The 288,358-nt window shown below is 41.2% G+C and overlaps 6 protein-coding genes and 1 pseudogene across 8 annotated transcripts; 4 read left to right on the top strand and 3 right to left on the bottom strand.

The window, feature by feature from the left end:
* The first annotated feature begins 9,723 nt into the window (after positions 1-9,723).
* Positions 9,724-15,778, top strand: LOC118853491 (annotated as a pseudogene).
* A 3,126-nt stretch (positions 15,779-18,904) lies between these two features.
* LOC118853492 (oxytocin-neurophysin 1-like) lies at positions 18,905-20,092 on the top strand. The gene is made up of 3 exons (XM_036763605.1): positions 18,905-19,063; positions 19,584-19,785; positions 19,988-20,092. Exons 1-3 carry the CDS (start codon positions 18,905-18,907, stop codon positions 20,035-20,037), a joined length of 411 nt encoding a protein of 136 aa, XP_036619500.1. The 3' UTR covers positions 20,038-20,092.
* A 21,372-nt stretch (positions 20,093-41,464) lies between these two features.
* LOC118854904 (arginine vasopressin) lies at positions 41,465-46,248 on the top strand. Its single transcript, XM_036765091.1, is given in 5 exon segments — positions 41,465-41,474; positions 42,294-42,353; positions 42,356-42,438; positions 44,796-44,997; positions 46,058-46,248. Coding segments are annotated over 5 exon segments (546 nt in total).
* A 7,449-nt stretch (positions 46,249-53,697) lies between these two features.
* On the top strand, positions 53,698-54,793 carry LOC118854045 (oxytocin-neurophysin 1-like). Its single transcript, XM_036764351.1, has 3 exons — positions 53,698-53,856; positions 54,313-54,514; positions 54,717-54,793. The coding sequence occupies exons 1-3, from the start codon at positions 53,698-53,700 to the stop codon at positions 54,764-54,766; spliced, it is 411 nt and encodes a 136-aa protein (XP_036620246.1). The 3' UTR covers positions 54,767-54,793.
* A 993-nt stretch (positions 54,794-55,786) lies between these two features.
* Positions 55,787-58,456, bottom strand: MRPS26 (mitochondrial ribosomal protein S26). The gene is made up of 4 exons (XM_036764036.1): positions 58,216-58,456; positions 56,950-57,087; positions 56,649-56,772; positions 55,787-56,059 (listed from the first exon to the last, which is right to left on the bottom strand). The coding sequence occupies exons 1-4, from the start codon at positions 58,437-58,439 to the stop codon at positions 55,928-55,930; spliced, it is 618 nt and encodes a 205-aa protein (XP_036619931.1). The 5' UTR covers positions 58,440-58,456; the 3' UTR covers positions 55,787-55,927.
* Positions 58,457-62,075: 3,619 nt separating this feature from the next.
* Positions 62,076-67,594, bottom strand: LOC118852858 (progonadoliberin-2). Its single transcript, XM_036762562.1, has 4 exons — positions 67,556-67,594; positions 64,180-64,334; positions 63,765-63,824; positions 62,076-62,315 (listed from the first exon to the last, which is right to left on the bottom strand). The coding sequence occupies exons 2-4, from the start codon at positions 64,309-64,311 to the stop codon at positions 62,280-62,282; spliced, it is 228 nt and encodes a 75-aa protein (XP_036618457.1). The 5' UTR covers positions 64,312-64,334; positions 67,556-67,594; the 3' UTR covers positions 62,076-62,279.
* A 9,151-nt stretch (positions 67,595-76,745) lies between these two features.
* On the bottom strand, positions 76,746-272,278 carry PTPRA (protein tyrosine phosphatase receptor type A). 3 transcript variants are annotated; one of them, XM_036763037.1, is made up of 24 exons: positions 271,954-272,278; positions 215,100-215,250; positions 153,182-153,251; positions 116,632-116,710; positions 115,955-116,326; positions 108,032-108,055; positions 105,752-105,836; positions 103,875-103,948; positions 103,465-103,601; positions 101,249-101,339; positions 100,258-100,334; positions 92,771-92,807; positions 91,567-91,664; positions 90,229-90,348; positions 89,234-89,400; positions 88,736-88,871; positions 87,191-87,340; positions 86,485-86,578; positions 86,151-86,227; positions 85,562-85,696; positions 80,250-80,375; positions 79,989-80,140; positions 78,240-78,375; positions 76,746-77,377 (listed from the first exon to the last, which is right to left on the bottom strand). In XM_036763037.1, the coding sequence occupies exons 3-24, from the start codon at positions 153,227-153,229 to the stop codon at positions 77,303-77,305; spliced, it is 2,490 nt and encodes an 829-aa protein (XP_036618932.1). In that variant the 5' UTR covers positions 153,230-153,251; positions 215,100-215,250; positions 271,954-272,278; the 3' UTR covers positions 76,746-77,302. The 3 variants fall into 3 exon arrangements, with proteins under 3 accessions (XP_036618932.1, XP_036618933.1, XP_036618934.1); XM_036763038.1 differs by lacking the exon at positions 271,954-272,278 and adding an exon at positions 263,821-263,861; XM_036763039.1 differs by lacking the exon at positions 108,032-108,055.
* Between the last annotated feature and the right edge of the window lie 16,080 nt (positions 272,279-288,358).

Genomic DNA, 288,358 nt, shown 5'->3' with positions numbered 1-288,358 from the left:
CCGGGAGGTCATCTAGTCCAACCCTATCTCATTTTACAACTTAGAGGAAACTGAGACTCAAAGCAATTTGCCTAACTATGGTTAATCAACAAAAGGCATGGGATTTAAACCTAGGCCCTCTGATTTCCAAATCCATTGCACCTCACTGACGTAGCTCACCTGCCCTTCCTCTCTCCCGTTCCTGAGCTCAGTCCCACTAGAGTCTAGGGCTTAGGAATTAAAATCCAGGGGCTCACACCTGGCCAAAGGAGTAGGACTCCTATCTGAGAAACGTTCATCCCCACACAGGGTCCCCTTTCCCCTGAGGGCCAGGCTCTGGGTCATGAGAGGAATCTGCCAGGAGGTTTAGATAGCCCTTCTCAGAGGCATGGCCTGGGACTGAACAGGAAGGGATAGACCAGAGGATGATCAGGGCTGGGGGAGTTAAGGAGAGAGTGCCTCTGGTCACATTATCCGTGGAAAACCAGAACCCAGACTCTTCACAAGCTTGGGATGGTAAATACCCAGACCAATCCCACTATCCTAGCCCAGAGCCTAGCATTCACAGTAGAGAAAGACTTTTTAGTCTAATTCTTCATTTAAACTAAAAATTACCCCTTCTTGCTTTTCCAGAGAAGAAAAGTGAGGCTCAGAGAAAGACAATGACTTGGCCAAGGTCACAGAGTCATTTAGTGGTATTACCAGAACCAGAATCCAGAATCTCAGGTCTGCTGACCTTAAATGCAGGACTCTTTTTCCTGTACCAGGATTTCCCATCATTCCCCATTCCTGGTGAAATCAAATATGCTACTTGGGTAGGATAGCTCAAAAAACAAAACAAAACCCCAAAACAAAAAAACATGACTTCATGGTCTTATTAGCCCTGGGTGAGTTTATCAGCTGCTGGCCTTTAGCAGAGCAAAAGGTTAACACGGGATAGGACAAGGGAGTTCTAATTGGGAGGGAAGAGAATGTACGAGACCATGCCTAACCACCTTCAGAAAGCCCTGTCCCAGGTTGCCCAGAAGGGCTCAGGCCTGGTTCTCACTTTTATCTCCACTGTCTTGAGCTCACTATGACCTTTTAAAATAGGAAGACAGTGGGATAATGCATTGGAAGGAACACTAAGCTGGGAGTCAGGACAATTTTCTCTTGCTAGTCCTGGCTCTGCTGTGTGTCTTTAGGTAAGTCCATGGCCCTCCCTGGGCCCCAATTTCCTTGTTTCATAAATGAGGAGGCTGCACTTAATGACCTCAAAGGCCCCATCCAGCTTTGATATTCTGGGTCAGCCTGGAAGACCAGACTGGCAGAGATCAGGCTCCAGGCCCAGGGTCAGGGGTTGCCTGTGCTGTATAGGAAGGCGCTTATTTCCTGAACTGTAAGGCTGGAAAGTTTATCCTAACAATGGAGTCCAGGGCCCAGGTGTTTAGGCCCAGGCTCTGTCTCTGGGGTTCCCTATAGGGTAGGGGGCACAGTGGGCATTGGTCTTCCCTGGGATGTCCGAGGTAGGGAGCAGAGAAGGGGGCACCTGGGCATGGTGGAAGAGAAGCTCAGCAGGACCAGGGCCATGGGGGGAGCCCTGCAGGTTACAGGAGGAGGGGTGACATCTCCTGGGGCTTGAAATCTGCCTGAGACCTCAGCCTGCTATTGAGCTCAATAGCTGAGAGGAGAAAGAAGCCCTCCCCTCCCTGCAGCACCCAGCCTTTCCATTGCTGTTTCAAGGGCCTGGGGGGAGCTGGAAGGGGTTAGAGGGACCCTCCCTGAGTCCCAAGGGCTAGCCTAATGGCCTGTCTGCCTTCCCCTCTTTCTCATTTTCATTCTAAGCAAGTGAAGCCCCTGGAGGCATTCTCCTCCACTTCCACTCCTTCCCCTTCTCCCTCTAGCCACATCCCCTGCTGGCCCTGGCCATGCTGATGCACTCATTAGGCCCATGATTCCCTGCTGCATGTTAATGCCATGTTCCCAGGCCTCCCCAGTGGCCAGGGCTGGGGGCTGAGGGTTGGTGGGTCAGCAAAGCTGTCAGCCCAAGGGACTCCCTCTCATCTCCCTCCCTCCCTCTCTCCCTATTACAAAGAGTCTAGACATAAGGCCTGATTTCTCTTCCCCTACATCATTCTGTCCCTTCTCATTTCCAACTTGGAAAAAATTAGAAATGGGGGGTGAGGCTGGGAAAGTATGTCTTCCCACTCATAGAACATTTCTACTTGAGTATCCCACCAGAATCTCAACCTCAGAATGTCCCCAGTTAATCGGACCATCTTCCTGACTAAATCTGCGTCTCCTCCTGACTTCAGGGTTGCTTTCCACAGCACAACAAGCTATGCAGTTTCCAGTTTCTGAGCCTAGCACTCTATCCAGTGTGTCACTCAGCTTCGAAAAATTCCTAGACAATTTTTTTGTTGTCGTTGAGTCACTTTAGTCATGTCCAGCTCCCTGTGACTGTATGGGGGGGTTTTCTTTGGTAAAGATATGGAATGGTTTGCCATTTTCCTCTGTGGCTCATTTTAGGGATTTGAAGTTGAGACGATGAGTCCTGTCACTGCGTCTGACACTATCCACTTTGCCACCTAGCTGAGACTGCTAATGTCACTTCATAGCATTCGGTCTGGATTGTTTCATGGTTGCTGTTTCATTCACATTGTTGTAGTTGTGTGTGGTGTGTGTATGTGTGTGTGTGTGTGTGTCTTGCTTTCCTGGTTCTACTCATTTCACTTTGGACCAATTCATGTAAGCCTTCCCATGCCTCTCTGTATCATCATGCCTATCTTTCTTCTAGTGCAGGAATATTTCATTCCATTCATGTCCCAATGACCTCTTAATGCTCACATATGAAGTCCTCTCCTCCATCTCTGTCCTTCTTGACCTCTACAATGTTTTACGTGGTTAATCTCTGCTTCTCTCTTGATTCTCTTTCTCTCCCTGGTTTTACTTAAGCATTGGTCTTTCTTGGCATTCATTTTGACCTGTCATACTGAGCCTATATTGGAAATCATCACCAGTGCTCTGCCTGACCCAATGTGTGGGTGCAACCCAGAACTCTTCTGAGGTCCCTTCACTTCCTTTTCTACTAGTTCTTAGCCAGTTCATCTCTTCCATGGATTCAACTACTGTCTCTATGAAGATGCATTAACCCAGCTCTCCTTTCTCTCCTGTGCTCTGGTCCTAGATCTCCAACCTGTATGTCCCATAGGCATCTCATACTCAGTACAAAAGAACTCATCATCTTCTCCCATAACCATGTCTCCCACTCCAAACTCCTTTTTCTATGGAGGACACTACCATCATCTCAGGCACCAAAGTTCACAATTTGAGTCATTCTTGATTCTTCTCTTTAGTTTCTTTTAAAATATTTTATATAATCTCTCATTTTTGATTTTCCAATGACTCCTCCTTCCCATTAGAACCTTGTTTTGTAACAAATAAATACAGGCAAGAAAAGCAAGTCTAAATATTGGCCATGTTTGTGTATGCCTCAATCTGCACCAATTAATTCCATGCCGAGAGGGGAAAGGCTTGCTTCCTCATCAAGTCTCTGAACTGGGTTCTTCATTTTTTTTTTTTACACCCTCATATCCAATCAATTCCCAGGTCTTAGAGATTTTACTTCCATGACACCACTAGCATCCATCCCTCTTTTTCATCTTATGAATTGCCCCAGTTCATGCCCTCATTGCGTCCTGCTAGACTATGGCAGTGAATAGCTTCCTTGTTGGTTTCACCTTTCTGTTCTATCCTACTCAAGGTTTAGCTAAATTGATGTTGAAAGCACAGGTATGACTGTGACATTCCTCTGCCCAAGAAGCTTCAGAGGTTCTGTATTGGCTCGAGCATAAAATAGCAATTTCTACATCTGACATTCCTTTACAATCTGGCTTCAGCCTACATTTTCAGGCTCATTACACATTACTCTCCTTCACGCACTACAGACAAACACCTACTTGCTGTTCCTGTTCCACCTTTCATTATCGTATCTTTGCCCAGTTGGTCTCCCATGTTGGAAATACTCTTCCTCCTCTCCTCTGCTTTCCCCTAGCTTCCTTCAAGACTCAAATGAGTGCCACCTCTTATGTAAGGCAGCCCAATTACCAGAAATCACTTTCTATTTACTTGATATGAGGAACTACTTCTGGGACCAAGGGGATGGGGTGGGGGTGGGCGTGGGGGTGGGTCTGCACCTACTACCTCTCCCAAACAGGCCCCTCCGCTCTGGACTCAGGTACAGTCTTGGCCTCTAATGAACAGTGTTAATTCCTTTTTTCTCACACTGCAGCACAAACTACTTCCTGCCCTATGAGGGAGACTAAGGGAGAGGCTGATTTGGAAGCTGTTTCTTTTAACTAACTCAACTTCCTTGTTACTGTCATGGGACACAGGGTTGGGGTAGAGAGAGGATCAAGGCTTGCTGGATTATACCAAAGCTCACACATAGCTGACTGGAACCAGGAAGGGCAACTCTGGGCATGCTTCATGGAATGACTCCTACTACATACATATAGTTTGCATTTGTTTATCAGTATACATGTTGTTTCCCCAGATAGAATGTTAGCTTCTTCAGGGCAGGGGCTGTTTTTGTCTTGTCTTTGTCTCCTCAGTATCTAGCATAGTGTTTTACACATAATAATCTCTTGATAAATGCTAATTGGCTTAATCTTTGATTCTATCCTCTCCCACTTTTCATTGTCAATCAGTTATCAAATCCTGTCAATTTCTACTTTTGCATTCTCTCATATCTTCTCAGTAAATATCTTTTCCATAAAAAAAAATCAGCTAATTGGTTAACTAGAATGGAGGCACTAATCATTGGTGGTTAAGAGTGGGAAGAACTCACTAGAATGGAGGCTCAAGGTCAAGGAGACAATCCTCAACTCATCAGGGATACCCTTAGAATCCTGAGGGAGAAATGTAGCCTTGCTTTGGGAAGCCCAGCCTTCCAGAGTGCATGTTATTTGGGACAGTAAGTCCACACTCTCATTTCAAGAGAAAACAAATTGACTCCCTGGTGACCAAAATTATAAGTTGCTCTCAATGTTCTCAGTACCCATCTCCCAAATTCAGGTGTCACTCTGGCAATAACTCAAGAACATGGTATTACTTTAATCCATGTTCCCTGGTCGCCTTTATTTAATATTATCACCTAATCAAGAATCTTTCCTAAATTGTGTGTGAAAGTCCAGGTGAATTTAGATTATAATTTTTATTATATAGATTTTATTATAGATATTATCTAGATATATTATATATTATAATTTAGATTATAATTTTTTATTATATAGATTTTATTATAGATATTTTCTAGATATTACTATATTATATAGATATATTATAGATATTATATATTATAATTTTGATTATAATTTTTATTATATAGATTTTATTAGAGATATTATCTAGATATTATTATATAGATATAGATGCTATGTATTATAATTTAGATTATAATTTTTTTGCATTATAGAAATCCACATGGACAGACATAAGCCAACTGCTATCAGATTTGCAGCCCCAAAACATCATTCAATCTTTTCTCGGCACTTCTGCAAATTGGCCAATTTGCTCTGATCAGAACCTCCAAGATGCACAACAATGGCCCCTCAATGTAGTCCGGTGGCTTTGCAACGTCCTCCTCAAACTGATTGAAGCCAGAGAATAGCCTTGCAAAGAAAAACCTGGTGAATACCCTTTTGACCATTATAGCAGACTATTAGAGATTAAAAAAAATAGTTCTGGTAGCTAGAGGAGATAATCCATCCTAACTAATGCCATTACAAAGCTTCACACTGGCTCCCAAAACACTGTGTCCCAGTGACTTCTGAATATTGTTACAGGATGAGAAGCAAAGTATATTTCTGAAATCACTGCAGTATCAGTAAACCCTTTAAAACCAGGAAGCAGCAAAAAGGCTCCCCAGGCCAGACTCAGGCCACACCCAGGCCGGACTCTGCAAATAAAAGGCCACCATCAACCCCCTGGAAACATGATATACTCACTTAGTCAACATGCATTTGTTAAGCACCTTCTCCATGCTAGTCATTGTGCAAAGTACTGTAAACTATCGTAGAAGGCAAACAATTCTCCAATTCCAAGAGAAACATTCATTCTTCTCTTCCCAGTTTCCCAACTTGAGAGAAAAAGACTGCAGAAGAAAAATCTTTGCTGAGTCATTTCTACCAGTCATTTCTTTCTGCAATAGGAATTGCTGAAATGACCTGAAAATTGCTTCTTAGAGACTGTCACGGTCAAAAACAGAATGGTAAAACGACACAAGAGATAACAGCACTTTCCTGTATTCCTTCTATAGAAGGAGACAATGGAATCCAGCATAGTTTAATATTTAATTTGTGTTTATTTGTTTCATAGATTGACTGAATGCCACACAAATGTTGCCTTTAGGATATAGGTGTGGGATTTGGAACATGTTAAAACCTAGGCCTACTCAGTTCCAAAGGGATAGCTCCTAATTAAATTGGGTCATTTTAAGTAGTATGGTAGATGTGCACCATGTGGATGTGGATGCGGTCCATGCCTGCTAGGGGAGGCTGAGGCTGGTGGATCACTTGAGCTTTGGCTTCTGAGCTACAGTAGGACCAAAGTTGATCCACACTAAATCTGGTTCCAACATTCAGAACCCCCAGGGTGGGGGGGCACCAGATTGCCTAAATTGACTCGCTTGAGAATTGGAGGATGAAGCTTTGGTGCTGAATCAGCTCCAAGATGGGGTCTGTCAGTGGCTGCTGCCATGGCAGCCTGGTGGTGATGGGAAGACCCGGTCTCAAAAGAAAAAGGAGGTGGATTTTTCAAGCTTCCTTAAGTTATCCCTAATCACACTTATTTTTTCTACTTCTTGATCTGATCAGTAATGGAAAAGGGAAAAACTGGAAAACTACAAACATGCTAAAAGAAAACAAAAACCTTTCTGATTCACGAATTTTTTGCATTGAAGATAAAAAGGGACTAAATTTATACCTTAAAAGTGACTCAGATACAATTCTTTTTCATGTGGCTTTCCAATTGTGCTAGAAATGAGTTTTAATTGTTTTTATATGCTAACATAGCTAATGACAGACAGACCCTAAGAATCCACTTGACCTTTTGCCTTCCCTTTCAGCACCCTTCTGTGATCCCCCAAGAGCCTGCTGGGATACTGGAAAATTTCCTGCTTGATAATGGAGTCACTCATCCTATACTTTTCTCAGATTTCTGTCCCTAGCACAGCAGGCAAGGTGTGGATGGATGGTGGGTACAGAAGGGAGACCTATCAGCTCTCTTTCTTTCTCCTCCTGTTTCAGTTCAAATTGGCCCTCTTCGTCCCGCATGTGTGATCTTCCATCCAATGACACTGGTCTCCTTATTCAACAGACAAGACTCTCCATCTCTCATCTCTGGGCATTTTCTCTGGCTGTCCTCCCATACCTGAAAAGCTCTCTCTCCCCTGCTCCAATTACTGATCTCTCTGGCTTCCTTTAAGTGCCAACTAAAATCCTACCTTCTACCGGAAGTCTTCCCTAACCATTCTTAATTCTAGTGCTTTCTCTCTTTTAATTATTTCCTGTTTTTGCTATAAATCATTTACTTTGTCTATATACTTGTTTGCATGTTGTATCCCAGATTAGACTGTAAGCTCCTTGAGGACAGGGACTGTCTTTTGCTTCTTTTTGTATCCCCAGGGCTTATCACACTGTTGTTGTTCAGTCATTTCAGTTGTGTCTGACACTTCCTGACCCCATTTGGGGTTTTCTCAGCAAAGATACTGGAGTAGTTTGGCATTTCCTTCTCTAACCTAGAACACAGTAGGTGCTTAATAAATGTTTACTGATTGATTGATTATGCTTTTCTCCTGTCTGACAATCTTGGTTTGACTGCTGGAAAGAGATGTCTAGTGCCAACTGAATACTGCAATAAAATGGTATTCTACTGTTCCTCCCTTGATGACTATATTACTCCTGATACTGACTACAGCTCTTTCTCCTTGCAACAGGAACAGCTGTGTTAGGTCTTAGATGTTTTTTTCTGGTCAAAAGAACCTGCAGATTCAGGCCCATTGATAAAATGCAAGCCCTCTTTCTTTCCAGGTAAAACTTGAGATGCCTCCTTCCTCTGTTGTCTTCAGAACAGGAGGCATTAGATCAGCTATTGACAACCAAAGAACTCAAAGCATCCCTGTACCAGCTAACTTGCTATATACTCTCATCTTGCCAGTAGTGAAACCAGGAAAATCAAATCCCAATTTGCAGAATTTGTGTGATCAGTAACTGTTATTCCCAGCTATCCAGATTATTCCTAGTCTGACCTCTTTCATTTCTGATACTCCAACTGAAAAATGTCTTATGTGCCTGGACCTCACTAATGCTTTGCCCCCTACCACACTCCTCCCCATTTCTGTTTACCCTGATCACCAATATCTGTTTGTTTCCCAGTTGGATTCCACTCAGCTGACTTGGAACAGGTTTCCTTAGTGGTTCTGTGAGAACCCCTCTCCATATAACCAAGCATCTCTAAGGCTTTCCAGATCCAGAAAAGTCTATTACTATGCAGATATCCTCATGGCTAACTTCCATCAGAAGGCTGTGCTTTTCAGTTGTTTTCAGTTGTGTCTGACTTTTAGTAACCCCATTTGGAGTTTTCTCAGTGGAGACAGTAGAATGTTTGCCATTTCCTTCTCCAGCTAATTTTATAGATGAGGAAACTCAGGCAAACAGGGTTAAGCGACTTGCCCAGGGTCACACAGCTAGTAAGTGTCTGAGGACAGATTTGAACTCAGGAAGATGAGTCTTCCTGACTCCAGGCCTGGTGCTCTACCCAGTGGGCCACCTAGCCTCCTTTAAAGCAAAGGTGCTTAATCTAGAGTCCCAAAACTTGCCTTTCTTCTGAAATTTTGACAACTATATTTCAATAGATTTGGTTTCCCTTGTGGTCATAGGTACTGTATTTTATTCATGTAAAAACACCATTCTGAGAAGACCCTAAACTTCCTCTGATTGCTGACAGGGTCTAGGACCTTTTTTAAAAGCTTGCTGCCTGAGCTTCTAGGATGGTTTTGAAGATATCCCCAGCCCTGATCTCTAGTTCCAGGCCATTCCCAAGAAGGAAGAGGATAGAAAGGAAATACAGTTCATAGCCACCAACTTCGGGTCTTGGAATTTCTCCCATCTTCCTTCTGGGCATCTGGAAAGCCCTTCCAGAGTTCCCTCTCCCCAGGGGTCTGGGTCTATGACCTGGAAACTGCCTTATTTTCTAGGACTCCTTTAAATCCTGGAGGTGGTGGTGGGAAAAGTAGGGGGAGGAATCAACATTTAGAATGATCTGGAGAAAATAAGTCTGGAGAATTTGAATAAATCACTGGACTGAGGTCTTGCTACTTCCACTTGGAGAGACAGCCTCAGGAACAGGCATTCTCACAAGTGTAGAGCAGCTAGTGGAACAGTAGAGAAAGTGTTAGACCTGGGGTCAGGACAGCCTGCTTCACTTAGGGAACCACCAGCTTCTCTGGGAGGAGAGGGGAGCCCTGGGCCTGACTAATCCTGCTTCAGGTGCTTACTGAATGACCCTGATCAAGTCACTAAACTTCAGTCTACCTCAATTTCCTCATGGGGATTCTAATAGTACCTATCTCACATGGTTGTTATGGGGATAAAAATATATTTGTAAAGTACTTCACAAACCTTACTGTTATAATTAAATGCATATACATAGAGACAGGGAGAAGATCTGGACATACACATTACAATTCTACTCCCACAGTAGTGAATGACACACTCAAAGGTCAATCAAGAGTCCCTCATCCAACAGAAGTTCAGACATTAGCAAACATCTGAACATCTGCATAGACATACATACACAGGTGCACACATGTCCACAGGCCACACACACAGGCAGGCAGGCTCTGAGCCTGAGTCTTGAATCACCAGGATTGAATTCTCTTCCTGCTTAGGGTTCATGGAGAGACACTTGGGAGCTGTAGGAGGGGGAATGGGGAGGGAGAGGAAAGAGGCTGCCTCATCATGGGAGTCTCCAAGGGGATATTGTCGGGGTATAAATAAGCAGCTGAGAGCCCTAATGCCAAGAACCAAGGATAGCTCAGTTCACTGAAGCAACCCCAGCGAGAGACCAGCCTCCAGACCTGCTGCCAAGATGCCTGATGCCAGGCTGCTGGCCTGCTTCCTCTGCCTTCTCACTTTCACCTCTGCCTGCTACTTCCAGAACTGTCCAAGGGGAGGCAAGCGCTCCCTGTCTGACACAGAGATGAGACAGGTATGGCTGGCTAGGTCAGGGTTCTTCATGTGAGTGGCATGAAATAGCATTTCTGGAATTTCACTTAGGGAAGCACCAGCTTCTCTGGGAAGAAAGGGGAGTCCTGGGCCTGAATGGCCCATCCAGTATTCCTACAGCAGTTTGTCTGGTGTGGGAAGGGGCTCATAAAAAAAACAGGAGTGCACAGTGGGCAAAGATTAAGGGAGTAAGGGAAGTCAAAGAGAGGGTATTTGAGAAGAGAGACTGAGAGAAAAAATAGGAAAGGGGGGGAACATAAATATGGAGAGGGAGGCAAAGTGAGACAGAAAGGGGCAGAGGCAGAGTGAGGCAGGGAGAGAAGGGAGCATGAGGCAGAGAGAGGGACATAGGGTGAGGGCTACCATGTGCTAGAGGGAGCGCACAGAGAGAAAAGGAGAGAGGCAAAGGGGAGCAGAAAAAGAATTAAGAAGAATCAGGAGACACTGAGGGATTGGGAGAGTGAAAGATAAGAAGGCAGAGGCTGCCGGCAGGGAGCAGGGCAGGGCTCCTCTGCTATGCTAGAATAGAACAGGTTTCCTGGAGCCCAAAAGGTGCTATCTCTGAAGAGTCCAGCTGGATGGGAGAAGGGGGACAGCTGATTTTTCAGACATTCTCTGTCTCTGATGGGCTAGGCCTTTCAGCTCACCAAAGATAGGATTTTCAGCTTCCATTTTAAGCCCAGAAGTCACCTCCTGAGCCACATTATGGGCAGAGAAGTGGAATGAGGTGTTAGAACTTTCCAGAAAAAAGCAGGAGCAACTCTCAGTGTAACTTTGCTCCCTTCCAGGGAGTTCTGTTGGATTTCCTTTCAAGGGATCTATGATCTCCCTTATGGGAGGATGCACTCCAATAATGCAGATCACAGTCCCTCCACACTCCTTGTCCATGCATCCCAATAGATAGTTCACAGAGCTCCACCTAAAATGGTGGGCTTTTTCCTTGAGGTCTTTTAACATTATGTGGGTACCAGTGCAGACTGAGGAGGGCTTTTTCAAGCTAGAGTGACTGACACTTCCTCCTCCACTAGACCTCTTACGTAATTACCATCTACTGCATTTCTCACCTTTCCCTTCTATTCAGTTTTCAGAGGAACCGGAGAAAATCTGGTCTTGTCTTCACCACCAAAGTAGTACCTGCTGAGCATATGAAAGGTGTGCTCTCCTTCCCCAGACTTTTTTGCCCAAGTGCCTGGTGTCTCATTTAGGGAGGGACCAGTTTCTTTGTGCTATGTGCCTCCAGATCATGAAGATTAGTTGCTTCAGCACCCTGGCCAGCAACTAGACAGGGCAAGCTAAGCAGTTTCTTTTGCCTGCCCTTCTCCCCTTCTCCCCAACTTGCCCAGTCCATCTTTCAATTTTTCATCAAGGTGGAAAAGCCCAGGCCCAGTTTCCAGTGAGCTGAGAGGGTTCTAGGGTCAGAAAAGAGGTGACTAGGTTAAAAAGGAAGGCTAGGAAAGACAGGCTTGCCTGAGCAGAATGCAGGTAGGTGGTTGAATAGGCTGGGAGAGGACAACACAGATCCCCAAACTTGAATTCTGGCAGGCAGCTCTTTTAAGGAAGGAGAGGTCCTATACGGGTTAGGCAGAGTCCTTGGGAGACACCTGAAGAGAACAGAAAGAAGGGAAGAGGAAAGAGGAGGATAGAACAGAAGAAAAGAAGAAAAGCTAGAGAGTCAAAGAGAGGAAAAGCGTATTGGGGGGGTGTGTGAGAGGAGAGAATGGGAGAAGAAAGAAAGAAGAAGGTAGAAGGAGAGAAGGAAGGAGAGGATAGTAGCAAGGGAGAGGAGAAGAAAGGATTAAGGGAAGCAGAGGAGAAAAGGAAGAAGGGAGAAGACAGAAGAAGTGGGAGTATGGCAGAGCATTAAAGGAAGCATAAGGGAAGGGAGAAGAGGAGAGGCTGGGAAGAGCTGAGGAAAAAGGAAGATGTCAAGTATGGAAGGTGGGGACAAATGGATACACTCTTACAGGGGATAAAGATTGTGTATTTGCTCACCCTAAACCTTGCTCCTCCCTGCAGTGTCTCACCTGTGGTCCTAGGAGCAAAGGGCGTTGCTTTGGGCCCAGCATCTGCTGTGGAGATGAATTAGGCTGCTACATGGGCACTGCTGAGAGCCTGAGGTGCCAGGAAGAGAGCTACCTTCCCTCCCCATGCCAGTCTGGCCAGAAACCCTGTGGGAATGGAGGGCACTGTGCTGCTGCTGGGATCTGCTGCAATGCTGGTAATATATATAGCCCAGTCTTCTGCTCATCCTGAGAAGCTTTTTAAAGTTTCTTAGTGTTTTGTGTTGAAAATTATTTCCTTTTTAGCTCAATTTTATCTTAGGATGGCAGGGGGGAATCCTAAAAAAATCCTTCCAGCCAATTTTGAAATATTGCTGCTTATTTCATAAATGATAATATTTCTGCTTACTTGCATGTAGCATTGAATTAATTTATTTTACTTGTCTTTTCATATGCTAGTTGTTGGTTAGAGTGTCATAGTGGATAGAGAGCTGGCCTCAGATTCAGAAAGACTTGGGTCCAAGTTTCGCCTTGATACATAGTAGCTGTGTGACCTTGGACAAGTCATTTGCCTTCTCAGTGGCCCAGGAAGTTTTCTAAGATTATAAATTACAGTGCAGGTGCCAATTTGCATTTGAAGAAGTTCCTCACTTCCAGCTCCCTATGACAATTAAATCTGAAGTCTAGTAAAAAAAAAATGGATAGTGTGCACTGTTTAATTGTAATTATCTATATTTGTGTAGCTGTTTAATTGTTTGGTTTTTTGAAAATGTTCCCTGGTCCTGCATGCTTGCTTGCTTCCTCTTGTGTTATTGATTTGCTAAGTACAGTTGATCAAAACAGAGGCCAAATCTTTAGAACTGTGGCATGAAGCAATGCGTAGTAAACCACAAAGAGAGCTTTGATTTCTAGGGGTAAATTCTGAGTCTAAAAATAAAGACACACAAATGTCAAAATGGGCTAGAAAAGATTTGGGGAGATCTTCAGTAATAAATTGCAACAGGGATTTTCTGTCTCATATGTGTGTGTGTGTGTATGTGCGCATGTGTGCATGTGTGTACTAATTGCTAGATCATTCAAAAATCTCTCCTGTAGTGATAGAAAGAAATAGTGCCTGAAGATGGGTCACTATATCCCCTTCCTTTGAGAAGAGTGGAATCTGATTGCATAAAATCAGAAACTTCAGCAGGAAGAGAGAGCTCACCAGTGGACAAGCTGAAAAGTTAGCTTATGTTGGGAAAAGAGTCTTTCTCTCCAGACAGTGCAGGATTAGATCTCCCATTCCAAAGAGAAGTCACAGACTCACATTAGAGTGCTCAGAAGGGGACCTGTATTCTTATGATCATTTTCACCTAAGTCTTCTACTCACTTTACTGGATAAAACTTCATAGCATAGGGTAGGTGGACGTTTGGATTGATTATGCAACTGTAACCCTATGGTATTGTCAAGCACCCAAGATGGTAAATAAAGCAAAAAAGGTGGGGTAGTCTAATGGAAATCATGAAAGGACATAGCAAGGAAAGGCAAAAAACGTGTGTGTGCAGTATGAAGGACAATTCTGAAATCATGTTGAGAGGGATGTAGTTTTTTTTAAAGGTAGTTAGAGGGGTACTTTGTGTGTAGGGGGGAGCAGGATGTATGGGTGGGAATCTACTAGGTTAGTAGGTACCATCCAGTACAAAAGGGAAAAAGTGGTAACATGGGTGGATATTCTACTACTGAGGCTTATAGAAAGAGGTGGGGTACACAAGAAGGCAGAAAGGGTCAGATTGGAATGAGGGGGCAGAGCTTTTGACACCATCATATACTGTTGTACACAGTCTAATGACTATTCAGAGAGAAGATAAGCAGCCTAATTATGAGCAGTTGCTAAAAAGAATAAAACAGAGGCATGCGCTGGGTTTACAAAGACTGATCCAACTCAGGAAGGGAGAACCTTAACTAACTCCAGAACAGCTCCTTGAGTACGGACCAGAGAAGCAAAGCGAGAGAACATGGCCTGCCACTCAGACTAGAAGGCAAGGGCCCATCAGAAGCTGGCTGAGCAGTAAAACTGAGGACAAAACAATTCTACTGGGAAAAGTATGGAGTCGGGGAGCCAGAGGCCACAGAAGTTTAGCACTGGCTAAAGGCAGAACTTCCTTTTGCTACAAATGTTGATCGGATGGCCACTCATATATATCTATATTGAATACACTTGAGAGGACAATGCAGACTTAGTTTCCTAGAAGGTGATTTTCCTACTCTCAGGAAACAAGGGTAGTGGTCAAGCGCAGAAGTCACCTGACATTCTCCCACCCAAAAAACCTTAAGCCTGACCTTGTCATTAGTTATTGTCAAGGGACAGTAAACCCTGAAGACATGGAGTGTCCTTGTTTGCTAGATGGTGGATTCAAATGACCATTGCATTTCAGTCATTTTATTTCAGACATTTGAGGAAAGCTCTCAGAGAGGGGCTGTGTGTGTGTGTGTGTGTGTGTGTGTGTGTGTGCATGTGCAGATACACTGAATAACTGTATTCACTGACATTTACATAGCACTTACATATACTACCTTATTTGAGTTTCACAATGGCCCTGACAGGTTGGTAAGATAGGTCCAGGGGAGGACATAGAAACCAAAAGAAGTTTAGTGATTCCCCCAAAACCACATAACTAGTGTCGATGGTAGGAATTGAACCCAGGTCTTACCTGACCCCCAAATCAGAACTCTTTCTATTATATAACGTTGAATCTCAAAGACCAACATACCAGACTGGAGGGAGAAATATGTGCCCAGGTGTGAGCTGGGATATCTGTATTGGCCTCCTGCTTCACCTCAACACCACTAAACTGTAAGTTGCATAAGGCAGGGATCTTATGTTATCTAAATGTTGTATCTTCACTGGTGGCCAGTACAGGGCTCTGAACAAAGGAGACTTTTAATCGATTTGTGGAATGTTGAACTGAAAGGAACGAAAGGTGCTGGAAGCAATATTCTGAGTCCTGAACACACCTGGATAATCGATCCCCCTTTAAGTGGGGCTAAAGGGAATCCCAGGGACTCACCCACCCTGGGGTGGTCACTGGGAATTAGGGTTATTTCCCTGGGACCCTGTAGGGCTCAGGGATGGCCTCTGGGACAGCTGGTCCTAACAGATGAGGAAAGAGTCCTCCCTTCCCCCCAGCCACACTGTGTCTTCTTGCTTCTGGCCACCATCCCACCCTACAGATCCTGCACTAATTCAGGAAAATATTGCAGCCTCCTGGACCTACTTCATTTTCCCAGTTTTTAACTGCATGGCTTCTTGCTGTGGCCCAACTTCATATAACTCCATGCCTTGGGTTTTTTCTTTTGCTGTTCCCACAGAGAGCTGTATGATGGAGCCAGCCTGCTGGGAGGAGACTAGAAACCAGAGGAGGGCAAAGGCCAGTGAGAAGAGCAGTTGGACCCAGCTGGATGGGCCAGCCAGTGCCTTCCTGCTGCACCAAGTGCAGATGGGTGGCCAGCACATGGGAGAACTGCAGCCTCCCAAAGAGGAAACTATCTACTGATGATTCCCCTGAGGAGGAGCTCTCCTCTCTCCAGCATGCCACCCTTGCCCCCCCTCCCCCCCCCACCCAGTGTTTTTAGAAAATAAAGGTTGTCAGTTGTGCTGGGCTCTTGGCTTCATTTTTCAATGTTGCGGCAGGGTGAGGTGGCAGGGAAGCTCTTTGGAAGCAGAGACTTTTCCTTCATTGTGAGTCTTTGGGCAGAATCTCTGCTATATTTCTGTTCAACCAGCCTATTAGCAAGCATCTGCTAAACACATAAAAGTCCCTTAAGCACCCCAAGCCTCGTTCTCATCCGTAGAGTGAAGGGGCTGGACTAGGTGGCCTTTGAGGTCCTTTCCAGCTCCAATCTGTGATACTTTGGTGCTCCGACCACTGTATGTCAGCTACTGGAATACAGACAAAAAAGAAATGATCCCTGCTCTCCAGCAACTGGCCCTGAGTTCAAGTCCAACTTCAGATACTTACTAGATGTGTGACCCTAAGCAAGTCACTTAACTTCTGCTGCTTCAGTTTCCTCATCGGTAAAACAGAGATTAATAATAATGATAATAATAATGGTGAAGATAATAATAATGATTATAATAATAGTAATAATAATGATAATAATGATGATGAGGAGGATGATAATAATAATGATAATAATAATATTAATAATGATAATACTAATGATAATAATGATGATAATAATGATGATAATAATAATAATGATAATGATGATGATAATAATGGTGAAGATAATAATAATGATTATAATAATAGTAATAATAATGATAATAATGATGAGGATAATAATGATGAGGAGGATGATGATAATAATAATGATAATAATAATATTAATAATGATAATACGAATGATAATGATGATGATGATAATAATGATGATAATAATATATATTGATGATCTTAATAATAATGATAATGTTGATGATCCTCTCCATCTTGCTCTGAGAAAGAGAGGAAGAGATGGATGAGGACTGAGAAAAGACTATTTGTTTTAGCAGATAAAAGATCTTTGGAAACTTTGGAAGCAGAAGTTTCCATTGAATGCTAAGGTCAAAAGCCAGATGACAAGAGGTTGAGAAAGGAGTGAGGTGAGAGGAAAAGAGGCAAGGGGTATAGACAGATTTTTTTAGGCCATTGGCTAGGAAAGCACTGGGTTGGACTAGATTGCATGGAGGTCCCTGCTAGCCCTGAGATTTTGTGACTCTTTGAAAGCTCTCTCAATTCCTCTCCATTAAAAAAAATTCCTCCTCCATTTCTTAGCATCATCATTCATTCTTTCTGCCCCTTCACTGGTTACAAATGGTCTTCACTAAGAATAGCTCTTTCATTATCCCATTCCTTCCCATCTCCTCTGGTAGGAGCTTGCTCCCAAAGTCATCCTTTGTCTCCTCCTCTACATCCTACCCAGTGACTCTATCCCTTGACCCTTCTAGCCTCCCACCCCAACTTCCTTTCACTATTTTATGGAGGTAGAGGGTTGGAGCATAGACAATACCATTATGGATCCTGAGGAAAGGTAGCAGGGGTTGGGGATTAGGGGATGAGTTAGGGGACCTTCTTCAGGTCTCTAGCCAAGTCTGGAGTCATGAAGAGGAATTGTGAAGTAGGGACCAGAGGGCCAAGAGGAGAATGTAATGGATGGAGTTGGGGGGTCTCAGAGGATGGGAGAGGGACCTCAACTGGAAGTGCTCCTATTGGCCTTTGAAGGCACCATGTCATGTGCATGTTCTGAATGATTTGTCCTCTGTCCCTCTATTCTCCTTTCTGCTGTCCCCCTGTCCTCTACCCCTTTGGCTCCTCTCTCCTCCCTCTATCCACTCTGTCTCCTTTGTCCAATTCTCCACCTCCTTCGCCCATTTATCTCTTTCGGTTCTGCTGCCCTCTCTGCCCTCCTCTCTCCATTCTGTTCCTTACAGTCTGTCCCTTTGCCCTTTTGTCCTCCAAGACTTCATCCCCTCCGTCACTTGCTTTTCTGTACTCTCCTCCCTCCCTATGTCTTCTCTGTCTTTCTGCTTGTCTTCTTGGTCCCTTCATCCCTCTGTTCATCTATTCTCTTGTCTCCTCTTTTGTCTTTATCTCCCTCTGCCTGTTCCCTCAGTCTACCTCCTCTTTACTTTTGTATTTCATGCCTCTATCCATATTCTTTTCTTTCCTCCAGCTAAACAACCCCAGTTTCTTCAAGAATTCTCTAGTCCTCTCACCATCCTGGTTCATTCATTTATTCACTCAACCACTTTTAAGTATCTATTGTATCCAAGGCATGGAGGAAGATACAAAGTTTCTCTTCTTCACTAACCTCCATTCTTCTCTCTGGGCTCAGAGAGAGCTCACAGTGGCACCTTCCCTCCCTAGGAGTGACCCAGGTCCAACTGCATTCAGATCCCTGGCAGACCCTTCTCTGTGTCCTGGCCCAAGCTCACAGTTCCCCTGCACTTTGATTTCCCAATCCCTGGGCACCCCATCTCCTGAGGAAGGCAGCCTTTGATAAAGGGGAAGGAGCTAAGGACTGGGACTCTGGAGTCCACTCTGTGGGAGCCCCTTCCCTCTCTGGACCGTGGTTTCTGCCTTCCCAGGAGGAGGCAGATGGAGCAGGTTGTCTCTTACTCTGAGAAAGAGAGGCAGGCCTTTAATCTAAGAAGGTTGCCTGGGACCAGATCCTCTGGATCTGGAAACAGACCAAGAGAAGAAGAGGGATGGAGGTGGGGGAGTAAATGAGGAAGGGCTGCAGGCCTGCAGGCCCTGAGCTTAGATCCAAGAATTAATTGGAAGGTCATTTAGGGCAACATTTCTAGCTGTTCTCTGACACTAAGGACAGCCCCAGCTTAATGAGGGCAGTGCCCCAGTTTTGCCCCCAAGCACGGCCCTGACCAGACAACCTGACCCGATGCCCCAGTACGACCCGGCTAAGTGAGGGGGCACTGGTGGCACTCACTTCCGGCTGACCAGGCGTGAGCTTCCAAGCAGTTGCCTCCTTAGGCCTCTGGCTCCAGGGCATAAATAGGCCCAGCTCAGGGCACAGACCTCAGAGCCCCAGGAAGGAAGATCATCCTCTGGGATCCAGCCCTCAGCCTACCCAGTCCAGCCTCTGAGTCCACCCCAGCCCAGCTGCCTGTCTGCTTCACCATGGGCAGCCCTGGCTTCCTACCTGGCCTTGCCTCTCAGCCCCGTCAGGGCCTCACCTGTTGCTGCCTTTTGGCTCTCTTGGTTCTGGCCTCTGCCTGTTACATCCAGAACTGCCCCATCGGCGGGAAGCGCTCGGCGCTAGACATGGACGTGCGCAAGGTGAGACTCGGCTCGGGTGAGACCCCGACAGACGACCCCTCCCCCGCCCCCGGGGCACCCCTTGGGCGGCTTTGGGGCATCGAGCACCATGGCCAAAGAAGGCCACCTCCAACCAAATCTCCAGGGCCCGCGGGTCCCAAGGCTGCCCCGGATGCCCTGATGCCTGAGTCCTTGTCGTGCTGTCCCTTGGGCTTCTGAGATCCCCGGTTCTGTCCTAGCCTCCCTTTCCTTCACAGGTGTCAGGTTCCCCTATCCAAGCTCAACTCCTCAAAGTAAGGCAGGGCAGGACAGGGGACAGCCCCGGGCCTGGACTTGGCCCTTGCTTCTTGTGTGCGCTCGGTCTCCCTGCATGAACTGCATGAATCCCTTCCGCTCTCTGGGTGCCAGTTTCCCCAGCTTCCAAACCAAGAGATTGGAGATGGGTCTCGGAGAAGCTTTCTGCATGTCCGGCCCCAGAACCACCCTACACGGTCCAGAGTCCTGACCCTTGACGCTCATCCTTATTCTCCCCACCTTGCAGTGCCTGCCCTGCGGTCCAGGAAGCAAAGGGCGCTGCTTCGGACCCAGCATCTGCTGCGGGGAAGAGCTAGGCTGCTACATGGGCACCGCCGAGAGCCTGAGGTGCCAGGAAGAGAGCTACCTGCCCTCCCCGTGCCAATCTGGCCAGAAACCCTGCGGGAGTGGAGGGCGCTGTGCTGCCAGCGGGATCTGCTGCAGCAGCGGTGAGAGGCTGGGCACTCCTGGGCCCCCGCACCTGTGCTAGATAGTGCAGGCTCCTTCCCCCAAAGTCCCTCTCCTTCCCTGCCGCCTTCCCTCTCCGTTCCCACCCTCTGGCAGCTTCCCCTTTCTCTCCAGCGTTAGGAGCAGAAAGCAGAGTCCAAGGCTGCTCCCACTCGACTCAAACACCTTCCCTTTCTCTTGCAGACGGCTGTGGACTAGACCCTGTCTGTGACCAAGAAACCACATTCTCCTAGACCTGGACAGATCCAGTCAGATGGAGCAGATCATTTCCTAGCCCTTCCCCTTCAATAAAGCTGAATCTCTGCGACATTAGTTGTCCATTTACTTTTTACGGTGTTTGTGCATTATAGGTAAAGGTCAGATGAGGGAGCCCCAGAGTTTGCAGTCTGTGTATCAGGAAGAGCTTTGAATTCCAAGGCACAGAACCTCTGCTCTCACCCCATCTTTGCTTTTAATATGGGGGGGGGGAAGATGTGGAGTAATTACTTCCCTTTCCTAAGGCGTTACCCACACAGTGAAGTGGGGGAAGGGGCTACCTGCTCACAGACCACAGCCAGTGCTGGGGAAGCTCTAAAGCTGTCTTCCCCCTGCTCAAACTCTCAAGGTTGCTAGGGTCACAGTTACTGGAAGCAGGGGTTGCCCACTGGGTTGGGATTTCCCAGCTCTAATTTCACAAAGGTGCCTTGTCAGTGCCAGGCTATTGTGGGTTCATGTTAGTGACTGCTTATGGGCATGAGCAGATATTGGTAGAATCATGGGATCCCAACTCTTCCTGAGAGAGGCTGAGGAAGGACAAGTGAGTCTCTGCTTGCACGGTCCACTCCTGCTCCTTCCAGGCCGAGGTCAGCTGCCATCCCCTTGTGGACGCCTTTCTTGGTCCCTGGTCCAAACAGCCGATGACATGGTAGATAGAGGCTTGGTCAGTTTAGGAACTGGGAGTCTGACCAATCTCCAAAGGATGGGGGCTGTCCGTGGCCACAGCCCAAGGACCCTGCCCATCTCTGGCGTTAGTTTGGCCAAGTGTTATGCCCTCTTTTGTACCAAAGTCTTCCCATCTGCATAAGGAAGGGGTTAGATTTGATGGTCTATACCTTCATGATTAATCCTGGCACTGAAGACAGGGATCTATGCTAAGGAGAGTGAGGGAAATGTGGGGCTAGTAGGAAGTGTTGGGGGCTAGGCTTGGGAAGAAACCCCTGCCCCAAGCCCTGAAAAGCTGAGAAAGGAAAAGCTCAGGAGGCTCACAAAAGAGGCATCATCCCTTTATTCTATACCTGCTTCTTCCTTTTTTATCAATAAGGAGCAATGAGACCAGATAAAACCTGGAATGGGTGGTGGGGCGGAGGAGACAGGGGCCCTGGCAGTGGCTGCTCCTGGCAGCCCCAAGTCTCGCCAGGCGCCAGGCGGTCGAATCACGCGGCCCTCCTTGGTAAGGGCCCAATTGTAGTTTCGAGGATTGTGAAGGGCAGCTTCAATCTTCTTCTCTAAGTTATCCTGAGTAATGAATGTTTTCACATCTTCCTGTTGGGGACAAAGTGGAAATCAGAGGGTTAGAATCACAAGGGAGAACTGAACCTAGAGGGCAGGTGCTAAGCCCAGCCTTCCCCCGGTAGGAACCCTGGCCACAGCTTCCCTTACTGGGGCCTGCCAGTCTTCAGTTGGATACCTCTAGCAATGGAGAGCTCACTACCTAACAGGACAGCTAGTTCCATCAGTGGATGGCTCTGACACTTAGAACGTTCTTCTGAATGTCCAACAATGTCCAGTTTCTCTCACCACTCCTGTTCCAACCACCACAAAAGAGGTACTATAAGTATTTTTGTATATACAGGTCCCTCTCCTTTTCCTTTGATCTCTTTGGGATATAGATCTAATAGTGGCACTGATAGGTCAAAAAGTATGCACAGCTTTATAGCCACAATTCTACCAACAGTGCACTAGTGTCCTAATTTTTTCTGCAACCCTTCCAACATTTGTCATTTTTCTTTTCTCTCATATTAGCCAATCTGATAGGTGTGAGGTGGTTATTTCTCTAATCAATAGTGATTTAGAGTATTTTTTAATATGACGATAGATAGCTTTGATTTCTTCTTCTGAAAACTGCCAGTTCCTATTCTTTGACCATTTATCAATTGGAAATAACTCTTATTCTTATACATGACTCATTGTTGTTCAGTTGTTTTCAGTCATGTCTGATTCTTAGCGACCCCATTTGAAGTTTTCTTGGCAGAGATACTGGAGTGGTTTGCCATTTCTTTCTCCAGTTCATTTTACAGATGAGGAAACTGAGGCAAACAGGGTTAAGTGACTGGCCCAGAGTCACATAGCTAGTAAGTATCTGAGACTGGAATTGAACTTGGGTCTTTCTGACTCCAGGCCTAGCACTCTTTCCACTGAGCCATCTAGCTGCCCATACATTTGACTCAGTTCTCTATATATTTGAGAAATGGGCTTTCATTAGAGAAACTTACTGTAAATACCCCCCACCCCACCCCAGTTTCCTGCTTTCCTCTCACTCTTGACTGCATTGATTTTGTTTGTGCAAAACCTTTTTAATTTAATTTAATCAAAATTATTCATTTCGCTTTCTGTGATCCTATCTCTTGTTTGATCATAAGTTCTTCCCTTATCCATAGATCTGACAGGTAAAAATTTTCCATGCTCCCCTAATTTGTTTATGATATCACCCTTTATGTCTAAATCATATACCCAAATTAGGGGATCATGGAAAATTTTTGCCTGTCAGATCTATGGATAAGGGAAGAATTTGTGACCAGACAAGAGATAGGATTTGTTCTTTGACTCACTCATTCTTTAGGATTAAATTAGTTTCTAATTAATTTTTAATCTATGATTTTATGGGCTTTTATTGAATGTAATTTTTATTGTATTATGGTCTGAAAAGGATTCATTTAAAATTCATTTTTAAATGTCAATTTTTGTGAAGGTGCCCTATACAGCTGAGAAAAATGTATACTCCTTTTTATTTCCAGTTTTCTCCGGAGGTCTATTATATCCAACTTTTCTAAGATTTTATTCTATTCTATTCTAAAATTCTACTCCTTAACTTTTTTCTTATTTATTTTATGGTTAGATTCATCTAGTTCTGAAAGAAGAAAGTTGAGATCCCCCACTAGTATAGTTTTACTGTCTATTTCCTCCTGTAACTCATTTAACTTTTCTTTCAAGAATCTGGATTCTATGACTTTGTTGAATATATGCTTAGTATTGATATTATTTCATTGTCTATGATACCTTTTAGCAAAATGTTTCCCTGTTTATCTCTTTTAATCAGATCTAATTTTGCTTTTGCTTTGTCTTGAGATCGTGCTTGCAACCCCTGCTTGTTTTAGTTCAGCTGAAGAATAAATAGATTCTGCTCAAGCCCCTTATTTTTGCTTGTGGGTGTCTCTCTGTTTCAAGTGTGTTTCTTGTAAACAACATATTGTTGGTTTATGGTTTTTAATATGTTCTGCTATCCATTTCCATTTTATGAGTGAGCTCATTCTATTCACATTTGCAGTTATGCTTACTTTGTATTTCTCTCCATCCTCTCTCTCTCTCTCTCTCTCTCTCTCTCTCTCTCTCTCTCTCTCTCTCTCCCTCTCCCTCCCTTCCTCCCTGCCTCTCTCCCTTTCTTCTTCCCTCCCCCCTGTTGCTTCTCAAAAGTCTGTTTTGCTTCTGACCACTACCTGCCTTAATTCATTCCCCCTTCTATCAGCTTCCAGCCCCTCTTATCTCCTTCCCCTCCTACTTTCCTGTTGGGTAAGATAGATTTTCTATACCCAGCTAAGAGTCTATGTTATTTCCTCTTTAAACCAATTCCAATGAGAGTGAGGTTCAAGCATTGCCTCCCACTCTTCCATTTTTTCTTCCACTGTAAAAGCTCTTCCTTGCATGTCTCTTATGTGAGATAATTTTCTCAATTCTTCTTCACCCTTCCCTCTTCTTCCAGTGCATACCTCTTTCTCACATCATAGTCAATTTACACCTATGCTCCCTGTTTACGTATACTCATTCTAACTGCCCTAATAATGATAAAGTCCTTATGAGCTGCAAGCATCATTTTCTGACTTACGAGTGTTAACAGTTCAACATTATTAAGTCCCTTATAATTTTTCTTTCATGCATTCACTTCATGTGTTTCTCTTTTTATGCTCCTCTTGAGTCTTGTGTTTGAATGTCAAATTTTCTATTTAGCTCTGGTCTTTTTATCAGGAATGCTTGAGAGTCCTTTATTTCATTAAATATCCATTTTCCCCCTGAAGGATTATACTCAGTTTTGCTGGGTAAGTTATTCTTGGATGTAATCCTGGCTCCTTTGTTTTCCAGAATATCATATTCCAAGCCTGCTGATTCTTTAATGTGGATGCTGCTAATCTTGTGTGATCCTGACTGTGGTTCCATGATATTTGAATTGTTTCTTTTTGGCTGCTTGCAATATTTTCTCCTTGACCTGGGAACTCTGGAATTTGGCTATGATATCTTGGGGAGTTTTCATTTTGGGATCTCTTTCAGGAGGTGATTGATGAATTCTTTCAATTTCTATCTTGCTCTTTGTTTCTAGGATATCGGGGCAGTTTTCATTTATAATTTATTGAAATATGCTCTATTTATCATAGCTTTCAGACAGTTTAATAATTCTTAAGTTCTCCTCCCTTGATCTATTTTCCAGGTCAATTGTTTTTCTGATGAGATTTTCACATTTTTCTTTTCTTTTTTTATTCTTTTGTTTTTGTTTTATTGTTTCTTGATGTCTCATGCAGTCACTAGCTTCTACTTGCCCAGTTCTAATTTTAAAGGAATTGTTTTCTCTAGTGAGCTTTTGCACCTCTTTTTCCATTTGGAGAATTCTGTGTTTTTTTCTATATTTTTCTTCTGTATTTTTTTTTCTATATTTATTCTGTGTTTTTTTGTGTGTGCCTCTTTTACCAAGCTATTGACACTCTTTTCACGTATGTTTTTGCACCACTCTCACTTCATTTTTCAATTTTTTCCTCGACATTTCCTATTTGAGTTTTAAAATCTTTTTTGAGCTCTTCAGCCACCATCTTGGCTCCACCCACTCTTCTAGGAATTCTTGTTGGACTTGTGTCCAATTCACTTTTTTTTCTTTGAGGTTTTACTTGTAGCTGTTTTGATGTCAATGACTTCTGAGTTTGTGTCTTGATCTTCCCTATTACCATAGTAACTTTTTATAGTGAGTTTTTTTTATTGTTTACTCATTTTCTAGACTATTTTTTGACTTTTAACTCTATATTAAAGTTGGGCTATGCTCCTGGGTGGAGGAGGCACAGATCTAGATTTGAGGTTTTTCATGCTGCTGTTTTCAAAGCTAGTTCTGGGGAACTGTAAGTTTGGTACTTCCAAATTGGAAGAAGAGGAGTGGTCCTTGTTCTGGCCTGTGGTCTGTTCTTTACCCAGGAAGGGATCTTGCTTCTCTGAAGCCACAAATGCTAGCACCCCTCTTGGCCCTTAGCACTGTGACTAGTGCTCTCCTTCAGCCACAGGCACAAATGCTCCTCTTTGCCCTGGTACTGCTACCCAGAACTAGATGTGGGCAATGCAACAGAGTCTTTGACCCAGTGCCAGCAAAGGACCCCTATAATCTCATTTTGACCAGTTAATCCTTGTGGTCTCTAGTCTGAGAGCTTCCAAAGCTGCTGCTCACACAGTCACAGCTACTTCTAAAGCCCACTGCTGGTGTTACACAGTGTGCACTGCACTTTGGGCCTATCTCCCATCCCAGTGTTACAGACCTCTCCTGTCAACTTCCTAAATTTTCTGGGGCTGGAAAAATGTCTTACCCTGATCTTTTGTTGGCTCTGCTACTCCAGAATTCAATGTGGGGTGTTATTTCAAAGATGTTTGGAGGGGAACATTGATGAATTCAGCTGAGTTGTTGCCTATATTCCATCATCTTGACTCCTCCTTTCTGCCATACACTTTTAAAGGAAGTTGTAAAAAGAATTGAGTCCAATCCCTAGCCTAGAGTCTGGAGGGAGTAGCCTAAAGAATTTTTCAGTAGTCCAACCAATACTTATTAGTACCTAAAAAGCCTGTACCATCTTCTCTACTCTTAAAGAGTTACTACTACTTAGGATAGAGAATAGAGGTATAAGTTAGAAAATGTTTAACCACCAGTTAAACACCAATTAGTTCAACAGAATGGCCCAAGAGAATGATCTTGATTGGTTGGGAGTGGGCTTGGAGGGATATAATTCTTAAAGAAAATAGTGTGAAGGGAGTATCACTAGAAATGGACCTCGAAGGTAGAGAAGGGTTTCAGTGATGGTGGGGCAGGCATTCCAGGAATTGGAACAGGGGATGCAAAGGTATGGAAGCAGGTGAAGATAGGCTGATACTGGAAAGGGTGAAGAGATTAGTTGGTTTGTAGCATTGAATGTATGAAGGGGAATGACAGCAAATAAAACTACAAAAGATCGGCCAGAGTCATATTGTAAAAGACTTTGAATGCTGTTGAGTTTGCATTTTATAAGATGTGCATTTGGGAGCCAACCAATCATTTAATCAGTCAGGGAATGTTTGTTAATGGGATATTATGTGCCAGGAATTGTGCTAAGTTCTGGGAGAAACAAAGGCAAAACAAAGTATTCCCTTCCTTTGAGAAGAGCAGATTTTTGAGTGGGGGAAGTAATGGAAGACCTAAACTCTGGGAAGGTTACACCAGCAGCTCTGGGAAATTTGGATTGGAGAGAGCAGAGATGGGAGACAGGGGAGGGAAACTCATTAAGAGGATATAACCATAAAAGCCAACATTTATGAAGTACTTTAAGGTTTTCAAAACATTTATTATTTCATTTGCTCTTACAATGACCTAAGTGAGAGTCCTTGAACTAGGATGGTTATACTCTTTCTTAACAATAAAGGGTATCCACTTTTTTTTGAGTGGGGTAGGCAGGGCAATTGGGGTTAAGTGACTTGCCCAAGGTTACACAGCTAATAAGTGTGTCAAGTGTCTGAGGTCACATTTGAACTCAGGTCCTCCTGACTCCAGGGTCAGTGCTCTGGGGTATCTACTTTTAACTCAGTGTAGTCCTTGAAACTATTCCCTAAAGAAAGTTAGCCTTCAATTAAATCCTCAGTACAACCCCTCCCCCCGAAAAAACTGGAGCTTGTTTCCCTCCTCCTCTATTTTTTAAATTTGCTCTTTGAATAATAAAGGAGGGTTGACATGACAACCCTCTTACTTAGGTTGTGTTTCCATATGACAATTTGAGCTACAATGTCTTTAGCTGAATCATTCTAAAACTCGTGCTTGGAGGACTGGCTGTCACTGAAGCCATAAATGCAAAACTGGTTTGGCTCTTGGAGCTGATGTTGAGTGGCAGCTTGTTCTCTCTGGAAGTGACCATCATTAAGGGCAGATAGAAGAAAACACAGTTTGCCCCCATTATCTGAATAAAATTCTTAAGAAGTTATACTAATTGCGGCAAACACTTACCTTGCCCCCCCTCCCAGGCTTGTTTGCATATAATGTTTCATAAATGGATCACAAATTTATCTTGTGCCCCTCCCCCAGTTTAATTCTGAGGAAAGCTCTAACTGTAACTGGTGTCTCATTGAGAGTCTTACCTGCATCCTCGCTTTGGGTGACCCAATAGAAAAACAGTCATATTCTGGCTTAGGCACATTTACTGCAAGAAATCTAAAAATAATAGAACATGGTGTTGAGACTTCCAAATATTGTTTGCTATTGGGGTAAACACAAGAACAACAAAAAGAAGGCTCAACCTTTCGTAAGCTTAGCAAGCCACCATGTTCAATGGCTAAGTTCACATGTTTACCGCTCCCAAGGGAACTAGTATTCCCAGAAGCCAGAGGCAAAAGAGAAATTATGTTTGTTCCTATCTTTTCCCACAAAAAAATCCCAAGTCATTGATAGGAGAAGAGTCTTTCCTCATGGATTAAGTGTCAATCTCACCCTGACCTGTGTGGACACCCACATGATGATTCCTGGGCTATTGGCAGATGACTCTGTAGTCTTTGACAATCTGGCAGCCTACCACTATAACACACTCAATTACTGCCCTGGCTTTGACAAGGCACATCCCACTCATCTCACCAGCAACTCAGGCAGTCAGCCTTGCCTGTGATGATCCAGATATCCAAGAGGGGGATGAAAAATCCATTATAACTGAAGGCAACTCTTACTCATGTCTGATCACATGGTAGTCAGATCTGACTCTCATAGTGGCACCTCATGGCATGCTCTGTTTCTTACCTCTCACTGCCAGCATTGGGCACTTGGTCTGGTCTCTCTTTCAAATAAACACAATTAACTCCATACTTGACAACACCCTCCTGCTATCTTAACTCCTAAGCACCTTCTTTCCTCTGTCCCTGGTCTCCATCACAGGGATTAGTGAACTCAAGAGAAAAATGAGAAATACAAAATAACATTGTGCTCCCCTATCAAGGGTAATATTCTTTACTACAGTAATAGTTTTATAGTCCCTGCAAAATTACATGAACATTTTGCAGATATACATCATAAATGTAATGAATAGCATGAAAATTCAATTCATCTCAGGTACTTATCTTCAAATCCCTGGTTAGCATCCCATAGTACCATTTGGCAAACATCACTCACTAATTGGCATCATATGCAATACACCTAACATGAGAGAGAGAGGGGCCTAGTTGATAAATAAATGATTTTGGAGTCAGGATGACCAGAGTTCAATCTCATCTCAGACACATGGAATTTGACTCTGAGTAAATCACTCAATCTTTCAGTTCCCTAGGCAATCTCTAAAACTCGAAGCCATAAAACTTTGTCGATCTGTATCGGCAGAGTGTTCTCCCTGGGAGTTTCCTAAACCAATTAAATTGTGGGTCTGGATTTAAAAAAATTCACATGCTTTTTAGTGACTAAATATCTCATTTATGTGAGGCACAAATAGCACGCACATGGTGATAGTATACAACACACAAGCAGATAAGAAAAAATATCCGTAACACATATCTAACAAGCATATATAGGAAAAATAGACAAATGCCTTTAGTGTGTAAGGAAATAAACATAAGCTGCACACATATTAGAAATCTAAAACATAGGCTAATGATGAAACATGTTCTGACCTGTATGGCTGCATCTTTCAAAGCACATTACAGGCACACATCTTACTGGCGCCATCTGGTGGCCTGTAGAACCTCGTCCCCTCTTACAGCAGCAAAGGTTAGTTTGGTCACTGGCAGAGCGATCCAGCTTTCCCATGAGCTGCTAATCTCTTCACACCTATATCCAAGACGACTACCTTGGAAGAGAAGTGTGGGCTGCCACAAATGCTTGCACCAGGCAATCCAGCCGGTAAAAAACTGAGCTGGATGTAGGTCTGAGACGAATGGACCTGCCTTCTGTAGACACAGACAAGCAGGGCCTTCTCCCTGACAGTGAAACATGTGAGCTGCCATAAACACTCCCAATGGTTGCAGAGAAATGTTCCTTTAAAATACTTCCCAGACAAGTCTTGTGTGTCCTGATCCTGGCCTCTGTTTTTCTCCCTCGTTTCCCAGAACTGGCCTGGAGCAGCTCTGGTCCTGGATGCAGTGCTTGTGGCAGACTGTTCACTACTTTCTTCAGAAGTGAGTTTGCTTATCAGCTTCCCTGTGGCCACCTGATCTGCCGCATCTGCTTAGCTGAGAGGCAGAGGTCACAGTCCTTCAACTGTGTGAGCTGTAAGAAGGCTGCTGTCAACCAGGATGTGCTGAGGGTCCATCTCTAAGGCTCTGCTCCGTGGAGTAAAGAGCCATCCAGGGGAGGATGTGAGGAGGGTTGGAGGAAGGAGCATGAGGGGAATTCCCTCAGGGTGGCTTGGGCCAGGGTACTTTAGGTCAGTCTGCTAGGTGGGGTTGGGCTCTGAACCCAGTCTTCTGTCTGCAAGGGCATTGCTCAAGCTGAGTAAAACAGATGGCCATCCCTCTGCACCCCACCTGAAGTGGTAATAGCAGAACCAAGCCATATGCTTCCAGGACAGGAGTTGGTGAAATGCTGGGGCCATCCTCCCCACCCCCCCACCCATATCACTCCCCAGGCCAGGTAACTTGAGATCTGTTTTGTCTGACCTTGTGAATCAACCTTTATTGGCTATGGGCATGCCTGGTCTTTCCTTCCAGGATCTATCCCTCTGCCACAGGGATCTGTTCTGTGGAAGTCTTCCTTTGGGTTGACTGAGAAGCCAAGAGCAGCCTGACTCCTCTCCTAGTCCCTCCCTTCCTCTCTCCCTCTCCCACCAGTCCCTTCCTCCAAAGTGAGAAAAGAGCTGGAGTTCCCAGTGGGCCAAGTTTGGCAGAAGTACAGAAGCACATGGCCTCTGAATGGTGGAGGAACCAGCTCTCCCAGGGAGCAAAGTGGCATCAAATTAGGAGGAGGGTGGGAAGAGTAAGAGGGGAGCTGGGAATTCTTTTGTGTGAACAAATAGTTTCTTGTCTTTCTGTCTGTTTGTCTGAGAAACTTCAAGCCTTAATAAAGGGAAGGTTTGGGCTGCCCAAGGCTGCTTTGTCTTGTTTTGTCTGTGCCCTGACCTGTTCTCCAGCTAAAATTTCTCCCAGGAACATGGGGGACACGTCCACACTAAGTATTGGGGCTTCCTGCCTCAGAGCGGTCACTGCAACCTGGAGAGTCCATTTGGTAATGTGTGTAAATGGTCCAGGAGGGAGATGAGGGCAACAGGTTCTGAGTCATTTTGCTTGTACAGGAAAAGCCACTGACAGCAGGAAAAAATGGGGTGGGATGGAGTTGGGATTAGCCTTTCTATTTTCTTTGTAAGTGCGATCCAGCCTCTGATCATTTCCCCAGGATGCGTCAGCAGATATAAGGGGATTTCTCCACATATCTCCTCTGAGAGGAACAAGGCATGAATCAGAAAATGTCTTATCTATTCAGTTTTATCTGAAGAGATGTAATCAGTATGGAAAGATGGAATGGGGCTATATCAGGAAGGACATTAAAGGTGTGGGAAGAGTGGGAAGAGGCTTTAAAGCATCCCCTCTGGCACATTCCCTCAGAGGGCTGTTACTATGTAGCATTTCTTGAGTGATACCCCCATTAGTGTGCTTCCAGTGAACAGTAAGCCAGTAGACACAATTAACTCTTAGCAATAACAGCTACTAAGATAGCATAGTTGGATAGTAGCTACAAATATTCCCATCCTCCAAATTGCTCTCCAAAATGAGTAGATAAGTTCACAACTCCACCAACAATGCATTGGTGTTCCACTTTTCCCACATCATTTTCAGCATTTATCATTTTCCTTTTTTTGTCATATTAGACAATCTGAAAAGTATGAGGTGGCACCTCAGAGTTGCTTTAATGTGTATTTCTTTAATCAATGGTGTTTTAGACCATTTTTTCATATGACTATAGATAGCTTTAATTTTTTCCTCTGAAAACTGCCTGTTCATATCCTTTGACCATTTCTCAATTTGGGAATGACTTGTATTCTTGTAAATTTGACTTGATTCTCTATATATTTATATTTACTCTAGCTGTAAAAATTGTTTCCCAGTTTTCTGATTTCCTTCTAATCTTGGTTGCATTGACTTTGTTGGTCCAAAACTTTTTCAATTTTACATAATCAAAATTATCCATTTTGCATTTCATAATTTCATAATATAATAATAATTTCTATCTCTTCTTTGGTCACAAATTCTTCCATTCTCCATAGATCTTACAAGTAAGCTATTCCTTGTTCTCCTGATTTGCTTGTAGTATTACCCTTTATGTCTAAATTGTGTACCTATTTTGATCTTATCTTAGTATATGGTATAAGATGTTGGCCTATGTCTAGTTTCTGGCATACTGTTTTCCAGTTTTCCCAGCAGTTTTTGTCAAATAGTGAGTTCTTACCCCAGAAGCTGGAGTCTTTGGTTTTATCAAAAAGTAGATTACTATAGTCATTGACTACTGTGTCTTGTGTACCTATCCTATTCCACTGATCGACTACTTTATTTCTTAGCCAGTACCAAGTAGTTTTGGTGATTCTGAAAAGCAATCTATTTTAAAAGACAAAACAAAAAAGCAAAATATATAGGGTAAGTACAAAAGAGAGATCACAGGCAAAACACTTTGAAGAGATAGAGGTAATTTCCACCATGTGTGTTATATAGCAAGTCAGGGAAGGCTTAATGGAGTTGGAGTTTTACAGAGAGTTTTCAAAAGAAGAAAAAGACAAGGTGTGGTTGAAAGAAGTTTATTGGTCGGCATGGAAACTGGCATTAGAAAAAGCACAGAGACTGGGAGATATAGTCTTTTCATGTTCTTTGCCAGAAAATCTATACCCACAGCAAAATGTCCCGTGTGCAAGCCTGCAAGTGGTGGGCAGGGACTAGCTGAGTTCCTCATAGCCTTGATACCTGCGCTGTCAATAGGAGCAGGGGTCTTGGCATCTTTGAGGCTGTGTGATAATCAGAAGGTAATTTGGGTTCAGTTGGCCTGAATTCGGAATTCAGTCTGACGTAACCTCAATTTTGCCTTGCTTTCACCCTCAGTGGTAAATGTTATTCCCTTTTGCTGGACTAGTTGGAATTAGGTCTGGAGACAATGCAATCTTGTTCTCCAGGTGTTGGCTACCCTGCTGTTTGGCTGAGCTGGCTTTGATAGCTGTCTCTGGCTTCCTGCCTACAATGTTGTACTGCACGGAACCATCCATTGTGATGGGCTTTGTTTGGGTGTAATTGGGTTAGGCACTTAGCAGGTCTTAAGAGACCCCCACCACCTAAATTACTACCTAGGGCTCACTCCACTGGGGGCCAGGTTGACCTCTTGAGTAGGAACTGTCTTGTGATTTCAGTAGTTCCTTCCCTTTGGTATCACCTGTCCAGACCCCTTTCAGCCCCACTGATCATCTACCTTTATACAATCAGTCAAGAAACATTTATTAAGCACCTACCATGTACCAGGCACTGTGCTAAGTTCTGGGGATACAAAAAGACGCAAAGACAATCCCTGCCCTGGAGTTAACAATCTAATGAGGAAGACAACATTCAAACAAATATATACAAAGCAAGCTATATACAAAATAAATAGGAAATAACTAACAGAAAAGGCAGGGAAATTAAGAGAGATTGGGGAATGCTTCTTGTATAGAGTAGGATCTTAGTTGGGACTTAAAGGAAGCCAGGGAAATCTGTAGTTGGAACAGATACACTTGACATGTCCCCCAAATTTTCCAGCTGAGTTTTCTCTTGCCTCTCTTGGCCACATTTCCCCTGCTCAGTGATCTTTTTGATCTTGTCTTATCTGCTCTTCCTCCATCACAGAGGCTTCCTATCTCTCAGTCTCCAGATCTAAAGAGAGAGAACTAATGGGTCAAAGTTAACCTGAAAGTCTCTTAATGTCCCTGTGCTTCAGTTTCCTGATCTGCAGAATTGGGGAAAGGATTTAGACTCAATGGCCCCCCCAGTTCCATTTGAGCTCTAAATCCAGGATCCTATCATCCGAGGAACCTGGAAATGAGATGTTTAGTGGAATCCCAAGGGCTCTGTCCTTGGTCCTCTGCTCAACATTTTAAAAATCCCAAATCAGGAAGGAGGCTTAGATAGCATGCTTGTCAATCGTGTGTGAGGCAAAGCTAGGAGTAGGCATGTGAGAGTGTTTTAGCGGTGATGATGGTGGAGGAGTTTAAGGAGGTGTGGATTCCAGATTCAAGATATCATTTCATTGAATAACAGAATTAGGATCTAAAAAGCTCTCAACAGGCTAGTAGATGGGACAAATAAATCAGGTGATCTCTAACAAGAATGAGTGCACTGGGGATTTAATGAATCAACTTGTGCCCCATCTCTCTCATTCTCTCTCTCTCTCTCTCTCTCTCTCTCTCTCTCTCTCTGACACACACACCACACACACACACACACACACACACACACACTATGGAACTGTGGTAGAAAAAATATCTACCAGAGTCTTCAGCCATGTGAACTGGGTTAGTTTTTCCCAAGACTCTATCCTATGCAGGTTAGGTTAGTTTTTCCTTAAACAGTATTGAAACCTTCATCTAGACTGGAATGGCTCACAGACTAGTACCCAAGCCCTTGACATAACTTCCTAGTTACCTGAGCAGAAAAGCCAGTGCAGGAGGGGCCAGGCATTGCTACCTGGGACTTTAGACTGGCAGACCAGCAGCATGACCAAGACCGGGAAGCTGTGCTCAGCCAAATCAATGCTATATCCTTGATGGATAACCTTTCCATGTATTGAATGACCTTCCCCTGCTATAGCTGAGTAAATCTTTTATTCACTGTTAGACAAAATTCAAGCATATCATTTCATTTTATTCTCAAACTTGAGGCAGCGCTTCTCCTAAGGTAGGTGTGGTGTGGTATAACCAGGCCCAGGTGCTGTCCATTAACCTTCTGAAGAACCTGTCCTGTCTGTCTCTTCTCTCTGTTCCTGTTGGCACTGCTCTCGCTCAGCTCCTTATTAGTGCCCAACTGGACCATCATTTATTGATGACCTAATACACCTAATCCACCATGATTCATTGATTACCTAATCTACGTGATTCCAATTTGTCTCCTTTCTGTCCCACAAAGTGATGGTGGGCTCAGCTCAGGATAGGGTAGGCTAGGCCAGCCTAAAGCTAGATGGACAGAGCTGGGCTTTATGGCTTCCCTAGTACCCTGGTTAAAAGCAGGATGTATAATTTGCATGCCAGGAGTAGGAAGGAAGAAGGTCAGAGCAGAGTGGGAAGGGGCACCTGGGTTTTAATGGCAGAGGTAGCAGCACTTGGAATCCAGGCTCAGGAAGATTGTGATCCCAGTACTTGGGGCTTGGACAGGGTAGGGTAGAGGGGCATTTGGTGTCATGGCAATGGCCAGAGTGCCTCTTTTCATCCTTCAGAGGAAGGACAGCCCTGAATCTGGAAGGGCCAGGGAGTCCAAGACAGATTGTTTTCCCTTGTTGGTACACCATGAGTTTATCTCCTGTTCTAAAACTAGTCATACATCCTTTTATCTACTAAAGAGAGTACAGATCCTGAGCCCCCACATCTCTGAGCTCTGGTTCTGCCCCCACCTTCTTCCTGGGGCCTGATTGTACTAAGTGATGCCTGGCAGTGTCTTCCTCAATGCTAAGTCACCCAGCATTTCCATTAACCTTTGGGGGCCCCCAGGAGACTGGCACAGGTTCATCATGCCCCTCTTAGAATTCCAGACACAGCCAGGCACTAATCTGCATGAAGATACAGTAATGAGGAGCCAGGCATGGGGAGGGTTAGACACTGGCCAATTTGTGCATGATTCCCCTTCTGTCTCCCTTCTTTTCATTCTTCACTTTGCCCCTCTGTTTGGTTCCTCTCAGGAGACTGAGTCTCCCCGGCCCTCTCCATCTCCCCCAGGTTGCAGAGGTCAGATCTCAGCTGCCCAGTTCCTTCCTCATTCTGCTGTTTGGGGTGGGGTGGGAGGGCTAAGCCAGGCTCTTCTGGCCTTCCAGTTCTTACCCCAAGACCTCAGGAAGTTTCATGTGTTTCCCTGCAACATCTGCACCTCCTCCATTTCCCTCTAAGGGGCCCAAAACCCCAGCCAGCCCCACACTTTCACTTCCCACATGGGCACTCCCAAGACAGGACACTTGGGAGGAATGGGGGAGATGGGATAGAGCAGGCCCTGACCCTTGGGGGCTCATAGGACACACCTCAGGGCTAGACCCCCTTTTTGTGGGAAGGTAGGGGAGGATCCTTAAATCTTCCATGTAAAGCGTTCTGTGGAGGAGAGGCCTCCTCTGACCCAACCAGATAATGGGAACATAGATTTAGAGTAGAATGTATAAAAGAAAAGCTGTTTGCACTCTCTCTCTCCCTCTCTCTTTCTCTCTCTCTCTCTCTTTCTCTCTCTCTCTGTCTGTCTCTCCTCCCCTTCTCTTCTACTCCCAACCAGCCCACTAGTCTGGGACTCAGACACACCTTTGACCAAAACCCCACCTGGCTTAACTCAAAGGAAGGAGACTACCTGTCTGAGACCTCTCTCCACAGCACAGCCCCAGTCAGGCCCAGCCAGCTCTGGGCACTGAGGAAGGAAGAGGAGAATCTGCCAGAAGATTCATCCTCCCTCAGAGGCCTGGCCTGGGACTGAATGGGGATGAGCCTTCAGGCCTTGGGCTGCTGGACTTTGTGATTTCCTCCCCATGGTCTTATTAGGCCAAGACTTAGACTAGAGGAAGAACAGGGCCAGGGGCATCAAGGCGAGGGTGCCTCCGGCCATGTTACCCATGGAGATCCAAACCGAGGGGCTTCAGGGGGTTCAGAATGAGAAACCCTTAGAGTCCATCCCCACTCAGAATAGGCAGAGACTCTTTGGTCTAATCCTCTCATTTAAAAAAAAAAATTTAAATTTCTCCCTTGTTTTCCCAGAGAAAGACAATGACTTGGCCAAGATCACAGTATCACTCAGTGGTAATACCAGGACCAGAATCCAGAATCTGAGGTCTGCTGACCACTGATATATGACTCTTTTTCATACACCAAGATTTCCCATAATTCTCCACTCCTGGTGAAATCAAATATGCTGCTTGGGCAGGATAGCTCACAAATCCGTGCTTTGCCATGGTCTTGTTAGCCTTAGGTGAGTTTATCTGCTGCTAGCCTTCAGCAGGCCCTGAGCAAAGGGTTAGCACAGGATAGGACAAGGGTGTTCTAATGGGGGGAGGAGAGATAATATGAGACCATGGTGATATTCCTCTACCCCAAAGGCCCTGTCCCAGGTTGCCTAGAAGGGCTCAAGCCTGGTTCTCACTTTTATCTCCACTGTCTTGAACTCACTATGACCTTTTAAAATAGGAAGACAGTGGGATGATACATTGGAAGGAACACTAAGCTGGGAGTCAAGAGAATTTTCTCTTGCTAGTCCTGGCTCTGCTGTGTGTCTTTAGGTAAGTCCATGGCCCTCCCTGGGCCCCAATTTCCTTGTTTCATAAATGAGGAGGCTGCACTTAATGACCTCAAAGACCCCATCCAGCTTTGATATTCTGGGTCAGCCTGGAAGACCAGACTGGCAGAGATCAGGCTCCAGGCCCAGGGTCAGGGGTTGCCTGTGCTGTATAGGAAGGAGCTTATTTCCTGAACTGTAAGGCTGGAAAGCTTATCCTAACAATGGAATCCAGGGCCCAGGTGTTTAGGCCCAGGCTCTGTCTCTGGGGTCCCCTATAGGTTAGGGGGCACAATGGGCATTGGTCTTCCCTGGGATGTCCAAGGTAGGGAGCAGAGAAGGGGGCACCTGGGCATGGTGGAAGAGAAGCTCAGCAGGACCAGGGCCATGGGTAGAACCCTGCAGGTTACAGGAGGAGGGGTGACATCTCCTAGGGCTTGAAATCTGCCTGCCATTGAGCTCAATAGCTGAGAGGAGAAAGAAGCCCTCCCCTCCCTGCAGCACCCAGCCTTTCCATTGCTGTTTCAAGGGCCTGGGGGGAGCTGGAAGGGGTTGGAGGGACCTTCCCTGAGTCCCTGGGGCTGTCCTGGTGGCCTGACTGCCTTCCCCTCTTTCTTATTTTCCTTCTAGGTGAGTGAAGCCCCTGGAGGCATTCTCCTCCACTTCCACTCCTTCCCCTTCCCCTCTAGCTACATCCCCTGCTGGCCCTGGCCATGCTGATGCACTCATTAGGCCCATGATTCCCTGCTGCATGTTAATGCCATGTTCCCAGGCCTCCCCAGTGGCCAGGGCTGGGGGCTGAGGGTTGGTGGGTCAGCAAAGCTGTCAGCTCAAGGGACTCCCTCTCATCTCCCTCCCCACAAAGTCACTCCCCACCTCCCCTTCCTCTCCTGACTCTCTCTCTTCTCTTTTACACACTGGGAAAAAAATGTAAATGGAGGTGATGGGGAAGAAAATGGTTGCTCAGACTGCTTATGGAACATCTCCACTTGAATATCCCACCAGCACATTGAAGATGAACAAGACTGAGCCCATCTTGGAGTACCAATCTGGGAGAAGAACTGTCTCTGTTATGAATCAGAGACCTTGAAAATTGGAACCCATGTTACAAGCACAGTTTAATGGAATTGCAAAGAGGTGCCTTTGAGGAAAAATAGTTTAAAATGTAAAACCCAGAAGTCATGGAAATAGAATGACAGCATAAAAACCACAACATGGTTTAATATCCTTGACACTTTCCTGCTACTTCTTAAACTGTTTTCCCTTTACACCTATGAAAAAATGTCAGGCTATGCCATGGACAATGGGAGCTGTGCTCAACCTAATCTGACTCTAGTTAGCAAATAGATCGTTTGGCTTAAGTAACTGGTTTGCTCATCTGGTTCTTGGCAACAAACACAATAGAGCCTAAATCAGTTCTTTGCCTTTCTCTCTAAACCTGCTTCTCGTCTTCACTTCAGGATTTCTATCTGTGGCACAACCATCCACCAATCTCCTACTTTTAAGACCTTCCTTCTAGTTTCTAACCTCTATCTCTTCCACTGCTGTCTACAAAGATGGCCAACTTCTCCCATCCTTAAGAAGCTTTCATTGGACCTTACCACCCCCTCAAGCTATTGTCCTGTATCTCTTGTTTACTTTTCAAAAGCTCCAAGGAAAAGTTGTGTAAACTCACGTATCCACTTTCTTTCCTTTCACTTCTCAATCCCTGGCAATCTGGCTTCTGATCTCAGTCACTCAACTGAGCTGCTCTCTCCAAAGTTGTCAATGACCTCCCAATGGCCAAGTGTTTTTTTTTTGTTTTTACTCATTCACGATCCTCCTGGACTTCTCTGCATGGTTTGAAACTACTGACTGCTCCCATATCCAATATTCCCTTTCCTTCCTTGTTTCTTGTGAAGCTTCTTTGCCACGGTCACCTTCTTATGTGTCTAACTGCCCCTTCCCAGGCTCCTTTACCAGCTCCTCATCCATATCAACTTTCCTAAATGGGGTTGGGCCGCAGGGCTCTATTCTGGGCTCTCTTCTCTATTTTCTCCTATCCTCACACATCATCACCTTGCCCCCTCTTATAAATTCAACTCTCATCTATGCAGATGACTCCTAGAGCTATGTATTCAGTCCTAATCTTTCCCTTAAGCTCTAGCCTCTCAACTCTATTATGCATTTTTAATTGGATGTCCCACAGATATTGCAAACTCAACAGGTCCAAAACAGAACTCATCCTTTTGTTTTGTTTTGCCCCAAATTCTACCATCCACTGAATTTTCCAATTTTGTGAAGGGCAACCCCACACTTTCATTCACCTAGGCTGGCAACCTTGACTTCTACCTCTCTCTCACTACATCTATCCAATCAGTTGCCAAATCTTGTTTTTATTGCCACTCACATGGCCAATCATCTCATATCTCGTGAACTATTGAAATAATCTTCCTAACTGTTTTTCAAATCCATCCTACGCATAGTTACTGAAGTGTTATTTCTAAAATGCATGTCTCAGCATGTCACCCCTCCACTCAACAAACTATTGGCTTCTAGTATTTCTAGGGTCAAACATAAACTCTGCTGTTTGTCGATTTAAACTCACAAAATGTGGCCCCTTCCTTTATCACCTTATTACACATTACTCTTCTCCACATTCTCAGCAGTCCAGTCCAACTGCCTTGCTTCCTGTTCCTGTTCCATTACATCTCCCACCTCCTTGCCTTTGCATTGGCTGTCCCTGATGCCAGGAGTACTCTTCTTTTTTAAAAAATTATTTAAATTTGTTTTAACATTCTGGAAAGTTTTCTCTTTCTTTCCACCTCTGCTTTTAAAAATATCCCATTTTCTTTCAAGACTCTGTTGAAGTCTTAACTTCTTCATGAAAGTTTTTGGGGTCCTTTTGCTGCTATTGTCTCCCCTCCCCAGTATAATTTCTTTCTGCTTCATATGTGCTGTATATATGCTCAGCTGTGTACATGGTGCCTTTCCACTAGAATGTAAGCTCTTTGAGGGCAGGGACTACTTCACTTTTGTCTTTGTATGCTAACACCTGTCACAGAACCTGGCACATAGTGGTGGTGGGGCAGGTACAGTGGGAAAAGCACTGGCTGTGGAGTCAGAAGTCCTGAATTCAAATCCTGCCTCTGACACTCACCACCTGTGTACCCTTGGGCAAGACACTTAACCTCTCTTGGCCTCAGTTTCCTCACCTATAAAAGCAGAAGGTTGGACAAGATGCCCACCAACTCTAAATCTATAATCCTCTAAATAAATGCTTGTTGATTGATTATTCAATTATTTAAATTTCTATTCCTGGCATGGAAGTTCTGCCATCTTGTTCCAGTCAGTCTTACTTGACTTCTCACTATGCCTATTCTACTCTAGCCAAATTGAACTACAGCTGCACCCTGACCATTCCCTGTGATGTCCTGCCTCCCTGCCTTTGCTCATGCTGTTCCTTATGCTTAATTGAGCACCCCTCTTTGCCTCAAATTTCTTTCAAAAATATGTTCTATTGGTGCCCTGTGCCATTATATTACGGTAATTGAATAGGAGGTATGGAACATCCCCTTCACCCAGACTGAACATACTATTGTCTTAAAAAAAAACCAAACCCAAATTTTAAAAGTCCACTAGAATGATCACATCTGATGTATACAATATTCTGCCTTGCCAGATCCCTGCCTTTCTGGCACAAGGAGGAAATCCTCCTTCGTTCTCTCTTCTCCAGGTCAGATTCTCATTTTCAGTTAGTCAGAATCCAGTTTCCTTTTAGCGATCATTTAATTCACATCATTGTAGTCATTGTGTATAATGTCCCTTTGGCTTATCTTATTTGACTCACCATCTGCTCATGCAAATATTCCCAATTTCTCTGAATACTTGTATCTGTCAATCTCCTTTAATGTTTTTTAATGCTCTGATCTTTTGCATTCAAGCCAAATATCCATTAGAAACTTAAGGCAATTGATTTAAATCTAATTTCTCTCAAATTGCTTTCAAGTCTTCCCAGTGGTTTTTGTCAAAGGTCCTTATCCCTTAGCCAAGTCATGTATGTTTTGGCCTTCCCTTGAATTCCCTTTAAAATTCCTCTTCCTTTAAAGTCCAGCTTTTCAATGACACTTTCCCTGAATCTTCCCCCTCAGACCTCACATAACACTTTGCACTAATTTGGTATATTGTCTCGTAGTCTTTGGTTAGTTTTGTTTTGGTTTTTTTTTGCATGTATGTGCCATTTCCCAACACTAGACTATAAACTCCATATGCTTTTTCTTCTCCTCAGCACCCAGGGTTTGGAACAGAGTGGGTGAAGAATATTTGGTTTTGGAATTAAGTTGAATTAAAGCAGAAGAAGGAAGAACGTGGAAGCAAATCCTGAAGAGAAAGTGAAAGAGAAACAATGGAGAATCCATTGAGCCCAGCAAATTAGAGGGTTAGTCTAAGAACCAGAGTAATAGCCACAGGAAGTTTGAAAGTGACTCTAAGTATCTGACCTAGGGGCCCTCATCTCTCAGCCTGGTTGGGAACAGAGAAGCTGGGTCTGTCCCTCCATCCTCATCACCTTTCCTGAAACCAAAAGAGGAGGAAAGAGGTGCAAGTGAGATCTGGGGAAAGCTTTCTTAGAAGCACACCCTGGAATTAGGGGCTCATTAAGCATATTCTTATTATGATTTTTGTATATGAAGAAGAGAATACGCATACATGTCCCAGCAGGGTAGAGCATCCTGGGCTCCTAGAATAGAGACTGAGGGTCTTCTTAGACCTGTTTCCCACTCCCAAAGCGTGGACATGGAGTACAGTATGTGGCTGTCACCTTTGGTACTGGTTGCTTCTTCCTGTGACCTATAAGCCTCAGCCAATAGTTTGTACTCTTTCCCAACCACCCCCATAATGCCTCTGGACATTGGGAATGCTCTTTCAGAGCCCCCTCCCCTCAGGGGCTTGAGTCTGTGACAAGGAGAAAGCTTTGTACTCTCTGTACTCTTTAACCCTTGGGGTGGAGAATCAAAATCATGAAGGCTGAACAGGAAATGCAGAGAATGCTCCTCAATCAATCAGGTTCAGGCCCAGCCATTCCCCCTTGGAGAGACAGCTCCAGGAACACAGACACTTCTGCCAAATGCATAGTCAGAGATGCAATGACAGGGAGATCTGGATACACACCTGGCACATCCAAAGTTTTCTGTCACAGTTCACAAGTAGTAAATGACAACATGTCACTTAGACACATGTATACACGCCACAAAGAGCTGAGCCATCAGAGGTTTCATGTCCAGTCCATGTAAGCAGAAGCTCAGACATCAGCACACACCTAGATGTCCATACAGACATGCATATACAGGTGCTTTCACGTGCACTGGCCCGCGCACCAGCAGGCACCAAAGCAGGCTCTGAGCTGAGCCTGAATCACCAGACGGAACTCTCTGCTTGCTTGCCTGCCTGGGGTTCCTGGAGAGGCACTTGGGAGTACAGGAGGGGAATAGAGAGGGGGAAATCGGGGAGGGGGGAGCCAGGGGAGGCTGCGTGTGTCAAGGCGGTCTCAGAGGGGAACACTGGTGTATAAATAAGCAGCGGAAAGCCCTGAAACCAGAACCAGAGACAGCTCCGTGAAGCCCAGCGGCCACAGAGAGAGCCAGCTGCCAAGATGCCAGACCCACTCTGCCTGCCTGCTTCTTCTGCTCCTTGCTTTCACCTCTGCCTGCTACTTCCAGAACTGTCCAAGAGGAGGCAAGCGTGGCCTGCCCGACACAGAGCTAAGACAGGTATGGCCAGCCAGACCAGGCCCTGTGAATGGGAGGGTGTGTCAGCACTGGGACTTCCTTGAGTCTAAGGAGACTTTGTGGAGGGGCCTGGCCAGCCCCTCAGGGGTTCTGAAGGCAGTGCCCTGCAAAGGTGGGAGCAAGGACTAGAGGGACCCCATAACAAGAAGGGTGCACAATGAAGCAAGAATGGGGTGGAGGAGACTCAGAAATTCAGAGTGAGGAGCCTCAGGTGAAGAGACTGGAGAGAAAATATAAGGAAGAAAAAGGAAAAAGGGGAGAAAAAGAGACATAAGATGAGAAGAAGATTAGAGAAGCGGCAGCAGAAAAGGAATGGGAGCAGAGAGAGGAAAAGAGGCAGAATGAGGCTGCAGAGAAGCAAATGGGGCAGAGAAAGGGACAGCTGGCAGGGAAAGGAAGAAAGGGCAGAAGGAGGGAAGCAAAAAGATAGTGTGAGATAGGCAGAAAAGGCAAAGGAGAAATGGGAGACAGAGAAAGGAGCCAATGAGAGACAGACAGGCAGACAGACAAAGACAGAGAGAGATGAAGACAGAGAAAGATAGAGACAGAGGCAGGTACAGAGAGGCAAGGAGAGAAGCCAGCAGAGAGAAGCAGAGATGGGTAAAAGGAAGCAGGGAAAGAATAAGAAGGATGCATCATAATATAATGAGGCATCAAAAGAAGGAAAGAAGTCCAAGGGTCAAAAGTGCTGAGGCAGGAGAAGGCAGAGAGGCTGCTTGGGGGTCTATGTTAGCCCTTGTCAAGGCAGAGCAGTAGAACTGGTTCCTGGGGCCCAGAAGATGTAATCTCAGAAGGACACTCTTCCCCAGGGTGGAAGCTCTTTGGGATGCCCAGGGTCTCTGCCTGCAAACTTTAACCTAGTGGGAGAAGGGGGTAGCTGGCCCTCAGAAACCCTGCATTCTCAGTGGATTGGGCTAAGAAGTCAGGGGTTGGCAGCCTCCTCCCATCGGGGCCCATAAGTCACTTTCTGGACAGCGCATAACTTCTAGTGTGGGCCAATCCGATGGGAAGAGAAGCAGTGCTGGTTCTCATTGTAATTTTGTTCTCTGTAAGGAAGCTTTGCTGGAATTCCTTCAAGGGATCTTTGATGTCCTTGGGGGATCTGGGACTCACTCTACAATGAATATCCTCTCCATGCATTTTCTATGTCCTCCCAATAGATCTTTCATAGGACTCCACCCAAAGTGCTGGGCTCTTTCTTTTAGGTCTTTTAGCATTATGTGGGTATCAGTGCAGACTGAGGGAAATCTTTCCCTACTCCCCTTTGCTCTAAGTAAAAGTCTGGTATACCTCCTTTCCTGATAGATATCTCACCTTATTATAACCTACTGCATTTTCCACCTCTTTCCTCGTTTTCAGGGGAATTGAAAAAAATTTTTTGATCTTATACCCTACCCTATTCCCCCCAAATTAGTGACCTCTCAGAATCTAGTAGGCATGTTCGGTCCCTTCAGGCAGCCTGGTGCCTCTGGCTTTCCCTGGTCCTTTCCAAATTGCTGTAGTGAGGAAGGACCTATTCCTTTGTTGTGTCCTCTAGGATATGAAGATTGTTTGCTTCAGAACCCTGGCCAGCAACCAAGCAAGGCAAGCTAAGCAGCTACCCTTGCCCTAATCCATCTTTGGGTGGGAAAGTCCGGGCTGAGGGGGTGGAGCGAGGCAGAAAAGCTAGGAGTGAGCAGTTTAGTCTTCGGCTGAGAAATAAAGCCAGAAGGCAGGTTTTTTTTTTTTTTTTTTTTTAGCAGAATGGAGGTAGGTGGACCACTAACCGAGTGAGTATAAGGTTCCCAAACCAGAGTCCAAGCAGCTGACAAGGACAGATGCAGAATCACTATAATTGGCAGAGCCCCTAGGAGAGCACAGAGGACAGGGGAAGACAGGGGGGAAAGGAAAGAATAAAGATGAGGGAGGAATGGGAAGAAAGGAGAAGGACAGAGAGGAAAGAGTGAGTTAAGTGAATAGAAGGGGAGGGCAGAAAGAAAACAAGAGGAAGGAGAACAAAGGCAAGAAGAAGGAATAGGGGAGGAGGCAGGCAAGGTGGGGGGCAAGGGAGATATACTCCTACAGGTTTAAGAATGTGTGCCTGGGATTGAGGGCATTGAAGGTCCAAGTTGTGAGTGGGGAGCAATTAGTTGGGGGACTCAGGTTGTTACTGCTAGCCCAGAGCAGACTTTAGGTTCCAGTCTCTTACTTTCTAGCCCTCAGAGCAGCAGCCAAGGGCTGCTCCTTATAGGAATTTTCTCATTCTAGCCCCTGTTCTCCCTGCCCTTAGAGCTACTCTGGATTTCTGAATTGTCAGAGTCTTGACCCCTGACACCTACCCCTATCTCCCCTCCCCTCAGTGCCTCCCCTGTGGTCCTGGGAGCAAAGGACGCTGCTTTGGACCCAACATCTGCTGTGGGGAAGAGCTTGGCTGCTACATGGGCACTGCTGAGAGTCTGAGGTGCCAGGAAGAGAGCTACCTGCCCTCCGCGTGTCAGTCTGGCCAGAAACCCTGCGGGAATGGAGGACGCTGTGCTGCTGCTGGAATCTGCTGCAATGATGGTAAGTAATTAGGACTTGGGGAGTAAGGATCTTGTGCAAGAAGCAGTGTGGGGCATCATGGGAGAGGGAGGCAGTGAATATGGAGGAACCAAGCAGTGTGTGAGGGAGGAGACAAATGTCTGTGTGACAAATGGAGAGAGGATTGGCCAGTGCTCATGGGGCAGAGTCTATGCAACAGCACAGAACAGGAAGGGAATTGGTAGCAGTGCTGGGTGGAAGCTGGATTTAAGGGGAGCAGCACATTTTCTCAACTATTCTCCTGGGCCAACTATAATCACACAACTTTCAGGGTGTTGGTTTTTGTTCTTTCTATTTCCAGTGTTGCAGTCATTATGTACATTGTTTTCCTAGTTATGCTTTCTTCATTCTGTATCAGTTCATATAAGTCATGCCTTATAAGCTTCTCTGAATTCTTCTTGTTTTTCATTTCTTATAGTCCAGTGACATTCCATTCCATTCATGTGCCTCAAATTTTTCTTTGGCTTTTCCTCTCACCTCCCACTTCTGCCCCATCTGGGGAGAATTAGAATTTAGAATTAGATTGAGAATTACAATTACAATTAGAATGTAACTTGCATGAAGTTGTTTTAAGTGAACTTTGTGTCTCCTCTGGTGGCCAGCACAGGACTCCACCGAGAAACAGTAATCAGTATCTGTCAAATGTGGAATAATGACCTGAAAGGGATTAGACAGCTTGAGAAGGTGGATAGGGCAAATGTTCTAAGCCTTGTACACCCAGAGCCCAGATAAGTCAATTCCCCTCACACTGGGGTTTGGGTGGGCACTGGGAGCCAGTGTCTTCTGGAACCTGGAGAAAGAACAAGGAGGAGATATGGATTCATTGGGTTCGGTGCCAGACCTGGGGCACTTGGTCCTAGGTATAGGTGACTGAGCCCTATTCAGACCTCCTTGGGCAGGGATGGGGAGGGGAGAGCCCTCTTCAGGCCACCTTCTCTGTCTTATTGATGTTGAGTACCATTTCCCTTCAATCATGCCATTCTAATTGATGTGACATTCCAGGATCTAAGCCAACCTACTTTCCCCATTTCTAATTGCACAGAGAGCTGTATGATGGAACCAGCCTGCCGAGAGGAGGCCGGCAGCCGGAGAAGGGTAAGGGCCAGTGAGAAAAGCAATGGAACCCAGCTGGATGGGCCAGCCAGTGCCTTCCTCCTTCGTCTGGTACAGTTGGCAGGCCAACAGATGGGTGAGCTGCAGCCACAACCTCAAGAGGAAGAAGTTGCCTATTGATGGTTCCCGCTCTCCAAATGACCTCCCCTGCTTCCTATCTTTACAGCAAATACAAATAAAGATCTTCAGTTGCACTGGGCTCCCTGGTTCTGTCTCTCATGGAGGGGTGGGGCAGGGCAGGGAAAGAGATCTGGGTGTCTTTACTGGGGTTCTTCAAGCAGAGGCTGAATGACTGATTCTCAAGAATATAGAGATTTCTGATATAGGTTGGATTAGATGGCTTTGCAGGTCCCTTCTAGCTCCATGAGACTGTGTTGCTTTGCAAGGTCACTTAACTCCTCCATCCTTCAAATTCCAACTCCATTTCTCAGAATTTATCTATTATCCAGAATCTGGAATCCATCATCCCTTCCTTCCAGTGGTCACAAATGGTCCTCACCAAGATTAATCCTTCTGCCATATCATTCCCTCCAGTCTCCTCTAGTAGGAGTTAACTCCCACACTCATCCCTGGTCTCTCATGCTTCTTTATCTCTACCACTAGCTCCATTCCTTCACTCTTCTAGCCTACCTAGCTACCTTCCTATTTATTGCTACTGCTTCAATGACAAACTTCTAGAAAAAGTAGCTTAGACCTCATCATCTACCTTCCTCAGTCCTCTGCAACCCACCTTTGATATCCACCACTCTGCTCCAAGGTCACCCATGACCTCTAAGTTGCCATATCTGATCATCTTTGCTGAGTGCTCATCCCCGTTGAGCTCCCTACAACATTTAATACTGTTGCCCATACCCCCTCCTCCTGGATGTTCTTAATCTCCCTCAGTATTAGACACCTAGCTCACTGCCTTGTCTCTAACCAGCAAGGCTTCTATTCCCACCTCATCCTTACCCGGACACCTTAAGGGGGTGTTCTTGAGGGGCTGGGGTCTACATCTTCCCCCTTGGCAATGACATTCACTCTCAAGGTTTTAGCTATGAGCTCTCTGCAGACGATTCACAAATCTTGGTCTCCAGCCCTGATCTCTCCTTAGAGGTCTTCAGCAGCATCTCCAACTGCCCTTTAACCTGCTCCTCCAGTCTGTTTCTCTACTATTTACCCTGTCTCTCATGTTTGTAATTGTAGGAGTCTTTTTGACTTTTCTCTATCCCTTATGTCTCACGTCCAGTTGTCTGGTCTAGCTGACTCCACTTCTGAAACAAATTTATCTCCAAAATTTATCTCCTCTCTATTCCCACTAATAGCACCTTACTACAAACTCTCATTCCCACCTTTTTGCCACAACCCTTACTAAGCCTTTCTGCCTATAGTTGTTCCTGCTGCAATTCACCCTTCACACTACTGCCAGAAAAATCTCTCATGTATATAAATCTGGCCCTGTCACTCCTCTCCTCAACATTATTTGATAAATAAAGCTCTAACTCTCTAACTAAAGCCTGACATTCCAAGCCCTCCATAACCTGGCACTTTTCCATCCTTTTCAACCATATTTCCTCCTACACTCCTACATAGACCTTATGCTCCAGGAAAAGTAAACTGATGTATTCTGCCTCCTCAGCTATATACTCCATAAAGGTAAAGATTTTGCCTTATCTAAATATTATCTCCCACAGCACTTTTGACAGTGCTCTGCACACAGTGGGCACTTAATAAATGTTTGTTGAATGAATCTAGCTTTTGCTTGAGATTTTTCTTAAGCCTAGAAATATCCTCCCCTCTCCATCTGCTCTATTCCCATCCATAATTTAAAACTCAAAAGCCACCACTTCCAGGAAGTCTTCTCTGACCTCCAGCTTCTGCCTCAGTCTTCATTTACAACCCTGATGCATTTTGGATTATTGTGTCTTATAATTTCATAATCACCCTCACTGAGTTGTGAATTCAGTTGGCCCAAACATCTTACTTTTCCTGCCCACCCCTACCTTCTCTTTGCCCAGTTCAGGGTTTTGCACAGAGGAGGCATTTATGCCTGTTGAATTGAGCTGAATTTTCCTCTCTAACCCAACCTGCTCAGTGCCTCCTGGTAATGATAAGAGAGTTAGGGACTGGCCTGTGCTTTCTTCATAGGGAGGCTCCAGGTGAGGAAACCCTCTACCAATGCAGATTGCCACTTTTTCTGAAAAAGCGTTTTAGAGAGTTTCTTAGAGACATTGAAAGGTTAAGGGATTTGCAGGGTTCACACATCTAGTAGAGGAAGACTTGAATTCAGGGCTTATTGCTCCAAAGTCAGCTCTCTATCCACTCAGCTACCCTGCAGCAGTAGCACTAGTAGCAGCATGCCAGTAGTCAGTATGTGAAACCATAAGAAAGAAAAAACAGAGAGAGAGAGAGAGGGACAACCGAGGAGATGGAGGGGAGAGAGAGATAAAGAGAGAGAGAGAGAGAGAGCGAGAGAGAGAGAGAGAGAGAGAGGAGAGGAGGAGGGATAGGGAGAGAGAGGGAGAGAGCAGGAGGAAATTAAACTTCTTTCCCCAAAGAGGAAGTTTCACATGGAGGTTTTTCTACATCACAGGCAGAGACGGTTGTCAGTTAACCATGATTTCCCACTTGCAGAGGGACTAAGTATCTTGAAAGGAAAGGAACACCATCAAAGAAGACCCTGCTCTCCTTGTGTCCTGGAACTATTTATGTTCTTTTTTTTTCTTCTTTTAAATCTTCAAGTCCATGAGAACCAAGAAGTCTCTTAAGCTTAAAATGAAGCTGGTTCCCAGGTCCAGCTGCGTCCCCGCAAGGTAAAGCTTCCTGTTCAATTAAGAATTGGCGCTTTCAGTGTCTCTCCCTCCCTCCCTGCACTCCCTGACCCTTTGCCTCCCTTCCTTCATCTCATTGTTCTTCTCTCTCCAGGTCCCTTAGTTCTCTCCACTAGTTTCCTCTTTTTGTACTGTGGCCCTCGGGCTCTGCACTCCTTGTGACTCTCCCCACCAATCCTCATTGTAGTACTTTCCTCCGTCTTTCCTCCTCCTCCTCTATCCCTTTTGTATCCCATCCCTTAGACGGGATTCTCAGTTTCTCTATTCCGCTGCCATGTGCCCCTGGGTGGTCCCTTCATCTCCCCTGTTCCTTGCTTCTCTGTCATTCTCTGTCCCCTCAATCCCCTTCCCCATCTCCTTCTATCTCCCCCATCCCTTCATTTTTTGTTCCCTCTTTTCCTCTCCAGTACCTCTGCTTCCTCTTTTCTTTTGTGCTTTCTGTCCCCCTATATCTACTGTCAATCTTTCCCCCCATTCCCTCTGTTCCACTCTTGCCCCTCCTCATGACTTTTTTTTCCTCTCCTGTTTTTTCTGTGTCTCTGAGGTCTCTTTATGGGTTTGAGGCTCAAACACTGCAGGTCTGGTTGGGTGGATGAAGGTAGGGAGGGCAGGAGGGAGTAAGGAAGGGGATGACTCCAGTGACTTTATAAAGGATTGACTGAGATGAGGGTGGAGCAGGAGTGTGAACAGAGTTGTGCCAGAGGACCAGCTTCAATCTGGCCCCATCAGTGCTGGCTCACTCCCAGTTCCCTCAAAGCCTGCTCCTAAAGGGCCGCCATCTCCTTCCTCCCTCCTCATTGTCTCCCAGGTCACAGTGACTGTCAGCAAGCAGGTAATTTTTTCTTTTTAAAAATACATTTCATTGGGGTAGCTAGGTGGTGCAGTGAGTAGAGCACCAGCCCTGGAGTCAGGAGGACCTGAGTTCAAATCCAGCCTCAGACACTTGACACACTTACTAGCTGTGTGACCTTGGGCAAGTCACTTAACCCCAATTGCCCTGCCTTCCTCCCTCTAAAAAAAAAAAAAGTTCTATTTATTTTGTTAAATATTTCCCAATTACATGTAAAAAATTTAACACTCATTTTTAAAAATTTTGAGTTCCAAATTCTCTTCCTCTTTCCCACCCCTCCCCCATCCCTTGAGTAGGCAAGCAATATGATATGATTATATATGTGAAGTCATGCAAAAGATACTTCCTTAATGGCCATGTTGCAAAATAAAACACATACACAACCAAGAAGAATAAAGAATATGCTTCCATCAGCACGAAGTCTATCAATTTTCTCTCTGGAGGAAATCACATTTTTCATCACAAGTCCTTTGGAACTGTCTTGGATCCTTGTCTTGATCAGAGTAGCTAAGTCACTCCTAGTTGATCATTGCACAATTATTGTTGTACAGTGTTCTTCTGGTTCTACTCACTCCATTTTGCGTCAGTTCATGTAAGTCTTCTTGGGTTTTCCTGAAACCATCCTGCTCAACATTTCTTATAGCACAATAGTCTTCCATTACAATCATATACCACAACTTATTCAGTCTTTCCCCAATTGATGGGCATCCCCTCAATTTCCAAATCTTTGCCACCACAAAGAAGAGCTACTATAATTATTTTTGTACATATAGGTTCTATTCTTTTCCTTTGATCTCTTTGGAATACAGACCTAGTAGTGGTACTGCTGGGTCAAAGAGTATGGACAGTTTTATAGCCCTTTGGCTCTAGTTCCAAATTGTTCTCCTGACTGTTGAATCAGTTCACAACTCAACCAACAGTGCATTAGTATCCCAATTTTTTCACATCCCCTCCAACATTTATCATTTTTCTTTTTGTCATGTTAGCCAATCTGATAGATGTGAGGTGGTACCTCAGAGTTCTTTTAATTTGCATTTCTCTAATCAATAATGACTTAGAGTATTTTTCATGTGATTATTGACAGCTTTGATTTCTTCTGAAAACAGCCTATTTATATTGTTTGACCACTCCTCAGTTGGGGAGTGGCTCACATTTTTACAAATTTGACTCAGTTCTCTGTATATTTGAGAAATGAGGCTTTTATCAGAGAACTTTTTGTAAAAAGTTTTTTCCCAGGTTCCTTATCAGAGAAACTTGGCTGTAAATTTTTCTCCCAGTTTCCCAGCAGGTATTTATTTATTTAAATAAATTTATTTTTTATTTTTAGTTTACAACACTAAATTCCACAAGTTTTTGGGTTCCAAATTTTCTCTCCCTCCCTCTCCTCCCCCCCCAAAACAGCATGTAATCCAGTATATGTTCAACATATATCTTCACATTCAACTTATCTACATAATAGTCCAGTTGTAAAGAAGAATTATAGCCAATGGAATGAATCATGAAAAAGAAGAAATGAAACCAAAAAAAAAGGGAAAAAAAGAGAGCCAATAATTTGCCTCAATCTGCATTCAGACTCCATAATTCTTTCTCTGGATGTACATAGCTTTTTCCATCATGAGTCTTTTGGACCCAGCAGGTATTTATTAAGCAGCTATTATGTGGCAGGCACTATACTAAGTCTGGGGGCACAAAAAAGGTAATCCCTTCCCAAAACAAAGCCAAATTCCTTGCTCTCAAGGAGCTCACAGTTTAATGGGAAAGACAATGTGAAAATAATAAGGTATAAAAAAGACATAATCAGAATAAATTGGAAAAAATCAACAAAGGGAAGGCATTAGTACCAAGGCGAAGTGGGCTTCCCTTTCTTGCAGAAGGTGGGACTTTAGCTGAGAATTGAAGGAAGCCAGGAGGCAGAGTTGAGTGGTGAGAGAGTTCTAGGTAAAGGGGCACAGGTAGAAAAAGAGCCCAGAGCCAGCAGGTGGAGTATTGGGTTCAAGAAATTGCAAGGATGCCATTGTAACCGGAACTCAGAGCATAATTGGTTTGAGGGAGGAGGATAAGGCATAAGAAGACTGGAAAGGTAGGGAAGGGACATTTTATGAAGGGCTTTAAAGGCTGAACAGAGAACTTTATATTTGATCCTGGAGGTATTAGGCAGTCACTTAAATTTATCAATTTCAATTTAGCAAAATGGTGGTGGCAGTGTTATGGTCAGACCTTTACTTCAGGAAGATGAACTGGAGGATGGACTGAGGAGGTGAGAGCAAGGGAGAAAGGGCTTGTTCATGGGCACTGAGTAAGTGGTTGATAGGGCTGGGAATGGATAGCACCTGTCCCCTGTCCGCACTCCTGCTCCAATGTTTTCTCTCTCTGTTTCTCTGTCTCTGTCTCTGTCTCTCTCTATCTCTCTCTCTCTCTCACACACACACACACAAAATTGGGGTTAAGTAACTTGCCCAGGATCACACAGCTAAGTAAGTTTCTTAGGCTGGATTTGAACTCAGGTCCTCCAGACTTCAGGGCCCATGCTCGATCCACTACATTACCTAGCTGCCCCTGGTCCAATGCTCTGGGCAAACATCATACCTCCTTCACTGTGGGGCTCCTTGAATTGTTAAGGTCTTCCTTTTATCACTCTGAAATCATCATCTGCTCCTTGCACCTCTAGTTCCTGGTTCTGCCCTCTGGGGCCAAGCAGAACAAAATGAATCCTTCTTCTCCAAGATAGCCCATTATGTACTTACAGGTAGTGAATATCCCTTCCCCCACCTCCTCCCAAAACTTCTTTTCCTTAAACCAGTAAATGAACTGAGGTCCTTCATGGATCCTAGCTCTGCAGTCTTCTCAGTTCCCTGATTGCCCTCACAGCACCCCAGGTGTGCTGCAGAAGACAGCATGGCCATGACCCTTCTGTTCTGGATGCTATGCCTGTATCGATGTGGCTATAAACCCTGTTAGTTTTCATAGTTTATTCACTTATCCACTCAACCACCTTTATGCATCTACTATGTATGAGGCACTGAGAAAGATAGCAGTTCTCCTTTTCCACTGTTCTTCTTTCCTGGAGTCTCGGGAGATAGCTCAGAGCCAAATGTTCTCTCACTAGGAATGACCCAGGTCCAGCTGTATCCAGATCCTTGGCAGACAGACACTTCTCCTGGGGTCAGTCCCTTCCCTGACTTGAGTCTAGCTCTTCCTGTTGTCCCTCAGTCTGTGCTTCTCTTGCTGTTGGGCCTGTGTCCAGGCCCAAGCCCAAAGTTCTGCTGCACCTCGATTTCCCAATCCCTGGGCACCCCATCTCCTGGGGAAGGCAGCCTTTGATAAAAGGGAGGGAGCTAAGGACTGGGACTCCGGGGTCCACTCTCTTCAAGCCCCTTCCCTCTCTGGACCTTGGTTTCTGCCTTCCTAGGAGGAGACAGATGGAGCAGGTTGTCTCTTACTCTGAGAAAGAAAGGTCCCTGGGACCAGCTCCTCTGGATCTGGAAACAGACCAATAGAAGAGGAGGGATGGAGGTGGGGGAGTAAATGAGGAAGGGCTGCAGGCCCAGAGCTTAGTCAAGAATTAATTGGAAGGTCATTGAAGGCAACACTTCTAGCTGTTCTCTGACACTAAGGACAGTCCCAGCTTAATGAGGGCAGTGCCCCAGTTCTGCCCCCAAGCACGGCCCTGACCAGACAACCTGACCCGATGCCCCAGTACGACCCGGCTAAGTGAGGGGGCACTGGTGGCACTCACTTCCGGCTGAGCAGGCGTGAGCTTCCAAGCGGTTGCCCCCTTAGGCCTCTGGCTCCAGGGCATAAATAGACCCAGCTCAGGGCATGGAGCTCAGAGCCCCAGGAAGGAAGATCAGCCTCTGGGATCCAGCCCTCAGCCTACCCAATCCAGCCTCTGAGGCAGCCAGCTTCACCATGGGCAGCCCTGGTTCCGGACCTGGCCTCACTCCCCGGTCCCGTCCCGGTTACGCCTGCTGCTATCTCCTGGCTCTCTTGGCTCTGGCCTCTGCCTGTTACATCCAGAACTGCCCCATCGGCGGGAAGCGCTCGGCGCTGGACATGGACGTGCGCAAGGTGAGGCTCGGCTAGGGTGGGACCACGAGAGGAGGCCCCTCTTCGCTCCCCCGGCGCCACATGGGCCGGCCTTAGGGTGTGGGGACGCTACGGTCAAAGGCCACCCCAGGACCCGCGGGTCCCAGAGCTGCCCCAGACTCCCCGACGCTTGCGTCCCTGTTGTACTGTCTCCCAAGGCTGCTCAAGATCCCCTTTTCCATCCTAGCCCCATTTCCAGCACCCTATCCATGCTCCCTCCTCCTGACAGTAAGACAGAGCGGGAGAGGGCAGGGGACAGCCCCAGGCTTGGACTTGGCCCTAGCTTCTCCCCTGCGCCTCCGCGCAGCCTTCCTGCCTGAGTAGAGTCCCTTCTGTTTTCCCGGCTCCCAAATCAGAAGCTAGTAAATGGGAGGCACTCAGAGACGCTGTCCAGAGTCCTGACCCTTGACGCTCATCCTTATTCTCCCCACCTTGCAGTGCCTGCCCTGCGGTCCAGGAAGCAAAGGGCGCTGCTTCGGACCCAACATCTGCTGCGGGGAAGAGCTAGGCTGCTACATGGGCACCGCCGAGAGCCTGAGGTGCCAGGAAGAGAGCTACCTGCCTTCCCCGTGCCAATCTGGCCAGAAACCCTGCGGGAGTGGAGGGCGCTGTGCTGCCAGCGGGATCTGCTGCAGCAGCGGTGAGAGGCTTGGCACTCCTGGGCCCCCGCACCTGTGCCAGATAGTGCAGGCTCCTTCCCCCAAAGTCCCTCTCCTTCCCTGCCGCCTTCCCTCTCCGTTCCCACCCTCTGGCAGCTTCCCCTTTCTCTCCAGGGTTAGGAGCAGAAAGCAGAGTCCAAGGCTGCTCCCACCCGACTCAAACACCTTCCCTTTCTCTTGCAGACGGCTGTGGACTAGACCCTGTCTGTGACCAAGAAGCCACATTCTCCTAGACCTGGACAGATCCAGTCAGATGAAGCTGATCATTTCCTAGCCCTTCCCCTTCAATAAAGCTGAATCTCTGCGACATTAGTTGTCCATTTACTTTTTACGGTGTGCGTGCATTATAGGTAAAGGTCAGATGATGGAGCCCCAGAGTTTGTGGTCTGTGTATCAGGAAGAGCTTTGAATTCCAAGGCACAGAACCTCTGCTCTCACCCCATCTTTGCTTTTAATATGGGGAGGGCAAGATGTGGAGTAATTACTTCCCTTCCCTAAGGCTGTTACCCACACAGTGAAGTGGGGGAAGGGGCTACCTGCTCACAGACCACAGCCAGTGCTGGGGAAGCTCTAAAGCTGTCTTCCCCCTGCTCAAACTCTCAAGGTTGCTAGGGTCACAGTTACTGGAAGCAGGGGTTGCCCACTGGGTTGGGATTTCCCAGCTCTGATTTCACAAAGGTGCCTTGTCAGTGCCAGGCTATTGTGGGTTCATGTTAGTGACTGCTTATGGGCATGAGCAGATATTGGTAGAACCATGAGACTCCCCCCTCTTCCTGAGAGAGGCTGGGGAAGGACAAGTGAGTCTCTGCTTGCACGGTCCACTCCTGCTTCTTCCAGGCCGAGTCAGCTGCCATCCCCTTGTGGAAGTCTTCCTTGGTCTCTGGTCCAAACAGCTGATGACATGGTAGAGTCAGAGGCAATAGAGGCTTGGTCAGTTTAGGAACTGGGAGTCTGACCAATCTCCAAAGGATGGGGGCTGTCCGTGGCCACAGACCAAGGACCCTGCCCATCTCTGGCATTAGTTTGGCCAAGTGTTATGCCCGCTTTTGTACCAAAGTCTTCCCATCTGCATAAGGAAGGGGTTAGGTTTGATGGTCTATACCTTCGTGATTAATCCTGGCACTGAAGACAAGGATCTATGCTAAGGAGAGTGAGGGAAATGTGGGGCCAGCAGGAAGTGTTGGGGGACTAGGCTCAGGAAGAAACCCCTGTCCCCAGCCCTGAAAAGCTGAGAAAGGAAAAGCTCAGGAGGCTCACAAAAGAGGCATCATCCCTTTATTCTATACCTGCTTCTTCCTTATTTATCAATAAGGAGCAAGGAGGCCAGATAAAACCTGGAAGCGGTGGTGGGACGGAGGAGACAGGGGCCCTGGCAGTGGCTGCTCCTGGCAGCCCTAAGTCTCGCCAGGTGGTCGAATCACGCGGCCCTCCTTGGTAAGGGCCCAGTTGTAGTTTTGAGGATTGTTGAGGGCAGCTTCAATCTTCTCCTCTAAGTTATCCTGAGTAATGAATGTTTTCACATCTTCCTGTTGGGGACAAAGTGGAAATCAGAGGGTGAGAATCACAAGGGAGAACTGAACCTAGAGGGCAGGTGCTAAGCCCAGCCTTCCCCCGGTAGGAACCCTGGCCACAGCTTCCCTTACTGGGGCCTGCCAGTCTTCAGTTGGATACCTCAAGCAATGGAGAGCTCACTGCCTAGCAGGACAGCTAGTTCCATCAGTGGATGGCTCTGAACGTTCTTCTGAATGTCCAACAATGTCCAGTTTCTCTCACTACTCCTGTTCTCTGGGGCCAAGAGCAATGGGTCTAAGGATTCTTCTCCCAAATAACCCCTGGAGGGCAGCCCTCCCTTCCCACCTCAGTCTTCTCTCCTTCAGCTAACTGGCTTCAGACGTAACACTGAAGAGTCAGACACCTGGGTACTCCTCACAGCACACCTGAGGGCCCTCTATGGGAGGAGGGGCAGTAAAGCCAGAACCCCCCGAAATGGGCAGAGGAATGCCATGTCCTCAGCTCCAAGCCCTCTGAAAGGCCTGGGGAAAGCAGACGAGATTCCTCCAGGAAGCTGCCAGCATTAACCCAGAGGCAGTAGTGCCTTCTTGAGCTCTGGCCCACCTGCAACTGTAGAACTTCTCTCTCCTTCTCTTGGACAAAAGCTTCCATTTCCTGGGCCTTCTGCATCTCCTCCAGCTCCCGGAGCCGCTTCTGCTCCTGCTCTTGCCGCTGAAGCCTTGAGATCCTATGGTGAGGGGTCCATAAGGGCATGAGGTCCCTTCCAAACAGGGACTCCTGTTTCCTGACATGTCGAGACACACTCAGGCCAGGGCTTCCCTTGTCTTTAAGATCCGAGGCCCCCCCACCCTTGTGCCAAGGGGACCCTGGGCCACCTACAGAAAGGGCAGACCCAGCTCCTCACCTCAGTGCCTGCAGCCGAGCATTCTCTGCTTGGTTCCAGGCCATGAGCTGCTTGTGTTCCTCAGAATCCTGTATGGCTTTCAGTCTCCCAAACTTCTGGTCATACGCTTTTCTCCAAACCTCTTCCATGAACTCAAGCCTGGGATTCAGAAATTTGGCATCAAAAGCCAACTCTGGGGACCACCCTCTTTTGTCCCTGGTCCTCCCGAGCACTGATGTCAGACTCAAATAGAAATGGGGCCACTCAACCATACATAAGAATCCCTGCAAGCCACATACCAACTTAGAAAACTACACATTAACATTATCTATATTCTACTGCATTTTTATTAAATAAAAAATAAAATTTCATTATTTTATTAAATATTTCCCAAGGACATTTTAATCTGGATACCTCTGTTTAAGTGTGTCAGACACCTCCGCTCAGAAGACCTCTCGATTCTACTACACAAGACTAATATTTTCAGAGAAGTTGTCAGCACCCCATGTGCCCTCTATGCTCCAGTCAAACTGGGTGACTCTCCACCCTTTTTCATGTCCCACCCTCTTCTCCTGACCCTTTAATTGTCCCCCACCCCCCATACCACCATTCTCCCCACGGCTAGAATGGTCTCCCTGGTCCATCACTCTTTCTTAAAATCCAGGTGTCATCTTGCCCATGAAGCCTTGATCATGTGGTAGCAATGATGGAGCTAGATTTGGGGGTGCGGAAGACGTAGACTTTCATCTTCTCTCAGACACTTATCAGCTAAGACACTTAAGGTCCTGAGCAAATCACTTAAGTGGATAAATGGATGAAAATGTATTTATTAAATGTGCCCAGCCCCATGCTAAAGTGCTGGGGATACAGAGGAAAAATAAAATCAGTCTCTGCTCTCAAGGAATTCAAATAGGGAAAGATACGCACCCCTCTCGGCCTGTTTACTCCTCTGTAAAATGGGTCCATCACCTACCTACCTCAAAGCACCGTGGCGAACATCATATGACTTCATGCAAACCTTGTGGGACTGCTCTTATAATTACGAATTATCATTACTGTAGGCTCCTAGCTTTGTATCCCAAGCACTCAGCAAAATATCTTCCCAGGAAGAAGCTTAATGAAAGTTTGGTGAATTGAGTTACCCTCAATACCCATCTCCAAAGTCTCGGCCCCTTTCTTCTGCCGGGTGGGGTTGGGAAGACGAGGCCCCGCCCCCAGCTGCAGGCTCCTCCCCTGGATGACTCACTCGTGGCCCCGCCCCCAGATGCAGACTCCTCCCCTCCATACCTGAGTGCTCGCACAGTCTGTCTGTAACTCTTGTAACGCTCCATTAGCATGTACATCTCAGCGGGGTCCACGGGGGTCGGGGTTCGCAAGCGCCCGATCTTGGACTTGGAGGGCGGGTCATGGCGGCTCTTACGTCCCCGTGTGGGCGGCAGCAACAGCGGTAAAGATGGAGCAGCGACTGGAGGCCTGAACGAGCGGCCCAAGTGGCCCAAAGTGCGGAGCATGGCCGTAACCCCGAGGCATTCTGGGACAGCGAGTCTGTAACTCTATCTCGTGGCTCGGCGCATGCTCGAGACTTCTGCCAACCACTCACCGCTTTCCGCACGGTCTAGCCCCGCATCTCCCGCCAATCAGCACCCTGTCTCCATTCACCAATCATCACCGTCGATGTGCCTTTCCGCCCTCCCCTATCACCGTTCTGTGTCCCTCGCCAATTACTGCCCTGTCCGTCTAAAGACTCCACCTCCTTTGGCCAATCGCCTTATACGTCCCGCCGTGGCCCTCCCTTTTAACTTTGAGCAGACGCAGTTAGTCTCTCAGTCACCTCGGTAGAGGACAAAGTGTGCGTGTTCCCAGTCTTGGGGAAACGTCGATTTGTCTGTTTTCTCCTGTACTCAATCAACTCCGTGGCTCCCTGTCACTTCTGAGATCAAATATAAAATCCTCTCTAAAGTCCTTTATATCCTAGTCCTCGCCTCCAGTCTTATTCCGCCTACAGCGTGTTCTGCGATCCAGTGACACCGGCCTCCTCGCAGTTCCTAGAACAAGACACTCAATCTCCCGGCTCCAGACCGTCTCCTGTGCCTGGAACTCCCTCCATCCTCATGTCTACCTCCTGGTTTCCTTCAAGTCTCAGCTAAAATTCCACCTTCTATAGGAAGCCTTCCCCGCTCAATGCGCATGCCTTCCCTCTAAGATTCCTTCCCCTTTAGACTGTATAACAGGTTTTCCCGAAATTGAGATTTAAAGTTTTAATAGCTTAAAACTGCACAAAGACTTTTGGGACACCCTTTATGTCTCCTATCCACGTAGATATGCGTTGTCTTCCCCATTAGGTTCTGAACTCCCTGAGAAAAAGGACTGTTTTCTCCTATTCTTTGTTTGCCCTGCGTATCTTAGCACAGTACTCGGCACATAGTAAATGCTTAGTGTTGACTGATTCATAGCATGTTCCTGCATGTATTTTGTACACAAGTCATTGCTGGCAACACATCTCAATCTGTTTATGGCTACCATATATCTCTTCATTGCATTTTGGATCATGGGTAATTTTGATTTTCTGAGGATTGTATTGTTTCATTTTTTGCAGCTATATCTCCTCATAGAAGAATATTAGTGTTTGAAAAAAGAGAGCTTTGTGTCAGAGAACATCTCGTGGTCACTGAAAGTGCTGTCCAGTTTCTCAAATACAACCTTGCTAATTGTCCTTCTATTCTGGCCCCAGTTTATTGCCTGTCCAAGATATGAGTATTTATGCTGGACTGCCCCATGTGGCTGGACACTGAAGTCCAAGCATGCTTAATCCCTTGGTTTTTCCAGGGTAGACTGTTAGGCCCATCTCTTCTGAGTGTTCACAGATCTCATTGAGAAGGCTCTGGACTTTTCTGGAGCTTGGTACAATCAGTGAAATGCCGGCCACAAACAGGAGAATCTGGAGGACCTTACCACCAATAGACACCCTCCCTTCAGCATAAGATATTCTCCATGACTGTGTAATACTTGTATCAAGTATACAATTCCCTGTTGTAAGCTTCCCTTGATACTGACAGTCTAAAGATTCTTTGAATAAAAGTGTTCCTGTAGTTGGTTGCATTCATTGAGGAATCTTGTGAGATGTTGCTGAAGGACAGCCTTTGAGGATTGATGGATGGGTTGGACTAAATGTTGACTCCTTTCCAAATCTCAGGTTCTGTGAAGGCTGTTTTTCTTTATTCAGCCAAGGGCTTTCTTAATTCAGCCAAGGGCTTTCTTATAAATCAGCCAACAGCTGCTGCCTGGAAATCCTTAAGGACCATGGAGAGTGCCAGTGGCCTTTGTTGGGGCTTCTTTCCAATTCCTTGGAGCAATTAATTCCTTAAAACACACACACGCACATTCCTCCTAGCTTTACCAAATATGTCTTTCTCACAACTGCCCTAGGTGTTGGGTAGCAGTCACAATTTCAAACCATGCAGCAATCTTTGAAGGGAACCCTGTAACTACTACCTCTAGATGCTCCAAAACCAGCCTGGCTTCAGCAGAAATCGCTCCCATTGGGTCAGCAGGTGGCTCCACTTAGGCAGCGTGGAACAATGGAAAGAGCACTGGCTCTGGAGTAGGGAGACCTGGTTTCAAATCCTACCTTTGTGGCCTTGGGCAAGTCATTTAACTTCTATAGGCCTCAGTTCCTTCATCAGCAAAATGAAGGGGTTGGCTGTTAAGGTCTCTTCCAGCTAGAATTTATGAGCCTATGATCCAGAATCACACAGTCTGGAAAGCACCAGATGCCACAGAGGCAGCAATGACATAATTTAATTGGGAACAATAGGTGGGAAGTTACAAGAAAAAGATTTTATTTCAATATAAGGAAAAACTCCATAGCAATCATCTGAGGGGGTTGCTGAGCCCTGTCTATGATGTGTTGATGTGTCACCCCTGTGTATGATGAGTCACCCCATCTACTGCCTGTGATTGACTGCCTGTGAAAGCTAGCGCAGTGGGCTACCTCCTGAGAAGAGAGAGGAGGCCTTTTCACTAGGACAGAGCACAAATGGAGGTGGTGGCAGAGGAAGAGCCCTCAGTCAGTCAGTTAGCATTTATCTGTGCCAGGTACTGTGCTAAGCTTTGGGGATCCAAAAAAAGGCTACCAATAGTCCCTTTTCTCAAGGAGCTCTCAGTCCAACGGGGAAGAGAGAATGCAAACAATGAGGTGCAGAAAAAAATAAAGACAGGATAAATTGGAAATAATCACAGATTATGCAAATAATTGCATTAAGTGGGTTTGAGAAAGGTTTTCTATAGAATGTAGGATTTTAGCTGGGACTTGAAGGAAGCTGGGAGGTAGAGAAGAGGAGGGATAGAGTGATAGGTAGGGCAGACAGTGAGAGAAAATGCTTGGGGTTGGGAAATGGTGTGTCCTGTTGGAGGAACAACATGGAGGCCAATGTCACTAGATGGCAGATTACACCGCAGGATGTAAGGCATAGAAAGACTATAAAGGTAGGAAGCACCAGTTGTGAAGGGCTTTAAGAGACAATCAGAGAATTTGCTATTTGATCTTGGAGGTGGTAGAGAGCCATTGGAGTGGGTAGGGAGGTGGCATGGTCAGACCTGTGCTTTAGGTAAATCACTTTGGGAGTTAGTGGAGGATGGTCTGGAGTTGAGAAGGTCTTTGGCAGGAAGACCACACAGAAAGCTATAGCAATAGTGCGGGTGTGAGGAGAGGAGGGCCTGTACCAGGATGGTGGCAGTGTCAGAGGAGAGAAGGGGAGAAATATTGCAAAGATGGAAATGACAGGGCCTGCCCACTGATTAGACAGGAGGGTGTGGCAGAGCCTGGGGGTGAGAGAGTGAGAAGCTGAGGGTGACAGCTACGTTTTGAGCCTGGGGGGCTGGGATGATGGTGGTACCCTCAATAGTAATAGGGAAGTTAAGGAAAGAGGTAAGTTTTTGGAGAAAGATAATGAATCCCATTTTGGACATGTTGAATTTAAGACATCTAGAGGACACGCAGTATGAAATCTCTAATAGGCAATTGGAAATGGGACAGTGAGGAAATGGGAAGTTGAGAGACAGGTTAGGGCTGGACGAGTAGGTCTGACAGCCAACTTCAGAGGGATAATCATTGAAACAACAGGAATCACCAATGAAACAATATAGAATATGGATAACGGAACACATTTATTAATTACCTACTTGGAGCAATGCCCTGGGGCTGCTAAGTTTGACCCGGCAAACCCCATCTTCCGGGGCTTACTAGGAGAGAGGATAGACATCGATAATAAACAAGGAAAGGTCAGTGAGAAGTCCCAGGAGCTGAGAGCAAGGTGTCTGCTGACACCGTGGGGGAAGGGTGTTGGGCCCAGTCACTTCTTCTGTTGTTGCTGGGCCAGAACTTCAGTCTGCAGAGAAGAGAGAGAGAGAGAGAGCAGTGCTAATGATGTTAATGAAAGCAGGGTGTTGGTGTGTTGTGTGGATGGAGCGCTAGGTGGGCTGGGTTCAAGTGCTGCGTCTGAAGCCTCTCGGCTGCCTGACCCTGCACATGTCACAACCTTCCCCTGCCCACAGGCTTCCCCTAAGGAGGTCCCTTGCAGAGGGCTGGGCGAGGATGGAGTTTCCTCACCTGCAAGTTCACTCAACTAATGAAAACGTGGTGGCAAAAAATGAAACCTGTCTTTGATTCTTGTAGTGTTTCACAATGTACAAAGGGCTCTACTGTTTTCAAAGTACTTTCACATTTAAAATAATCATCTTTAGGGGCTGTCATGGGTAAAGCCATTCTAGGGGAACAGATTCCTTCTACCAATGTGACCCTGGGCAAGTCATTTAACTGCTCTCAGCCTCAGTTTCCTTATCTATAAAATGACAATAACCAAAGCTCCTGCAGGAAAAAAAGGAAAAGAAGCTACATGTTCAAAAATATTTCCAGCAGCTCCTTTTGTGGTGGCTAAGACTTGGAAATGGAGCCGATGCCCGTCAGGCGGGGAGTGGCTGAATGAGCTGCGGTGCACGGATGCGAAGGAATAGCACTGTGCCGGGAGAAATGGTGAGCAGGCTGATTTCAGAAAAACACGGAAAGACTCGTATGAAATAATGAAGAACGAAACGAGCAGAACCAAGAGAGCATCGCACACGTGAACAGCGATCCGGCTCACAAAGGAAATGTGAACAAGGAAGTTACTCTGAGTATGACAAGTATTCAAATCAACTAACAAAGGACCTATGAAGGAAGGTGCTATCCTCCTCCAGAGAAAGAATCAGTAAATAGAAGAGCGCATAGTACAGTTTTACATACACACATACACACACACACATATACACACATGTATATATACACACACATATGTATATATAGATACACACTATATATGTATGTAGTATATACACATACACACATACACACACATATATGTCAAATGGTGGCCTTCTCTAGTGCAGAGTGGAGAAGACTTAAAATGTAACAAAAATAAATTCATTAAAATTTTTAAAATAGCGCTGGCCTCACAGGACTGTCCAGAGGATCACACGAGATAACATGTTAGAGAACCCAGCCTCCTTATTTTTACAGATGAGGAAACTGAGGTCCAGAGAAGTCAAGCAAGTTGACTAAGGTCACACAGGTGACTGCTGAGCCCAGATTCTCCTTGGCTGCCTGAGGTCTCTTTCTCTCATCTGGGCAGGGGTGACCCCATTTCTTCACTTAGAAAAAAGAGGTTAGGAGGGATGGGGCTAGATAAGGAATGGATAAGCCAGTAGGAGAAGGGCAGAGTCTATTCCCTTTGTCTCCAAGGGCCCAGGGTCGAGAAATGGTGGTCAGGGTAGGGCTGGGAGGACTCAGGGTTTGCTCTCACCAGCAGCGTCTTCAGCAGGGACATCTCACCACCATCCCACGGTTTCCCTTCTTCAGAAGGCTGAGCAGAGAATGGAAAACAGAGACGAATGAGGTCTTTTCTCCTTTCTTGTTGAAGGGAAGAGAAATAATGATCCTAGGTCCCCTTCAAAGCTTTAGAGATAGAAGGGGTGGGAGAAGGGCTGCCCATATCCATGGTTCTGGCCTCCCCAGGAAGATGAAGGTGTTTGAGGGGCCCAGGCTCCCATGGGTGAGGTTTGGGTCAAGGTCTCTGGCCTTTGAACATCATCTCTAGCACCAGACCCTTTACTAGCGGAGAGTGGCCCTGTGCATCCTGGAGAACTGCGCAGGAGAGGAGGCAGAGATAATAAAGGAGGGAGAATGAAGAAGAAGGAATAGACATACATTTCACTTACCTCTAGGCCTGGGATCCCATCTAAGTCCCTCTTTCCCCCAGGATACCAGCCATGGGACCAGTGTTGAGCATAAGAAATCTGGGTCCCTAGAACCAGCAGCACTAAGAGCAAGAGGGGCCGTAGAGGAGACATGGCAGAGAGGTTATCCAGGTGGCCTGGAGGATGGAACAGAGGGGCAGAAGAGTCACCAGGGCTGCTTCAGCACACTATAGAACCTGGCTACAAGGTTGTTGTTGGGGACAATAATACACTTCATTCTCTGTGTCACAGGGTTTTGCGGCAAAAGCAATTTGCAAACCTTGATGCACTATAATAATCTCAGCCCTCTGCAGGGGCACTTACATGCCCCTTTCTCCTAGTCAGCTTCTCATCCCCAGGGAAGACAGCTCAGACCCCACTTCGTTACCCCCCTCACTCTAAATTCTGCTTACTGTCCCAGGGGTCATCTTCCTTCCCCACTTCTTGGGGTAATCTAAATATCAAGTAGAACTAGAGACAGTACAGAGCATCAGATAGAACAGTGGCCTTGGAGTCAGGAAGACATGGTTCAAATTCCACCTCAGACATTTACTAGCTGTGTGACCCTAAGCTAGTCACTTAACCACTGTTTGCCTTAGTTTTCTCATCTGTACAATGAGGATTATAATAGCACTTACCTCTTAGGGTAGTTGTGAGGACCAAATGAGATAATTGTAAAGCACCTACCACAGTCCTGACACATAGTAGGCGCTGTGTACATATTAGCTGTTTATTACTATTACTTCGTTTTCCTCCTATCCTCAGCTTCCTCATCCCTTATATAGGGGAGTTTGGGAGATCCTTTCCAGCTCTAGGTATGTGATCTTACAAAACCCCCCCAGGGGTAAAGGGGGTAAGCTTGTCTTGCTTTTAGAAGGGAAGGTGGAGGGAGGTACTGGCTTCATTGAAGAGTGGGGGATCTAGGAGTAAGTAAAGGGAAACTGAATTAGCTTTCTGGTTGGTCTTCCTGCCCAAGTTTCCAATCCATCCTTCTATCAGTAGCAAAGTGATTTTTTTTCTAAAGCACAGGTTTGACCATGTCTTGCTCCTGCTCTATGAGCCTCAGCGGCTCCCTATTAATTCCTGGATCAAATATAAAACCCTCTGTTTGGCACTTAAGACTCTTCATAATATGGCTCCTACTTTTCCAGTCTTCTTTTGAAAAAAAAAAAAGCTTTTATTGATATTTTTTTTACTTCACCATAGTTTTCCTCTTTGCCCTTTCTTCCCCAGCCCAGAGAGTCATCCCATAAAACAAGTAGTATTTTTAAAGACAAAAAATGAAAAAGAAGGAAAAACTAGCATAACTGATTAATAAATCAAAAGAGTCAGAACCTTTTGGCTTTTTTATGCTTTAGTCCCCTCCTAGCCATCTATGATCCAGTGATGCTGGCCTCGGTGCTGGTCCTTGAACACAACATCCCATCTCCCTTTGCACTGGCTGCTCCCATCCCTGGAATGCGTTACCTTCCCCCCTCCTCTTCCTTCAAGATTCAGTTCTTGTCTTCTGAAGGGGGTCTTTCCCAACTCCCTCAGCTACTGGTCTCTTTGCCTCTGATTTTACCTTTTCAATTACTCTCTCTCTCTGTCTCTCTCTCTCTCTGTCTCTCTCTCTCTCTCTCTCTCTCTCTCTATATATATATATATATATATATATATATAGATAGATAGATATGTATGTATATATATATGCATGTGTATATACACACACAGGTATATATATGTATATATACATATATATATCTATACATATATACACACACACACACACACACACACACACACACACACATATATATATATATATATATATATATATATATATATATATATATATATAGCTATTTACATGTCCGCCCCTTTAGAATGTAAGTTCCTGGAGGCCAGGGACTATTTTTTTTGCCTTTCTTTGGATCTCCAATGCAGCCACAGTGCCTGCCATATGGTAAATGTTTAATAGATGCTTGTTGACTGTCTGACTGACCTCCAGGGAGGGAGGACCAACTCTCTCCTTTGAAGCCTATTCTCCTTTTGAAGAGCTCTGATTTCTTAGGAAGTTTTCTTTGCATTAATCCTTTGTTTGTCCCCCCCCAACCCCACATTGATTTCCAAGTTCCTTTAACTTGTTCTGCCTTCAGGGGCCAAGCTGAACAAATCCAACCCTTCCACACCATGGCTCTTTGAATACATTAAGAAAGTTATGATCTCTCCCCTAAATGTTCTGTTCCCCAAGGCTTTATATGCCATGGTCTCCAGTTCTTTCCCTATTCTCATTACGCTCTTCTGAATGTTCTCTGGTTTATTTATCAGTAGTCTTCCTCAAAGTAGAACCCAGAACTGAGCCCAGTACATACCAGATATGGCCTGACAAGGACAGGGTACGGCTATACTATACATCAGAGCTCTCAATTCAGTCTAAGATTGCGTTGGTATTTCTGACTGCTGTATCCTAAGATGCAGCTTCTTAAGGCACAAAGTGAAATTGAAACCTGAGAATGTTAAGGCTGAGGACATCAGCCCCAGTGTCTTTTACTCTGGAAGCAGGAGGGCAGGGAGTTCCTTCCACCAGTCAACTATTCATTCCTAGTTAAATGGGCTCAGGAGTAGGGAAAAGGAACAGTGGGAAAGAAAGCCCTGTCCCCCAGTCCCAAAGACAGCATGTAAAGTGATATATCAGGGTAAGGAGTCAAGATGAAAAGCAGTGGCTCAGTCATTTCTCCAGGGCAAGTTTGTGGAAGACAAAAAGTAAAGAGAACAAAGGTAGCAGGGAAGGGGAATGGACAATCGAGAGGAGAGAAAGTATGTTTCTCCACATCTTTCTGTCTCTGGAGAAGCTGCTTCCCCCTCCCTCTCATTTGACTTTCTTCCAATTAATGAAGGAGAGAAGGGGCAAAGCATTGAAATCAAGAGAAGAGGCCGGTACCAGGAACACTGGAGAGAAGGGGAGGATGTTTGGGGGGAGCGCAGGGGTGAATGAGAGGGGACAAGGAAAGCTCTGGAGCAAGGGAAGAGGGGAACTGGAGGAGCTCAAAGGAAAGGGGAGGTTTGCAGATGAGGGAGAAAGGATGGGCTAAGTCTGGGACAAGGGGCATGGGAAGAACTTAGGTGAGGAGAGCAAGGAAGGGGAAGTCCTAGATCAAGGGGAGAAGGGACAGGAAACAGGAGGAGCCCTGTGGAGCAAGGGGAGAAGGAGCTTGGGGTAAATGGGAAAGGTATAGAGGGAAGCACAACTTTGAAAGAAGACAGAAGAGCCAAGGAAGTGGTGGCAGGGCTGAGTCTTCCCTTCTTTAGGAAGGAATAGGAAAATCAAGGAATCCAAGGACCTGGGCAAGGAGAGGAAGGCAGCAGATTTACTTACCTGAAAGTGGGCTCAGACTCGTGGCTTTGGTGATAGCAGCAGAGACTCAGAATCCAAGACTGGCCACTGAGAGTATTTATCCAGGACTGGCTCCACCCCAATTTTCCTTCTCCCTCTCCCTCCTCCCTCCAGTTGCTGGGCAAAGGAGAGGGCAGGGTAGACAAACAGTCTCCAGACTTTAGAGAGGGGAGGACCTTACACATACACCTATGGGGAGGGATGGGGAGAGGGATGAAGTAGAGAACATGAGCCATGGGTCATGGGGGTCAGGTAACTTACTCACAAACTGTCAGAGCTGGAAAGGTCCCTATCTGGACTAACGCTATGAATCACTCACTAACAAGAATTTATCAAGTGTGCCTAATATGCATTCTGCACTGTCATTATACAAATGGGGAAACTGAGCCCCAGAGAGAGGAAAATGGGAAAATGCAGTTTCTCATGTATGAAACCTGGGATTTGATGCTTCTCTCCTCGGGATACTACCACTCTTCATCACCACCAGTCTGGATTATTGAAGTGGCCTCCCAGTGCACCTTTCTGTATTCACTCTTTCCACTCTGTTAAACTATCCTTTGTAAACACTCTCAGAACAATCTTTCTTGGGTGGTTTTATCATTTCTCTGCTCAAAAATCTTCCATGGCTCCCTTTCTCCTATAAAGCAGGGCTTGAACTCCTTGGCTTGGCATGCAGACTATGGGGAACTCGACACCCCACAAACATTTCAGTCTTATCTCATATTACTGTCCTCTTTAAAATCTTCTCTAGAATATGCTTCTCCCCCTTACACAACCTGCATTCTCTCTTACCACCTACGGTGTTCCCTAGGAATGGAATATCTTTCCTTCCTTTTTCTGCTCCTATCAAATATCACCTCCAAATGATGCATTCTTTGAATTTTATCTCCTCAGTAAGGACTCTTCTTCTCTGAAATAACACTTTATTTTGTAATACTTGAGTGTATTTACCATATATTATTGCATATTATCGATGTTTAGGTTTTATTCCCTTACTAGACTATGGGTTCCATGAAAGAAGAGTTATATATTATTTGTGTTGTAAATGATATATAGTTCTTCTTATTTCTCTGGCATGTAAAGGTTAAAAAGTGCTTTTCTCATAACAACCTAATAAGATATTTTAAGTATTACTTTATTTCACAATGAGGAAACAGAGACTTGGGGGGGAAGTGACCTACCCAAGGTCACACAGCTAATCAATATTGGCCGTAGGACTCGAACCTGGATCCATTTACTCCAAGGCCAGCAGACTCTTATGACTAAAGTGTGCATTTCTCCCAGGACTAAGCGTAGAACTCTTCACATAATAGGTGTTTAATAAATGTTTATTGAATTTAATTCAACTCATTCATGCTCGGTTATCTTTAGTTCCTCAGTGGGCAGTTATCCTCGTTGTGAGCATGGGTAATTTTCAGCCTTTTTCTCTTAGGAGGTATTTTGCTATCTGTGAAATGGGCAAAGGAGCAGCATAAGGCAGTTCACTCCAAAGCCAGAACCTGTCCACAAACATTCCCTTCTCCACTCACCCGTGCAGAGAGCCAGGACTGGGAGGGGGGAGGGTTATGAGTTTAGCATCCCTGGGATGGGTTAGCCCCTGCTTTCTCCTTTTCAGGATAGAGGACCAGGGCCCATTGGGACAAGCAGGGGACTTTTATCTCTGTTCCTGCAGTACGTCTGTGGGGCCAGAGGGAGATTCCCCAACCCATCAAGACTTCAATTTAGTTCAACAAATATTTATTTAATATGTGTAAGGCTCAGTGTTGGAATCCAGGGAAGATGCAAGGAAAAATGCAACACAGTCCTGCTCTAATATATTAGGGGAGAGGACATATACACAACTAAGTATGGTGTGAGGCATATTGTGATTGGAATGAATGAGGAATCCAGGCAGAGCACTCTAGGAAAATTTGTGGAGGGAGAGTCCCTCTTAGCTGGGAGGATCAGGGAAGGCTTTGTGGGGGTGTTAGGCATTGAAAGTAGGGAGAGACTTCAATATGTAGCAGGTGTGTGAATACACCCAAGCAGGCAGGAGAGGGTAGGATAAGATCAGGAAATAGCTAGCGGTCCTGTTGGTTGACATGCAATTTTTGAATGAGAACAGAAAAAACTATAGGTTAGAGCCCAACTGTAGAAGGCTCCGGTGGCTAAAACAAGAAGCTTGCCATTTACCCTTGAGCTGATGGAGAGCCACTGAAGACTGTTGAGCAGGGCAGGGATGAGGGCCTGATTTACTCCGCTCTGGACAGACTATTTGAAAGCAAATGAAGGAGGGATTAGGGATGAATCAGGGATGTCATTTGGGAGGCTATGACAGTGATCTAGGGGGTGATAAGGTGAACCTGCACTTAGGCAGAGATTACTAATAATTAGTAATTAATTAATACAGAGGAAGTGAAAGTTATGGGAGATTTTGGAGAGACTGAGCAGGTTTGGTAACTGGATTTCAAAGTTTGTTTTTAAAATCTCATTTGGTTCTTTCACCTCTGGGAGGAAAGTGCTATGTTGTCCTCAGTTTACAGGTGAGGAAACTGAGTCACGTTAGGGGACTCACAGCTAGGCCATACAACTAACAAGCCTCAGAGGGGGAATTTGAACCCGGGTCTTCTCTGACTTTAGGTTCAGTGTTTTCTTCCCTCTACCACAGTCTCCCCACAGTTCTTCATGCCAAGGCTTGAACATGAGAGATTGGCAAATGGTGGTACCATTGACAACTCAATTCAATGAGCATTTATGAAGCAATGAGGCTTAGTTGAGAAAGAGCCCGCCTGAAACCAGGAAGAGTTGGGTTCAAGTCCTGCCTCCGACACAATGGCTGTGTGACTCAGGGCAAGAATACAAATTGCAGAGGGGGTACTGATATGCACTAAAGAAAGGACTTTACCCACTGAGAGTACCTTATATCGAAGAAATAATAGGTTTAATTTTTAAAATGTGGAAGGCACAATGGGCTAGACATTGGGAATACAAAGCTTATATTCTATGGGGAGATACACATGTAACCACATAAGTGAATACAAGATAATTGGAGCAGTGAGTCCTAAAACTAGGGAATCAGGAAAGTCTCCGTCCTGTAGGCAGACCTGAGTTGAACCTTGAAACATGCTAAAAGATTCTAATAAGCAGAAGGTCCAGAAATTCCAACATGGGCAAAGATATGAAGGTAGAAGATGGTGTGAGTTGAGGAAATAGAAAATGGGTCAGTTTAGCCGGATTGTAGAGTTTGTGAGAGGGAATAACATAAAACAAGTTCAGAAAGGTAGGATGGAGTCAAACTTTAAATGTCAAGCTCAGGAGTTTGTATTTCATCTTGGAGGCAATAGAATCAGTGAAGACTCTTGAGCAGGGGAGCAATATGGTAAGACCTATGCTTTACGAATATTATTTTGGCAATTCTGTGTAGGATGGACTGGAGAGACTTGAAGCAAAAAAGCCAATTAGGAGGTAACTGCAATAGCCCAGCGAAAATGAAGAGGACTGGGATGGTGGCTGTGAATGGAGAAAAGGGGATGGAGGTGAGAAATGTTTTAGATAAAGGATCAACAATACTTGGCAACTGATTGGGGATGGAGATGTTGAGTGAAGATGAAGAGTTGAAGATGACTCCATGAATATGATCCCGGGAGACTGGAAGGATAGTAATGTTCTCAAAAGAAATAGGGGTGATTAGAGCAGAGATGGATTTAGAAAGAAAGAGAATGAATTCTGTTTTGGGGATATAACTCAGAGATGTCTGAGGGGCATCTAGTGAAGCTGCTTGGGCCAAGAGCTCTGGAATGTTGTGAACGCTAGATATGTAGACTAAGTCTGAATAGACAGATAATGGGTTCCATTTCAAAGGAAATCTTCCAGTGGAGGCTGGATGACCACTTGTCAGGGACTTATTAGAGGGGCAACTTATTCAGGCACTGGCTGGACTAGGTACATTCTGAGGTCCCTTCCACCTCTGATTCTGTGACTGTCCCCTCCCTTGTTGGGAACATGTTCATTTTGATGCAGTTGAATTAGCTTCTTGGGTTATCATGTGATCCCAAGATTAGTGAACTAAAAAGGGAATTGTAGATAGAAAAGAGAAGACCTATGATAGAGTCTTAAGTTTGGAGGGCCATCCACAGTTAGGGAGCAGGATATAGATGATGGTGCAGAAAAGACTGAAACTGTGACAAATGATGGTCAGAAGAATCTGGCTCAGGGTGAGGGCAGATCCTTTCCTTCTCTGTGCCTATTTCCTTGTCTGTAAAACGAGAGTTGGACTAGATGAACTGTAAGTCCTTTTAGCTCTGACAAAGTTCCTGCTTCCTGGGGGGTTCTGTTCAGAAGATACAGGAAATGGAAGACAGGACAAGTGAATCCCTGTATTCTTCCGCTTCTCTCTACTGATGTGTGAGGTGGGGTGAGGGGTCAAAGACAAAGGAATGGTTAGGACTCTGAGCAGACAAAGTCACATCAAGGATCACAGATCAGTCCTTTTTTAGAGGCAATCCATGGAAGTAGGACAACCCCGGAGACCCCATTTAGGCTCTGCCTGAAAACAAGACATTCATTAAATGTTAAATGGAGCCTGTCTCCCCTTCTCCCATTGGGAGTTAAGCAGATGTTTGCGAGGTTAATAGCCATGGCCTAGACTGTTTGTAGAACCGGAGGAGATGGGGAATTAGCTTTTCAATGTCCTAGGAAACAAAATGCTCCCCAGTGGAGAGAGGGGAAGCAGTCAGATAGGGAAAGAGTTTGTCTTCATTTCCTAGCTTAGGAAAGAATCTTCATCTGTTGATCTAACAACTCTAGATAGGCAGTCGCTGCTCCTTCCTCTACCCCTCCCAAAGCCCTGACGTGTGGGGTTGAAGGGTGGAAGGAGGAGAGGAGAGGCCCAAGTGTTTTGAAGGAGGAGGTATAGAAGCTTATGTCTAGGGTTTGAAGAGCCCAAGTCTGCAATGTTTTCCAGGATATTTGAAAGGGACCAGATATTTAGTGGGTTGTTTTCTTCATAGGGGGAGATGAAAAGGAGGTAAAGCCTAGGCTTGTGTATTTAGAAGGTAGATCTTTGGTATTGGGGATGAGGTGGAGCAGAAGCCCAGGTCTGTCTTATTTGGTAGGCAATATTTTGGTAGGGCAGAAACTGGGTCTGTAGTGTTTGGGGCCACAGATCTGGGAACCATACAGGTTCCTAAAGAGTGGATGGCTCTCCCCCGAGGTTGAGGAGTCCTCTATGAGCCTTGGTGTTTTCTTTCTTGGAGAAACTAGCATTTATTTAGCACCTACTATGTGTGGGTACAGGGTAACACTGAACTCAGAGAACTGAAGGTGGGATTTTCCATTAGACAGAAGGAAAGTTGTCCAGACTGTTTAGGCTCTTGCTCCTGGGGGTCCATTTTGTGTCTTCCATTTTCTGTTGGGTGAAATAAAAGATGGCTTGCATCTGATTTTATCCATATTAAGAGAAGCCCAAACAAGCAATATTCAGATCTTCCCAGTGGAAAAAAAAATGAGTAGGTGGGGCCAAAGAGAGCTCTTTTTTTTTTTTTTTGAGGAAGCCCTAAGATGAGATCCTATCTATGTAAAGTTCAAGGCTGTGGTTCTGAGCCATGGGTTACAACCACAAAAGAAGGGATAGGACCCATCAATGCGGTTTCATTGTTTTGCTTTGAATTAATTTGAATAAGTATTTGGATAGTTTGAAAGTCTCTTACATATGGAACTTTAACTATAGCTACAGATTCATTGAATCATAAAGAATTTCTAGTGTCATTAGCGATCTTCTTTGCTGGCTTATCATCCACATCATGCCACTGAACTGTGGGTGTTTGCCAAGGTTCTGTCCTGGGCACCCCTCCCCCTTCTCTATCTATACTTTCCCTCCGTAACCTCACCAGCTGCCAGGAATGTAATGATTATCTCCATGAAAATGATTGACAGATCAATATATTTAGCCCCAGTCTCTCTTCTGAGCTAGAATACTGCATCACCTTAGACAAACTATATGCCTCAGAGATATCATAAACCCAACATGTCTAAAACTGAACCCACTGTCTTTTCTCTTGAACCCTATCCTAAATTTCCTTATTTCTGTAGAAGGTACCAACATCCTCCCAGTGTCTCAACTTCAGTCTTGGCACTATCCTGGCCTCCTTAGTTCCCCTCACCCTACATATCCCATCAGTTGCCAAATCTTGACATGTCTACATGTGTAACACTTCTCCCATCGACCCTATCTCTCCACTCATCCTCATTCATACTCTCACCACTTATTGCCACAGCCTTCTAGTTGGCCTCCCCAACTCAAATCTCTCCCCACTCCAGTCCATCCTACACACTGAGGTACATAATCATTTTAAGTGTGGATCTGACTCTGTCGCTCCCTTACTCAATTATGTTGCTTTCCTATTTAGAACTAGATATGAATTCTACTTAGCTTTTAAAGCTGTATATAATCTGACCCCAACATATCTATCTCTGGACATTACTTTCTCACGCTCTGTGATCTAGCCAAACTGACCATTTCCTATGTTGGTGCCTTTGCACTGGCCATCATCCCCCACACTCCCTCCTCCTTACCTCTGCCTCAGTCTTTTTCCTTAAGATGCAGCTCAAGTACTATCTTCTGCATGAAGTCTTTCCTGGATCCAATGCTAGTATTACCCCTCCCAAGCTTCCTTGTATTGAACTTTGTATGTTTGTATTTACTCACTTCCTATTTATACTGTACTTTTATATGCAGTTGTTTGCTCCATTAGAATAGAAACTCCTTGTGAGCAGGCGTTGTTCCATTCTTTGTACTTGTATTTTCAGGGTCTATGACCTGTGCCTGAGACATAGTAGGTGCTTGAAAAATACTTGTTGACTCATCTCAGCGGCCATGTATTCCAACCTCTACCTGAACAAGGGTCTCTTCTGTAACATCCACAAGTGGTCATCCAGTCTTGGTTTTGAAGACCTCTCATAAGAGGAAACCTATTACCACTCCAAGCGCCTATTCAATTTTTTTAGATAGCTCAGTTAAGAAGTGTTCTCTTCTACTGAATTGAAATTTGCACTCCTCAACCTTCTTCCCATGCTCTTATTTCTGCCCCCTAGGGGTAAGCAGAAGAGTCTAAGCTCTCCTTCGAATGATAGCCCTTTATATGTTGGATAGAAGCTCTCACGTCATCCTTTAAGACTTTCTTTTTCCAGATCAAACCTCCTTAGATCCTTCTCCGGGTCTTCGTATGGGATGATCTCAGTCAGCATCCTAATTATCCTCCAACTTTCAAGATTCCTCCGAGAATGTGATACCAAGAACTAACCCCAATACTCTAGGTATGGTCAGACTAGGGCAGAGTGTAGACTGGGGGTGGGGACCCTGTGGCCTCGAGGCTACATGTGGCCTTCTAGGTCCTCAGGTGCGGCCCTCTGAGTCCAAGTTTTACAGGTTAAATCTTTTTATTAAGGGGATTTGTTCTGTGAAGTTTGGATTCAGTCAGAGGGCTGCACCTGAGGACCTAGAAGGCCACATATGGCCTTGAAGCCAAAGGTTCCCCACCCCTGGCATACATCATTGCCTCCTTATTCTAGGAAACTATGCCTCTTTTAATGTAGCTCCAGGTCACATTCTTTTTTGTGGGGCAGGGGGGATGCCATTCACACTGTTGACTCATAAAAAGCTTGAAGTATACTAAAACTCTCAAATCATTTTCAGATAAGCTGCTGCCTAGTTACAACTCCTTAATCTTGTACTTGTGAACTTTACTTTAATTCTTATTCAATTTCGTGCTGTTAGGTTTTGTCTGATGTTCTAGCCCAAGATCTTTTTGGATCCTAATTTTGCCTTCTAGTGTGTCCTCTAGAAATCCGCTGAGCATGCCTGCTAGGACTCTATCCAAGTCATTGATAACAGTGTAATTTAAATTAGTTAAATTTAGTTAATTTTAGTTAAAAATTAGTTAAATTTAAACAGTGTAATTTAAATAGTACAAGGCCCAAAATGGGACATTTTACTGAAGACCTCCTTCCAAGCTGACACCAACCCACATGTGACGGAATCAGTGTGGCCGGGGATCATGTAGATGTCAGGAGGTGTTCTGAGGCAATCCAACAGACCCTATGGCCATTGTCCTGCTTGGGTGTCAGTGTCTCCCAGCTTGGGTAAAGAGGAAAAACGGGCCCACAAGGTAGATGTGACGTAAGTATAAACTCGATTCCCTTGGCCCTATGAGGTGAAAAGAGGGAGAGGAATAAGAGGAAGGGAAAAAGGTGGAAGAGAGAACAAGGTGATAAGGTGATGATGACGAGAAGGGAAGAGGAGGGAAAGGAAAAAGAAGAAGAGGAGAGAAGACAGGGGAAGAAGGGGAGAGGGAGAGAGCCATACAGACAGTGAAAGAGCAAGAGAGAGAGTAAGAGGGAGAGAGAGGGCGGCAGGAAGGGAAGGGGGGGGAGAGAGAGAGGGAGAGAGGGAAAGTGAGAGAAGGAGAGGGAGAGGGAGGGAGAGAGAGAGAGAGAGAGAGAGAGAGAGAGAGAGAGAGACAGAGACAGAGAGAGACAGAGAGGGAGGGAGGGAAGGGAGGAGAAAATGAGGAGATAGGGGAGGAGTGAAGCAGATGGGAGGTCAGGCACTTCTCTACAGACATCCAGACAACTGGGAGAGGGCTGTTTGTTCTCTTCCAGGAGTGCGGGGCAGGTTCAGGTCTCCCCCATTTGGGAACCCCTCCCCAAAAAACACACACACCACATCATTCCATACATATGCAACAGGCATTAAAGAGAAGAGACCACTTTACACCTTAGGAGAATCCACAGCATCATTGAAATGGCCACACACAAGCTGATTTTGAATAAAGGGCAATGACTCCTTCAATGGCCCTGCAGGATCACGATGTGCTCAAGGTTCATATAATCCAGCCCAGCCCCCCTCCTCCTCAGTGGCAGGAATCCAACATCTTGCAGCTGGGTCCTCTTTCTCCTCAAGTCCTGATGTTGGATGGGGAAAGGCGGCCTCCTGGACTCTGGTAGATGGTGGACACTCTGGAAATGTCAGGGTCACAGAGAGGGAAGTGGCTGGTAGAAGTTGTTGGGGCCAGTCTCAGCCTCCTCTCCCCAAGATGAGAGGTATGCCTAGCATCCATCTTTCTCAGCATGGAATCCCCACCCACTTGCATCTGGCCCTCCCCCAGATAGGACAGATGGACAGACATGTCATGGGTCTGCAGGAAGACAAAGCCTTTTTATTACCTAATGGGCCCTGGTGGGACGGCAGCAAGGACCCTTGGGCTGCAGTCCTGGTCCCTTCATTCCCCAGGGGAGAGTTTTCTCTGGTACAAAAGGGGGGTATTTACAATGGCAAGGGTGAGTCAGGATGTGTGGGAGGGGCCTTGGAGGGGAAAATGTGCAACCATTTTCCATGTGAAATAAGAATTTTGTGCTTCATCTTGTATGGATTTGCTTGGAATGAGTATTGTTAAAAAGGCTTTTCTTCCTCAGGAAAAGATTTACAAAACAAACACCAGCTGGGCCCACTCTCCAGCAAAGGGTGTCCCGATATGAATCCAAACAGCACGCTATTTAATTCCCCAATCAAACATTGGAAAAAAGACTATCAGCGCTAACACAGCTACATATAAAATCTCCAGCTAATGGGAAGCCTATGTACCAACCTCTCAAACAGGTAAGATATATACACAGAGCTGGGCGTATTAACAAACAGAATGGTACAAAATAGTAAAGAAGGCAACTCTTCTGTGCACAGGCCCTCGGCGTCTCTCATTTGAAGTTGGCATAATCTGAGAAGGCGTCGATGTACTCCTGCACCACCTTGTAGCAGAACTCGTACTGTTCCTGGAGAGAAGGAGAAGCAAACACAAAGGTAACCTCAGAGGAAATGAAGAGAAGACATCAGACTCCTCTCTTGGCCCATCTCTTCCCATCAAGCAGAGGCAATCTTCAAAGGTAAATAGCTAGGAGGAAAGAGAAACACTGGCCTGGCCCTTTCAAAGGCCAGACAGCAAAGGCGTGTGTAGACTGGGGACTGATCAGGGAGACAGCTGAGATGAGTCAGCTTGATTAGAATAATGAGGAGCCAGCACAAGGGCCCAGAGCTCACAGCCTCAGCAACTAGGGTCCACCAGAGCCTGAACTTTAAAAAAAAAAAACCCTCATTTCCCTTTTTCCAGCCTCATTGGATTTAGCAAAATCTGTTTCGTATACCAGGGATATGAACAGTGTCTTTTCCCCCAGAGACTCTGGAGGGTCTAGATTTTGAGAACAAAAAACCCTCCTTATAAGGTGGTCAGGCTGGCAGGACAAGGAGTCTGAGGTGATTGGGAAGGAAGAATTGGAGCCACAGGAATACATTTTCAGCTCCTCTGGGCCAGCCCGGATCTGCTGGGTTTCAGAAACATATCAGAGGGAACTGAGAGGCCACACTATCTGAAGTGAGCTTCAGAACAAGAGATAATATAATCAATTCCTGAAAATAATGGATTCTTTTGCTGCTGATCAACCCAGTCTGTGGCTGGGCCTGGGGCCTGGGGCCTGGAGGCTGGGGATGGAGAAACACATACTCTGTACAGACATGTTGCACACTAGTTTTTTCCCACTGGCCACGATACTGCTCTGTTCTCCTGACTTGAGGTGGTCAGTGATTGTTCCCCTGCACTCTCCCAGGGATGCTGGGTGCAGAGATACAGTCTGGACATACCAGTGTCTGGACCATGTGTGGCCTCTGTAACCTTAGGCTCTTCACTGTCTGGAAGACGTCCAAGATGCCCTCGGCTTTCACCCTCTCCAGGACTGTGCTCAGAGCACAGAACGTGCCTGTTCTTCCTGCACCGGCGCTGGGAGGGACAAACAAAGAGACAGCAGAAATGATTAAGATTCCCACAACACCCGGGGCTAGGAGCAGAGTCCTCAGAAATTCTGGTGTTCTAATGAAATCTGAGGGGACAGGGCTGAGTACCTCAGTCCCTGTGCTGGACTTTGCTGGCAAGCCCTCCAGTTCCAGATCATCTCTCTCCTGGGGGAAGGAATCCCTGGGCCTTCCCAGCACTAGCTGTGCTGCTGACGGGGACAGGACTGGGAACTAAATGGGCTGCAGGAGAGTGGTAATGGACGTGGTCATCCTAGTGACTAGGACCTAGTCCTGTCTCTCTCTGACCACTAGGTGCCATATATTAGAAGGGACACCGACAAGCTGAGGAGGTGACCATAAAGAGGAGGGGGCTGGAGAATATGCCATATGAGGAGATGATGAAGGAACTGGGATGTTTAGGCTGGAAAAGAGAAAACTTGGAGGGACACACTCACTGTCTTTGAGAATCACAAGGGCTCTCTTGTGGAACAGGGTTAGACTGGTTCTCTGGCTTCGGAATGGGTGAATGGTATCACAAGTCAGAGTTAGACTCAACGCAAAGAAAAACTTTCTAAAAATTAGAGCCATCCAAAAGAGGAAGGGGCGGCCTCATGAGACAGCGAGGCCCCATCCCCCGAGGGGTTTAAGTGGAGGATGGATGGGCACTTCCTCGGTATACTGTAAAGGGGGTCACTGTTTAGGCAGAGGCTAAACTGGATGACTGGGGAAGTCACCTCCAAAACATCATGTGACTTGCTGGCTTCGATCCCCTCAACCTTACCCACCCATTTAGCTCTTTCTCATCACAAAAGGCAATGAATGGGAAATGCACATACCTGTGAGACATTAGTGATATTATCAAAGGACCATCACCCCTTAAACTGAACTTGGGCAGAGCTTCACTGATCATCTGCCCCAAGCCAAGACTTCTCCCATCAGCCAGGCTCAAAACCTTCAAGTCGTCCATGATAATAATTCCTTTCTCTAACCAAGTCCTGTCCATTTTTTTCTTCAAAATCTATATTGATTCTGCCCATTACTTTCTCTATCCTTCCTATTATTCCCTAGGCCAGGGGTGGGGAACCTTCGGCCTCGAGGCCACACATGGCCCTCTAAGTCCTCAAGTGTGGCCCTTTGACTAAATCCAAACTTTACAGAACAATTCCCCCTCATAAAAGGATTTGTTCTGTAAAACTTGGACTTAGTCAAGGACCTAGAAGGCCATGTGTGGCCACAAGGCCTCAGGTTCCCCACCTCTGGCCTACTGTCTGCCCTGGTTCTTGTGAGAGCCCCAGGTGGGCCTTCTCACTCCCAAGTCCTGGCCTATGATCAATGCTGTGTCCCCATCACATGACCTCCAGTGCAACAACGCTGAAAGGTTCACAATCTGGGCCTGCTGTCACCTCGCTGGACAGAAGACCTGAGGCTACCTCCTGCCTCAGACCCATCTCCGAGCCTCATTTTCCTCCTCATGGCACTACCCTCACAGGGCTGCTGTGAGGAGCATGAGATGATGCAGGTAAAGCCTCCTCTCTCCTCTGATCCCTCTGGCTCCCTGTCCTTGGGTGTGGAGGTGGGAAGGAGTGGGGCTGGCAGTACCTGCAGTGGACTGTGATTGGGTGGTTCCCCGACTGTTGCTGCTGCTTCTGCACAGCCGCGATGATGTTGATCATGCCCTTGCCGTCACTGGGGATCCCCACCTCGGGCCAGCCGTGGAAGTGGAACTGTCGAATCTGCCGGGTCTTGTTTTCCTTTGGGAAGAGCACAAGCTGGGTAAGAGGAGTGGCTTCCCCCTGCTTTGGTGACACTTCTGTCCCTTCCTGTCCCTCCGATTGCCCTCTCCCGCTGCCCGCCCCTTACCCTCGTGTTGGCCACAAGCAGGTCTCGGACGGTGTAGCTCTCACACTCCTCTTCCTTTTTGAGCTCCACGGTGATGTCCCCATAGGACACGGAGCCGTCGGATGGCCAGTACTGGGCACACTTCTCCTGGGGACACAAGGCACATCAGCACAGAGAAGGGAAACAGTCTGGCTTCCAGAGTGTCTGCACTGGCGTTTCTGAAGACTGGGCTCTTATCCTGGCCCTGCTATGTGACCCTGGGCAAGGCTCTGGCCCTCGCTGTGCTTTAGCTTCCTCCTCAGCAAAATAATTGAATCATATTAAACAATTATTTAGTTCCCTTCTCTTATCGTAGTGGAAACTCAATGTGGTTATTACTGTTTGTTTGAAGTTGGGTGATTAGAGACAGTGTGAAGTAGTAGGAAAAGCATGAGGGATCGGAGTGTGCAGACAGCACAGGCTCAGAAGTTAGCTGTAGGACCTGGGTAAGTCATTTAAACTCAGAGCTTCAGTTTCCTCACCTGTAAAGGGAGAACAGTGTTTCCTACTCAAATCACAGGGCTCCTATGAGCAAAGCTCTTGGTGACCCTTCAAGTATGATAGCAAGGTAAGCTATTATTATTTTAAAACTATTCTAGCAAAGTTCCTCCTCTGGAGGTGAAGACCAACCTGTAAGAAGCCTTGACAATCCAAACATGGTAAAGCTGGTAGTTGGACTAGGCCAAGTGAAACTGTTTTGAAACTGTTTTGAACTGAGTTTGAAAGGGCGGAGGGGCTGAGTGTCCTGAGTGCTGTGCTGAGGATACCCAGGAGGGCTGGGTCCCAGCTGTGCTAGATCTGCTTTGTTTAGCCTGAGACATGTGAGGAATGAGACTATGCAAGGCTGGCTACCACGCTGGCCCCTGGGAATTCTACAGATATGATCAAGCAAGCTCAGATTGGGGTGTGTGATGCGTGATGTGTGATGTGAGTGTGTGTGTGTGTGTGTTTGTAATGTGTCCTCAAGCAACCAGAGCAGCACATTTCTCTTCTACCCCTTCTCAGTACTTCCTTAAGGACATCTGGGCTGTCCTACATCAGCTCCCTTTTCTTTCTTTTTTCTTAAGATTTTATTGTTGTCTTTTTACTTTTCTAAAAACAAACATTTTCAGATACACTGCCCCTCCTTCTCTCTTACCTAATGAATCTTCCCCATTTACAAAGAAAAAAATTAGGTACAATCCATGACTGTGTCTGATACTACACAACATTCTGCACAGAAAGAAGGAACATTTTCTTATCTCTTTTCCAGGGCCAAGATTAGTCATGACACAGCTGCATTTTAGTGTTCTTTTCATTGTGTACTGTTTGCCTGTACCTTCTCTACTCTTTCATCTCAACATAATCAAATCTTTGCTTCCTTTCGCCTAGTGTCCCTTCTCCTGGCTAAGATCAATCCCCTACTTGTGCCTTTGATCTTATCTCCCACCTCCCACTTCCTCTTCTAGGACTTATAACCAGCAATTGCCTGCCTCTTTCTTGTGTGCCTTCCACAATTTCTTCTTTTCTACAAGCTACTTTCTCCTTATAAACATGCTCGATCAAATCTCCCCAATTCTAAAAAGTCTTCTCCTTCATCCTTCTAACCCATGTAGTTACTATCTCATCTACCCTCCTCCTCTTTCACTGTTAACCTTCTGAGAAAGTTGTCTATACCCAATGTGTCTACTGCCTTTCCATTCACTCTCTCTTTAATCTCTTGAAATCCATTTTCCGCCTTTCTCTCCAGGGTCCCTAACGATCTCCTAATTGCCCAACTCAGTGGCCTTCTAAAGATCTTGAATCTCCCAGACCTTGGACACTGCTGGCCACTTCTTTCCCACTGTGGGGACTAGCTCCTCACGGCTTTATGGATGCCACGTTCCCACCTCTCCTCCGATTTCTCCCACAGCTCCTGTTCCATCTCTTCATCCTCTTCCCGACCCTCTAGAATAGAGTTTCCCCAGGTTCTGTCCAAGAGTCTCTTCTCCCTCTCTATTTTTTATTAAGCATATCTTTAGTTACTATTCATTGTCCTTTCCAATTTATCTTTCCCCACTGAATAATCATACTAATTTGGTAATAGTTGACATTAATATGTAGCACTTAAAATGTTGCGAAGTGCTTTGCATATAATAACTCATTTAAGCCTTGCAACAACCTTGGAATAAATGTTTTAGGTGTCCTCGATCTCATTTTCCAGATGAGAAGATGAGGCCCAAGTGGCTTGCCCAGGGTCTTCCTGAATTCAAGCCCAGCAGACTCTCTATTATGTCCTGAATCAAATCTATCAGTACACATATATGTGCCAGAAAGAAACAGAACTGTCCCTGCCCTCAATGAACTTATATTCTAATGGGGAAAACAATGGGTACTGACACGAGTATATACAAAACACACAAAGAAGACACAGTCTTCTAAGGTATCCAACATTAGATTTCAAGCTCCTTGAGAGCAGGGACTGTCTTTTCCTTTCTTTGTACCTGCAGGGCTCAGCACAGAACCTGGCCCACAAAGTGGCCATCATCTACTCTGTGCCAAACACAATGCTAAGGGCTTATTGACTGAGTGACCTTGGATAGACTGTACATTGAGTGGGTGGAGGGACAGAAGGTCCCTATTCAGGGTCCTCAAAGTCTGAATTCAGGTTTTAAGCTATTTAAGCTTAAAAACTTTTGGTAATACTTTGTATTGTAGAAAAGCCAGCAGAATTTATTGAGTAGTGGAGAAACATGGTCAGGAGAAACCTGTATTTTAGGAAAATCATTTCAGCCACTCTGTGGAGAAGAGATTAGAGTGGAGAGAGGCTTGAGGCAGGGAGACCAATGAGGAAGCTCTTGTGGCAGTTCAGTAGGGAGCACCCCTTTATTTCAATGAGTCCAATCCGACTCCTGCCTGGCCTTTCGGGTCTCCTTTTCGAGCCTTATTAGGATGATCCCTCTACACACCCTTCAGGTTTTACCCAAACAGGGCTATCTTGTGTTTCTCAAATGCGTCCTGTACTCTTCCATCTCTTTGTAATGTCCAACCTTTTCTTCTTTGCCCAATGAACTCCCACCCATCTTCAAAAATCCTAATGCCCTTCCCCCATGAAGCCCTCTCAGATTCTAGGCCTGTAGTGTCCAGACCCTAGGAAAGGTCAGAGGGCTGCCAACAGGACTTCACAGAGTCCTCGGTGTATGCCTCTTTCTGAAGCTCTCACCACATGATGTTGCACATTGCAGTTGTCTGCGTTTGTGTCTCATCCACCTACTAAATAGTAAGGTCCATGAAAGGAGGAACTGTCTTTTTTAAACTTCACATTTCTTTCCGGGTTTAGACAGGGGTCTACAGAGAACAGTTCTAAAGTAGCTCATTTGTATGGCTCACAAAAAGACAGGGAATAGGGAGGAAAGAGGAAAGGGATGCAAGAAGGTGAACAAATGGGAAGCATCCCACTTGAGAGCTAGGAAAAAAGGGGTGTATTGGAAAATTCATCCTAGCTCATCCACAAGGAGTGCAAAATGGAGACTGAGCTGAGTAGGACACCCAAGCAGAATGGAGCTCATGCGGCACCAGCAGAGTCCCTTTGTTTTTGGAGACTCTTGGGACCCAGTGCAGTATTAAAAAAAAACAGAAGGAATGAAAAGTCCCAAGCCTCTTTGATACTGGTACTGGAGGCATTATGTTCAGGCCCCTTGTCTGGCTCAGCTGCTAGGGCAGCTGGAGCTTCATCTTCTGGGGAGAAGTTAGAGTGCCTAGTCTAGAAACATCCTGGCCCTGAAGGTAAAGAAGCTGCAACACTGGCAGCCTCTCTCCAAGTCCTGATGCTCAAGAACTCTGATTTTCTCCTGCCTTGTGGACTGAACTGAGGAGAAGCAAAGGCAGAGCCCTAGCTGTGAATAAATGGGAAGGGCAACAATCAATGGAAGGAGGAGTCACAGTGGTGACGCCCCCTGACCTTGTCACCCCTAAAGTCTCAGGACTATGAGTCACAAAATGGTGCAGTCTCCCCTGGAATGAGGTGGGGGTGGAGGCAGAAGCGAGTCTACCAGAAAGGGACTTCTAAAATTTCCAGTGGGCTTTAAGTGTTCTGTTTGTATCCTTCATAGTGTTAGATAAGCCTTCTCTATCCTGGATGCCCTGTCACACTAACCAACCCTAAGGAAAGCTGACAGTCACCCTTAGGGCAAGTGGCAGATACTGTAGTTTCATGTGATCTGGGTCGGGGCAGATGAGTCAGATAAAACTGAGGTGGTCTCCAAAGTGACCCAAACCCTTGTACTGGGAGAGAGCCTTGGATACAAAAGTCACATGTCAAATTGTTTCTTGTTCCCATATAGTGGTGGGCTGTGGATGGTATGTTGGTAAGCAAAATGGGCTCTTAGCACTTAGTTCAACCAAGTGCCCTTGAAGAGTTTGGCTTTTGTTTCCTTTGAGTAATTCAGTGTATTTCATTGAGTCTTACTAGGTGCCAGGCCCAAACCCCTATTAGGTGTAAAACCTATGTGGGTGTGGATTGATAACTAAGGTGGGGCCCAAGGTGGGGCTAACTCCGGAGCCAATCATAGGAGCCTAAGTTCTGGTCATTCAGATGACGTTTAATGACGTCTGAAATGCTTTAAGAAGAGAACACAGAGACATTTGCACAGGGCTCTCACTCTTGGTGGCCTGTGGAGACTCTGGGCAGCTGTAGCTAAGAAGCCCTCCAGCTCATTAACCCAGATGCTGAGACTTTGTTAAACTCTGGTAACTATGTATTGGGATTTGAATCAGACAAGGTCTGTCTGTCGATGTTTGTACTTTGTTTGTATTTTGCTCTGAAGGTCAGGGTGCTGGTTTTTTCCCCTGAACTAAGTGAATGATATTTGTATGCTGAATTAAAGTAAGCTTGTCAACCCCTTAATGTTGCTTTCCTTACTAAAGCAGATCAAAAGAACCTGTGCTTTTGCAGCATGCTGGTAGCGTTCTTGTTGCTGAGCTTGTGTTGGTCTTTCACCCCCCACAACAGCTGCTAGCTGGATTGTTAAAACAGATGGGCCACGAATAAGTCAGTTTAAAGACAAATAAGCAGGGGAGGCCAGTTTAGTAACTTCATGCTGGTGGCCAGGTGGGACTAATGCCACTGCAAACCCTGTGCCTGGATCTGGGGGTCCTCTCTTCCACTCTGGGAGATGCTGCTATTCTCCCAGATGTCAGCAGGGCAAGTTGTATAGATGGAAAGGTGCTTAATTATTGAATCAGGTTAAAGCAGAGGAGAAATGGACCCATTCTTCCAGACTGCCTCTGTCCTTTCATCTCTAGGGTGTTCTGCTGCCTGACCCTCTCCAACTTACCTGACCTCTCTCCTCCAGCTCAGTCAGCATTACAATAGAACACGATTTCCACTCCCAGATCATGCGCCAGAAATCTTCAATGGTGTGCATGAGAGGACCTTGGCTGGCGATGTAAGAGTCCTTTTGTCTGTAGCCCTGTGAGGGTCAGGTGGGGGAGAGGAGATGAGCCATTTAGGGGTGGAAAATGTGGGGCTATCTGGGGTAAAGGCTGCTGGTTAATGGTGAGGTGTGTGGGAGTGCACGCTGGTGTTTCCTGAAGAGGTTCTCCCTCGAATGACACTCAAAGACTCTGATCTAGACAACAACCTGACGAGTAAGACCTGGGGAAACAGTGCCCATAGCCTAGGGGGTTTGGGGAGCGGGGAGTTCCTTCCTTACGTTTTTAGTTGCCTGACCTGAGTGCATACCCAATACTTCCCTACCCCAAGTCGGGATACGCTTCTATTGCTCTCCTTTCTGAAGGGGCCTGATAGGGGACAGATGAAGGGGAAGGGTGCCTGTGGCTGTATCCACAGAAGTGACTAAAGCTGGGGCACTGTAGAGTTCAGGTTACTCCACTGCCCGTAGGAGATAAAGCCACACTGCTTACATCAATGAAGGAAGCATTCACATAGTCAGTGTTCTCCTCGCCCCTCTTGACAGGGATGATGACTCTGTTGAATTCATCTGTAACAGAGAACACAGAGTCATCACTGAGCCAGGCACAGCATTACTTCGGCACCTCACCTGGTGGTGGGGCAGAGGACTGGAAGGAAGAGATGAGGGGAGTGAGAGGAAGAAGCTTTTGGCTTTACAAGCTCTTTCTTTTTAGAACTTGGGGAGGGGAGGTGAACACAAGGCCATCTGGCCTAGTCCACTCAACTTCTCATCAGTGAGGGTCTGGATTAGGGAGGACTCTGGCAGGGGAACAGTGCTGCTCTTACATGGAATGATCTGCAGGACTCGGTTCTTCTTCATGTTGGCAGGCAGGTTTCCTGTCCTCATCTTGTCATTCTGGATTTTGATTGATGTTAACTTCTATATTGGGCAGGGGATGGGAGAGTCTTTGGCTCAAGTAGTTCATAGGTTACCCAGTTTCTAGGATTCTCCTCCAGAAGCCAATATTTCTGCTTACTTGTTTGGGCTCAGCTATTTCTCCCTTTGGTCCCTTTCTCCCACCTCTAGTCAAAAAAGTTGATGGAAAATAGTGTGTGTGCAGGCCCAAGAAAAAAAAAGAAATTAGGGAGTTCCCAGCTCTAAATTCTATTATTGTGGTTTAATTCTTGGCTCTGACCCTCCCTGTGGATTATGGGCCTTAGCATCTTTATCTATAAAACAAAGGGACTGGACTAGATTAGACTAGATGATTTCTAAAATCCCTTTTCAGCTTCAAACTGATGGTTTGAAGAATCATGGCTTCCTCATCAGAAGGTGCCTCTAGTGTGCAGGGTCTCTGGGCCCTGACACACCTTTCTCTGATTCTCATGAGGCAGGAAAGCCTGTGCTCTGTCTCTGCACCTCTCCCACTACCACCCTTTCTTCTCTCCACCTCCCTGCCCTCTCCCTCATTCCCCAGCTCACAGTTCTCCAAACCTAAGGAAGACACTGGCTGGCAAGGGGCCTGGAGCCCAGATGTCAGCCCAGACTCACTTTAAATTCCTCCTCCAGTCCATTGCTGCTGCTTCCTGGGATTCTGTTGTAGATTTTCTGCAGGTGGGTTTCCAGAGACGTCACTTCCAGCTCCGTGTCTCCATAGAGATAGTGTTCTAGCAATGCTTGATAAATGAAGACGTATTGCATCTAAAGGAACAAGAGAGGTGCCCCTCATGGGTTGATGTCATATGTCCCTCATGGGTGCTGTCCATTACCCAAATCTGGATTTATAAGCCACTTGCTGGGATGACACCATCAGGAGCTAGTCTATTTGGGGCTCCTGACACAGATCCCTTAGCCTAGCTAGAGTGGAGTGGATACTATCACCAGCCTGAGGTCTGAGAAGGAAGTCACAGACACATCACTGGGGAATCTCTGGTCTAAGTCAAACATACAAATAGCCATAATAAGTGTGGGCAAATATGACCATAAGAAGGAGGAGCTAATCTGGATTAGAGAATAGGTGGTATTAATCTGAAAGAACTTTCTTGAGGCAGCTGGTGGCTCAGTGGATAGAGCACTGGACCTGAAGTCTGGAGGACCTGAGTTCAAATCCAGTCCCCAGCACCTAGCTGTGTGACCCTGGGCTGGTCACTTCTGTCTGCCTGTTTCCTCAACTGTAAAATGGGATAGCAATAGCACCTTCCTCCCAGGCTGGTTGTGAGGATGCTTTGTAAACCTTAAAGTACTACATAAATGCTAGTTGTTGCTGCTATTATTGTGGAGGTGATGGTTTTAGACTTCAGAAAAAGTTCCTACGTCAAAGGTTATAGACTTAGAGCTGGATGGGACCTTAGAGGCTATCTGGTCTGACTTCCTCATTTTAGAAACGAGGTCCAGGCCACACAGATACAGCAGAAAGGCAGCATGGTATGCTGAGATGCTACAGGACTGAGAGTCAGAGGACGGGACTGAGTGCCAGCTCTGCTCCTGACTTGATTGGGGGGGCTTTGGGCAAGTCCTCCCCCAGCCTCCATTCCCTCATCTAGAGGCCTAGATGAGCCCAAGTCCCCCGACTCCAAAGGTCTCCAGCTCTACAATTCTCTGCAGGAGAGGCTCGGGCTGGGTCACAGAGCTGGGGGAGGACTTCTGCCTCCCAGACTCAGCTTCTCAGGAGAGGAAAGGGCTGCTGAGTGACAGATGTTAACTCATAATGATCACAGCTTAATGTTTAAAGAAGCCTCACAGGACACCTAGTCAAACACCGCTCCCCCCTACCTCCCTCCATTTAACAGATGAGGAAGTTGAAGTCCAGCAAGGATTAGTGACTTGTCTAAGGTCACAAATGTAGTCAGAAACAGAGGTGAGATTTGAACCCAGGTCCTCTGACTTCAGAGTCCATGCTCTTTCCCTTGTGCCATTTCTCTGGCCCCTTCTTCTCTCTTAGGTTGTACTAGTATCACAGTGGAAGGACACATAGGGAGAGATGATGGGGCCCGTAGCTTAAAGCTGGCCATCTCAGTCCACCTAGACACCTTTTTCCTTGGGCGCTGTGTAGTCTTAATGTCTGTCCCCTTTCCCACCAGCAGAGAAGTGCCTTACATCGGTTTGCACCATCTGGCAGCGCTGGGCACGGATCCGGCTCACGAAGCCATAGACATCCACCTTCCTCTCAGCATGCATCATGTCCAGCATGGCATCGATGACGACAAAGGTGCCTGTGCGCCCCACGCCCGCGCTGAGACCAGACAGGAATGTTATGGGTTAGGAAGCAGCCCTGGGCTGAGTCCGGTAAGGCATCTGAAGGGTGGTTCAGAGCAGGCTAAGCCTAGGGCATGGAGCCATAGCCTGCTCTGCTTTTCCCAACTCTGAGAAAGGTCCACAGGCTGCAAATATTTGGCCAAGACCAGGCAGGGCTCTATGGCCACCAGAGCCGACAGCTTAAATGATAAAGGACCCTCCATCTCCCCTCCTCCTTACTCCATGATTCCCCATGATGGCCTCCTACTCACCTCCCCATCAAGGGGGTAGAATGGGGGTGGGGGTAGGGCTTTGTTTGAGGTAGCAGCAGAATGGACTGTGAGAGAGGCCAGGACTGACCTGCAGTGCACCACAATAGCTCCTGAATATTGAGGATTACATGTCTTCACCTTCTTCAGGAACTTGAGCATTCCAATGGGGGTGAACGGTACTCCAAAGTCTGGCCAACTAGTGAAGTGGAACTGAGTGACAAGGCGCTGGGGCTTTTTGTTGGTCACATCTCCAACCTGGGGATGGAGAAGATACAATGCACTTAGATACTTCTGGGAACTCTGTGTAGGAGCTTGGGTTTGGGGTTCTGGTACGGCAGGACCAAGCAGAAAGAGAACTGTGGGAGCTTAGGGTGCCAAACAGGACCGATTCCAATGACAATCAGAAAAAGAGGAAGGACATGGTGGGGCCAGGAGTTTGGGGATCAGGGAGTAGCTGGAAACACTACAGTCCACTCAAAGAACCTCATTAATTCAGGGTTATTAAAGGAAAATGGCTGATTAATTCTGGCTGACCACACTTTGTGGTAGTAAAAGATTGGTTTTAACTTCTAGACAGCTGCTGCCTTGGCCTGGCACACTCATATCCTGGACGTACAAGGACAGAAAGGGGTGTCATGGTCATCAGTTTAAAAGCAAGCCTTTTCCAAACAGAGAATTATCTTGGGGAAGCTCTCAAAAATGCCTTTTTCCAGATTCATGATGGAAAATGCCATCCACATTCAGAGAAAGAACTATGAAGTCAGAATGTGGAGCAAAGCATACTATTTTCTTTTTTGTTTTGTTTTGTTTTTCTTTTTCATGGTTTCTCCCATTCATTATAATTCTGCTATGCAACATGACTAATGCGAAAATGTGTTTAATAGGAATGTATGTGTAGAGCCCATATCAGATTGCATGCCATCTTGGGGAGGGAGGGGGAGAAAATTTAAAACTTACGGAAGTGAATGTTAAAAACTAAAAATAAATAAATTTATAAAAAAATAAACAAATACAAAAATGTCCCTCTCCTTCTGGGGATTACCAAGTCACTGACAAAACCAGATAAGGGAAAGGAGTCTGTACCTGCTGAATGCAGAATTTCCGGACTGTGTAATCCACCAAAACAGTCACATCTTCCACAGACACCCGGATATTCCCATATGTCCAGCAGCCCTGGTCCGGCCAGTACTGGGCACATTTACACTAGAGAGGAAGACAGATGTAACCCAGCTGACCACAGAGGTGCCTCCCTCACAAATATTGGAGAAAGGGCAAAGGACAAAGGAAAGGAAGCCTTTCTCCCACATTACTCAGTAGTACTTGAAAGTTAAGAATTAACCTTCAGCTGACACCTCCTTCTCTTAGATACCTCTCCTCACCTGGTTTCCATTGCATTGTTATCTCCTTGCTCTCTTCCTACCAATCTGACCATGCTTCTTGGTATTTTGAGGAGTATTTTTGCATCTATTTCCCACACTTACAGTGTGCTTTTATTAATGTATGATGATGTAATGTCTTCATCTTCCAAATTTTTTTGTGTGTTACTCATGTGCTCTGGGCAATACGTCTTCATTTATCTCTACCATCTCGTCAGGTTGGAGGCTGTCAGTAGATTTCTAGGGCACTTGTTCCTTCTCCTTAACTCCTAATATGAACCCTTGAGTGGCTCCAAAACAGGAAAGGAGGTTATTCAGTTCCTCCCATTCAGTGGAGTCCTAGCCCAGAGCAAAGCCGGAGAACTCTCTATTCTCAAGGCTCAATGGCTCCAAAGAACCCTCTGCTGGACTGTCTGTGAAAGGCCCAGTATCAGAGGAAGTATCCTAACAGGAAGACTGAAGAGTCAGACCTGAGTCAGATATCTGGAGAAGTCTTGGCTCAGACACTAACTGTGACACTGGTGGAGTCATTTCCTTTCTTTGAGCCTTAGTTATTCATCTATAAGATGGAGATAATACCTACACTACCTCTCTCACAGGGTAGTTGTGAGGGAGGTAGGAAGTGCTGCATGAATGCACGATTCATGGTTTCTCCACAAGTCTCATACTGGGGCAATGGGCCCAATGCCCTGGTACCAGAGCCCAAGAATCCTCTGACCCACTAAGAGGCCCCAGAGCACAGGAATGTGCCCCCAGGCACAGCTGCTGGACAGCACCAGAAGCCAGCACCTGGGAAGGCAAGCCCTGACTTCTTTTTCAGTTGGGAAAGAAGCTTGACCTCATGGACAAGTTACTTAACTCTCTGTGCCAAAGCTGGAATGGTTCCCAGCAGCCTGAAGAGAGTATGGGCTCTCTGGAACTGGGGTCAGGCTCCCACATATTCACAGACATAGCCCCCTACCTCCCTCCCAAGGTTCCTCGGTCTAGTCACTGCTCCTGCTATGGCTCAGGGAAGGAAGTAAACTCATCACTCCTCTGTACCTACCTCCTTCCTCTCCTTCAAGTTGGTCACCATGACAATAGTGGCTGTATTTTGTTCCCAGATCATCCTCCAGAAATCATTCACTGTTTCTTCTTTTGGTCCTAAAAACAGCCAATACCAAAGAGGAATGAGAAACAGACACTACAGTGTGTTCACATAATACACAGAGAGCAAGAAAACCAAAAGCATAAGGGAGCTTTAGACTTTGCTTTAGACTGTTTAGAAATCTCTACATGTCCCAGGGAGGCCTTTAACTCCCTCTGAAAGAAAGCAACAGAGGCTACTTGTCCAGAGCAAGTCCCAAGGGCTTCTTCTGACTTGGTGGCTACATCCAGATTCTCTTCCTTTCAGTGGCTTATTGTCTGGACTATGCTGTGCACAGGTTTGCTATAATGACTTTGGTCAGAGGTCACCATATGCTCAATTTCTCTATCCTTTCTTGGCTCTCATTGCTATGGTCACCATGATCCCACTAGGACAAAGACAGTGCCAGAAATATGGGCAGCAAGGGACTGAGCATGTTCTGGAGTGCTCCAGAAACTTTCAGATCCCTAAATGTTTGTGAGTGTGAATCTGGAGACTTAAGGCTTGGTATGGAGCTGGACCACTTTAGGAACTCAGATTGGGCCACGAAGCCCTGAACTCTGAAGGTTTCTGAGAGAGTTGGCCATAACCAAAAGTAGCTAACCTTTTCTATCAGGGGCATAGTCCTGAAGGTATTCAAACTGAGGATGTTCAGGAGCTGATTGGACTAGGTGCCTTTTAGGACTCCTTCCAGCTTTCAGATCCTTTACTTCTATGAAAGTCCTATAAAGGGTCTCCAGACATCATATCACTGGTACTCCCTCTCTCCTTGAATCTCATAGGACTTTTTTTTATCCTCTCTCCTGTACATGGCTTCCTCTCATATTTATTTTGGTTATTTTTGCACTACTAGACAATATTTTGCATCCCTCACAAGATCTAGCAAAGGACTTTGCAAATTTTGGCAGGAACAGATGAATAAATTGGCCTTCTCTGCAAGGTAGGAGGCAGATTTCAGGCATTTTAAACCTTCCTCGGTAGTGAACAAAGAGGCACTCTAGGCAGAATGAGTCCCATGTGACCAACTTGAAACCTGAAAAGCTGGTTGACCCTTCCCATTAGAGGTTCTGAGGCCCAATGACCTGAGGATAAGCCCAATGGCATGAAGAGAACATAAATTCACCTTGTGCAGCAATAAACTTGTTCTTCTCTTGGTAGCCCTGCAGGAGAGGAGGAGGAGGGGAAAAAAAAAAGGAAATGACAATTAGCAATGGAGAGAAGGGAAAACTTTACCTTATTTAGCTTGGGAGCCTCTAAACCACATTGATTCTGGTATAAGGATCTTTATTTGGTATCAGAAAGGGTCCTGTTTCCCAGAATCTGTTTCCTGGGATTCTAGCCTAGAGAGCTCCCAAAAGTGGGTTTAACTAAGGCATGGGGGAAACAAAGAGTAAAGAATACCAAGAGACTGGGTTGGTTTCCTCAGCCACATAGTTACTTTATGAATATTGGTGAGGAACGCCTAAATAAGACCAACCAAATGAGGGCATTATCTTCCCAGTGTAGATTAGATTCCCAACTGAAACTCATTGGCAACTGACGATGAGGACCATAACCACAGTGGAAGGCAGATAAGATAGACCTTCATGTTTCCAAAGAATCTGTCTGGTTGGGTGGCCATCTCCAGCCAAGAATATGGACTTGTGAAACTATTAGATGTCTCTCCTGGAGACTTTGACATGCCCTCCTATCCCAAGAACAATTTTCCTTTGGACTACACTAGGTTTAGCAGACATACCCATCTGAATGTGTACAGGAGCACTAAAGGCACTGCCTTCCTACACATCTGTTGTCGTTCAGCAATGATGCCCATGTGTATAAACTACCAGAGACAAAGAGCCTCTGGGTTAGAGGGGATGGGGATGAAATAGAACCCCTCCATTCATCTGAGGGGACACTTTAAATGGTCAAATCAGAACCTTGTTGGATGAGAATAGGAGGAACTGAGGTTACAAAGACTTTAGGAGCCACTGGTTAGATCCTAACTTTGGAGCCATTTGCTTAGGCCCACATGGTATGTTAGGGGTCAACCAAAACACACAACCCTGCTTCTATAATAAAGGAAAGCAGAATAAACAAGGTCTCCCTAAATCTGTGACCCAGATGATTGGGGAAGAGGGACAGCACCGTCAAATGAAACCTACAGCTTAACTTGTCCTCCTCCTAACTTATACAAATCTACTAACAAGTAGCTTCACAGACTTGAGTTTTTTGCATTATAATGCTATGGGGGATGAGAAGCGGACAGCAGAAAAGAGGGAAAGCAAAAGTCTTGATTACCCGCACTGGATAACAATTAAAAACTGTTTCCTCTCTAGGTTGACTTAATGAATATAGTTTTTTTTTCTTAGTGTAGAAAGGTATGTTTGGGGGAGAGTAGCAAGTTGAGTGTCTCCATGAAGGCAAAGGGAGTTTTTCACTGAGGAAAGAGCAGATGACGCCATGAGGAAGGGTGGGTATGAAACAGTTGAGTTCAAGTGGCACTTCAGTCACTGAGGAATGAAGGGGACAAAAAATGTCCAATTGACATCAAATTAAACATTTGTGAGGGAAGATGTGAACAAAGAAATCTCAGAGGTATCAGGTCAGAGAAAGAGAAGAGAAAATGACGAAGGAAAGCAAGAGGAAGGCAGGGTGACAAGTGGGAGAGTAAGGGAGGCAGAGTTTGTTCCACAACCATCTCCTCAAAAGATTTAGGTGAGAATTTTAAATTACTGGACAGTAATGACTGGTAGCACAACCACTCTAATAAGGAAGATTACAGTCAGTAATATATATGTGTGTGTGTATATATATATCTTGTTTGTAGTTATTTACATGGTGTCTCCCCATCAGACTGTGCACTCCACTTTAAAGTAGGGACTGTTTTTTTGTCATTCTTTGTATCCCCAAAGCTTAGTACAGTGCTTGGCACATAGGAGGTGCTTAATAAATGCTTATTGACTGATTGACCACTGAGAAGGGGGTATCTTATCAGAGGCAAGGTCACCTGCTGCCATCAACTCCCATATCCTCCTGTCTTGATGAACAGTCACTCTTTTGTTCAGACTCATCAAGGAAAAGGGACAGGGCCCAGATTGATATAGATACAGGGTGGTTAGTGGAGCGGGGGAAGAACAAGACCCCATATGACAATGCACTTCTTTCTTCCATGTGGTAGCGAAGACAATGTCCTTCTGCATTCATCTCCTCTGGGTCAGGTCATTAGGTAATCTGCTGCTCAAGGCCCGGACTTACTACTAGCTCAAATAAGATGAAAAAGGTGCTTGGGCTCTGTCTACATGCAGAGAGGGATTTTGGTGTTGGAGAGTGAGGTCGATAGGGAAGCCTTCCCTCCTCTTAAACCTGTTATTCTGGACCATTGCACTTAGCAAGAGTGATCTTAAATAGGAGGCTGCCTTCCTGTCTTCTCCCTCCCTTTCACAGTCAAACTCCTACTATCCCCTGGTTTTCTTCCTTCTCAGTCTCATTTGTTAGAACATTGCTCATGCCCCCAAGGCTCTGTCCTGGCTCCTCTTTTCTCTTTCTATACCAAGAGGAGTGATCTTGTTGAACCAGCCTAAATAAACAGGGGAGTGACTTATCCATCCCAGTGATACATCTAAAGATGTGATACTATACCCAGAACTGAACTTAATGGGCACTTCATGAAAGGAGAAAAGGAATCTGAGGGCCAGGAAGGACCTTCCCCTCTTCAAAATGGTTATGTAGCAACCACTTTAAATTTTATTCTGATCTTCCCAGGGATTAAATGAGTGTATAGAGGACAGAGCGTGTCTCCTGCTAGGGGAAATGTTGCTATACTTCTATCATTACTACAACTTCTCAGTAAACATCCCTTTGCAAAGTCTAATTGGTGTAAAACTGGTCATTTGATACTATGGAGATGTCACTGATTGATCTATAATGGGAGAGAGAACATTGGATGGGGTTCATTAGTGACAGTACTGAAATCCTCAACACACTGGGGTTATCCCTAGATAAACAGTCAGCTGCCCTCTGGGGACCTAATCTGTCAGGGTGAGTGGAAACTAAAAGAATGAGCCTAGGGTGCTAATGGCTCTGGAATTGGAGTCAGGAAAACCTGAGGTCAAACTCTACCTCACATATTTGCTAGTTGTGTAATACTGGGCAAATCACTTAACCTCTAAGCCTTAGTTGCTTTATCTATAAAATGAGGGAGCTGTACTGGATGACTTTTAAGGCCTTTTCCAATTCTAAATCTATGTTCCTATGACCACCTCTCTTGATGATCTCACATGCTTCCACTGGTTCATTTTTGCAGATGGTACCTAAAATTAGATATATAGCCCTAATGTCACTCAAACTCCAAGCTTGCATCAATTCTTTATCTATTAGATATCTTCAACTGAATCATCCTATCATCTCAAACTCAGTAGATCCAAAATGGAACTCTTTCCCCACTAAACCAACTCCCTTCTACAAACTTTACAGATATAGGACTTGGCGCTGGAAGTAAATTCAGAGGCTTTTTCATCTAATCCTCTTGTTTTCTAAATGAGAAAACTGAGATGAAGGGAGGCTGAGTAACTTTCAAGATTGCTGTAGTAGTAAGCATCACAAGTGGGATTTGAACCTACATCCTCTGACCCCAGGGTCTCGACTCTTCCCACTGAACTACAGTTATTTAGTTCCATTGCCTCAGACCACTTGTCATATACTGGACCCACTACATTTCAGCCCCTGTCACTGAAAGAGACCAGTGCCTCTTCAGCTTTACAGGTCCAACTCAGGTAGCACTTCAGCTACATTCCTGGGGACTGCTGCCTCTTTAAATTTGGTGGTTCTGGCTTTAAAGCTGGGGCATGATGGGTAAACAGCAGGGCATGTAGCATCTGTCCTTAAAAATATATAAAGACATTCCTCAGAACCGTGCCCCAGTTTGTCTGCTTCTTAAGACTTCGGCATTCATACTTTCATTCCCAGTGGTTCATAGATTGAGAGATTGGAGAAGCCATCCAGAGCACATAAGACAGATACTTCTGCCTTCACCTAGAGGGACATTCCCAGTGGTTCATAGATTGAGAGATTGGAGAAGCCATCCAGAGCACATAAGACAGATACTTCTGCCTTCACCTAGAGGGACAATAGCAATGACTTTCTTAAAAGGTATGGGCAATACCTCAATCAGGAAGGCGTGGTAGAGTCACCTCTACCTCAGTTTCCTCATCTGTAAATTGAAGAGGTTGAACTAGATGGCTTTGAAGAGTTTTGGTTTTTTAGCTCTAAAGTAATACTATGATGTTGTTGATGGCAGAAATGATGGCTACAGAAGTTCATTCTTGGCTCTTCTGCTCCCTAGAAAAGTACCATAAAAATAGAGAAGGAAATTCTTGTTGGGGTGATGGCAGGGAGCACACACTGCCTGTGGATGCAATTTCTCTAAAAGCTGCCAGGCCTGGGGAAAAGGTTCCTGCCAGGCAAGCTTCTATGACTAAGCCAACATCCAGGGTAAAAATCAAAGCTTGGGAATGAAATTCAATACAGCTTCCTCCTTCTAAGGCAGTTCTATGACTGCAATTTCTCAAGCATTAGCATCTGTTATGGCTCCCTGAGCAGGCATAACTCAAGGTATGTAGAGATAAAATTGCTCATGAGCTATAAGACAGAGCACCACCTCCTGTGTGGTCTGATATATAGCTGCCATGGGAAGTCTAAATTGCAATTCCCAAGGCTCCGGCCTCAGGTTGCATTTGCTGAGGGAAGTTTGTTTTCTTAAACACTCTATTCTTCTCATCCTACATAGAAGTTGGTTGTACCATCTACCACCCTCCTACTAGGAGAGTTTGCTGCTTCCTCTGGTGTGATATAAATTTGTTTGGCTAAGCTCCAGGATAGATGCATAGAAGTTACTGGGGTAGGAAACGTCAGAAGGCAGGTCATTCCCAGGGGACTACACCAGGAATCTGTCCTAGGCACTACACTATTGAACACTTTTATCAACGTCTTGGATAAATAGATGTTTTACTTCATTAAATTTACAGATGAAATCAGCTAACACAATGGATGCCATGATTCAAAATTATCTTAAGTAGGAACATTAAGCAAAGTCTTACATTTGGGTTAAGAAAAGTCAATTTCACAAGTACAAGATTAGAGAGACATAGCTAGAGAGAATTTTATTTGAAAAAGATCTAGGGATTTAAGTGTGGTGCTGCAACATGAATGGACAGTATGACAGGGCAGCCAAAATAGCTAATGCAATGTCAGGCTCTCAGAAGAGAGGCAGTGTCCAGGTCTAGAAAAGCGATATTCTCACTATACTCTACTCTGGTTAGGCCACACCTGGGGTATCGGGTTTAATTCTGGGCCCCATATGGAGGTTCACAGATTTATAGCTAGAAGGGATCCCAGAAGCCACTTAGTCCAATCTCATTTTACAGATGAGAAAATTGAGATCCAGAGAATTCATATGACTTGCCCATGGTTACATAAAGGGCCCCAAATTTATCCTACATGAGGACCAATTCTGAAGGAAATGGGAATATTGGGCTTATAGGGAAAGTTTAGAGGAGCCTCCCTCAGAGAGGAACTGTCTTCAAGTATTTGAGAAGTTTTCACATAAAAATATAGTACGCTTTTTTTTTTCCCAATTGACCTCAGAAGGCATAACTGGAAGCAGTGGGTGGAAGCTGCATAGAGAAATTTAGACTCAATACAAAGAAAAACTTCCTCACAAGTTATTAAAAAATAGAATGGGCTGCCTGGGAAAGCAGTAGATTTTCCGTCCCCTAGTAGTTTTCAAGAAAAGGCTGATGACCGTTTGTTAGGTGGCACGTAGAAGAGGTGGATAAAATTATGTCTGAGGCCCTTCCAACTCATCAAAGTCATTGTTTAGCTTTTTCATGAGGCATGCAAAGTCTGAAACCAAAGAATGATGGGTTTGAGCTGCTGTTGCTTTGCAGATAGAGCCACCAAAGCACTGCTCTTTAAATCATCCCTCAGGAGCAGGGTCTGTAGGTGGCCCAGGAATACTACGGCTGGGCTCCCTCCTTAGGATTATTAAGTACATGTATGTGGGTGCCTATGTGTGCATGTGCATCCACATGTAGTCACTGTTTAATCAAACAAGGTGTGAGGAAGTAATAAGGCCAGATTTGGTTTTCCTGATGACTTTACTGTTAATAGTGAGAAGGATGGAATCTAGCTTTGCTGGCTTCTAGGTAATAAACTCTGACTGATTCTAAACATACTATAGATCAACTTAAGGGTTCTGGAGCCAGTCCAGGGGAAAAAAAATACGCAAAGAGTCCCTTAGCTTTGGATAGCACTGACGACAAGAAGAATGCAGAATATTTCTGACACCCTTGAATACAGAACTCTTTCATTTTACAGATAGAGGTGACTCTATTTAGGCCTCTCCTGGTGGAAGTAATTTTCATGCTCATTAGGAAGGTCAATATTAATGTCCCTTGAGGTGAGGATAGAGGATAGAGTTATTCCCCTCCTCAGTGGCTCATTAAATGGACTCAAAACCAGTTCAATGACTAGAGTTGAAGAATAATGACAATGAGTTGACATCAACCTGGAAGAAGGTTCTGGTAGCAGCTGCAAGGCTCTATCTTTTGCTCTGTTCAACATTTTTATCAGAGGTAGACTGGTCAGATTAGACCAGGAAAGAGGGACATACAGACAGAAATAGTAACTGATGAATACATAGATGTAATGTAATCACTGTGCATCAAAGGAATGATAACACAGAGGTTACTCTGTGTGCATTCTTCTTTGCCCTACTCATGGCTGGTGTAATCAAGTGTGCCTGAGTTGATCCTAGATATGTGCATTTATAAAGTGCAACAGTTTCCTTTGTTTATTATTCACAAGTGTAAAACCATGCAAGCCCCAGTGGTGAGAAGATCAGTCTGTAGCCTCAGTAGATCTGACTAGAAGTGACCAGGCAAAAAGTAACCCAAGGTGCCATAACCTCAGTGCATACTCTGTGCCTTGACAGCAATAAATTGTGACTTGGTAAGTTTATTGTGAGTTTGAGTTGTGTCTCTTCCTTAAACCCAGAAACAGACTGTGATAACTTATACAAATGGACAGAGGATATGCTTATCAAATTTGCAAAGAACATAATGTTGGGATAAATGTAAAGTTAATTCAGGTTTAAAATAATCTGCTACACACAGGATAGAGGAGCCACAAGTGAGGCAGGATGGCCTAGTGGAAAGAGCACTAGACTTAGAGTCAGAAGAGCCTTGTTTCAAATCCTAGCTCCTATACGTTTTAGCTGTGAGAGTGGGGGACTACTTCTCTGCTCAAGGTTTTAGGGGGTAATCCTGAGGTACTAGGAATTCTATTCCTGTTGCTCAGAAGCTCTCATCTACTGCATTTCCAACTCCTCCCCACATCAATCAATTGCTTTCTTATTGTTTTGGGCACCATTTCATTTTGTTGAGGTCTTTTTAGAAACCAATCCTTATCCAGAGTCTCTATTTACATAGAAACAGTGACTTCCCTGCTGGCCACAGTAGCATTGCAAAGATACCACAAGTAAGAGACAGGCAGGCAAGCTGGGCAGGGGCAGGCAGGCTGTGGTGACATGCAGCCATTCAGGGGAGTGATGAAGGGAGCTGAAGCTCTTACATTAATGAATGAGGCATTGATGTAGTCGGAATCTGGAACCCCTTCAACCGGTGTCAGGTGTACCCTGGAATGGTCATCTAGAAGAAAGAGCAACAGCCATGAATTTTCCCTTTGAAACTCACAGTCAATGTTCTCTGTCCTATGTCCCCTTCAGATTCTTGAAGGGTGGTTTTCCACTACCACCCCTCGGTCAGGCTCACCTACTCACTAGGGCCCCATCTCCTACTTTCCTTGACTTCTCCTTCCTGATTTATCAGTAAAAGATACTCATCTGAAGCAAATCCAAGAAGGGGACAGCCTAGCAAAGTAAGAATCCTTACATGTGACACACGGGTCTATGGATCTTTGGGACCTGGGGCAGGGCGACGTAAGAAGGACACAATGAAATGTCACAGTATTGACACCAAGTACTCTGCTGGGCCCAGGAGTCATTAAGTCTGTTAAGCTCTTACTGTGGTTCTGTCTCCTGGCCTTGCCAGCCTCTTTCCTTGCATTAGAGCTGCAAGGCACCTGTCTCTATCCCTTTATGCTCGGCTCTGGGGAATCTGCTTGGAACAAATATTCACAATCAAGCAAAACAAACAGGAGCATGCTCTCTGTGGAAGCCTTTTGAGTCTCATGAGGAGGTTTGTCAGCCATTGTAGTTTAGCACCCATGTACAGGAGTGTGATTATTGTCATCTACTTTTACTAAAAGCTCCTCATGAGCTTGAAGTAAATGATCTTGGAATCACTGGTATTCTCTTCTCAGAGCCAAGCACAGGTCCTTGCACAGAGCAGAAGCTCAGGAAATGTTTGTTAAGTGAATGAGTCTTGAGTGGGGAAGCAAGCACTGAGTGATGCTGGGCCTAAGAAGGTCCTCTGGAAGCTCTACAGCAGACCTCTACCCTTACTCAATACTGTTCTCCTTTTAACCCTCCAAATTTTGACTCAGAAGGCCCTGTAACTTCTCAACTAGAGAGAGTTTCATGAGACATCCCAGAAGCACGTACAAGGCAAGATGTTCACATATCTGTTTTTCTCCTTGTTTTCTTCCTTGGAAGCAGCTTCACAGGTGGCCTGGATAGGACAGGCTGGGAGAGCCTGGGGACGTAAGAAAAATAAGATAAGTTACTAAAAATGATGACTGACAATCAGTGAGCATCCCTGCAATGCAAACTTCTGTTGCCTATGCTGGATGATAAATGGGTACTTTCCTTTCTTGTGAGAGAAGCTAGATAGGTCTATGACCACAGCAACTCTTATTGTCTAGCACTAACTGGTCCCCTCCCCCCCCAAAAAAAATCCAAGTTGTTTCTAAAGGTCTAAAACATTGCATCATCTGTACTGTCACTGTGGGGAGAAAGTTCTTTCTTGGCCTAATACACAGAGATTGGCTGCATGGTAGACACAGCAGAAGGGCAGATGCTTTTTCAGCAAGACACCAGGACTCCTTCCTTTGCCATCCAGTTCTATGGTTCCTTTATCACAGTCCCTATCTAATTGAAAGGGAAACAGGTTTAGAAAAATATGAGTAGAGACTTGGGCTGTGGGGAATAGGAACTGCTTCCATGAAGCCTTCCCCAATGACCCTCCTCATCCAGGCCCTGCCCTTTCTCTGTTAGTGTTCTCTCCTGCCTCAATTTTCCTTGTATCAGACTTGTTTGTGTACCTGGCAGTGTCCCTACAGTAGAATGTAGGCTCCATGAAGACAGGGCCTGTTTTGTTAATGTTTGTGTTACCAGCACCTGGCATGTGCCCTGCAAAAGCTGGCACTTAAGAGACCTCTTTGACTTTAGAAGTTTACTCTACCCCTGGACTTTGCCACACTGGAAGAACTCTCAGGCTCTACAGCATCTGACTTCTTCCAGACCCTCCCTCCACGTCTTCATTCCTCTCCAGGCTACTCTCCTGACTCTTCACCTCCACAGCCCTGCTCCCATGCTGTCCTCTCACCTCCACCGCAGCTTTCTTCCTCCATTAGAATCGAAGCTATGGGAGGGCAGGGACTATTTTTCTGCTTGTATTTGTACTCTCAGCACTTAACACAGTGCCTGGTACATCATGGTAAGCATTTAATAAATGCTGGCTGATTTCTGATTTGATTTCTTGCATTGAATCCAAACTACGCCTTCACAAAGGTCTAGATTTGGGCCACAGGAAAACTTGGGAAAATAGGGCAACCAGTGCCAAGGAAAGTGGGATACTTGTGTTCCCACAAAATATGTGGAACTGATCCTTAAAAATGGGGCCTTGGATAGGAAGGATCAGACTGAACAGCCAAAGCTCAACAGAAAGGAGATAAAGGAGACTCTTCTCTCTCCACATTCAAGAGTCGAACATGAAAATCTCCCTCACTGACTAAGGGCAATAATAGGATGCATGAGTCATCTTTGGGTATTTAAAGGGCTACATGTACAATAAAAAAAGTATTGAATTTGTTCTTCTTGTCCACAGAAAGCAGAAGAATAAAGTTGGGAGATTGGGGTATGCGAGAAGGCAGATTCTGGCTTGGGAAAACTTTCTAACAATGAAAATTGTCCAAAACTAGGATGGGTTGCATTGGAAAACAGTAGAGCTTCTGCTGCTAGAGATGGAGAATAGAAGTTGTATAGACTCTTAGAGGGGGTCTTGTGGAGGGGATTCTTCACTGGACATAGGCCAGACAACTTATTTTTAAGGCCTTTTCTAGTTTGCGATTCTATGATTCCAACCATAATTGTGGTGCATACTTCCTCCTGAGTTCAGGGCCAACGATACTTCTAAACCAGCTATAAACACAAGATGGCAGCAAAGTTCCTTTTAGACCAGGCCCGGATGTAGCTCCAACCTCAGACTTGCTTGGGAGCCTGGCTTGCCATTTAACTCATTTTCGACTAGGAACTCTCTTAGTGTTTGGCCCTGAATACACCTAGCACTCTGCATTCACCTAACAGTTCTTGCCTAGGCTGTCAAGTGTCCTGAATTATGAGCCCACAGCTAGCTCAATGAAAGAAGGTGAGTGAGGGCAAGAAGCCAACTCTTTCTCTGCCCAGTAGAATCAGCTGAGGCTACAGCCAAATGTCTCACCCACAGCACATTAGAAACTTCTCTTAGCAAACAAACAGGTGGCCAATGATCAGGTCCCTCATCCTTAGACTAGCCTGATTCCCAAATAACTTCCTAGAACCACACTGCCCAAACTGGTTTTGCCCTGCCCACCCAGTCACAGGGGAAACAAATGGCTCACATTGAATTCTTCTCGGAAGAGCTTATTATCATCAGCCATGCGTCGGTTAATCTCCTCTTCCAGCTTGTCCACTGGCAGCGGGGGATACTTCCTATTGGTGCTTGGAGACCTGGCCAGAAGTGGCATGCTTTGAGGTTCTGCAGCAGCACAAGGGGGAAGTGGTCAGTCACTCAAGGCCTAGAAAAAGGCCAGCCCCCTGCCTGATAACTCGCTGCTTGCTGCCATTGGCCAAGACAGCCCCAATATCAACATAAAGGAACAGGGTTGCTGTCTTTGGTCAGTCTCAGGTACTGAGGTTATATGTGGGGGCATTCTGATGCTATCATTTACCCATAGGGGTACTACTAGATCCCCATTTTCCTTGTCCATTGAATCTCATGCAGAGACAGGCCCACTGCCAGCTGTCTTACCCATGTCATCAGTGCGTCCATTGGACAAGCGAAAGGAATTGGAATGGCTCCCAGCCTGCTTGTACTTCTTGAACCTAATGGGAAAGCATATAAAAATGGGCACCTGGAGCCCAAGAATAGAAATGGTGTTTTTTGGAAGAAGGCTGAATGTGTCACTGTGATTGAGGCCATCTTCTACATAGTTCATTTCAACCTTTCCAGGAAAAGATGAATAGAGAAGAGCCCCTGCTCAGTGAGAACAGGGAATCAACTCCCTTTTTAGACATCACACAGCCTCCCCCCACCCCCGCCCCCCCATTACAATACTACACCCTTTGGAGATAAAATTATAGGATCTTGTACTTATCACAAACCACACTGCATGTCCACTGGGACACATGGCCCCCAGGAAAAGCCTCCACACCAAAATTGTCCATTTATACCCGTCATAACTTCTTGGGGTAAAGGAAGGAGAATGAGAGAGATCCGTCCTGTGTCAGAGCCAGGAGATTTACTCTGGCCTTTAGAAATCATAGGTAGAAAAGCTGCTTCTGTGTCAGGATATTTAATACCAGGACCCCTCCAAATGTCTGTACCTCCACTGGGCAGAGGGGGAAGTCCTAATACCTAAGCAAAGTAGTTTGAGGCCTTGAAAGGGTCTTGTAATTTCTCTGTCTCCCTAGAGGGTTCCAAACTAGATGCTAGCCTAGCCAAAGGATCTGTCTCATCTCCTCAGCAAGATATCTTGGATACAGACCTACCATCTGGAGCCGTAGGACAGGGGCTGGGACTCTCTATAGCACTACAGCTCTGTGAAAGCTAGTTCTTTGAGGAGACGAAGGGATGCAAAGCTGTATGTTGTATATCTCAGGATGTTGCATATCATCCTTTACCCAAGAGTTAAAAATTCCACAATCCCATGCCTACCCCCAATGCCACTAGTAATCATGGTGATACTGATAATAATCTCATATAGTCCCTCTATTGCTATGTTGCTTTTTAAGATTCATAATATTTCATAGCTACAAAGCCTTTAACATCTTACAGGAGTAGGTAAGGAGGCCAGTTCCATCATTAGCTTGGTGGGGCCCAGAAGCTGGGCACAAAGGCAAGGCTAATCCCTGTTCCAGCTTTCTCACCCACTCATCGGGACCTTATTCTTAATGACAACACTCAACGTTCACCATCCTTAAAACCCACCAAACTTCTCCCAATGTTCAGAGGCTTAGGCCAAGGACATTTTTTCTTCTTTGGCAGAGGGAACAACATGTTTTTAAAAACAACAAACTCAGATAGAGGAAAAAATCCTACCACTTTTAGAGATGAAGTCTATACTTGCAGGCTGAATTCTATCTCATCAGGCCTGCATGCTCCCCTCCCCAGGACGCCTGGACCACAGATGGGCACTCTATCCCCTCCCACCAGTGTCACCACAGTAGTGATTGTATTCAGCATCTTGATGAGAGTTGCTTTATTTCTCAAAGAAATTGTTTGCCAAAGAGCACTTTTACTGCTGAAGCCCCAGGTGGTGTATCAGCCACCACATCCCTCTTTTCCCCATACAAGTTCTGCGGAGCAAAAGGCACCCTCTTCTATTACATCAGATGAAGAGGGCTTACTTAAGGCTAAAGCTGGAAAATGAAGTCACCCATCCTGTCTGATCTCTCCTACACACCTACCTCATTCTAACTTGTAATATCATGATATAACTATATTTCTTACCCTCCTACTAGATTGTAAGGGCAGGAGCACAGGGAACTTTGCTCTCCATCCTGGCATGCTCACCCTCCCCTACTCCCCAAGGGCCAAACACACATAGCCTTGTATATCGTGGACAAGGAAGACGTGTGTTGAAGTGAAATGGATTAAGCCAGAATGGAGAGACTGAAGTTTCTTACCTTAACATGTACAGAACAATGATAATAAACACTATCACTAGAAGAGAGGACAGGGCCACCATCACTGCAATGATAGGTGTCTCATCTGCAACCAAGAACACACACACATACAATCAGGTTAGAAGATGAACACTGCTTATAAGGGTAGGCTTGGGCAGCCACTAAAACAAGCTAATGATAGCTCCTTACCCTAATGCTTCTATCATTGAGAGAGAAAATGGAAGAGGAAAGGAGACAGGAAGGGAGAAGAGAAGAGGGAAAGAGAAAGGAGAAGAGAAGGGGAAAGAGAGGAGGGGAAGAAGAAATGGAGAAGGGGAAGGGAGGAGAAGGAAGAAGGGGAAGGAAGAGGGAGGAGGGGAAGGGAGAAGGGGAAGGAGATAGGGAGGAACCAAGAGACCTAGCTTCCAGTATTGGTTTTGCCACTAACTTACTGCAGTCCTGAGCAACTCATTTAACCTCTCTGGGTCTCATTTTCCTCTTATATAAAATATCAGGGGACTTGGCCTAGATGGTCTCTATGATCTTTTATAGCTCTAACATCCTATGGGTATACTAATGAGTCTGATAGGAGTGTTCCTTACCCTTTTTCACTATGTTATTTAAAACATTTATTCATTTTTGTAGCACGGTAATATTCTGTCACATTCAAGTATCATAATTTGTTCAACCATTCCCCAATCAGGCACGCCTACTTCGTTTCTAGTACTTTGCTACTACAAAAAGTGCTGCTATAAATATTTTGCTACATATACACATGGAAAAGAGAGAAAACAAAACACTATAAGAAAGGCCACTGGCTTTGACATTTATTTGACAGAAATGCTTCCAACTAGGCATAAATCCACAAACCTCAACAACGTAAAGGCCAAATCCACTTCATTGCTCTTACCAAACAGTTCAAAATGCCATGGTACTCACTAGTAAAGAACTAAAGGGAAAATAAGGGAGTTGGAGAATGTTCAAGTACCATGATTTGAATGTTTATAAATTCAACATATATGGGAATATTAGAATTCCTTCCAAGGCAACCAAAAACTACCCTGGAATTTGAGAAACTGGGAGTTTATGGATCTAGGTATCCAAAAGACTTCTGCCTAAATTAACTGATTGCTTGGAATTCATGAAAACAGAGGAAGTTTAACAAACATATACCAAAAAAGAGGAGCAAGACACTGATGACACACTAGATGAAGACTGCTTACACTTGTTTGATTTCCTACTCTCATTTGTCTTTAAACATAAAACATTCATTTTTATATTGCTGGTCCTATTACACATGTCATAGGACCTACCTGAAGAAGTTATGGGCAAAAATATTCCTTTTCATCTATTTGGTGATTATGATCTTAAATAACGAAATTTTTTGGACAGAGAACATCAGCCTATAACCTCCTTTTCTTGGGCTAGCCTTGTCTCAGACCAGTACTACAAAATGTGATGAGCAAAGACTATTTTTATTACTTTTCTCTAAATAGCTGCAAATTTCTGCAGAACTGAACAATGAAGACAGAAGTATCCATCCATAACCAATACCCGGTTTAATAAGATATGCGAGATTATAGCACAAGACTGCCATCACAAACTAAGTATTGTTGCACCCCCCAAGTAAGAAGGAAATTTAAAATTTCTCAAGAAGGAAAAAAATGCTTCATAGGACCAAATCACTGAGAGTTATGAAATCTACAGGCTGAGTAGCTACACAGAAGAGTGGTTCTGATTCTTGCTTCCATAATTTACTAGCTGGCAAGTTGCTTCTCCGCTGAGCTTCAGTTTTCTCAACTATAAATAAAATGGGAGGTAATTGTAGTTATGTTACCTCTCTCACAGGATTGGCTCTAAGAAATTGCAATTCATAAGTCGTTATAGTAGCTATCACGGTGCAAACAAAATGATGACATAAAATAAGTTGTAATCATTTGTAAATATTACTGTCTTCAGTAAATATATTATGATATATGATAGCTACTAGAATCTCTTATGATATGAAAAGTAGCTTCTTGTAGTTGATTTGTAAGTTATGATACATAATAGCTACTAGAGTCTCTAAGGTACGAAAAGTAGTCTTTTGTAATAGTAGATTTTGTTTCTATTCCTATTTCCTGTTAAGTCAATATAAAAATATAAATTAAAAGTTAACAATGTCACAACCACACATGCATATGGTCACCACAGATTGACAGGGAGTAGGAGAAGGGGGTAGGAAAGGACAACGAGAGGTCACTGCACAATGAAATGGCTTCTTAAATGAAGTGACAATAAACAACAAGGTGAGTTTCTCACCTCTTCTCTCCGAGTCAGAATTACCTGTATAATAAGTGAAAAATAGAAACATTTATTAAGATGAAAATAGATAACTAGTAGTACTTCTACAGTCTCCCTAACAATTTAATATTTGATCTAGTGCCTCAGATAGTGAGAAAGAACCCGTCAAAACAAAACCGGCACTGAAGAAAGCTGCCCTTTGTTTTTTTTGTACCCTCCACCCCACCTCCTAGTGTCATTAACAATAATCCCTTACATGTGCACGAGGCTTTTCAAGTTTACCAGGTTCTTTCACACGCATTATCTCATGTGATCCATCATGTGATCCTGGGAGACAGGGAAAGAGGGAAGAAGGGCTCTCCTCTAACAAGAGTGCAGACCCAGCAAATTCAACAATGACAAGCTTGTGCCTGCTGACCATTTGTTGGACCTTTCTCGCTCTTCGGTTTTTAATGACCTCTAGCTTGTGGCAGAACATTCAGGGTGCTGGTCCTTGCTAATCCTTTATGACGCTGCTGATCAGCGCTCTCAGATCATCTATCCTCCGGTTCCGTTCCTTAGAAGGCATTCATAACAAGAAGTACAGCTATTTCCATTAGCATGGGGTATTACTACTCCCATCTGAGGGCTGGAGAGACTAAGGCTCCACAGAGGGCGGTGACTTCTCTCAGGTGACAAGGAATTAGCAGCATAGCTGGGTCATATGACTCCAAATCTACTTCCTGCTCTTTCCACTAGACTAGGCTTCTTCTCATTCTGAACTGAGGAGAAATAAAGGGCAGTGGAATGTCATCCTCTGAATCACCCTTCTGCACCCTTGAATCATTTTTATAGCTTTTCTCTGAGCTCCTTCTGTCTTTCTACTTTCTCCTACAAAACAAACATTCCAGGAAGGGTCTTATCAGGGCTAGGCATAAGGAGAAGATGAACTCTTGGCTCTCTCTTAGCAGCCTCCTTGGCTTTCCCCACAATACAGTGAGCATGCTCAGGACTTTCTCAGCTACACTTGTCCTTAGCCAGTCTTCCAAAAGTGACTACAAATGGAGTTTCCCTCTTTTTTGGGAGCTTAAGGACAGGGGCTGTTTTTACCCCTTTTTTGTATCCCAACACATGTTATTCAATAATTTTTCTTCAGTTGTGTCCAACTCTTTGAGATCCCATTTGGGGATTCTGGAGTAGTTTTCCACTTCCTTCTCCAGATCATTTTACAGAGGAGGAAACTAAGGCAATTCCTAACCCTAAGTTAGGGTTAAGTGACTTGCCCAAGGTCACATAGCTAGTAAGAGTCTGAAGCCAGATTTGAACTCAGGAAGATGAGTGTTCCTGACTCCAGGCCTGGCACTCTATCCACTGTGCTACCTAGCTTCCCCCTGATGCATAGTAGGCATTTAATAAATGCTCTGACTAGACAGCATGGAAAAACCAATCAAGACTTGTAACTCTGCACACAAGGTTGCCTCTGTCTCATGAGGTAGTGTCAAAATTCTTCAAACAGTCTCAAAATAAAATTCATTTAAAAACAAATACATACTGGATAGCCTTTTTTAGTAGTGGGTTATAGGTAAAGTCTAATACTATGGCTGCCAGTGAATAGTAACTTGGGAATCAATGGCCTGAGTACTGGAGCAGATGTTTCTGAAAGAGAAGGAGGAAGTCAAACCAAAGTAGAAGGACAGTGGGGGATGATGGAAAGTTTTAGTATTAGCCATGATTTCTATTACCGAAAAAGTAGAAAGTCTGGGAGATGTGATTGCTCTCTCTATCCAAGCACGTGAAAGGCTGTCATATGGGAAAGGGATTAAACTTGCTCTGTTTGATTCTAGAGGGAAGGAACAGGAGTAATTTGCAAAGAGGCAAATTTAGGCTTAATAAAAGGAAAATGTTTCTAACAATTAGAGATGTCTCAAAGTAGAATAGACAGCCTTGAGAGGCAGTGGTTTCCCCTTATGGGGAGGTCTTCAAGCAGAAGCTGGATGCCCATTTGTTAAGTATGCTACAGTAGGGAATGCTTTTGAGCCTGAATTTGATCAGGTAACTACTGAAGTTCCTTCCAACTCTCAAAATCTAATTCTGTGATCTGTCAACGTTATTGAAGATGAATACCCACTGATTGTAGTAGAAATTTTCCAGGGAAATATAATCGTTGAGACTTTGTGGGATGGTTCACATGGACACTCTAGAACTAGATGTGTTTGTCAAAAGGAATGGAACAGATTAAAGGGATGGTGTATTAGTACTGTATAATAATAAGATATACTAATGAGTAAATCTAGGAACCAGAGAAGGGAAACTTTGATGGAGAGCATTTGAGTCATGATCAATGGAAGCAGAAACAGAAGAAATACTATAATTAAGATATACTATAGACTATCCTTGACAGAATGAAGAAAAAGATAAAGAATTCAGAAAAGAGATAAGCCTGGAACAAAGGCATGTTATAGCACTGAAAAATAAATGAATAAAGAAGAATTCATCACATGCTTACTATGTTCAAAGCACTGTGCACACAAATAGAAAAGCAAAACAGTCCCTGCTCTCAAGAAGCGCGCATTTTAACAGGAGGAGACAACATATGTTGGAGATTTCAACTGCAAGTCAGGTAGAAAGGCTCCATGGTCTTTAGGGTATAGCGGCAAAGCACATAGTCAAGCATCTTCTTTTATGTTTTGTTCTTTAATGTCATTTCAATGATAAAATCATATGCATTTATGAAACAGAATCATTTGACAGTGACAATGGCTTTGTAGCTAGAACTTCGTCTTCTAGATGTTCCATAGCTGTGGCTGCTGAGGAGGCAGAGGCCACAATAACTGTAGAAGAAGTGGCTGGGGGTGCAAAGCCAGGATAGCAGAGTATAGGCAGTAACCCAGCTGACCTCTCCCAACATTCTTCTCTAAACAACTTTAAAATAGCTCCTCAAATCAAATTTTGGAGTGGCAGAGCCAACGAAAAGTCAGAATGAGACATTTTTCTAGCCTAAGACAACCTAAGAGGTTATCAGGAAAGATCTATGACACCAGGGTAGGGGCTGGTCCAGAGCACAACAGTAGCGCTAGGCCTTGGAGGTGGCTACAATGGTGGCAGTGGGAGCAGCTTTGGGATCTCTCAGTCAAGACAAGGCAAGGGGGTCAGACAACTGATCAGAAAGAGATTTTGCTGGCACTGGGTACAGCTGGTGCTGATTGGCAACTCTACCATCCATATGCAGTTCTGGGTCACAGTTCAGAGGGGAGCAAAAAACTGATGAGCAAGGTGCTCTCAGAAAAACTTGGAAAGACTTACATGAGCTGATGCAAAGTGAAATGTACTGTCTACAAAGTAACAGCAACATTGTAAGGTGATCAGCTGTGAATGACTTAGCTGTTGTCAGCAATACAATAATCCAAGACAACTCTGAAGGACTTATGATGAAAAATGCTATGTATCTCCAGAGAAAGAAATGATGGTGTCAGAATACAGATTGAAGCGTACTTTTTTTTTTACTTTATTTTTCCTCAGGCTTTTTTTGTCTGTGTTTTCTTTCACAACATGACTATTATGGATATGTTTTGCATGATTACACATGTATAACCCATATCAAATTGCTTGCCTTCTCAATGAAGGAGGGTGGGGAGGGAGGAAGGGAAAGAATTTGGAACTCAAAGTTTTAAAAACGAATGTTAAAAATTGTTTTTATACGTAACTGGGGAAAAATGATATACTAAATAAATACCAAAAGATTAAAAAAGAAAAAGAAGTAACAAGGGGCGGGGTGGTTGTTTCAAAAAAACATGGTAAGACCTATATGAACTGAAAGTGGAGTAAGAGGAAGTGGGAGATTATTGTACACAGTGACAGCAAGGTTGTAATGACGATCAACTGTGAAAGACTTGGTTGCTCTGATCAATATAATGATCCAAGACAATTCCAAAAGACACATAATGAAAAAACGCTACCCACCTCCAGAGAGAGAACCAACGAACCCTGAGTACAAAGTGAAGTATAATTTTTTTGCTTTCTTTATTTTTTCTTTTATTTCTTTATATCTTGTGATATGGCTAATGTGGAAATAGGTTTGCATGATTTCACATATATAATTGATATCATATTGCTTGTCTTCTCAATGGGTGTGGGGGTGAGACAATTTGGAATTCAAAATTTTAAAAGAAAAGAATGTTAAAAATAAATAATGATTTTTTTTTAAAAAAAGAGTAGTGACCGGCTCATATCTCCACAAGGGTTTATTACCTGGATGATAGGGAAATTTCAATTATTTGGACACTGACTGCAGCTCTCTTTTTGCAAAATTATAATTATAGCCTTTTAAAGGAAAAGGAAGTGACATTATTCTGGACCTGACTTTCACTACAAGGAGGAATATGGCTGCTGAAACAGAAATGATGACAACCTGGGGAAGACTTCATGAACGATGGGAATTGAGAATAGTGCCCAGGGGGTGATGATTGTGAGTTGAACCACATACGTGACATTCTGTAGGTTAAATCTAGTCTCTCTCTTTCCCTTAGGAGACAGAGAGATATGGGAACTTCCCTCACTAGCCATTTCTGAAAAGACAATAAGCTTTTGGACCTTTTACATAAGACACAGATGAAACACTTCAAAATCAGAGTACGTGCTAACTTTCTACCAGAGATCCTCGAGAATTCCCTCACTTATTTCAGAAGGAATATCCAGGGACTAATTCTAGCAGGCAACTCTTTCCCAATGAATTCTGCAAATATTTACTAAGCACTTACTACGTGATTAGCACTGGAAATACAAAAATAGACATAACAGACCCTGCTCTTTAAGCAATATGTAACATAATTTTAGGGTGGGGAAGACAAAGGCACACATAACTTTGCTCTCTGGCTTCCAACCCTATACTTAACTGAAATTGCTTTCTCCAAAGTTGCTAGTAACCTCTTAATTGTCAAATTTAATGATATTTTCCCAGTTCTTATTCTTCTGAACATCTCTGCAGTATTTGACATTGCTGCCTACCCTCTCCTTTCAGATACTCACTGTGGGCACACCAATACTCTCTCTTCCTATATGTTTGACAGTTTCTTCTTTGTTTCCTTTGTAAGCTCACCATCCCTATCACAATGCCTAATGGTGGGTGTTTCCTAAGCCTCTGATCTGACGTTCTCCTATTCTCTCTCTCTCTCACTCATTTGATGACTTCCCTAGCTCCTGTAATTCTATCATCTCTATGCAAATGACTCCCAAATCTATAAATCTAGCCCTAGAGTCTTTCCTGAGAGCCTGTAGCACACCTCCAGCTACCTGATATTTCAAATTGGACGTCTGATAGGCATTTCACACTCAACATGTCCAAAACAGAACTGATGATCTTTTTCTCTCCCCACCCCAAACTCACCCCTTTTGCAACCTTCCTTATTCTTATCAAAGAGTATTGCCTTTCTTCTAGTCACCCAGGTAAGCAACCTTAGTATTATACTTGACTCCTCACTCTCCTTCACCTCAAATGTCAAACCAGTTGCCAAATCTCGCCATTTCTACCTCTGCAACATTTTTCACATCTGTCCCCTTCTCTCTACTCACATAGCTATCACCCTAATTCAGGCCCTCACACCTCCAAATTAATTTCTCTGCCTTAAGTATCTTTCCTCTTCAAATTATACATACACACGTCACTTTTAGGAAAAGTGATTCTCCCTACCTTTCCTACTTTATCATTCAACATTCCATTCTTTTACTCTCCTGTCCAACCAACCAGCCCTTGTTATTCCTTCTCCATGACAGTCCAGAAGATGGATACTCATTTCCAGTCTCTACACCTAGAATTTACTTCTCCTTACAACTAACTACCTCTTAGAATCCCTCGTTTCCTTCAAAACTCTGTTCAAGCACTTTCCACAAGAACCACTTCTAGACTCCACCCCCAGCAGTGGCTAGTGCCCCACCCCAATTTACACAGTACTTACCTTCTATATATTCATTTGTATGCGTATTGTCTCCCCCAGCAGAATACAAGCTCCTCCTTGGGGGAGACTTTCATCTTCATCTACCTATTCCTAGTACTTAGCACAGTGCCTGGCACATAGCAGATGCTTAATAATTGCTTATGGATTGATTGATAATATGAGGAAGAATGATAAATATAAAGGAAAAGAAAGACAAAGTGCCTGGAGGAGGTGCTTTGAGGAAGGAAAAACACTTTCACTTCTGTGTTTGTATGTGGGGAGATGGTAAGGAGGTTAGAATTCAGAGAAGAATTACATAATAGGTAGGCTTTGCAAGTGAGAAAGTACAGAGACAGAAGAAAAGGCAGCTGAGCAAAGAACCAAGAGAAGTTTATACCTCTAGGAGGGGTGGGGAACCTGCGGCCTCAAGACCACATGTGGCCTTCTAGGTCCTTGGGTGGGGCCTTTTGACTGAGTCCAAGTTTTACAGAACAAATTCTTTTATTGAGAGGATTTGTTCTGTGAAATTTGGATTCAGTCAAAGAGCACATTAAGGTTCTTTTATTGAGAGGATTTGTTCTGTGAAGTTTGGATTCAGGCAAAGAGCCGCACTTGAGGACCTAGAGGGCCACAAAAAGGTTCCCCACCCCTGCGTGGGGTAGAAAGAGGATGAAGAGCCAGCAACGGAGATAAGGCTGGTTGGAAGGAAAGGTAGAAGGAGCAGCACTGGCAATGGAGTGTCACAAAAGCCATGACATCAAGGATAGATCAAGAGAGGCCATGAAGGATAAGTGAACAATCCACAATGCCTAGGATTGTAGAGAGGTCAAGGAGGATGAGGATAGAAAAGTCCATTGTATTTAGGGACACATGTATGAATACTGAAGTCTCCGAGGATGATGGAAGGGGAAGGGATAACGAATAAGACTTAGCCAGGGATCACAGAGGAGTGACTAGGTGGTCACTACATGACAGCAAAAGATCAATAAAGGGTGGTATAGTTGAATGGCATGGAGTTCAAAAGAAGAGAGGTTGCTGAGTGATGATGGCAGAGCAAAGGCCTGCAGCTGCAATGGGAAGCAGTGAAATACAATGACTAGAAATGTAGCAGATCCAACATTGAGAAACAGCTTGGGGGACAGAAGATGTTAGGAAATGCTGCTTGATTAGCTAGAACCTTGTTCTGAAGGGTGGTTCTAGGAAGAAGGAGAAGGGAAGGGAATAAGTACATATGAAGTACCTACTTAATATGGTCCAGGCACTGTGTAAGCACTTTACAAATATTATTTCATTTGATCTTTAAAACAACCCTGGGAGGTACATGCTATTGTTATCCCCATGTTGCAGATGAGGAAACTGAGGCAGACAGAACTTAAGTGACTTGCCCAGGATCACACTCAGTAAGTGTCTGAGGGAGAATTTGGATTCAGGTCTGTCTAAACTCTAGGCCCAGTGCTTTCTCTATCACTGGTACTGTTTTTAGCGAACTAACAGATCTGTCAGAGGAAATGCAAACTGCTTTTTCATGATAGCAGTGCTCTAAGGTCTCGGGAATAGGAAATGAGAGTTTCTGTGGGGCCCTTGGTCTAGGAAACATAAAAAACATTCCTAAGAAACATTGGGCACATCCTTAGTGAACTGAAAATACAAACCTGAAGTATTTAGAGCATGGGGAAGATCATTTGTACAGTGAGAGAAGTTACGCACTATACAGAATGGGTGACCAAGGTAATTGTGAAATCATCATCTCTGGAAATCTTTTTAAAAAAAGAGTTACAATTCTCACTGGTTGAGGCTGCCCAAAGTGAAAGGATGAACGAGATGACCTTCAGGATCCCCTTTCTTTACCCCTCTCATGACTCTATGCTGAGCAGACATTCTGAATATTCCCTAATTTGGTCTTCATTAAATTGTCTTACGCAGTTTGATTTTAATGCCAGAATATCTGCGGTGAGAAAACACAAGGAAGAGGTTTACCTAAAGAGTAAATAAATCCCCAAACATGAAAGAAAACAAAGACCTTTTCCAGTACCTGAAGGGGTGAAGGTGTCTGGTGTTGTTACTGCAGTGCTAAAATTGTGGTCCCAGGCTTCTGTCTTGGCATCTGTAAACCCAGGATCAGGAAGCCAAGTAGCATTTGGAGAAGGTGAGGTCACATTAGACTCTGCCACCTCTGTCCTTGTAGTCACATTGATAATAGAGCTTGATGAGTTGACAGTTGTTATATAAGTAGGTTCCAGGATTACAGGTGGACTGAGTGTTGGTGTTGTAGAAAGAGAAGTCAGTGAAGAGTTTGGACTGAGATCCTTGGAGCTCATGGTTTCCCCTTTATTAGGCTCTGTGGTTGATGCTTTAACTGATCTTGTGGATGAGGTAACTCCTACTGAAGGTGACACTGCAAACACTAAAGCACAAGAAAATATCACATCAAGGTACAACACAGCCCCCAAAAGCTAGGCAAAAAGGAGTGGTTGCTATGGCATATCCTCAAAAATTGTTGTAACCCCAGCAGAGACCAGCTGCACAGTTTTTCATTCTTTAATTGAGGTGGTCTTTCCTACAGGGGAACATTAGCTGAAGAAAGTAGGAAATATCCTTTTTATTTAGCCCCTAAAATGAATATTTTGGGGGTACGGTTCTTAGCTACATCTTTACTTTAGGGATGAAAGCAAGAGTGCAAGATTTACTCAGAAATAAGGGAAGCCTTACCTGTTGTGGCATTGCTGGCACTGAGGCATGTCAGGCCACTGCTGAGCAAAATTAGAAAGAACCAGGAATCCATGTTGATCTGAAAAAAACAATAAGCCACCTTAGAAGATGTCTCAGGCTAATGCTAATGTCTCTACATCCAAGTTAACCATCCACAAAGATGAACTTGAAGTTTACAAACTGGAGGTTACAAATCTTCAAATAAACGGAAGCCTCAGAGTCTAGAGGCAAGACCAGAAAATGGTGGCTACTCTCTAAACCAGAGCCAATAAGATAACCATGGAATGGGTAAAATTGTTGCAGCAGTTGTTCTTCCAATGGATAGAATATGTGTTGCTAATGAGACTATGGTACTTCCCAAACCTCAGACAGGGATCTTGAATCTTTAATCACCTTATAATATCACTGATTATACATATATACATACATGTATACACATATAAACATATACATAATTCTATCTATCTATCTATATCTAGGATCACTCCTATCATTCGTTGTCTTTACCCCCACTCCTACACATGTGCTGCTGAATGAAGGTGGAGAAAATCATGCAACCTTTCTGAGTAGGTCACTAACATTTATGTTACATAATCTCAACTGGGCCCTAACTGCTTCTAGGCAATCCTAGTATACCTCCCTTACTGACTCACCATCCCACTCCCTACAGCAGCTCTTCCAAACCTTTTTATCCTTCCTCAAATCTCTCACTCTCTCAGCTGTGAACCTTGTCTCATATTTTACAGAAAGAACTGAGGCTATGAACTCCCTCTTTTCCCCTCTTCCTCATCTCCTATCACTCAAGTGCCTTCTTCTACTCTCTCCTCCTTCACCATTTCTCACATGAAGTGGCCTTACTCTTTACCAAGGCCCAGCCTTCTATTTGTTCAAGTGATCTCATTCCATCCATCTTCTCCATCAGATTGCCCCCTGTTACCCCTCTTCCTTTCTACTGGCTCATTTTCTATTGCCTACAGTCTCCTGTTTCCTGAAAAACAAAACAAAACTCTCACTTCACTCTTCCATCCCTATTAATTATTGTCCAACCTCTTCTGCCCTTCGTAGGTAAACTCTTTAAAAAGGCTATTTACAATAGATGCCTCCACTTTCTCTCCTCCCATTTTTTTCTTAACCCCTTCTGACCTTAACATTCCACTGAACTGCTCTCTCCAAAGTCACTACTGATCTCTTCGTTGCCAAATCCAATGATCTTTTCTCAATCCTCATTCTCCTTGACCTCTTTGCACCCTCTGACACTGTTGAGCACTCTCTACCCCTTGATACTCTCTTTTCTTTTGGGACACTACTCTTTCCTGGTTCTCCTACCTATCTGAGGTGTCCCTCAGGGTTCTGTCCTGGGTCCTCTTCTCCCTCTATACTACTTCACTTGGTGATCTCATCAGCTCCCATGGATTTAATTACCATCTCTAAACTGATGATTCTCAAATCTACCTTTCCTGCTATCTCACATCTCCAACTGTCTTTCTCACACATCTCAAATTCGATGTACAGTAGACATCTTAAACAGTATGTCCAAAAGAGAACTCATTATTTTCCCCTCTAAATCCTCCCCCACTCTTATCTTCCCTATTACTATAGAGGAAAATATCCTCCCAGTCCCCCAAGCTTGCAACCTAGGAGTTATCCTGGATTCCTCACTATCTTTCACATCCCACCCCTTTTCCCCCGATATCCAAGCTGTTGTTAAGGATCTGCTGATTTCACCTTTGCAACATCTCAAATACTGCTCCCCCCATCCCCTGCCTTCTTTCCTCTAACACAGTTACAACTCTAGTGAAGGCCCTCATCATCTCATGCCTGAACTACTGCAACAGCCTGCTGGTGAGTCCTCATGCCATAAGTCTTCACCCATCATAGTCCATCCAAAATCCTCTGGTGTTCAAAGTTCTTCACTTTCCCCAAAGTTCTTTCACTTCTCCCCAACTTTCCAGTCTTCTTACACCTTACATCACTCTTCACTCACATACTCTGCAATCCATTAGCTTCCTTGCCCTTCTTAGAATAAGATACTCCACTCCCACCTCCAGGCATTTTCACTGGCTGTTCCCCATGCCTGGAGGGCTTTGTCACCTTATCTCTGCTTCCCGGCTTCCTAGAAGCCCCAGCTAAAATCCCATCTTCGATAGGAAGCCTTTCCCAATCCCTCTTAATTCTAGTGCCTTCCCTCTGTTAATTTTTCCAATTCATCTTGTTGTAGCTTGTTGGTACATAGGTGTTTGCATGTTGTTACATGTTTCCATTAGAAAGTGAGCTCCTTGAGAGCAGGGGATGTCTTTTACCTTTCTTTATATCCTCAGTGCTTAGCATAGTATCTGGCAAATAGAAGGCACTTAAAAAATGTTTAATGTGTGACCCAGGTTCAGATCTGACCATAGACACTTACTAGCTGTGTGACCCTGGGAAGTCTCTTAACCCCATTTGCCTCAGTTTCCTCATCTATAAAACAAGCTAGAGAAGGAAATGGCAAACCACTCCAGTATCTTTGCCAAGAAAACCCCAAAAAGGATCACAAAGAGTCAGACACAACCAAAAATGACTCAACAACATGCCTGTTCTAATAAAGTTCAAGACCGCATTAGCAATATCACATTGCTGACTCAGTTTAAGCCAGTAGTCCACTTAAACCTCCAGATCTTTTCCACAACAACTAATATCCAACTATGCTTCTTCATCTTGTATTTGTGAAGTGGATTTTTTTGTACCTAAGTGTAAGACTGTGTATTTACCCTTATCGAATTTCATTTTAGTAGATTTAACCCAATGCTCTAGGCCAGTGGTGTCAAACTCAAATAGAAATGGGGCCTCTAGATAATACATAAGGATCCCTGTGGCTTGCATGTTGACTTAGAAAATGATATATTAATGTTATCTATGTTCTATTGTGCTTTTGTTTATTTTGTTACATATTTCCCAATTATATTCTAATCTGGTTTGGGCCATGTTTGGGACAGATTAACACCTCTTCTCTAGCCTACTGAGGTCTTTTAGGATCTTAACTGTCATCCAATGTGCTACTAATCCCTCCCATATTGTCATCATCTGCAAATTTGATTAGCATCCCTTGCTCTATTGATATTGAACCATAATAACTAGGTCTTTGATTAGGACCAATTCTGAATCCATCTAAACCATATTTCTCCATCTTTTCCACGACAATTGCATGAGATATTTTATCAAAAGCTTTGCCAAAATCGAGGTAAACTGTATCAATTCCCCTCATTTATAAGTTTAATAATCCTGTCAAAAAAGGAAATGAGGTTAGTAGGTCCTGACCAATTCTTAAAGTCATGTTGGCTATCTTTTATAGATGTTTATCTAACCATCTCTTCAAGGATCATTTTAATAAAGCTTAAAGGAATAGAGGGGCAGCTAGGTAGGACAGTACATACATAGAGTGCTAAGCCAACAGTCAGGAAGACTCATCTTCATGAGTTCAAATCTGGCCTCAGATGCTTACTAGCTATGTGACCCTGGGCAAGTCACTTAACCTTGTTTGCCTCAGTTTCCTCATCCGCAAAATGAGCTAGAGAAGAAAATGGCAAACTACTCCAGTATCACTGCCAAGAAAACCCCAAATGCAGTCATGAAGAGTCAGACACGACTGAAAATGACTGAATAACAATAAAGGGACAAAGATAAGACCTGATTTCATTGGTACGGAGAACCTCTGGGAAAGGTAACTTCCTCTACTACTGCAGATTGATGCCTTTTCTGCAATTTATAGTGTTAGGGAGTAGAATGGAACACCAAGAAGTTAAATGACTTGCCAATCATATAGCCAATATACACCAGCCAAGTCTCCCTAGCTTCAAGGCTAGCTCTCTCTGTCCTCTATGCTAATATAGTCCAAGGGAAAGGGTTTCCTGATTGACAGTATTCTGGTCTGGCAATAGTGCAGAGTCTCAGATTTGGACTTAGAAGGGCTGTGCTCAAATGCTGGCAAATGGGGGCAAGTCACCTAATCTCTTTGAGCCTTGGTATCCCCCTCTGTAATGTGTGGATCATAATACTGGTGCTATCACTACCTCAAAGGGTTGTTGTAAGGATCAAATGAGATAATGCATGAAAAGTGCTTTCTAAACCATTAAGTTCTCGATATAAGCTCCTCTATTAGAATAAAGAATTCTTCATTCTTTCTTCTGGGCTATATCTATTGCATTTATATCCCCCACCTAGCGGTACAGTATGAACTTTCAATACAATAAATTGGAAGCTAGTCATGGTGGCTGTGAGTTTATCTCCACCCCCAACCTCCTTCAGGATCAGAGGCAACAGAAAACAAACTCTTAGTGACAAATGACATCCATACTAATCTATCCTAATATATGAGTTAGGAGGTATCTTGTATTAAGAGTTACATGGCTGAGTGGTTATACAGTGTTGGATTTGGAGTCAAAGAGATATGGGTTCAAGCCCTGCCTCTGACACATGAGCTGTGTAACACTTAATCTCTCAGTGTCCCAGGCTGTAGAAGGCTGCAAGTTACAAAAACATGGAAGGTTTGCATTGGTGAAGGAAGCTTCCACAGAGGGGAGTACCCCACACTGATGAAATCATAGGTTTGTTTAGGGGAAAGAAGGCATCTTGCATCATGGCTATTGATGGATATGCCCAGTTTTCCACTTATTTATAAACTCCATGTAGGCAGGAACCCTGTTAATAGCTAAGTTTTGTATCCATACACAGTGGGTACTTAAATCATAATTTCTTAATTTGAATAAGAGTATGTCAAATGTTGTAGGCATTCATTTGAAACAAAATATTGGCTTTTTGGGGAATATGGAAATTAGTTACATAACAATGATCTTTTTCCTTCCTCTCTCCAATGTGATGCTCCTGAGGTTATAATATTTGGGTCTAATTCTAAGCTATTTTTGTTTCTGCTTAAGCCTCAAAAGATCCTTTTTCTCTCATTCTTCCTTCTCTATTCCGCCCACCCCTGACCCTCCCTCAATCTTCGGGGCACTAGATGCTAGAGGTGATTTTTCTGGATTGGGTGTACCTCTTTCCTCCTGTACTAAGAAATGAGAATTAACTATGTAGTCATTCTGCCACTTCTTTAAGCAGCAATGGACTGATCAATGATTGATGTAGTTCTACATTTCAGGAGAACCTAAGTGAAGATGGATATTCAAGTACACAGGCTTTTCATTTAGGAGAAAAAAAACCTTTTGTAATTCACAAACCTGTGGCAATATTGGCTGTAGAAGAGTACATCTGCGGCAAGAAATGAGAGATGAGTCATGCAATGTGGGAAGTTCCCTGCTTTGTGTGACACAATGGAAATCACATATTGTACCCCACCCTACCTCCACAGCTTGAGTCTCAGTATGGCAAAGTTTTCCAAACTGCAGGGCAGCCTCCCTTGCTCTCCACCACTCTCTCCACCCTCCCTCACAGTCAGGGGGAAAAGAGAAGTGGAGGCACATGAAGCAAATGCCAAAATTATTGGATATTTTCTAGTACAAAGCCCACAAAATATACCCATTTTATTTTTAACTGTGAAAACAAAGTTAAAGTCAAAAAAATCAGGACTAATATGGAGAACTCTTTCCAACTAATAGGGAATACAGTACAGAGATTATTTAATAGAAATGTTTAAGCCTAAAAAATGTATTTCATTCTGGCTATGGGTGAATAAAGAATTCTATTCTTTGTCAAACAAAGGATACAAATGTTATTACTTATTTGTAACATTTTATTTGTGTAAAACAGAGTTTTTTGCTATGATTGTTTTAAAGAAAAAAATACTGGATTAGTAATTGAAAAAGAGAGACAGCTAGGTGGCACAGTGAATAGATGACCTGGCTTGGAGTCAGGAAGACCTGAGTTCAAATCCAGCCTGTGTGATCCTGGGCTCATCACTCAATCCTGTTTGCCTTAGTTTCCTCATCTATAAAATGAGCTGGAAAAGGAAATAGCATACCACTCCAGTATCTTAGCCAAGAAAACCCCACATAGGGTTATTAAGAGTTGGACATGACTGAAACAACTAACCAACAACAGTGACTGAAAAAGAATTATAAAAGCAGCACTATCATCAATGATACCATGTTTTGAGAAACTCTGCACTTGAAAAAAAAATCCACTCCTGCAATCATATTAACGGTATTATTTTTAACATTTTTTTTATATTAACAGTATTATTATGGTCACTATTTTTATAAGTTGTAAATATGAAAATCATAAAACATTTTAAATCAGCAAATAGCTGTGTGTATTTTTACTGTATGTTTAAATTTTCATGTTATACGGTTAAAATAAATTCTTAATTTTATATGAAAACAATGTAAGGTTAAGAAAATCGTTTGCATAGTTTTATGAAAAGCATGGAGCAGGGCCTCCACTCACCTCGTATATTTAATCAGCTGCCAAATTTTTCTACCTCCATTGTGTCTCTTGCCTTCTTACCAGTCATACAGATGTCTCTACCCCTTAATGACCCCAGGGTAGCTCTCAACCACACCATCCCTTAACTTTCTGCCACTTAATAATCTTCAAATCTGGGTAATCTCGAACTCTAATTTATCTACTCGGACTCCTGGACTCCTGAACATCATTGGAGGAAATAATGTAATTGTACTGACTTCATTCATAAGTTTTACGCTACATAATTCAATTCAATGATGTATGACAATTCTTCTATTCAACAAAACTCATCTATCACATTTCCCCAGTGACTCCTGAGCTTCTTCCTTGTAAGTGTCTTGCCACAATTATTTCATTAAAAATAAATTTGTATTGATATTTTGTTTTATATGATCTACATTTCCCAATACAGCCCTCTGCCACCCTCTTCCAAAGAGCCATTCTTAATTTTTCTTTTATACAACTATAGATTTTTCAATGATTTTTTTTTGTTTTTACATCACCTTGATTTCCCCCATTTTCTTCCCTCTACCCCCTTCCCACAGAGTCATGCCACATAATTTTTTTTAAAGAAAAAATATAAAGAGGAAGAGAAAAAAAATCTAGCAATACATCAAAAAGAAATCTGATATTTGCAGTGGTCCACATCCATGGGTTCCCTTCCCTGACCTCTTCAAAAGAATGGAGAAAAGTATCTTCTCATATCTCTATGGAATTAACCTTGGTCTTTGTAATTTTGCAACATCCATTTTCAATTTTTTTTTAAAAAGACTGATACTCCTATCTTGCCCAAGCTGGAAGTGAAGGAGTATTACCATACCTGATCCCATTACTGATCGGCAGAGGAGCTTCAACCTGCTCCATATCCAATCTGGGCCACTTTGCTGCCCCTTAGGCAACCTGATAGCTATTTTTGAGGGCTCACCATATTGATGCTAGACATAGTTGGACACCTGATCAGCTGAGTCCACTGCAGCTCAGAACTCTCAAACTCAAGAGATATATCAGCCTCAGTTGCCAAGTAGTCTGGACTATAGCTATGTGCTACCATGTCTGACTCATTTTAAATTATTCTGTGGTTCTTGTTGCATTAATTCATAAGTCTTTCTATCTGTATTTATCATATTTGTTGTTTCTTACTGCACAATAATATTCTATTATGTTTTGCCACAATTTTTTGAGCCAATCCTCAAATCAAAAGTCACCTACTTTGTTTCTAATTCCTTGTTACCAGTAAAAATGCTGCTATAAATACTTTGGTGTATATCAAAATTTTCTTTTTGTCAGTGACCTCCTTGTGCTACCTAGCAATGGAATCTCTAGTCATTTTATTTGCCTAACTCCAAATTGTTTTCCTGTATTATTATACTAATTAACAGTTTCCCCAACAATGCATTAGAATGCCCGTCTTTCCACAACCTCCAACACAGAATACTCTCATCTTTTGCTATCTGTGCAAAATTGCTCTGTGTGAACCATAAAAGGGAAAAAAGGGGGAAAAAAACCTCAGCAAAACCAAACACAGGAAAATTCCCTCACCTCCACAATGAAGGGAGAGAAATGCCTTTTCAGCTCTTTCTTTGGAATCATGCTTGGTCATTACATACTTGGTCAGTTTTTAGTTTCAATTTTTTTTTCCCATTTACATTGTTGCAGACATTGTGTATATTGTTTTCCTGGGTTTGGGTCAGGGTTTTCCTGGGTTTGCATCAGTTCTTATATATCTTCCCATGCTTCTCTGCATTCATCACATACATTGTTTCTTATAGCATAGCAATATTCCACTATAATCATGTTAATATAGTTGTGTTATACTCTTGGGTACTATTGTCCCCTTAAAGCTGCTAGCTAGCTCTGGAAGCGAGCATCAGGGTTAATGGTTAAACAGCAAGGCATGTAGCACCTTTATTAAAAATGTCTCAAGGCACTCATGCCACAGTCTATCCCATCTTTTCAGGGTTAACACTATGATTACGAATCGTTCATAGATAGAGAGACAGAGAAGTCTTCCAGTACATGTAGAGAAGGAGGATGACTGGGCACCTCCATCTTCTCCTTAGGAGACATAAATGCCGATCTGCCTAAAACACACGAGGATTGCTTTAACCCAGAGAGGTCTGGTAGATTGGGAATGGATCCTTTGACTAGTGCTCACTTTCCTCAGGGAACTGGACTAGAGGGCCGCTAAGGTGCCTTCCAGCTCTTAATAAACAATTCTATGATCCTGTATGCAACAACTTATTTAGCCATTTCTCAGTCCATATCTTGCCCTACACTTCCAGTCCCCAGCATTCCTTTCATTTCCTTCCTACCTCTCATCTTGTGAATTACTCTCCCCCTTTGTTTCCATTCTTAAGATCAAGACATAATAGAACTGCTCACAGGTCTTGTCTAAATAGACTTCCTCTATGACTCCTGATGATGATGGGGTTCAGAGAGGTGACAAGTATTATCTCCTCATATTTGAATAAGTAGTTTATCCGTGTTTAATCAATTATCATTGTTCATTCGTGTTTACCATTTTAGGTTTCTCTTAATGCCTGTGTTTGAATGTCAAAGTTTCTATTTAGCTCTGGTCTTTTAATCAAGAATGTTTGGAAGTCCAACCACATTGGAGAGCAATTTGGAACTATACCCAAAGGGCTATAAAACCGTGCATACCCTTTGATCTAGGGTCTACTAGGTCTGTATTATGAAGAGATCATAAAAAAAAGAAAAGGACCCACATGTACAAAAATATTTATATTAGCTTTCTTTGTGGTGGCAAAGAATTGGAAATTGAAGGGATGCCCAATAATCGGGGAATGGCTGAACAAGCTGTGGTATATGAATGTAATGGAATACTATTGTGCTATAAGAAATAATGAGCAGGCAGACTTCAGAAAATCCTGGAAAGATTTGTATGAACTGATGCAAAGTAAAATGAGCAGAACCAAGAAAACATGTACACAGTATCAGCAACATCATGTGATGATCAACTAGGAATGACTCAGCTCTTCTCAATAACACAATGATCTAAGACAAGTGCAAAGGACTCATAAAGGTAAATGCTATCCATATCCAGGTAAAGAACTGATGGACTCTGAATGCAGATCAAGGCTTTTTTTTTTTCACTTACTTTATTCCTTCTTGTATGTTTTTTTAATGTCTCTTCTTTCACAACTGTGACTAATATGGAACTATTTTTTACATGACAGCACATGTATAAACTATACCAAACTTCCTAACATTTTCAGAAGAGGGGAGGGGGAGGGAGGGAGAAAAATTTGAAACTCAAAATTTTGCAAAAATGAATGCTAAAAATTTTCTTGACATGTAAATGGGGAAAAATACCATTACAAAAAAAGAATGTTTGGAAGTCTTCTGTTTCATTAAAGATCCATTTTTCCCCTTGTAGCATTATACTAAGTTTTGATAGATAAGTTATTCTTGGCTATAAGCCCACATCCTTTCAAGTTTTCCATTCCTTTAAAGTGGTGGCTACTAAATTATGTGTGATCATGACTATGGTTCTTCAATACTTGAATTCTTTCTTCCTGGCCACATTCAGTATTGTTCTTTAACATGGTAGTTTTCAATTTTGGCTATGATGTTCCTGGGAATTTTCATTTTGGTGTTTCTTTCAGGAGGTCACTGGTGGGTTCTTTCTACTTCTACTTTGCCCTCTGGTTCTAAGAGATCTGGGAAGTTTTTGTTGTTAATAGCATTTAAAATAGTCCGATGAATCTCAATTTTTTTCCCTTATGATCTATTTTCCAAGTCAGTTGTGATCTATTTTCCAAGTCAGTTGTTTTTGCTATGAGATACTTTTACATTTTCTGTCTTTATATTTCTCATTAGCTCATAGTATTATTGACTTCTACTTGGTCCACTCTGATGTTGCTTGAGAAGGTTTTGTACCTCTTGTGGCAAGCTGTTAATTCTCTTTCCATGTAACTGATATTGGAACAACCTTCTTTATATTTTGTTGGCAAGGATGACTACAAGTGTGGGATATTACATATTCTATCAATTAACATGCTGAATTAAGCATTTTGTTTAACTGTGGTTTTGATTTTTATAAATGAAAATACCATGAAAGGGCTATTGAGAAGCGATTATTGTTTAAAAAAATTAGTAAAACACACACACAAACACACAAACACACACACACACACACACAAAAGTAGACAGTGAGGTGGCTCTCTCTTTCCTGTCCATATCACATTTTAACTTCAATCATACTTATGCATACATGTCATGTCCAACTTATTAAATGGTAAAAAAAAAACCCACAACTTTCATATCTTTATCTCATCAATAGTAAACAAAGGGCCTTGAACATAGCAGCTTCTTAATAAATGTATTTTTATATTTAAATTTGAATTTGTGTGAAGGCTCTGAGATTGAAAAAAAAAACTTACTCCCAACTACACTAGCTACAAAAGAAATAGAGCATTGGACTTGGAGTCAGAAAGACTAATGTTCAAATCTTGCCCCAGATACTGACCAGTTGTGGGACTCTCAAGCAAGTCACTTAACCCCTTTGTGTCTGAGTTTCCTCATCTGTAAAACGAGGGGGTTGAGCTCAATGTAGTCTCTATGGTACTTCCTATCTCTAAATCTGGCCCCGTGAAACCTGAGATTCTGCATCACCTAAAATTCTACCTTTTTCCCCCTGGAAATTGATTATCCAACTTGGTTAGGGGTCCACCAAAGAGTTGTCCAGCTTTGGGCATATTCAGGAACTCTGCCTGTAGGGATGACAGACCAGATAATCATGCATTCATATACCTGGCATGTGGCACAATGGATAGAGGGCTAGACTTGGAGTCAGGAAGGCTTGAGCTCAAATCTAGCCTAAAATACCCATTTGCTTTATATGCTTCAATTTTGTCAACTGTAAAATGAGTTTAATAGTATTATCTACCTCCCAGAGTTGTCTGCAGGATAAAACAAGATAGTTATAGGAGTGCTTTGCAAACCTTAAAGTGTATTATCATCATCACATACAACTTTAGTATCCTATTAGCAGTGCTGACAGGATGTTGAGAAGCCTACTTCAAGCATACTAATCTGAGATTAGGGTCCACCAACAAAATACTCTTCTGCCAACTGACTGCTAAAAGCACACTGGTTACAGAATCTCAGACTGGAAAATGACCTCAGAGGCTATCTAATCCAACACATACATGAATAAGATTCTACAACACACGAGACAAGTAACCATCAAAACCTTGCTTGAAGATTTCAACAAAAGGGGGAACCACTATCTCTTGAAACAGTCCCCTTCTTCTTTTGAATACTGTTCTAATTGTGAGGAAACGTTTTTCCTAACATCAAACCTAAATTTGCTGCTCATAATGTCCAATCATTGTTCTTAGTTCTGTCCTTTTGGGCCAAGCAGAAAAAATCCAATGCCTTTCCCCCATGATAGCTCTTCAGGGATCATATGTCCCCTAAGTTTTTTTTCTTTTGTAGACTAAACATCAGGTATTTTTTAAATGGATACTCACAGCTACTGACATTAACAGGGCTTGTCACAGTACTATAAGCACACTGCTAGATGCCAATGCAACAATAGATCACTTGTGACTTTAATCCCACCACCTTCTAAAAGATAACCAGAGTTTGGAAGCAGAAAGGCAGGCAGAAAGGTCTGGGGATGGGAGAGACAGAAAACCAGTGTGACAGGAGACTTGTTACTTAATCTGATAGTAACATCAGCTTTCCTATCCTTATTTAACTCACCGCTTTTCCCAAGTCAAACAGATACTTGGAAGACACTGATTTCACACAGCAAGTTATCCTTATGTTCACACCATACAAATCCAGCATGATCTCTCACTCATTTCTCCTTTCTCAGAAGTAAACAGTCCTAAAGTTATTACCATCAATGAAGGATGTTGGTTATTCTAACAACGAACTGAGAAACACCAAGATGTCGTGTCCTTACAGTCACCAAGCGCAAGTTCCAGGCTGCAATTGAGGCAAGGATTACAGTTGATAGATTTAAAGTCAAATCTGAACCAGCTAATAAACTGAAACCTAGAAACGTGTTATAGGGAGAAGAAAAGGGTCATATTCCTAATTCTCTGATAAATTTAAGAAATAGTCTTGACAACATTTTCTTGCTTGAAAGACATTCTTCAGCTTCCAGAGGAAAATGTCTTTTTAAAAAAACCTGCTTTTATTTGTATCTTTGTCTTATACCTACACACCTACATTTCCAAATATATTCCTACTTAACGATCAATCATAGTAAACAAGAATAAAGGAGAGAAAAGAAATTAACAGAATGAAAGTATGTTATGATATGCAACATTCCACACTCACAATCTTGCACCTTTTCCAAAAAGGGAGAGAGGTACATTTTCAGATCTTCTCTTCAGGCTCAAGCTCGATCAATATAACTAAACAACATTCCATTTCAGGTTTTTGTTGTTTTTCCTATTTTCCTTTCGGACTGTGGCCATTATGTATATTGTTCTCTTGCTTCTGCTTACTTCACTGCATCAGTTCTTCTAGGGCTTCACAGAACTCCTTGTACCCAGCATTTCTTATGGCCCAATAAAACTCCTCACATTCATGTACCACAATTTGTTTAGCCACTCCCCAACTGAAGGTCTGTACTCTACAACCATAAAACTGCTACTGTAAATATTTTGGTTTATATATGGCACTTTTTTTCCTGCCTTTTGGCCTTCTTGGGGTATATGTCTACTAATGGGACTTCTGGATCCAAGGGTATGGGCGTTTTAGTTACTTTCACATCAAATTGCTAGAAAACAGCTCACTAGAGGACAGGAATCTAGTGTGCTTTGTATTTGAGATTTGTCCTGACCTCCTCCATCAAGAACACAGTGTACTACCTCAAAGCAGGGTTTCTGGTGCTGCAATCCCTCTCCTACTATATACAAGCACAATTCATGAGGAAATTCTAGAACGAAAGAATCACAAAAACTTGGATTTGGAAGAGATTTTAGAGATTATCTAGTCCAACACATACCCAAACAGGAATCTCTCCTACAACATCCCCAAAAGGTCATCCATCTCCCACTTGCAGACCTCCAGTGGCGGAAAACTCACCTTTTGTTAACAAAACATTTTATTTTTGGTCAGTTCTAAATGTTGTGAGATTTTTCCTTGCATTGAGTCTAAATATGTCTCTCTGTATTTTCCACTTATTACTTCTAGTTCTTCTTTCAGAGACAAAGTGGAATCTCAGTTGGAAGGAACCTCAAAGGTCATTTAGCCCAGCCAGTGCCTGAATAAGATCTCTAACAAATGGTGACCTAGCTTCTGCGCAAGGACCTAAAATTATAAAGACTGTACCCCCTCCTAAGATAGTCCATTTATATTTTCTTTTTTTCACCTCTTTTACATGTAAACTTTTATCTGGAATAATCTTAAGTCACTGTACAGGTAAATTTCCTTCCCATCCTTAAGTGTTGATATCAATCTCACTGAACTCCCAGGGAAGACTGTAAAAAACCTTCATTCACATCTATGTTAGAGGCAGAAAGGGAGGAAGAGGCCATTATAGCTCTGAGTTAAAAAAAAAAAAGAACAATATTAAGGTAGAAGACATGAAAAGGTGTTTTTTTTTTTTAAATTAAATAATTTACATGTGCTCAATACAAACAGTTTGTAAGTGAGGATAGTATGAAGGGATTATTGATAAGTGATTGTTATAGAAAAAACAATATGCATTAATAACTAAAAAAAAGTAAACATTGAGGCTGCCCTCTCCTTACTGCTTTCTGCCTATATCACATTCTAGCTTGAATCATACTTATATGTATATGTCTTCAAAATCCTTATCTGGATTTATGCAATTAGACCTTTTTGCAGAGCATGGCAACCTTCATTTGTTGTTCTTCCATCTGAGTCTTTGCAACCCCATTTGGGGTTTTCTCAGCAGAGATACTGGAATGGTTTGCCATTTCTTTCTCCAGCTCATTTTGCAGATGAGGAAACTGTGGCAAACAGGGTCACACAGCTAGTAAGCATCCGCAGACAGATTCAAACTCAGAAAGATGAGTCTTCCTGACTCCAGGCCCAGCACTCTCTCCACTGTACCACACCACCCGGCTGCCCTTGGCAACCTTCACAGAAACAAGTACCTCCTTGTAATAATGCATCATGCAATTTTTAGGATAATGATTTTTTAAAAAAGCAACTAATGCACAGTATATCCTGAAGGATCACTGTAGAAATTCAGGTATGTTTGTCTCTAACACACTAAGAATGCATACCATCTTTGCCATTCCAGTTTTTAAATCCTGAGTCAGGGTCAGCTAGGTGGTACAGTGAGTAGACACTGGCCCTGGAGTCAGGAGGACCTGAGTTCAAATCCAGCCTCAGACACTTGACACACTAGCTGTGTGATCTTGGGCAAGCCACTTAACCCCAACTGCCTGGCCTTCCCCCCTGCAAAAAAAAACAAAACAAAAAACCAAATCCTGAGTCAAGCGCAAAAATAAATAAATAATTTCATGCCAATTTCATCTATTTCCAGGGCAATTATTATGTCATAGCCTTTGATAAAAACCAAACCAAAATACACAAAATCAGATCGTTTATAGAAACATTTGCAGTGGATGGTGGAAGGCCCAGATTCATCGTACTTCTGCTTGCTGTTTCTTATCCTCTGGAAGGGATACCAGGATACTTGTACTTAGGTGGGGCAATGATCTTGATTTTCATTGAGCAGGGTGCTAGAGCTGTATTGTGTGTGTGTGTGTATGTGTGTGTGTGAGAGAGAGAGAGAGAGAGAGAGAGAGAGAGAGAGAGAGAGAGAGAGATCTCACGTTGTATCCTTTCAATAATGCCAGAGTACATGGTGGTACTGTTAAGTGATATGCTGTTGGTATAGAGATCCTTACGGATGTCAATTGTACATCATGAATAAGTTAGTTTCATGTGTATTACAGGATTCCAAAAGAAGGTTGGGAGAGTGTCTGAACCCCTGAATCTCTCATTGCCTCATGGTTATCACCGTGATAACCCAACTATCAGGAAATTTGTAGCTCCTCTTCCTCAGATGAGCTAGATGCAGCAGTGGCCACCTGAAACTTAGTCTAGTGACTAGACTCTAGTCTGTCAGTCACAGAAAGCCAAATCCAGATGTAGGCCAAGGTTCAGTAACCTGGCTGAAAGAGTGCTAGACTGGGATTCTGGGGGGAAACTGGGTTCTATTTCTTGCAGTGACACTTATTCTGGAGCCCTGTTTCCTCCTCTATTAAATAAAGGGAATGGACAAGATGGTCTCTGAGGTACTTTGTAGCTCTAAGTATTCATCTATGAGTTTTGGGGTCCATCTGGCCCCACTCTATCTCATCCTCATCTTCAGTTAAGATCTAAATACGTCTGCCTCTATAAACTTGGGCAAGTTACTTACCAACCTTTGGGGCCTCAGTTTCCTCTTCCATAACATGAAAGGTGAGACAACTCCCTAAAACCCCTTCTTGCTCAAACAAGAAATTGAGGTTTTTATAGGAGATAGCTTCAAACTCCTTTTAATTCCCTCCTCCAAAAGGATCTGTTTGCTGTTGGGGTTTCCATTCCATCCTCACTTTGCAGCAAGCAGGCTTCTTAGATGCTAAGTATAAAGAAACACTTGAGCTTAAAAGCTAGTTTTTTTTTTAAATTAGTTATACTAGGAAGCTACCAAATAGCCCACTTCCTCTGATGGGTGAAGTGGTAATTGGCAGCTTTCTCAGCAGCAACCTTGTGTTGTCCTGAGGTCTCTCTCCTCATCTCCTACACCCACTTCATCCTCAGCTAGGAGAGAATTTATTGCTTCTTTGCCCAGACATGGTTTGCGATAAGTTACAACTGTTCTGTAACTTAAAATCTTCAGATGGTTTTCTGGAAGTTAAGTGATATGCTTGGAGTCAGAGGCAGGATTTGAATCCAGGTTTCTAGGTACTATGCCACTGAACAATTCACATAGCACTTTCCTCACAAAAATCCTGGAGAGCAGAAAGGGCAAATATTATCTACATTTTATTAAGGGGTAAAGTAACTTTGTTTTGGTGACAACAAGGAAGGAGCAGAGCCAGGAATGGAACCCAAAGACTAAACAAATCCAGTGCTCTTTTTTCTCTCACTTAGAGATTTTTTTCACTTATTTTTTTCTCAATTACATGTAAAAATAATTTTTAACATTTGTTTTTTAAATTCTGGGTTCAAAATTCTTTCTCCTTCCTTCCCCTCTCCCCTCCTCGAGAAGGCAAGCAGTTTGATATAGATTATGCATGCATACTCATGCAAAACATATTTCCATATTAGCCATATTACAAAAGAAAATACAAATTTAAAAAAAGCCAAGAAAAATAAGGAAAGTAAAAAAAAAAGTATGCTTTGATCTGCATTCAGACTACAACAGTTCTTTCTCTGGAGGTGGATGGTATTTTTCATCCTAAGTCATTCTGAATTGTCTTGGATCATTATATTGCTGAGAATAGCTAAGTCATTCACAATTGATCAATTGTACAATATTTCCAGTGCTCTGTCCAATCTGCAAAACAACTCTAAGGCAGCTGATTTTTACCCTGAGGATGAAATGAATGTTAGAGAAAGGCTGGGAGATGGGACTGTGCTTACCCTTCTTTCTTGTCTATTCATATCCTACCTGTGCTTTAGGTCCAGTCAAAGCAGCAGAGGAAGGTGGATGGGGTGCTGAACTTGGAAGATGTGAGTTCAAATTCTGCCTCAGACATTTATTAGGTGTGTCTAACTCTGGGGAAGTCACTTAAACTATCTAAACTTTTGTTTCTCATATATAAAATGAGGACTAAATGGCCTCAAAAGTTTCTTCTAGCTCTAAATCTTTGTTCTTTTGATCCAGTTTGAATTCTCACATCTTCTAGGACATCACTGCGGACTGCACTAACCCCTCTCTTCTTTGAATAAATTTCTAAAGCACTTATTGGCCAAACTTTTCATTTTGAAACTTAATTATATATTGCCTTACATTGTTCTTAACTCTGTCATGTATGTTTGTCATGTCTCCCAAACAAGATGATAAAGTCCTTGAAGACAGTAGCCATGTCTTGTATTTCTCTTCTAATATCACTTTCCTCCACCCTTCCAGCTAGGTAGGTACAGTACTAAGTAGAAGTTCAATTATTGGGGCAGCTAGGTGGTGCAGTGAGTAGAGTACCGGCCCTGGAGTCAGGAGGACCTGAGTTCAAATCCGGCCTCAGACACTTGACACAGGTACTAGCTGCGTGACCTTGGGCAAGTCACTTAACCCCAACTGCCCTGCCAAAAAACAAAAAAGAAGTTCAATTATTAGAGAAATAAAAGTGATTAAAGACCATAACAGAATTGTGGTTATAGAAATGGGCAGAAAAGCAATGATTCAAATATTAGATCAATACAACATGACTTTATGGTCTGAAAAGAAAAGCATGGGAATTGTGCCACTAGGTTTACTGGGAAAATTGATCTGATTTGACATATTAATTTCTATCCCTCCCCCTTGGGATTTTATGAGAGGTTCCATAGAGGGTTTTAGAAAGGAAAAGTCTAAAAACCCAATAGTTCAGAGGCTGTGATTCATAAATAATTATTTTAAGAAAATGTAGCATACATCAGGAATATTATAGCCCCCCCAAAAAGACAGAAGACAAACTTTAATGTCATGACAATGCTGATGATAGACTCAATTGCTAATTAAGACTATATTACTTTTCTGAAGGCTTCTCATTAATTATATTCCAATTGCAAGTACAAGACATATGTCAGAAAATAACCTGCTGTGTTATTAGTGACAGCCTCCTAATCCCTTTCATTTACCAGGAAATATAGTATTAGCAACACAAAAGGGAAACGCATCTCCGCCTATGCACTTCAAGCTCTAATGGTTCCAAGAAAATGCTCTTGTCATTTGCTCTATTCATTATGGTTCACTTTAAAGCTGAACTCCAGATTCTCTCAAAGCCTAGAATTCTCAGCAGTGGCCTCCACGTGCTAAAACTAGAATATCTAGTAACATACCAAGACAAAAGACACATATCATTATAAACCAAGGTGTGCAAAATCTTCCACAGGTCTCTTTTTGGCAAAGGTCCATGGAAGTTTTGTAGCTCCCAAAGAGAGATGCTGGCCTGTTGTCGGATGAACCTGAAATTCCACTTCACACACATGTACTACTAAGACTTACTCTGAATTTCTAATACTAGATGTACAACAACTAAATAGGCTTGAGAGAACTTACTTGTAAATGAAGGTGTTGGATGAAATTATTTCTAAGGTCCTTCAGAGATCTAAATCTTAAGAGCCTAAGAATTTTTTGTCTATAAAGGTTGATTCAACTCAACCAGCATCTGCTTATTAAGTTAAACACCTCAAATCATTTGGGCTAAAAAAGTGCTAAAGTTGAAGTCCTAAAGGAGTTTATGATAGGTTGCTAATAATAACAATGCCAATACGTATATAGTACTAAGGTTTGCAATGTGCTTTACATATATTGCATTTGATGTGTGTGTGTGTGTGTGTGTGTGTGTGTGTGTGTGTGTGTGTGCATCCTAACTATAAGCTAAGTGCTATTATTATCCTCCTTTTATAAAAGAAGAAAATGAGGCTGAAAAAGGTTGTTGGTCAATCAGTCAATATACTTCCAAGTTCTCCTTTTACCACCATTACTTTAACCTCTCCTCCTCCTCTAAGATTCATTCAATTCATATCTACCATCCAATGAAAATTCTGGAAGCTATCTATCAACCTGCAGGACACTCCCTTTCTTTCCTTGAGTTCAGTGTGTGCCTCACAGTTTTTCTCTCCCCAACTTCTGCCCTCATCCTAGGAGATTTCAACATATGTGCTCAAAAATCCCACACACCTTAACCTGATAATTCCTCAACTTATTCATCTCTCATGATCTATTCCAAACCGCCTCAGTCAAACACAAAGATTGCTAACTCGACCTTGTCATCACCTATAAATTCACCACTTCCATGTTCATGAATTCTGAAACTCCCTTATCTGATCACAATCTATCATAATTCCATCTCTCCTGCCTTGCAACCCCAAATCCTATTCTTTGTCCATACAATGAATGCCTCAGTTCTTTCCCAGGCTACCACCTCTACAACAGCTACACTCTCCTCCATTCTTCATCTTGACCCTTTGGTGAACCAGTTCAATTCTATACTGTCCTCTTCTCGTGAATCCCTTGCCCCCTCATCATATTGCCAATGTTGCCCTGCCAAACCTCAGCCCTTGGTCACTCCCGCCATCTACTGCCTTCACTCCTATGTAAGTGCTGCTGAACGAAGCTGGAGAAAATCAAGAAATCATGCTGACTGGGTCCACTATAAATTTATATCATACAACCTCAACTGTGCCCTCATTATTTCAAGGCAATCCTTTTACACTCCTCTATCTTACTATTCCACCCATGAGAGCAGCCTTTCCAAATCTTTTTATCCCTCCTCAAACCTTCCATGGCTTCCCTGTCTTCCACCCTCTTAGCTGAGAACCCTGTCTCATATTTCACTGAAAAAAAAAAAAACCTGAAGTAATTCACCCAGAACTCCTTCTTCTCCCTTCCTCCTCACCTTACATCAGTCAGATACTTTCTGCCATTATCTCCTCCTTAGCCCTGTCTCATATATTGAAGTGGCCCTTCTCCTTGTTTGAAAGCAAACTCCTCTAGCTGCCTAAATGATTCCTTGTATGCCATCTTCCCCCAGTATACTGTCCCTTCTATCACTCTCTCACTGATCTTCAATCTCTCCCTGTCTATTGGCTGCTTCCCTACTGCCTACAAACATGCACACATCTCACCTATCCCCCCAGACTTGCTCTGTCTCATCCCTGCTATTTTGCCATATTTATCCTTCCTTTCATGGATAAACTCTTTGAGACGGCCAACTACCACAGGTGCCTCCACTTTCTTTCCTCTCACTCTCTTCTCTCCATTCTGGCTTCTAATCTCACTGTTCAACCAAAACTGCTGTCTTTAATGTTATTAACAATTTCTTAAGTGCCAAATATAGTGACCTTTTTTCAATCTTCATCCTTCTTGACCTCTCTGTAGCCTTTGACGCTACTGATCACCTCTTCTTCTTAATATACTATACTCTTGTCCCTAGGTTTTTCTGAACTCTTCTCTCTGGGTTCTTTTCCTACTTGTCTGACCACTCCTTTTCAGTCTCCTTTGCCTCATCTCCAAAGTTAGATGACATGTAGAAAGGAAGGCTATGTCCTTCCAGTTTGGGCATATGGTACTAACAATGACTGCTACTTTTGCATAGAGTTTTGTTGGCTTTGGATATTGACTAAATTGATTTATACTATTACAGTCATTGTACATGTTCAGTTTGGGGAGTTTTGTTTTTTTTTTTTTGCTCTGTGCATCACTTCATGCAAGTCTTACCATGTTTCTATGAATTCTTCATATTCGTAATTCTTTATGGCACAGTAATATCCATATATATAAACATGCATATGTATACAAGTATATATACACATACATATCTATCTATATTTCATACCAGAATTCTTCACCCATTCTCCACTCAATGGAAAATATTTACTTCTATCTTTTTGTTATAATAAATAATGCCATGAATATTTTTGTACAGATGAATCTTTCCTTGCTTTCAGTTTCCTTAGGATATAGTCATTAGTGGTAGGATCTCTGGATCAAACTACCATCTTTATGAAGAGAAGTCCTTAATTACTTTCAAATCAACTAACAAGCTTTTTAGATATTCCTTCAAAGCTCTGGCCCAGCTTTCTCAAAATGCTGTTTCCCTAAACAGTGTCTTGCAAAAGAGTGCACAATCATTTCATCACTGATCATTGTTATGCTTTGTTGAGTAAAATTAATAGTAATTCAAGGACATTTGCAGCCTTCCTCAATCTATAATCAGCTTTTAATCAAGACAGAAACAATCCATGAGTCAAACTACTATCTTGTGAGATCCTAAGCTATTAATGCTTCTTTAAATGTAACCTAATTATTTAGCAAAAAGTCTATATAACAATTAACAACAACAATAAGCCTTTATATAGTATCAACTATGCTACAAGCTTTACAAATATCTCATTCGTTCCTCACAACAAGCCTAGGAAGTAGGTGTTATTATTTTCTTTTTTGTTTTTGGCAGGGCAATTGGGGTTAAGTGACTTGTCCAAGGTCACACAGCTAGTACCTGTGTCAAGTGTCTGAGGCCAGATTTGAACTCAGGTCCTCCTGACTCCAGGGCCAGTGCTCTACTCACTGCGCTGGAGGTAGGTGTTACTATTATCTTCATTTTACAGTTGGGAAACAGACAGAAGTTAAGTGACATGCCCATGGTCTTACAGCCAGCATATGTCTGAGATGGGATCTAAACTTAGCTCTTGCTGACTCCAGGCCCAGCACTCTGGACAAACTTATCTCTGCTGAGATTTTATAAATGCTTATATCACTCAGAATATGGAGGGAAAGCTGCTCACAAATTCCCAGAATCTAAAGGGAAGTCCTTCTAACCAGAAAGAAGTGGAGTAAGCCATTAGAAGTATACAGAAGGCCATGAAGCTAAGATGGGCATATGCAGACATGGGGGGAGGGGATGGAGAGGAGGTGGGAGGAGAGGGACACGGCAATGCTTTGTTTTCCACAATGCCAGTGACAAGTCTAGCAGTCACGAGAAGCAAAAACAAAAACAAAACAAAACAATGCCCTCCCCCAAAAAATAAAAGGCCCTTTTATGATTAGGGTGAATGTGCAATACAAAAAGAAAGTCAGATGATCTAGTTAAAATACAGCTATTCCTGATGGGAACAAACTCTTAGCCCGGATTATCTTATTCCTGATGGAAAGAGAATTAATTAATTGGTGGGGAAAAGACTCTTGGGGACTTGGTTGTAACTACAACCCAGTCTGGGTCTACTCTTCTCCTGTAAATAACCACTCTAGCCCCAAGACCCCATGGAAACAGCCACATTGCTCCTTAGCAGTCAGTCTATATTATTTATTTCCTTGCTTCATTATTTCTCAGGGTAACCTGAGGACTCTTTGGCTAATGGACCAGTGGTAAATACCAGTACTTAGTCAATTATTTCTTTCTAGAACCTCTGTTCTTGTTCATTTATTTTTCAGTTATGTTTTATTCTTCATGACCCCATGTAGGGTTTTCTTGGCAAAGATGCTGGAGTGGTTTGCCATTTCCTTCTCCAGCTTATTTCGTAGACAAAGAAACTGAGGCAAACAGGGTTAAATGACTTGCCCAGTGTCATACATCTACTAAGTGCCGGAGGCCAGATAAGTCCTCAGACTCCAGGCCTGGCACTCTGTCTACTTGTCACCCAGTTGCCCTTAGGGCCTCCGTAATATGGCTTAAAACAAAACAAATAAATGAAAGCAAGTGATAGTTTATTCTCCTCTAGAACTCATGTAAAGGAATTGGGTCTCACATTTCTCACCCCACAAGAGTCAGTTTAGTTAGACTGAAGCCCCTTCAGGACAACTTAGACTGTAAACTCCTCCATGCTGTGCCACACAGGAGCTACAATTTGAACCAATGTGATTTTTCTTCATTTTCACTTACTTTCTTCTTTCCCCTTATTAACTTTTTTTAAAAACCTCATTCTCAACCTTTTCCCTCTGGTAGCTTCTTTTTCATTTTTTAGACAGTTTTTTATCTATTCTTTAGAATATTCTCATTCTTCCTGAGTCCCATCCCAGGCACTGAGACAAGCATAGGAGACATAGATCCTGACTTCATGTATCCCTTTTCAATCTTTCTTCACCTCTCTTCCCTATGCTGTTTCTATGTTATTTTATTTCTTCCCAATCACTAACATAAGAGTAAGCAGGAGTGTAAATCAAGCATCAGTAAATTAATTTACTAATTGATCTTCCATGTTCCAGAAGGAATAAAGGGAGTAAAGTTGATATTCCATCACATATTTTGTCAAATGGCACATGCTGAAAAAGTATCCATTTGACTCAAATGATCCAAATGCAAACAAATGATGTAGCCAAAATGTACTATTCCCTCAGTGTAGGTGCTAATTTGTACTTTGGCTGGGAAAGCATCCAAGACCACTATGAAAGTAAAAATCTACATGAAAATATCTGTTGTAGGTGGACATGTTTTATTATTCAGTTATTTTCAGAAAGTTATTTTTCTGTATGGAAGGACTTTTGTAAGAGAATAGACTGAAAAAACTGGCATTTTCAATCTGGAAATATGCAATCTCAAAAGAAGATAGGAGTAAAATGGAGGAAATCATGAAGAGTATAACTGGAAGTTAAGACTTGAAACTTAGAAAAAGAAACTAAGTTGCACTCTGAAAAGAAAGCTTCATGAAGCCTGGAACAATTGGAAATAAAAGATGACAAACATCAACTCTTCAAGGGACAGGTGACAGGACCCTCCCCTGAAAAATGTCTTCAAACCATAAACAAGGGCAAAGGGGTAGAGTACAAATGAAAATCAACTCCCAGAACCTTTGGTCCTTTGGGTTTTGTTCACAGTCCTGGACCCAAAGAGTAAGTACTAAATGACAGTCAGTTAACAAATATTTATTGAGTTCTTACTATGTGTCAGGAACTGTGTTAAACACTAAGGATGCAAAGAAAGGCAAAAACAGTAACTCTGCCTCAAGGGGCACCGAGAGTGGCAGACCTCCTAGACCACTGGCCCTGCTTCTAGTTCAGACCTCACAACCATTATCGGGGGAGACAACTCCTGTGTACTAGCCAGACATCTCCAAAAGACACACAGATGGAAGGCAAGCCAACTTAGATGAATTAACAAGGTACCCTGGGGGAGAGACCGGAGGCAGCAAGTACCAGGAAAGTCAAACCACCTCTATCACCTTGACCACCATCTCCCTTCAGATCCTCATATGGCCCATGACCCTGAACCCACGAACATTGGGAATAACAGTGCTTCCAGTCCTGTAGCCTCAGCCATCTTTCAAGAAAGCAACCCCTGTGGAGATGCAGCCTGGCAACTGCTCCTGCAAGGGCAACAGTCACAACTACTGAAGACCCAGAAAAGAAAGCATTCTTGCCACCAAGGTCCTTGTACTATCAAATCATTCAACACCAGAAAGTGACACCATTTCCCCAGTGGGAAAGACATTAAAGAAGAGGTATTACCATCTGTCTTGCACTGAACCCTAAGGACCATGGGACCTTCCATTTGACTTGTAGCTGAAACCTTCCACATGTTGTCTTGTACATTAGAATATTAGCTCCCTGAGAGCAGGGGCTGTCTTTTTGATTTGTATCCCCAACACTTAGCACTGTGCTTTGCACATAATAAGTTTAATAAATGATTCCTTCCGTCATTCATTCTTAGAGCTCCTATTCTGATAGAGGAGACAACACAAAAACAACTGCGTATATACAAGAGATACAAGGTTGTTGCTGTTGTCATGTTTGTCCTTCATTCTCAAAAAAGACCATGACATCGGGAAGATGATGGCATGACTTGCAGCTTACTTTGATTTGAGTGAGGGAGGGCTGTGCAAGGTCACCAACCTCACTTTCTCCTCCGGAGCCATCTGGGTCCAGTGGCCAGATATTCATCAGAACCACTGGAGATGGCCCAGGATACTTTGGGAGACCCTGGCCCTTTTAGGCTAAGGTCTTTTCAGGTTCTCACTTTGAGTGAGGAAACGCCCATTCAATGAAGAGGTCTGTTTAACAAGTGAGTCAAGGGATGAACCCTTTAATAAAAAACAAAAAATCAGACTGGGAGGGGAAGACACTCAGGTTGCTGGCCAAAAGAGAAACACTTACTATTTACATTCACTCTGAGTCTGGAGGGCCCAAAAAATAACCACTAAGTGGTGCTTGGGCATAATCTCCAAGGAAAAGCACTAGAAGGGATTGGGAGGTGGGGGTAAGAAGGGGGAGAGTAGACAGGAAAAGGTCTCCCTGGGAGGGTGGGTTTTGAGCTGAATTGTGAAAGAAGACAATGAAGCTAAGAGGTGGAGCTGAATGGGCAGACCACAGGAGTTTACTGAATTTGGGGAGTGAGAGGGTGACATGGTCAGACGTGAGCTTCAGGAAAAACATTTAGGCAGCTACGTGGAGAACAGATTGGGGTAGGGAGATAGTTGAGTCAGGAAAACTAAATTGGGGGCAACTGTAGTAATCTAGGTTATAGACAATAAGGTGATGAACTAGGGCACGAATGAGGAGACTGTTTGGATGGAAAGGAGACACATGTGAGAGTTGTTATGGAGATAGAAACAAGATTTAGCAATTGCTTGGATATGTAGAATGAGTGTGAAGAGTTGAATTCATACCTAGGCCTCCTGAGTCTAAGTTCAGTGCTTTTACTACTACAATATACAGTCCTCTAATATAAACAACGTTTCAGAAGGGAGGAGATAATTCTTCTATTTTCTGTCTTAGATCATAACTGTAGAAGCATGTTGAGTTTTGGGCAACACATTTTAGAGAGTCATTAAAAATTGGCTTAAGTCCAATTGAGGTTGAAGACCATCCAGAGATGATTACGTAAAGGGATTTATGCTTTAAGTGAAGGTTGAACTAGATACCCAATAAGATCCCTTCCAACTCAGAGATTCTAGGTACTAAGACTATGTAATAGGAATTATGCAAGGAAATTCAACAAAGGCATGTAATTTATAAAAGCAGCAGCAGCAGAAGGCAGAACAAAGAAAGGGGAAAAGACTTGTCAAAACTCCTATCCCATCCTCCTACTCACCCAGTCTTACTGAATGGGCTTTTCTATAGTTCCCTCAATGAGGGTGCTGATCTGTATGTAGACTTGGTAGTTTTTCTATTGAGCAAACTTGGCAAAAGAAGCTGCCAAACAGAAGGAAAGTACAGCAGGAAAAGCTGTAAGTCTTTTTTCTGAAAGCTGTTTAAAGAAAAGTTGTAGGGTCCTTCATAATCAGAACAATCCATCATTATTAAGCATTTATTAAATACCAATAGAGCAGCCTAACTTAATCTAAGCATTACCAAGATAAGGGAGAAATTCTGGAAGGGAAAAGGAGCTAGAGGAGAAGGAAAGAAAAGCTGGTGTGCAGGATTAGGGAAACGATCTAAAATATATCCATGAAATATCACTACAATTGAGTCCGTGATCTGTTATTTAATAGGTTCCTAAATTGGGAATTCAGCATTGCCAATGGGATTTAGTAGAACAGACACTTCAAGGTAAGGTGAAATCAAAAGGATCCAGTTATAGCTATATTCTCTCTTCCCAGTATTACACAAATTCCATCCATAGGTTACAACAATAACTTGGAAAAGCTTCTCTTGGCATAAAGGAAACCACCACTACTGTGTCCTTGGATTTTGAGAGTTCACTATCCCACAGGAACAGGACTTTGTTTTTTGGACATTAGCTCTGGGCACCACTTTTTGTGGCTATATGCGCTAACTAGGTTACATCTCATAAACTAGGTTTGGTTTAGTGACTCTAACAAACACTGCTGAGGTGCTAGGTCCAAGACACAACTTCTGTTAAGCTTTCTAGTCTTAAAGTCACAGATTCTAAAAAGATTAAGCAAAAGCTGAAAGAAGAATCAATCATGAGGCAGAAAAAGGAACAACTAGGTAATTTCCAATACCTAAAAAAAGTAATTCACTTAGCCTTGTTATCCCTCTGCAAAACAAACATTTTAACTTGTCCTTTTATAACTAAATTCTTCAAACAAGTGAGCTATGTTACACCATACATTTCTTTATACCACTTTCTTAGTTTCTGTGATTTGATTTCTACTCCTATCACTACTACCCTCCGAGATGAAATGTGATTTCTTTCTATACAATCCTAAAACCCCTTTCACAATGCTCATCGTTCTAGATTTCTCTACTTATGCCTGACCCATTATCTAATATATGAGGTTTTAATTTGGTTTTTGGATCATGAACCCCTTTGGAAGTCCGATGAAGCTTATGGGATCTTTTCTTAGAATGTTTTTAAAAGCATATGATAAACTATAGAGAGATTATAAAGGAAACCAATTATATTGAAACACAAAAATTTTTTTTTAAAGTATACAAACCCCAGGTTAAGAACTATTGATTTAGTCACAAAAAGTCATCTGATTCATCCTTCCTCATTCCTCTTAGAAATGCTCCTCCTCCAACATTTCTATAGCCAATGCCCTAATCCCACCTGAACATTACAATATTTTAGCTGGCCTCTCCCTCTATTTAGGCTCTTCCAAATTCAGCACACCCTACATAAATCTGCTGACTTGATCTCCCTAAAATAGAACTTGGCTACTGTGTGATTCCTAGTACCATTTATCCCTTTTTCCATCACAATCTCTGAAGAAAGTGTACAAGGTCACACGGGGCTGAACGCCATCATATATTTTTATTTATCTCACCAGTTTCTATGGCTGAAAAATTCACTACCTGGTGACCAGACAATACATAGGGAGCTTATCACCAGGCTCATATTCAAAGCTCAGGAGCTTGGTAGAACTTTTTAGAGCAGAAGTTCTTAACCTGAGGCCTATGAATTTGTGTTTTAAAATATTCTGATAAGTGAATTTCAATATAATTGCTTTCCTTTATATTTTAGGACTTTAATGACATTATTCTGAGATAGTATCATAGGCTCCACCAGACTGCCATAAGAGTCTATGGTACAAAACCCTCTGTTTTAGAGTCTATATTCTACTTACATGACCTTTGAGAAGCCGGGGTCAACCATATACTCTAGTGAGGCATTAGAAAAGAACTAGAGTAGAAAAATTAAAATTAAACAAGACAAAACCCAAAAGAAAAGTCATATGGTGAGTACAAGCATGACGCAGCATGTTACCAATGACAACCTGTATTCAAGAAGAGAGTGATCATAGTGACTGGGGAAAGAACACAGAACAAAAGCATTTTCTTTGCTTATTTACTGTTGGTTAATACCTTTGGTTCTACCTTATTAAATACTAATGGCCTTATGTAAGATCTTACTCCTGATTTTGTATAGCTAACTGAAACAAATAAAAATACAACATGGCTCTCCATCCTGTTTGGCCTACTTCTGCTTCTGTAGTGGCTATGGCAAAGTGGCAGAGGGTAAAGACTCACAACCCCTTTTAAAACACCTATAACCACTAATTTAACTATCAGTATTATAAATATTAGATCCTTGTTTAATGACCAATGAGTTAACATACTACTGGAAGAAGTGAATCATTATCAGTCTTAATATTATTGATATAAGTAAAACCAGGAGACAACAGGATCCATAGTAAAGGAAAGGATGGCTCAGATTCTCCTTAGAATAGCCAACAAAGGATACGATGGAGTTGATTTTACTGTTCATCTAAAGGCAAAAAGAACATCATTTCATGGGACACTTGATAACCTCAAGTTGTGGTGCTCATGATGAACATTTGCAAAAAGACCACCTTGAATCTTAGGTACCTATATCTATTGCAAAGGACAAAGAGGCAGAGAAGTTCTAGAAAGAACTCAGTAAGACCTTCCAAATAAAATCAATATATATACTCAGCAGTTTCAATGCAAAGGTAGGTATAGGAGAGAATGGTGAAATGTTGGAAAATATGGCTCAGGATTAATAAACCAAAAGGGGCCAAAGATTTGTAGATACACAGACATCACACACACACACACACACCCCAGGCACACCCTCGGGAGGGAAGTGCTAAAAATGATAAGCTCTCAATACTATTACAAACAATTAAACTGATCATATTTTAATGCCCAAGAAACAACTGGTTACTGATGTGGCAGTCATTTCCAAATTACACATCTGAGTACAGTTAGACAATCAATTTGTTAAAGCAATGATCAAAATCAAATCAAATAATAAAAATAAAAATGCTGCCCATGTATGGCCTATATCAGACAGCATGCCCCCTGGGAGAGGGGAGAGGGGAGGGAAAGGGAAAATTTAGAACTCAAAATCTTATAAAAGTGAATGTTGAAAACTAAAATTTTAAAAAAAGAAAAGAAAAAAGGCTGCCACCTTTTTTATATACATGACCTTTCCTCCTGTCTTCGACGTCCTTAGGGTATATGTTTAGTAATGATATCACTGGGTTCTGGAGTATGTATAGTTCAGTGACTTTTTAAAAGCATAATTTCAAATTCTTTTCCTACAATGGTTGGATCAGTTCAGCACCACCAGCAATATATTTCCCATCCATTCCACAACAAATGAGGGACAAAAGAGTTGAAGAACCAAACTTGCTGCCCCAAGCATGAAGAACCTCTTACTAATTCATGCCATACCACATGGAACCAGAAATTTTAGGTAGCCACAGGCAAAATCTCCAAGAGAACAAACCCTCCTTGATCCTCCTTTACTTTCCTCTCTGAAGCTAAGTTTGTGTACTTTACCAAGTGGCCTGGCACACAGCAGATACTCAATAAATGCTTGCTGACTTGACTTAGCTACTCATAACCCTCTTTGTACTGATTTAAAGAGAGGCATTTTTGTACCTTGCCGGAAGGCTTGCATTTCATTTTCTTTTTTTTTTCTGAGGGGGGAAGACAGAGCAATTGGGGTTAAGTGACTTGCCCAAGATCACACAGCTAGGAAGTGTCAAGTGTCTGATCCTGATTTGAACTCAGGTCCTGCTGACTCCAGAGCCAGTGCACTGCACCACCTAGCTGCCCCAAGGCTTGCATTTCAACACAACTTAACCTCTCCCCTCTCCCTCCTTTCCTTTTCCTTCCTTTCCCTTGAAAGTGGGAAAGATCAGACTCACAACTTTCTGTCCCAGTGGAAGTGGGAGTGGGAGGAGATTAGGCAGATTGCTTGGGTAATGAATGCTGATGATACTTGCTACTGATTTATCGCTATTACCATGCATTTATGGATTAAACTATTTTACTTTCACTACTCTAAGGGTCAAAAGTACTTATGAACAAATGAAATCTAAATGAAAGGAGAGGTTTACACGTAGAATGGGGACAAATGAACCAATGAGAGTATCTGGAGCCTGGAATTAATAGGGACTATAGCTCTGTTACATTGATGAGGGTCTATTGCTAAACTGATAAGAGTGAAAGCCTTAAAAATCATCCCTAAAGACCTTGGCCCCTGGCAACTTGCTTGTTTCCTCCAAGTAACAACCCCTTCCTCCTCCTTACCCTATCACCCCACCCCTGCTCCTGGACACCACAAGCAACTAGGCCCTGTCACTACCAGAGGATGAGGGATATATCCCTGATACTAGTGCTTAGCACAGTGCCTGGCACATAGTAATAAATGTTTGACTGATCCCAAAGCAGAGGTAGAAAAAGATAAGGCTCTGAGAGAAGAGAGCATTCCTCTAAACATCAGCAACTAAAAATGCCACAGAGCTTACAGGTAATAGTTGTACAGAAGAAATTGCAGGGTAGTAGCTGGCTCTTCTTCTGGTTCAGATATGCTTATGCCTGAAGAGACCCAGCTGCACAATATTCCCATGGATCAACTAAGGTTAGTGTTTTGATAAATTTTCAAAGACCAGCTGTGTCCCTAGAAGTAACCAGTCAATTAAGCATAAACTGTGAATTGATGGTGGGATAAACTAATTCTTTTTGGTTAAAATAAATGGCAGTACAGTGGAAATAATTCTGAATCTGGAGCCAGCAGACCTGTGTTCAAATCCTGACTCTGCCATTTATTAACCAAGCTCCCTCCCTAAGCATTTATTAACCATGTTGCTTTACTTCTCTGGGTCTCGTAAGATGACTGGTAAGATGAAGGAACTGGACCCAGTGATCTTGAAGCTCCACTGCAGTACTGAATCTAAGATCCTACTATCTTGAATGGAATAAAGTCAGCCTGATAGAGGTTCCTAGACTGGTAGAACAAGAAAATGCTATTAGACTAGAGGTTCTCAATCAGGGGCCAATAATCTTAAATTAAATAAATAATTTATATTAGATACATACACATGTACAATTATAAAATAAATAAAAACCCTAAACTAAACAATGATAAATCTTAATCAGGAGTCAATAAGCTTAATTTTTTTTATAATTGCATTTCAGTATAATTAGTTTTCTCTGTAAACCTATCTTATGCCTTTAAAAACATTCTGAGAAGGGGGTCCACAGGTTTCACCAGACTACCAAAGATGACATGACACAAAAACTATGAGTAGATGTCCTCTTCTCAGAAAAATAAAGAAGGTAGCAGTAGAGGACTTGAGAAGAGATTTTAAAAGTTTGGAATGGTTGCTGTCAGTAGTGTGCTATCACATCAATCAAGGAAGAGTAAAGGGATTAGCTTATAGCGTACAGGATTCAGGGGGGATTAAATACATAAATCTGTAATGCACCTGGTCAGCACAGTAGTGTGATTTCCTCCAGCAGCATTCAGTAATATGGTAAGAAAAGGTGGACAACAGGAGTAATCCAAGTTGCAGGGACATGGCTGTGGGTGTGTTGGGGAGGGGGATGGAGATGGAAAGAAATGAGTGTCAGAAAGAGAATAAGACAAGAGATTCAAGGATAGGAAAATATAAAGTTGAGCTGGTTTCTATTTTATAAAAGCATAGCTGAAGACAGCATCCTGCAGCGTTTGTCTTTAAGTTACATACAAATTCCTGCTTGGGTTTAGTAACAGATAAAATTGCTCTTCTCCAGATGAAATTGTAGGGCCTTTTTTTTAGAAAATCAAAGTTAACTTCTACAATGTTCCACTTTTTAACTTTCACTTCTAGAGAATGAAATGAAATGCAGTGCTTCTTTATAGTAACATGTTAGTATCTCTCAGATACTTAGCAGCATCTATTATATCTGCTTCCTTCAGGTAATTTCTGTTCCATTTTATCCTTCATAGTCTTATTATTTTGTTATATGTCTTAATCAGTAAGTCACCCCAACCTCAAATATGCAACAAACCAACAATGACCACACTGTGCAAAAAGAACCTTTGGTTTGCCAGGTCAGCCGCTGCCATTAGGATCCAGCACTATTTAAAATTTCCCTCAAAATCTGCTTGAAAATGGCTGGCTAAGCATCTCTCCATTCATGTGGCCAGGCCAGCCTGGCTGCCAGATTGGAAGCCCAGCAAGCCACTGCAATGCCCCAGTGCATTCGTAATACATTTCTCCTACTTCAGGCTCCTTACCACTGAACAGCTAATTCAAAACTTTGCTATTCTCTCCCTCTTCTAAAAGAATTATGTTATAATAAATTATACTTCAGTGTTGGGAGTTAATGCTATTTCTGGAGCATACTACTGTGGATCTCAGCTTATGATCATAGCTTTTTAGAATTGGACAGGAGTTCAGAAATTATCTAGACAAGTCTTCTCATTTTACAGATAGAGAAGCAAATGCCTGTGAAATTAAGTAACCAAGTCTCCCAGGTAATAGGTACCAGAATTGAGATGTGAACCCAGGTCCTTTTACTGAAAACTGAGTGTTCTTTCTACTATATGATGCCGCCTGATAGTCAATGTTAAATATGGCTTCGAGCAGACTGATCACAACCTAGTTGACTACAATGTTAGCCTTGCTCCTATTCATTGCTGCTTTTGAACACTTGAAGTTCTAGAGAGAGAGAAATGACAAGAGACTGCTTATTTATACAGGAAAGTTTGAGGAAAATGGAATCTCATACAGGCCCAAGTCTGACAGCAATGTAAAATCAGCTGCTATCCCATCTATTCTGCCCAGGCATCTGTATTTTGCAAGTATGCTGGGGCCATACCCTCACTTTCACTATACCATAGGACAGCAGGTCTTCTCATCTGAGGTTTCTACTCTATCAGTCAATATAACATCGGATAGAGTGTTTCATATGGAAAATTCAATTGCCATTAAACACTCACAGGTGTATGTGTTTTCCTAGTAAGGTTTGGTACATGATACTGCTGGTTCCCAGATTATGACCATAAACTAGACCATTATGATGATCTGGCAAAATAATATATACATTTTTTTAAAAATAAATCTTATCTCCCCAAATTTTGTCCCAGAAAAGAATTAAGAAAGTGGATCGCATTTTTGCAGAGGCGGGGTCTATACATGTGGACTACTGCATATACTGTCAGTTCTGGCTAATGTTTAGAATGATTTTGCTGAACTACTTTATTCTACTTTTTAAAAAATTTGTTGCAAGGGAAAGCTCACTGAATAGGGAACTGACCCTCTTTGGGCCTCAGTTTCCTCATCTGTATAATGAGAAGGTTGAACTAGATGGCCTTTATGGTTCCTTCCAGCTCTAGAGCTATCATCTTATGACACTTCTAGAAATAAGAGATAATAGAGGCAACTAGGTGGTGCAGTTGATAGATAGACCACCAGCCCTGGAGTCAGGAAGGCCAGAGTTCAAATCTGGTCTCAGACACTATTTGTGTGACCTTGAGCAAGTCATTTAACTCCAATTGCCAAGAAAGAAAGGAAGGGAAGATAATACAAATAATAATCAATAAAATAAATTTTAACAATTTTTAAAGAAAATAAATTGTATTCTCCAAATACAATAAGATTGAAAATTGAAATGAAAGTAGGTTTCACCACAACCATAAGTTCTTCTGATAAAAACCCATGGTTACAGTTGGGATAAATAAAGCAAAGACAAACCAGGTGACCTCTTTTTTGTTGTTGTAGGTATACAAAATCACTTAAGAACTGGCCAAAATGCTTATATTCATCAGTCATATTTCCATCTCCTTATGCTTTATCTATAATTTTACATGAATTTATGTTTTAGTTCACAAACATTTATTTATTAAGAGGCTGTATTACATGTCAGGCAGCAAGCTAGGTCCCCTGGGGATAGTCCCCACCCTCAGGAAACCTAAGGGGATACATGTACACCAATTAAGTATGATATGAAGTAGGGTATGATAAGAATAAAGGAGAGAAATAACAAAGCATCTCTAGGAATACTAGAGGTGGAAAACCACACTATCAGTTGGTTATGAAAAGATTTAAATGCTAAACAAAGAAAAGGTAAGCTTTCTCATGTTATCTTGTTGGAAATCAGGCCATTCTGCAACTTCCCAGTCATCTCCACACCTCAGTTATCAGGAGTGTATCTCACTCTTGTTTCCAGTTCCTCTTTATGGGGAGTCTTAACCCATTAAAATGTAAGTGCCTTGAGGGCAGGAACTGTTTAGCTTTTTAATATTTGTACCTCCAGCAATTAGATAGTGCTGACACGCAGTAAATGCCAAATGAATGCTAGCTTACTTTATCTAATCTCTAAGAAGGTTTTGTATTTGATTCTCAGATCCTTCCTTATAGGTGAGAGAGCCACTGAAGGTTGCAAAGCAAGGGAGCAACATAATCTGACCTGTATTTTAGGAATATCACTTCACCAGCTATGTAAGGGACATATCTAGGAGATGAAAGATTTGAGACAGGAAAATCATTTAGGAAATTATTGCAATAGTACAGGGAGAAGTGACCAGGGCTCAAACTGAGCTGGCGGTGTAGGAATGGAAAAAAGGAAAGGTATGTTAAAGGTGTTGCTGAAGTAGAATCAATATAATTTGGTTCCTAGATATGGAGTAAAGACTACGTGTGCAAGCTGAAGCAAAGTTGCAGATCACAGAAAAGTGGTTGTAGGGAAGGGGGTTTGGTGAAGTCCATAAATAGGAGCCACATTGAATTCAAGCAAATATTAAAAGCTGGAGTTAGTTAGCACACAGAAGTTTGTAAGCCCCAAAGAAGATTATCCCCAGAACATAGGGGAAAATTCACAAAAGGTGACCTGTCTTAAGATGATGATGATGAAGATGGCTGACAGAGTATTTTATATGCAGTATATCACACATGAAGTGTGGGATCTGTGGGATCTGATCCCAAGTCCCAGTATTATCAGTGTTTGACAGAGGAGGAGACTGGGGTACAGAGAAGTTAGGTGACCTGTCAGAGGCAAGACTGCAGCCGTACTCTATCCTTCCCTCAAGTTTAGCCTCACATCCACCACCCCTGGCTTAACTATCTGATATTTATTTGTATCAACACTCAGCAAACTGAATACAGATCTCAAAGTACAAAGGTTCCATATGAGTTTCAGCCAACCAGGCAGTCTTTCTCTGGACATGCTCCTGAGAGAGGAGCTAAAAAAAAGGGTTTGACTATGAGCTATTTCACCCTAATATCATCTTTTAACTGCAATATAAATAAAATAACACTTGACATTTCTCTTAAGAATAGACTATTGTGAAAGTCATTTACTAAATTATATCTAACAGATAGCTCTTCTCTGAAGCGGCCAACTAACCAGGAACTGGAAAAGTTAATGCTTGGGAAAGAATTTGGCTCAGGAAGGCTTTTCTCTCTTTGAACACCATCTCTGTCTTTTTTCAGATGGCTGCAACATGCCATTCTGGTACATGTTCTGGCATTTATAAACAGCACAGGACAGAATTTTTACTGAATCCTACACTCCAGATTAGGTAGGTGTAAGGCTAACGTAAATTATGAACCACCGATATTTGAAAATGTTTTAAGAATATAGAAACATGAAAAACTAGAACCTGAATTCCATAGTCAAGTTCTTAATTATCTGGCATACCCACAGCATTTTGAAATCTCTCTAGCTATGGCAATAACATTTTGAAAATACCACAGTAATTGAAAAAGGAGAAACTTATTTTTTCATTGTCTTTCACGTTGTGAAACTGTATTCAAATATTCTATTTTCGGGACAAAATACTTTGTTCTGGAAATTTTTTAAGCAAAATTTTGAAGTATTAAAAAGCTAGTAATAAAAACTGAGTTCTCTGCCACTGTTTCAATGCCCTTTTAGGCTTCTATCCATGGTTACTGGCTGGACAATATCATTTAATCTCAGAGTTATGCTGTTTGACTCTCATAGAAGAAAAATTTTTTTAAAACCCTAATACTTACAGCATTACATAGTATTTTAGATTTTGCAAAGAACTTTACATAATAAACATGACACATATATAAATACACACACAGTCAACTTTTAAAAGCTGACATTTAAATTGCATTTTAAGGTTTATAAACTTTTTTACTTATGTTACTTCATCTGATCCTCACAATAACCTCTTAAGCACTGAACTGATTCCAGATCACCTAGGCCTCACTATACACTGAGGTAGGTGCTACAGGTATCGTATTTTCATTTCATGAAAAGTTTTTTATAGGTCTTAGTTATCAGAAGTAGAAACAAAATTGAGGGTCATAGGTTTTTGCTTTGTTTGTAATGACATTAATTTGACTGACAATACTGCTTTTTCAAATTCCATTTTTAAAACAGCAAATACATTTCCCTTACCTTATTTATTGGAACAGCATCTTCCATTACTACCCATTGGGCTTCCATAAAGGTTTTCTAGCCACACCACCTGCAATCAATAAAACATCCTTTTAGAGATACAAAATAGTCTGGGTTAAAAGCACAAGTAGATTCTTTGGGTACTAAAAATTTTCCTGTAATGTGGTCTGCTATCATGGTCTTTCTTAGGCATTCAGAGAACATTCAGAGTCTTAGAAGAAACATTTCACTTCAATTTCATTAGAGATCTTGAGACCTTTTGACAGACACTGAATACCTAAATCTCTCTCCTCCTAAAATTTCTTTTGGAGCTTCAACATCATAAAGTATTCCTTCTTTTTTTTTAATTATCTTTTTTTATTTTTTTTTATTTTTAGTTTACAACACACGGTTCTACATAATTTTGAGTTCCAGATTTTCTCCCCTCCCTCCCCAAGACAGCATGGAATTTCATATAACTACCATGTATAACTTCGCATTGAATTAATTTATACACTAGTCAAGTTGTGGAGAAGAATTATGACCAATGGAATGAATCATGAGAAAGAAGAAACAGAACCCCCCCCCCAAAAAAAATCCAAAAACAAAAACAAAAGAGAAGAAAAAAAAAGGCGAGCATGAAGTGTGCCTCAATCTGCATTCATACTTCATAGTTCTTCCTCTGGATGTAGATAGCATTCTCCATCGTGAGTCCTTTGGAGTTGTCCTTGCACCTTGTGTTGCTGAAAAGAGCGAAGTCTGTCAGGGTTGGTCCTCACGGAATCCATATATCTGTGGTTGTGTACAATGTTCTCCTGGCTCTGCTCCGCTCACTCAGCATTATGTCGTATAGATTTTTCCAGGTTGTTATGAAGTCTGTATCATCCCCATTTCTTATGGCACAATAGTATTCCATTACCTTCATATACCACAGCTTGTTCAGCCATTCCCCAATTGATGGGCATCCCTTTGATTTCCAATTCTTGGCTACCACAAAAAGAGCCGCTATAAATATTTTTGTACATATGGGTCCCTTTCCCTCTTGTGTGATTTCTTTGGGATACAACCCTAGAAGTGGTATTGCTGGATCAAAGGGTATGAACATTCCAATGGCCCTTTGGGCATAGTTCCAAATTACTCTCCAAAATGGCTGGATCATCTCGCAACTCCACCAGCAATGTAACAATGTTCCAATTTTCCCACATCCTCTCCAGCATTTATCATCCTCCTGTTTTGTTATTTTAGCCAATCTGACAGGAGAGATGTGGTATCTAAGAGTTGTTTTGATTTGCATTTCTCTAATCAGTAGTGATCCAGAGCATTTTTTCATATGCCTATAGATAGCTTTAATTTCTTCCTCTGAAAACTGCCTGTTCATATCCTTTGACCATTTCTTAATTGGGGAATGACTTATATTCCTATATATTTGGCTCATTCCATTCAAAGTTACTGTAGACACTATAAAATATTTGGGAGTCTATTTGCCAAGACAAACCCAGGGCCTATATGAACATAACTATGAAACACTTTTCACGCAAATAAAGTCAGATCTAAATAAATGGAAAAATATCAGTTGCTCATGGTTAGGCCGAGCTAATATAATAAAAATGACAATTTTACCTAAACTAATCTATCTATTCAGTGCCATACCAATTGAACTACCAAAAAATTATTTTACTGAGCTGGACAAAATAATAAAATTCATCTGGAAAAACAAGAGGTCTAGAATATCTAGGGTATTAATGAAAAGAAATGCTAGAGAAGGTGGCCTAGCCATACTAGATATTAAACTGTACTACAGAGCAGCCATCATCAAAACTACCTGGTACTGGCTAAGAAACAGAGGTGTGGATCAGTGGAATAGGATAGGAATACAAGATGGAGAAGTCAACAACTATAGCAATCTACTCTTCGATAAACCCAAAGAGGCCAGCTTCTGGGCTAATAATTCACTATTTCACAAAAACTGTTGGGAAAATTGGAAAAGGTAGGGTAGAAACTGGGCATAGACCAATATCTTACACCATATACCAAAATAAAGTCAAAATGGGTTCATGACTTAGGAGTAAAGGCTGATACTATAAGTAATTTGGGAGAGCAAGGAATAGTTTACTTATCAGGTTTATGGAAAAGAAAAGAATTCATGACCCAACAAGAGATAGAGAGCATTACAAAATGCAAACTGGATAATTTTGATTATGTTAAATTGAAATGTTTTTGTACAAAAAAAGCCAATGCAACAAATATTAGGAGGGAAGCAGAAAATTGGGAGAAAATCTTTACAACTAGTATCTCTGATAAAGTATTCCTTCTTTACATCACTCTTGAACTGTTCTCCAGAATTACAGAGCTAGAGGGAACATCTAGTCCAACCCATACCTGATCAGCAATCTCCTCTATAACAAGTACTCAATCATTCTCCACTTACAATCTAAAGAAATGAAGATCTACTGAGGCTACTCATTCCACTTCTGATTGGCTTCACTTTTTAAAAAGATTTTAAAATTAAGCCCAAAATCTCTTTTTCACTCATTTTTCCTAGTGAATATACCAGAGGAAATCAATGAATTTGGAGTGGTAAGACCTGTATTAGAAAACTATTTCTCTAATTTGCTACATTGGTAACCTTAGGCAAGTTCCTTTTTCTCTCTCTGGGCCTCAGTTCTCTCATCCGTATGATGAGGTGGCTAGAAGAGATGACCTCTAAGTTTTCCTGCAGCTTAAAATCCTATGAATTCCAAGTGTACTTCATACTGCTAAATATCTAGGTTCTGCCCCTAAAAAGTCTTCTTGGTAGGCTAAATGAATCCCATGTACAGAATGGGCCTTATCTGAGAATAGAGAAAGAAATCAAGTGGTAGGCTTATAGAAGGTGTGGTAGCTCAGCCATGCAAGGAAAGCCCAAGCCCAAGTATCCAGGACCTAACAAATATCAAGTATTAACTTTTAAGGGCAGCTTTTCCTATTATGTTTTTATAATAGGGAATTTCAAGAATCAGACTTGTTTAGCTTTCCTCAGATGACAGGACAAGAAACAATACATGGGAGCTGTCAGCTGGAATCAGTGACATCTGAATTCGAGCTCTAATTCTGCTGCTTACTACTTGTACAATCTTGGAAAAATCAGTTAACATTTTTGGGCCTCAGTTTCCTTAACTGTAACATGGAAGGGGAGTTAGATTAGATCATTTCCAAGGTCCCTCACAACTCTTAAAATCCTGTGATCCTTTAAGCTGTAGAGGCAGATCTAGTAGCTCAATGAAAGGAAAACCTTCCTAAAAACTGGAGTTGTCCAAAAGGGAGATGGGCTTGCTCAGAAACAGCAGATTCTACCTCACTGGACGCCTTCAAACAAAGACTAGAACTGGATATTCGCACATTGTTCAGAGTCAACAAAGGTAAATCCAGAAGAAAGTTTCCCTGACCCTTCCCAATTTACAATCAAACACTGAGGGCAGATCTAGTCTCATCTAGTATTTACTCCCAGCTTTTTCACATGAGAACCAAATAGGCAAATCAAACAGAACCTAGCTATTCCTATTTTGAAACAGAAGCAATCTCTGGCAGCTCCTATTTAAAATGTAAATCAAAGGAAAAATTCAAACCAATTCAACAAACATTTATTAAGCACTTACTATATGGAGTCCCTTTTTTTAGGCACTCTGGGAAATACAAAGTTTATGTAAGGCATAATCCTTACCCTCACTGAGTTCAGTCTAGTAGGGGGGAAAACACAAAAACAACTGTTGCCAAAATTAGACATAATAAGTGCATTAAAAAAGATAGGTCCTTTGTGTAGTTCGAAGAGGGGAAGTTTGTTCCTGGTAGGAATATCGGTAAAGGCTTCATAGAGAAGTGGCATTTAAATTGGACTTTAAAGAATGGGTAGGAATTCAACAAGTGAAAGGAGACACAGTGTCCAGCATACATGCCCTTGGTTTTCCCAGTTTGGTGCATTCATTTACATGGCTTGCTAGTTTGGAATGTAGGAATACTGAGGTTATGAGAAGAAGAGGAACATGAGATAAACTGGAAAAGACAGCATGGCACCAGGTGGTTGGAGGACCTTTACTACAGAATTTGAGAGATCAGAATGGGTCTGTCAACAGCTTGACAGGAACCAGGGGATACAGAATAAGACTGAACCAGGTGCTGAATTCATTTTTATTTGGGCCCTGGGAGATAACTACAACAAGCATCTGAACATGGTAATGAAGACAGATCAAGAAGTGAACCTTAAAGGAGGAGAGATGGCTGAATGGCGGCAGCTGAAAGTGGGTCTGGAAGTGCCCTCCCTTGAGAAGCAAATAGTCTCCCTTCTCTCTCTGTCTGTCTCTGCTCCCCCCTCCCCACAATTATGTGTTTGTGGAAGTGAGAGAAAGCACAGCCAATCCAGGAGAAATGGCCAGGGATGCAGTTTCTTCCAGGGAGTGCCAGTTTTCTATGAATGTGAGAAGCTGGGAAAAGTGAAAGAAGTATAAGATGAAGTCTTAGATGAAGGAAGTTTGCTAATTATAGAATGAGGGTGGGTGGGGAGGACGTGGGGTGACAATGTTTAAATTACCAGTACCTCTTTAATTGTTCTAAAAGGAAAGTAATTTATAAAGCTTGTTTAATTTTAATGCAACAGAGTGTATCCTGACATGTTCCAGAGAGCCAGCTGCTTCTCCTTATGGTTTCTGTTTGTGAAATATGTACTATTTGCTTCTCATTAGTGCCTCAGTAACTGATTAGGACTAAATCTTTGGTTAGAATTTATTGATTAGTAGATTTCTAAAATAATCAGAACGGATTGCTTTCTTTCTCCCATATTTGAGAGAATATATTGACAACTGAGAGACCAGATTACCAGCTATGGTTTGGGGGAATATGATGTCTGCTTCTCATATTCTCTGCTGGAGCCATAGCTCTTTTTTGTCACTTGCTTTTCTTTCTTTCTCCCTCTTTTTTTAAAACCTGGAACCCGGTCTTTTTACCTCCTAATATAACCTCCTGGCCTTCTCACGATCTATGCACATCTATCATCCTTTCTCTTTTGAGAGGCCTTTCCCCTTCAAACCTCTCAAATCTTATTGCAAAAGCAAACCTCAAATGAACAAAGCATATACTACTTACTTCGTCGAGTAGAAATGTCAGAAAATCATTAAGACCTTAATGACTGGATCTGGTTCCCTGTCTTTTATATTTGACAAAATATGGTGTATGTTACTCAATTTGTTTTGCCCATCTTAGAAGGAGAGCTCCAGGAACACAAGAAACTCCACTTTCCTTGGCTTCACATTTTGTACAACCAAGCCCTTCTACAGGTTATATGTGTAGTAATTACTCAACTGGAGCAGGAGGGAAATAGGTAGAACCTGTATACTAGCCAGTGGGAGTGGGCAGAGGAGCACAAAACAGAACATAAATCCTCCACTCAGACACGGGCAAGAGCACTGGATAGTATTCTGGAAGGTCAGAGCTGGGGAATAGACCTCCTTTCCTCTCTGGGTCCTTACTCCCTCATTTCTCAAGTGAAGAGAGACTGAACTAATCTCCAAGCTCACCCTTTCTGTGAAATCCCCACGAGGGGTTTTATGTCAGGTCTGCGCTATGTCACACAGCACAGTGTGAAAGTTCATTAGGAGAGGACAATATTTTCTTATTGATGTGAGAACTCTGAAGCTTCTGACACTGTTGATCGCCTTCTGGATACTAACTTTCCTCCAGGTTATTTTTTGGTGACACAGCTCTATCTTACTTCTCTTTCTACTTGTCTGAACACTCCTTTTCAGTCTCTTGCTGGAGATCTTTAAAGGCAGTAAGTGGCACAGTAAATAGAGTGCTGGACCTGGAGTCGGGAAGATGGGAGTTCAAATCCAGCCTCAGACTTTGACTAGCTATGTCACCCTGGGCAAGTCATTAACCTGTTTTCTTCAGTTTACTCATCTGTAAAACGTGGATAACAGTACTATGTACCTCCCAGGGTGGCTGTGAGGATGAGATGAGATAACATGTGTAAAGCAATTTGCAAACCTTAAAGTACTTTGTAAACGTTAGCCGTTATTAGTGTTGTTTTCCATGTTACTAATCTTGGGTTGTGATGAATCATAATACAGCTGAAAGAGTGTTGGATCTGGAGTCAGGAGAAAACGGGGTTCAAATCCCACCTCTGACACTTAATACCTGTGTGACCCTAAGCAAGGTGCTCGGCCTTAGTTTCCTCATCTGTAAAATGGGAATAACAACACCAGTCATACTCACTCCACAGACTACTGGGAGGTAAGTGCTACAAGTTCTACTTAGGGCAGCAAGGTGGCATTGCAGAGAGAGCGCCAGGCTCAGAGTCAGGAGAACTCAGTGTCCTCATCAAATGAGCTGGAGAAGGAAATAGCCAACCACTTTGGTATTTTGCCAAGAAACCCCCAGATGGGGTCATGAAGAGTTGGACACGACCGAAATGCCTGGACGACAACAATACCCCACATCAACGTGTGCGCTCCTTAACAACGAACTGTTTCTTTTACTTTCTTTGTGTCCCTAGTGTTTACCACATTACCTGGCACATAATTAAGCGCTTAATAAATGTTTGTTAACTGACTGAATATGAAGTAACTTAAATTCTGAGGGTCCTCTTACCCGTTTTTCTTTCATATTTTATTTATAGAACGTATGGTGAACCCTCCATCTTTTCTCATTTGCAGGATTACCATAGAAGAGTGGGCACATTTCCAGGGTAGGAGTATTCCTTATGCTTTAGTATGGTGTAAATAAGTAATCCTTCATTTCTATCATCCCCAGAGGGCTGGGGCATATTGCAAACACAGCTTCACTGTCAGTATGTGTTTAAATTGACATCATAACTGTGCCGAGTTTGTATAAGTGTTAGTAAGCTTTATCGTCTTGCTTCAAATTTCCTTACTTGATCCTCTGGCACTGGAGAATTTTGAAACATATGAACAATAGCTATTGACTAACGGGAGAATGGAACAGGAAACCTTGGACCAAATCTGGGTCCCACAAAACAAAACAACTTGCCACAAAATACCCATTTTCTTTTGTAAAGAATATGCTCTTACTCCAGGCATAAGTTCTTTCATTAAATACTGCACTATAGGGTCTTGAAAATAACTTGTTCACGGAAATGTCAGAAGTTGGTATAATTGGATTCCTATTCAGAAATCTGCAAAGAAAGTAGAATTTTATTAATCTAATCCATCTACAAGCCTTCATTAAATACCTACTGTGTTCTAGGAGCAAGAGATACAAATATGAGAAACTAAAAAACCTTATTCACAAGGAGCTTATATTCTAATGGGAGAGACACTATATAAGTACGCAAAGTATATAAATATAAGCTCATATATAAATTAACTATAAATTTTTATATAAGGATATAAAGAATAAAAAGAAAATAAACACAAATTTTTTTTCTTTTTTTTTTTTTACATTTGTTTTTGAGGGGGGAAGGCAGGGCAATTGGGATTAAGTAACTTGCCCAAAGTCACACAGATAGTAATGTGTCAAGTGTCTGAGACCAGATTTGAACTCAGGTCCTCCTGACTCCAAGGCCGGTGCTCTACTCACTGCGCCACCTAGTTGCCCCCAAAGCAAAATTTTAGTAGTAGTTTACTAACTTGTTGCACCTTCACTTTAATTCAGCCACACATAGGAATGTTATACCTTTCACCATCACATGTAACTGTTCTACTTCCATGACCTAGAATCCTGAAATCCTTCTCTTGGATCACAGCCTCTAACCCAGCTCTTGCTCTGCCTCATTCTTCATAAATGTCAGCTCTTCTAGTCACTCTACCTCTCCCTGTTCTCCCAGGATATTAACCCTGTTCTGGTCTCACTTTCTACCCTTTACAATCCTGCCCCTAAGATTGACAAAGCCAACAATATACATTGCCATGTATCAAGTCTCTTGCCTCCTTCAACAAACCAATGAGCTGTGCTGGGCACTAAGTTAGGCATTGAGAATATATACATATAAATGAAACAGTCCCTATCCTTAAGGAACCTACATCCTATTGAAGGGAGAGACATACACATGTAAGTACATACAAAAAAAAAGTAATGAGGGAGCAACTGAGGAGATCAAGAAAGGGCTCATGTCAGAGGTGGCATTTGAGCTTTGAAGGAAAATAGGGACTCCAAGAAGTGAAGGTAAGGAAGGAGTCTATTAGGGCATGGAGACCAGTTGTGTTAAAGGCATTGACAAGGGAAGATTACAATGAGGGCAATTTGGCTAGAATATAAAGTGTGTGTAGAAGGGAATAATGTAGAATAAACTTTAAAAGGTAGAATGGCTTCAAATGCCTGAGTGCTTTGTAATCAGTGCTAGAGGTAATAAGAAGACATTGGGTTTATTAAGCAGAGAAAAGAAAGGGCCCCAACAGTGCCTTAGGAATACTTGGATCTGAAGGGAAAACTGAATAGCAGTCTGTCAGAAATTAGATTTAAGTCAGTATCTTACAACATGTACTATAAAAAACACAAAATGGATATATGATAATAATAACAATGAAGTTAATAACTACTATTCATACATTGCACTAGGGCTTGTAAAGCACTTTACAAATATTACCTCATTCACAAAAACCCTGGGAAGAAAATGTTATTAATATCCGCATTTTACAGATAAGGAAACTGAGCAGACAGAAGTTAAGAGCCTTGCCTAAGGTCGCAGAGCTAAAAATGTCTGACGCCAGATTTGAACTGAGTTCTTCCTAACTTCAGGTCCAACATTCTACCTACTGTGCCACCTACCTGCCTCTACGTACAGATCATGCCATAGACAAATTGAAAGAGAATAAGATAAAGTACTTTTTAGTTATGTCCAGGGGGTAAATTCTTAACCAAATAAAGGATAGAGGAAATCACAAAAGATAATTTCAATAACATGAAAATGAAAATGTTTAGCAACACAAAATTAATGCAACAAGAATAAAAGGGCACACAGTAGATAAGAAAATAAATCTTCATATGAAATATTAATGAAAAAGATCTAATATCCAAGATTCATAAACTAACCAAAAATAAATATGAGGACAAAAGCCATTCCTCAATGGACAAGTGATCAAAGGATATGAACAGTTTTCAAAAGATTTGTAAACTATCAGAAATCATATGAAATAATGTTCCAAATTACTAACAATGAGAAATGCAAATTAAAACAATCCTGAAATTTCATCTCACACCTAATAAGCTGGCAAAGATAACAAAAGGTGAGAATAGTCAATGCTGAAGGGGGTTATAGATAGTGGGTCACACTAATACATTGTTGGAACTGTGAACCAGTCCAACCATGTGCTAAGGAAAGCAATTTTGACCAAAAAGGTCAATGAACTACACACATTCTTTGATCCAGTGATACCACTGTTATACCACTCACATCCCTAAAGAAAAAGACAAAAAAGATTCCTACATACAAAAATATTTATAGAAGCACTTTTTGTTATAGTAAAGAACTGAAAACACAATGGATGGCCTTAAATTGGGAGAAAACTGAAGAAAATATGGCATGCGAATATAATGGCATATTTTTGCATCATGAAAAATGAACATAACTGATTCAGAAAAAAACTAGGGAAGACTTTGTATGAAATGATGCAGAACGAAATGAGGAGAAGAACAATTTATATGATGATCCAAAATATGTAAAGGAAAACTTTAAAAGACTTCAGAGAGACTTTAAAGACTCCACAAAGCCTAAAGGAAAGGAGACTAGCATCTAGCAGAGGCCAGTGAAAAGAGAATTTTTCAGCATGAAAGGAAGCTGAGAGAGCTTTGAGGCCTAGCTGTCAGGAATGTGAGGGTGGGGGTGAAGGACAGCAATCAAAGGAAGAGTCAAAAAATGAGTGATAAGAGGTAATAAAGAAAAAGGCTAATGTTACCAAAGATCTCAGAAGTAGGAAAACTCAGCTTAAAACCTTGAGCACAAGCAGATAGATCAAAAGAAATATTAAAAACAGAAGAGAATATGGCCTCCAGATCCGCTAAATGAGTCTAAGGATTTCTAAATAATGATAATAATAACTAACATTTATATAGTGTATATATAAATGCTAAGGCACTAAGTTAAATGCTTTACAATTATGATCTCATTTGATCCTCACAACAACCCTTGAGAGGGAGGTGCTTTTATTATCCACATTTTACAGATGAGGAAATTGAGGCAAACAGACATTGAGTGACTTGCCCAAGGTCACACAGTTAGCCAGTTTCTGAAGCTGGATTTGAACTTAGTCTTCCTGATTCCAGGCCTGGTACTCTTTTTCCATAGTACCATCTAGTAAGTGATATGCAAACACAAATACACTGATGCAAATACACAGAAGGACAATCTGGAAGAGAAGCAAAAAGCAATAATGTTAAGAGAAAATATGACCACTATATAAGCAAAACATGAAAAAAAGATGCATAAAGACAACTTACGGATTTTAGGGCTCCCAGAAGGGCACAAGTCAAAAACTTGAACATCATAATGCAAAAAACAATACAGGAAAATTGCCCAGAACTTCTAAACACAGAAAACAAATACCAATCAAAAGAATCCACAGGTCATAGGGGGGGAGGGGGGAAGGGTAAAAAAAAAAAACCTTATATTGCAAACTCCCAAAGACATAATGATTAATATTAGCAATTCCAATGACAAATAACAAATTCTGCAAGCAACCGGGAGAAAGATCTTCAAAGGAAAGGAAATTTGAATAATATAAGACTATTCTGCACCCAACAAAAACCAGAGAAGTAAATGGAATATGTTCAGAAGAGCAAAGAAGATCATGATACAATACAAGGTGATATACCCTGTCAACCTGAGTCTAATCATCAATGAAAAAAGATGGACCTTCAATAAATAAGCATTTGAAACATTCCTACAAAAAATTAAGATGTGAGATTTATAAACACCCCAGACAACAGAAATTCAAGAAAGGTAAATAAATATAACAGTTAAGGCATAAGTAAAATGAAAAAAATTATCCTGGGGGAAAAAGGGGAAAAAAAACTAAAAACAGAAAGACATCTATGGGGTTAAGAACAAGAACAACAAAATTACAACAGAGGCATAATAGAGATTTTTTTTTCCCTAAAAGTACACAAGAAATGATGAGAATGATGCTTTCTGAAAAACCTGGAAAGACTTCTATGAACTGATGCAAAGTGCAGTGAACAGAATCAGGAAAACATTGTACCCAGTAACAGCATTATTGTAGCTATTCTCAGCAATACAATGACCCAAGACAATTCTGGTGGACTTATGATGAAAAATGTTAACCAGTTCCAGAGAAAGAACTAGTGGAGTCCGAATGCAGATCAAAGCATATTTTTAAGCTTTATTTTTCTTAGGTTTTTTTTTGGGGGGGTGGGGGGTGGGTGAGAAGTGTTTTCTTTCACAACATGACTAATAAGGAAATAATGTTTTCAATGCCTGCACATATATGCATATATATCAAATGTACTATATTAAATTGTTTATCACCTCAGGGAGGAGAATAGAGAGGGAAGGAGAGAATTTGAAACTCAAAATTTTAAAAATTTTTAACAATGAATGTTAAAAATGTTTTTATATGCAATTGGGAAAACTAAAATATTATTAAAATAAATAAATAAAAGTACACAGGGAGACAAGAGTGAAAGAGGAACTTCAATGGAACAACTGATGACAAAGGAGCAGACTTGAAATACCACAGATTAAAGCTTGTAATACCCTGTCTGCAGATGAATCAATGTTTTGTGTGGGAATGTTTGTGTTTGTGTGCAGAACGAGAAGGCGCATAAAAGGGAAGAGGGAAGGAAGAAGTGAAAGGGTGATATGTGATATGCACTAATCAAGTCAATGATAAACAATGAAGGGAAAATAGCATCTGCAGTTTCTCAGGAATAAGAAAACCTTCAGAAGAATGAGTGAAGTATCAAAGGAAGGAATTTAAATAGGGGGAAAGAAGGGGAGGAAACTCAATTTAATGGTAGTAGGAGGGGGTCTCACGTAGTAGCTACCCATGGGAGGGGAAAGATATTCTATAATGGGAAATGAGGACTTTACAATGGGTATAATCCACAATGCTTAGAAAGACCACTAACTCTGAGAGAACATTGTGCTTCCATGAACACTAATCTTCCTCAAAAGAATCAGAGCTCCTGTTGGGGGATCAGGGAAGGGGAGGGAGTTAAAGGGAAGAGAGCCCATAACAAAAGTATTGCTTTAAAGAAGGTTAAGCACCCCCCCCACTCCCCGCCCCAAGGAAAATAAAAGAAACCAGAAGGGACAAACCACTGTCTTCACAGGGGAAGTGAAGCTTTAAAAATTCTAATTAAAAAAAATTTAGAGACAAATGAAGGAAAATATACATCAACTCTCATTAACTTTAAATGTGAATGGACTGAACTATCAGAAAACAAAGAAGAGTCACAGATTGGATAAGAAAACAAAGCCTCTGCAATCTGTTGCTAACAAGAAATACCTAAAAAGCAAAGACAAACACAGAATTAAAAAATGTGTGACTAGAACAAAACTGACTATGCATCAGGTGAATCTCAAAAAGTAGGAGTTGGAATAATGTTATCAGACAATGCAAAAACAAAAATTTACAACATAAAGAGATAAACATGAAACTATATAACACCGAAAGGAACCACAGGCAACAAACCAATACCAACATTAAACTTACATACTATCCAAATGCCTTAGCATCTAAATTCATAGAGGAAAAATTAAATGAATTACAAAAAGATATTAATAGCAGGAAACTAATGTTCCTCTCAGTTTGGGACAAATCTAACAAAGGCAAACAAGAGAAAATATAAAATTGAAGAAATCTCTGGAGAAACTAGAGCTAAACATGTTCTAAATGGGACTGCTAAGTAATATACATATTTCTCAGCACTATATGGAATTTTTTAAAAAAAACTGGCCATGTCTTAGAGCACAGACATACTGCAAATAATGGGAAAAGGCATAAACAGTAAATACATATTACCATAATGGGTAATATGAACTGATGTAAAGTGGGCAGAACCAGAGGAACAATTTATAAAAGAAGAACTCTAATCAATGCAATGACCTTAGATGAAGCATGTCAACCATCTCCTGAACAAAGAGGTCATAAGCTCCAAAGGCAGCTAGGTGGCACAATGGATAGAGTCAAGAAGACTCATCTTTGTGAGTTCAAATCTGGCCACAGACATTTACTAGCTGTGTGACTGAGCAAGTCATTTAACTCTCTTTGTCTCAACTCCTCAATTGTAAAATGAGCTGGAGAAGGAAATGGCAAACCACTCTAGTGTCTTGGGGAAAAAAAAAAAAACACCAAATGGGGTCATGAAGAGTGGGATATGATGGAAACAACTGAATGACAACAACAACAACACAGAGGCATACATTTTTGTATGTGGCCAGTATGGATCCATTTTGCTTGATAATGTATATTTGTTCAAGGTTGTTTTTTTTTAAACCTTCTTTAAAATTTCACTCAGTAAGGAAGAGAGAAATAGGGATGGAAATAGGTTAGCAATAGCAAAGAAAAAAAAGAGGGCAATTGGAACATTTAAAAAAAACACACAAGTAAGTTCGGAATGAAGCAGAAAAGTAAGAGTTTCGATTATAGTGTGTAGAATTTCTTGTAAACTTTTAAAAAAAGCAACCAGTGAAATGGAGAATCACCATTTCACATAGAATCTTCTTTTTGTATTCTGTTATATATATAGAAATGCCCTCCTCTCTTTTTGGTGTTTAAGTTCAAAATTAAAAATAATAATGATGAAGCATGGAAGAGAGCTGATGAATTAGAGGTACGTACAATTTCAGACCTGGCCAACATGTTTATATGTTTTGCTTGAGTTTATTTAACACAAGACAAAGCATCTATTGGTTGGAGCAGGGGGTGGGGACAATTATTGGATAGTGATAATGATATTTAATACATTTTAAAGAAAAGAGCATCAATAAAACATGTTTTAGGATATACAAATAAAACAAAATGTTCCAAAGGGAATAAAGAACAGTTTTATTAATACCTCATTAAATGTGACATAAACACTGAAAACAAACTGTAGTTGAAATAAATTTAAGATTTCATGTATAATCTCTTCTTGCTCTATTAAAATACTTTTTGTTACTTGAAGATTGTTAAGCTCATAATAAAAAAAATTTTTTTTTAAATGAAGGATGACCTGGTTTCAAGACCCTCATGATCCTTACTGTCTACATCTGGATGTACTTTCAGTTTTTCTAAAATGTGTCACCTGGAACTGAATACAAATATTCCAGATGTGACAGAAGCAGGGCAAAATACAGTACGATTATTTCTCCTGTTTGTCTTTACACTATGTTCTCATTAATGTAATATAAGTTCACATTACTCTCTCTACTAAAGTCCTATTCCAATGCTTCATGGTAGCATGGATAGGACCCTGTTTTAAAAGGCATCACCAGCAGAATAAGCTTTGGCAGTCCTAACTAGCTGAAAGTTTCAAAAATGGCCCAATAATAGACTGTCCATCATCTGAGGACCAGTTTAGTTAAGTCAAAGGAAGCTCATTATTATTAGATTGGCCATAAGTAAGAAATCTTTCATCCAGGGTAATCCTCTAAGACAATCTACTATGAATAGTCATAGTGAGAATACACACACTGACAAAATCACATATTCTTGAAACTCTAAAGTTTGGTCTGGCATTTTTAGTAGCCTTATCACACTTTGCATCATATACAGCATGTAGCCCACTAAAACCTCTATGTCTTTTTCACCTGAACTGCTACCTAGCTACATTTCCCCCATCCTGTTGCTTATATAGTTGATTTTTTAACACAAGTAACAGACTTCACATTTATTACTCTAAAATTTTATCTTAAGGATTTCAGTCAATCCTTCAATGTGCTAAAAGACTTTAAGATTTTGATGCTGTCATTCAAAATAACATTATTGCTTCTCCTACCTTTGTGTCATTCACAAACTTGATAAGCAATACCACCTATGTCTTCATTCAAATTCATTGGTAGATTTAAGGACCTCTGGGCTGATTTCTAATTCAAAGATTCTCTAATTCTAAATAGAAGCAGCACGACTGAGTGGATAAAGAGCAGACTCCAGAATCGAGATAAATTCTTAACTTTTTTTTCTTAACACAGACTTTTTGACAGCCTAATGAAGCCAAAGGATCTCTTTGCAGAACAATGCTTTTAAACATATAAAAATAAAATAAACAGATTTACAGAATCAATTATATTGAAATACGGTTGTCAGGAGAGCAGTGATCACACCTCTCATTAGAGCATACAACCTTGGAAATCCTAAAAACCTACAGATCCTCAGAGCTACTTCTGAAAACAGCAGCAAGAAAGAAATGAAGCTTGGGAGAGGGCCCTCTTTATCCTGGTAGCAGAGCCCAATTTTAACATAGAGTTAAAAGTCAGGGCTGGGGAAATGAGCAAACAACAACAAAAAAAGAGTCTGATCATAAAAAGTTATTGTAGTCACAAGGAAGAACAAATCACAAACGAAGACGACAATGAAGTCAAAACAGCTACATGCAAAACTTCAAAGAAAAATGTGAATTGGTCAAAGGCAAACACACACACACACACACACATCCTGGCAGAGGTAAAAAAGGATTTTAAAAAATCAAATTAGAGAGATAGAGGAAAAATTAGGGGGAAAATGAGAGTAAGGTAAGAAAATTATGAAAAGCGAGTTAAGATCTTGGGGAAAGAGGCACAAAAAATATTGAAGAAAAATAACATCTTAAAAGAACAGAATTCTCCAAATGGTAAAAGAGGCACCAAAAAAATCACTAAAGAAAAGAACTCATTTAAAAGCAGAATTGACCAGATGGAAAAAGAGGTATAAAAGCTCACTGAAGAAAATAATTCATTAAAAATTTTAAGTGGGCAAGTGGAAGCTAATAACAAAATCATAAGAATGAGAAAATAAAAGAAAATGTGAAATATGTCATCAGAAAAACAGCTGACCTGGAATATAGATCCAATGGAAAGAATTTAAGAATTACTAGACTACCTGAAAGCCACGAACAAAAAAAGAGCCTAGACACCATCTTTCAAGAAATTATGAAGGAAAAATGCCTTGACATTCTAGAACCAGAGAGTAAAACAGAAACTGAAAGAATCTACGAATCACCTCCCTTAAAAGAAATACCAAAATGAAAACTCCCAGGAATATCATAACCAAATTCCAGAGCTCCCAGGCCAAGGAGAAAAATATTGCAAACAGCCAGAAAGAAACAATTCAGATATGAAACTACAATCAGGATCACACAAGATTTAGCAGCTTCCACACATTAAAGGACTGGAGGGCTTGGAATATGATATTCCAAACGGCAACAGAGCTAGGATTACAATCAAGAACAATTTACCTGCAAAAAAGTATAATTCTTCAGGAGAAAGACTCTCAAGTACTTCTGATGAAAAGATCAGAGATGAATAAAAAATTTGACTTTCAAATACAAGACTCAAGAGAAGCATAAAAAGGTAAACATGAAAGAGAAATAATAAGGGAAACAATAATGTTAAAATGTTTACATTCCTATGTGGACAGATGATAATTTTAACTCCTAAGAACTTTGTCATTATTAGAGCACTGAGAAGAAGTATACATAAACAGAGAGCATGGGCGTGAAAAGACTATTATGAGATGATTTAAAAAAATAAAATTAAGGTTGTGAAAGAGGAATTCACTAGGAGAGGGGAGAAGATGAGATAAAATGAGGAAAATGACTTTACATAAAGGAAGGCATATAAGGAAAAGCTTCCAAAATAAAGGGAAAGAAAGGAAGTGGGTGATGGATGATGCTTAAATCTTACATTCATCAGAACTGGCTCAACTGACATATTGACATACACACTCAATTGGGTATAGAAATCTATCTTAACCTACAGGGAAGTTGGAGGGAGAGGGGATAAGAGAAGGGGAAAGAGACTGACAGAATAGATGACGAATTAAGGGAGGTAGTGGTCAGAAGCAAGACAGACTTTTAAGGAGGGACAGGTAAAAAGAGAGAGGAGAATAAACAGGGGAAAAAATAGGAGGAGGGAAATACACAGTTTATAATCATAACTGTGAATGTGACTGGATTGAGAACAGATTAAAAGCCAGACAATATGTTGTTTACAAGAAACACACCTAAAACAGAGAGACACATCCAGAGTGACAATAAGGGACTGGCGCAGAATCTATTATACTGCAGCTGAGGTTAAAAAAAAAAAAAGCTGGGGTAGCAATCATAATCTCTGAGAGAAAAAAAGCAAAATATACCCAATTAAAAGAGATAAGCAATTGCTCAGGAGATGGGGTGGGGGGAGGGGGGGGTGCGCGAGCCAAGATGGCGGCTGGAAAGAAGGGGCTTCCATAAGCTCCCCACCAGGTCCCTCCAAAAACCTGTGAAAAATGGCTCTGAACAAATTCTAGAACTGCAAAACCCACAAAATAGCAGAAGGAAGCAGGGATCCAGCCCAGGACAGGTGGATGGTCACTGGATGAGGTCTACCATACACGGAGAGGAGGGGAGCGGAGCCCAGCATGGGTGGTGGCAGGACCAACCAGACCAGGAAGAACAGGCCCTAGCACCCTGAATCAGTGAGCTGTGGCAGTTACCAGATTTCTCAACCCACAAACACCAAAGACAACAGAGAAGGTTAGTGGGAAAAGCTGCAGGAGAGAGAGTGAAAAGAGTTTGTGGTTTGGCCATCACCCCAGTGGCAGTGGGGGTGGTGCAGCTACAGAACTACAGCTGCAGATGCTTCTGTGGTGGGAGGAATTAAGTGGCAGATCAGAGCAGGAGTGAAGAGCCTGCTGAAGATTTTCATCAGGTCCGGGTTGGCGGTTCTTGGGGAAGGAGGAGTGCTGGTGTGGCAGAGCTGGCTGTATAGAAATAGCTCTGAAATCAATGGCGCATCCCCTCAAGCTTGGAACAAAGTACTCTTTACTCTACAAGCAGTCATACCTCGACAAAAAACTCAAGGGTCAAGTAAGTTGGTTGGGAACACGGCTGGGCAGCGAAAACGGACTCAGATTCAGTCTCAGACTTTGAAATCTTTCTTTGGTGACAAAGAAGACCAAAACATATAGACAGAAGAAGTCAACAAAGTCAAAGAGCCCACATCAAAAGCCTCCAAGAAAAACATGAACTGGTCTCAGGCCATGGAAGAGCTCAAAAAGGATTTGGAAAAGCAAGTTAGAGAAGTAGAGGAAAAATTGGGAAGAGAAATGAGAATGATGCAAGAAAACCATGAAAAACAAGTCAATGACTTGCTAAAGGAGACCCCCCAAAGAATACTGAAAAAAAAAATAGTGAAGAAAACAACACCTTAAAAAATAGACTAACTCAAATGGCAAAAGAGCTCCAAAAAGCCAATGAGGAGAAGAATGCCTTGAAAGGCAGAATTACCCAAATGGAAAAGGAGGTCCAAAACACCACTGAAGAAAATAGTACCTTAAAAATTAGATTGGAACAAGTGGAAGCTAGTGACTTGATGAGAAATCAAGATACTATAAAACAGAACCAAAGGAATGAAAAAATGGAAGATAATGTGAAATATCTCATTGGAAAAACCACTGACCTGGAAAATAGATCCAGGAGAGAGAATTTAAAAATTATTGGACTACCTGAAAGCCATGATCAAAAAAAAGAGCCTAAATATCATCTTTCAAGAAATTATCAAGGAGAACTGCCCTGTTATTCTAGAGCCAGAGGGTAAAATAGAAATTGAAGGAATCCACAGATTGCCTCCTGAAAAAGATCCCAAAAAGAAAACTCCTAGGAATATTGTTGCCAAATTCCAGAGCTCCCAGGTCAAGGAGAACATACTGCAAGCAGCCAGAAAGAAACAATTTGAGTATTGTGGAAAAACAATCAGAATAACACGGGATCTGGCAGCTTCCACATTAAGGGATTGAAGGGCTTGGAATATCATATTCCAGAGGTCAATGGAGCTAAGATTAAAACCAAGAATCACCTACCCAGCAAAACTGAGTATCATGCTCCAAGGCAAAATATGGACTTTCAATAAAATAGAGGACTTTCAAGCTTTCTCAGTGAAAAGACCAGAGCTGAATAGAAAATTTGACTGTCAAACACAAGAATCAAGAGAAGCATGAAAAAGTAAACAAGAAAGAGAAATCATAAGGGACTTACTAAAGTTGAAGTGTTTTGTTTACATTCCTACATGGAAAGATGATGTATATGATTCATGAGACCTCAGTATCATAGCAGCTGAAAGGAATATGCATATGTGTGTGTATATACGTGTGTGTGTATGTATACATATATATACATATATATATATATATATATGTGTGTGTGTGTGTGTGTGTGTGTGTGTGTGTCTATGCATGTATATGTGTAGGTAGGGATGATATCTAAAAAAAGGGATAAGAGGGAATATAAGGGATAAGAGAGGAATATATTGAGAGAGGGAGAAAGAGAGAGATAGAAAGAGGTAAATTATCTCTCACATAAAAGTGGCAAGAAAAAGCGGTTCTCTAGGAAGGGAAGAGGGGACAGGTGAGGAGGAATGAGTACATCTTTCTCTCATTGGATTTGACCTGAGGAGGGAATACCATACACACTCAATTGGGTATCTTACCCCACACGAAAGGAGGAGGAAGAAGTTAAAAAAGGGGGGACAATAGAAGGGAGGGCAGACAGGGGGAGGAGGTAATCAAAAATAAACACTTTCAAAAAGGGACAGGGTCAAGGAAGATAATTCAATAAAGGGGGATAGGTTAGGAAGGAGCAAAACATAGTTAATCTTTCACAACATGAGTATTGTGGAAGGGTTTTACATAATGATATGCATGTGTCCTATGTTGAATTGCTTGCCTTCTTAGGGAGGATGGGAGGGGAGGGAAGAGGGGAGAGAATCTGGAACTCAAAGTTTTAAAAACAGATGTTCAAAAACAAAAAAAAAAATTTTTGCATGCAACTAGGAAATAAGATACACAGGCAATGGGGCATAGAAATTTATCTTGCCCTACAAGAGAAGGGAAAGGGGGATGGGAGGGGAGTGGGGTGACAGAAGGGAGGGCTGACTGGGGAACGGGGCAACCAGAATATACGCCATCTTGCAGTGGGTGGGAGGGTAGAAATGGGGAGAAAATTTGTAATTCCAACTCTTGTGAAAATCAATGTTGAAAACTAAATATATTAAATAAATAAAATTAAAAAAAAAATAAATTCCCCCCCAAAAGAGAGATAAGCAATTAAACTACATTTTGCTAAAAGGTACCATAGATAATGAAGTAAGATAAATACTAAACATATATGTACCAAATGGTATAGCATCCAAATTCTTAAAGGAAAAGTTAAATGGGTTGCAGGATGAAATAGACAGTAAACTTATAGAGGGTGGGTGGGGGTGGGGCAACTTCTTCCTCTCAGAACAAGATGAATCTAGCCATAAAATAAACAAGAGAGAAGTTAAGAAGATGAATAGAATTTTAGGAAAGTTAGATATGACAGACCTCTGGAAAAAACTGAATAGGAACAGAAAAGAGTATATCTTTTTCTTAGCTCTAGTTGGCAATTTCACAAAAACTGACCATGTACTAGGGCATAAGAATCTTACAAAGAAATGCAGAAATATTAAATGCATTCTTTTAAGACCCACAATGCAATAAAATTATATTCAATAAATGGCCATAAAAGCATAGATTAAAAATTGGAAACTAAATAATCTAATCCTACAGAATGAGTGGGTCAAACAGTAAATCATAGAAACAATAAATAATTTCATTAAAGAGAATGAAAACAATGAGACAACACACCAAAATTTACGGGATGAACCAAAGCAGTAGTTTGGGGAAATTTTATATCTCTAAATGCTTACATCAATAAAAGAGAGAAAGAATAGATCAATAAATTGTGCATGAAAGTTAAAAAAAAAACCCTAGAAAAAGAACAAATTAAAAATCCCTGATTAAAGACCAAATTGGAAATTCTGAAAATTAAAGGAGATATTAATAAAATTGAAAGTAAGAAAACCATTGAAGTAATAAATAAAACTAAGAGCTGGTTTTATGAAAAAAAATAGATAAATCTTTGGTTAATTTGATTTAAAGAAGAAAAACAAATTACTAGCATCAAAAATGAAAAGGGTGAATTTACCACAAATGAAGATGAAATGAAAGCAATTATTAGGAGCTATTTTGCTCAGTTATATGCCAATCAATTTAACAATCTAAGTGAAATGGATGACTATTTACAAAAATATAAATTGACCAAATTAATAGAAGAGAAAATAAAATACTTAAATAACCCTGTCTTAGAAAAAGAAATTGAACAAACCATCAATGAACTCTCTAGGAAAAAATCTCCAGGGCCTGATGAATTTACAAGTGAATTATATCAAACATGTAAAGAACAATTAATTCCCAAACAATATAGACTGGGAAAATAGGCAAAGGAGTACTACCAAATTCCTTTTAAGATAAAAATATGGTACTGATACCTAAACCAGGAAAAGTTAAAGAGAAAGAAAATTAGAGACCAATTTCCCTAATGAATATAGATGCAAAAAATTTTAACTAAAATACTTGCAAAAAGATTGCAGCAACTTATCACGAGAATAATACAATATGATCAGGTAGGATTCATACCAGGAATGTAGGGTTGTGTGGTTCAATATTAAGAAAACTATCAATGTAATTGATCATATCAACAACAAAATTAACAGAAACCATATGATTATCTCAACAGATGCAGAAAAAACTTTTGACAAATACACCACCCATTCCTATTAAAACACTAGAGAGTATAGGAATAAATGGAGCCTTCCTTAAAATGATAAGTAGCATCTACATAAAACCATCAGCAAGCATTATATGCAATAGGGATAAGCTAGAAGCATTTCCAATAGTATTGGGGGTAAAATAAGGACATCCATTATCACCACTGTTATTCAATATGGCACTAGAAACATTAGCTTTAGCAATAAGAGAAGAAAAAGAAATTGAATGAATTAGAATAGGCAAAGAAAAAACTAAGCTACCACTCTTTGCAGACAAAATGATGGTATACTAAGAGAATCCTAGAGAATCAAGTAAAAAACTACTTGAAATAATAAACAATTTTAGCAAAGTTGCAGGATATGAAATAAACCCACATAAGTCATCAGCATTTCTATATATTACTAACAAGGCCCAACAGCAAGGGAAAGAAAGAGAAATTCCATTTAAAGTTACTGTAGACATTATAGAATATTTGGGAGTCTACCAGCCAAAAGAAACCCAGGAACTATATGAACACAATTACAAAACACTTTTTCACACAAATAATGTCAGATTTAAATAATTGGAAAAATATCAGTCACTTGTGGGTAGATCATGCTAATATAATTAAAATGACAATTCTACCCAAATTAATTTAATTGTTCAGTGCCATATCAAACTACCAAAAAATTCTCTTATAGAGCTAGAAAAATTAATAACAAAATTCATCTAGAAGAACAAAAGATCCAGAATGTCAAGGGAATTAATGAAAAGAAATGCTAGGAAAGGTGACCTAGCCATACCAGATCTTAAATTTTATTATAAAGCAGCAATCATCAAAACTACTTGGTACTGGCTAAGAAATAGAGTGGTGGATCAGTGGAACAGGTTAGGTACACAAGACACAGTAGTCAATGACTACAGTAATCTACTATTTGATGAACCCAAAGAGCCCAGCTTCCGGGATAAGAACTCACTATTTGACAAAAACTGCTGGGAAAACTGGAAAATAGTATGTCAGAAACTGGGCACAGACCAATATCTTACACCACATACCAAAATAAAGTCAAAATGGATACATGATTTAGATATAAAGGCTGATATGATAAGCAAATTAGGAGAGCAAGGAATAGTATACCTGTCACATTTATGGAGAATGGAGAAATTTATGACCAAACAAGAGTTAGAGAACATTATGAAATACAAAATGGATAATTTTGATTACATTAAATTGAAAAGTTTTTGCACAAACAAAGCCAATGCAACCAAGATTAAGCAGGAAGCAGAAAATTGGAAAATGATAGAGAACTGAGTCAAATTTATAAAAATATAAGTCATTCCCCAATTGACAAATGGTCAAAGGATATGAATAGGCAGTTTTCAAAGGAATAAAACTATCTATAGTCTTATGAAAAAATGCTCAAAATCACTATTGATTAGAGAAATGCAAATCAAAACCACTCTGAGGTACCACATCACACCTATCAGATTGGCTAACATGACAAGATAGAAGAATTATAAATGCTGGAAAAGATGTGGGAAAATTGGAACACTAATACATTTTTGGTGGAGTTATGAACTGATCTAACCATTCTGGAGAGCAATTTGGAACTATGCCCAAAGGGCTATAAAAATGTGCATACCCTTTGACCCAGCAATACCACTTGTAAGGCTGTATCCCAAAGACATCATAAAACTGTGGCAGCTCTTTTTGTGGTGGCCAAGAACTGGAAATTGAGGGGATGTCCATCAATTGGGGAATGGCTGAACAAGTTGTAGTATATGAATGTAATGGAATACTATTGTGCTATAAGAAATGATGAGCAGGCAGACTTCAGAAAAACCTGGAAATACTCATAAGAACTGATGCTGACTGAAGTGAACAGAAGCAGGAGAACACAGTACACAGTAACAGCCACACTGTGCAATGACTGACTTTGAGAGCCTTAGCTCCTCTCAGCAATGCAAAGACCTAAAACAACTCGAAAAGACTCATGATGGAAAACGCCATTCACATCCAGACAAAGACATATGGAGTCTGAATGTAGATCCAAGCATACTACTTGCTCTATTTTTTTTTTTTTGCTTATTTTGTTTTTTCTTTCTCATTGTTCCTCCTATATGTTCTAATTCTTCTATACACAACATGACTAATAGGAAAACATGTTTATTAAGAATGTATATGTAGAGCCTATATCAGATTGCACACCATCTTGGGGAGGGGGAAAGAGAGGAGGGGGAGAGGAGGGAGGCAGAGAAAATTTTAAACTTTTTAAAACTTATGAAAGTGAATGTAGCAAAATAAAAATAAATTAACTTAAAAAAATGAAAAGGGTAAATTTACTATAAATGAAGATGAAATTAAAGCAATTATTAGCAGCTACTTTGCTCAGTTATATGCCAATAAATCTGACAATTTATGTGAAATGGATGAATATTGACAAAAATATAAACTGCCTAAATTAACAAAAGAGAAAATAGAGGTGTCTAGGAGGGGGAGCAGCCAAGATTGCAGCTGGAAAGCAGGGACTTGCGTGAACTCCCCCCCAGGTCCCTCCAAAAACCTATAAAAATGGCTCTGAACAAATTCTAGAACTACAGAACCCACAAAATAGCAGAGGGAAGCAGGGCTCCAGCCCAGCAAGCTTGGATGGTTGCTGGGTAAGGTCTATCGCACAGAACTGGGAGCAGAGCCAAGCAGAGCCCAGCATGGGCAGCAGCAAGACCAACCAGAATGGGAGCCGGGCAGAACAGGCCCTAGCACCCTGAATCAGTGAGCTGTGGCAGTTACCAGACTTCTCAACCCACAAACACCAAAGACAACAGAGACGGTTAGTAGGAAAAGCTACGGGAGACAGAGTGAAAAGAGTTTGCGGTTTGGCCATCACCCCAGGGGCAGTGGGGGTGGTGCAGCTACAGAACTACAGCTGCAGTTACTTCCAGCCCCAGGCCTACCTGGTGGGAGGAATTAAGTGGCAGATCAGAGCAGGAGTGAAGAGCCTGCTGAAGATCTGAGTACAGTCCTGGTTGGCGGTTCTTGGGGGAGGAGAAGCACTGGTGTGGCAGGGCTTGCTGTATAGAAATAGCTCTGAAATCAACAGCGCAGCCCCTCAAGCTTGGAACAAAGTACTCTCTACTCTACGAGCAGTCATACCATGATGAAAAACTCAAGGGTCAAGTAGTTGGTTGGGAACATGGCCAGGCAGTGAAAACGGACTCAGATTCAGACTTTGGAATCTTTCTTTGGTGACAAAGAAGACCAAAACATACAGCCAGAAGAAGTCAACAAAGTCAAAGAGCCTACGTCAAAAGCCTCCAAGAAAAACATGAACTGGTCTCAGGCCATGGAAGAGCTCAAAAAGGATTTGGAAAAGCAAGTTAGAGAAGTAGAGGAAAAAGCAGTTCTGTAGGAAGGGAAGAGGGGGCAGGTGAGGGGGAATGAGTGAATCTTGCTCTCATCAAATTTGACCGGAGAAGGGAATAACATACACACTCAATTGGGTATCTTACCCCACAGGAAAGAAGGAGGAAGAAGATAAAAAAGGGGGGACAATAGAAGGGAGGGAAGATTGGGGTGGGGGGGGAAGGTAATCAAAAACAAACACTTTCAAAAAGGGACAGGGTCAAGAGAGTAAATTCAATAAAGGGGGATAGGTTAGGAAGGAGCAAAATATAGTTAGTCTTTCACAACATGTGTTGTGGAAGTGTTTTACACAATGATACATGTGTGCCCTATGTTGAATTGCTCACCTTCTTAAGGAGGGTGGGTGGGGAGGGAAGAGGGGAGAGAATTTGGAACTCAAAAGTTTTAAAAACAGATGTTCAAAAAAAAAAGTTTTTGCAGGCAACTAGGAAATAAGATACACAGGCAATGGGGCATAGAAATTTATCTTGCCCTACAAGAAAGTAAGGGAAAAGGGGATGGGAGGGGAGGGGGGTGACAGAAGGGAGGGCTGACTGGGGAACCAGAATATATGCCATCTTGGAGTGGGCAGGAGGGTAGAAATGAGGAGAAAATTTGTAATTCCAACTCTTGTGAAAATCAATGCTGAAAACTAAATATATTTAATAAATTAAATAAAGAAAAACAAAAGAGAAAATAAAATACTTAAATAACTCTATTTTAGAAAAAGAAATTGAACAAACCATATTGAGCTCCCTAAGAAAAAAAATCCCTAGGATCAAATGGATTTATAAGTGAATTCTACCAAGCATTTAAATAACAATTCAAATATTATGTAATCTATTTGGAAAAAGAGGAAAAGGAGTCCTACCAAATTCCTTTTGCGACACTAATATGGTGTTGATACCAGGAAGAGCCAAAACAGAAAAGGAAAACTATAGACCAATTTTTCTAATGAATATTGATGCAAATGTTTTGAATAAAATACTAGCAAGGAGCTTACAACAATATATCACAAAGATGATACATTATGACCAGGTGGGATTTATACCAGGAACGCAGGGCTGGTTCAATATTAGGAAAACTATCAGCATAACTGACCATTTCAATAATAAAACCAACAAAAATCATATGATTATCTTAATAGATGCAAAAAAAAACACTTTTGACAAAATACAACATTCATTCCTATTAAAAACACCAGAAAGCATAGGAATAAATGGACCTTTCCTTAAAATGATAAATAGTATTTATATAAAAGCATCAGCAAGCATTACCTGTAACGGGAATAAGTTTGAAGCTTTCCTATAAGATCAGAGGTTAAGCAAGAAAGTCCATTATTACCACTATAATATTGTTCTAGAAAAGCTAGCTATTGCAATAAGACAAGAAAATGAAATTGAAGGAATTAGAATAGGCAATAAGGAAACAAAACCATCACTTTTTGCAGATGATACGATGGTATACTTAGAAAATCCTAGAAAATTAACTAAAAAATTAGTTGAATAACTATCAACTTCAGCAAAGTTACAGGAAATAAAATGAACCCACATAAATCATCAGCATTTCTATGTATTACCAAGAAAATCCAGCAGGAAGAGATAGAAAAAATTCCATTTAAAATGACTGCAGCTAATATAAAAGTTTGGAATCCATCTGCCAAGACAAACTCAGGAACTATGTGAACACAATTACAAAATGCTTTTTGCACAAATAAAATCAGATCTAAACAACTGAAGAAATATTAATTGCTCATGGGTCAGCTGAGTCAATATAATAAAAATGACAATTCTACTAAATTAACTTACTTATTCAGTGCCATTCCAATCAAATTACCAAAAAACCATTTTATAGAGCTAGAAAAAATAATAACAAAATTCATCTAGAAGAACAAGAAGCCAAGGATATCAAGGGTATGAATGAAAAAAATTGTGAAGGATGGCAGCTTAACAGTACCAGATTTCAAACTAGATTACAAAGTAGTAATCATCAAAACAATCTGACACTGGCTAAGAAATAAAGTGGTGGATCAGTGGAATAGATTAGGTACACAATATGCAATAGTAAATGAACGCAGTAATTTAGTGTTTGACAAACCCAAAGATTCCAAATTTTGGGACAAGTGTCCAAAATTGCTGGGAAAACCTGATATCAGTTTTGCTGGAACTAGATATAGACCAACATCTTACACCATACGCCAAGATAAGGACAAAATGGGCACATGATTTAGACATAAAGAGTGATGTGATATAAGCAGATTCAAGGGTGCAGAGAATATTTTACCTGTCAGATTTATAGATAAGGGAAGAATTCATGAACAAATGAGACAGAGAGCATTACAAGTAGTAAAATGGATAAGTTTGATTACTTCAAATTAAAAAGGGTTTGCATTAACAAAACCAATGCAACCAAGATTAGAAGGGGAGCAGGAAACTGGGAAAAAATGATTACAGCAAGTTTCTCTGATGAAGGCCTTGTTTCTCAAATATATAGAGAACAGTATCAAATTTATAAGAATATGAGTCATTCCCAAATAAATGATCAAAGGAACAGGAAGTTTTCAGAAGAAGAAATCAAAGCTATTTGTAATCATAATGCTCTAAATCACTATTAATTAGAGAAATGCAAATTAAAACAACTCCAAGATACTATCTCATTAGATTGGCTAATATGACAGAAACAGAAAATGTCAAATGTTAGAAGGGATATGAAAAAAAAAAGGGCACTAATGTATTGTTGGTGGGATTATGAACTGATCTAACCATTTTGGAGAACAATTTGGAACTATGCCCAAAGGGCTATAAAACTGCATATCCTTTGACCCAGCAATACCACTACTAGGTCTGTACCCTAAAGAGATTTTTTTTAAAAAAGAAAAAAGGACCTATATGTACAAAAATGTTTATAGCAGCTCTTTTTGTGGTGTCAAAGAATTGGAAATCGAGGGGATGCCCATCAACTGGTGAATGAATGAACAAGTTGTAGTATATGATTGTGATGGAATACCATTGTACTATGAGAAAGGATGAACAGGATGCTTTCAGATAGACCTGGGAAGACTTACATGAACTGATGCAAAGTGAAATAGGCAGGCCCAGGAGAACTATACACAGTAGGAGCAATATTGTACAATGACTAAATGTAAATGTAAACCTATTCTTAGTAATACAGTGATCCAAGACAATTCTAATGGACTTGTGACAAAAAATGCTATCTACCTCCAGAGAAAGAACTGATGGAGTTTGAATGCAGATCAAAGCATACTTTTTAAAACTTTATTATTTTTTTTTAGTCTGCATTTTCTTTTGCAACATCACTAACATGGAAATGTTTTGCATGACTGCACATGTATAATCTAAATCAAATTGCTTGCCTTCTCAAGGAGAGGGAAAGAATTTGAAACTCAAAATTTTTTTAAAAAAATGTACATGTACATGTACATGTAATTGAAAAAATAAAGAAATATAGTAGTCAAAAGAAAAAAAAAGCCAAGTTCACAGACCCTAAGTTAAAAACCTTTGGGACAGAACAGGTAAAGGATTTATTAAGTATTTTTATTATGTGCCAGGCACTGTGCTAAGTTCTAGGGATACAAATATAAGCAAAGCAGCCCCTGCCTGAAAGGAACTTACACTCTAATAAGGATAAAACAACACATTAAAGGAAACTAGAAAGGGTCAGTATTGTATACATGTGGAGGCTGCATGGTTTGGAAATGGTGCCTCAGAAGTATGTGGATGTCTCATTATGGACAGCCTAAGGTAAAAAGTTCACCTATAAGATCCCAGAGTGGATCCATAGACAGAGTCTAAAGTTGGTAGTTAGGGACAGGAAGGGTGGAAGGAAAGGAGATAAATATAATGGGTTGATATATATATATAGGTTGTGTGGCTTAGAAAATTCATCGAGGGTGAGGTCCTTTCATATTTGACTTTGTATCCCTCACACTATAGTAAGTCCTCTGCAACCCTCAGCCACATCAAACCAGAAAGACATGGGTTCAAGTCCTACTTCTGACACATCCTGGCTATGTGACCCTTTATAAGTTTCTTAACCTTGCAGTATCTCTGGCAACTCTAATACTAGAAACTGCAGAATAGCTACTCTTCTATGTTGGGTAAAGGCAAAAGATAGAAATAGTCTTAAGAAACCGTAAGGCAGTTAGAAAGTACTTGACTATTGATAAAAAAATAAATTTCATTTTGCTTTTAAACAGTAAGCTGAATCCAGACAAAATTCCTTTTTTTCCATATATATTATCAAGCTTAATATCAGAAAGCATTACTTGGGAATTGATAGAGACATAGCTAAGCTTCCCCGACCTACACTCCCAGGTGGTAATAATGATAATGATTTTATTGTACCTGCAGGAAGATGATTTTTTGCTTTTTGTATTTCTATTCAAATGCAAACTTAAGACTTCACCCTGGGCAAGTCAGCTGACCTCTTCAAATCTCTTTCCTCATCTATCTCTTAGGATGTGGCTAGCAGCTTCTCTCTCAGAATCAAATGAGATAATTACAAAAAGCCCTTTGCAAATCTTAAAGTACTACATAACTGAAAACTATTGACGTTCTTATTCCTGTTTTTTTAACCTGTCAGAGGTTTACAAGGACATTTTATTTCTCCCTTAGAAGTTTACTTGACCTTGATCAGGTCTTTTCTAATGTATGCTGGCCTCTGTGGATGATGGTCCAGTTATGATTGTAGATTGATCATTAGAAGGGTGCTACACTTCTAAAAATATAGACTCAGAGAGATCTCTGCCATTCACTCTCTGTGTGACTTTGCAAAGGCCATTCAATCTCTCTGGGCCTATTTCCTCATCTAGAAAATGAGGAGTTGGACTTGATGACTACTAAGATATCTCTTCCAGCCCTAAATCTGCGGACTAGGATCCAATATAATTATACTTCCCTTACAAAGTCTCCTACAGTATAGAATCAGGTTGTCATAGTGAGGTATTAAAAGCATTTCTTTGGTTGTTTTTTTTTAAAGGAATATTACTGCCCAATCCTAGATAATTAAAGGCCCAAGAAGACAGATGTAGCACTTCTGAGTGAAAACTACTTAGGTCCTGGAATTGCTGTAAGGTCTTCCTTCAAGGAAGACACCCTGCTTCCTGACAGTCTAAAAGAACCCCAAACAATAAGGGTCAGACCAAGACCAGTTAAAGTCTCAGGCCAACCACAGAGGACTGCATTGCTTGCCAAGCTAATATTTAGGGGTCTTAGAAATTTGTTTGTGAAGGCATGTTCTCATCACTCATGTTGCTGTTTACTGTACACCTTCACTACCTTTTAAGGGATTCAATGTCAAAGTCATAGCCTAATGGGACTGAAAGGCAAAACCAATAGGGTAAAAAAAAAAAAAAGGCATTAATTTGTTTAGAAACATCTGGCCAATCTGGAGTCTCAGAAAGAAAATAGCTGTTTTTCTTTGTCTCTCAACCAAAGAAACAACCTTCTAGTGTGAAAAAGCAGGTTTTGTCAGATACAAAGGAAGTTATGCCTTGGAGATTTTTTTTTTTTTGTCTCTTAGCATTTCTATACGAATTCTAAAAACTAAAACCCTTTACTTAGGTGTAAAGCTAAATTTTTAATTAAAAACAAACACCACACGCAGCACAGTCAAAACAATTTACAGTATTCCTAAATCTAAATTTCCCTCTGAAAATCAAATGCAGAACAGAATCCCAAATGGTTATAGTTCATACCTAAGAAACTCAGCTGAACCCACTGTTAGGAATCACTCTGCTCAGAACTAACACTAAGCTTTAAATGGGAGACTCCCCAGCCCGTAACTTCAAAAAAGAGTCATCCCACCAAGGAAATCCTGCTGGGACAGTTTTCTGGACATCTTGTTAGTCCTGACTTTTGGTTCACCGGAAATGATGTAAATACTCAGTAAAATGGGGGCAGAGGAGTAGGGGACTATTTTTCAACTGTCCAAGGACATAAGGAAAGAGGTTCTTTATACCTTAAAAAGATTCTTTCACAGCTACTTTAGATCTGGACTAAATTAAGGTTTTATTTACAAAGCAAACTTACAATAACTTTATGAAAATCTTTTTTCTCTTTTAAGGAATAAAGAAGTCACAAAGTCAGTTGTATTTTGAATCTAGAACCAAGGAGCCTCCAGATATCATCGTGCTGGTGGCTTGGTCCCTTGGTGCCATGCTCACCTCAAAAGTCTTGTTAAAAACCCTAGGGGTACAGCATGTTTTGGGGGTGAATAGTTTGCAAAAGCAAGGCAAACAAGCAGTGAGTAACAGCATTTGAGACCTTCTGTTCTTAATAGCATCCAGTAACTCATCAGCAGATGATCTACAAACCCTTGGTTAAGGAGTGGAAAGAAAGACTGAAAGTTTCATTTGCGGACTTAACTTGACTACATTTTTAAAGACTTGTTTAAACAGTCTTAAATAAACTAATCTTTCCTGCAACGCTCTCTAGGTAGACAAGGCTTCTCAACGGTCATTCTGAACTTCTTCCTGTTGGCCAAGGCAGCTCTGAAGGCAAAGGAGGCAGAGCCCCAGCATCATAGGGTGAGCAGCATGCCCTGTGGCAAAGAAAACAGAAGTTGCTAGTGCCTGCTTCAGGGAATGCTAAAGAAATCAGAATGATCTCTTCTTTTTTCTAAAATTCAAGAAATGACAGAAAGGCCAAAGGATTTAACTAAGGAAATGAACATCAATAATTCATTTTTACTACTTAGCAACATCCTAAAACTGCCAAGGCTGTTACTAGGAAAAAGTCTTCACCATCTGGAATAAAATCTGTTCTGTCCTATCACATTGGTGGCAGCACAGTCATAGGCAATTTTATAATGATAGTGAACTTCAAAGGCTTAACTAAGAACTTTCAAAGAAACATTGTTTTTAGGAACGTGCAATTAAGCAACCAACCAAGAAACTAACAACCAGTACTTTAAGATATACAAAGTTCGTCAAACAAGTCACAAAGTGGGCTAATCTATTTCCTCTAGTGACTTCTATAATAAAAATTAAAGATATGCATCCACAATTTTTAGAGGATTTCCACTCAAAAAAACTGTGGCCAAGGGTGGAGCTAAGATGGCAGGGAAAAGGCAGCGACTCATCTGAGCTCTCCTCCAACCCCCTCTGAACACCTTTAAATAATGCCATAAAACAATTCCAGGAGCAACAGAACCCACAAAAGGACAAGGTGAAATAACTTTCCAGCCAAAGACAACTTAGAAGGTCAGCAGAAAAGGTCTGTCACACCTGGGTGAGAGTGGAGCACAGTCCATCACAGACAAAGAAAACCAGGAGTAGGCCTTGGGAGCCACTGAATCAGCCTGAAGCTCTCAGCCCACAGATGATAAAGGAGTCGAACAACTGGTCAGAAGGAGATTATAGGGGTCTCTCTGCTAGCACTGAGGCACGACTCTGTTGCTTTGCCCATACTTGGAGCCAGGTCACAGTCCTGGGTGGCAGTCCCAGGGCAAGGAGGAGCACTAGCACACAAGAGGTTGCAGCCACAATGGAGCAGGAACTCTCATCACAGTTCCAGGGCAGAAAAGAGTGCTTGTGGGATCTCACAGACCACAACATAGGCCGGATGAGTAGTAAACACCTCTCCTTAGATCATACCACCTTAGAAGAACTGAAAACTTACAGGTCTCTAGAAATATCTCTGAAAACAGCTGCACAAAACCCTGAAGCTTGGGACAGTGTGCTCTCTACCCTGGAAGCAGAGTTCTACTCTAACAAAGAGTTAAAACAGACTAGGCCAAATGGTAAAAGAGGTACAAAAGAAACAATGAGGGGAAGAATGTCTTGAGCATAACTGGCCAAATGGAAAAAAAAAAGGACAAAAATTCACTCAAGAAAAAAACTACTTAAAAAGTGGAATTGGCCAAATGGAAAGGGAGGTGGAAAAGCTCACTGAAGAAAATAATTCCTTAAAAATTAGAATTGAGCAAACAGAGGCTAGTGATTTTATGAAAAATCAAGAAACAATGAAATAAAACCAAAAGAATGAAAAAATAGAAGACAATGAGAAATATTTCATTGGAAACAACTGACCTGGAAAATAGATTCAGGAGAGAGAATTTAAAATTTTTTGGACTATCTGAAAGCCATGACCCAAAAAAGAGCCTAGACATCTTCTTTCAAGAAATTATCAAGGAAAACTGCCCTGATATTCTAGAACCAAAGGATAAAATAGAAATTGAAAGAATCTACCAATCACCTCCTGAAAGAGATCCCAAAATGAAAACTCCCAGGAATATTATAGCCAAATTCCAGAGGTCCGAGACCAAGGAGAAAATACCGCAAGCAGCCAAAAAGAAACAATTCAATTATCTTGGAGCCACAAGTCAGGATAACACAAGATTTAGCAGCTTCTACATTAAAGGATTGGAGGGCTTGGAATATGATATTCTGAAGGGCAAAAAAGCTAGGATTACAACCAAGAATCACTTACCCAGCAAAACTGACTATAATCCTTCAGGGGGAAAAATGGATATTCAATGGAATAGAGAATTTTCAAGCATTTTTGATAAAGACCAGAGTTGAATAGAAAATGTGACTTTGAAATACAAGACTCAAGAGAAGCATAAAAAGGTAAACAGGAAAGGGAAATAATAAAGGACTTAATAAGGTTAAACTGTTTACATTCCTACATGGGAAGATGATACTTGTAACTTATAAGAACTTTCTCATCATTAGGTCAGTTAGAAGAAGTATATATAGACAGAGGATATAGGTGTGAGTTGAATATGAAGGGATTTAAAAAAAATTAAATTAAGGGGTTAGAAAGGAATGTACCAGGAGAAAGGAGGAAGTAGAATGAAGTAAATTATCTCACAAAAAGAGACAAGAAAAAACTTTTACAGTGAAGGGGAAGAGGAGGGAGGTGAAAGGGTGAGTGAACCTTACTCTCATCACAATTGGCTCAGAGAGGGAATAACATACACACTCAATTGGGCATAGAAATTCTATCTTACCCTACAGGGAAGAGGATAAGAGAAGGGGGAGGGAGGATATGTTATAGAAGGGAGGGCAGATTGGGGGAGGGGGTAGTCAGAAGCAAAACACTTTTGAGGAGGGACAGGGTGAAAGGAGAGAGAATAAAATAGAATAAAAGGGGGGATAGGATGGAGGGAAATACAGTTAGCAAAAGTAACTGAAAAAAAATTTTGAAGCAAATTTCTCTGATAAAGGCCTCATTTCTCAAACAGAGAAAGAACTGAATCAAATTTATAAAAATAAGAACCATTCTCCAACTGATAAATGTTTAAAAGATATGATCGATTTTCAGATGAAATAACCAAAGCTATCTAGAACTATATGAAAAAATGTTTTAACTCTCTGCTGATTGGAGAAACGCAAATTAAAACAATTCTGAGGTACTACCTCATACCCATTAGATTGGCTAATAGGACAGAAAAGGAAAATGACAAATGTTGGAGATGATGTGGGAAAATGAGACATTAATGCACAGTTGGTGGAGTTGTGACTTGATTAAGACATTCTGTAGAACAATTTCTAACTATGCCCAAAGGGCCATAAAATCATGCATCCCCTTTGACCGAGCAATACCACTACTAGGTCTGTATTGCAAAGAGATAAAAACCAAAAAGGAAAAGGACCTATGTGTAAAAAAAATATTTATAGCAGCTCTTTTAGTGGTGGCAAAGAACTGGAAATTGAGGGGATGTCCATCAGTTGAGGAAAGACTGAACAAGCTGTATATGATTGTGAAAGAATACTATTGTGCTATAAGAAATGATGAGCAGGATGCTCTCAGAAAAACCTGGAAAGAGTTGCATGAACTGATGCAAAGTGAAATGTATTGCGTACAACAACTGTGTAACTGTGTATTCTGTAACAGCAATATTTTAAGATGATCATCTGTGAATGACTCAGCTATTCTCAGCAACACAATGATCCAAGACAACTCTGAAAGACTTATGATGAAAAATGCTGTCCATCCCCAGAGAAATAACTGATGATGTCTGAATACAGATTGATGCATACTTTTTTTACTTTATTTTTCTTGAGGTTTTTTTTTTTGGTCTATGTTTTCTTTCACAATGTGACTAATATGGAAATGTTTTGCATGACTACACATGTGTAAACTATATCAAATTGCTAGCCTTCCCAATCAGGGAAGGGGGTGGGGAGGGAGGAAGCGAGCGAATTTAGAACTCAAAGTTTTAAAAATGAATGTTAAGGGCGCAGAGCCAAGATGGCGGCTGGTAAGCAGGGACTAGAGTGAGCTCTGTACCCGAGTCCCTCCAAAAACATATAAAAAAATGGCTCTGAACCAATTCTAGAACGGCAGAACCCACAGAACAGCAAAGGGAAGCAGGGCTCCAGCCCAGGACAGCCTGGATGGTCTCTGGGTGAGGTCTATTCCACACGGAGCTGGAAGCTGGGAGCTGGGAGCTGGGAACGGGGTGGAGCAGAGCCCAGCCTGAGCGGTGTGGACCATCCAGACCAGAAACCGGGCGGAGCGTGCCCTAGCGCCCTGAATATGTGAGCTGCGGCAGTTAACAGACCCGTCGACCCACAAACACCAAAGACTGCGGAGAAGGTTAGTGGGAAAAGCTACAGGAGTGGAAGGAGTTCGCAATTCGGATTCCAGCCCCGGGGGCAGCGGAGGTGGGGCAGCTACAGCTGTTGTTACTTCCTGCTCCAGGCCCACCTGGTGGGAGGAATTAAGTGGCGGATCAGAGCAGGAGTGCAACAGCCTGCTGAAGATCTAAGCCCAGTCTGGACTGGGGGTTCTTGGGGAAGGAGTAGTGCGGGTCTGACAGAGCTGGCACCTCCCCCCCAAACGTGGAACATAGAACTCGTTAGTCTACAAGCAGTCATACCCCACTGAAAAACTCAAGGGTCAAGTTAGTTGTTTGGGAATATGGCCAGGCAGGGAAACGCACCCAGATTCAGTCTCAAACTTTGGATTCCTTCTTTGGTGACAAAGAAGACCAAAACATACAGCCTAAAGAAGACAACAAAGTCATAGAGCCTACAACAAAAGCCTCCAAGAAAAACATGAACTGGCCCCAGGCCATAGAAGAACTCAAAAAGGATTTGGAAAAGCAAGTTAGAGAAGTAGAGGAAAAATTGGGAAGAGAAATGAGAAGGATGCAAGAAAACCATGAAAAACAAGTCAATGACTTGCTAAAGGAGACCCCCAAAAATACTGAAAAATACACTGAAGAAAAACAGACTAACTCAAATGGCAAAAGAGCTCCAAAAAGCCAATGAGGAGAAGAATGCCTTGAAAGGCAGAATTAGCCAAATGGAAAAGGAGGTCCAAAACACCACTGAAGAAAATACTACTTCAAAAATTAGATTGGAGCAAGTGGAAGCTAGTGACTTTATGAGAAATCAAGATATTATAAAACAGAACCAAAGGAATGAAAAAATGGAAGACAATGTGAAATATCTCCTTGGAAAAACCACTGACCTGGAAAATAGATCCAGGAGAGATAATTTAAAAATTATTGGACTACCTGAAAGCCATGATCAAAAAAAGAGCCTAGATACCATCTTTCAAGAAATTATCAAGGAGAACTGCCCTGATATTCTAGAGCCACAGGGCAAAATAGAAATGGAAAGAATCCATCCATTGCCTCCTCAAATAGATCCCAAAAAGAAATCTCCTAGGAATATTGTTGCCAAATTCCAGAGCTCCCAGATCAAGGAGAAAATACTGCAAGCAGCCAGAAAGAAACAATTTGAGTATTGTGGAAACACAATCAGAATAATCCAAGATCTGGCAGCTTCTACATTAAGAGATCGAAGGGCTTGGTATACGATATTCCGGAGGTCAATGGAGCTAGGATTAAAACCTAGAATCACCTACCCAGCAAAACTGAGTATCAAGCTTCAAGGCAAAATACGGATTTTCAATAAAACTGAGGATTTTCAAGCTTTCTCAGTGAAAAGACCAGAACTGAATAGAAAATTTGACTTTCAAACACAAGAATCAAGAGAAGCATGAAAAGGTAGTCAAGAAATGGAAATTGCAAGGGACTTACTAAAGTTGAATTGTTTTGTTTACATTCCTACATGGAAAGATGAGGTGTATGATTCATGAGACCTCAGTATTAGGGTAGTTGAAGGGAATATGCATATATATATACATATATATATATATATATATACATATATATATATATACACATACATATGTGAATGTGTATGTATGTATATATCTATGTGTATGTGCATGTTTATGTATGTGTATATATGTGTATATATGTGTTTTTATATATATGTATATGTATATATATATGTGTATATATATGTGTTTTTATATATATGTATGTGTGTATATATATATATATGTGTAAAAGAGAGAGAGCACACACAGGGTGAGTTGAAGATGAAGGGAAGATATCTAAAAGAAATAAAATGAAATTAAGGGATGAGAGAGCAACATACTGAGAGAGGGAGATAGGGAGAGATAGAATGGGGTGGATTATCTCGCATAAAGGTGGCAAGAGGAAGCAGTTCTGTGGGAGGAGGGGAGAGGGCAGGTGAGGGGGGAATGAGTGAACCTTGCGCTCATCAGATTTGGCCTGAGGGGGAATACCATACATACTCAGTTGGGTATCTTACCCCACAGGAAAGAAGAGGGAGGAAGATAAAAAAAATAAAAGGGGGGGGATGATGGAGGGGAGGGCAGATGGCGGTGGAGGTAATCAAAACAAACACTTTGGAAAGGGGACAGGGTCAAGGGAGAAAATTCAATAAAGCAGGATGGGTTGGGAAGGAGCAAAACGTAGTTAGCCTTTCACAACATGAGTATTGTGGAAGGGTTATACATAATGATACATGTGTGGCCTAGGTTGAATTGCTCGACTTCTTAGGGAGGGTGGGTGGGAAGGGAAGAGGGGAGAGAATTTGGAACTCAAAGTTTTAAAATCAGATGTTCAAAAACAAAAAAAGTTTTTGCATGCAACTAAAAAATAAGATACACAGGCAATGGGGCGTAGAAATTTATCTTGCCCTACAAGAAAGGAAGGGAAAAGGGGATGAGAGGGGAGGGAGGTGATAGAGGGGAGGGCTGACTGGGGAACAAGGCAACCAGAATATAAGCCATCTTGGAGTGGGGGGGAGGGTAGAAATGGGGAGAAAATTTGTAATTCAAACTGTTGTGAAAATCAATGCTGAAAACCAAATATGTTAAATAAATAAATTTAAATTTAAAAAAAAAAATGAATGTTAAAATTGTTTTTACATGTACCTGGGAGGAAATAAAATATTAAACAAAATTTTTTAAAAAGAAGTTACTAAAAAAACAATTATGATCCCATAGCCAACATCAACATTTTATATAACAGCATCATACAATCAGAGATTGGTGCAAGACCATCTTGCCCAATATGCCCCTTTTCTTGATGAAGAAACTGAGGCTGGAAGAGGTGAAGAGATTTGCCTCAGGTCACTCAACTAGTGAAGTAGCTTCTAGAATCTAAGGTTCTGACTCCGTACTCAGTCATCTACTCTGCCATGCTACCTTTTCATGCCTGCTGTAAGAACCTTTACTTCTTGTTCTAGATTTTGAATTCTCAGTCCTTGAGTTTGAAATAGGCTTTCTACTTTCTTTCTAAAAATAATTTATTTATTTTTAATTTTCAACATTCACCTCCATAAGATTGAGTTCCAAATTTTCTCCCCATCTCTGCCCCTCCTCCACCCTAAGACAGCATAATTTGATATAGTTTCTACATATACACTCATATTGAACCTATTTTCACATTAGTCATGTGGTAAAGAAGAACTAGAACCAATGCGAGAAACCACAAGAAAGCAGAAACAAACAAAAAAAGAGAGAGAGCAAATAATATGCTTCAATCTACATTCAGATTGCATAGTTCTTTTTCTGGGTGTGGCCAGTATTTTCCATCATGAGTCCTTTGGAGTTGCCTTGGATCCTTGCATTACTAAGAAGAGATGTCTATCAAAGTCAGTCATCACACATTGTGGTTATTACTATGTACAAAGTTCTAATGGTTCTGCTCACTTCAGTCAGCATCAGTTCATTCAAGTCTTTCCAGGTTTTTCTGAAGTTTGCCTGCTCATCACTTCTTATAGCACAATAGTATTCCATTATATTCATATACCACAACAAGTTTAGCCATTCCCCAATCCCCTCAATTTCCAGTTCTTGATCACCACAAAAAGAGCTGCTATAAATATTTTTGTACATGTGGCTCTTTTTCCCATTTGTATGACCTCTTTGGGATACAGACCTAGAAGCAGTATTGCTGGGTCAAAGGGTATGCACATTTTTAGAGCCCTTTGGGAACAGTTCCAAATTGCTCTCCAGAGTGGTTGGATCAGTTCACAACTCCACCAACAGTGTATTAGTGTCCCAATTTGCCCACGCCCCCTCCAACAATTTATCATTTTCCCGTTTTGTCATGTTAACCAATCTGATAGGTGTGATGTGGTATCTCACAGTTGTTTTGATTTGCATTTCTCTAATCAACAGTATTTTGAGCATTTTTTTCATATGACTACAGATAGCTTTAATTTCTTCCTCTGAAAACTGCCTGCTCATATCCTTTGGCCATTTATCAATTGGGGAATGACTTATATTCTTATAAATTTGACTCAGTTCTATATATTTTAGAAATGAAGCCTTTATCAGAGACAGCGATTGTAGAAATTATTTCCCAGTTTTCTGCTTCCCTCTTAATCTTGGTTGCATTGGCTTTGTTTGTGCAAAAATTTTTCAATTTAATGTAATCAAAATTATCCATTTTGCCTTTCATGACATTCTCCAGATCTTGTTTGGTCATAAACCTGACAGGTAAACAATTCCTTGCTCTCCCAGTTTGCTTATTATATCAGCCTTTATAGCTAAATCATGCATCCATTTTGACTTTATTTTGGTATGTGGTATAAGATATTGGTCTATGCCCAGTTTCTGACATGTTATTTTCCAATTTTCCCAGCAGTTTTTGTCAAATAGTGAGTTCTTATCCCGGAAGCTGGGGTCTTTGGGTTTATCAAACAGTAGATTACTATAGTCATTGATTACTGTGTCTTGTGTACCTAACCTGTTCCACTGATCCACCACTCTATTTCTTAGCCAGTACCAAATAGTTTTGATGATTGCTGCTTTGTAATAAAATTTAAGCTCTGGTATGGCTAGGCCACCTTCCCTAGCATTTCTTTACATCAATTCCCTTGACATTCTGGACCTTTTGTTCTTCTAGATGAGTTTTGTTATTTTTTCTAGCTCTATAAAAGAATTTTTTGGTAGTTTGATTGGTATGGCACTGAATAATTAAATTAATTTAGGTAAAATTATCATTTTAATTATATTAGCTTGGTCCACCCAGAAGCTACTGATATTTTTCCAATTATTTAGATCTGACTTTATTTGTGTGAAAAGTGTTTTGTAAGAGGCTTTCCACTTCTTAATTACTCTCTAGTCAGGCTTCCAGAGGGGACACCAGAGAACACTTTTCCTTTGATTATGTCCTTCCCTTTCTCTCTTTCAGTGCAGTTAAAAAGTACGCTACCTCAAATACAAAAAAGATTCCAAATTTCCCAATAAGATTAGGAGTAAAAGAAGATGCTTACTGGCTTCACTATTATTTGACTTAGCAGTGTACTAGAAATTTGAACAAGAGTAAAGTAACAATCTCCCCTCAAAAACAAAACAGAACAGAACAAAACAAAAACCACTCCACATTTCTTTACTCTCCCAGTTATCAAGAAGCATGAAATGAAACACAAAAATAAAAACAGAAGAAGGACTTCAATGAGAAAACAAAGAAGAATGATGTGAAAAGGCAAAGGGGAACTCTGTCCTGTATCAGGAAGCTGAAGTATAGAGGAAAGTCACACAGACAGAAAAACAACTCTAATGGAGAGGAAAGGGCAAGTTGTCTAAAATGACTGATGTGAATGGACAAGGAACTTACCAACAACTTAGATTTTTAAAAACACACACACACACACACGCACACGCACACGCACACGCACACACACACACACGCACACACACACTCCTTTAATGGGAAGAGGAAGGTGGACAATGAGTGTGGAATACTGCATATATACCAGACTAAATTGATATACTTCTTAGTTTTGCTAAATTGATGTCTTTGTTTTGTCTATTTTATTTTCTGTTGCAACAGATGGCTTGTTAGCTAAAGGGTGAAGAGGGACATTGTGTATATATGGAGAGAGGGGGAGAAAAAGAAAATGTGAGAGAGAGAGAGAGAGAGAGAGAGAGAGAGAGAGACAGAGAGAGAAATTTAAATTTTATTTTCAAATAAAAATCTCCCTTTTCTCTCTCTCCCTCCTTCTATCCACCTCCCCTGCTTTGAGAAGAAAAACAAAATCCCTGTTACAAACATGTAGAGACAAGGAAAACAAATTTCCACATTAGTCATGTCACATATGTATATGTGTGTGTGTGTATCCTTCAATCTGCACTCTGAATCCATCAAGTCTTTATCAAGAAGTGAGTATGCTTTTTCATGAATACCCTAGAATTATGGTTCATCATTGTACTGATTAGCATTCCCAAGTCCTTCAAAGGCATTTGTCTTTACAATATTGTTGCTGTTCTCTTAGTTCTGCTTATCTTAGTCTTCATCAGTTCATATGAGTTTTCCCAAGTTTCTCTAAAATAGTCTAATATATTTGGATATATGAGGAAATAACTAGGTAAAAACAAAAGATAGGAATAAAACAAAAATAAAAAGAGATATAGAAAAGAAAAACAAAGACATATATTGCAGGATGAATACAAAATTAAGGTGTGGTTATGCAAGAGTATTGTGTCAAGATAAATTATCCAGGAAAGTGCTCCTCTTTTTGAAAAGAATTGACAAGGAAACCAGAAAGTGGTTTGGAGAAATTAAGTATAAAGCAACATTTTGGACTATACATATGTGCTCCTTGAGTGCAGAGACTATCTTGATGTTCTATTTGTATTTCGAGCGCTTAATAAATGCCATACCATTCCACATGCCACAATAAACTTAAAATGAATGTGACCTGAAAAGTAATGATGACATCATAAAAAAAATTAGAAGAGAATCAGATTAGATACCTTTCATATCTATGGCTGGTGAGTAAATTTTTAACCAAATAGATTACATAAAATTGAAAATCTTTTAAACACGTAAAATAAACACAACTAGGATAAGAATGAAAGTGATCAATCTGGAAAAATTTTTGTATCAAATATCTCTGAAAAGATAAATGATCTGATGTCCAAGGCATATAGAAAATTAACAAAAATATGTAAGGCCAAAAGTTATTCCCTGGTGGATAAATGTTCAGAAAACACCAACAATTCTCAGTAGAACTACACACCATAAAAAGCCATATAAAGGATTGCCCCAAGTCACTAATAACAATATAAATGTAAATCAAAATAATTCTGAGGTTTCACTTTACAACTAGCTAACTGGTAAAGATGACAAAAGATGGAAATAGTTAATGTTTAAGGAGCTACAGAAGGACAAGCATACAAATGCACTGTTGAAGCTGTAAACCAGTCCGAGCATTCTGGAACACAACTGAGAATTACGGAAGTAACATGACTAAACCGCTCACACCTTTTGACCCAGAAATTCCGTTGCTAGGCACATCCCAAAGAAGTCAATGACAAAAAAGGAAATACCCATATGCATCAAAATATTTGTAGCATCACTTTTTGTGGTAGCAAAGAATTAGAACCAAAATAGAAGCCCATTGATTGGGGAATGACAACAAATTGCAGTGCATGAATGTAAAAGAATTACTGTGTCTTCTTTACAACTTGACTATTGAGTAAATAAGTTCAATGCGAAGTTATATGTAGAAGATATATTGGATTCCATGATGTCTTGGGGAGGGAGGGGAGGAGGGAGAGGAGAAAATCTGGAACTCAAAATTATGTGAAACTGAGCATTGTAAACTAAAAATAAAAAATCTTAATTATTAAAAAAAAAGAATTATGCTGTAAGAAATGATGAACACAGAGAAACATGGAAAGACTGATACACTCTGACACTGAGTAAACAGAGCCAAGAAAATAATATATACAATGACTACAATAATGTAAATAGAAAAATAAAAAAAAAACAAGAAAACTGAAACTAAATGCTATGAAGTTAAGCTTGGCCCCCAAGAAGAGATATGAAAAAGTCTGTCCTATTCCCACCACCATTCTTTGCAGAGGTGGGAGACTATGGATGTGGTATACTGCATGTAACATCAGATACTGTTCAAGATATTGGCTAGTATTGCTGAACATTTTTTGCTTCTTTTTTTATCCTTTGTTATAAGAAATGGATCTCTGAGAGGGGTGTGAGGAAAGTTGGTGATGTAAAAAACAAAAGATATCAATAAATATTTTAAGAAAGAATAACTGCTGGAGTGCTAAAACTAAAATAATGAAAGGATTTAGTCAAGGAAAATGAAGAACAAGAAAAAGGGTTTTTTAAGCTAGCCATACTGGGGGAAAGAGGAGGTTCAAGGAAGGGATGAATCTGCTACTAACATCAAATGGGATGATAACGAAAGACAGAAAAAGAGCTGCTCTTCTCTTATAATAAATATGGAATTGATACTCAAAATAAGTAGGAAGGTAGTAGAAAACTGCAGAAGAAGCAATGAGATCTCTATTACATGGACTAAGCTAGCTTTTCCTAGGCCTTACTTCACTAGCTTTTCCTTAAAAGGTACTCTTAACTTGTCCAAGAGACTAAGGCTCAAACTACTGGTGTAGACCTGGTGACTTAAGTAAAAAAGCCATCACATGAGGAGTCAGTAGCTCCTCCTTCAGAATGTATCTAAGGTTATAGGCACCACAGAACCATGGCTAATTCTGAGGCGAAAAAGCTGTGCTCAACTGAATAAAATTCTATATCATTGCTGAATATGTTAATAAATGCTATGGCACAGAATCCAAGAAAGTTAATGCAAAGTTGGGGTGTATTAAGAGTGTTAAGTGTGGGGCAGCTAGGTGGCGCAGTGAGTAGAGCACTGGCTGTGGAGTCAGGAGGACCTGAGTTCAAATCCGGCCTCAGATACTTGACACTTGTACTAGCTGTGTGACCTTGGGCAAGTCACTTAACCCCAATTGCCCTGCCAAAAAAAAAAAAAGCAAAAAAAAAAAAAAGAGTGTTAAGTGTCTTGGTGTCCAAGACTAGGAAGGTAATAACCCTCTGTTCAAGTCTGTATGCCCCATTTTAAAGAAGATGCTAATAAGCTAGAGAGCATCTCAAGTAAGAAAATCAGGATATTCATGTAACAGCTATATCAAACTGCTTGCCATCTGAGAGAGAGGGGAGGGAAGAAAGAGAGGGAGAGAATTTGGAATAGTTTTTTTAAAGGATATTTAAAATTGTTTTTACATGTAACTGGGGAAAATATTGTTTAAGATACAAAAAAGGGGGAAGAAGAAAACCAGGATATTAAAAGCCATGGAATCATTAAGAAAAACAACTATAGAGGGGCAGCTAGGTGGTGCAGTGAGTAGAGCACCAGCCCTCAAGTCAGGAGGACCTGAGTTCAAATCCGGACTCAGACACTTGACACACTTACTAGCTGTGTGACCTTGGACAAATCACTTAACCCCAATTACCCTGCCTACTCCCCTGCAAAAAACAAAAAACAAAACAAAAAAGAAAAGAAAAACTATAGGAATCTGGATTGTTGTTTTTTTCCACCTGAAGAAGATACTTCGTTATTTGGGATATGAAGGATACTTTCAAGTTCTGAAAGGCTGTCATATGAAAGAGAAATTAGCTTCAGGAAGAATTGGGAACAATGGATAGAAATTGTAAAAAGGCAAATTTAGTCTTGATGTAAGAAAAAACTTCTTAATAGAGCTAAAAAAAAAATTTACAGCTAGCCAAAATTCCATTTCATCAGAAGATAACAGATTCCCCCCTCACTGGAGGTCTTCAAGAAAAGACTAACATAAAAGTTGAAGAAGGGATTCTTATTCAGTTGTAGATTAGAGCCAATAGCTTCTTAATTCCTTCCTAACACTGAGATTATGGGATTCTGAGAAATAAAAGATACATGCACAAGAAGTGAAGAGGCAAAAATTATGTGTTATGCGTATTTGTATACAATATGAAGGCTTAATTAGACAATTAAGAGTTTTAGGAACATAAAAGGATACAAAGCAAACCCACAAAAATTTCCAACATGTCTTCCTGTGACTAGCAAAAACCAGAAGGAACAGATTGTGAAATTCTATTTAAAACAACAGCAAATGTATTAAACACCTAGTATTTTATTAGTCAGTTGACAAGCAATTATTAAATCCATAGTATGTGCCAGGCGTGCAATGAAAGGCAAAAATCAAGTCCTGACCCCAAGGAGTTCATAATCTAATGGGGCTGACAACACATGAACAAATATGTATGTACAAGACATAGAATGCAAATGGAAGGAGATCCCAGAGGCAAGGCACCAGCCTTGGAGGGGAATGGCAAATGCCTCCTGAAAGTGGGATGTGAGCTAAATCTTGAAGGAAGCCAGGGAAGCCAAGACTCTGGAAAGGAAAGAGAGCATTCCCCCCATAGGGGACAGCCAATGAAAGGTAGAGTTGGGAAACAGAATATTATATTCAAGGGATTTCAAGAAGGTCAGTGTCACTATATCATAGATTACATAGATGGGAGTAAAATGAAAGAAGATTGGAAAGGGAGGAAGGGAAATAGGTGGTGATGGACTGTGAATGCCAAACAGATGATTTCATATTTGATCCTGCAGGTAAGAGGAAGCCAATGGAGTTTACCAAATGAGAGTGTGGAGGGTGTGATATGATCAGATATGTGCTTTAGGAAGTTCATTTAAATGGAAAGCATAACTTGCTGGGTGGGGTAGGATAAGGGATATATTCAGAAATTAAGGTGATACAAAAACAAAAGATACAATTAAAATTTTTAAATTAAGGTTTTAAAAGAGAAGAAAACAGGTTTAGATGAGCATTGAAAACCACATACCACAATAAATTTCAAATGGATAAATTATTTAAATCTAAAATTTTTTTACATACAAAATTGGGGAAGATGAGGGCAGGGGGGAATGTGGTTATATTTTTCTCTATTTTGAATGGGAGAAGAATTCATAACCACACAGACAAAGGGTGCATAGGATCACAAAAGACACAAATAAACTATTTCAATTATATAAAATGTTTTTAAATTATATAAAATTTTAAAGCTACTGTGCAAAGAAAATCAATGCAGTTAAAATCATAAAAGATACAGATTGCAGAAAAATATTTGTATTAACCACTCTGATAAAAAAAAATGTGTCATCAAAAACCTGTAGTAACGTGTTACAAATACATAAGATTAGGAGTTATTCTTCAGTAAAGAGGTGAAAGGATGCAAACAGTTTTCAAACAAAGAGAAAGAACTACTGTCTGAAAAATGTGTTCAAAATCACCAAAAATCAGAGGAAAATGAAAAGTTAATAAATTACTCATATCCTTTGATCCAGAGATCCCAGTGCTAGATCCATGCCAAAGAAATTAATGATAGGAAGAAAAGGCAAAACACAAAGACATACAAAAAAATATACACAGCAGCATTATTTGTAAAAAACAAAAATCTAGAAAAAATCTATGTGTTTAGCAATCAGTGAATGAGTGAATAAACTGGGGTATATGAATATAATGTATTAGTATACTACAAGAGATTTACTACACTATAAGAGATTATTATACTATGAGAAGTAATGAATACAAATCAATTAACTAGAATTTGTCTTTCTTAAAATGTGAGTTCACACTTGAATGCTCCAGACATGGCATTGAACAGTCAGGGTACAACAAGACTATCACCTTCCTACTTCTGGACACTATACCTCTCTTAACACAGTCTAAAATTCCACTTACTCTCTTGGCTGCCATATCACACTATTGTACCTTCACACTAACTTTACAAGCCACTACAGGGTTTTGGTTTCTTTTGCACGAACTGTCTTCGAGCCATGCCTCCCCCATCCTATATTAGTAAAACTGATTTTTCAAACCAAAGTATAACACTTTTTTATATTTATATATAATTATATGTATATAATTATATATAAGGATTATATATAATCTTTATTAAATTTCAACTTATTAGGAACTACTCTTTTCAAGATTATCAAAGATCTCTTCAATGTCAAATCCAATGGCCTTTTCTAAGTCCCTATCTAGTTGACTTTTCATTAGCTTTTTTCACTAGCTCCCTCCTTCCAGACATTCTCCTTAACTTGGTATCAATGACAATATTCTCTTGGCTACTCCTTAGTCTCCTTTGCAGGGTGATTATTAATTTCTCACCCCCCGAACATGAGTGCTCCCCTCAGTTTTTTCTGGGCCCTTTTCTCTTTCTACACTTTTTCCAGTTTGGTGACCTTATTTGCTCCCAAGGGCTTAGTGCACATAACTACGTGGACAACTCCCAATCTGTATTGCCAGTCCTGATCTTTCTCAAATTTTCTAGAAATTTCTCCCTGGATATCGCACCCTGAACCTAAAATTTAGCCTGACCCAAACAGAACTCATTATTTATACCCTCTCCCCACAAATCCTCCCATTTCTCTTGAAGGCAGCACTATCTTTGCAGTCACCTAGGCTGACAACACGGGAGTCATCTATGACTCTTCCCTCTCCATCACCACCCATAATCAATCTGTCATCAATGATACCTCCACAATATCTCTCATATCCATCATTTTGCACCACTCATATTACTACTAGCACTACCAGTCTAGTTCAGGTTCTTATCACCACTCGCTTGGACTACAATAGGCTAAATGGTCTCTCTGCTTCCAGTATTTCCCCTGTCCAATCCTTTCTATTCTCTACCCAGCTACTAAAATAAAATGATCTCCTAAAATCACAAGTCTGGCCACACTGAAAAATCTTCAGTGCGGTTTTAGACTCCACAATTTGGTTCCCACCTACTTTTCCCACCAATATCCTACTATTCTACTTCACAAACTCTACATTGCAGCAAACTGGACTAATGGACTACTAGCTGTTCCTTCAACTCCACACTCCATCCCTTGCCTCCAGACATTCTCATGTGCCACCTCCCATGCCTAAAATGCACACCCTTCTCATCTCAGAATTGCTGTTTTCCTTCGAGGCTTGCTTCAGATGTTACATTTCCCATGAAGCCTCTTCTGATCTCTCAACTCTAGTGTTCTTCCTCTTCTGAATTCTTCTACTATACTTATCTGTCTAGTAGAATACAAGCACGTACAGTTTGGATTCTGCCTTCAGAGCTAGGTACCTAAGGTAGGTAATTAATAAGTATATTTAATCGAATTAAATACATTTTATTAGAGCTGGACTACTATTCTAGCCTGCTAAGATCTTTTCAGATATTGACTCTGTAAGACAAAAAGCTATCCTTCCCAGATTCATGTTATCTATAAACCTAAAAGCTTCCCATCTATGCCTTTATCCAAATCATTGATAAAAATTTAAAACAGCAGCAGGCCAAGGGACAGATCCTTGGGGTAATCCATTTGAGACTTCAAAGCTAACTTCATGATACCCATTATGACTATCTTTGGTATAGCATTGTGTAGCCAGAATGGACTTTGTTTTCTTTGAATGACTCAGCTTGCCTCGTTGAGCTTCCCTGAACGCTGGGGCTTGCTCTTCCGGGGCAGGAAGCCCAGCGACCATGCCAGGGATCGGAGAGCTTCCTGTGTGATGAGTCGTGGGGCTTGCTGAGGGGAGGTGTGTTAACGTGGTCTACGCTAGGGGGAGGGGCCAAGTCAAGAACCAATCGGCCCTGGTCATTCAGGCGGCGCTTGATGATGTCAAAAACTCAGTAAGAGGGGAGAGGACAGCTTGAAGATCCTCCTTTCCTTTTCCGGTTGGAGCCAGAGACGCCTACAGCCGAAGCTGAGCTGCCGGTAGCAGAGCTGACTAGAGGCTAGTGGGTAATCTTCTTACCGTAGAGGGGAAGCATGTATACGATTTTGCCTTATACCATCTCGCTTCTCTGTGGCCTCTTGGTTACCCTTGTAAGGTGGACTTATTGGGCCTGGAAGCTTTTGATGAAAACATCAAAATGGGGACGCTGGTTTGCGGGCTTGTTATTGTGGAGTGTAAATACATGCTTTAGTTCTCCTGCCTTCTGCCTAGAGAATTCCTTATATCCTGCGGTTCCGGACCTTTTAGGCACACATGAGATTCTCTTTGAAATCATAAATTCTGCCTTCCTAATATACATTGCTTACCTTTTTTTGCATCAATTAGAGGTAGACTGTTTAATTTTAAGTAAAAGTTCTCTGAAGAATTGGAAGGGAGGAAAGCCACACCACTAGAGAAAGTACCTTTAAGACTACGGGCCCCAGTAAGGCAAGAATCAGATCCAATTTGTATCCCATGTCTGAATCCTGTAGGTATTCAGCAAATACTTGACAATATGAGATAAGTTATTTAATACTTTAACTTAACTAGTAATTGGAGAGTAGTTACCACTGGTCATCCAGTCAGGCAGGTAATGATCTACCTTAGGCAGGTATCAATACGTTACCATGTAAGTATGGGGCAAAGGGAAGGTCCTGGGAAGAAAGGAAGAAAAGGTCATTCGAGGTTACAAGGGTGGGAAAAGATCTAACTTTGGCAAAGTGTAACCAAACCCTTGAATGGGATCAAGGTGGGGGGTTGGCTGCTAAACTTCAGCTAGAGGCCTATATGGTAGAAAGGGGGTACCAACTCTGTGGCTAACTCTCAAGTCTTACTAGCTAAATGGACAAATGATAAAAGTGGGTATATTGCCATAGATGGCAAGGCATCACCCAAAGGTTGCCACAGACAGCTTCTCTAGCACAGACCATGGGACAAAAGAGGTTTCCTGGCAGACGAATACTATTCACTTACACACTTCACTCCAGTTGGATTCTTCAAGTCTAAGAGAATCCCTGGTTCCACCCATATCATCCTAAAGCTGTTATACAACTTTTAGAAGACATAGACAGCATGACTTCTAGTTTTCACACCCACACCTATCCCTACCTCAGAAGTTTCTGAACAAGTAAAACAAGCTACTTCACAGATTCCAGGACAACTGGAAACTGCAGCTAAAAGAGGTGGGGAAGGAAATGGAATGTGTGAAGTCAAGAAGGGTCCTTTGCATCATCCTTCAGAGTGTGCTGTGATAAGAAATACATATTGGTCTCTGTATATATGGATTCAATCTGTGGCCTTCATGCATTTACCATGAACAAACAGAATGTAGACAGTGGTAGTATCTGGGTTGTTTTTTTTTTGTTTTTTTTTTTTAAAGCAGAGAGCCCAACAGTGGTGACTACTGGCAGAAATGAAGGCAGTGAAACCTCAGGTTCCCAATTAATATCATTTAAGACATTTTTACTTAGCTCAGTACCTGGCATATAATAGGTACTTACTAAGGGTTCACTGAATTGAACTGAACTAGGGATGGCAGGCGCAAAACATACAAAGGTGAGACATGAAGTATGGTCAAAGGAAGGGGAAAAGCATCTATCAAGCACCTATGTGCTGTACTAAGCATTTTACAAATATTATCGCCTTTCATCCTCACAACAACCCTGAGAGATAGGTGCTATTATCCCCATTTTATAGTTGGGACAGGCAGTGGTTCAACAACTTGCCCAAAATCACAAATCTAGGAAATATCTCTTATCTCCTATCTAGGTCAAATCTGAACTCAGGTCTTTCTGACTCCAGGCCCAGTACTCTATTAACTGTCCCATCTAGTTGCCTCTTCACAGCGTTTAAGTCACAGGTAGTCAGGAGTATAGTTTGGCTGAAATGTGAAGCATGTGAAGGGAAGTAATATGAAAATTTGGAAATGTAAGTACAAGCTAGGATGTGGAGTTTGCATTTTACTCTAGAAGTAAAAGGAAGTCATTGATGGTTCCTGAGCAGAAAGTGACACAGTCATACCTAGGCATTAGGAAGATTATTTTGGCAGCTGCATGAAAGATATATTGAGAGGGAAAATCTGGAGGCAGGCAGATCAATTGGGAAGCTACTGCAATAGCCCAGGTGAGTAGTGATGAGGATGTGTAAGTTGAGCAAAGACAATGGATGCAAGAGATAAGGGGGTAGAATAAAGAAGACTTGACAACTGATTGGATTTGGGAAATGAGGGGAAGAGGAGAGTCAAACACGACTCAGAAACTAGAAACTGAGCAGAAAGAGAAGATGTGGGGACCTCAATAGAATCTGGGAAATTTGGAGAAGGAACAGATTCAGAGGAGATGAGTTGTTTTAGACATGAGGAGTTTGGGGTGCTGGCAAGGATATTCAGAGAGAGATTTCTCAGACAGTGCACTTACATACTTCACCCTAGTTGGAGTTTAAGACAAAGACCAGGGCAGATGAAATCACCAAGAAAGGGAATATGGAAAGAAAAGACAAAGTTCCAAGCCAGAGTTCTTGGGAAGACCCATGCTTAGAGAATATAGGAAGATGATGAGTTCTCTCATGGCCATATTGATCCTGGCATGTTGACAGGTCATTTAGATGGAGATATGGAGCAGACAGGTAGACACATAACACGTGAAGGAAAATAATTAGAGCTGGGAATACAGATTTCTGACTCATCTGTGTAGAAATGATCATTGGATTTGTGGAAATCATAGCCTAAATGCCTGAAGTGGAAGGAATAGAAAGTCTTATTCACCGAATTCAATGCCTTTTTCTTAGCCCTCAGTCTACTTGACCCCTCTTCAGCATTACATCCACAACCTTCTGGATAATCTCTCCTTCCTCGATTCCTGTGACATTGGTCTTTTCTCATTCTCCTAAAGGTCTGACATTTTTCCCCCATCCCTACTATTGGCTCAGTTCCTTACTCCTCCCCTCTAAGTAGTTCTATCCACCAAGTTTTTTGCCTTCAATCTTCTTTAACTTTTATCCCTTGGTGATATCAATTCCTCTTGTAACTTATATTACCTCTACGTAAATAATTCCCATTCACTCACTCATTCATTCAAGAAACATTAAATGCCTTTGGCATATACAGTACTATTAGATAGCAAAAATTGTATTAAGTCTAGGTAAGATACTATCCCTACCTTGACTGAACAAACACTCCAGTAGGGGAGTAAAACATAAACTTAGATAACTATAAAATACATTTTACACAATAAGTGCATTAGAGCATTGAAAATTATTTTTGTTATTTTTATCTTAATATCTATCCCCAAAGACTACTATGTGTGTCCCTGAAACACATCTGACTTTGTAAAAAGTGTATGGAAGGAGAGAAAAATCAATGTCACGTTTCTTCCTACTTTCTAAAAGTTCACATGCTGTGATAGGGACAAAAAACAAAGTATTAGAAAGGAACTATCTGAAAAATCAGCAATGACAATACCAAATTTTGATCTGGCCCCAAAGAAAAACACCTAACAATCATATTGTTAGTTTAGCATATGGTATGCTAATAGTTGTAGTATTTTTCCTCCTTGGCAACAGATGTACTAGGAGAGCAGTCAGTGAAGGGCAATAAAGGTTTTTTTCATTTCTACTATCCATCGTTCATGGTTCACAAAACCAATAGCAGCTTCATTTTCAAACAGGAAAGACAATGCTTTATTATTTGCACATAACTGAGGGCTTTTCATTCATAGAGAAAACAGACACATGCAGAAAGAAAAACAAAGCCACTTTCTTAAGGAGTCATGGCCAGAAACCAACCACATCAGACTCATTAAGTTATTTCTTCTTCTAATATAAATTACATCAAATTCCAAAGTATGTTTGACAAAGAAAGATGAAATTCATACAAAACTGAGGTGAATTTCAAGTAGGAAGGCCACAGCAACAACTATGTAATAGTAGGTACCATGTAGAAGGTTGCAGAAAATTTGATAAGTCTGTGAAGTAGCTCAGAAGGCCATAGTCTACAATCCCTAGTGTGGTAAGCATATACCATTTGTCTTCGGCTCTTAGAGTTCCCTCCGAAATATGTCATATACTTCATGTCACAAATTCCTACAAGCCACATTATCTACCTAAAAAGGCATGCATAAGAGACAAGTCATAAAGGCAGTGCTAGTATTTTTCTACCCAGTCCAACTTAAGGTATAAAAACCTCTCACTAAGGGGAGCTATAGGTTGGTTCTGTAATGGGACAATGTTCTGCAACTGTAAAAAGGGGATCTACTTCACAGGGTTGTTACAAGGATCAAATGAAATAAGATTTGTAAAGTGCCTAGCACAGCACCTGGCACACAGTAGGTGCTTAATATGTTTTTTTTTCCTTTCTTCACAGCACCATGCAAAATTTTTATCAGTGTTTCCCACAGCACACCTCAAAAGTTAAGAAATTTGAGACTTACAGCTAGTCATATTAAATTTGGCTACAATTTCAGGGTTAGTGGAAATGTACTATGGGTGTGCTGTTTTTCACCTGACCTTATCTATATGTTCCTCATTGAAAGCATAGCCTTTTAAGTCTCTTGGGTAAATCACTATTGGCATGTTAGAATTAGAACCTAAGCCTTGGTTGGTTGTTCCATCAGACAGATACATAACATTTTTAAAAATACCATCCTGAGAGGCCGCTAGGTGGCGCAGTGAGTGGAGCACCAGCCCTGGAGTCAGGAGAACCTGAGTTCAAATCTGACCTCACATACTTGACATGTACTAGCTGTGTGACTTTGGGCAAGTCACTTAACCCCAACTGCCCTGCCAAAAAACCAAAACAAAACAAAAAAATACCATCCTGAGATAAATGATTACAAACTACAGATAAACCACTGCAAAGTCACTTAAGAGTAATAAGAATTTTTATTGCAGTTGGTAAGTATTTATTTGGGGCAATTAGGTGGCACAGTAGGTAGAACACCAGGTCTGGAGTCAGAAAGACCTGAGTTCAAAGCTGGCCTCTGTGTGACCCTGTGCAAGTCACTTAATCCTGTTTGCCTCAGTTTCCTCATCTGTAAAATGAGAAGGAAATGACAAACCATTCCAGTATCTTTGCCAAGAAAACCCCAAATGAGGTCACAAAGACTCAGACATGACTGAAATGACTGAACAGCAGCAACAAAAGTATTTATTTGGAATGGAATGGAAAATGCTTCCTGGATGATTAAGGAAAGCTTCTAAAAGAAGTATTTTAGACTAAATTCTTTAGGGATCCAGTTTAGCAAAATGAACAACAGACTGTCAGAGTCTGAAGTGGCCTCAAATTATGTATTCCAATTACCTCATTTTTATAGATCAAGATGATGAGGTCTAAAGAGAAGCAAAGCAAGTTAGTAGTGAAGCTGGGCCTCTTTTTATTCATCTGCCTTTAAAAATAGGCATACTATGGTACATGAATGTAATGGAATATTACTGTGCTGTAATGATGGCTGTGATGAATGCAGAGAAGCCTAGAAAGATCTATATGAATTGATGCAAAGTGAAGTAAGCACAGATAAGAAAAAAATAAACACAATAACTAGAACGATATACATAGAAGAAACAACCACATGCAAAAATATCAAAAATAATTTTTTTTGAGATTTTTTATTTTTACTTTACAACATTCAGTTCCACATAATTTTGAGTTCCTGATTTTCTTCCCCCCCTCCCCTCCTCCCTCCCCAAGATGGCATGGAATCCGATATATCTTCTAAATATAACTTCGCACTGAACTTATTTACACAATAGTAAAGTTGTAAAGAAGAATTATGACCAATGGAATGGATCATGAGAAAGAAGAAACAAACCAAAAAAAAAATTTAAAAAAAAAAAAGAGAAAAAAAAAAACAAAGGAAAAAAAAGCAAGCATAACGTGTGCCTCAGTCTGCATTCAGAATCCATAGTTCCTTCCCTGGTTGTAGATAGCTCTCTCCATCATGAGTCCTTTGGAGTTGTCTTTGCACCATGTGTTGCTGAGAAGTCTATCAGGGTTAGTCATCACAGAATCCATACATCTGTGGTTGTGTATAATGTTTTCCTGGTTCTGCTCCACGCGTTCAGCATTATAATGTGTAGGTTTTTCCAGGTTATTATGAAGTCCGTATCATCCCCATTTCTTATAGCACAATAGTATTCCATTACCTTCATATACCACAACTTGTTCAGCCATTCCCCAATTGATGGGCATCCCCTTGATTTCCAATTCTTTGCTACTACAAAAAGAGCCGCAATAAATATTTTTGTACATATGAGTCCTTTTCCCACTTGTGTGATCTCTTTAGGATACAACCCTGGAAGTGGTATTGCTGGGTCAAAAGGTATGAACATTTTTATAGCCCTTTGGGCATAGTTCCAAATTGCTCTCCAGAATGGCTGGATCAGTTCACAACTGCACCAACAGTGTAACAATGTTCCAATTTTCCCACATCCTCTCCAGCATTTATCATTTTCCTGTTTTGTCATTTTAGCCAATCTGACAGGAGAGATGTGGTACCTAAGAGTTGTTTTGATTTGCATTTCTCTAATCAGTAGTGGTCTAGAGCATTTTTTCATATGCCTATAGATATCCTTAATTTCTTCCTCTGAAAACTCCTGTTGACCATTTCTCATTGGGGAATGACTTATATTCCTATAAATTTGGCTCAGTTCCCTGTATATTTTATAGATGAGGCCTTTATCAGAGACACTAAATGTAAAGATTTTCTCCCAATTTTCTGCTTCCCTCCTAATCTTTGTTGCATTGGCTTTTTTTTTACACAAAAACATTTCAATTTAATATAATCAAAATTATCTATTTTGTATTTTCTAATGCTATCTCTTGTTGGGTCATGAATTCTTTGCTTTTCCACAAATCTGATAGGTAAACTATTCCTTGCTCTCCCAAACTGCTTATAGTATCAGCCTTTATTCCTAAAACATGAACCCACTTTGACTTTATTTTGGTATATGGTGTAAGATATTGGTCTATGCCCAGTTTCTACCCTACCATTTTCCAATTTTCCCAGCAGTTTTTGTGAAATAGTGAATTCTTAGCCAGAAGCTGGATTCTTTGGGTTTATCAAAGACTAGATTGCTATAGTTGTTGACTTCTCCATCTTGTGTACCTCTCCTATTCCACTGATCCACAACTCTGTTTCTTAACGAGTGCCAGGTAGTTTTGATGACTGCTCCTTCATACTACAGTTTATTATCTGATATGGATAGGCCCCCCTTCCCTAGCATTTCTTTTCATCAATTCCCTAGATATTCTAGACCTCTTATTCTTCCAGATGAATTTTGTCATTATTTTATCCAGCTCTGTAAAATAATTTTTTGGTAGTTTGATTGGTATGGCACTGGAATAGATAAATTAATTTAGGTAAAATTGTCATTTTTATTATATTAGCTCAGCCTAACCATGAGCAACTGATATTTTTCCATTTTTTAGATCTGACTTTATTTGCATGAAAAGTGTTTCATAACTATGTTCATATAGGCCCTGGGTTTGTCTTGGCAGATAGACTCCCAAATATTTTATAGTGTCTACAGTAACTTTGAATGGAATTTCTCTTTCTACTTCTTGCTGTTGAGCTTTGTTAGTACTGTACAGGAATGCCAAGGATTTATGTGGGTTTATTTTATATCCTGCAACTTTACTAAAGTTGTTTATTATTTCAAGTAGTTTTTTACTTGATTCTCTAGAATTCTCTAAGTAAATCATCATATCATCTGCAAAAAGTGATAATTTAGTTTCTTCTTTGCCTGTTCCAATTCCTTCAATTTCTTTTTCTTCTCTTATTGCTACAGCTAACATTTCTAGTACCAAATTGAATAGTAGGGGTGATAATGGACAGCCTTGTCTCACCCCTGATCTTATTGGGAATGCATCTAGCTTATCCCCATTACAAATAATGCTTATTGATGGTTTTAGGTAGATGCTATTTATAATTTTAAGGAAGGCTCCATTTATTCCTATGCTTTCTGGTGTTTTTAATAGGAATGGGTGTTGTATTTTGTCAAAGGTTTCTTTTGCATCTATTGAGATGATCATATGGTTTCTGCTAGTTTTGTTGTTGATATGATCAATCATGCTGATAGTTTTCCTAATATTGAACCAGCCTTGCATTCCTGGAATAAATCCTACCTGGTCGTAGTGATGAGTTGCTGCAATCTTTTTGCTAATATTTTATTTAAAATTTTTGCATCAATATTCATTAGCAAAATTGGTCTATAATTTTCTTTCTCTGTTTTGACTCTTCCTGGTTTAGGTATTAGCACCATATTAGTGTCATAAAAAGAATTTGGTAAGACTCCTTCACCTATTTTCCCAAATAGTCTATAAAGTATAGGAATTAATTGTTTTTTAAATGTTTGATAAAATTCACATGTAAAACCATCTGGCCCTGGATATTTTTTCCTAGGGAGTTTGTTGATGGCTTGCTCAATTTCTTTTTCTGAGATGGGGTTATTTAGAAATTTTACTTCCTCTTCTGTTAACCTGGGCAATTTATATTTTTGTAGATATTCATCCATATCCCTAAGGTTATCAAATTTATGGGCATACAATTGGGCAAAATATTTCCTAATTATTGTTTTGATTTCCTCTTCATTGGAGGTGAGTTCACCCTTTTCATTTTTGAAACTAGTACTTTGATTTTCTTCTTTCTTTTTTTTAATCAAATTGACCAAAGGTTTATCGATTTTATTGGTTTTTTCCATAAAACCAGCTCTTTGTTTTATTTATTAATTCAAGTTTTCTTGGTTTCAATTTTATTAATCTCTCCTTTGATTTTCAGTATTTCTAATTTGGTATTTAGTTGGGGATTTTCAATTTGTTCTTTTTCTAGCTTTTTCAGTTGTGTGCCCAATTCATTGATCTATCTTGAATCTATTTTATTCATGTAAGCATTTAGAGATATAAAACTTCACCTTAGAACTGCTTTTGCTGCATCCCATAAGTTTTGGTATGTTGTCTCATTATTGTCATTCTCTTGAACGAAGTTATTAATTGTTTCTCTGATTTGTTCTTTGACCCACTCATTCTTTAGAATTAGATTATTTAGTTTCCAATTAATTTTTAGCTTATTTTTCCATGGTTCTTTATTACAAATAATTTTTATTGCATCATGATCTGAAAAGGATGCTTTGACTACTTCTGCCTTTCTGCACTGGACTGTGAGGTTTTTATGCCCTAGTACATGGTCAATTTTTGAGTATGTGCCATGTACCACTGAGAAAAAAGTATATTCCTTTTTATCCCCATTCAGTTTTCTCAAGAGTTCTGTCATATCTGCCTTTTCTAAAATTCTGCTCACCTCCTTGACTTCTTTCTTGTTTATTTTGAGGTTAGATTTATCAAGTTCAGAGAGGGGCAGGTTGAAGTCTCCCATTATTATAGTTTTGCTGTCTATTTCTTCCTGAAACTCCCTTAACCTCTCCTCTAAGAATCTGCATGCCATACCACCTGGTGCATCTATGTTAAACAATGATATTGCTTCATTGTTTATGGTGCCTTTTAGCAGGATGTAGTGTTTTTCCTTATCTCTTTTAATTAGATCTATCTTTACTTTTGCTTAGTCTGAGATTAGGATTGCTACCCCTGCTTTTTTTACTTTAGCTGAAGTGCAATATATTTTACTCCAGCCTTTTACCTTTACCCTGTGTGTATCCCCCCGTTTCAAATGTGTTTCTTGTAAACAGCCCATTGCAGGATTATGGTTTTTAGTCCATTCTACTATCTGCTTCTGTTTTATGGGAGAGTTCATCCCATTCACACTCACAGTTATGATTACTGTGTCTTTTTCTCCATCCTATTTCCCCCCATTTATGCTTTTATTTCTCCCTTTCCCCTTCCTCTCCTCAACAAAGTTTTGCTTTTGACTGCCACCTTCCTCAGTTTATCCTCCCTCTTGATTCCCCTCCCTTATCTCACAGTTTTCCACTTGCTACTTCTTCCCTCCCTTCTAACCACCCCCCTCCCTTTTTTTCCCCTTTCCCCTCCTACTGCCTATAGGACAAGTTAGATTTCTACACTTATCAGGGTATGTTATTCCCTTCTTGAACCAAATACAATGAAAGTAAAGCTCAAATACTGCTCTTCTCCCTCCCTTCTTTCTCTCTACTACAATATGTTTTTGTGCCTCTTCCCTTGATGTAATTTACCCTTTTCTACTACCTCCTTACCTCTTCTCCCAGAACCCTCCCTTTACATCTCTTATGTTTTTTTTTATATAGACATTCATGGTCTATGTGTATCCCTTTCAATTGTCATAATAACTGTGCTAGACTCAAGATTGACATATACACACACACACACACACACACACACACACATAAAATGATATAATCCTATATAAAGATGTAAATAATTTGCCCTTATTGATTAATAAGGTTTGTGGGGGGGGGTCTTCCCCATTTACCTTTTTATGTCTCTCTTGAGTTTTGTATTTGAAAGTCAAATTTTCCATTAAGTTCTAGCCTTTTCATCAGGAAGGTCTGGAATTCCCTTATTTCATTGAAAGTCCATCTCCTTGCCTGAAAAATTATGCTCAATTTTGCTGGGTAGTTGATCCTTGGTTGTAGTCCCAACTCCTTTGCCCTTCGGAATATCATATTCCAATTTCTCCTGTCATTTAATGTAGAAGCTGAAAGATCCTGCATGATCCTGACTATAGTTCCACGATATTTGAATTGTTTCTTTTTGGTTGCTCACAGTATTTTCTCCTTGACTTTGTAATTCTGAAATTTGGCTATAATATTTCTTGAAGTTTTCAATTTCGGATCTCTTTCACGGGGTGATTCTTTCAATGACTATTTTCCCCTCTGGTTCTAGGACCTCTGGGCAGTTATCTTTGTTAATTTCTTTGAAGATACTGTCAATGCTCTTTTTTTCATTGTGGACTTCCGGTAGACCGATAATTCTTAGATTATCTCTCCTAGATCTACTTTCCAGGTCAGTTGTTTTTCCAATCAGATATTTCACATTTTCTTCCATTTTTTATTCTTTACCTCTTGCTTTACTACTTCTTGATGCCTCATAGAGTAATTAGCTTCCTCTTGCTCAATTCTAATTTTTAATGAGTTGCTGTCTTCATTTTGCTTTTGAGTCTCCTTTTCCAATTAGTCGATTTTACCAATCAGGGTGTCATTTTCTCTATTTAGATTCTGAATCTCCATAGCCATTTCACTGATCTTTATTTTTTAAAGACTTGATTTTGTCAGTGGTTTGTTTTTCCATTTTTTCTTTTACCTCCCTAATTTGGTTTTTTAAAATCTTCCTTTAGCTCTTCCAGTAATGCTTTTTGGGCTTGAGACCAGTTCACATTCCCTTTTGAAGATGTGGGTATAGTATAAATGCTATCCTCTTCCAAATTGGTATTTTGATCATCCCTGTCTCCATAAAAAGAATCAATGGTCCTTGGTTTTTTCATGTTCTTCCTCATGTTGGTTAGCTTTTTCCTGGCTTTACCGTAGATTTCTGCTTTTGGGGCTCAGGTTTCTTGTTCTGGGGATTGTGAGTCTAGTTACTGGCTTTGTGTATTATACCCTTCAGTTTCCTGAGGTGTGGGGGAGGGGTCTGGCTGCCTGAATTCTCCTTTTCCCCTGGGGTTGCTCTCCAGCGCTGTTGCTCTTCAGCAATGGTCTCAGCTGTTTGTTGTCTGTGCTGGTTTCTGCCACTTCCCCTGGCTGTGCAAAGGTATGTCTGAGCTCCTGGTGTTGACCCCTGCTGGCTCTGCCCCTCTGGGACTCAGGAACTCCCATTGCTTGGCCACTGAAGCCCCACTTCTGTCTCCTCTAGTCCACTGTTTTTCCGGAGGAATTCTCTGGGTCAGAGAGGGAGGGATTAGAGCCGTTTACCTGGCCATTATGTCTTCCTGAAGTTCAAGCTGCAAGCCTCAGGAGTAGATGTCTCATGACCAGAGGCATTGCGCTGCTGCCTCTCGTTGCTTCAACAGACTCCTATCCTGTGTTGAGAGGCCCGCGGATCTCTGCTAGTTTCAGGCATCCAGCTTTCTCCCAGCCTGGATCGCTGGCTGGTTTCCACAGCTGCTTCTGCTTTGGTGCTGTCTGATGCAGCTCCGCACACGAGCGCTCTCCCAGCCTACAGATCCATCCTGTAGACCTTTCAGACTCTCCTGGCTTGGAAATTTGCCCCACTCAGACTGCTAGCAGCTTCTAACTCTCTCAAATCTGCTCAGATTCACTTTTTTAGAGGTATCTGACAGAACTTGTGAGAGAGCTCCAGTAAGACGCTGCTTTCACGTGGCCATCTTGTCTCCCCAATCAAAAATAAATTAACAAAATTATAAAGATCAAGTATGACTCAAATGAAGAGCTATGAAAGAACATCCCCAAGCCACCTCTTCGTGGAAGTGAGAGGTCCACAGGTGTTACACATTGCAAATATTTTTAGACTTTTTCAATTACTGATCAGAGTTCTGTTGATTTTTTTCTTGCCTTTAAAAAATACTATTTGTTATATGAGATGATTCTCTGTGAGGAAGAAGGATATTAGGGGAAACTATGATGTGTAAAAAACAGAAGACATCTATAAAAATTTATTTAAAAAAATAGGCACATTAATACTTGTCTTGTACGTGAAGTAATCTGCAAAGCACTATACAAATTTCAAGTGACATGGGAAAGTGAGAGTCCCAATGTACTCTGTTCTACTTGGCCTACATTTGGAGTATTATATTTATTTTAGCTCTAGTTGCCACATTTTAAGAAGAACATTGATGATAAGCAACCAGGCTGGTGAAGGGCTGAGACTAGAAAAGAGAATATTTAGGGAAGACATGATAGTTGTCTTCCAGGGACTTCATGTGGAAGACAGATGAGACCTGTTCTATTTGGCCCTTGGGGGAGGAAGTAAAAGCAGTAGGTAGGAGTTACAGAGAGGTATATTTAATATTCACATAATGAAAAACTTCCTAACAATTGAGCTACCCCAAAGTAGAAAGGGCTACCTGGGAAGGTAGTGGGTTCCCTCTTGATGGACTTCTTCAAGCAAAATCTGGATAATTATTTCTCAGGTCTACAACAGGATGGATTCTTGCTCAGGTAGGAGTTGGCCTAGATATCCTCTGATGTCTCTTCAACTTCTGAGATTCTGTAATTCTGTGAAAGGAAGAATCCAAGCAAAAAATGAGAAACTATGAGTATTTTACAAACTGAAGGAAACTGAGATAATGATAACAACAATTCACATTTCTACAGTATTGTGGATTACAAAGCACCTTCTTCCAACTCTGGGAGGTAGATGGAGTTTTAAGGGGATCATCAATAAGCTCCTCTCCTTCTTCTACACACATACACCCATTATAGAAGTGACAGAAATAAGTCCCTCTTCTCCTCCCCCCTGCCTCCCCAAAAAGCAAAACAACAACTTTAAAGATTCAACCAAGATCAGCTTCTTCTATTATTCTGTTATTCCTCTGGAATAATATCCCAATGGAAAACATCACCAAATAAAGCAAATGATCAACAAGCAGGAGATGAATAAGACGAGCAAACAGAAACTTTGATGAGTTTACCTCCACCAAAGGAGAAAAAAAGGACAGACCAACAAAAGATGATTCTATAGTTCTGAGTCTGAGTCTATGTTGGTGCTAATCCTCCTCTCTGCTGCCATTCTAGAACTGCAAGTCTCTTTCCTGGACCCTATTCCAGATAAGGCCAGGGTCTGTCCCTTCCTTGTCATTCTAGTCCTAAACTGTGGCAGGGATCTCAGAGGCGACAGTAATCTAAGCTAGACAGCCTCACTCAAGAGTAAAAGAAGGCTCAGGGAGTAGAGAATGTAATACCCATCTAAGCACCCTCTCCAGGACTAGAATGGGCAAATCTTGGCTATGGTTCAGCATCCTAATCCAGGACTGTGGCAGAGTCTAAACTCCCTCCAGATCTAGGACTGATAAAAGGGGCAGGAACCATGGATCCTCTCACCAACCATCCCTAGCTAGGAGACTCTAAATAATATGGATTAAAAGAACCCCCAAATTAAGTCTACAATAATTGCAATTAAACTCATAGAAAAACAAAGAATAGAATGGCCAAATAGACTCTAAAAATAAACAGAATGATCTTCCTAACACAATGGTTACCTGAAAGGGAGGGAAGCTGCCTAGATCACTCACTTCTACTCCAGGGAAAACTCAGAAATTCATACCAAACTGAATAATGATTAAGAAATCCAATGAGAAACTACAGTGAGTAACATCAACTACTCCAGAACTGCACAAAAAGTCAGGAAGAAGCACAGGAACTATTGAAAAGCGAAGATCCCAGCAAAGCCAACACCAGCCCATTTACAGACAGGACATATATAGCCTGCAAGGCTCTATTCAGAGGCAAAAAGAGCAGCATGTCAGAAAGCCAAAGAGTAGGGACCTTGGAAACCCAAGGAATAGCAGCAACCAGTGCAGTATGAACCATTGCATACCACAAGACAGCCTAGGCTTGGGAGCTCTAAGGCCTTAACACTGTCCTAAGGCATCAGAGAAAGCCCTGAAGACCCAATACTCTGAAGCTGAAAGATGGGGTGAAGGGAAACAATTTCTAGGTGGTGGAGGTCAGTGTAAGAACATAGTAGTCCCAAGGTAAACCAATCAGAGCTGGCCATGCCCTCCAAAAAGCAGCAAAAGGTCCTGGCACAAAGCCCCAGTTATAAAACTGATGAGATGAGGAAGGCAAAGAAAGTGTCCTCCAATATGAAAAATTATTACAAATCTAACTCAACTGTAAGCAGAGACTCAAAGGGGGAAAAAAATCAGATTTTTCCTACAAAGACTACATGAATAGACAGAAGAAATAAAGCAAGATAAAAAAAATTACAAAGGGAATAAATAGATACAAATAAAAAACAGTAAATCTTACTGAAGAAATGGCATACCTGAACACTAGAACACAGCAAACAGAAATCAATCAGGCAGCAATATTAGTACACAGGAGGCGACAAATTAATATTAGAATGCAAAAGATTAAAAAAAAAGAAAAAAATATAAGGTATCTTATATTAAGACAAAAACTGACCTGGAAAACTGGGCAAAGAGAGATAATTTAAACATTAGTAGATTCCATGGAAAAAAACCATAATCCAAAAAAAAAAAAGGCTTGAATACTATATTTCAAAAAACCATAAATGACAAATACTCATATACATCAGAACCAAAGGACATTTTTTTTTCCCATTTGAAATCATTTGTGACTGTTAAGTACTGGATCAAAAAATATTATTCTTTCCCAAGTAACAATACTGGTTTCCCAAAGTCATGTGTCTGCTTGAATATGCAATAATGTACATATACATGTATAATAATGATCATGTAATCACAATGGGCAATGAATAGTGCTGTCAGTTTTAACTAGGTCTGCATTTCACATCACTTTTCTTTCTTTTAAAAAATGTAATAGTGAAGCTTTGTGTTTTTAAATTACTATTACTTCCCAATATCCTTCTCCCCACAGGATTGCCTCTGTAACAAAGAAAACATAGACAGCCAAGTCCTGGGCCAGTCAATTCACTTCCTGAATCTAAAAGCCTAAGTCTAAGCACCAAATTCTTCTTTTAAAAAGCATCCTACTTAGAAACCCACTGCATGAAATGGAGTCTGTTTTAAAGAGGCAGTAGTACATCTAAATCATTAAATCATTCCAGAATATAGTAAGAGTACTGGATGAGGAGTCAGGGAACCTAGGTCTAAATCCCAGCTCTGCTACTATTCAGTCATATAACTTTGGATGTCATGTTACCTCAGAGCCTCAGTATCTCAACAGTAAATGAGATTGCTCCCAAATCCAACAATCTGTAGTCTAGAGCCCGATTTTAATAAGCTACCCCCCCCCATACTTTGTCAAGTAAGCCCCTCTATAAAAACCTTGGACAGACTGCCAACCTGGAAGCACCTTTTTCATCTGGCACTGCTCTTGTTTCTGAGCACAGTTAAGCTTTCTTTTCTTTTTTTTTTTTTTGACAGGTTTTCTTTTCCGGAACATCACTTTATCATTTTCCATATCAGTTGGCTTCCTCTTTCACTTATTCCTTTACCATCATACTCTGTGTCTGAGCACTGGACTGGGAATTTGGAGCAAACTTGCAATTTCCAATCCCTGCTTAAAGGACTTTTCAGTTGAATTGGGAAGAAAATGAGCATACATGGAGCAAGAACACAACAAAGAGAAGCACTCAAAACACCCAATTACTTGTTACTGAGGAGGCCAAAGCACTACAGAGCTGTAAGCAGAGGAATGGCTGCTGGGCTGAGTCAACAATGGCTTCCTTGGGATCATTCTGAACTGGGTTTTGAAAGCCATGATGAACAAATTATTTTCAGGCTCTATCTCATCACTTCTATGCTTTGTGAACTGTGTATGCTATTCTAAGTTGGTAACTGTATTAACCCACTCTGCAAGTATTTAAAAAGAACACATAATAAGAATTTCTCAGTCAAGTTATGCCTTTTTAATATTAGGTATAGACAACCTAACAAAAACTTTATCAGGTTATGGATAAATTACAAAGTCAAATACATTTTCTCTTACAACTCAGAAGTACCTTACTGTCACTCTAGTTTTTCTGGTTTCAATCAGGGAGTTTCCTCCCAAACCAGTTCTGCTTAGCTAGTTAAAGTGTTTTAGCAAACCACGCGAACACAGTTCACTTATTAGACTTTACTTGTGGGGAAAAAAAACCACTGACTTCTTTAAAATAATAAACTTATCCTTATAAAGAATACTTCCTATTGGTCAAAGACATCAAATCAATAGCACTAAGTGACTATTTATGAGAGGAAACATGCCAAGGGCCTTTATTTTCACTGGTTGTGTTTTGAGCCATATATTCTTGTTTTGTTTTCTGTCTTACTTGAACCAGAGTCCTCAGCCCTCCAGTCAAAGTATCACATGTATACACAACTTTCATATCAAGCCAATTGTAAGAAGTCAAGCTATCACTTTACCAAAAAGCAATCCCTGATTCAAATCTTAAGGAAACTTGTAGGAATTAAAGAGCAGTTGTAATTAAATGTCACATGATAAGCACTGATCAAAGATTACTATTAATCTCATTTCGTGCTACATTCTAATTCATGGTCAGACATAGCTACTACTAATTTGGAAGGGAAATGTGTGTTTGGGTATTTAACAAATGGGAAATATTTGGATTGCAGATGGAACATTAAAATCCCCTTTTAAAAAGCTGTATTTTCAAGAAGGTTTAATCCTCCATTTGCTGCTTCAGGAACAATTCAAGAGGAAATTTGAATGTGTAATTCAATGTAATTCCAAAAATATCTCTTAAGGGAAAAAGAAAGTTAAAATTATATAAGGTTAAACTAAATTGGATTAAAAATGTAGATGTATGATTGAATAGTGAATCTAGCAAGGCAAGTTCTACACACAGTTTACAAAAAGGTGATCTTTCTGAGGAAAACAGACCAAGATAATGAACCCAAAATATAGATTGTAAACTCCTTAAGGGCAAAGATACAATCTTTCTCTCCCCCTAATTCCTAGAATTCCCTGATCCTCGGTAAATACCTGTTGAATGAAACTAGATTTAAATGGAGGTACCCGAGTCCTTCCTTAGGTGAAACAATGCCTCAAATACAATCATGGGATCTAAACCCTAACGGAATTCTAAAGATCATCTTGTCTACTTCCCTAACTTTACAGATGAGAAACTAAGATCTAGTAAGGTGTAGCTTCATTTATTAGTTTAGGTTTTTTTATTCCTTACTATCACATATTTCGTTAGGGGTTACTCCCTCCAGCTCACATTCACACTAAAGGGTTGTGCCTCAAAGAGAAACTACTACTCTTGGTTTCTAGAAATTCTATGGGTTCACAGTCCTAAAACTATGGCTTATCAGCACCCACCAGTGAGCTTACTTGTTAGCCCCAGACATAGCCCAAAACAAAAGCATTTACCAAAATAGCATAGCAAAAACAATAGCTGCAAAACCTGAGGGGTGTATTTTCTGATAGATACAAGATAGATAGATACAAGAGCAACTAAGACTTCCAGTAATATAGGGCCTCAATGTCTTTTTCTTCTCCAGGTGTCTTCACTCTGCTACCCCTCCCAGATGCTCTCAGATGGCCAGGTTAATCAACTGGACTCCCTTGAGTCTGCTCTTCTCAGAAGCCCAATTCTCAACTACCAGAGCTAATCCTATTCTTCTTCTAAAGCCAACTCTCATCTCTGCGCCAGGGGTTGTACTCCTTGTCACTGCTTCTACTCACTCTTCCCCCCTTGACTGCTTCCTGCTGGATGTGGTATCTCCTATCAAAGACTAGCTCCACTGAAAGAAATGGCTTGGACAGTAAGAGTGGGTGAGACCCACTGCTCTCTGGGAGAAGTACAAATCACCCTCCACGAATTTGATTCTTGTCTTTTTCCCAAACAATGATAAGCCGCCCCTTTAACTCCATCAGGGAAAATTTCACACTTCCTAAAAGGGAAAAATGATTGTTTCAACTTAGTTTAACACATTCCTTATCTCTGCTCCTTCTGTGGATTTCACTAGGAGGATGGGGGGAGGGAAGGACCTCTTCCCCCATAAAAATAGTCAGCATGTCCTGTGGTAATAAGAAACACCAAACCACATTTGGAGGAATGGAACTTAATTTAGTCACCCAGAAGGCTGTGTACTATTTGAATTATTTCACAGGTCACATTATGACTTGATTTTTTTGACCAGGATCTGTAATTTTATCAGTGTGGACAGGTTTCATCATAAAAACTCCCTTCACCAATACTGATTAGGAACTCATGTGTAATTTACTGCTTTAGAGAGTTGTCCATGATGTTGAAAGGTTGAATGGTTTGCCTAAGGTCACATAGCTAGTGTGTGTCAGAGGACCAGAAACCAGATCTTCCTGACTCCAAGATCAGCCCCTCTGTCCACTATGCTTCTCTTGACCCAGTTATGGAAATGGTATGTCAGGAACTATAACAGACTCCTCCCACATCTATCTTTCACAATAACTGAGAACAATCCCCACTTCTGTTTCTGGTTTGCCATTTCTTTCTCCAGCTCATTTTATAGTTGAGGAACTGAGGCAAACAGGGTTAAGTGATTTGCCCAGGGTCACATAGCTAGGAAGTGTCTAAAGCTAAATTGGAACTCAGGTGCTCCTCACTCCACGACCAGTGCTCTATCCACTGAGTCACCTATCTGCCCCAGAAACCCATAACATTTTAAGGGTTCCGATAACCAGTCAGGGCATGGTTGAGCTCATATTGGGACACTCCAGTCTCAAGGATCCTGAAATGAGCCTCCATAGAGGCCTCTGAAGGTCTAGCACTCTGAACCTCAAAGTTCCAGGGAAGCCTAACCACAGGAGGTGGAAGTCAGTGTAGAAACCACCAAGGCCAAAAACAGACAAGGCCAACCATTTCACTCAAAAGGATAGCAGGAGGTAGAGCTTCACTCTGAATATAGAGCCTCAAATCAAAAACTAAGGCTAGAGGAGTGAGTAAACACCAGATGTAGGCCACTATAAAGAATATTAGATCCAAAGATACCCCAAAATTCAACCCAGAAAGAATAAATCCTTAGCAACTCCAAGCAAAGAATCAAAGGAAGAAATGGATTTTCCACAAGGACTATATGAATACCTAAAAGAAATGAAGCAAGAAGAAAAAAAATGAAATAAATCTGTGGAAGAATTAGAAGAACGAATAACTTAGAGTAAAAAGTGGTCACCTTTACCCAAGTAACAGACTCTTTGAAAATTTAAATAGACCAAACAAGAATCAATGATTCCATGAGCTAGTAAGAAATATTACAACAAAATTTAAAAGTTAAAAAATAGAAGAAAATAAAAGGTATCGTATTTCCAGATCAGTTATTTTTTGTTTATTTTCTGTTGTACTTTATTCATTTGCTTACACTCATGCCTAATATCCCCCATCCCTAAAAATTCTTTACTTGATCCTACCATTCCCTCAAGCTACCAACTTATATTTCTTTTTTTTAGACAAAGTTCTAGAAAAGGCTGTCTACCTATTTGCTTCCACTTACTTAACCTCATGATCACTTCTCAAATATTTGCAATCTCACTTTTGATCTCATTCAACTCAAACCACTCTCTCCAAGGTTACTGATGATGTATTAATTGCCAAATCCAACAGTATTCTCTCAGCCCTTATCCTTCTTGACCTCTGCAGAATTTGACGTGTTCTTTTCATGACACTGCTCTCTCCTGGTTCTCCTTTCTGTCTGGCTGCTCCCTCTGTCTCCTTTGCAGAACCATCATCCTTCCCCCCCCCCCCTTTTTTTTGCACCGTCCTTATTCAATATACCATGACTAAACATACCCTTAGCCCTCCTCTCTCTCTCTCTCTCTCCAGTCTCTCTCTCTGCAAAGTCATTAGCTCCCAAGGGTTTAACTATCACATCTATGAAGATGACTCCCAGATTTATTCATACAGCCCTAGTCTTCCTCCTGAAGCCCAATCCTGCCATCACCAGCTGCCTTATATCTCAAACCCATATGTTGAAAACTAATATCTTTCTTCCAAAACTCTTCCTTCTTTCTAAAATATCTATAACTGTTGAGAGTATCACCATCACTTCCAATCGCCTAGATTTGCCACTATGGAGTTATTCACAATTCTTCCCTCTCCCACATTTTTCACATATAATTGATTACAAATCTTCCATATCTCATGATTCTGTTCATTTCACTCTGCAACAGTTCATACGAATCACCTGTGAATTCTTCATATTTATAATTTCTTACATGACAATAATATCCCATTCTATACAACTTGTTCATCTAGGTACCCCACCCTCTGTTCCCAGTTCTTTGCTACCACAAAAAAAATTATAAATGCTCTTGTATATATGGGTCCTTTCCTTCTAACTTTGATTGTTTGGGGGCATATTCCTAGAAGTAGTATTGTACAGTTTAGCGACTTTTTTAGTATAAATTCCAAATTGTTTTCTAGAACAGTTAGACCAATTCGGTTCTACCAACAGTGTAATTAGTGCCTATCTTCCCATAACTCCTCCAATAGTTGCCATTTCCATCATTTGTCATCTTGCCAATCTGAATGGCATAAAGTAAAAATCTCAGTTATTCTGATTTGCATTTTCCTTACTAGTGAGTTGGAGCATGTTTTCACAGAGTTCTCAATAGCTTTTATTTCTTTTTTTTTAACCATCTGTTCACATTCTTTGAAAACATACCTATTAGAGAATGGTTCCTGCTACTGCATATTTATATCAATTCCTCATATATCTTAAATATCACACCTTTATCAGAGATATTTGCTATTTTCCCCCAATTAACTGCTGATCTAATTCAACCTTCATTGACTGTAAAAGTTTTTTGATTTATCTAAACCAAACTGTCCATTTTGCCCTTTATGATCACCTCTAGCCCTCATTAAGAAATCTTCCCTTGAAAAAAAAGAATTCTTCCCTTAAAGAGTTACCTACATCCCGAGAAAGAACTATGGAGTCGGAATGCAGATTGAGGCAAACAAACTATTTGCTCTCTTTTTTGGTTTTGTTTCTTCTTTCTCATGATTCATTCCATTGGTCATAATTCTTTACAACTTGACTATTGTGTAAATAAGTTTAATGCAAAGGTATATGTAGAACATATATTAGATCCCATACCATCATGGGGGGAGGGGAAGAAAATCTGGAACTCAAAAATTTGTGAACTGAGTGTTGTAAACTAAAGATAAAAAAAAATCTAACAAAAAACAGGGGGAAAAAAAAGAATTCTTCCTTTAGCCATAGTTGCAAAAAGTATTTCCTTCCATTTTCCTAATTTATTTTTACAATATGACATTTTATATTTAGATTATGTATCTCTTTCAAGTTTATTGTGGCATATAGTGTAATATGCTGGTATAGATCTAATTTTTATCAGACTGTTTTCCAACATGCCCAGCAATTATTGTCAAAAAGGGAATCCTTATTCTAGTGAGTTCCTTGAATTCACTGTACATCATATGCTACTAAATTTAATTGTTTCTGGGTCTTGTTTATCTGTCGTTCCATTAGTCAAATTTTCTATTTTTTAACCAGTGTAAATAGCCTTGATAATTATTGCTTTATAGTATAGTTTGAGATCTGTTAATGCTATATCTTTCCCTTTATTCCTACTTTTAAAAAATTATTTCCTTTGAGATTCTTGACCCTTTTTTTCTCCCAGATAAACTTCGTTATTTTCTTTGTCTCATGACATAAAGTAACCCCTTGGTATTTCAATTATTATGGCATGATCTATAAATTCATTTAGGTATCATCATCTTTCTTATATTAACACAGTCCAACCACAAACATTTCTTATCTTTACAATTACTTAAGTCTTATTTATTTCTATAAAATGTTTTGTAGTTGTATTCATTTAAGTCCTGAGTATGTCTTGGTCAGCTGAATCCCAGAATTTTACACATTTTGTAGTTGTTTTTAATGGAACTTTTTCTATCTTCTCCCACTGGGTTTTGTTAGTAATGGAAAAGTTTGTATGAACTGATGCAGAGTGATATAAGCTGAACCAGGAAAACAATTTATAAGATGACATCAGAATTCTGATCAATGCAGTGATAAATAATTACTTAAGAAAACTAATGATGGAATATACTTCCTGCCCTTTGGCAAGGAGACAATAAACTAGAGATGCAGAATGAGGCAAAAAATTTTCAGATGTGGCCAATATGCTGTTAAAAGACAAGATTTTATGAGAGAGAGAATGACTTAGTGAGAAAAGACAAATATGCAAAATAAAAAAGAAAGAAAAGAACATCAGTAAAATGAAAAATACATGGAAGGAAAAAAGTTCAGAAGGGAGACACAAACAAGCAAGGCAACTTCGTTATTATGTTAAAATATGCACTTTTTAAAAACTAAATTTTTATAATAAAAGATCATGAATTAATATATTATCTTTTGTTATTTTAATATTGGAATGTGATGATTAAATCAGTAATGAAAATAATTTTTAGAATTACTATATATACATGCATATGTCCATATGTCCATTTTTACATACGCATAAATATACACATACATCCGTCCACTTTCTTTTCAGTTATACATCTACTACCCTAGTTCAGATCCATATAACTCCTCACCTCAACTATTGCAATAACCTGTGGCGAGCACATAGTAAACACTAAATGCTTACTGATTGACTTACAACCCCAACTACTCTATTAACTCTTAAAAGAGGGCAACAACTGTGCCTTAGTCTTCTCCATATCCCTCCCCAGTTTAACTCCCACCATCCCCAGGTCACTAGTATACAATAGATGTTCCATAAGCAGTAGCTAGCTTCATTCCAGGTGGTTCTAGATGGCATATTGAAGAATGTACTGGACTTGGAATCAGGAAGACCTGAGTTCAAACCTGGTTTCTGATATTTACTAGATAGGCCTCAGTTTCTTTATCTGTAAAATGGAAATAATAATAACACTTCACAGGATTGTTGTGAGGATCAAATGTGATAATTATATATATAAAGTTCTTTGCAAACTTTAAAATAGCATATAAATGCTAGGAGGTACTGACTATGACATGACAACTAGCCTTTTATCCTTTCAGCCCAACTCCAGTCCATTCGTAAAGAAGGTAGTGGACAATAACAAATAAGTGGAGAGGCTAACCCTGCCTTCTTCATCACAAGGCCTGTCTAATATTTAGCACTGACCTTTCTGTCCCTTGCTATCAATCTATTCAAGGGGCTCCACCTTGCAGACAACATCAGCAGTTGCATATTCACACCAGATTTCTAATCTGAATCTTGGGACAAATTTAGTCTTCAAACTTCCCCACAAATGATAGCTCCCTAGGCCTATGACTAGCAAATCCCTACCTCCTGTCCTTTATCCTATGATTCAGCATTGCAGTCTGCTTAAATAAAAATTCTTTTCCCATTTTACCTATCCTCTCAGTCTTACTGAATTCCCCTCAGTCCTTCCTGTTCCCTCTCCCTCCACTGCCCTACCCTCTGAAAGCAAGTCCTGCACCTACCCACCGACCTCTTAACAAACTGCCTTTCATCACAAAAATCTTTTGCCTAAAAACACCATGCTCACCTACCATCCTTTCTAATGCTGATTGCTTCCTCTTTCAAGACCCAAAATACACTGAACTAGAAGTTAGTATACTCTTTGTTCTCCCACTCTCTCTACATCATTTAGGTTGAGATAAGGAGTAGAAAGAGGCAAGGCCCTGTCTAAGCTATGCCAGGCAAGTCAACCTGTGTCTAGAATGACATCATTTTAGTGTAAGATTTCTGTGTTCTGTATTCTAATTAAGTCTATGTTTTGTTATTGGTTTTTTTTTTTTGCATTTTCCCCCAATAGAATATAAATGCTATGATAGCAGGGACTGACTATGCCATCTTTCTTATATTCCTTGCCATCTAATACAGTGCCCTGCATATATTAGGCACCTGATAAAAGTTTATTGAATTCAAAAGCCTACTCTCTGCCTCTATGAAGTGTTCCCAAATGGGATAATAAACTCCATCCCAATTCTTACACAACTATTACTCAGCATTACCTAAATGATTAACATACGTACCCACACTCAGCTCTAGATTATTGGTAGAGGAGAAGAGAGGTAATGGATAATCCCAATTAGAAACAATTTATAATAGATCTAGAAATGCATTCTATGGCCTTGGAATAAGACCAAAGTGATGCAATAGAAAGGAGTCGGAAGAACGGCCCTGCTCTAGCTACTGACCAGCTCTAAGTCATTTCCTGTCTGGACTTCAGGATCCTCCTGGTAAAAAGAGGGAATTTTCTTAGAGGGTCTCTGAGGTTTTTCTCAACCTTAAAATTCTATGATTCTATACTAGTTAACAAAAGGATTGTACAATTCAGATGTGAATTTACATATAGAACAAAAGGTTTTTTTTTTCCTTCCACAAATCCCTAACACCCACAGACCATATGGAGAAAGTCATTTGCCAAGATTTTCCACAGATGAGCTTCTGCAGCTGCTTGAGATTAGAAAGTCTCCACTAAAATCTCTAAATCGATGAAGGACCTATTTTGAAGTCTCCCTAAGGCTTTAACCAAATCAAAATTGAAAATGTACTAATAACCAGTCCCTTGGTCTCACCCATTAACTCCTATGAGATATACCTATTCCTATGGGAAAAAATCAGTTCTGTTTTCTAAAGTTTTTTTTTTTTAATGTTCTATATATCCAAATGGAGCTACAGTGAAACACAAGATGTTTCAGAATGTATTCAACACAAACTTCCTATCCTTTCTTCTCTTCCTTTAACTTCTCTTCCTGGAAATATATGAATTCAAGGGTGGGGAACCTGCAGCATTGAGGCCACATGTAGCTTTCTAGGTCCTTGGGTGCAGCCATTTGTGGAAGAATATGGTGTCCCAATATGACAATAACCTCAAAAGACTAAATATGCATCCCCAAATTGCTAGCTTCTCCTTAATCCATTACTATGGATCTATGATCCAATCATTCATGAAAGTTCTGCTTCCCTTTCTGATGTCAGCACTTGTTTCTACTCAATGAGTAACATATATAAGAAATTAGAAATATATTTTAAGGGGTATTTCATGTATTTTTGTTTCAATAATGATTTGAATTCATGTCTCAAGCCTCTCTTTACTCTATCCTCCATTCAGTTACCAGAATGATTTTCCTGAAGTATCGATCTGACCACATCACTCCTCACAACCCTGCCCCCTACTCAGTAAACTCCAGTGGCTCCCTATTACCTCTAGAACCAAATATCAAATCCTCAGTTTAGCAATTAAGCCCTTTTGCAGCTTTGCCTCTTCCTCCCTCTCCAGTCTTCTTAAACTTTACTCCCCTCCACAAAATCTACAATCCAGTGGCATGGGCCTATCTCCCAACTCTGGTTTTTGTTGGCTGTTCCCCATGTCTGGAATGCTCTCTCTCCTCACCTCTGCCTACCTTCTCTGGTTTCTTTCAACACTCAGCTCAAGTCCTACCTTCTCCAGGAGGCCTTTCCCAGTCCTCCCTCTCTCTCCCTTCAGTGTCTTCCCTCTGAGACTGCCTTTCATTTACTCCATATATATTTTGTAGATAAATAGTTTTTTACATATTGTCTCCTCCATTAGAATGTAAGCTTCGTAAGGGAAGAGATAGCGTTTTGTTTTCCTTTATTTGTACCCCTAGCACTTACCACTGTGCCTGGCACAAGCTATTAAAAATTCCTAGGAATCAAAAATTGTTCAATAAATGTTTGCTAGCCCCAAGAGATTAAAAAAAAGAGAAAAAGGATCAATGTGTACAAAAATAAAGCAATTCTTGTTGTGGATGGTGAAGAACTGGAAACTACAAAAGTACCCATCAATTGGGAAATGGCTAAACAAATTATATAGCATGTGAATATAATGAAACGCTATTGTGCATAAGAAATTACACAAGGGAGAAACATGGAAAGACTTGCACGAAATGATGCAGCGGGAAGTGAACAATTTAGAACAATGAAGACACTGTAAAAAAACAAACAACTTCAAAAAACTGTAAAACTGACCAAAATGACCAACCATGATGCCAGAGGACCAATGATAAAGCATCCTACTCACTTCCTGACACAGAAGTGACTCAAGGTGCAGAATAAGACATACTTTTAGACATGGCCAACGTGGGAATTTGCTTTCCTTGACTAAGCCTATTTGTTATAAATATTTTGTTTCCTTTTTTCCCCTCAATGGGGCAATGTGGAAGAGAGAGAAATAGGTTGCTGGATTTTTTTTGGTTAATTGAAAAAAGTAATTTAATTTTTTTTTAAAATGCTTGCTAACTAAATTCAGTAATTCAGGTCAAAACTTTTATGCATCAAAGAAAGGCACACTGGTGACTCAAAAATTCTGGATCCACACAAAAATTAGACATGGGAAAATTTTCAAATTTTTATGAATAATCTTGTTAAGATTGTGAAAAAGGCTGAAAATTTGGATATCAATACCGAAGACAAGTTCTTCTTCACCCTGAAAGTGTTCATAATGGTGCTGAAACACTATTTAGCAACCTGTTGAGACTTTAAAATGGAATCACTTAAGCATTTTCAACAACATTCCCATTCCTCTCCAAGATGACCCTAACTTGCCAGGCACCAATCATTAAGCTATCAAAAAAGCCCTCATTTTTCAAACAGAAGAACAGCCAGGCCCTGGCAGCTGCCAGGTGTGGGCTCACAGCCTTGTTCTAGTGACTGCCTCAATCTGGCTTGAGCATGAGAGAGGAAGGTTAAGAGGAGATGGATCTCCTGGAAACAAATTCTTTGTTCTCATCTATTTCAGGAAAGGAGGGAGGCAAATAAAAGAAAAAAAGACCAGCTTCAGAATACTAAATGTCTATTTCAATGGGTCCAGTTACACGTGACATTTGTGGCATGGGCAAGAGATTTGAACGAGCTAAATTTGCTCAAACACAATCCTTAACTGCCTGGAACTCGATGGAAAACTTCACAAACCCTCTAAGCAAAATCCATTGGGTCTTCAGAGAATATTTCGATTCTTTCTTTTGAAAAAGATGCAAAGAGTTGTACCAGGAACTTTAAGGATTCAATCTAAGAAGGATCAACTCTTTTAAGTACAACATGTTTCTATCTATATTCAGTTTGTGTTCCTATCTTGGCAATTACATTTGGTCTCCCTAAATTCTCCTGATACACCCCTCATTTTTAAATGCACATAACACAAAAAAATTTTCAAAACCTAAAATATATTTTTTAAATTAGGGGATGAATTCAGCATCCATTCATGAATGGAAAATCATCGTCCAATTCTGAGATGTCATGTTACCTCCATTTTTGATGAAAAAACTTACTGTAAACATACTTTAATAAAATATAATCAGTTTGACTTCTCTAGGCTCCCCACACTATGGTAGTCCCTTTCCAGGGATAAAAATATACTTCCTGGCATTGCCTGTTAGGTAGCAGTATCCCCTCTTAACTCAGCAGAACTAAAAATACATTAGTATTCATTTCCGCCCTGCTGCTACCCAGTCATCCAGAAGGAGCTGTCCGAATATCACTGGAGCCTTACATATTAGGGGATTCCTTCCAGATCACTGCAAAGTACAAAACCTACTACATTGACTGCAGTACTGCCAGGTCAGGGAAGACACAAAGCAGTCCTACTGCCTTGGGGTCAAAGCACATTATAAAATCTTTGTGACAGCAAACCTTGGAATGCATAATGTATGTATTTTAGGCTCCACCCAACTATAATAAATGAAAGGAACTACTCAACAACCACCTCTTCCTGCATTCCAACTGAGAATAAGTTGAAATCAGTTAATTCACAGAAATCTCTGAACTGGGCTCTTGTAGACACAGTTGAAATTATTATATTTGTAATCTACATACTTTTATTTTATAGCCTATTCTAAATATTGCCAATATAGAAATTATTTTATATAATTTTCTACATAATATTTTCCCCATTAAATCGACTCTGTAATGTGGATAGAATACTAGACTGGAAGTCAGGAGGGCCTGGGTTCAAACCTTGCCTCAAACATTTTCTAGTCATATGTCTCTGAACTTCAGTTTCTTTATCAGTAAAATGAGGCAGTTGGACTAGTTTGCCTTTAAGTTCCCTTTCTGATCTAAATACATTTGATTTTATCTGACCTGTAAAGGTATACTGCATCGATGGACTAATGTTTGCTAAAGTTCATAGGAGAGAAAAGCAACTGGTGAATTAATGAACAACGGATGCTTATATTATCAAGATAAATTATTTAAGTTCCCCCTTAGTGTCAATTTTTTTCAATTCAAACCCATTTTAAAATTGCAAACCAAGTTACATTTATTTAATAGCCACTAATGACTGTAAATATAACAAAATTTCTTAAACAGAAAAATTATGCTTCAGTGGTGGTGTAATAAAGAAGAAAGAGTAGTATAACACAATTCACTTCAACAAATATTTATTAAGGGCTTACTGTGTGCAAGGTACTATGCTAGGTACTGGAGATGCTGTTTGTTCTTCATTTTCAAAGATAACCAATGACATATGGGGTAATATATTGACTTACTTGTGAACCGGATTTAAGTGAAGCAGACTTGTACAAAGTCAATCAGCCTCACTCTCTCTTCCAGAGCCATTAAAGTCTAGTGGCACAATAAAAGTCAGGATGACCACAATGGCCAGGGATGCAGTGGATGACCTTGGCATCTGATATCTGACCAAGCTCTAAGTGCTCCACAGAACTTGCTTCAGCTGCCTTCATGGCCACTGGAACAAACTGTTCTCATCCACCCATTCTGCTATGGAAGCCTTCACATGCTTGAGGTAGATATCCCCCTAACTCACCAACAGGTTTGAGGCCAGTCAGTTACCCTCAAGCCTGTCTGCCTAGACAGTTTTACTAGGGTGTGGCCACTTCACATGCTATAATTTCTTGAAGCCACAGATAAGAGTTAGGTGAAAGGTAGACACCAAAGGTGGATGAGCAGCCCTGAAAAGGGCTGGGCAAGCCCTCACACCACAGGCACTAGTCCTCCCTGAATACCCCCCATATACCCAGTACTGGAGATACAAAGACAAGAAACAAAGGGTCCCTGCCCTCAAGGAGCTTACAGTCCTAGGGAGGGAGGGAAGATTCAGGGACAAGGTACACCCTGGAGTTGGTACAAATTAAACTCAATCTCCCACACTAATAACTATCTATAGAACTGTAAAATGAAAAATGTATGTTCAAAATTACACACATTGTTAAGATCTCTGATCACAAAAAAGGACTAGCCTTATTAAGACAAAAAAGTCTGTAATATATTTTTAAAACCTTTCCAAAAGACACTGAAACCAAAAGATTTTCTGATTAACCCTCGGCTAACAAACACAAATAATCAAGAAATCCTCTTTCTAAGTATCGTTTAGGTGAACTTGCACTCTATGTACGCCTAGAGGTAGAGAGAGAGTCCTATTAGGGTAGAGAGAATATACCATTGACCAATGCTTGATGAAGTTAGTAGCAGAGAAAAACAATCAGGAAACCTGTGAACGATGACTGTTTATATTTCAAATCTCAAGGTTTATTGAATAGGTGGTGATATGGTCAGACCTTATAGTACCAGATTTTTAAAATTCAAGCCCATTTTGAATCTGTAATCTAAGTTTCATTTATTTAATAATTTATTAATGACTGTGAATACAATGAAATCACTTTCTTCAACCATTAATTTGGGGAGAAATTATGCTTGAGTGGTAGTGAAATAGTCTATCTTGATAAAACTCTAGTGGCTCCCTATTTTATCCAGGACAAAATAAATTATATAAAGCCATTCATAATCTGTCACTCTTCTACCTTTTTTGTCTTCTTACATCTTATTCCTCAATCCTCCGTACTTTGTGATCCAGTGACACTGGCCTCCTTGTTGTCCCCCATGCCTAGAATTCTCTCCCTCCTCTCCATCTTTGATTCTTGGCCCCCCTGACTTCCTTCAAGAACCAGATAAAATCCCACCTTCTACAAGAAGCCTTTCCAAATCTCCTCTTTAGTGCTAGTGCCTTCCTTCTGTGGCTTAATTCCCATTTTTCCTCATACACAGTTTATACACATTTCTAGTTTTCGTGTTGTCTTCCCCATTAGGCTGTGAGCTCCTTGAGAGCAGGGTCTGGTTTTTGCCTTTGTATCCCCAACTCCTAGCACATTGTAGGCTCTTAACAAATACCTGCTGAAGAGGGATAAAAGGAAAATAGCCCTTGCCCTTGAGGAGCCTAAAATGGAAGGTGGGGTGGGTTTTAACTAGAACAATCACAAAAGTAAACATAAAGTGTGTGTCTATATATGTACATGTGCACACATATTTCACTCTCTCCTTATACGTAGCAATAAAGATACATTCAAGATGGAAAGAGTGCTAAAATTGAGAGATTCAAGAAAATCTTCCTGTAGGAGGTGACATCTTAGCTATGCTTTGAAAGAAACGGGATTCCACAAGATGAAGGTGAGGAGGGAGTGTATTCTAGATACTTGCATAAAGGCATAAAGATAAGAGACTGTCATATACTAAGAATAACCAATAACCAGTTTGACTAAAAAGGAGAACACAGGAAAGGGGATAGATACTATGAAACAAAACTGGAAATGAAGACGGAAGCCAGGCTGTAGAAGGCTTTAAGTACCAGGGTGAGAATTTTGTATTCTATAAGCAACAGAAACACAAAACTCACAGGTACATGTAGTCAGAACCAGATTAGAATATAACTAGGAGGGGCAGCTAGGTGGCGCAGTGAGTAGCGCAGTGGCCCTGGAGTCAGGAGGACCCGAGTTCAAATTCGACCTCAGACACTTGACACACTTACTAGCTGTGTGACCTTGGGCAAGTCACTAAACCCCAATTGCCCTACCTTCCCCCTTCAAAAAAAAAAAAAAAACCAAAAAAAATGTAACTAGAAATGTTTAACAAAATAAATATAAATACAATAAAACACAGATAATGTTAATTTGTGGTTTTCTAAATCAATATGCAGCCCATAGGGATCTGTTTCTATTTGAGTTTGACACCTCTAGTGTATGCCAACTTGGCAGCTGTGTCAAAGACAAAGTGGATCTCAATTGAGAAGGCATGGGTTTGAGATCTCACTCTACCATTTACTACGTGTGTAACTTTGTCTAGTATGTGGCAACGAAAATTCTTTTTTGGGTTTAGGATGGACTAGATATCTGCTGAAGTCCTTTCCAACTATAAAATTCTGTGATTCCATGAACCTTTCTGAACTTCTGTTTCCTCATCTTTAAAACTAAAATTATACCATCTCAACAAATTTCATCATTTCTATCTTCACAACATTCTTCACATCTGCCCCCTTCTCTTTACTCACAAAGCCACCAATCCTAATGAACCCCTAACACTTGTCACCTGGACTATTATAACAGCCTCTTAATTGGCCTTCCTGCTGCAAGTCTTTCTCCTCTCCATTTCATCCTTCACACAGCTGCCAAAACTAATTTTCCTAAAGTTCAAATATAAACATGTCATTCCTCTCCTCAACACACTTAGGTCTTCCTACATTGTTGTTCAGTCATATCTGACTCTTAGTGATCCCATTTGGGGTTTTTTCAGCATAGATACAGGAGTGTTTTGCCACTTCTCCAGCTCATTTTGGAGATGAGGACCTGAAGCAAACAGTTAAGTGATTTGCCCAGGGACACCCAGCTATTAAGTGTCAGAGGCCAGATTTGAATTCAGGAAGCGGAGTCTTCTTGATTCCAAGCCCAGTACTCTATCCCCTGTAGAACCTAATGGCTCCCTATTACCTCAAGGATAAATTATAAACTCCACTGTTTGGTATTTTAATCCCTTTATAACCTGATCCCCAGTTAACTCTCTAGCTTTATTATACGTTATTCCCCTCTATCCACAATGCAGGACAGCCAACTCAACTTCCTTCTCATAAATGGCACTCTTTCTACCTCAGTGCCTTTGTACTAGCTGTCTCCCATGTCTGGAATGCACTCCCTCCTGGCCTCTCTCAGAATCCCTAGCTTTCCTTCAAGGCTTAGTTCAAGGTCCACCTTCCACACACAGCTTTTCCTGATCAGTCTTTCCCCTCCTCTTCAGCACAGTCTCCACCCCCCACAGTATAAGCACTTAACAAATATTTACAGACTGACTAAGATAGAAAGTAAAAAAGTTTCTTTCTAAGCTTTTCCCATTCTCTTCACATTCCCTCTCCCTTTTTATAAAGGCAATCTGATTTACTCACTTCCATTACAATATACCATGGTCTACTGACAGTGGCTATTCCCCTGCTGTAGCTTGGGGTTTCCCTCCTAATGACTGCTTCCTGAGATTGTTCCTCTACCTTTCCCAATTCTTGGGCACTAGATGGAGATGGCAAGACTGGAAGTAGAAGAGGATAAAAGGTAAGCCCTCATTGGCACTGCTTTTTCATCCTCCATATCAACCCAATTCTGCCATAACTGGTCCCCTCATCTAGATCTCAGCATCACCAGCCCCAATCCCATTCTTCATCTTCCCACCAAGAGGCCCATGCAGGTCAATCTAGAAGGGTCACATGGAATAATAATATCCAGCATTTATATAGTCCTTTAAGTTTTGCAAAGTCCTTTAATATGTTAACTCATCTGATCCTCATAACAACTTTGGGAGAGAAGTATTGTTATTATCTCGACTTTATAGATGAAGAAAATGAGGCACACAAAGGCCAAGTCATACAGCTAACTAATAAGTGTATAAGGCAGAATTTGAACTCAGGCCTTCCTATACTCTATCCACCACACATCCTAGCTGCCTTAAGAGAGACATGTGCACATGGCACATTTCTACTACACCACGCTGCCTTCTAAAGCGCTGGCCTAGAAGCCAGGAGACCTATGGGCTAGTCCTAATCCTGAAACTAACTCACTGTGAGGCTTTAGGCAGGGCACTTAACCTCTCTGGATCTCAGCTTCCTCAACTATAAAATAAAGATTGCACCAAATGATCTCTAGATTCCCTTCTACCTTTAAGCTTCTCTATCCATACCTATGACAAAAAGTATACATTTTCTTTGTCACCATAGTTAAAGAAAAACAGAACAGCACATTCAGTTTTTAAACTGAACTGGAGAAGTTTCCAGATGCCATATAATTTCTAAACACAGGAAGCTTATAAAGATTGCCAACAGAGGCCTAGAATTACTCTCCTAGATTCGATTTAGTGGTTTTCAAAATGACTAATTAGTAAGAATAAACAAAGCAAATGGGGGAAATGTGCCTGCTAAGAAGGCTCAAGGCCTGCTACAGTAAAAGCTAGAGAACTGCCCTTTTCTCTTGGTAAACACTAACAGCGCAGCTTACTATGGCAAGGGAAATAACATGAGCAACCCGAATTCAAAAGTGCAGCGCTTTTCACTCTGGGCCCTGCGTAAATAGAGTGGCATTGTGAAGTGTGTCACATCCAGGATGGGATCTGGGGTAAATGACAGCAGAGAAAGGGGAGCAACATAAACAGCTAAAAACATTTGAAGGATGCGGATGATCAAGGCTAAACCCATATACCACTTACTTAGTCAATAAGCACTGGGGAAAATGATTACAACATGTTTCTTTGATAAGGGTCTCATTTCTCAAGTATATGAAGAAATGAGCCAAATTTATAATAATAAGAACCATTCCCCAATTGATAAATAGTTGTGTGGCATGAAAGACCCTCACCAATTAAATTTATAATAAGGACCCATCTCAGGGTGGGAATAGAAAAAAAATTTTATTCAATTCTAGAGAACTGGGCATCCTCTGCCAGAACAGATCTAGCAAGGGAGGCACTTTACAAGAGGCAAAGCACCAATAATTATACCTAAGGCAAGAGAATTCCCGCCTACCTCTGACCCTGCTCACCATTGGCTGGGAGGCAGGTTTACAATCTGAGCACGATAAACTAGAAAAAGAACTGGGAAACTCCAATTCCCATTCCCTTACTTAATGATTACAACTGAGGTGACATCTATATAATCTGAAGAAGGAGAATGGGATAAGGGGAAGGGGAGACCCTCTCCATTCTTCCACAGTACTTTTACAGTAAAGGAAAGCAGGTCACAGTGACCTTATTCTTACTGAGCAAATCTTTAAACCAGAACCAGAAGAAAGAACAAAAAGTTTCAGGGTAAACTTTCCCAGAGGCTGAGCCATCAGACTCTCATGGCCTCAGAATTTTTCCACTTCCCTATTTCCCTATTCCTTGATTTTTAAACACTTCTTAGAATAGATATAGACATATATTTATACATATCTTCCCTGTAAGTCTCCACATATTATTTACCTTGCATAATGGTCAAAGGATATGAAGTTTTCAGATAAAGAAATTAAAGCTATTGAATCATATAAAATGCTCTAAATCATTAATCATTAGAGAACTACAAATTAAAACAACTCTGAATTACTACCTCACACCCATCAGATTGGCTAAAATGACAGAAAAGGAAAATAACAAATATTGGAGATGTGGAAAAATAGGTACATTAATGCACTATTGGCTGAACTGTGAACTGGTCCAACCATTCTGGAGAACAATTTGGAATTATGCCCAAAGAGCTATAAAACTGTGCATACCTCCCTTTACCCAGCAATACTGTTACCAAGTCTGTAAAGAGATCAAAGAAAAAGGAAAAGGACCTATATGTATAAGAACATTTATATCAGCTCTTTTTGTGGTGGCAAAGAATTAGAAACTGAGGGGATGCCCATCAACTGGGGAATGGATGAACAAGTCATAGTACATGATTGTGATGGAATGTTATTGTGCTTTAAGAAATGATGGAGGGGCAGCTAGGTGGCTCAGTAGTAGAGCACCGGCCCTGAAGTCAGGAGGACCTGAGTTCAAATCTGACCTCAGACACTTGACACACTTACTAGCTGTGTGACCTTGGGCAAGTCACTTAACCTCAATTGCCCTGCCTTCCCCCTCAAAAAAAGTATAATGATAATCAACTGTGAAAAACATAGGTACTTTGATCAATACAATGATCCACAACAATTTCAGTGGACTCATCATGAAAAATGGTATCTCTAAATAAAGAACTGATGGACACTGAGAGTGGACTGAAGTGTGTGTGTGTGTGTATACATAAATGATACACATTTTTCTCTATTTTTCTTCCCCCCACCCCCACAACCTGTGAAAATGTTTTGCATGATTTCTTATGTATAATAGGTATCATATTTCTTGCTTTCTTGGTGGGGAGGGAAGAAATGGAAGGAGGAAGAGAATCTGAAACTGAAAATAAAAATTTGAAAAATAAAAAAAATTAACAACAAGCATTTATTAAGCACCTACTATATGCCAGGCACTGTGCTTAGCTCTGGAAATACAAAGAAAGGCAAGGAACTCACATTTTGATGGTGAGAGGGCAATATGCCAACGATGAAGTACCTAAAATACATACAAAGTAAATGGAAGCTAATTTTAGAAGGAAGGTACTAGCAGGTGGAGGAACTGGGAAAGCTCTCCTACAGGTGGAATTTGAGCTGAGTCTTGAAGGAAGCCGGGGAAGGCAAAAGGCAGAGGTGAGGAATGAGAGCATTCCAGGCATGGTAGATAGTGGGTACAAAGGAACTGGAAGATTAGAGTGTCCTGTGCAAGAAATACAAGAAGGCCAGTTTAGAGAAGGAAAATAATATATAATGAGTTTGGAAAGACAGGTTGGAGCCAGGAGGTAACAAGGTTTATATTTTATCCTAAAAACAATAGAGAGCCACTGAAATTCTTCAAATAGAGGAGTGATATGGCAAAACCTATGTTTCCAAAAAATCACTTTGGCAAGAGCATGGAAAATAGACTACATCGATGAGAGACTTGACACTGGTAAGATCAATTAGGAAGCTGTTGCAATGATAATAGGTAAGAGGTGATAAGGGCCTAACCTAAAACGGTAGCCGTATGAGTGGACAGTAGGGGTCAGATTCGAGAGATGTTGTACATGTAGATGTTTCAAGATGTGTCTGCTGGTCACACGCATAGTGAGGAATCAAGGATAAGCCCAAGGGTTATGACCATAGCGTAGGACTAGAAGCTTCTTGAAAGCAGGGGGCTGGTTTCTGCCTTTGCATCTCTTCTTCGTAGAACTCTGCATACATAGTGCACAATGCCTAGCCCGTAGTAAGTACTTAATAAGTCTTTACTGACAGCTGGGGGACTTTGCCTTTGACAGAAATAGGGAAATTTGTAAGAGAGAAGGGTTTGAAAGGAAAGATAATAAGTTCAGTTTTGTACATGTTGCATTTGAGATGTTTTTGAGACATCTAGTTTGAAATATCCAATAAGCAATTGGTGATGCAGGGCTGAAACTCAGAGAGACTGGGGCTGGATGTATAGCTCTAGGGAGAGATCTGAATAGAGGTAACAGTCAAACCCATGTGAACTGATGAAGTTACCAAGAGAAAATGAGTGTAAGAGATGAGGGCCCAAGATAGAACTTAAGGGATCCCTCACAGCTAGGGGGAAATGATGTAGATGACAAGTCAGCAAAGAAGACTGAGAAGGAACAGTCAGGTGAGAGGGAAATATCACAAAAACCCAAATGTATCCAGGAGTATCCAGGAGGCGAGAGTAGTCAGCAGAGAGCGGTCAGCAGTGTCAAATGTATCAGAGAGGACAAGAAGGATAAGAACTTAGGAAAAACCATCAATTTGGCAATAAAAGAGATCACTGGTAAATCTGAAGTGGGTAGTTCCAGTTGAATGATAAGGTCAAAAGCCAAACTAGAGAAGGATGAAGCATGAGAGAGGAGGACATAGAGGCAGAGTAGAAGCAGCTTTTTCTGTGAGTTTTGCTGAGGGGAGGAGAAATATAGAACAGCTTGAAAGGGAAATAGGGTCTAGTAAATGTTTTTAAAAGATGAGGGAAACTTGAGAGCCTGTTTGATGGTAGTAGGGAGGGAAACAATAGTTAGGGTAAAGGTGAAAATTAATAGGGTAGAAGGGTGATTAAGGTTACAATCTTCTAGAGGAGATAGAAGGGAATATGATCAAGCACACAGAGGAGTTCATTTTAGAAAGAAGGGCCACCTCACTGTCAGAGACTAGGAGAAAGAAGAAAGAGGGACATCATTGTCCAAGACAAGGAGAAAAGACAAGAAGAAAAGAGTTAGTTCACTTTATATGGCCTAAATTTTCTCAATAAAGTAAAAGATGAAGTCCTCAACTGAGGCAGGAGGGTAGGTGGAGCTCTGAAAGAGTTATAAGGATAAAAGACAAGGTTTGGGATAATATCTGTTGGGAATGACATCTGGAATCAGTTAGGGAGGATTGCCTTGCTGTAGCAAGGGCCCAGTTCAAGTTGAATAGCATCAATCTACAATGCATCCAGTCAGCAAGGCTGTGTAACTTCTTCCATTTCCATTCAGCAAAACATGAGTTCAGAAGCTGAGGTGAAAAAATGTGGAATTAATCCAGGGCTGAGATGTAACAAGGCATGAGCAGCAACAAGACAAAGCAAGAGATCTGAAAATAGAAGACAGCTCTTGTCCAAACTCTGCAGTCCTTTCCTATCTCAGCAACTTTGTACAAGTTACCCCCAGCCTAAAATGCCCTTCTCACTTCTACCTCTTAGAATGACTAGTTTCCTTCAAGGCTCAGCTCATGTGCTGCTATTGGATTCCTCCAATAAGTAGCTCTTTCTGAGCTACTTAGTTGTTAGCACTAATTTTTTTTTTCAAATTACTTTTACAGTACCACAAAATCTCAGGTTTGAAAAGGACCTTAGAGGTCATCTAGATCAATTCATACCTAAAAAAAATAACTCCCTATACATCATATCCAACTAGCTTTTACTTGAAGACTTTTGAATGAGGAAGAGATCTACTACCCCCTGAAAAAAAACATTCCACTTTTAGATAATTCTGAAGTCTAAATTATCCCCTTCATAACTTTTACCCTCTGGAGCCAAGCAGAACAAGTCTAATTTATATTCCACATCACAGCCCTTCAGATTTTTTTTTTAATCAGCTATGCCCTCGCTAAGTATTCTTTTCTCAGGGTTAAACATACCCAGTTCCTTTAACTTCAATTCACAAGTTACCCTCCTTCATTCAACCATCAGTCAGGGGTAACAGACAAATATGGTAGTAGACGGGAAGAAAAATTCTGTTGTGCCACAAGTTCATTACCTGAGGAGAAAATACTTATGGTATTTTCAGAGCTAGAAGGAACTACAGACGCCACCTGCCCAACTCCCTAATTTTACAAATGAAGAAACTCAGAACTAGCCAAAGAACCCCTTCCCAAACACCTAGAGCTCCAAAGACCTCTCCTGCACAGTAGTAATGTCAATGTTAGTGGCACCTAGGAAGAAGACAAAAGTGGGAGTCAAACCCTTCTTCAGAAGTAATGAATGGTTTTTCTAGTTCTCAATCCATGAACCACCTGGGATCAGAGTATGAACCCTGTAGTCTAAAGAGCAGAGATGGACTGGAACATAATGGCAATACCTTGAAACATTTTTTATAATAGATGCTACATACATGCCATGCTATTTGCCCATTATCCCTGGTGTTAACTGCAAGAGTCACCGCTTTTAAGGGGATTACAATAAACAAGAGTGCCACATATCTACACCACAGTGTGCTGCATGGCAACTGTAGGGATAGAAAACATATTTGGCAGCCCCAATGGCAGTAATGAGCCCATAAGACCCCAGGATAAGGCTTTGAAGCTTGGCTACACACACACACTACCAACAATTAGGAGGATATAGATGTGTGCTAGTTATTGATAAGAGGGGATGGTGCATTTGTGGAGTCCTAACCTCAGCTGTGAAACCAGCAACTATCTTATCTGTATGAAGTAGGAGAGAAGCACAGGGAAGAAGAATGAGTATTCTGACAGTCACATTTAATCATCTCGAGTGGAATTTATATTCTTTGAGGTCAAGGAATGTTTCTTATTCCTATTTCTGTGATGAGAAGAAGAAGAGAAGCTGATAATGAGTATAGTCAGAAAACAATATTTATGTTGATTACCAGATAAAATGTCAAACTGTTGCCTAAGGAACTAACCTCACTGTGGGATTCTTGCTCTTTCATTTCTATCCCCAGCATTGAGGAAAGTGCTTTACCCATAGTATACACTGAATAAATTCTTTTCCACACACACAAAAAAGAAACTTCCCTGCATAAAGATCTTAAAGGCAGACAAAAGGCTGGGGAAAACTGTGGAAAGTAATCTCATTCTGGTCCTTAAACTAATTGAAGAAAATACTTTAACAAAGCACCAGCCTCAAATAAGAAGGGAAGCCATTGCATGTGTAATGACCAGCATTGCTCTGACCAACTTGGAAAGGGAAAAATGGGTTTGGCAAACAAACTAGGTATTGCAGACATCAAAATGTCACCAACTCTAACAAAGAACAAAGGATTCAACCATTCCCCTCTCTGCCTAGAAACCTCAGGACCATTCAGAGGGAAGATGAAGAGGGTAGTGTTTTAGGGTGTTTAGTATTAAAGCTTAGGAACTAATCAACAATTTCTCTAATTCTCTGCAAAGAGAGTATTTGATTATTATTATTTAGCATACTTTAAGCTTTTTGTGGTTTTTAAAGGCTTCAGTACTTCTGGCAGCACCTCTGGGAAGTCCATTATCACTTCTTTTAAAGATTAGGGAAGAAAGGTGGTTTTTGCTCTGAAATTGAAGTAGATTGACTACAAAAATCCTTCTCTGATGCTTCTTTATAGTGTGGAGGTGAACATGGGCTACTGAAGGCCAAGAGAGCAGGCCACAAGCTCTGGCAAGTGCTAGCAAGGGCAACAAGTTGAATCCTGGCTTCCATCCCAGCACCATACTAACTCAGTACTGAAGGCTCATTACCACTGGTAGCCTGGACACATGGTAATGAATTATTTGGCTTGGACAACCCAATAAACAACTAAAAAATAGTAATGGCCCTTATTCCTGTGCATGCTGCTTCTGTAGAGATAATGGCAGTGGTAAAAATGGGGACAAAGCATGCCAAGTTTTTAGACAATTCATAAATGTTAACTTTACTATTTCTACTCCAAATGTGAGTTGTATGCCCCAGGAACAAGTCAACACACTCCTGGAAGCCTAGAAGAAGACACTTTCCCATCCCAGTGTGTTGGGCAGAGCCCTAGAGATTAGTGATAGAATTTATAGAAGGACATGTACGAGAAATTCTCAAGATGAGGCGACTAAAAAGCACAACTAAAGGGAGTTCCCATATTGCTGAGATCACAGATCCACTGAATTATTATTTGAATGGATCCATGAGTTCCTAAGTGTGGGCACTATCTCCACTGCTTAGTATTGTAATCCATCCACACCTTATTATATGCAATTTTTATCAACATCTTTACAAAAATCCTAGAGGCCTTCCTCTGGTTGTTCTAGCATCTTGGGGGTACCAATCAATTATCCTTTACTCTAGTCACATGACTCACCCATCTTCTTTTCCAGGTATACATATCTGTGATTATACATTTATACCACTTTTGGTGCACAAAACATCACTAGTAAAATGCAAGAAGCTAATCACAACCATGATGCATTGAGTCACAGTGGCATTCAATTCAATGAACATATAGTAAGCTCCTACTGGGGCAAAGCGCTGTACTGAGTGCTGGAGGCACAAGACGGAAAGAAAACAATCCTCGCATTCAAGCAGTTTGAGGTCTAATGGGGAACCATGACATGGTATCTGCTGTGATGTTTGGTCAGCCTTAAAGTACAAAGAATCTCATTTCCCAGTAAGTTGGTCACTAAGTGAATTTTTCTAACGTGGCAAGCCAGGAAACCAAGAAAAATTAAAGATAGTCCTGGGTCCTGGGTAGCCTCCTACTTCTGCATTTATGGTGGCAGAAGGGCAGAAAAGGCAGCAGAAAATGGTTAAGACTCACACAGTGCATAAATAGTCATTCAAGTAGATCCTTTAAATGGGAGATTTTTGTCCAATGACCAATGTACTGACATTGGAGGACCAGGACCACATCAACGCTGACATTCTTATAAGGTGCAACTAACTGGAGAGGCAAATAAGGAAGTCAGTGGAACTGCTTTTATTGTGAACCAAAAGGCTTAAGAAATGTTCCTAAAAATTAAACATTTTGGTTAAATTTCATTCCTAGCCTCAAGTTAACTTCTAACTTTTATCTTTATATCCAAAGTAGTTCTTAGACCTTTTTCTTCTGTCATATACACTTGCTGGCCTCTTTCCATATATTTTTGTCCCAAATAATTGTATACTAATAATAATATCTATCATATGTTACAGTGTCCTTGGATAAAGGGGGAACAATTGCACAAAGTTAAGATTTCTTATTTAGCACTGGAGGCTTATTACCCCAATGTTTACAGGGAACTGTGGGTGATTACCAACTAATACCTGACAATAGTCAGTACATTCATAAAACCCTGCCTGTGATGACTATTCTATTTCACCTGACAGTTATTCTTATTAAGGCCTGCTGGTCAGCACATAAAAAGAGTGACTATTCAATCAATCTAATCATTAGTTGCTGTAGTTTAGCCATAACACAACACTGTGAAAAATCAGAAACAGGCAGTAAGAAATCCTAAATTATTATAATAAGTTTGGTGGCAGCGCTCCTTAGCGGGGATCTGATTTCTTCAAGTTTAAAATTCTCTACAATGAGGTATACTTATATAGCTATACTTCCATGCATGGAATATACTCCTAATGTTAGTTCTAAGGAAAAATTCCATATAACAAACCCTACTTTCCATTGAACTCCATTATAAAATTGGGACAGCACTCCAATTAAGTGAATACAACTGGAGGATGTAGGAGGTAGTCAGAAGGAAGTAACTGCAAAGAAAGGATGAGTCTGCTCTTTTACTACTACAGCTCCAAGAAAAGTAGCAACTGTAAGAAAATGCCCATAACCACCACCTCCCTGGTTTGCTTCAGGGAAGCTTCAAGAGTTAAAGACATGATTGTCCAAGAAGTAGGAAAGATAATTAGGTAACAAAGTAAAGCCCTATCCCATTTAATGTGAACAGAATTTTCTTATGTAATTTTACCATTCATAAAATCATAAAACATTAATAGAAAGAAAGAACAGTAGAGATCACCTAGTCCAACACCGTGTTTACAAAAGATGAGACCCAAAGAGGGGAATAACAATGAAACTGTTCTCTCCAAAATTACCAGTAATCTCTTAGTTGCCAAATCCAATAGCCTTTTCTCATTGCTCATTCTTCTTGACCTCTCTGCAGCCTCTGACACTGTTGATCACTCTCCTCCTTGATCATCTTTCTCCTCCATATCTTCTCTTTAGGTTTTCAGGACACCACTTTCTGCTGGTTTTCCTCCTATCTGATCACTCCTTCTCTGTCTCCTTTGATGCATCTTCCTCCAGATCACACTCTCTGACCAACAATGTCCCTCAGGGTTCTTCTCCCTTTGTACTACTTCACTTGGTGATCTCATCAGCTCCTATGGATTTAAATGTCATCTCCATGCTGATGATTCTCAAATCTACCTATCCTTCCCCAATTTCTCTGCTGACCTCCAATTTTGCATGTCCAACTACTTTTCAGACATTTCAGAATGGATGTCCAGTAGACATCAAAAAACCACTAAGTCCAAAACAGAGCTCATCTTTTCCCCTACACCGTCTCCTTCTCCCCTACATGCTCTCCTCTCCCTCCACCCCACCTCCCACTTGCCACTTTCCCTATTACAGTAGAGGACAATACCATCTTCCCAATTTCTCAGGCTCACAACCTAGGAGTCATCCTAGATTCCTCACTATCTCCCACTTCCCATATCCAAGCTGTCTCCAAGGCCAGTCAATTTCTTCATTTCAACATCTCTCTAATATGCCCCCTTCTCTTCTCTGACATTGACACCAATCTAATGCAGACCCTCATCACTTCATTCCTCTATTGCTTCAAAAGCCCGCTAGTGGGTCTGCCTGTCTCATGTCTCTCCGCCGCACCCCCCCACTCCAATCCATCCTCCATTCGGCTACCAAAGTGATTTTCTTAAAGCATAGATCCGATCATTTCACTCTCCTACTCAATAAACTCCAGTGGCTTCTTATTGCCTCCAAGGGCAAATACCAAATGCTCTACTTAGCATTCAAAGGCTTCATAACCTAGTCCCTTTCTGCTTTTCCCATCTTCTTATACCTTACATACTTTTCTATCCAGTAACAATAGCCTTCTGGCTGTGCCAAAAACAAGACACATCACCTCTTTGCTCCAGCAATTTCCTCTGACTGTCCCTTGTGCCTGAAATACTCTCCCTCCTCTGCTCTGACCACTGACCTCTCTTTAATTCTGAAGTAAAATCTCACGTTCTACAGGAAGCATTCCCTAACTCTTCTTAATTTCAATGCCTTCTATCTATTAATTATTTCCTATGTATACTATGTTTGTTCTGTATATATTTGTTTGCATGTTGACTACTTCATTAGATTGTAAGCTGGACAGCAGAGACTACCTTTTGCCTCTTTTTGCATCCCCAGCACTTAGCACAGTGTTTGGCACATAGTAGCAACTTTAAAAATGTTTACTGATTGGGAAAAAAAAAAACTAGGGTTGAGGCGAAATTTAGAACTAAAAGTCTTGTAAAAGTAAATGTTGAAAACTAAAAATAAAGAAAAATTTAAAAAGAAAAGGAAACAACCTAATAAAGGAATTGAAATTCTTTAATAAAAAAAGATGAAGAGAGAGAAGAATGAGAGCCTAGTGGATAGAATGCTGGCCTCAGAGTTAGGAAGATACCTGGGTTCAAGTCTCACCACTGAAACAGTGGTTGTGGGACCCCGGGCAAGTCAATTACCTTCAGTGTATCACAAAACTATGCTACATTTAATAGAGTGAGCTTTCCTACATACTGATGAAATTAACAGGTCCAGACCAAGAAAAAAAATAAATATGAAGAATTCAGAGAGAGTGAAAGAAGCAAAACCAATAAGACAATATACACAACATCTACAACAATGTTATTGGAAAGAATGATAAAACAAAACAGGATGATGCACAGCTAAAGTGACCAAGTTTGAGCACTGGAGAAGAGGTGAGAAAATATATCTTTCTTCTTTCTTACAAAGGTGGGAGAATATGGTTTTATTATTCATTACAAGGGATGTTTCACCAGATAGAGGGGAGGGTGTGCATATTTTTATATGTATATGTATATGTACACACACACATATACGTATATATGTACACACACACATATACGCATATATGTGTATGTATATATGCAAATGAAGGTAATATTAAAACCAAAGGCATCAATAAAATTAAGATTTAAAAAGAATTAAAAAACATTTAAATCTTATTGTATGCTAAGAACTTTGCTAAACATAGTAGAGTGTAACAAATTTACTTTGAACCCCAGACTGAGCCCCCAAGTTTAGGGGCCAGAAGTATTTTCCATTTTCAAAGAAAGCAAATCAGAAGGGAAATGGCAGAATGGTGCCAGATAGCACTGGTTGCCAACCTCAAGTCAAGACCCAAACCAGGATACAGAAAGGATATCAAAACTTCTGGAAAATGTCAAAGAAATGGCTTTCCCAGCAGCTCTTGCAAAGCTATTACTAAGACCATGTACAGAGGGATGGATGCCCAAGTGGGCCCTCCCTCATCTGTTCAATATCCCTACCCCTTCCCTCATGTGTTAAAGTGGGTAGAGGAAAGGAGGCCTCCTATTCATAGGTAAACAAGTAAAACAGGCTTTACAAAATTTCCCAACATCACCGTTCACTCTCCCTTCTCACCCTACAACTCTCCTGAAATCACTCTCTCAAAAGTACCCAAAGATCACCCACCCACTAAATCCAGTCCTTCTTAGGGATCATTCTCCTTGACCTTCCTTCAGCTCTAGACACAGTTCACCATCTCCCTCCCTCCAGGCTATTCTCTTCCTTTCTAAGTTCGCATAACACTGAACTTTCCTGGTTCTCCTATTACTTGTCTATCATAGTTATTCATCAACTTATTAATGTTCTTCCTAAAATATGGCATTCAGAATTAAACAAAATACTCCAAAAGAAGTCTGCCAGGAAGGACATAATGACAGTATGACAATCACCTCACTTGTTCTACACATATGCTGTGTGTGTGTGTGTGTGTGTGTGTGTGTGTGCAGCTAACCCAGAACAGAGATTCAAAATGACAAGAATCTGGAGTCGACATTAAGAATGCAGCTATTTTAACTCTCATTAATTCACATATTAATTTAGTAAGCACAGTGAAAAATTAAGCACATTATAGAGAAAAAAGGTGAGTTTTTAGGATTGATACATTAATAATTCCAAATGTATCACACAGAATACCTCCATCAGTGTTTTGGGTCTGCTGAATTTTCATTAGAAAAGTATTTAGACCTAGTAGAAACCTTTATGTGCTCACTCTCAGACTTCTGGATCACAATGACCTGCAAAAGGATGACTTTTCCATTCACAATGCCCTGCATCATGGCTTGATCTTTGGAGCTTTTGACTGATTTGGACTCTTCTGTTTTCCCTTTGCCCTCACCCTCCATGAGCAGGAAGTAGGTGACAATGTCATTCTCAAGGTGAGTCTTGATATCCAGCAAGATCTTGTACTTGTGATGCTCCAAGTCATGCAGCAACTGCATCTCCTCCAACTTTTAGTGGGAGACTCATCTGCTGTATATCCTCGGGAGCTGGAAGAAGCAGCAGCATTAACTACTTTCCAGAGGATATTTTTTTTACTGTCAGATCTGAAGGTCAATCTCCAGGAGTGCATCTAAGTTCCTTGCAGCTCTCTGTATGGCTACAAGTTGAATTGTAATTATAATGTCCAAACTTGGCATGAGAGGGGAAAATTAACCCCTCTCCCCTCTTTACAGAGGTAGGAGACTATGGGTGTGTAGTAATGTATATACTGTTAAGAGTTGGTTGATGTTTTGGTTGGTTTTGATGAACTTTTTTTCTTTCTTTTTTTATTCTTTGTTAGAAGGCATGGTTCACTGGGTAGAAGACAGGGAGAGACACAGATTCTGATTGCTCTTTGTACCAGGTATCTAAGTCTGGTTAGTTCTTCTTAATTATAAATTCATATTTCTATCTCATGTCCTCTGGGACTTTAATGAGATCTCCTGAGATTGACTTAACTTGCCCATTAGTTTTGATATCATCTGTCATATGTTGCTTACTCATTTCTTCTTTGGGGTGCTTCTTCATAAGGAAAAGCTCCTTCCTCATGCCTTCCATCTCCATTCTCAAGTCATACTGACAAACTGACAAACATATCCAGGATCTTCCAAAGTACCTCCATTTCAGTAATTTACCTTTTTCTTAATGGACAGTTAATTTTTAAACTTGAGAATGAAGCATATATCATTATATCTACATATTATCAATATGTAGTAGGAGCCTAACATTGGCAAGCTGGCACTCAAAATTTGTAACTGCAGATTGCTGAAATTTTGTTCATCTTGAGAATTATCTTACTTCTTCTCAGGCTCCCTCTTCTTATGCCATTCCATGATGTAACTTCTGAGTTTTATATCAGATGTATCCAGAGAGTGTATATCCTCTATGTAAGAAGCCAAGTGGTCATTAAGATTCTGCATGGTCTGCTTCCCATCCACGCCAACTAGGAAGCTGCCTCCATGGTTTCCACCAAAGGCTCCTTCAGATCCTCCAACTCCAGGGGTCAAGGAGAATGGCCTGGTGGAGGAAACAGAAACTCTGACACCTCTAGCACTTCCAGGTTCTATTTATTTTCTTAAGGAAGCCTAAGAACACATTAAATTTTTTTGATTGCCATAACACACAGTTGACATATACTGCAATTCACTAAAATTCCTAGGCCTTTTTTCAGATGAATTGCTCTATTTCTCCCATCTTATACTTGTAAAACTGGTTTTTGCTTTGCTAACTTACCATCTAACTCTCAGACCTAAATGTAGAAATCTCCCATGGCCTCTGTTCTGAGCCTTATCTCATCTCTCTATATTCTCTCATTTGGTAGTATCTTCTGCTCCTATAGTTTCAATTATCATCTCTGCACAGATGATTCTCAAATCTATATTATCTAGCCCTAAACTTTCTCTTGAATTCTAGTCCCACATCACCAATTGCCTTCTGGCCCAAAACTCCCTCACCCCGGCCCAGCACCTCAAACTCAACATGTACTAAATATAATTCATTATCTTCCACCCTAAGCATCTCCCCTACAAACTTCCTCATTAATCTTCCATCTAAAGCTGAGACTTCAGAAGCTATTTGTTTCATCCCTCTTGTTTTTACGGATGAGGAAACTTTAATCCAGAAAGGTTTGGTGATGTCCCAAAGTTACACAAATAGTAAATGTAAGAGGCAGGATTTCATCACAGACCCTCAATCCCAGAACCACTGCTCTTTCTACTGCACCATGCTGAGTGCCCCAGTTACCTAGGTCCAAAACAATAGAATCATCCTTGATTTTTCCCCCTTCTCTTACTCCCATAGGCAATCAGTCTAAACAATTTTACATCCACATTGTCTCTTGCCTATTTTTGTCATAACTATCTGTATGTTATAAAATTGCTCCAATTTACCTTTCCAGGCTTATCAGACAATATTCCCCTTATGCCCTTTATCCTGCAACCAAACTAGATTTCTCATTGTTCCCTGATGTTGTCTTATGGCCTCTTTATTTGCACATGACTGGAAGAGATTTCCCTCTAGATTGATGCCTGCTGAAATCTTTTTCATCTTTCAAGAGCCAGCACAGGTGCTATCTCCTCTATGAAGCCTTTCCTAAGAGCCCAACTGGAAGTGATCTCTCCCTTCTTCAATATCTCATTCCAACCATATGACCTTTTTTGTATTTCTAATGGTGTATTGTAGATCTCAAAGTAATAAAGATAAACATAGTAGTATATGGGTAAATATTTAACAGCCAGCTCTCTGAAAGTATAAGACACATAAGTTTAATTTGCATTATCTTCATTTTCCCCATCACTTTCTTAAGTTTAGACAATAAATCAATAATAAAAAAAAAAAGGTAATCCAGTGGACTCTCCTCCTCCAGTTCAACTTTGAACCCGGCTCACCATTCCACCATCTGTTCCAGATATACATCGTGTTGGAAAATTCCATAGGGTATCCAACTAAATATATGCTGAAATCTGGGTAATAGACACTCTTTATCCATTTGGTCTTTTCTATGTGAATGTAACGACCAAATTCCTTTGAATTATTACAGATCTCTTCCTAGAGATTCTGTAATGTTATAAAATTTGATGCAATCAACACTTCAGCAGCAAACTAGAGCATCTGGAGGACCTCCACATCCACAGTGAATTCCTCTTTGACCTAGACTCTACACTAAGTCTCCTCCAACACAGTTGCGAATATCTTTGTCAAGACTGCAGCTCAAAAAAAAAATTGCATCTCTCTTTTTAATGCCTCACATGATGTTTATTATCAGAATCACTGAACATTGTTATATCTGTCACTACCTATTCCAAAGAATCTTGAATGATACTGATGTACGGATGAGAGACCTTATTGTAAAGGAACATGCTTAATTATGGGATGGTAAAGATGTAGTCCATTATTAAATATCACTTGTGAAAGCTTCCTTTTTCCTCGCTAATATCCTTATTGAGTCCTTAGTTTGTGTACAGATGACTGATAAAGATTTTGTATGGCTGGGCAAGTGGGCATAAAGCTCAGTAGTTACTGATGTTCTGTTACTTTTTTCAGTATTAATAATTAATAATTTTTCACAAGTTTGGTATCTTCCCCTCCGTTAGACATCTTACATATCAGGCTATCAATGCCTTCACAATTATATCACCCCCAAGCCAGACCTCCTCTACATATACTTGGTCTAATTAAACTACTTTTCCTATCTTTGATATCTTTAGTTCTATCTCAATCTCCTTTTTTTTTTAATATCCTACACTGGAATGTTAGGGTCCAAGTATGGTGGTTCCACCATCTTGATCAAGAAAAGTTTAAGATGGTATTTGTAATAAAAAAAAAAATTCCACTTCTCTGTTGTCAAAACAAAATATATCAATTTTTAGGCCAGTCATATAAAATCCATAAATATGAATACCACAGTGAAATACAAATATCTAACCTAGCACTACTGAAGATGCTATACTCTCAACTGTCTGCTGCCTGCTAACAACTCAAGTCTAAGTGTAGTGAAATATATCAGGAGATACATACCAAACAAGGTGGAGCCTCCCCTTATAACTATAGTATTTAAGGTTAATTAGGTTGTGAAAAATATTCCTTTAGATGCAGGTAACGAGAATTTAGAATGCCTAAGAAACAATCTATGAAGAGTCAGTGATAATAACAGAGCAGTTATAATGATGTTTTGCCAATGGTGTATCAAATTTCAACAAATCTATTCTTTTACTTCAATTATTCAGTGTACCCTTTTTATACTTCCCATCTTTATCACTTCTCTTTAAAACTAAAACCCAAAACAACCAATCCTAACAACCATTTGACTTAAAAGACTGGAGAGGAAAAAAAAAAGTTTTCTCACCTAAGAGAAACATATGACATATTATCTGAAATCCATTTGTTTCACAAAATAAATTCATCTGTAATTTATATTACAAAGGAACTCTCCTTCCCTATTCAATACTTTAAAATACTGAATTCCTTTGGGATATTTATACTGATTCTTTTTTAAAAAACTGATTTATACAAAACTTTGTAAGAAACCATTTACTACCATAAAACACATAATTCTAATAGGACTCTTTGACCCTATATGAATAGCTATTGCCACTGGTCATTTACTCAGGTAGAGGTCCTATACCTATATTGCTTTTGTATTTGTATCTCCAGCCTAGTCTAGCCTAGCCTCACACATAGTAAGTATTTAAAATAAATGTTTTGCTTAAGTTTCTAAAATGTTAATAAATGTTTTGCTGATTGACTAATACTACAAGTATGACTATTTGCTTACATATTCGCCTATGGTGCAAATACAATTGCCTACCTAAAACAATCACATCATAATTTTCAAATAAAAACATAAAGGAAGTGTTAAAGATCATAGTAACCTTTCATCACTAACCCTCTTTTCCTTGTATTCCAGTGCTGAATGATGCAGTAGAAATGTTACAGGTACCTAATGATGGGGTAGATTGCTACGAGCAGGCTCTAACATGTCCTGTTACAATCAGTCAACAAGCATTTATTAAGTATTTACTATGTGCCAGAAATTGTGCCAAAACTAGAAAGGCTTTAAACATATTCTGTGTATCAGTCCCCCAAAGACCAGCATAGCTAAATTCAGGGATTTTCATAATCAGAACATTAGCCATCAACTGATGTCATAATTTTTCTCTTTCTCTGACCAATCTATGGGGGGGTGGGAGTGGGAGAAGGTTGGCCTATATCGATAGAGGGACTATCTCCAGTAATAAAATTACTTTTTAAATTTGATTATTTTGAATTGGGGGAATACCCATACCAACAAAATCAGTACTCAAGTGTTGAACATATTTTTTATATTTTTAACCTAGCATTAAGTCTTAAAATCTTAAAATCCATAAAAAGCCAAACTTGTTCAAACTTGTATTTTTATTTTTAAAAACTTTCCCCACACCAGCCTCTGCTAATATATTTAGCATTTCAAAAAAAGATAGAGTTCTTCAAATTTTCATTTAATAAGTAGGTTTTCCACACGATTATTTTTGGGGCTTACAATACCACATTTAACCAAATGAAACAACAAATTTCATTTTAAGTAATAGCAAAGCTCCTGGAAAACTCTTGCCCAAAAGAGCATTTGGAAAGCTATATCATGCTACACATGGAAAAATTGTTCAAGTGTGTCTAAGGGCCTTTCCAAAGCAAAAGAGAAGTTCAAAGAACACAGGCCAAATTGCACCATTTCCTTTTTATCCACATTCCTACTCAAACCCATTTTAAGAAATACAACTGGATCCAAAAAATGTACAAACATACCAATATCCATCTGTCTAATGCTTATCAACTATTCTCCTAGTTAAGGTACTGGAATCCATATTTAATCAAAGAAAAAGGAGGAAGCTCAACTGATTTCTTACACTTTGCCTGTTCTTGAGAGTAACCCCTAGATAATCATAATCAGATTTTCACCTAGGACAGAATTTTCCGCCAATAACCATGTAATAAAAGTAAAAGGTTAAATTTCTAAAATGTTAAGTGGCTAAAAGGAAACAGGCATGAGGTGGCTACTCAGGTTTGTTCTTAGCATAAAATGAGAGGACATAAAAATTTGAAACTGAGTAATTTAATTCAATTCAACCAAGTATATATTAAGTGCCTACTAAGTACCAGGTACTCTCCTAGGAACAGGAAAACAGAAACAAACCAAAAAAAGAGATAGTCCCTGCCCTCAAAGAGGTCAAATCCTACTGGATAATGTAAATGCAGGGTGACATTCGTATTCATTCATTCATTCTCTCTCCCTCCCCCCCCCCCATCTCTCTCTCTCTCTCTCTCTCTCTCTCTTTTCTTGCTTTTATCAGTGGAGCAGATTATCAGTTCATCTGCAGCTTAGAGTCTTACAGAAATGACTGCAGCAGTGAGAGGGTAAATGATTTGCCCATGGTTATACAGTTATTTATTATGTCAGAGACAAGATCTGATCCTAGGTTTTCCTGATTCCAAGTCCAGGCCACTCAATATCATTTTTATTATTCTTTTTAAGCTGATGTGAAATCTGCATGACCGCATGAAGACTGCCCTCCAAGTCAAGAGGCTTGTCTTTGGGCCTTCCAACTTATCACATCACTAAGCCTCACTGTGCTCATGTGTAAAAGGAGATGCCCAGCCTGTAGGGTCACCAAGATCCCACCTAGCCCTTCATACAATGATGAGCTACTCTAATTGTTCCCTAGGTTTTGTTCACTGACTCCTCTTTTTCTTCCAGACCTTTCAACATGAAGGGCGGACTCCCCAAAGATCTGTGCTCCATGCTCTCCTCTTTTCTCTCTTTATTTTCTCCCTTGAGGAGCTCATTCATAACCTCTATGCAGATGACCTCAAATGTGATTCTCCAAACCCAACTCTTTTGACCTGTAAACTAGAATTCCTAACTGCCCACTAGACGTTTCCATTTCAATGTCCTGCTGGCACCTTAATCTCTACCTGACTAGAACAGAACACATTACCTTTCTTCCAAAAATCTCTACATGATTAAAAAAAAAGTTATCACCTTTATTCCCAACTCTGTTAATTAGTATCACCATCATTCTCCCCCTTCTCTCACCAGCCACATTAATCAGTCCTTAAGTTTCATTAATTCTCTATATATATCTAGTCTATTAGTACTCCCTTTACCATTCCCACTCTTACAACCCTAGGGCAGGTCCACTTTACTGATTAACTGGACTACTGCATCTAGCTTCTAACCAGTCTCCCCCTGTCCATCTGGTTCCAACTCGGCATTTGAAAAGAAACAGGTACCACCAGGGTAGCCATAGTTTGCCTAGTTTTATAAGGCTAGAAAGAATTCATGTTTTGGATCTAATTCTCATGCCCTTAATATTATTTCTACCTCTGGAAAGATGTTTTTAACAACAAAGTGTGCTTCTGGCATGCATCCTCTTCACTGAAGTATTTATGTATGTATTTACGATATTTTGTCAATTCCTTTATCAGTTAACATTTGAGAGTTAACTGGTAATATATGATTTTAGCAACTTTACTACACCTGCTCTGCTAGACTGCAAGCACCATGAATGCAGAAACCATGTCATGGTGGACAGAGTAATGGATTTGGAGTCAAAAGGACCTGAATTTAAATCCTGCCTCAGAAATAAAAACAAGCTGTGTGATCCTAAGCAAGTCATTTAGCTTACCTCTGTCTCAGTTTTATAATCTTCAAAACAGCAATAATATAATGAAATAATATATGTAAAGCAATTTGCAAATGTTAAAACACTGTTAGCTATTATTACTATTACTGTATTTTCTGAGTGCTTTACACAAAATAGATACTTGGTAAATCATTCTTGAATAAATGTTAATAGCTCTGTGAGATAATATATTATCCCTGTTTTACAAGCGGTGGAACTGAGGTTCAAAGAGGTAAACTGACTTGCAAAGGCACTTAGCCAGTAAGTCGATTACGCTTTCCACCACACAATGCTACCTACCCATTCATAAAATTCACAGCAGTCAAGATGGGCATTTTTCTATTAAATGTTCAATTCTCCTAATAGTAATGTTTCCCATGCAACTTCTATAGCTATTTTGGGTCAAGTTTTCCTTTCTTCTGTACTTATAATAACTTCTTATTACAGTAAGTAGCCACAATAAACATTTCTGACTCACTAACTTGCTGAAGCCACAGGTATATAATCTTAGCTAAACTGACACATGGATATAACACCAAGCTGTTTTTGTTTCCACATATAAATTTGCTATTAAATTGTTTATACTTTTTGTCTGAATTACATATCAAGCTTTAGTGTTTTCAAATAATCTTTTTTCGCTATCTAATTAATAAGGGCTACAATCAGATGCTACCAAAGTATTCTATCAGTTTTGTAATCTGAAGGTTTTTATTGATGATTGTTACTTGGATGATAAAATGCTACTTTAAAATTTATTAACTGTTCAGTCCTCAAAGAAGTTACTCCATCTGTCTCACTTTCTTCTACAGTTGTCTGGAAATGACTGCAACAATGTTTACTAACTGCTTTTGACACAGTGTCATGAAAGTTACTAAATAAATACAAAGTAGCATTATCATTGCATATTACAAGAAAAAAAAATCTTAGCAAAATTATATAGCCTCTCTTATTTATTGAGAATTTCCTGTGTACAAGACCCAATGACTAAATTAATACACTGTTGGGAATAGCTGTGAATTGGTTCAACCATTTTGGAAAACAATTTGGAATTATGACAAGAAGACAACTAATATGTCCATATCCGTTGACACAAACATCCCTACAAGATTGACTACTAAGAAAATGTCCCCCAAAGTTCCACATATACCAAAATATTCAAAGCACCACTTTTTATAGTAGCAAAGAACTGAAAATAAAATAGATGCCCTTCAACTGGGGAATGGCCAAACAAACTATTGTACATGAATGCAACGGCAACCACCATAGGAAATGGTGAAAATGAAAAATACAGAGAAGTAGATGATGTAAAAACTGATGCCAAGGAAGCAGAACCAGCAAAGAAATATACACAATGCTTACAATGTAAATGGAAAGAACAGGAAAATGAAACTGAACACTGGCTAATTATAATAATTAAGCTTGGCTCCAAAGATGAGAAGAGAAAATGTGTCTCCCTCCTTCCTTTGCAAAGGCTGGAGGGCTACAGTACAGAACAGATAGTCAAACTCAGCTGACAAGCTGATTAGCTTTGCTGAATTTTTCTTCTTTATTATTTCTTGTTATAAGGTGTAGCTCCCTAGAAGAGGGAAGGGGGAGAGTTATTTTGAAAAATGAAGGTATGTACACAAACAAAATCAATGCAGCAAAAATTAGAAGGGAAACAGTTAACTGGAAAAAAATCTTTGTAGAAAGTTTCTTTGGTAAAGATCTCATTTACAAGTCATATAGATACAATTGATCCAAAAATGAGCCTTTCCCCAACTGATAAATGACCAAAGGTACTTCTCGAAGAAAGACATTCAAGCTATCAACATCCATATGGAAAAAATGCTCTGATTTACTAATAATTATGAGAAAAGCAAATTAAAGTAACTCTGAGGTTCTACCTCATACCCATCAGATTGGCAAAGTTGACAAAAAGGGAAAATGACAAATACAGGAGGGGCTGCAAGAAAACAGAGATATTAATGCATTGTTACTGTAAAATGGTACAGCCATTCTAGAAAGTAATTTGGAAAAAATCTCCAAAAGACACTGAGCTATAAATTTCCTTTGACCTAAAGATACCACTACTAGGGCCAATACCTCCAAAGAGATTAAAGAAAGAGAAAAAGGACTCATATGTACAAAAATAAATAATTATAGCAGCTCTTTTTCTGATGGTAAAGAACTGAAAACTGAGAAGGTAGTCATAAACTGGGGAATGCCTAAACAAATTATGGTTTATGGGTATAATAGAATAGTACTAAGAGATGATGGGGGAGAGATGTTAGAGAAACCCAGAAAACTTTTATGATGAAGAGTAAAATGAGCAAAATCAAGAGGACAATTTATGTATAACAACACTGTAAAGACAAATAAGTCTGAAAGACTTAGGAAATCTGATTAATGCAATGACCAACACTGATTCTAGAAATCTGATTACTATTACTAACTATGCTACTTTCTGCTTAACAGAAAAATGATGCAGAATGAGACATACATCTTTGGACATGGATAACCTAGAAACTTATGCACTAAACTATGCATATTTATTACAGAAGTTCTGTTTTTCTGTTCAATTGCAGGGTGGGAATAAGGGAAAATAAAGGCTTGTTAATTGAAAATTTTTAAAGGACATAAAATGATATAACAAAAAGATATCAATTTTAAATTTAAAAATTTGGCACCCTCGGCTGCCTCTCCTCTTAGATTGGAAGTACAAGGAGGGGAGTAATAAACTCTTCCTAAGGCTTCCCTTTACAGAGGACTCAGAATTTTGCAGGTTAACTCTCCATTTTCTATCAGCAGCTCTGCTTGTTCCACTCCACAGAACTTTATGCCCCCCACACTGGGTATCCTCAGGTGGTTCCTCCCAACACTTTTCAACTTCCTTTTGTGTGGAAACTGAGGCAGACATAGGTTAAGTAACTATTAGATTTTAAGTTCCTTGAGGGTAGGGACTGTCTTTCTTTTTCTTATTTGTATCCTAAGGACTTAACACAGTGCCTGGCACATAGTAGACACTTAATTAATTTTTACTGAATTGAAACATTGCATATACTATCAGATGCCAGTTAATTAGAACTGTACCATGACACCCACACAAAAACTGAATGCAAAGAACTTTCTAGTCACCAGCAGGGATGCTCTCCCATCTACTGCTACTCTGTCCAGACTCAACTCCTATGGCCAGCAAACTTCAACTCCCTCTCATTCTCCTAATTCCACTTCATCCCCAGCTGTCTAAGAGTAAACCACTGTTTCCATTCTCTCATCCATATAGACCTCAACCCAACTCTTCCAATGTCCCACTCAGAAAAATAATAGCTCACAATTATGTATAGCTTTAAGACTTGCAATGCAGTTTACAAATGTTGATCCTCACACCAACACAATGAGGTAGGAGTTATCCTCATTTTGCAGACAAGGAAACAGGCAAAGAGAATTTAAGTAATTTGCACAGGGTCACATGACTACTAAGTGAAGCAGGATTTGAAAGCATTTTCTTCTGATTTCTTCTGATTCCAACACTCTCCACTGTACACCTGGCTGCCTATGCCTTTTCACTGTATGCCCTCAAAGTGTGGTTCCATAATAAAAAAAACTTTCCTCTTTCTAAATCTCTTCCTCTCATCCTCCTTCCATTTTCTGGTACTAATGGCGACCTGGCTAGCCCTAGATGATACTACATTACTGCCCATCCTTTCCAGTACTGGGGAAACTGGGCAGCACAGTGGATGGAGTAACAGACCTGAAGGAAGATCTTAGTTCTAATTCAGCCTTAGACGCTTACCAACAGTGTGACCCTGGCTAAGTCACTTAATCTGTCTGCCTCAGCTTTCTCATCTGTTAAATGAGCATAACGATAGCACCTCCCTCCCAGGGCTGTTGTGAGAAGAAAATGAGGTATTTTTAAAGTGCTTTGCAAACCTCAAAGTGCTATGTGAATACTAGTTATTACTATTATCATTGTTATTCTTATTGTTACTATTATTCCCCTTGGTCCTGGAGGAATTAGAATACTCTTTGCTCCCCATTGCCTCTTCTAGCCTTTCTTCCTGCTGCCATCACTCAATAACCTTCCCTCCTTTGAGGTTCATCCTAACCAAATGCATCACACAATCCAGATGCTGTTGCTACTGCCTATTAGGCCCCAGGTCATTTTCCTCTTTTCTCAAGGGCTTCATACCTAGCTCACAATCTTCCTCTCCAAATTTATTGTCCCTACTTTAGGGGACATTATAACATGTTCATGTTCCTATAAATACCAGAACCTCCCAGTTACTCAATCTTACTTAACTCCTATGATCTCCTCCACTAAACCCAGTTACACAAAGGGATGGTCACACCCTGGATCTTGCCAGCACTCACAAGAGTTCTACTTCCACCATCAACAATTCTGAAATTCCTTTTGATCTTAATCTCCTATAAAGCCTCTAACTCTTCACCTCCTCAGTACTTTCTCAGACTATCACTCCTGCTCTGACTTCCCTCTTCCACCTTGGTAATCTTGATCCTTTAGTTAACCAGTTCAACTCTACATTACCCTCTGCTCTTGAATCCTTCCCTCCTCCCTTATCCTATCCCTGCCCAAGTCTGGCCAAATTCCAAACCATCTGCCTCCTCTACTCCTACTCATAAGCTGGTTAACAGAGCAAGATGTAGACACAACAGGATGGACTGGGTCCACTACAAATTTATGTTATCTAATCTCAACTGGGCTCTCCCTACAGGAAAGCTCTGTAGTTCTCCTAAATTGATTTTCTCACAGTAGCTGCTCCAAACCTCTTCAACAATGTAACACAGAAAGAAAAGTGCTGGATTTAGAGTTGTGAAGCTGGCTTTGAATCCTAGCTCTGCCACTGCTACCTGGGTAAACTTGAACAAGATACTTAACCCTTTGGGCCCCAGGTTCCTCATATGCAAAATGAGCAAGTTGGACTAGATGGTATCCAAAATTCCTTCTGCTTCTCGATCTATCAGTCGTTCATTCCAGCATTCCTTCTCTTGAGCTTCCCATTCTATTCCTCCAACCCAGCCCCTCAGCTAAAAACCTCACCTCCTGCTTTACTGAGAAAACAGAAGCCCTCTTTTCCCCTTTCTATACATCACACAATCTCCTGGCTTTCATTATTCCCCATTTCCTCCTCCTTTATTCCAGTCAGTCTGATGAGGCTGTCTCTCTCTTCAACAAAGCCAATCTTGTTATAGAGACTATTAACAGACTATTCCCTTCTCTAGCTTATATTCCCTCAATCATTCATCCCCTCTCAAATTTTCAAACTCTCCCTTTCCAAAAAATTCATTCCCTGCTATCTACAAACACACCTAAGTCCCTCCCATCCTTAAAAAATCTGGACCTATCATCCCTTGGTGCCCCCCCCCCCCACCTCCCGCTAAGGGATCAACTCTTATTTTCAATAATTCCTCTCCTCTCATTATTTTTAACCCTTTATAATCTGGCCTCTGGTTCAAGTGAAATTGCCTTCTCCAAAGTAACCAATGACCACTTATTGTCTGATATTTTGGTCTTTTCTCTTTATCCTTCTTGACTTTTACATCATTTGACTCCATTGACTACTTCCTCCTTCCGGATACTCTCATAACACTGTTCTTTTGGCTTCTTTTGGCTATCTATCTGACCACTCCTCAGTCTCCTTTACTGAATCATTATCCATATCACACCTCTTAACCACAGATATATCTCAAGACTATGTCCTGGGCCTCTTTCTCTTCTCCCTCTCTTTCATTTGGTTATCACATCATCTCCCATGGATTTAATTATGATCTTTATGCAGATGACTCACAGATTGACATATCCCACCTAAGCCTTTCTCCAGACCTCCAATTCAATATCATCAACTGGATGTGGATGCTATTACACAGTCTCATAGACATCTCAAATTCAACATGTCCAAAAGAGAATTTGATATATTTTTCCCAAACCCACCCTTCTTCCAATCCTCTATTTCTGTTCAGGGTACCATCATCCTTTCAAGCAATACAGGTTCAACGATGGAGCCATCGTTGACTCATCACCACTCCACACATCCAATCAGTTGCAAAATTTTGTTGTTTCCACCTTCACAACATCTATTGCTTTGGACCCCTTCTCACTACTCACACAGCCACCACAGTAGTTCAGACCCTCATCATCTCTTGCCTGGACTATTGCAATAGCATCATCATTGTTCTGCCTGCTTCAAGTCTCTCTTCCCCCTGCCCCATCAATCAATCCTCCACATCTGCCAAAGTGATTTTCCCAAAGCATGGGTCTGACCATATTAATTCCCTACTCACTAAATTCCTAAGGCTCTCTATTACCTTCAGGATAGGGATTCTTACCCTTTTTTGCATCACTGTGTCCTTTGGTAGTCTGGTGAAATCTGTGGACCCTTTCTCAGAATAATATTTGTTGCCCATATTCATAATTTAAGAAAATGTCAACTTTTAGGAGTTAGTAAAAATAAAGATATAACTGTTTTCCCAAGTTCAGAGAGCCCCTGAAATCTATTCATGAACCTATTGAGCAGTCTGTGGACCTTAGTTAAGAATCCTTGCCCCAGAAGCAAATATAAACTCTTTCTGGCATTTAAAGCGCTTCACAACTTGGCCCTGACTTACCTTTCCTTCTCCCTATGGGCCAGTCAAACAGATTCCTCACACACAGCATTCCATTTCTCATGTCCATGCCTCTGCATTGGCTGCTTCCCATGCCTATCATGTAGCTCCACTCAGCTCCACCACTTGAAATCCATGAGTCAGCTCAAGTGCTACTTTTTACATGAAGTCTTTCCTAATGTCTAGTGTGCTCATCAAAAAAATCACCTTCTATCTATTTTGTAAACAATGATATAGTCTTCCCCAACAGAATGTAAGCTTTCTGAAGGTAGGGCACTGTTAAAACTGTCTCACTTTTGTGACCCAAGTGCAGTTCCTGGTCCATAGCGGGTGTTTAATAAAGACTTGCTGGAATAGGATACACTTTTGGACACCAATATGGGAATTGGTTTTGCTTGGCTACACATATTTGTTTTGAAGCTTTTACTTTTTGGGGAGGGGAGGAAGAATTGAGTGAAATGGAGGGAAGGAGGAGGAAAAGAAGGGGAGAGAGAAAAAAAGAGAAAGAAGGAGAGGAGAAGAGAGAAAATGCACTAAGGACAGGGTCCCCCTCACCAAAAAAAAAAAAAAAAGAAAAAGAAAAGAAAGAAAAGAGCATCATTGAATCAATTTAACACACAAAAGAGAACAGAAGGAAGGCCAGAAGGAATCACAGACAAGCAAGACAGCTTTAAAAGTTACGTGATGAATTTATCATATACTTAAAAAGAAAGGCAAGCTGTACATAATAGAGATTCACTGTTTCATGTACAACCCTCTTTCCAGTTCTATGGCTACATGGAAATGTTCATTTTAGTGGTGTTTGTTAAGGTCAGAAAAAGAAATTAAAATAACGGTTTGCTACCTAATTCGTTTTGCTGAACTGCTCTTTTCCTCTCTTATTACACTTTGTACAAGGGTAGCTCACTGAGTAGGAGAAGACAGAAGGAGGAGGCACTCCAGCCATGAGCCTGGGTAGGAATAAAATCCATAGAGGCTTAGTGGGGAGCAAAGAAAAGGTAGACAGATAGGAAATGCTAACCTTTGCCTTTCTTTGTGTCTCTGCTCCTCCATCCCCAAAGCTATAAGGACTGGCATAGGGACAACAAGGAAGATAAAAGGAGCAATCAGGGGCACTCTTTAATATGACTTTAATGTACCTATTTTTAAGTCTGCCTTCCATGGCAGATAAGGATTTTATTTTGTGATAAGTCAAATCACATGTGTAAGCTCCTTTAGGACAGAGACAAGTTTCATTTTTTTAGTCCAAAGCACCTAACACAGTGTCTTACTCACACTAGGTGCTTAACAAATGTTTATTGAATTACTGATTACAGTGAAGGCACTAAGCCTCAGGGGGACAGTGAGAGAAATATTTAAGTTTCAAACCTTGCTTAGAGTACACAGATCCCTTATCCTGAGATTTGATCAGCAAATAACCAATGAAGAGAACGCCTGAAAAATGCAACCCTCCATTTGTTAGGAGGCAGCGTGGTATAATGGAAATAGCAGTAGATTTAAAGTCTAAAAACCTCAGTTCAAATGCCAAGACCTACTAGTTACTATGTGTGTGACCTTGAGCAAATTATTTAACTTCTGTGGGCCTCAGTTTACTCATCTGTAAAATGAGGTAGTTGGACCAGATGATTTCCAAGGGCCCTTCCACCCTAAATCCTATATCAGGAGGAGGTCCAGACAAAGGGGCAAAGATCTCTAACAATATTCATTATGGTAAGAGAGATTTAGCAAACTAGTGTATCCCCTGATCAGCAAATATTAGGAAAAGGAGCATGATAAATTGGAAAGAACACTGGATTTGGGATCCAAACATCTGCATTCGAGCCTCACCTCTAACTTGCTGTGAAGCTGAGGGCAAGTCACTCAACATCTCTGGGCCTGTTTCTCCATCTGTAAAATAAGGATAATATGTAGTACTTGTACTACCTATCTCAGAAGGGTGTTTTGTGAGGAAACCTCACTGTAACTATATAGATGTACAGAAATGTGAGTTGTAAATATAATTAGTATTAATTCAGCCACCCAGATTGTGCTGGAACTTTAATTTCCAAATAAGCAGAGCTTCCGATAAAATTCTCAACTTTCCTCGTTAAATGCTGCCTCTACCTGAAAACATGTGGGCAACTGGTTCTCTGGACCAGATTTTGATTTATAGGGAAAAACTGGTAAGGAAAAAAAGAAATGAAAGAAACCTTGGGAGGAAGTGACTATGTCCTCATAGAGTTTGTGACCCTTTATCTTAGAAAAGCATAATTTAAAAAAAAATCAAAGAAATTATTGGTTCAAGAACCCAGGCATTACTTGAGGTTCTCAAAGAGAAATTGGCTCAAAAGGGAGGAGATGCTGTCAAGAGCAGAATTTTGGCAATAAAATTGTAAATAATATTGAGTAAGAAAGGGGGAGTCGTGGCAACATAGCTACACAGAGAAGTCTCCCATGCACTCATATTTTAAAAAGGTATTTATAAAATATGTAAGCAAAAGCACATAACCCAGAAAGAATGAAGAGGGTTATGAGCCTATAAAAATGTTGTCAAAAAGGTTTAAGTCTAGAGTGAACTGAGGATTGAGAAACATGTTTAGGAAAATAAATAGGATTTTAGTCATGTTTAGGGCAAGAACAAAGAATGAACATACCCACTGTGTGAAACAGATGGTGCAATGGTAAAAGATGACATGATACTCAGCTACCACCAAGGAGTTCTCAAACACAAACATACATTTTTAAAAGGGAATTGAAGCCCAAGCTGGATGAACCAAAAAAGTACCTAAACCTCATTCAAGTGCGTACTACTCTAGAGAAAAATTAAAAAGTATAAATGCTATTAATGCATTGCCCATGGGCAAAGGATGATTAATATCAGATAAGTCTGGAAACAGCCTGGAGACCAAATGTGAAGGTCTTTAAATGCCAAACTGAAGGTTGTATGGTTTATCCCAGAGGCAAGAGGGAGCCACTGATGATTCTTGAACAGAGAGGTACCATGGTCAGATCTATGCTTTAGGAAGACTATTTGGCAACTGTGTCAACAATGGATTGGAGAAGGAAAAAAGACTGGAAGTAAGCAGAGAGATCAATTAAAAGATTGATGTAATAGATGAACTAGGGTGGTAGTCATGTGACTGTATAGAAGGAAAGAGATATACAGAAACACCTAGATGTTAAGGAGCATCACTAGATCAGGAAGTGTTATACGAGAGCATGGACAATATCCTATTTTTCTAAAAAGGGGAAACAGACTCCAGAAACCTCAAATCAATGGAATTAATGTTAATACCTAGCCGAATTCTGGAACAAGTTTATACCTAGATATTTTGTGAGCAATGACTTAAGGAAGTAGCTTCATGAAGAACATATCATACCAACCCAACTTTGTTTCTTTTTAGACAGTTATTAAAATTCATGAATTTGAAAGACCTGGACTTTAATGAGTCATCACGCAAAATGTGTCATGGAATTCTTGAAAACATTCATGAAAACATGAGCTGAATAATATAGTAAATTAATAACTGGTTGAAGAATTGTTACCCAAAGGAGGGTAGTGACTAATGAATTGATTTCTATCCTGGAGGTATGGTTTACCATGTCAGACTCAAAAAAAAAAAATCTCAATAAGCTAGAATTCAATTCAACAAACATAAGTCCTTCCTATGGACAAGTTATTGCACTAACACTAGGGCCACAGATGCAAATATGAAAAGCCCCTACCCTCAAGGAGTTTATGTTCTCCTGGGGCACATAACACACAGAACAGAAGAGTGAACGCAAGATAACATGATGTAATAGAGAGCACTGAGAACCAGCAAAGGTCAGAGAAGCACTATGGTAGAAGGAGGCACCTGAGCTGCATCTCAGAACACATTCCAGGCTCAGAAGTCAGCCTGTGCTAAAGCACAGAGGTGATAATGCTAAATTTAGAGAACAGGTGGTATAGTTCAATTTGGCAGAAAACTTCGAGCATAGGAAGAAGATTAATATCAGATAAGTCTAGAAACAGCCTGGAGACCAAATGTGAAGGTCTTTAAATGCCAAACTGAAGGTTGTATAGTTTATCCTAGAGGCAAGAGGGAGCCACTGATGATTCTTGAGCAGAGAAGTACCATGGTCAGATCTATGCTTTAGGAAGACTGTTTGGCAACTGTGTCAACAATGAATTGGAGAAGGAAAAAAGACTGGAAGTAAGCAGGGAGATCAATTGAAAGATTGATGTAATAGATGAACTAGGGTGGTAGTCATGTAACAGTATAGAAGGAAAGAGATATATAGAAACACCTAGATATAGCTATAAATAGATATATGTTTATGAGATATTGTAGAGGTAGAAGTGTTAAAACCGGGCAAATAATTATGTGGGGGTATGAAGGAAGAATCAAGAGTAACTGCAAAGTTAAAAGCCTGGTGACTCCAAGGACGGTGGTGCCCTACAGAGAAGTAGGAAAGTTTTCTAAAAAAGGCACATTTAAGGCTGGCAGGAACTCAGGTTTACAACCTTAGAGTTATCTTTGACTTTTCCTTCTTCCCTCCAAAATCAGTCACCATATTCTGTTTTGATAATTAGCATGAGTACTATCTTCAGACATGCTAAGTTTGAGATTTTTTATGGGACATCCAGTGATATTAGATTAGAGTTTAGAGGAGAGATCAGGGGCCAGATATATAGATTTGGAAATCATCTATGTAGAGATCATTGAAGCCATAAGGACCAAAGAGACAGGAGAGAAAAAAGAGGGCACAGGATAGAGCCTTATGAGATACCCACAGTTAAAGAGCAAGAGATAGATTGAGCTATCTTCAGCCAAGATAGAACAGTGAATTAAATCTAACAAAATAAAATTTTATATAAATATATGTAAAGTTCCCTCCTTAGGTTTTAAAAATCAACTCTGAATACAAGAGGGTAGAGGCATGGCTTATGCTGACATTCATTTTTAAAAAAACATAGTGGTTTTAGTTGACATTCAACTCTATCTTAGTCAACAGTGAGATGCTATCAATGAGCATTTATTAACAACAGCTAATGTTACCTGAAGCTGCATTAATAGAACTAAACTGCCCAGATCAAGGAAAACAATACTTCCAACTCAGTCCACCTTGGTCAGATCTGAAGTACTGAATCTGATTCTGGTCATTACATTTTAAGATGAACATTAACAAGCTACAGTGTGTCCAAAGGAAGGTCACCCAGAATTTTAAAGGATGTAGAAACCATGTTACGAGAAAAGATGAAAGAAACTGCTTAGTCTTGAGAAAGGATGATATAGACATCACAGCTAAATTTCTAAAGAGATATCATGTGGAAGAGAGAAAGCATGTCACAATGAATAAAGATCAAGCCTCTCTATCCAGGAAGACCTGTTCAAGTCTTACCTCTGACATATACTGGCTATGTGACCCTGAACAAGTCACTTAACATCTCAATGCTCTAGGCTACGGATTAGAAAACTAAGGCCTAAGGCTCAAAGGTCAAGTGAACCTGCAGCCTGTTTCTGTAGAAGCCCACAAATAAAACTTTATTTAAAAATGTAAAAACCATTCTTAGCTAAGGGGCATACAAAAACTGGCAACTACCTACCCACCTGCTATAAGCTTTCTATAAATGACAGAAAAGGCATAAACCTACCAAAGAAATCAAAGTCCCTATCCCATAGAACAAGAATTAGACTTACTCTGCTTAGTACCGATAGACAATTCAATTCAAACAGTTATTAAGTGTCTACTAAATACAAGACATAGGACACAAATTTAAAAATAATCCCTGCCCTGAAGGAATTTATAATATTATACAAGGGAATGAAAACATGAATTCAGATAAATACAATGCAGTTTAAGGAAGGAGAGAGTATTAAGGAGGAATAGGGCTAGGGTAGGCTTAGAATAAAACTTGGTAGCATATATAAGCATTAGCAAGACAATGAAGGTGTGAGGGTGTGAATTGTAGGCACAAGAGACAGGCAAGAGGAAGAATAGAAAGTTTGAGAATAGCCTAGCTGGGCTGAATATAAGGTGAATGATGTAAATGAGTTTGGACAGGTAAGTGAAAGTCACATGGTAGAGAGCCTTAAAAGCCAAATTAAGAAGTTATCATTCTAACTTAGAGGCAACAGGTTTTGGGGCAAGGGAATGATATGTTCAGACGAGAACTTTAGGAGATTACTTTGGAAGCTGTGTAGAAAACGGATTGAAGAGAGGAAGAAACGTGAAAGTAAAAAGCATAATTAGGGCATCATAATAGTCCTAGAGAGGTAATAAGGGCCTATATTATGTTGGATGGCCAAGCACCTGGAGAGGAGATGAATGCTATGAAGGACTTGGCAAATGATTAAAACAACTGAATGAAAAACAGAGAAGAGTCAAATGACTCCTGGTGTTAGGCTCTTGAGTGACTGGAAGCACTGTAGTTCTAGAAAAATCAGGAGGATGGTCAGGTTTAGGATGGAAGATAATGAGATCTATTTTGGAAGTGTTGAGCTTGAGTTGCTGACGAGACATCCAGGTAACTATGCAAAACTGATACTTGGGAGAAAGATTCCGACTTAATTTGGTATTTGAGAATCCTCAGCCTAGAGATAAGCATTGAAATCATGGACTCAGCTGAGATCACTGCAAGTACACAAAAAGAAAAGGAAAGATCCGAGACCGAGCCTTGGTCTTGCTTACAAGCATACTTACAGCATGGATGGTGGATTATGATCCAGCAAGAGTTAGATGAATGGTCAAAGGAGAACCAAAACAGAGCCATGCCAAAAAAATCAAGGGATGATAGGGTATCCAGGAGAAGATGATCAATAGTGCCATAAGCAGCAAAAAAATCAAGGAGAAAGAAAACTAAGAAAAGGCAAGGTCATCTTTCTAACAGTTAAGAAGTCTTTGATAAGCTTGGAAAGAAAAGCTGTTAGTAGACGGGTGACAGCATCAGAAGCAAAATTGAAAGTAAAAGAGAAATTCCTTAACAACAGGAACTTTCAATTCTGTCTTTTTATCACCAATGCCTTTCACATAATAGGTATTTAACAGATGCTAACAGCAAAGGAATTGAAATATGTGGATAGTAAGGAAGTAGAGACACTGAATGACAGCAGATAACTCTCTTTCTAGTGGCTGCTGACAATGAAAGGGAAAAGAGTTGATAGACAATGAAGATGATAAAGGCAAATAAAGATATAAAAGAACTAATAATGAAGCAAACTCCTGGAGAGCAGAGATTAAAGATAGCAGCTGAGGGGGTTGACCCTGGCAAGAAGGGCCATATCTTCATCAGAGACTGGAGAAAAGAAAAAGAGAATAGGTGAGGAATGTATCTGAGGTATAGGATATGGAGAAGAGTTCACTCATAACAGATGACCATAATTTTTCTCAATACCTTAGGAGATAAGATCATCTCCTGGGGGTGAAAAGGGGGCCTGGAGAGAACCTGAGGAGAGAAAAGGTTTAGAACAGGCACTTAGAGAACTGTGATAAAGGATCAAATGAGGAACCAGTTTGGATTAGGTAGTAGATTAGGGAGTGGAAAAAATTGACAGGAAAGTGATCTAAGGTTGGCAGGGTTGGATGAGGTTAGGACCAGAGACCAAGAAATTCAGGATAGAAGTCAGTATATAATTTAATTGATTAACAATGTTAAAGCCATAAAGGAAGTGGATGTTGGAACATGAGTGACAGAGTCAGAGAATAGGAAGGAGTGGAGGGCCTTCCTAGAGGTCACGATGAAGTCGGAGGTATAGGAGTGAGAAAGGGAGAAATTTAAGGACAAGGAGTTATCATCAGAGAGAAGTATTTCAAAGTTCTAGATCTTAAATATATATGATGATGAGATCTAAGACATGACTAGCTCTTTGGTTGAGATATAGTGAAGATATACTAAGGTAATTGAATATACTGATAAAGTGGGAAGCCAGGGTATTCAAAGGGACATACTGCTAATGCTACCAATAGGTGGCATTATGTAGCACTTTAAAATTGGCAAAGTGTTTTACAGAATGTTGAAAAAAAAAAACTTAGAGCAGTTTAATCACCCTGAATACATATAGGGACATCCTAAATATATCGTCTCAACATGTATTAAGCTATGATTGAGAAGCTTACATTAATCTGAAGAACGGGGACTAAAATGTAGATGTTACAGGTGTGTAGATTTCAGGAATTCATTTCATAGGAATTCATTTCATAGGAATTTCCCAACCAAAGTGACCGAACAACGGGTGAAGTCACTGGAGCAAAAGTTAGATGAACAATGGCCAGAGGATGGTCTTATACAGGGAATTTCTGTATCAAGCAGGAGGTTAGGATCTCTATGGTTAGCATCTATAAAACCTAAAATTTTGAGTTCAGAATCTCCAAAGAGAAAGGATCAACCCCCACCCCAAAGATTCTTACTTTACTTAGAGACAAATGAAAACTCAATTACTTCTAAATGAAGATGAACAAAAAGAGACCTGGTCTACATTCTCAAGTGTTTTGCTCTTTCCCCACCAGTCTCCACCCTTATACAACGAGTTTCTCGTGTTCACTGAACTCTTATTTGAAAGATTTTGCTTCTGGCTAAGAATAGTCTGACAGATTAGTAAAGAAAAATAACTGGAAAGAACTTAACAGGGAGACAAAGCAGGAAGAATTTAAAGTAGTAGTTAACAGTGATCACTACAAAGCTCTAATCCACCTACCCCAGAAACACCACTTTTTTTTCCTCAAATTTTCTTTCTTTTCTCAAGTTTGCTTTCTTCAAAGAAGGATACTTGGCTTTCTTCTTTTCCTTCAACAGTCCAATTAGGAAATCCTCCTACTATAACCTGGTTTCACCTTTCAGAGCGAACACTGAAGCGGGCAAGTCAGCTAGGAAGTGACACTGCCCTGACTAAGACAAACTTCCAAAGAAGACAACAGGGTTTTCCCCAAGAAATGGCCCCGGGATTTGTCCTCTTCGCGTATTTGTGCACAACACACAAAATGGTTGAGGCTCTAGCAAAAGTAAGCCGATTGTTTCTTCCCAGAAAAGAGAACGATCGGGGCTTCGGGGCCCTTTTTTCCCCCCAAGCGCCAAGCTCAGCACAGTTCGCAACTCTGTCCCTGCCTACACCGAGGCTCCCTCCCATTCCGGCTTTGGATGATGACGGATCATTTCCCCCGGCACCAGCTCACTCCCATCTCGGGGAAGAGAAACCCAGCCAAACGGGCCCGGGCTTTCACCGCTGCGCTTCCCTGGGGAAGCCGGCAGGGTAGCGGAGGCTGGCCCGGCCCGGCCCGGCCCGGCCCGGCCCGGCCGCGGGGGAAGAAGGCTCTGGGACGGGAGTCTCACGCACAGGCTTCCCGGGCTCCACGCGGGGACGGCGTGGGAGTGGGGATGGGGGTGGGAGGGAGCTCGGAGGATGGAGAGAGGGCGGCTCTTCCCACTTCCTCAGGGATCCAGCTGCTGCAGCCCCCGCCCAGACACCGATGTGATCACCACGATCCATCAGAGGATCCCAAATCCAGGGGAGCCTTAGGGGAAACGTCCCCGGGGTCCACGTTGGGCCTTCCTGGCCCGCACCCTCACCCCAGCAGGGGTCTCCACGGGGAGAGGAAGACCCTCATCCTAGGATACACCCGCCCGGCCAAGGCCCCCAGCCCCGCAGCCACGAGGGGGAGGAGGAGGGGGCGGGGGCAGCGGGGGGGGGGGCGCCCCGAGGCTACGCCTCCAGCTGGAGCTCCCTCTTTTTAGGAGAGGGGGACTCAGAGAAGGCCTTCCTCCCACCAGCCCGGGAGAAGGAGATGAAGTGGCCAGCCCCGCACCCGGCCAGCGCGCGGCCCCCAGGACCGCGACACCCCGGGGGTGGGCGGCCGAAGCTGAGGCCACGCCCCCGGATGGGCCCGCGCGCACCTGGGCCGCTGCCCCCCTGCCGCCCCCGCCCCCCCGACGACCTCCGCGCGCGGGGCGATCCCGCGTGGGGGAGAAGGGGCGCCGCGCGCCCGCGACTAAACGAGACTCACCGGGTCGGACGGCGGGGACGGCCACTCCTGCTCCGGCTCCTGCTCCGGTCCGGCCCGGAGGGAGGCGGCGGGGCTCGGCGGGGCTCCCGGGGGTGGCTTTCCTCCCCTCCGCCCGCCCGGCCGCCACTCAGTGCCGCCGCCCCACCCGCGGCACCCGGCCCCGCCGAAGCGGCCTCGCAGCCATGGCCCTGACAGGAAGGGACCGAGGAAGGGGCCGGGACCGGGGGTCAGAGGGAGAGAAGGGACAGCAGGCGGCGGCCACGGCCACGACTCGGGCTCCCTGCTCCGGGCACTGGGCTGTCAGTCAGCGCCGCTCGCAGCCAGGGCCGCCTAGCTCCCGTCAGCCGCCCGAGCTGTAAGGAGCCTCCTCATTGGCCCACTGAGAGCCCGACGCTGGTTGGCCCGGGCGCCCGCCAGGTTCCTGGGGGGAATCGCCTGAGAGACCAGGCCCCGTCGCTGGAGGGCGCTCGAAGCCACAGACACTGACGGGAGGGGTTTGGGCGTGGGCGCAGGCGCAGGCGCCGCGGCTGCTGTCCCGCGGAGGCGGGGATGGAAGTCTGGATTTAGAGTCAGAAAAGAAAGATCTTGTTCAAATCTCATCTCTGGCACATTCTAGCTGTGTGACCCCGGGCAAATCACTTAATCTCCCTGAGCCTCCGTCCCCGCGTTTGTAAAAAGGGGCTAGAAATACCTCATATGATTGTTGTGAGGATCAAACCAGAAAGCGTTTTGTAAACCTTGGCTATGCAAGGGGCTGCACTCATTACCTAGAAAGGGGAAGGGGGCACTGCCAGGGCTTGCCAGAGGGCATCTTGTCCATTCTTCCGCCTCCCAAGAGCTTTGCAGCCCCATAACATGGAAACGTCTACCTATTGTTATTAAAGACAATCAGCTTTTTTTTTAACTGAATCTATGATTCCAATGGTCTAAAGAGCTCCCAGTTGGGAAAATTCCTCTGCCAATGTAGACTGGCACCTGCTCTGCTTCACAATTTGTAGCCTGGCAGAGCCGTCTGGGGACATTTAAGGGGTTAAGTGACTTGCCCCATGTTACACAGCTTGCATGTGTCAGGGACAGGACTCAAACTCTAGCCTTCCTGACTTAAAGCTGTCTTTCTCTTTATTATACTTAGGCTGCCTCTCTTAGTAGTGTGTTATTAAATCATAAAGTCCTTAGGAACAGGCATTGTGTCGTATTTCACCTTTGAATCCTCAATGCCCATCATCCATGGTAATGAATAGTAAATCTAACTGATTTCTATATCCTCCCAAAGTGCTAGGGATCTTGCAGGTCCTGAAGAAATAAGAAATCAATTGATGGCAAAAAAAAAAAAAAGGCCTTTGGGGGAACCTCCATTGCTAGTTGCTCTCTGCCATTCTGTTCCAGCCCATTATTGACAGATGGAATGAGTGTTCCAGCAAACCACAGTCCTGGCAGCTTGAATGGTACCTCTCCTCTGACACTCCCAATGCCTGACTCTCACCACACACCACTGAGCTAGGGGCCAGGAGGGAAGTGGTCAGTGACAGCAACCTCATTTTCACAGTGAGGAGGCGAGGGGGAGGAAGTTGTGACCCCAAGAAATGACAAAGAACAACTCTGTGGTACCACCGCCACCACAACCTCCTCTCCTCCCCAGATTGCTGATCAAGTCAACTGGCCAAAGTCACCCTGTGGGTGAGATGGTGGGCTGAGGGGAGGCGGCTTACTTACATTATCCCCAAAGGGGCAAACATCCCTAATCCCGTTTATCCTTATGGGGAAGAAAGTTCCCCAATTAGAGTAGGCAGGATCTGTGTGTCTCTGGAGTTGGCTACAGAGCCCAGGCTCAGAGCCAGTACCAGAGCTCAAGCTCCCAGCAACAGAAGGTGTAAAAACAAGCAAGGATCAGGATCTCACTCCATGCCAGACTTATTGAAATGAGAACTGGTATTTCAGTGCTGGAGGCCACAGGGCCTGAGGGGAGTGTGATAACTGCTAAATGAGAGCTAGGTAATAATCAGGTAGGTGGTTCCCAGGTCTCAGAACTGAGACAGTGGGGGAGGATTGACACCAGCCCCACAGGCTCTCATGTCTAGCATCTGTGGTTCCCATGCCATTAGACTCAAATATACTAGATGAGACAAATGAGAGCAAAAAATAAAAAGCCCAAACAAAAAATCTGTATTCATCATAGAAGATGGTATTGTAATGTGTTATACGGTAATGTGAGTATGTGATGTGTGTTTATTGCATGGGAGGTATAGGATATGGAGAAGAGGGCACTCATAACAGATGACCATGATTTTTCTCAATCAAACCATCTGAACAGTACCTGATATATGCTGGAAATGCAGGATGTCCTCTGTCCAAGAGGAAGTGTTACCTAATTGAATGGAAGCCATCCTGAAAGTCAGGAAGACCTGAGTACAAATCCCACCTCTGACATACTATGTGACTACTCTTCCTCTCCAAGATCTAGAAAACAACTCTCCAAGATTTTCAAGTGTGTCTTACTTTCTAAACAGGGGCATGTGACATGAGTGAGGATATACACACAGAGTGTGTGCTCTCTGAAAAAAACTGTCACACCAACATTTTTTAGAGGGAACTAGGAGCTTTTCCATTAACCTCCTCTGCCTAAGCAACACTTCTCTTCCCCTGCAGCTAACACACCCTCCAGAATCTCCCAGCTTCCTGTTCCACTGTATCAACCAGTATTTATTAGGAGCTACTATGTTCTCAGAATACAAATACAAAAGCAAAACAATTGCTGCCCTCAAGAGCATGCTCTAGGAGGAGACAATATGTACATGTGTAAGAATATACAAAATAAAATAAGAACTGACATTTATAAAATGCTTTAAGGTTTACAAAGTATATTACGTAAATAGTTTCCTTTGATCCTCACAACAACTCTTTGAGGTAAAGGCAACAATTATCTCCATTTTTACAGATGAGGAACCTGAAACTGAGTTACTTGCCCAAGATCACAGTTAGTGGGTATCTGGCAGGGGATTTAAGCCCAGATCTTCCTGATTTCAAGAACAGCATTCAATCCACTATATTCCACGCCCACCTTAGACACAAACACCTTCTAACTCTTTCCCACCATACTCTGATCCCCTATTCATCTCAGCCCCTACTCCTTATCAGCCCCTATTCCCACAACCTTGGCTGAGTCATTTCTGTTAAAACTTCTCTTCATCTTTGATCTTTTCTTCCTATACTCCACCCACTTCCTGGAAGTAACTAAAACCTCTCTATCCTCTAGACTCTGTATTTCTAGCATTGTTCTATAATCTAATACAAAAAGCATTTTTTAATCCTTTATTCAATTCAATCCAATTCAACAAGCCTATTATACAAGGCCCTGTGCTATTTTATTTCTCTGTGAACTAGTAGAATGTGAGCTCCTTAAGGATAGGAAAATTCTCGCTTTTGTATTTGTCTCTCCAGTGTCTCGCACACGGTGGCGTTTAATAAATGCTTGCTGCTTGAATGATTCATTGATTTGATGTCATTCTCCTGCTCACAGTACTAGGTGCTGAGACCAATAAAATCCCCCAAAACAAAAATGAAATAGTCCTTGTCCTTGAAGAGCTCATATTATAACAAGGGGCTACTACACGTCCACAGGTAACTATAGAGTACATACAAAATATAATAAGGGTTGGAAGGGAACACTAATAACTGGGGGAATCAATAAAGAACTCTAAAAGAAAGTATCACTTGAAGTCAAGCAATAAACATTTATTAAGTGCCTACTATGTACCAGGTACTGTGTTAAGTACTGAGGTTACAGAAAGAAGCAAAAGGCAGTCCCTGTCCTCAAGAAACTTGCAATCTAATGGGGGAGACAATGCACAAATATGTACAAAGCAAGGATAAATAGGAAATAATTTAAAAAGGAAAAGCCTTAGAGTTAAGAGGGGTTAGGAAAGACTTCCTTTAGAAGGTGAGATTTTAGTTGGAAGCCAGGAACATCAGTAGTCAGAGTAGAAGATGGAGAATGTTCCAGGTCTGGAGAACAGACAGAGAAAATGCCTGGAGCCAAGAGATGGTGTGTCTTGTTTATGACACGGGCAGGAGGCCAGTGTCACTGAATGGAAGAATATTTGCCAGTGTAAGAATACTGAAAGGGCAGGAGGGGCCTAGGATATGAAAAGCTTTGAATGCCAAACAAAGCATTTTGCGTGCGTGCATGTGTGTGTGTGTGTGTGTGTGTGTGTGTGTGGTATATATGTATGTATGTGTATATATATATATATGCTCCTGGAGGCAATAAACACTGGAGTATATTAAATAGGACCTGCATTTTAGGAATTTCACTTTAGTGATTGAATGGGAAATGGATTGGAGTAGGGAGAGAAGCTCGTGGAAAGGCATACCCAGGTATGAGATGATGTGGGCCTGCACCAAGATGGTGGCACTGTCAGAGAAGAGAAGGGGCTGTATTGGAGATGTTGCAAATGTGAAATGGGCAGGCTTTGGCAACAGTTTGGATATGGGGGGCCGTGGAGGGGACAGGTGCAGATGAGAGATAGCTAGGAGTCCAGAATGACCCGTAGGTTTCGAGCCTGGGGCAATGGAAGGATGGAGTTGCCCTCTATAGTAACAGGGAAAGTAGAAGATGGAGAAAGTTTAGCAGGAAAGACAATGAGTTCTGTTTTGAACATATTGAGTTTAAGCTGTCTATTGGGTATCCAGTTTGAGATATCTGAAAGGTGCTAGAGATTCCAAAAGGCAAAGATGAGGAGAGAGAGCATTCCAGGCAGCCTATGCAAAAGCCTCAAAGTAAAAGGTGGAATGTTGTTTACAGAGAAAATTAAGTAAGTGAATTTTTCTACAGCACAGACTACATGATGGGAAATAAATGTGTAACTGGTCTGGAAAGATAGGCCAGAACCAGATTGTGAGATTCTTTAAGGAAGCAGATGGTGAAAGTGAATAAGCCAGGGTTGGAGCCTGGAAAGAGATAAGAACAATAGGACAAGGAATTCAAAGATCATCAGTGGTTTTAAATTGAACTGGGTTGAGATTTCCAAGGGACGAAGGTGATAGTGGAGCAGAGGTGATGGCCTGGGAATGAAGGGTGGGATGGAGTGTCTAGAAAGTGCAGTGAAATTAGAGAATGGGTTTAGGAGGAGTGAAGCACTGGAAGGGCAGGGAGGTCACAAGGTTATGGTCAGATACAACAATTACAGATTGTGGAGCTGGAAACAATAAAAAAATAGGATCATCCTTGTGTGCGGCCCATTTGGAGTGAAGGTGCAAAACATAGGAGTTAAGAAGGTGATTAAACCAGGAAGCAAGGGTCTTTGAGAGAACTTCATTGTGTAAATTGAGATTCCCAAGTATAAGGGCAGGGTTGGAAGTGGAGAGGAAGACAGTGAGTCAGCTTCTAAATTCTTTGAGGAAGAAAAAACAACCATAGGCTAATAGATAATCATCTTATCACCTTACTAGTCTGTGAACTTCCTCGGCTGAGAAATCATAATGTGTTTTAGGAAACTGCTTCGTAACCCTTCAAATTCCACATAATTGTATTATTATCATGATTTCTCTCCGTCTGTACTAAAGTGCACAATGTCTACTGAATGAATGAGTGAATGAATAGATGAATGAATGGATTTGAGTTGTATACAGAGCATGTGATGTTTGGGTACTACATCTACTATATTTGTTCAATATTGTCAATCAGCCGATTGCTCAAAGCACTGTGCTGAGTCTTAGAATGTGAAAATTTTAAAAAATTGAATAGAGAAGATACAATGTGTATGTAAATAAATATGATACAAGGTAGAATGTGAGAAATCAGAACAAAGGGAAAAAATCTAGGCCAAAGGATACAAAGACCAAGGGCTCCAAGAAAATTAAAAGAGTGCTCACTTACCCCCTTGCTGGTAATTGGAAAAGATTTGGGGGAAGGCGTGGCCCTCCTACCTTTCCAGCCTTTTTACACCTTACTCCCTAACAGGTATTCTTCCATCCAGGGACGTTGGTGGCCAGGCTGTCTCATAAACAAGACACTCCATCTCTTGGCTCCATGGTACTTTCTCTGGCTGCTCCCCATGCCTGGAACACTTTCCCTCTTCTACTCTGACTCCTGACCTCACTAGCTTTCTTTTAGCCCCAACTAAAACCCACCCTCTACAGAAAGCCTTCCCCAACTCTTCATAATTCTATTGCCTTCCTTCTGTTAATCATCTCCTATTTATCCTGTACATAGCTTGCTTTGTACATATATTTTTGTATATTGTATATTTGTATATTTTTGTATATATATATATTTTGCATGTTGTCTCCCCCATTAGATTGCCCCTGGAGGGCAGGGAATATCTTTTGCCTCTTTTTGCATCCCCAGCACTTAGTACAGTACCTGACACATAGTAGGCACTTACTAAATGTTTATTGGTTGATTGGTCCCTGAACTAGGCCTTCAAGGAGGAGGAGAATTTTTATAGCTAGAGATGAATAAATCAATCCATCAAAAAGCATTCTTAAAGTGCCTCCTATGTGCCAAGAATCATGCTAAGCACTAGATACAAGTCCAAAGAATGGAACAATTCTACTCACAGGGAGCTGACTTTTTAATGGAGAAGACAGTTTCTAGATAAATATATATATATATATATATATATATATATATAGCACAAATGATGCTCTCCATATATGGTTGAGGGGATGGCCTACATGCATACATTGAGGTGGGAACATGCAGGACAAGAGCAGCCCAGTTTGATTGGAAAGGACCTGGGTAAAAGAATGTAGTATGATATAATGTTGGCAAGGTAGATTAAAGCTGGGTTAGGGAGGATTGTGGATGCCAGCCTAAAGGTTTGTAGTTTATCCTATAAATAGCAGTAAGCCACTGAAGTGCTGTTTTTGAACAGGGGAATGACATGTTCTGACCTGTGCATTGGAAAGATCATTTTGGCAGCTATTAAAAGGACGGACTGGAAAGGATAAGAGGCAGGAAAATCAGTTCAAAGATTATTACAATAGTGCAGGTGAGAGGTGATAAGGACCTGAACTAGACTGAAGTAGAGAAGAGTAAAGAGATACTTTGGAGATAGAATTGATGAGATTTGGCAATTGATTGAATATTCATCTGCAAGAGAAAGGAAACAGTAGAAGGTCATGTCAAGGTTTGAGCCAAGATGCCTGTATGAGTGGCAAGTAGTGCTATCAACAGAATTAGGAACATTGAAAATAGAGGCAGGTTTGGGAAGGAAGCTGATGAGTTCCATTTTGCATATGTTAAAGTTAGATGCCTACTGGTTATCCAGTTGAAGATCCAGTTGAAGAAATTCAAGACTGGAACTCGAAGGAGAGAGTGGGGATGGATGTAAATTTTTGATTCATCTTCATAGAGAGGCTAATTAAAACCATGGGATTATACCTTTCCATTCTCTAGGTAGTCAGAGACAATAGCTTTCCTTAGAAGAACTTCATTGTGAGAACCAAGAAAAGAAAAGAAACTGAAGAAGCAGGTGGTTGGAGAGTAGAATCAAATCACACAGAGGCTAACGGAAAAGACCGCTGAATATTTGTAGCTAAGAAAAGAAATTTGAGATTGTTCTTGAAATGTGGGGTCTTGATTTTCTGACAAGGAAACCGTTAGTTACCTTCCAAGAAATGGAAGCCCCAGGAAATAGATTAAAGTGTGCTGCAGAAGCACAATATCAAAGTGACTGGAGACTTCAGGTATCCAGAAATCTGCTGGAGCCCTTCCCTGCCAAAAGCAGAGCAACTAATAATTTCTTGACTTGACAATCATTTCTTCCTTCAAAAGGTCTCGGAATCAACGAAGGGAAGTCTCTTCTGAATCTGATTTTGCCAATAAGGAGAAACTCATTGCCTGGGAGGAAGCAGAGCCATAACTGGGAATTTTTGCACCTGGGGCAAACATCACAAACCACACCAAGGGCACATGACATCAAAAGCACCTTCAGTTGGGTGGTGAGAGGGGTAAACACCCTACTCTATGGGAAAAGATACAGATACACCCACCCCCCAGTAGAAGAAGGCCATTAGATAGCTTCCTAGTTAAACTATTCTTAGCACTTAATTATCAAGAATAATTAGATGCTTCTTTATATTTTGTACCTAAGAATTCTGACTGCTGGGAATTAGGGGGGAATAGTTGATTTCTTTTGTAGACATAGGTGCTTTCTGGGAGGAGACTGAAAAGGGCTTGAAGCCAAGCCCATCCCTAAATTATGCTCTCTGAAAGGGGTCTTAAGAATCATTGTTTATCCATTTTTCTTTGGTGAAGCAAAGGTTCCATTTTGTGGTCCCTGATCTTAAAAAAAAAAAAAACCCAGTTCTTAGATAGCTAGGTGGCACAGTAGATAGAGTGCTGGGCCTGGAGTAAGGAAAACTCATCTTCCTCAGTTCAAATCTGGCCTCAGACACTTACTAGTTGTGTGACCCTGGGCAAGTCACTTAACCCCATTTGCCTCAGTTTCCTCCTCTGTAAAATGAGTGGAGAAGGAAATGACAAATCATTCGAGTGTCTCTGCCAAGAAAACCCCCAATGGGATCATGAAGAGTCAGACACGAATGAACAAGTTCTACCAAGGAGAAAAACCTGGAGATTTGAAAGAGCAGAGCAAATGTAACTGACAGGGACTCGACGATCCCCAAAATAAATAAGGAAATACTCCTTTCACTTTTCTGTGTCTCTATAACCCTGTTTCTTCTTGTTCTCTTCCTCTTAGTCTAGACATTCCTCCCTAATCTTCTTTGTTCAGTTATCATGCCCCCTAACAGTGTTCACCAAGACATTGGTGAACGTTCTCTCACTTAATGATCTCATCAGCTCTCATGGGCTGACTTGCCATCTCTATGTAGATAAATACTATATATATTCAGCCTCAGGGTCACTAGGATTGAAGAGGGCACGTATAAAAGTGGCCTTTTTGCTTCTGGCTGAGTCCATGTGCCTGACTGGGTGCCTGCCGGGGGAGCTTGGAACTTTAAATTGACAAGGCAGTCCCTTTGTTGGCCACTGAACGGGAAAAGCTGATGACTCAGTAGATAACTAAAAGGGAGTGACCTTAAGCCCAGTGCTCTCATTCCTCCCAGTGACATCTTGTCAGGATTGTTTTGAGTTGCTTTCCTAGAAGGGTAGGGAGAGGGGAGATTGCAAATTTGCCTACCCTGGATGCCATGTGGCCCTGAGTACATGGCAGCTAAAGCATATTTGTCTTGCCACAAGCCTGAGCCTGTGTTTTAGGCTGACTCTTTTGCATTTGTTCTTTTTTTTGTATGTAACAATATATTTATTTTTATAAATATATATTTTATAAATGTTTGTGTATTTTGTAAATACTTATAAAATGTATATAAATATATAGTTTATAAAAGTAGATTTATATATTTGTCTGGAGACAAATATGCCCAGACTTGAAGCTGACTTTGTAAACTCAAGAGGTTCAGAGGTCATGGGCGCTTTGGGTCAAAGGTGACTGTGGAAAGCTGTTTATAACCTAGGGAAGATCACCTGGCTACTATTCCCGCCCTCTAAAGAAGATGATCACCAACAAGAAGATGCCCAAAAACATGAACCAGGGGTTGTTTAAATGAAGAAAGATAATGTGTAAAATATCTAATTAGCAGCCCCAAAGATTGCCTTAGGCAATCTGATGTTTTTAGGTTTTGATGTGGTTTAACCATTAGCATCCCAAGGAGTATAACAGTAGATATAAATTAAGTTACTGAATTCTTTTTTAAGTTGTTCTGCAATGTGCTCTGCCTTTTGTGACCTTTAGCATTTCTTCTGTGTACAGAAAATAAATACCTGTCCCCATATCTGATTTATATTGTACACCGAGTAATTTTCTATTCCCTATTTTGAGGAGACCCCAGGCATGAGCCACAACCTAAGCTTTAAATAATTTGGCCCCACAGTGCTGGGGAGTGGGGGTGGCAGGGAGACTGAGAAGCTAAAGAATGTTAGAAAAAAAGAGCTTAACTTTTGGCTTGAGAGGTTGGGCTTCCCAAGGACTGAGCCTGGTCCACACCATGTACATAGGTCCAGAGCAGAGAGGCCCCTTTAGGAAAATTAAATGAGTACAGTACCTCGGACCCCTGGAGCCAACAATATTTCCTTATTGATGGATTAATCTTTCTCATGAGCTCTGGTCCTAAATCACCAAATGCACACAAAACGAATGGGTCAGGTGTCAGGAACACCTGAGTTCAAATTCATCCTCAGAGACTTAAAAGCTCTGTGACCCTGAGCAAGTCACTTAATCTCTGTCTATCTCAGTTTCCTCTATAAAATGGGGTTATAATCACAGCACCTACTTCCAAGGATTGTTAGAACGATAAAATAATATTTACAATCTGCTTTGTAAACCTTAAAGTTCTATATGGTTATTATAATTATTATTAATTATAATTATTGGTATTGCTAGTTATTATAATTGTTATCAGTATTACTAATAATAATAACTGTTTCCCTCAAAGCCTATCCCCCTCTTCCAAACCTCTATTTCTGTCAAGGGTACCACCATTTTTCCAGTCACCCAGATTCACAATCTTGGTGTCATCTTTTACTCCCCCTTCTCATTCATCTTCTGCATCCAATCATTTATCAAACCCTACTGCTTCTATCATGTCACACCTCTTACATCTGCTCCCTTATCTTCACCACCACCACCAACACCCCAGTCAGTCTGTCCCTTGCTTGGTTTATTGCAATAAACTCCTTTTAAGTCTCCCTGCCGTGAATATCTCCCCTCTTCAATTCAGCTTCCACATAGCTACCAAAGTGGTTTTTCTAAAGCCCATGTCTGACCATATCACTTCCCTATTACTCCCTATTACTTTAAAGCTCAGATATTAAAACCTCTATTTAGCATTTAAACTACTTCACTACCTGGCCACAACCTCCAAATAAAGCCCTATGCCCTGTAATCTCATGAGGCTGACCGGCAAACTCACCAGATTTACTAGGGACTCCTCTGATCAACTCTCTTACAAGAATCATCTGTATAGAGATGATAATGGGATCTTAGAGATCACCTAGGAAGAGAGTACAGAGACAGAAGAAAAGTGGGCCCAGGAGACAACAAAATAGAAAGTATAAAGAGAGGAGAAAAGAGAACTTTGGAGTTTGCCCCACTTCGTGGAAGCAGGACAATGATGCAACGAAGGAGAAGAGCAAGAATTGTCAGGTAGAAGAAATAAGAGACAGGAGTATTTCAGAAGATTCAAGAAAGTGAGAAAAAGCGGTCCCTCCTGGCTCTTGATCTATAATTTGATGCTCAATAAAAATATTTTAAAAATTAAAAAAAGTGAGAAAAGGCCCTCGGATTTAGTACTTGGCAACCTTTGAGAGAGCAGTTTGAGTTGAGTGGTGAGTCTGAAATCCAGATTGCAGGGGAATGAACAGTGAGTAGCAGGAGATGATATAAAATATGTCTACCGCTGGCCCAGTGCTTCTTAGAAAGGAGCGGGGCAGCCACATTAAAAAAGAGGATCACTCAGGACTGGAGAAGGATGACCAGGGATACAGTGGTGCTTGGGGTCTTGCCAGATATCTGTTAGATCAAGAAGATGGAAAGAGTGTGAAGAGATCCAAGAGAAAAAGCAATTTTGCAACAGGGACTCCAGAGGGTGCGATGGAATGAGAAGGCAGCAGAGGGTATGTGGATGGTTAGAGTTGAGAGCATGAAGGGGGGTGGGGGGGGTACCTCATTTGAATAAAAGGAATAACAGGACCCATTATTTTCCTTTTTTTTTTTTGGACTGGGTAATTAGACTGGTAGATCAAAGGAATGTAATAGATTCTGTTTATCTAGATCTCAGCAAAGCATCTGATACCATCTCTAGTTATATTTGCAGTAAAGATGGAGAGATGAGATATACAGGCAATGGGGTATAGAAATCTATCTTGCCCTACAAGAAAGTAAGGGGAAAGGGGATAAGGGGTGGGGGGTGGGAATGGGGTTGTCAGTGTTACTTGTTATTCATATTACTTTGTAGTAGGGAAGGCAGACTGGGGAAAGTGGCAATCAGAATTTATGCCATCTTAGGGTGGGGAAGAGTAGAAATGAGGAGAAAATTTGTAACTCAAAATCTTGCAGAAATCAATGTTGAAAACTAAAAATATTAAATAAAAAAATTAGATGGATGGAGAGATATGGGCTAGATTCAAAACTGGTTGAATGGCTGGACCCCAAGAGTAGTCATTAATAGTGTCAATTTGGAAGGAGACCTCTCACCAGTCTGTAGCTGGGAGACCACAAGCCAGGAGCTAATGGCAATGAGGAAGATAGGCAAGTGTAACCTGAAACTGTATTTTGTTATATCTGGAGGCCATGAACTTCAAAGGCAGAGAAGAGAGGTTGCTAAGTGATGGTGGCAGAGTAGGAGCTGGGAAGTGGCTATGGGAAGAAAGAAATATTCCAATTCCTCTTGATCCTAGGAGCTGGGGTGGGGTGGGGGTGGGAAGCATGGTAGAAGAAGCAGTGAGCACTGAACAGCATACTGAAGGATGTAACATCTCTAGAAGAATCGAGAATTTCAATTTATGCCAAAAGATAGGAAGGGTAATGAGAGAAAGAAATAGGATGGAGAGTTTATTAACCATAGAGCAGGGGTTCTAGTCAGAGCAATAACTAGAGTGAAGTGATTGGACGTTTGCCCGATGGCCCTGAAATCTGGGGGTCACCTCCTCCCTTCGGTGGTCCCCTAGCTCTCCAGCCCTTTGTGTCATGGTCCTCTGCTGGCCCAAGTATCTCCCAAATACAAGGTCCTCTGGGCTAAGGGCTTTACAAATATTATTGCAACAATCCTAGGAGATGGATGCTATTATCATCCCCATTTGACAGGGAGGAAACTAAGACAAACAGAAGTTAAATGACTTGGTAACAGCCTAAGGCCAAATTTGAACTCAAATGTTTCTGATTCCAAGCCCAATACTCTATGCCCCATGGGGCCTACCTGCCTCCATCAGCAAACAGTACCAATCCAAGCTTGATTTATTATTTGTGGAGTGTCTCTAGATAGACTTAAGAAAGCTATGGAGAAAATTTTAATCATGCAGACTAAACTTAAAAGCATGTCATGCTTACATTTTTTTTTCTTTGAGAGCCAGTTAAACATTTATCATTATGTCCTTGGGGCCACCTTCTCCCAAGGAAGATGAAATGTTTAGTAATCAGCAACCATGACAGAGAGGTACAGGTTATATTCCCTCAAGGACAGTGGTCAACTGTTGTGTATGGTGGATAGAGAGCAGGACCTGGAGTCAGGAAGACCAGAGTTCAAATCCAGCTCAGATATTTCCTAGCCATGTGACCTGGGCCAGTCATTTAATGTGTACCTCAGTTTCTTCAAAACGAGGATAATAGCACCTAACTCACAATGTTGTGTGGATCAAATGAAATCGTAGTTGGAAAGTGCCAGTGCCTGGCACACAGCAGGCACTTTATAAATGCTTATTCAGACCCACTCCCATCCCCAGCCGAATTCACCCCACGCATAAAGAAACTGGATTGCCTTGAGAGGTCATGAATTCCTCATCAGTGAAGGTCTTCAGGGAGCTTGGGAGGCCACTTGGCGATTCCAGCAAGGTTTTCCATGCAGGTATAGATTGGAATAGACACCCTGTAAAGACCCCTCTGAGATTTTATAATTTTATTACAGACACCAAGAGTCTTACACATTGAGACAAATCCACAAAGATAGGTATCAATACCCAGACAGACTGAAAGAGAAACACTGAGATAAATGCACACATAGAGACCCACCTAGAGAGATAAATATACATAACAAGGAGGCTGATGTGTACATTGGGTAAGGAAGGCAGCATGGAATAGAGGAAAGACCCCTGGATATGGAAGCAGGAGTAGTTCTGCTACTTACCACTTGGAAGTATGTGTCTTTGGGAAAGTCAGTCCACATGTGTAAAAGAAGAAAATTGGGCTAAATGACTCCGGGGGTCCCTTCTAGTGCTAAATTTATTTATACCAGGGAACAAAATAGAAACCTAAGTGAAGTCACAAAGAGAATTGAGCCCCAGCTGACTGGGCCATTCTCACCAAAGCCCTTCCCTAACTCTGTGCAGCAGAAAGTTGGAACCATCAGCCCAATGCCCAACCCAGACCCCTTCCCCACCAAGTGTGCCCTGAAGAACCAATCTGCCAGGAATAGAGGCACCACCATTCCCATTTCCTTCCTTATCCTCTTCAAGCTTCTGGATTGCCATTGGTCACCTTGCCTTGCCCTTTCTCTGCCCCCAAAGTCAGGAATTAAGCTCTGTCCTCCTCCATCTGAGAGTCCTCTGTTGCAGACCACAGTGGGGTGGGAGATGAGGCATTGAGTTGCTCTTGCTTCTCATCCTCTCATCTCCTTCCTTTTCCTTCCCCGCAGATATGAAAGCAAAGGTGAATGTCCTCAAGTAAGGAGCCAAGGATCACAGCAGAGTGGACCCCCAAAGTCAAAGACCCTCATATAGCCACCAACTTAGCTCAGGGCCTCATGACTATAGCTTCCTACTTGGGTCTCCCCGATTCCACTCTCCGCTTTCTAATCCATCACAGCAGCAGCATAGCTGCGAAATCTATATTCCCTAACACTCAGCTTTAATCATGTCATTCCCCTACTCAAGAAACTTCAATGGCTCTCCCTATTGTCTCTGGCAATTTAAAGCCCTTTACAATCTTGATCCAACTTCTTTCCAGAATGATTACACATTACTCCCCTTTACGGAACCCCACATTCCAGGCAAAGGGATCTCCTTGATGTTCCTTTTATTCCTTATACATTAAATCCCATCTCCCCTCTGCATGCTGCCAGAGCAGAGAATTCAAATGGTGGGAGTTACCCAGCACTGGCTGTTGCCTAGGGGAAGGGAGACTGATGCCAAGGACTTCCAGGGTGTTATGGAAGGCAGAGCTAATGGTTGGTGTTCTTAAGAGTACTTGGGTTCATATCCCAGCTCTACTAGTCACTTACTGTAGGATCACAGGTATAAATAGAAGAGACCACCCAGGTCATTGAGCCCAATCCTCTAATTTTACAATGGGGAAACCGAGGCACAGAAAGATGACCCAACTTGGCCAAGGTCACACAGTCATGAGGAACAAAGTACCCATTCTTCACTGGATCACACTGTTTTTCAGTCACTCAATCATGCCCTCAGCTGCAGCACTTCAGAACCATCACACAGAGACAAATGTACAGACATCCAGACACGCGCAGCACACATATCAATACGCAGAGACATAAACATACAGGAAAACATGCATGAACTCAGGCACTTGCAAGCATAAATGGGCACATGTGTACTTGCCAACACAGGCTTTTGCAGACATACATGTATAGCTGTCCCTGAAGATGCTTGCCATTTAGAATCTAACTCCAGCCTATGGGCACAGACCTGGAGTCCTAATTCCAAGGGGCCCTTGAAGGAGGTCTCCTGGGCACTTTCCTCACCACTCTGCTGGGAATGCATTTTTGCCATAAGCCCTGTTCATCCAGCCCTACAGACTTCCCAGAATGCCATTTTTATCACTTCACCCCTGGCCACCAAGAATCAACAGTGGTTTCCTGTTATCTCTCAAAGACTTTATTTAGTTTGACCTCCACCTCACCGACAAACTGATCTTATCTTTATCCCTTTCTTTATTTTCTTTCACTAAAAGACCAAGAAAACATGGCCTTCCAGGTCAAGAGGGCAGAATAAGCACAGACCAGTGTCTTCCAAAATGACTGGTTCTTGAAGTCGGGAGATCTGAGGGAATAGAAATGGTGTACATAAGGGGCAGAGTTCCTTGGGAAATGTTTCCAGTTCTTGGAGTGGGAGGGATAGAATTCCTAGGGGAAGAGCTCAAACAATAGGTAGCCTAATCCTTGCAATGAAGACATGAGTAAAGACCTCAGGACAGCAGTGCCATCTGCTGGGAGCATCAGGGATTGGCCTTCACTCTGGTGAGGAGAAACTTAGGTGGAGAGAACCTGAGGACCTTGGCTCCTGGTGTGGATACAGGTCTCCTTCATCGTTCATCCATCAGTCCTACCCAAGCTACAGCCGGGGACACTGCTCCCAAGGATTCCAGCCTAAAGACCTCCTTCCAAAGGTCATCCATTGTGCCCTAATCCCACTGCACCCACAAGGGAAATCAGGTTATAATGGATAGGACCAGGACAATAGCAAAGGAGGCAAAAGTAACAATAGGGCCGTCAGTCAGGAGCTTTGCCCTGTGACAGTTAAGGAAGTGCCCTGGCAAGCCTGGGCCTACATTCTGGTCCCTGCCTCAGACAGGAACTCCCAGAAATCAGACTAGCTTGGGGACAAACCCTGGTGGATTCCAGGAAATGAGCTCACTTTTATGTAAGATTTTGTGCTTTACATGTGTGACCTCATTCAGTTGTACAACAATTATCATGTTGGTACCACAGATAT

The sequence above is a fragment of the Trichosurus vulpecula genome, chromosome 6 (assembly GCF_011100635.1).
Source record: "Trichosurus vulpecula isolate mTriVul1 chromosome 6, mTriVul1.pri, whole genome shotgun sequence".
In the NCBI taxonomy this organism is placed as follows: Eukaryota; Metazoa; Chordata; class Mammalia; order Diprotodontia; family Phalangeridae; genus Trichosurus; species Trichosurus vulpecula.
The sequence above is the reverse complement of the archived record's forward strand: the minus strand, read 5'-3'. Positions and strand labels throughout refer to the sequence as shown.

Coding starts and splice junctions, on each gene's coding strand:
- PTPRA (XM_036763037.1), bottom strand. CDS start 153,229: ATGGAAGCCCAATGGGTAGTAATGGAAGATGCTGTTCCAATAAATAAG. Junction 91,665..92,770: donor CAAGTTTATTGCTGCACAAG/GTGAATTTATGT, acceptor GGCTGTTTTTAG/GACCAAAAGAAGAAACAGTG. Junction 78,376..79,988: donor CCAATCACAGTCCACTGCAG/GTACTGCCAGCC, acceptor TGTCCCTCCCAG/CGCCGGTGCAGGAAGAACAG.
- LOC118852858 (XM_036762562.1), bottom strand. CDS start 64,311: ATGTCTCCTCTACGGCCCCTCTTGCTCTTAGTGCTGCTGGTTCTAGGG. Junction 63,825..64,179: donor ATGGGATCCCAGGCCTAGAG/GTAAGTGAAATG, acceptor TTCTCTGCTCAG/CCTTCTGAAGAAGGGAAACC. Junction 62,316..63,764: donor CCCTGCTGAAGACGCTGCTG/GTGAGAGCAAAC, acceptor TCTTCTCTGCAG/ACTGAAGTTCTGGCCCAGCA.
- MRPS26 (XM_036764036.1), bottom strand. CDS start 58,439: ATGCTCCGCACTTTGGGCCACTTGGGCCGCTCGTTCAGGCCTCCAGTC. Junction 57,088..58,215: donor CAGACTGTGCGAGCACTCAG/GTATGGAGGGGA, acceptor TCTGAATCCCAG/GCTTGAGTTCATGGAAGAGG. Junction 56,773..56,949: donor GCTCGGCTGCAGGCACTGAG/GTGAGGAGCTGG, acceptor CCCTCACCATAG/GATCTCAAGGCTTCAGCGGC.
- LOC118853492 (XM_036763605.1), top strand. CDS start 18,905: ATGGGCAGCCCTGGCTTCCTACCTGGCCTTGCCTCTCAGCCCCGTCAG. Junction 19,064..19,583: donor TAGACATGGACGTGCGCAAG/GTGAGACTCGGC, acceptor CCCACCTTGCAG/TGCCTGCCCTGCGGTCCAGG. Junction 19,786..19,987: donor CGGGATCTGCTGCAGCAGCG/GTGAGAGGCTGG, acceptor TTTCTCTTGCAG/ACGGCTGTGGACTAGACCCT.
- LOC118854045 (XM_036764351.1), top strand. CDS start 53,698: ATGGGCAGCCCTGGTTCCGGACCTGGCCTCACTCCCCGGTCCCGTCCC. Junction 53,857..54,312: donor TGGACATGGACGTGCGCAAG/GTGAGGCTCGGC, acceptor CCCACCTTGCAG/TGCCTGCCCTGCGGTCCAGG. Junction 54,515..54,716: donor CGGGATCTGCTGCAGCAGCG/GTGAGAGGCTTG, acceptor TTTCTCTTGCAG/ACGGCTGTGGACTAGACCCT.